Genomic DNA, 288358 nt, shown 5'->3' on the forward strand with positions numbered 1-288358 from the left:
ACATGGTAGGAGACCGGATTGGCTTACAGGGGAAGTCGTTGGTGAACTTAAGCACAAAAAGGAAGCTTACAAAGAGTGGAAACTTGGACAAATGACCAGGGAGGAGTTTAAAGGTATAGCTCGAGAATGCCGGGGGGTTATCAGGAAGGCGAAAGCGCAAATGCAGTTGCGACTGGCTAAGGATGTGAAGGATAACAAGAAAGGTTTCTACAGGCATGTTAACAAGAAGAAGGTGATCAGAGAGGGTGTGCAGCCCCTAATGGATGAAGGAGGTAACCTAGTGACAGATGATGTGGGGAAAGCTGAAGTACTCAATGCTTTCTTTGCCTCTGTATTCACGGACAAGGTCGGCTCCTGGACTTCTGTGCTAAGCGACGCAAGATGGGAAGAAGATGGACAGCCCTTGGTGGGTAAAGAACAGGTTAGGAACTATTTAGAAAAACTAAACATACACAAATCCATGGGTCCAGACTTAATGCACCCAAGGGTACTGAAGGAGTTGGCAAATGTCATTGAGGAGCCTTTGGCCATTATCTTTGAAAAGTCGTGGAGATCGGGCGAAATCCCGGATGATTGGAAAAAGGCAAATGTAGTGCCCATCTTCAAAAAAGGGAAGAAGGACGATCCAGGGAACTATAGGCCGGTCAGTCTTACCTCGGTTCCTGGAAAAATCATGGAAGGGATCCTAAAGGAATCCATTTTGAGACACTTGAATGAGAGGAAAGTGATCAGGAATAGTCAGCATGGATTCACAAAGGGCAAGTCGTGCTTGACCAATCTGATTAGCTTCTATGATGAGGTAACTGGCTCAGTGGACATGGGAAAGTCAGTGGATGTTATATACCTTGACTTTAGCAAGGCTTTTGATACGGTCTCCCACAATATTCTTGCCAGCAAGTTAAGGGAATGCGGATTGGATAAATGGACGGTAAGATGGATAGAAAGATGGCTAGAAGGCCGGGCCCAGCGGGTAGTGATCAACGGTTCGATGTCAGGATGGCGGTCGGTTTCTAGTGGAGTGCCCCAAGGTTCGGTTCTGGGACCGGTTTTGTTCAATATCTTTATTAATGACCTGGATGAGGGGATAGATTGCACCCTCAGCAAGTTTGCAGATGACACTAAGCTAGGGGGAGAGGTAGATACGCTTAAGGGCAGAGATAGGGTCCAGAGTGACTTAGACAAATTGGAGGATTGGGCCACTAGAAATCTCATGAGATTCAACAAAGACAAGTGTAGAGTCCTGCACTTGGGACGGAAGAATCCCAAGCATAGTTACAGGCTGCGGACCAACCAGTTAAGTAGTAGTTCTGCAGAAAAGGACCTGGGGGTTACAGTGGATGAGAAGCTAGATATGAGTCAACAGTGTGCCCTTGTAGCCAAGAAGGCTAATGGCATATTAGGATGCATTAAGAGGAGCATTGCAAGCAGATCCAGAGATGTCATTATTCCCCTTTATTCGGCTTTGGTGAGGCCACATCTGGAGTATTGTGTCCAGTTCTGGGCCCCCCACTACAAAAAGGATGCGGAAGCATTGGAGAGGGTCCAGCGGAGGGCAACCAAAATGATTAGGGGTCTGGAGCATATGACCTACGAGGAGAGGCTGAGGGACTTGGGTCTGTTTAGTCTGCAGAAGCGAAGAGTGAGGTGGGATTTGATAGCAGCCTTCAACTTCCTGAAGGGAGGTTCCAAAGAGGATGGAGAGAGGCTGTTCTCAGTAGTGACAGATGGCAGAACAAGGAGCAATGGTCTCAAGTTGTGGTGGGAGAGGTCCAGATTGGATATTAGGAAAAACTATTTTACCAGGAGGGTAGTGAAGCATTGGAATGGGTTACCTAGGGAAGTAGTGGAGTCTCCATCCCTAGAGGTGTTTAAGTCTCGGCTTGACAAAGCCCTGGCCGGGTTGATTTAGATGGGATTGGTCCTGCCTAGAGCGGAGGGCTGGACTTGACAACCTTCTGAGGTCTCTTCCAGTTCTATGATTCTATGATAAGGGGATGGTTGGATGAAATAACATGATCTTGGTAACTAATTGACCATTCATTATCAGTTGGAAATAGGTCAATGGAGGGATGATAGGAGTTGCTATAGGGAACTTTCTGGGTGTCTGGCTGGTGAGTCTTGCCCACATGCTCAGGGTTTAGTTGATCGCCATATTTGGGGTCAGGAAGGAATTTTCCTCCAGGGTAGATTGGCAGAGGCCCTGGAGGTTTTTCGCCTTCCTCTGTAGCATTGGGCACAGATCACAGCTGAAGGACTCTCTGCATGTTGGGGCCTTCAAAGTATTTGAAGGCTTCAATATCTGAGACATAGGTGAGAGGATTATTCTAAGAGGGGTGGGCGAGATTCTGTGGCCTGCACTGTGCAGGGGGTCAGACTAGATGATCATAATGGTCCCTTCTGACCTTAAAGTCTATGAGTCTATGAGACTTTTCATCTTAGAAAAGAGGAGACTAAAGGGGGGATATGACAGAGATCTATAAAATCATGACTGGTGTGGAAAAAGTGAATAAGGCAAAATGATGTACATATTGCCACAATATAAGAACGAGGGGAGTCACCAAATGAAATTAATAGGCAGCAGGTTTAAAACAACCAAAAGGAAGTTTTTCTTCACTCAATGCACAATCAACATGTGGAACTCCTTGCCAAAGGATGTGGTGAAGGCTAGGACTTAAGCTCTTTTTTAACCCTGTTAGATAGATGCATGGAGGTTAGGTCCATCAATGGCTATTAGCCAGGATGGGTAGGAATGGTGTCCCTAGCCTCTGTTTGTCTGGAAATGAGAGACAGGGGAGGGATCACGTGAGGATTCCCTGTTGTGTTCCCTCCCTCTGGGGCATCTGTTATTGGCCACTGTCAGCAGACAGGATACTGGGCTAGATGGACCATTGGTCCGATCCAGTATGGCCGTTCTTAGGTTTTCTCTCACCCTCAGAAGTTGGCCCACCTAAAGCTATTACCCCACCCACCTTGTCTAATCTCCTGGGAACAACATGGCTACAACACCACTGCATAGAGTGTGAAGGACTCTCTTCTTCATTCACAGCGCTGCAAGGAAAAGCTTTTCCAAGGTTCCAGCAGGGTTATAGAATCATAGAATCATAGGACTGGAAGGGACCTCGAGAGGTCATCGAGTCCAGCCCCCCGCCCTCAAGGCAGGACCAAGCTCCATCTACACCATCCCTGACAGATGTCTATCTAACCTGTTCTTAAATATCTCCAGAGAGGGAGATTCCACCACCTCCCTTGGCAATTTATTCCAATATTTGACTACCCTGACAGTTAGGAATTTTTTCCTAATGTCCAATCTAAACCTCCCCTGCTGCACTTTAAGCCCATTACTCCTTGTCCTGTCCTCAGAAACCAAGAGGAACAAATTTTCTCCTTCCTCCTTGTGACACCCTTTTAGATATTTGAAAACCGCTATCATGTCCCCCCTTAATCTTCTTTTTTCCAAACTAAACAAGCCCAGTTCATGAAGCCTGGCTTCATAGGTCATGTTCTCTAGACCTTTAATCATTCTTGTCGCTCTTCTCTGTACCCTTTCCAATTTCTCCACATCTTTCTTGAAATGTGGCGCCCAGAACTGGACACAGTACTCCAGCTGAGGCCTAACTAGTGCAGAGTAGAGCGGCAGAATGACTTCACGAGTTTTGCTTACAACACACCTGTTGATACAACCCAGAATCATATTTGCTTTCTTTGCAACAGCATCACACTGTTGACTCATATTCAACTTGTGGTCCACTATGACCCCTAGATCCCTTTCTGCCGTGCTCCTTCCTAGACAGTCGCTTCCCATCTTGTATGTATGGAACTGATTGTTCCTTCCTAAGTGGAGCACTTTGCATTTCTCTTTATTAAACCTCATCCTGTTTACCTCTGACCATTTCTCTAACTTGCTAAGGTCATTTTGAATTATGTCTCTATCCTCCAAAGAAGTTGCAACCCCACCCAGTTTGGTATCATCTGCAAACTTAATAAGCGTACTCTCTATCCCAATATCTACATGCTGGGATCTGCATCCCTGTGCCTTCTTGCTGGACACAGTCAATACCCTCAGTGTGAGCTCACATGGGCATCCTATGGTTTGTCAAACCCTGACAGTTCTGCCTCCGCCAGGTCAGAGAGACGACACAGGTCCTTACCTCCAAAGGGCCAAAGGCAAAAAACACACTGCACCAGGGGATGGGGTGGCACGGCTGGAAGTTGGATCATCATAAAACATCACAGAATGAAGTAGATAAATTAATAAGGCAATGTTACGAAGGAGAGAGTCCACCTCTGGAAGGGAATTTCATGCTGTTACGAGAAACTTCTGACCAGAAATCGTGAAGATACTCCCAGTAAGGTTATGCCATTCTGCATCTACATTTTCCTCCTGTAAAGATTTAAACTCTGCAGAGTCTGCCTCAACATTTGTACAATATATAGCAGCAAGGGATTGCAGATTCGAGTGGGGACTCAGGATGTTACCATCAGATAAACATGGCTGCCCAGACTCTGTGGTAGCAAGAGCCCTCGAAGGGAGCTGAAACATGTTAAACAGATGCTTCTATAGAGCAGAGAGGGCCACTCTCCCAAAACTTCCCAGTCTCCATCTGCCACTGGAATGAATGGGAATTCCACACCCAGAGGGGATGCCGATCCCACCAACCTGTTGGCTTTAAGATCTAGAACAGCTGTTTCAAACTGCTGGTCTGCAGACCGGTCCTGGGCCACAAGCCGCTGGCTGCCGGGCCGCAGCACACTGCCAGGCTTCACCCATGCCTTGATGATTGGCTCAGCAGGACTCTGGAGCAAGGCTCAGTCCTCCCAGAAACCCCCCTTCTCCTCTCCCCAGGATTGTCTCTTCGCCCTGTGCTGCATTGGCTTCTCTGCCTTGATGCGGGGGGGGAGGGAGGGGAGGAGGGGAGAGATAGGGGGACACTGCCCAAGCCCGGGGGTGGGAGGGCCCCCCAGTGGCAGGGGCTGCAGCGCAGCAGGTTGCTTGGTAGGACCCAGCAGCAGCAGGCAGTAGCTTCGGGAGCCAGAGCCAGACTCGGCCTCCCACAGCAGAAAGCAACTTGCAGCGGCTGCTGGTGGGGACTCTGGGGCCAGATTCTGGACTGGATCCCTGAGTTCTGGTGGGGGCTGCTGCTAGGCCCCCAGAGCCTGGGCTGAGGCCAGAGAGGGAATCTGCAGCAGGGCCAGTCCCACTGCTCCCCAGAAACCTCTCCCAGGGCAGCACCCCCATGGCCAGCCCAGCCCTGCTGCAGGGCAGGCAGCGCTTGGGGAGGGAGCCGGTAAGAGTGCTCTCACCCCAGGCGCTGCAGGGGGAGGATTTGGCCCTGGGCTGCTCCCAGCAGAGCTGGCGGAGATCCCTGCCTGGGGAAGCTACTGCCAGCTCCCAGTGTGTGCAGTGGGAGCCAGCCTGTGGGGGGCAGGAGGGGGCTGGAGAGGAGTAGGGACAGATAATGGAAGTGAGGGGGGAGAGGGCTGTGTGAGGCAGGGGCAGGAGGGGGATGCAGGAGGCGCTGAAGGGAGGTTGGGGGGATTCAGGGGAGACCTATGGGGCAGATGGGAGCAGGGTACAATGGAGGGAAACTCTGAGGGGAGGTCCCAGGAAGGGACCGGGGGGAGGGATGCAGGAAGGAGAGGCTGGTGAGGAGACTGTAGGAGCAAGAGCAGCCTGGCTGGGGAAGGGAGAAAGACAGGGCAGGGGTTGTACAGAAGGAAACAGGGGAGATAAAATGATAGCTTCCCCACCCCATGGAGAAGGAGGGGGGAGGGCAGAGGCGACTGGTGGTAGCACTCGGGCGCACCAGCTCCCATGCCCCGACAACCTTTCAGTTGCTAAAATAGGGTGCGCAAATGCCCTCTGCCCCTGTGGTTCCCCCTCCCTCTGCAGGCACGAATTGCCCCTGGGGGAGGGGCTGCTTAGAGGGGCTTTCCGTGACTTTTTTTAGCGTAGAAATCTGCAAACTCTGATCCTTTACGATAGGTTTTGTGTGCATACAGCTCTACTGTGACATAACACGTGACCTCTTAATTACCATAATGAATATGCAAATAAAATGTTACCGGTCCACCAAAAGTTAGTGGAGTTTGCCAGTCCGCAGTATACAAGAGGCAGTGGGGAATGGCAGGCCCTGTGTCTTGCACATCCCCTGTCTGAATGGGATGCAGGAAGTGAAAGGCTTGTTTGTCCTTAGCCAAGTGTGGATAGTTCAGGCCTGATCCTGCCCGGGGCTCAGCAGCACACCCCACTTTCAGTCCGCAGGCAGGGCTCTTCAATTGCCTGATCTAATACATATTTATAAGCACTGTTTTGCATAGCCAAACTTTTTGCATAATTGCTTTTTTTTGTACTGTTCCCTACCAGAGCCCTTGAACTAAAGGATTTTGTATGTTAATATATTTCATTGTATAACGAATGAATATGTCTCAGCCACTCTTTTTATACTTGTGCCATGCTATGGTGCCTACTGCTTTACATTTTAATAGTCATTATTTCAACCCTTCTATCTTGCTTGCTCCTTCTCACCTCCTCTCATACAGAATGACTAATTCTAGCAAGTGTAATTAAATATGGTCCTGTGCTCTGATTACCTTTTATTCTTAGTAGTAGCAAAAACAAAAAAATAAAAAAAAATTAGGGTTTTAACCATTTAAGTATTCAAAATTGAGTTTCAAGTGTCCTAAACTAGCATCCCTGAAAGGCAATTTTTTAAAGACAGGATTTAAATGGTGAAAATTAAAGGCATGGCAAACTCAGCTGGAAATATCTGCATACTCCAGCACTTTAAATTAGAATTTCAGCAAGGCTGGCTCAGCCCTTCAACCCTCCAAGATAGATGCGCTAGGCCTTTCTAGATGTAATCAAAGATAAAGCTAGAGAGTTGAAATTGCCCTTTCAACGCATTTATGGGTATAAGAACGGCCATACTGGATCAGACCAAAGGTCCATCTAGTCCAGTATCCCATCTGCTGACAGTGGCCAATATCGGGTATCTCAGAGGGAATGAACAGACCAGGTAACCATCAAGTGATCCATGTCCCTTCACCCATTCCCAGCTTCTGACAAACCAAGGCTAGGGACACCATGTCCTGCCTAATAGCCGTTGATGGACATATCCTCCTTCAACTTACCTGGTTTTTTTTTCTCTGTTATAGTTGTGGCCTTCACAACACCCTCTGGCAGAGTTCCACAGGCTGACTGTGCATTGTATGAATAAATAGTTTTTGTTTTCACTCTGCTACCTATTAATTTCATTTCATGACCTCTAGTTCTTGTGTTATGAGAAGTAGTAACACCTCCTCACTTGTTTTCGCCACACCTGTCTTGATTTTATAGGCCTCTCATCTCTCTTAATTGTCCCTTTTCACCTTGGAAAAATCCCAGTCTTATTAATCTCTCCTCATATGAAAGCCATTCCATATCCCTCATCATTTTTGTTGTGCTTTTCTGACTCTTTTCCCAATTCCAAAATATATTTTGAGAAGGGGCAACCACATCTGCACACAGTATTCGATGTGTGAGTGTACCATGAATTCATATACAGAGACAATATACTTTCTGTCTCATGACTATCCCTTCTTAATGATTCCCGACATGGTTTGCTTTTTTGACTGCTGCTGCATACTGACATGGATGTTTTCAGACAACTATCCACAATGACTCCAAAGTCTCTTTCCTGAGTTGTAACAGCTAATTAATGTAATGTTTTCCAGTGTGCATTGCTGCATTTATGAACACTGAATTTCGTCTGCCATTTTGTTACCTAGTCACCCACATCAAGCTGGACCATGTTTACGCTAGGAAAAAGGTAGATTTCTAATGCACATTAACATCCTGGAGGACAAAACATCCTGGAGTACAAAAAGCAGTTGTAGTTTTAACGACTGTTAGCTGATCACAGAAAATGCTGTCAGGGCACTTTGGATTTACTTTGACCATCTAAAGGTTATTAAACTGACAACTTCCCTTGTGTACCCTAAGGCTGTGGGGTTTAAACACCTTTTCTCCTAGTGAGAAAAACTAGGTATGGAATTTTAGAAAGCACCTTATGTTTACATATTGGAAAATGAGCACAAGACTCAGTAATTTAGCCCTATCACCTTTGAATTTCGATCTCTGCACCTAAGTAAACCTAGGTTAATATAATTAAAGGGACTGAAGAGAGGAGTGTAGGATAAAAAGGTAACAGGAGAGTGCAAAAAGTGCAAGTTACATGTACACCTTTGGCTTATACATCACTCCAGCTCCCTTATACAATCACCAAGTGGGTTTGAAAGGAGCCTGAATTGCCTTTTCACCTCGTACATTGATTTTCATTTTTATGGGCACATCTTTTTCCCAAAAAACGTATTTTTTGTTTATCTTCTTTGTCTGGACTTGAACAATTCCACTGAACTTTGTCTTTTTTTTAAAAAAAAAAAACTTGTTTTGATGATGCTGACCTTCATTAAAGATTAGCTGCTGCCCTGCTCCATGGATACAGCCCCAATTAGTTGTTTTGGGTCCTAAAAGAATAGGTTGGAAGACCAGCTATGTTGTTAAGTGCTTTGTACAGTCCAATTTTAAAATAGCCCCAGGACTGAGCATCCATCACTTTGAAAGGCAGCTTTTAGAGGCAGTAACATACCACTGAAGCAGCTTATCATGGACTACAAGCAGACATCTCTTCATTAAAAACAGAGAGCCTATGCAGTCCAGTGAGTATTAGGGCAACATTTGAACAGATAGATATTCAATACACTCAGATTCTCGCTTCTTTAAGTTATTCTCAAAATCATTTTCAGCCCTCATGACAAGAGTTTGGTATGGATATTTATAGTTTACAATGCAATATGAAAAGCTTGTTTATCCTGTTTCTGATGTGTTTCACTAACAAGTTATAAATGAACACAGTCATTATAAAAAGTCATTTATTTTTTACCCTACTCATTAGATATGTACATATATACACACACACATGCAAAAATGACTTTACATACATATACACAGGTTCAATTGTTAATGCAGTGCAAATTTTTTTTTTAAAAGGTACCAGCCAGACTTTCAAGAAACCTTACCAGATCTTTGGTTTAAAAAGGCCAGGGGAGAATAGGTCAAATTTCATAAATTGCCTAGGCACCTTTAAATATTTTAACTGCAAGAAGGTTTACTCTTCACCTGTTTTCTTTTGTTGTATTTCTAGACAAACAACTGTTTCTAAGGGACTTAATGTGAAAACGAAAAGTATGAATTGTGTGGATAAACAGGCAAGCTATTTTAAATGGCCCAAGGTTCTGACAAAAAATTGATTCTTTTAAAAAAAGAGTTAATTCAATATAAGCATAATCTTAGCATTCCAATGCAGATTTTCTATTCTCAAGTGGTAAGACACTCATTTTACTAAATCCTGAAGGACATATATCAATGTAAACTATGCTATCCCTTTTCCTGTTTTAGCAAAAGAATGTTTAGACATATTATACCCATATTGTACATAAAGAAAATGTGCCAAGAAGCCAGTGTACCCTCTTACAGGAAAATAGAACCAGGACAGTGAACATTTAACGTGAACTCTTAGTCCATGAATCACAATCCAACCTGGAAGAAGTGTTCAGATCTTAATGGACACACATTGCTACATGAATGTTCCCTAATATGGATTTTGTAGGCAGGTTTACCCGTATTACAGAATCAAGTCTCGCTGCAAATGGTTCCCCGCCAATCCTACTTAATTCGTATCAAATCTCTACTAGGTGTTTGCCCGTTCACCAGACAGTATCCAGTGAGGCAGTAAAATGTTGTAGAGAGATTTTGATATATTGTTTTCCTAGAGAATCTTGGCTAGAAAGATCCCTCAGTAGGTGAATCCAATGATGTGTTTCATTATGCTTAAAACCCAGCATCTCGGAGGGTACGTACTAACTAGCCCTCCCACCCCTTGTAACATCTTGGCTACACTCCATTTTCTGTGTGCCAGGTGGACCAGAGAGAGGGTACGTCTAAACTACATGCCTCTGTCGGCAGAGGCATGTAGATTTGTTTTTTTGGCAAAGGCAAATGAAGCCGCGATTTAAATGATCGCGGCTTCATTTACATTTACATGGCTGCTGCGCTGAGCCGACAAACAGCCGATCAGCTGTTTGTCGGCTCGCGCGCTAGTCTGGACGTTCCCCCTGTCGACATCAAAGCCCTTTGTCGGCAGCCCCAGTAAACCTCATTCCACGAGGAATAACGGGGCTGCCGACAAAGGGCTTTGATGTCGGCAGGGGAGCGTCCAGACTAGCGCGCGAGCCGACAAACAGCTGATCAGCTGTTTGTCGGCTCAGCGTGGCAGCCATGTAAATGTAAATGAAACCACGATCATTTAAATCACGGCTTCATTTGCCTTTGCCTATGTGTCTAATCTACATGCCTCTGCCGACAGAGGCATGTAGTCTAGACACAGCCCTAGTGTGGGTATGTCCACCTTCTGCTGCAATTCACATCAGACAGAAGTGTTCATATATCTAGATGTTCTAGATACCCAAGTCTATGCAAGACTAGCTTTACTCAACTACATTTCATGGACAAGTACAACACTACCAGGATCACGGCCCATGGGGGACACAGAGATCAGATTTTCTCATTAAAATTTTTCCCCACTATGTTTTGTCCATGTACGAAGTAAAGCTCCTACCCCTTTTCCTAGCAGAAATAGCCTTCCCTATGTAAGTCGATGCACTGCCAACTGGTAGAAAATGGTCTCCAGCTGTCTAGCCAGAACTATGACCATCCTGTCCTGTAACCTCAGCAAGGCATTAGAGTTTAGAATGGAAATTTACAAAGCAGATTATTAAAAAAACAACTTTTACTCTTGAGCCATCTTCATAGCTTGTTTTCCTATGAGCACAACACGTTACAAGTACTATTAAGCTGAATGCTAAGAAAGGTTTCCTGAAAGAACTGGATTTTTGCTCTGATGACCATTCAGCAGAAGTACAGGATGAACTTTGGTTCAGTGCGGAACCAGACCTTCAGCTGAAGCTCAGCAACATCTCACCTGACACAAAGCAACCTTGATCTGTGAAGCAAAAATACCATTCAATTAATGGTACTTCTGTGTTTTTAAATCAGAGAAAATTTAAATTAAGAGCTAATCAAAATATTTTAAAATGTTGCCAAAGTTTCAGTAAAGATCTTTGGCTGACGTTCAACAATAATTCAGATAAGAATGAGGAAAAACTTTGAATTTAGATACGTTAAAAAGCCAAGCCCTGACACAGCTTAGCAGCATGCAGAGACACGTCAGCATGCCATTTGACACTGAATTACTCCCTTGTAATTGAAGTAATATAAAAAAGACCAACTACTGCTGCTTCATTGTGCTTTTTGATTTGATGATGAAGGCCTTGACATGTTTAAAAGGGAGGTTACAATTTTATGCTTCCTTAGGCATTTATTTTACTATGAGTCCAGAAATACCAAAAACCAATTAAGGCCTAAAATTAATGGACACACAAAAAAAAGGAGAAATTTCAAACCTCAAATTTTTAAGCCAGTGGCATGTTAACCATGAAGTCTGGAACCTGCTGTGTTGGCCTACTCCACACAGTTTAATAGCTCTTAGGAGCAAGCAGTTTTTTCTGACCTAAACCTAAATGCTCCTTTTCCTCAGTTTCATTCTATTAGGGCTTGTTAGTAGCTCAGGGAGGCAAAACTTTCTCTCTCATCTGACCTGGTATCTGAAGAGCAAACATCCAGAAAGGTTGATCTCTCTAGTTATTCTAAGACTGAAGAAGGTACCTCTACAATATTACACTAAAAGCTTCCTGCAATGTCTCAGTCTCTTGATTCTCTGTTCACACGCCAAAGAGAGCTTCATCAAAACATTAGACATTCATACACAATTTACCAAAAAAGTATCAAAAACATCCATCTACATTTTAAGTGCCAATGCATACTTCAGCACCTGAAATACCAAAATATGCAGAGCAGCAAAAGGTGGAAAAATCAGTTCCTAATGATTCTATTCAAAAGTGCATGCTCATAAATTAACCTTAGCATAAGAGCTTAAATGTAAAGAGAACCTGCTCTTGCTTTCCAGGATAGGGAATGGATTTCTAATTGCTAATCATGCATCTTTTGAAAGGTGGGGAAGAGGGGGAAACCACTGAGTTGTCACAAAATACATCTTCCATGCTTGGTTATCTATATCAACCAAACATACAGCTGCCCCTCCAAACAGTGTGAGTTTCAAACAGAAAAATAGAGGCCACCTGGGAAGAAAAGTCTGTTGTGTTTTCTTGTTTTGGTTTATGCAGCTTCAAACTTACTGACAACTTCCAAATGAGCTCACACCTTACCAACAATTAAGATGTACAGTTTACTCAAGACATTTTGTGTCCTTTATGGTTTTTTAAAGGGCACCTGCCCTTTTTCCTTTCCTTTGTACCAGAAGGTCTCAAACTTCTTTGCACCACCACTTCGTTCTGACAACAAAAGTTACTACATGACCCCTGGGGGAGGAGGGGAGGGGCCTGAAGCCTGAGCTCGCTCAAGCCCCACTGCTATGAATGGGGAGGGGGGCCAAAGACTGAGCCAGGAGATGAGGCTTAGGCTTCAGATCCTGACCACAGCAAGTTTAAGCCAACCTTTGTGACCCCATTAAAATGGGGTTGCGACCCACTTTGGGGTCCCAACCCACAGTTTGAGAACAGCTGCTTTAGATCCTTATACTTTTAAGTCACTTTAGTAGGATAACCTTGAAAATCCCACAAAACGTTTCTTCCACCAACTACTGACTATGCTAATTATGGCAAACGCCTCCTCAGCTTACATCTGTCAAGCAACTTGATATCTATAGATGAAAGTACTAAGTATTGTATTACCCACAATTTTAATCAGTCTTGGTTTTAACGTATAATTTCAATATATTCTGCCATGGGAGTTTGAAGTGTTACAAAGCAAATGAGACATGAAAAGAGACTGACTGTTTGGTATTAGTCAAGGAGTACACTACAGAGATTGAGTACTGAAGATTTCCAATGGCAGCAAGAAACTCCAACCATTACAAATGCTTGCAAAGTCTACAAAGCACAGTTGAACTACACACAACTAACTAATCTCTCAAATGTCCGATACCAGTTATAGGAACATAGTTTATGTCAAGTTGTTTTGTTTCAAAATCTCTCCCTTTTGATAATTATCACAGCACGTTTTAAAAATATTCCCCCAAACTATTTTTGGCCAGTGTGAGCAAATACAAGAGTTTTTAAAATGCGAAGTAATAAATCCCAAGTTTGTTTTCAGACTCCAAAATCGGACTGTTTCTCCATGAGTTGCCTTGTCAGTATCTGGTATGAAGAAAGAGAAGCCACTCCTATGTGAAAGAGTATTTGCCAGATGTTCCTTAATCCATACAAGTAAATGTTGCATAAACAAATGGAGAAAATCAACACAAACGCCTTCATCTTCTTTGCTGAACTGTGGAACAGGAACAAACAACACTGGAACAGCACCAGAAAGACAACATTAGCAACATCAAACTGAATATACAGACAAGGCTCACAGCTTACAATTGCTGGCATTTCGAGATGCACCTGTCACTAGCACACATACGAGATGCTTACAGCTCTTCAAGTTATTGATTAGGATACCATCCATTCCACAGAAATGAACTGGTAGCGCCCAGATCCCACTGAACAAATCCATGAGAAAAGAAGCCCAGCTGCACAACTGGCACCCTTGTTGGTAATCTCAAAAGGATCATCAAGTATTAAACAAGTCTGAAAGATGGCCTGCATTCCAAGACTCAGATTTGATCATGGGCGGTTGGTGAAGGCAGGATTAGGCGAGGCAAGCCCCGAACCCTGCCCTGCCCTTTCTGCTAGGCCCTGTCCCTTTCCCGCCCCCAGGAAGCTGGGTGACATGCCACACACATGCTCCCCCCTTCCAACCATAGGGACAGGTGGGAGAGGTGAGCGCCTGTTGCAGCCTCTCCAGTCCCGGAGGAAGATGCACTGTGCTGCACAGCCCAGCCTTGTGGGAGGGAAGAGGCAGGAAATGCTATGCCACACAGCATGGCTCCAGCCTCCCAGCCGCAGAGCGCCAGGAGAGTGCGCCACACTGCTCACCCTCTCCAGCAGCAGGAGGGCGAGTGCTGGGGGCAGCAACACTCCACCCCCAGAACGCCTATAGCAGGCTTTCTGGAGACAGAGTGTGGGCAGGGCTATACCTGCCTGTATGGGAAGTGAGAGCCTTCTCCCGCCTTACATACCCAATGCCCATGGATGTGATCCTTATAGGTTACGGCTGAAGCTCAACAACCTGAAGGTATGAGGTAATCCTATACTCTCTTCTGTCGTACTTCTGGGCATAATTAAAAGGGCTAAATAAGCCATCTCAGTATCCCAGGACTCACTTAAAATATTAGAATATATACAGTCCACTGGTTCAGTGTGTTTTAAGTGTCCTCCTATAGTAGCTAGTCCATTTAACCAGGTGACTGTGTACTAGACACGCCAGCTAAGGGAGATCCTTGTTTATATCAAGCAGTCAAGACTCACACTGTAGCACCAGAGACCCTGTGTTCAAACCCTGTTGGGGAAACCAGTGGGATAATTATCTATAGACAGCACTTTGCAATGACTGTGGTTACTTCATGATGCTGTCCTGCCATAATCTAACAGGGCAAAGAGCCCAAACATGTTTGTTAGCATTTTCCACTCCCAGGTGAGAAGTTGGGAAAGTCAAGAAAGAGCTACTCCAGGTACAAAGGAGAACCTGACAGATATAATGTTTTAGGAGCAGATCACAGTACCTCACTAAAAGGTATCTACTATGTGAAATACTGGCCCCAAAATAGTATTAGTTACATGATGACTTCTCTCAGGCTACGTCTATACTGTGGGTTTTTTGCAGAAGAGGAAATGCAAATGGAAAGCTCATTTGCATATCTCACTCTCATTTGCATATGTTCTTCCAGTCCTTTTTGCGGAAGAGGTTTTTGTAATAAAAAGCCCTGTGTAGAAGGGGCCATTTGTGGGGAAAAAAATCCTTTTGTTCAAGATCCCATATTCCTCAAAAAAATGAGGTTTACAAAGGGATCTTGCGCAAAAGGTTTTTTTCCCGACAAATGGCCCCATCTACACAGGGCTTTTTATTGCAAAAACCTCTTCCGCAAAAAGGATCGGAAGATATGCAAATGTGAGCATATGGTATGCAAATGAGTGCTCCATTTGCATTTCCTCTTCTGCAAAAAACCCACCGTGTAGACATAGCCTCAGTGTATGTATACATACCACCACGGGGCAGGTCAGACTTCTGGATCTACAAGCATCAGACTCTACTGCCTAAGCTAAGAGACCCAGGCCCTGTTGTCTGAAAGCCAGTAAGAGAGCCAAACCTCTAAGTGGTCCATCCATTAAAATAGGCAGAGAACCTCTGTAAACATGGGTTACACACGTACCAGAGTGAGGAGATGGGTCACCTTAACTGCCTCCCCCTTGTTTTGGCAGAAAAATCCAATGAATTTAAAGGGCAATAAACTTCAGTTACAACCCAGCTAGAAGCCATGTGGGGCAGTGAAAGTCTGAATATAAAATATAGTCTCCTCTCTGCCGAGTTTCCGGACAAATATAAATCAGAGTTTCATTATCAGTCTAGGAGGGTAACCTAACATGGCAAATAGTTTTCTAAATATTTCTGGCATATTAAATCACCACAATGAAACACAAAGTGATACTTCATTGATGTATGCTTTTCAATTTGTTTTTTGAAAGAGGCCTGGAGTTGTATTTACACTTAGAATTCCATCTTTATACCAGTTACAAACACTTTGATGCAATTCCGCTATTTACAATTAGTCAGGTTTACAGAGGGCAATAATGCACAAACCTGTACTCAAGATCTCAGCTCCTGTATGACACTATACTTCATCCCTCCTGGAAAGCAGTCATTTCTGTGCTCATTAATCATAGAGCTCCATTTGGCATTTTGCAGCACTGTGTCAAGTGTGTAATTGCTATGTAACAAGGGTCAAATTCTGCCCTCAAATTTGTGCTACTTTGCTTAAATCAGTGGAATAGATTGGCGGTTGTAACAGAACACAACTTTTCATTGAGCCTTAGCTCATGCAAAAATCAATGTGACATTTTGTACACAATGAATATATTAGCTCTTTCCACTAGAGATTAGATAGTGTGACCAAAATAACTCACTCATTTGAAGAAAGGCTGAGCTGGTCAAACAGCAAGATTTGTAAACATTTAATATTTTAAATGTTAATTTGTTATAGTCTAGAATGTAACATTTTAGCAACGAGCATTAAGTAATGATATGTATAGCGTAAATTACAAATCGTCGTGTCTGTTTATACCAGAGCTGGTCCATGGTAAAGATGTAAAAGATTACCTGGTAATGAGTTATTTGGCCAGCTGGAGCAACCTCACCCCCCACCCCACCTGCAGACCCCAGTTAAACTATTACAATTATATTGTGTAACTGGTTAACTTTTTAAGGAGCATTTACATCTCGAGTGCATGGGGAATATCAAATTGTAGTAACGTATTTTTGTATTTCACTGAATACCAGATCAGGGTAACTTACACATCAGCAGTGTTCCCTCACAGATACAGCATCACAGGTGATTAATCAACCCCACCCAGACAGAGACTCAGGGTTCCATGCATAGAGCTGACTGCCTGGGTGGGGCTGTGCTGCCCCACAGCTTAGAGAAAACACAGGGCATCAGGTGTGAATGGTAAAGTAATTTAAGTTACACCCCTGACATCAACAATGCCTTTTGCTGACTGAACACAAATCAGTTGCAACACGACTACAAGGCAAAAGGATCTTCGTATATGACCTCAGGATTGTTTACTGGCAGAAACAGAGATGAGATTCTGAATACTAGAGCAGTAGTCAAATATACAATAAGTGACAAAACAGCTATTTTATGAAGTAAACAGATCTTCATAATTGTTGTTTTACAGATAGACAGATCGAGGCTGAGAAGTAAAGAAATGTATTCAAGGCTGCATTAAGTCAATGGCAGAGTTAGAATAAAACTTAGCAGGCCATGACTGTCTCAGATTCACAATGAACTGTGGTGACTTATTATGCATTATGGTAGCAACCACTAAGGGAAAAAAACAAGGTTTGTGCTATAGTATTTTAAGGACTGTGTTCACAAAGTGTTTAAGTGTGAAAGTTTTAAACTAATTAATATAATTAAAGTTATGACTAAAGAGTTTTGCCGTTTATATGACCCCTCTTTAAGCGGTTCAAGAAAAGGCTGCAGTGCTAAAATAGAACAAAGTGTATCTATTCCTGCTTTGGGGAGTTTTTGTTTAACTAGTGCTTCATGTGGGGGCTAATTCAAATCAGAACAGTTCTTGTCATATCTGTAAAATGAAGGGGATAGATAAACCTACAGCAAAGGGTTTGAGAAGAGCGATCAGCCTACAGGTGCATAATATGTCGGAAATGTGACGCCTTCATTTGTAGGCTGCATCTGTCCCATGGCCAATTTTTGTTTGTGTGATGTGCACATCCAACACACAGAATTTCACCCAGTGAATAGACCAAGTGCTTCAAAGTCTCCTATTCTACTCACAGGTTATACTCAACAAATGTTTGTTGGATTCAGGGCAGTAAATAAAAAATGCAGGAAGAGCAAAAGAGCACAACAGCTAAAACTTAACATACCTGAAAAATGCAGGCTAGAAAAGAAAGGAGAAATGCTATTACATTTCCAACTCCCTCGTGGTCTTCCTGTTTGGGGAAGATGACAAAAGTTACTGAGTTTTAGTTGATGCAAAGTGCTGCTTAACATTTTATATAGATACATTCTATGGAAGTGCTTATTCTCATTTTACTTTTGTACTATCACCATCTCAGAATATAAAAATCAGACTGGAGTTAATCAATTTTCATTGAACTAAACACTGGAAACTGACATGTATGTATCAATTTATGTACAAAATAAAACTGTGAAACACTAAATAAGTTTAGTTGTTTCTAAAAAGGTACTTTATGCTGATTCCACTATACATTTTCTACATGATGTAAAAATGCTCCAGCCAAAGAAACACATGCAATTTTTCAAAAGACATTTTGAAGTGGGAAGATACATCCACATAAAATCCATCCAGAATGTCAAAAATAATATTCTCCTCTACCTTTCAAATTAACATCACCATTCCAATCCCTCCAGTGGAAAAAAAGATTTTGCAAAATGCCCTAAAGCTCTGACAGATCCAAGTGCACGAAGTATAGTCATTCATCTGAATAAAGCTCTCTGGATAAACAAAGCATAACTTGAAATGTGATGGTGTGCAATAGCCATCTATCTACCTGTGATCTGATAGCTCTGTCAGTCTAATCCTCCTCTCCCTGCCCTATGCTACAACTACGAAGTCAATTAAAGGTTACCTGAAAAGAATACTCTGCTAGATGAACTCCACGAATGAGGTTCAAGGCTCCACACATGATGTTGAGAACAAGAGACAGAATCCCCAAGGGAGTTACAGGTTGCATTCTGTAGGAAGGGACTTCTGACCATTTAGAGAGAGAGAGAGAGAGAATTGAACATTAATTCCAATTACTTCATTGCTTTTTCGTAAGGCAACTCAAATTCAATCTAATTGTGGGAAGCAGATATTCAAGGCCTTGAGTGACCTGTGGCAAGATGGACTTTACTTTTTTGTAGCAACATGCCCATTGTTTCTGTTGCAGTCCATTACCAGGTACCCTGAGAATTCAGAAATTCTACAGCAGCTAAAAGTGAAGTGACTTGACTTAGTGGACTGGATGATATGATCAGTCCATTATCATTACAAATTTGGATCTCAAGTGTCACTTACTTTATGCCACACCTAAGTTTTCAACTGTCAGCATGCTATAGATTTTTGTATTGAAGACACTTCACTTCCTTGTCAGAAGGAAAGCCGGCAGTTTTGGCATCCAGAAATTATGGGAGGTAGCTTACAGGTGACATTCAAGAGGCAGTGACCACTTTTGGCACTGGGGAGAGGAAGTAGCTCTTCTTTGAGGTCAGAGATAACTTTAACATAGGGATGGAAAAGGGCTTTAACTCTAAGGGTACATCTACACTACAAAAGGAGTCTTTTGGCAGAGTGCAGTACACATAGATGCATAGGTCTTCCAGAGGGGGTACCAACAGCAGCACAGATGTGGTCTCTACCAGCCTAAGCTGGGCCTCCCATCTATATGGCTATTTTGAGCAGCATAGCAGCCTGCCATGGAGTTCTTCCACACTGCAGGGAAACGCTGCAATATCAAGGAGGCTCTAGTAGCTCCCTGCTGTTGAAGACCTTCCTTTCAAGAGAGAAAGGCATCAGCAGAAGGGAAGCAGCTGTAGCAGGGGAGAAGGAAACAAGGAAAAAGCTCAGCTTCTCTTCCCGGTCCTCGCTTCTAGAACACTTCCTCCTCGCAGTGGAAAGCTCTGGCAGCAGGGAACATCTGAGACCTTTCCACACTGCCTGCCCCCCTGCCAAAGACTTTCACTCCAATGAAAAGCACACTGTCTGCACTGCATAGCTACACGGAAAGCAATGTGATGTGTATACAAAACCTGACCTCAGCAAATGCTTGACAACAATTGCAGGGTTGGTACTCATAACAATGATGGTTTAAGCATCTTATCAGCCAACGTTAAGCTACCATTGGTCTTCAGAAGGAATTCCAGCATTGAGGTGAGTAGGCTATTTCACATCTCAGATACTGAGTTCCAATTCTCTCTTACACCAACATCCACAAGATGCAAGAAAGAACAGAGTGATCATTAAGAAGCCTCCCAAGATCTAAAGATGTTCTGGCCTCAGCCCAAAGGTGACCAGAAGCTGGCTGTTATCCCCAAGCCATGTTGAGCTCTGCTATGCTACAATGTACCCTCCCCAACCATTCACAACCACTCATGCCTGGAGAAGGGTAGGGGACAGAGACAGCTGGCACAGAAAGTAACTCCACTAGATTTTATGTCAGCTGAGAATTCCTGTCTACCAAGTCAGGTATCAGTTTAGCAATCGCAGTTGGATTCCAGCATCTTTGCATTGATAAAGTAGCAAAGAGCCTGCAAGCAGGGAAGATAACATGGCCCATCATTTTATGCTCACTGCAGCTCAGCTTCATGAACACTAGACAAAGTTTTATGGACAGGACATTTTGGGGTCGTGGGCTGCACACAAGCGAAAAGCAAAAAAACACCCCACAACCCTCAAACCCTCACTGACATGGCCCCTGACTGAGAAGGAAAAACACTCCCCACATTCTCCTCACACACCAGAGTGTAGGAGGACCAGGTCTAGACAAGCCAGGGGTCATCTCCATCCTCCAAGTGTTAGGTTCCCCTCCCCTGGTATAAGGGCTAGAAACGGATGGAATCACATTTTATAGCTTTAAAAAAAAAAAAAATCACAAAAAACCACAGAATACCCAATTTACATATTTAAGCATAATATACTGTAAGGCGATCTACACAAAAACAGTAAGTTTAAATTTGTTAATATCAGACAAACACACAAGCAAGGACGGCCTTCAGAGGCAACAATTCCTTTATTGGAAGGGCCTCAGAACTAGAAGTGATCTTACTCCACCCCAAAAAAATATACATTAGTAACAATATAGGGATGCAAACCAGGATTAGTATTTGTATGATTTGGAGACAACGTTAATCCAGTCATCTCAAAATGCAGTACAAATATTACACCTCCCCAGCACAGGGGTTCCCCATAGCAGTGGTCCCCAACCTTTTGAGGTTGTCGGGCGCCAGGGGGCGTGGCCGTTCGCCCGCCAGGGGCGTGGCCGTTCGCCCGCCGGGCGCCAGGGGGTGGGGACACTTGCGCGCCCGGGGGCAGCCCCCCCCCCTTAGCCGCATGCCCGGGGGCGGCCCCCCCCTTAGCCGCATGCCCGGGGGCGGGGCCCCCCCATAGCCACACGCCCGGGGCTCCCCCCGCAAGCGCCGCGCACCCGGGGCCGGCGCTTTCCCTCCCTCCCCCTCGCAAGCGCCGCGCGCCCGGGGCCAGCGCTTCCCCCCCTCCCTCCCGCAAGCGCCGCGCGCCCGGGGCCGGCGCTTTCCCTCCCTCCCCCTTGCAAGCGCCGCGCGCCCGGGGCCAGCGCTTCCCCCCCCCCTCCCTCCCGCAAGCGCCGCGCACCCGGGGCCGACGCTCCCCACAAGCGCCGCGCCATGTGCCCGGGGCCAGGCCAGCCCCGAGCACCTGGCGGGCGCGTGCAAATGCCCCCGCGGGCACCGGGTTGGGGACCTCGGCCCTATAGGATCAATGCGTCTCACAGCATTTCATTCTATGGTGAAATGCAGCTTCCTGCTGAGCTGAAATTCAGCACTCTTTAATACAGTGATAATAAACAGTTTAAAGTAGAGATTTCACCCACTTATTTTATTAAAATAAAAGGTCTCATCCTACAAACTCAGATTTTCTTGACAATGGAGGTTTACAGCAAGCTTTAATGTTATTTGACTACAGGGTTGAGAATTAGTGCTAATCTATGTAATTAACTCATCTAGCACCTCTACCCACACCTGCTTTTATCTCAGACTCTGCTGTGGCAGCAGCCACGTTAATCTTGTGCAATATGCCAGAATCATGCAACATTACTATACGCAAGTTCCCATTGAATCAATGGTGCAGATCTCAGTCATTTAAATATGATTTTGCACAAGAAAAAACGGCAATTAAATTTAATTTGTGACTCATTGAACAGTAGTTACTCCAATAAGCAGCATCAGAACATTTTGTTTTCTCAATGGATTTGGGCAATGTTCTGTACATTACCCCGATGGATTAAATTTTACTAAAATCAGTAATTGCACATATTCCTTCCCCTCACAATATTGCTGAAAAGAGCATTGTTTCTCCCTACCCCATCTAGCTATCCCACACTCAAAAATTGTCAAGTCACACTCCTTTGATATACCTGAAAATGTATCCGAACCACAGATGTGACAGTCTCTGATAGCTGCCATCGGTGGCATCTGTTACTAAGTGTAAGTAAAAGTATGTTTTTGAGTGTTTTCCACTTATATCTTTAGAGCAACAAAAATGATTAAAGGTCTAAAATAACATGACCTATGAGGGAAGACTGAAAGAATTGGGCTGGTTTAATTTAGAAAAGAGAAGACTGAGATGGGATATGATAGCAGTTTTCAAGTATCTAAAAGGGTGTTACAAGGAAGAGGGAGAAAAAAAATTGTTCTCCTTGGCCTCTAATGATAGGACAAGAAGCAATGGGCTTAAATTGCAGCAAGTGAGGTTTAGGTTAGTCATTAGGAAAAACTTCCTGTCAGGGTGGTTAAACACTGGAATAAATTGCCTAAGGAGGTTGTGGAATCTCCATCACTGGAGATATTTAAGAGCAGGTTAGACAGACATCTAACAGGGATGATCTAGATGGTGCTTGGTCTTGCATGAGGGCAAGGGACTGGACTTGATGACTTCTCAAGGTTCCTTCCAGTTCTATGGTTCTATAATCATACACAAGAAGGCAGAGAGCCTAGTATAGTTCTCCATGGTCAGCAAATAAAGCGTGATTCATACCGTGTCTAGCTAGGCTTCACATTGGATAGAATTGTCACATCATGATTCATGACCATATATTAAGACAGTGACAATGGTCAAAATATGCAATAACCTGCTCAGAAGACAGGCCACAACAACATGAGGCCCCAAAACCCAAACAATACACACTTCAGTCTTGGCACTCTGTTATTCAGTGGCAAAATAGTGCACTCCAGTATGGCCTCGCGTATCTCACACAAAGTGACTGATATGCAACTTAATCCACCATGCATATTATTTCAGGAACACTCCTTTACCATGGTTACTGGTTCTCTGCAATATAGCTTTACTCAGTGTTTGCAGAGAGAAACTTAGCAAAGCTCATGATGACACTGCAAGATACACCACATTTACCTTTAATGCTTGTTTACTACATCACACAATCATCTGCCCTCATGTCACACACTGTACGTAAGTGATAGAAATGTAGCCGTGTTAGTCTGGGGTAGTTGAAGCAAAATGCAGGACAATGTAGCACTTTAAAGACTAACAAGATGGTTTATTAGATGATGAGCTTTCGTGGGCCAGACCCACTTCCCCAGATCAAACAGTGGAAGAAAATAGTCACAAACATATATACCAAAGGATACAATTAAAAAAATGAACACATATGAAAAGGACAAATCACATTTCAGAACAGGAGGGGGATGCGGGGGGGGGGGGGGGGGAAGGAAGGAAGGTAAGTGTCTGTGAATTGATGATATTAGAGGTGGGGAGAGTGGGATGTTTGTGAGTTAATGGTATTAGAGGTGATAATTGGGGAAGCTATCTTGATAATGGGAAGTAAGCATATCACCAGCTTCCAGTCCCCAGTAAGAAACTATGACAGCAACATACTAAGACTTGAATATGATGAAGAATCTAGTTTGGAAATTTTACAAGTTAGAAGATCTATCCAGGAGGCAATAAGTGTTAATATCATGGGAGAAAGAATGAAGATTGCTATGCCTGGTCATGTGGGGTGCATTTCTGACAGGGAATTTATCTTTATATTCTAAGTTTTCATTTTATTTCTATATAAAGTCTGTGGAATTACCCACTTACGAAAGTTATACCACTTATTCACATATTAAGAGAATCAATCACACCAGTATACTGGTATAAGGGTGCTTATAACCACAACCACATTAAGGGGAGTACTGATGTAGCTATGTTAGTGGAACGTTGGGGGTGGGCGGTCACACCCATAACAGAAATAGTTAAGTTGGTACATAAATTGTATGGACCCAACTTTAGGGATCTGAGTAGGTTCCATGCTTATTAGCATCAGTTAGTGCATTTCTCCGGCAGGGGGGGTGATATAATCCTGCAAATCAGTTAACTAAGCAATGGGTAGAAAATTCACTTAAGATTTTTCCAAACTGGTTCCCTCAGCCTATTTAAGTGGAGATAGAATAGAATGTGCAGCAAACAATAATGTCTATTTCCTCAGGGTATTGTACAATAGGTGGCTGCCAAGGAACCAAGCAGAGAACTAAGGCTGACAGTGCATTGATTTGGAGTTCTATCTTTAGCGGTATGAAATTAAGACTCAGGCATTTCCATTTAAAATTTTAAGCCTGCAAATCATTTATATTAAGATCTCATCTTAAGAAAACACAATGATGGTTTAAATAGAGCCTGTAACGCTCTTCAGGAGACTACAGATATTCATACAGGAGAACAAAATGCTGCATAGCTTATTAGCATGTTTACCAGACAATTAGAGCAAGATGTTTTTCCATTTCATAAGTATTATTTCTATATCTGTCTAAAATGGAAATGTTCTCTCCTTTCCACATCAACTATTTATAATCTTTCCTAAAGGCCAGGTTTTTCAGAACTTCACCTGCTATATAGCCACCATCTTGAAGTTAAACTTTCCAGTGAGATGATGGGCCACACTGACCAAGGGAACAGTGTTACCATCTTGATAGCACGAATGGGGTTCAGGCATTGTTCTTTAGCATGGTGCAAAAGATTCAGTATGTCGGACTGAACGGCTAGACTACATTCGCCTTTCCTACATTAGAAATGGGGAGTCAGAGGAACTGGTTACAGCACAGTTACAAAGTATTGATAGGAACTAACCAGCTCCCTGTGACAAGTAGTTTGGGCAATACAGGTTTTTAGCAGTATACGAAGGTCCTGTCTATACTATATCTTTCAGCATTACTGAAATCAGATCCGCTGGCTGCGTGTTGTACTCAAATTTCCTGATGAGTATAGTTTAATTTCCTTCTAAGATAGGACAACAAAATCTCAGAGCAGTAGAATGGGATTCAGCCACTACTTTTCTTAATGAAAGAAAATGAAAGACTGAGGGTACATCTAGACTGCAGAGTTTTTCCGGGAATCCCAGAAAAGCTCTGCCGCATCCAAGGAATACATCTGCTTTTCTGAGAAAAAAAAATCGGAAAAGCAGACGTGTTTTTTCGGCATCCCTGTAAACCTTGTTCTACGAGGAAGAAGGGATGTTCTGAAAAAAGCTTTTTTCCTGACATTTGGCCCAGTGTAGACAGGCCAAATATTGGGAAAACCTCTTTCGGAAGAAACGCAGAAAATGATATGCAAATTACAGTTTGCAAGTTGTATATCTTTTTCTGACTTTTCTTTGTAGCCTAGAGACAGCCTGAGAGAAAAAAGCCAGAAAAGTCAAGCCAAGCAGAGGTAGAGAGATGAGGCTGAAAATGGTTTTTACAATAAGAATGAAACAACATACCTAAGTATCTGGGTTAAACTACTGGGGGGGTGGTTGAGTCAGACACACAATCCCAGATGGAAAAATGGAAGAAACTGAATACAGAGGTTATGAGAACTGAATATTTAGTTCTGATCATTTGTCTAGTTTGGAAATATTTACTGGTCCTGAAAGCATCTGTACTAGTCCAAAGTATTTCTAAGCCTGGCAAGTCACGAGTAGGTCCCTACCAAATTCACAGTCCATTTTGGTCAATTTCACATTGATACGATTTTTAAAATCCTAAATGTCATGATTTCAGCTATATCATTCTGAAATGTCATGGTGTTGTAATAGTAGGGGTCCTGACCCTCAAAGCAGTGCACAGGGTTGTAAAGTTATCATAGAGGAGGTTTCAGTTCTGCTACCTTTACTTCTGCCTGCTCCTGGCAAAGCACAGCTTTCAGAGCTGGGCAGTTAGGGTATGTCTACACTACAAAGTTAATTCGAACTAACTTTGATAGGCGCTACACACGCAAGCCGCTAGTTCGAACTTAATTCAAACTAGCGGAGCGCTTAATTCGAACTAGGTAAACCTCATTCCACGAGGACTAATGCCTAGTTTGAATTAACTAGTTCGAATTAAGGGCTGTGTAGCCACTTAATTCAAACTAGTGGGAGGCTAGCCCTCCCCAGCTTTCCCTGGTGGCCACTCTGGGCACCACCAGGGAAACTCTTCTGCCCCCCTCCCGGAGCCCTTAAAGGGGCACAGGCTGGCTACGGTGCCCGTGACAGGTGCAAGCCTGCCAGCACCCAGCCAGCAGACCCTGCACCTGGCACGGCATGAGCCAGCCAGCCGCTGCCACCCAGCCCTCCGCCTCTTCCCAGGACCAGGCTGGCGGCTCCCAGGAGCCTGCCCGGGGCCGCAAGAGGCGGGCGCCCGCCTGGTCTAGTGCAGACAGCGTGGACCTCATCAACGACCTCCGCTCTAGGCACAGGAAAGTGGCCATCTAGGGCAGGATGGCTGCCAGCCTGGCCACCCAGGAGCAGGTTTGCATGAAAATCAAGGTGGTCCACTGAGACCCCCGACCCTGAGCTTAGAATGGCCGTACTGGGTCAGACCAAAGGTCCATCTAGCCCAGTAGCCTGTCTGCCAACAGCGGCCAACACTAGGTACCCTGGAGGGGATGGACCGAAGACAATGACCAAGCCATTTGTCTCGTGCCATCCATCTCCAGCCTTCCACAAACACACGCCAGGGACACCATTTCTACCCCCTGGCTAATAGCACTCCATGGACCCAACCTCCATGACCTTATCTCACTTATCTTTAAACTCTGTTAGAATTCTAGCCTTCACAGCCTCCTGCAGCAAGGAGTTCCACAGGTTGACTATTGGCTTTGTGAAGAAGAACTTTCTGTTAGTTTGAAGTCTGCTACCCATTCATTTCATTTGGTGTCCTCTAGTCCTTCTATTATGGGGACTAATGAAGAACTTTTCTTTATGCACCCTCTCCACACCACTCATGCTTTTATAAACCTCATATCCCACCTCAGCCTCCTCTTTTCTAAGCTGAGAAGTCCCAGTCTCTTTAGCCTCTCTTCATATGGGACCTGTTCCAAACCCCTGATCATATTAGCTGCCCTCCCCTCTCCCACCCTCTCTCTTCCCCTCTCCCACCTCCTTTTCCCAGTCTCCCCGAGTTTTGTTCAATAAAGAGAGTTTCTATTTTTGAACACACGTGTCCTTTAATTTGTACATCAGGAAGGGGGGGCTAAGGAGGGGTAAGTGGAAGGAGGTGAGGGAGGAATGGGGTATGAGCCCCCGATGGGGAGGACTGGGCTGGCTCTGCAGGCTCCTCGGGGTGGAAGCTCTCCTGAAGCCCCTCGATTGACCCTCCCCCCCCCCGGATGGCAGCCTGCAGCAAGTGCAGCCGGGCTGATGGCCGAGTGCTGTGATGTGCCAAGTGTGGGCACTCAGGGCACTCCAAGCCAGGACTGCTTTGCTGTCCCTCATCGAGTTAGACAAGCGAGCGGGAAAACCTGAGAACTGTGTGTCCGGGGTGGGGGTCCGGTCCCTTTAAGCACAGCCCTCGGCTATCCTGAGACAGCAGCTCCACGCTCTAAGTCCTAATCTGCTGCCCTGCCGGCACTGCTTCTGGCCATCCTTAACCCCGGGTTCAGGGTCCACTCAATGTGGACATGCTAGTTCGAATTAGCAAAATGCTAATTTGAACTAGTTTTTAGGTCTAGATGCACTAGTTCGAATTAGCTTATTTCAAATTAACTAATTTGAATTAAGTTAGTTCGAATTAGTGCTGTAGTGTAGACATACCCTTAGAGAGCAATGGCTGCTGGCTGGGATCAAAGCTCTGAAGGCAGAGTTGCCTGCAGCAGTGGAGAAGTAAGGACAGCATGGTACAGTACTGCCACTCTCACTTCTGCGCTACTGGCTGCAGAACTGGGCACCTGGCCCCTGTCCGGCTGCCCAGCTCTGAAGGCAGAAGTAAGGGCAGCAATACCCTAAAACCTCTAAAATAGCCTTGTGAGCCCTGGCAACTCCCTTTTGGGTGAAAACAAGAATTTAAGGAATGCTGGTCACCCCGGTAGGGCCCCAGTCATGGGATACTGTCCCGTAAAGTGCAATTCTGAAAACTGATTAGTAACATATCTTGCCAAACAAATCAAAAACGCCCTACAGATTCACCCTGAAACAGGCAAGTCAAGTTGTATTCTGAGCTGCCCATCCCCAACAATAAGACTGTACATCTGGAATTTGATTTTGTTGGAGATTCATAAGCCACAAAAAAAAATATGGTTCCCTGACATTAATGCTGCCATGAGATAACATGATTAAATAATAGTCATGTTTTATTCAGTAAATTAAGCAGTGATGACTAGATACAAAAGGGGAACAGACTTAAGTAATGTGCCATTTTTACATCAATTTTGCATATAATACAATACTTTAAAATGTGTCACTTTGTTTCAACTAACATTGTACAACAAACACTAAGTGAAACCTCTCAATGTGCTGTTTTTATGCAGATGTTTATTATAACTGTAGGAGAGCATTAATTCTGGTTTTTATGTACAGCAAGGTAAGCTGTTATCTTCCCTCATCCCCAATAGCCAGAAAAATGAGATGTACCATGAAACAATTCAAGATGGATTCATAAGTGAGACATCACCCATAGTCTCAGAGAGATTTATTCTTTGGATCATTTTCTTCCTTGAGATAAATAAGTCCTCTAGGCTGGAAGTATATTTTGGGTCTTTGTTTATGGAACACATGACATAAATGAAGCTCTCTCAAAGAAAACTAAAGCCTCAACTTGATTAAATGAAGGGAAATGTGCAATTTGTGATTCCAGTTATAACCAACTTCCACAGAGAAAATTATTTATGGTTAAAGATTAACACAAGAGTTTATGTTCTTTTCATCATGATGAAAAAACTAACCTTGAACAAGAACTATTTGTCTGAGATTATATATATTTACTTGGGTTTTTCATTTCAGAGAAAACAACTGGGATTTTTAACTGTTTGTTGTTAAGTTAAATGTAGTTATCAGAAGAAACCTGTATTAAAACTCTGCATAGCAATAACTTACCGGACCCCACGTGCACTTCTATGTGCCCGTTAATCATCCCATTCATCAGCTCTGTATCCTCTAGTTTCAGAAGCACAGGAGGATGGAACTTCAGGTCTTCCTGAATTTTCTCCAAGTTGTTCATCATTTGAGAGCAGCTTGTGTAGTTGAAATGGTATTTCACTTTCTGAATTACATTATCTAAAAGAGAGTATAAGAAATATTTTAACTAAAACATTGAATTGTTAATGAGCTAACTGATATGCTGAACCATCCTATCCCATTTTTTTAAACCTTAATTGTATCATATCTAAAATTTTATTCTTTATTTGTTGGGTTAAATACTTTGTTGTGTAAAATATGTATCACTTCTGAATTTTGTAACACCACATAAGCATATGTGGGGTAGGGTATGTGTAACACACAGCTTTACACTGCACAGTACAGGTTGGACCTCCCTGATCCCGCATGCTCGGGACCTAACTGATCCCGAATGAGAAAGTTTGCCAGACCAGGGGAGGTCAATTCCCTCCTTCTGCTACTGGAACTCTGAGTTCTCCCGAGGTCCGTCATCAGACCTAATGGAGCTCGCTTGCCTCCAGGCCGGCTCACAGCTGCACTGGCCAGTCCTTGCCACTGCAGCTCTGCTGCTCCGGGACCATCAGGCTCTGCTCACCCCAGGACTGCTGCAGTTCCAATGCCCAGGGATTGCCGGGACTCCGCTGTCCCAGGGCTGCTGCGGTTCTGCAGCCCCAGGACCACTGGGGCTGCTGTGGCTCTTGGGCACCAAAACTGCCACAGCTCCAGGGTGCCAGGGCTGCTGCGGCTCTGGGTCCACCAAGGCTCTTTTCCCCAGGGCTCCTGGGCCCCGTTATCCAAGGGCCACTGCAGCTTCCCAGCTCCAGGGCAGCCATGGATTGTGGCTGCCATGGCAGCCATAGCTCCGCTCCCTAGGCCCGCCGGGGCACTACTGCCCCAAAGCCACTAGGGCTGCTGCGGCCAACCCCATGGCCACACAGCCCTCTGGTCCAGCAATATCCATGGTCTGCTGGCCCTTGGATGTTGCCAGACCAAATAGACCAGACAAGAGAGGTTTAACCTGTAGTTGGGACCTAACCAAGGTTTAAAAAGGTCTATATCACAAGGAAGTCTGTTATGTCCTATCTACTCTGCAAGACAGAATTATGTTTTAAACAGTGCCAGGGGCTTTTGTTTTACAGTGCCAGAAGGGACCTACAATTCAAACTGGTAGCAGCAACAGCTTCCCTCACCATGCTGCACAGAGATTTTCCAGAGGCTATGATTCAGACAAGTTATAACATCTAACAGGGGTCTCATAGAAAAACACCCCTCTTCACAGGTTTGAGTCAAGTTGCAGAGCACTAAAGCTATAACCAAATATCATCTCAGTAACAATCACCCACATCTCCAGAGTCCAAGCTCCCCATTATGGATATTGCTCACTGTTCTTTAGCCTAGCTTATTTGCTTATATCTAAGCTTTGACAGATGGAGGTTTCATTATATTACTTTTTATAGTAATCATGAGTAATGAAGCAAATGAAATGCAGAAGTGTATTTAGAAAGATCTGTTTTTTTAAGTCAACAGTATCAGAGGAGGGGGAAACAAGATACTAAAATGAAAAGTGCAAGGAACCTACACTTTTGTTTTCTTAGTACATGGCCAATAGGTGATTAAAATAAGCTAGAAATCCCTAGCCAAAATACAGAGCAAAATGCAAGAAATCCCTAGCCAAAATACAGAGCAAAATGCAAAATTTCAACACAGCTTTATGAGGAAATTAGAATGTGGCTGGCAGTCAGTTCATTCACAATGCAAGAACTGCTGCATACTGTCTTTTCCCTAAAATAAGTCTCTTCTAAGCAGGATCTGAACTCTCTTGTTCAGAGCTGACTGCTAGTGTATTAATCCACTGCACCACATCACCCTTCACAGGGTATAAACATCTCACTAATGGAACTAATCCTACAGAGGTTGTCATGTATGTGATGTTCATATGGGGCTGTAGCGGGTAGGTGAAAAATAAGTGTGTATGTCAGGAATCACAGGTGAGCAAGGACACCCTATATGATCACAAAGTTCTACAGGAACCTAAGCTATGTGGGAAGTGAAATGGCCTTTCACACTGACCTGCCTCATCTCACTGTTTTCTATGCCCATCTTGTCTCCTCTGTCCCATCTTATACTTCGATTGTAAACTTTTTGGGGCAGAGTCTGTCTTTTTTTATGTCTTTGTACTGTACTTCGCACAATGCGGCCCAGGTCTATGATGAGGACTCCTGGAAATACCACAATAATAATCTACTCTTTCATATTACTGTTTGAATGTTTTTCCTACACTGTTCTCCTGCCACACAAAGCCACCTCATATGATTAGGAATTAACACAGCTCCTTATCGTTACCAACCTGTCTATTAGTTTAATTACTCACCAGAAATATAGGCACTCCCCAAATTACTGCATATACAAACAAAACCTCCCTGCCTCAGGCCACAGGTGATGTCGTAATATTTTATGGGGCACTAAGCAGTACTATTAAACTACTGCCCCTATGCCCAATTAACAGTATATACCCAGGGTTGGCAAATGCCCATTAAAGGACTTCATTACCACTTGAATAGCTCTTTTACAGGTTCAATGTTCTGCTAATAGGTGTGTCGGGCTTTTTCACTTTTAAGAAGCAGAGCCACAGAACAGGATTGGAAGAGGTGGTTGGACATTAAGACCCAATAATGCCTCAAATTTTCTGATGCCCTACACAGTTGCATATTGTGTGTATGGGTAAAGATGGCCCTGGTCTCAGGGGAGCAGGCAAGAGACACAGGTGATGGTGAGCACTGCAAGCGCTGGCCAGAGGACTCTGGAGAAGCAGGAAGCAGTCATGCAGCCAGTGGCTGGAGAGCAGCAGCACTTTGAAGGAGAAACCCTGCTCATTAGGAGTCCGCCAGCTCACACTTGCATCACACACCACCTCCTGGTGAGCGGGACCTAGATGAAGCCTGCTCGGGGGTGGGGAGAGACCAGTGGCATGAGTGGGGAATGGGCTTACTGCAGTAGCCTGAACAGAGTCTGCATGGGATAGCAGCCTGGGGATGTCCAGAAATCCCTTTCAGAATCTCCACCTACCCCCCGCCCCCCCATCCTCCTCTAATAAAACCTACCTTTCCTCAAGCATCAGCATTCAAGGTTAAGTTTAAAAAAAAAAAAAAGCCAAAAAAAAAAAAAAACCCCACACATTTTCTAGTATTTTCCATTGCAAATATACAGTATTTCAGCTACATTACGAGCTAAACATGCTTTTATGGGCTAGCCTAGGAACCTAACTACCATTTATAACATTGTTTCTATAGGAACTTTTGGAACATAACCCATTTGTAAGTTGCAGACTTCCTGTACGATGTTCTGAACAAAAGATTCTGACAGTAAATTTACAAACCAAATTCAAGAAAAGCATAGGGTCTGGTAGCCAAGCTTGTGCTCGTAGTGTCATATGAAGCAGAAAATTTCCAGTGCAGCTCCTCCAAGAAGCAAAATGCCATGACGGTTGGGTAACTGCTGGAGCAGATACCCATGCAGGCGATGTCCCCAGAAGAATGAAAACTGAAAAGAAAACATCCATTTAAATCACAATAAAGAGGTAGAAGAGTTACGCTGGACATAACAGACTGTACAGTCTGTTTAAAATATTTTTATCTTGGCTGCATTAGTTGGGAAAGAGTAATGAAGAAAATAGGGATGTAAGCAACTACTCGAGTCACTACTCGACTAGTCGCTTCCCTCCCTCCGCCCTTGCTGCTGGCGGTTCTTACTATATTTAAGAAGCAGAGCTGCAGTGGTCCCGGAAGCAGCACAAGTCAGAACTGCTCAGTCCCGACTCGCGTCGCCCTGGGAGCTAGCCCCGAAATTCCAGCAACTACTCTATTAGCTTACTAACCGCAATTTAACATCCCTAGAAGAAAAACAACATCTGTTTTTCATCCCAGTTGTACTTGTGATTAAAATGCCAATCTCTGTATTAGCCATTTATTTTAAGCCATTATCACCCATACCAGTTTACGATCCCTTCCCTACAAAGGGTACTAGACCTAAAGCTATCACACTGATAATGCTGCAGATTATATACAACATGAAATTCATGCCTTATAACACCGGCTTTGAAGGAAAACCAATTCAAACTCAAATCTTTCCTCTCTCAAATTCATTCAATCTAAATTTATAGCCTCTCTCCATGCCACAAAAATTAATTATACACATATACTGTAATACTTATGGCACAGGTCTCCGATAACTAGGGATGTGAAAGGTTAACTGGTTAATTGACGGGGGCTGGACCTAGGGATGTGAAGGACTAGTCGACTATCCGATAAGCAAATGCTTATGGGATAGTCGACTAGTAGCTTTCCCCTCTTGTTGTCTCTATCTGATAGTGGGGGGGAAAGGGAGAGTATTTCACAGAGGCAGCGCTGCTTGAAGCCTGGGTCCAGACCCCAGGCTCCAAGTACCGCTGCTGCTTTAGGCCAGCTGGCGTGTCCCTGGCTGCACACGGCAGCACCACGTGGAACCCGGTATCAGCTGGAGACTCCCCCACTAACTCCAGGCTCTGTGCGGCACTGCTGCTTATCAATTAAAGCTATGCTTCTTCTAGCAATGGAAGCAGATGTTAGTGTATGGATTTCAGACAATAAGTCGCAGCACATGAAACAGGAAAGTATTTGCCAGTTTAAAGGGGAAAAAAAAAATCAGTTCTTCAAACTCCTGTCTAGAATACCTAAGACCCAACAATCTACAATTTAAGTTTCGTGAGGCAATATTTCTTGCACTTGGCAGGGGAATTTTTGTTGTTCCTCAGGTCTTATTAAACTGCTACGTATTTAACTGTAGCCCATGTGCGTGTTGTGGCATATTTACCTGGAAAGGTTATGGGATTCCATTGGTAGGAGTCTCACCAATTCTACACAAGAGGAAACTTCAGATGTGTCTAAGAAAGTTGTGTGAAGCTTCCAATACAAAAAATCTTCTGTTGTAAGTATGAGCCAAATGGACCTGTTCAGAGTGTGATTTCTTATCCTATTTTACGCACATTTATGCGTAAAATAACTGGCACTATTTTTTAGAAGTGTATTTTCAACATGCAACTCTTGCCATGTTAAGTAGGAACTGCAAGCTGTTGTACAAGTGACAATACTAGATAATCACTGGTCCCATCCAAAAATGTTGGTAGCAATTTAAAATTCAGACACATGGGCTGTGTCTAGACTACATCCCTCTTTCGATAGAGGGATGTAAATTAGACACATCGAAATTGCAAATGAAGTGAGGATTTAAATATCTTGCACTTCATTTGCATAATCGAGCCATGGAACTCTTTTGAAAAAGTTCCATTTCAAAAGTAAAACCGCAGTCTAGACGTGGTTCTTTCGAAAATAGCAGTACCTGAAAGATCCTGTACCTTTCCAGATAAATATGCCACAACACTCATTCTTCACTCAGAGTACAGGATCTTTCAAAAAAGCCTGCCGTTTTCAAAAGAACCGTGTCTAGACCGTGATTTTACTTTCGATATGGTGTTTTTTCAAAATAGCACCAGGGTACGATTATGCAAATGAAGCATGGGGTATTTAAATCCCCGCTTCACTTGCAATTTCAACGTGTCTAATTTACATCCCTCTGTTGAAAGAGGGATGTAGTATAGAAACAGCGATGGAGTTGGATTTTCAGAAGTTCCTAAAGGAGATGAGCACACAAAGATTGCTCCAGTGAGGGAAGTGTGATGAAAAAAGAAATATAGATTGTTATGTAAACTAAGAAAACATATGGGCTGCAGAACAGGGACAAGGCATTTTGTAATATGTGGTCGTGAGGAGGATCCTTGACATTTTATTTCTCAGATGTGGGCATTTACCAGTCCGGATGGTTCACATGGGTCAGACCCAAAGAAGGGGGCTTCCTCCCCCACCACCTTGAGTTCTATCCTATATAGAAACCAAAACAGCCATCAGATGCTATCTTTCATTCATGAATGACCTGGGTTGGTTCTTAAGCCTATTTAAAAAGTAGCTTCCCATGATTCAATGGGAAGTGAAATTTGATTATCAACAGGCCTGAGTCGTCTGCAGACCAAGCTAAGTGGAATGAGGGGAGGTTAAAAAAAAAAAACTGAAGAGCCTTTAAAACCACTTAAATTAGATTTTAAAGAGTATACTGCGGTAAGGATTATTTTATTACAATATCGTTGTCTTGACAAGATTACCTTTTTAAATGTACAATTTAAAAGTAATACAAATGACATGACTGCGTATAAGGAATTTGAGATTAGAGAAACGCATCTCGCTGTTATAGTGACAGCTGTTTTAGAAATGCTTTAGACAGAATTTCATTCTCCTAAAGAAGAGAGAAACACAAACATGAAGAGGGAGGAGAGAAGAGATGCCATTTGGAAACAAAAAGACAGGTGGAAATTAGTAGTAAAGTTTATATTACATGATCATTTTCAAACACTCATTTTTCACATAATGCTGGAAGTTTGTGTTATGTCTGGAGCACATGTTCAATGTGCAATTCTATCATTAGATGTAAAACACACAGAGGGTAGCCAATCATTAAGGTCCCAGCAAGATAAATAATTCTGTCAAATTAAGATCAAATGAACTTGGCAACTTACTGTATGCTGAAGCCTCGTCCTGTTGCTGTGCCTCTATCAGGATACTGTGCCAGAATTAAGGATAATGCCTTCAGTCTCTTCCTGCATTCCAGAAAGTCCTTGTTGAGATGAAAATCCGTGGAGGCTGAAAGTGGCAGTCCGTCCCTCACCCTCACCACACAGGCAAAAAGGATCATGGACATCCTCCACAAGAGTATTCATGAGGACAACCTGGAAATAAATGTATTAAATTGAGATTGCATTCATTTACATAATAACCTACTATACAAGAATGTACTCTGTGTCGAAGCACAGTTTTAACTGCTTCTCAACAATACTTCCTGTACTGCCATCATCTTTTAAAGATGACCTGAAAATCATAGGGTTTTTTTTCCTTTTTTAAAACTGGAACTGTCCTTTTTTCTACTTCTTGCTGACATACAATAGCCCTTCACCCTAAAAGAATTCACCAGTTTCTGCCCAATGGATTTTCACTTTGAAAATCTTTTCCACTACTCCTGATATTTCTAAAGACAAAAATTGCCCTTGGACACCTATTTTCACTAGTCCTCCACTCAGTCATCGAGGGGTGTATCTACATCACAAACGATGGTGAGATTGCAGCCCAAGCAGACATAGCCAAGTCAGCTTTAGGGTACATCTATCCTGCAGTGTTTTTCCAGAATAACAGCCATTATTCCAGAAAAATCAATATTAGCATCCTCGCAGCAACTGTGTTATTTCAATAAAAGTCGAAATAACAGAGGGCTTTTTCCGACAGCAGTAAACCTCATTCTACAAGGAACAAGGGATTTTCGGAAAAAGGAGTGTGTGGACACGGAAGAAGGAATTATTTCGAAAGAGACCTCCAGGAAACAACACAGGTGCCCTGCTGGCCTCTCTGTCCACACTCATCACAACTCTATAGTTCCTGTCTCCCAGCAGCTCTTAAAGCTGCAGACACCGGGGACAGGGCCTGTGGCAGGAAGCAGGCCCTGGAGCTGCAACACACAGCATGGCTGCTGCCAGTGCCATGCATCTGGGCACCCATGTCCCAGCCACAAGCCCCACAAGAGTCTGCCTATCCCAGGGAGCATGCACAGGGCTTCCAGGAACCTGCCAGGGGATGGAAAAGGCGTGCAATATGCTGGTCTGGAGATCCTGGTCTTCCTGGAGGTAGGGGACGAGGAGGATACCCTCAAGGATTTCCACTCTAGACGGCGCAATGCCAATATATATGGCTTGATGGCCAACAGCCTGGCCATGAGGGGCCACCACAGGACTCTGGAGCAGGTCTGAAGCAAAGTGAAGGAGCTCCGGCAGGGCTATGCCAGGGCAAGGGAGTGGAGCTCTGGCTCTGGGACAGGACGCCACTCCTGTCCCTACTATGAAGAACTTCACCACATCCTGATGGGCGATGTAGCCCTGTCCCCACCTCTGGTGGTGGACTTGGGGCTGGAGATACCCGTCATCGCCCGGCCGAAGGTCCCAGCCCACGAAGGGGAGGTTGAGAAGCTGGAGGAGGAAGAAACGGCCATCACCATCACCCTGGAGCCAGTATCCCAGGGTCTGGATGTCTCCCACACACCCTCTGAGGCCAGGGAGGGATCATCAAGTGAGTGCTCTTAGCTTTTCACACACACAGGACGGGGTGGCAGGCGCTGAGGAGCTGTGGTATGATCGTCGCTCAGCTTTCTTGGCCTGGCCCTCATGCTGCGGTCCATGCACCTGGATGTACGTGCAGTGCCAGCCAGTCTGCACCACGCAGCCCGAAGAGGCAGCCGCAGAGCACCCCCGGGCTCCTGCTCACAGGCCCTGGGGAGGCCAGACACACTTCAGAGGTTCTCAATGATGAGCTCAGAGTTGAGCTCATAGAGGGCCATGAAGGCAACCTGCAAAAACAACTGCAGAAACTGCAGCATTGGGCCATCATGTGCCCAGAGGCAACTCCGGCTCCATAGCAAGGTGTGCTGAGGTATCCAGAAGCAGGGCAACCAGAGCAGACAGAGGAAATGCTTTGCTGTCCCTCGGAGAGGTAGGCAAGCAAGCAGAAGAAGCTGAGAAACGGCTGCCCAGGGGAGTCCCTTTAAACATGCATCTCAGACAGCCTCAGGCGGCAGCATCCGGAAGCAAATGATGACCTAATGCTCTGCCTGAACTAGTTCCAGGTGGCCTTAATGAGAGATAGTGTCCAATCAGTGTGGATGCTATCTTTCAAAATAGCACACCACTATTTCGTTGCGCTTTCTGCATGTGGATGCTCTCTTTCGAAAAAAGCTTTCCCAGAAGATCTCTTCCAGAAAAGCTTATTCCAAAAGACGCTTGCAGTGTAGACATATCCTAATCCAGCTGGTGCGGTCAACAAAGGTAGCGAGGACATGGCGGTAAGAGCTTCAGCACAGGCTAGCCACACCAGTTCAGCCTCTCAGGCATTCTAGGTACACACTTGAGCTGCTAGCCCTTTCAGGATCCACACTGCCATATCTTCACTGCTATTACCCATGCAAGCTGAATTAAGCCCATGCTGCAATCACTCCTTAATCTGCATTGCAGAAATAGCCTTACTGTTTCAGACAATTCTCAATGTAAAACATCAAGAAATAATTTTTGTCCAAAAATGTTCAGGACTTCCTTACAGACTGTATAAAAACGTAAAGAGGGGATAACCCCTATTCTTCCTTAGCAGGCCACTTAATATCCCATTGAAGCAAATTAAGTGTCAGGCTATCCCAGGTACATTCTAGAAGGACAGTAGACATGTGCCTCAAAATATATATCATGAGAATTTAGCAGCAAAAATGCTAGAAGACTAAGGCATCAACTCACACTTCATCTCAGAAACAGAGAACTCAATGGATTGTCTAAGAAAGCTTGCTGGTGAACTGATCAGCAAACTCCCATATTCCAGGTAGGGATGTTAGCGAGTAGTCGACTACCCGATAAGCACAAGCTTATTGAGTAGTCGACTGGAGTATCAACTACTTGCTTCCCCCGCCCCCTTGCTGCCTCTATAAGGGGCAGCCGGGGAAAGAACAGGAGCCAGTGCTGGGGGAAGCTGGCTTAAATCTCTGCGGTGCTACCTGCCCCACCACCCTGCCTCTATCAGAGGCAGCAGTGGGGGAATAGGGGAGGCTGCTCCGGCAGCATCCTCTGTCCGTGGGTGTCCCAGCTAGGAAGCCTTAGCTGCTGTGAACAGAGGCTGAGCTGGCAGCAGCCCCTGTTTAAGGTGGCCAGGACTGGCCACTGAGAGCCGGGACTAAGCTGCCCTAGCTCATGCTGGTCCCGGATGCTGCACCTCTGCATATTAAATGTACTAAGAGCCCGGCAGCTCTTACAACTTTTAAAATGCAGAGCCACAGTGCAGGTGGCTCCTGGAGCTGGAACGAGTTGGGAGTGCTCAGTCTCAGCTTGAGCCAGCTTCCGGAGCTACCCCCACGAAGCTCTGCAGAGCGGTCCTTATCGACTACTCGTGTAGTCGGTACAAACTGTATTGACTACACGATTAGCCAGATAACCATTTAACATCCTTAATTCCAGGAGATATGCTAGCCTAATAACATTTGTTTGCTTCAAGGCAAGTTCTTTGTACAACAGAATCACAGGACTGGAAGGGATCTCAAGAGGTCATCTAGTCCTGTCCCCTGCACTCATGATAGGATTAGTATTACCTAAACCATCCCAAACATGTATTTCTCTAACCTGTTCTTAAAAATCTTCAGTGATGGAGATTCCAAAACCTCCCTAGGCAATTTATATCACTGCTCAAACACCCTGCCAGTTAGGGAGTGTCTCCTAACATCAAACTTAAACCATGCTTGCTGCAATTTCAGACCCTTGCTTCTTTCCCTACCCTCAGAGATTAAGAAGAATTTTTATCCTTGCTCCTTATAACAACTTATGTACTTGAAAACTGTTATAATGTCCCCTCTGTCTCTTTTCCAATCTACCCTCATAGGTCCTGTTTTTAGACCTTTTAGTTTCTCTTTTCTGGGCATTCTTCAATTTATCCACATCTTTCCTGAAATGTGACACCCAGAACTGGACACTGAATATTCCACAATATTCAGTGCTTTTTTTGTAACAGTACTACCCGGTACGCAGTACCGGCACCTCCAGTCAGAGCTCAACAACTTTTCTCCTGGAGTACTGGAGCTTTTTTTTTTTAAACACAAAAAAAAGCACTGAGTCTAATCAACATGGAGCAAAAGAATTACTTTTTGTCTTGCTTCCACCATTCATGCTAATACCCCAGACTGATTTGAGGTGATTTTCTTTTGCAACTATACTGTTCACTCATATTTAATTTGTGATGCATTATGTCTCCCGAATCTCTTTCTGCAGTACTTCTTCCTTATCAATGGATATTAGCATCCATGGGTGTCCAGTATCCTAGACAGGGGAAATGCACAGCCTTCCCAAATGGCCAGACACGGCCCCACCCACACTCCACCCCCAGAACACCTACAGTAGGCATACCAAGGCAGAATGTTGCTGCCCCCGAGTGCCCACCCTCCCCAGTGTTCTGGGGCCAGGAAGGCTGGGGCCATGCGCCCCCCTCCCTCCCCAGTGCTCCAGGCCAGGGAGGCTGGGGCACACATGCGTGCTGGCCGGCTCCTGTGGTGGAGGGCAGAGCCCCAACAGAAGGGGTGGGGCTGTAGATGGGAAGGGGGGCTGTGTCCCTCAACCCTACTTTCACTGACCACCCATGTTAGCATTCCTAGACATAGTATGAAATCAGAACTGCATCACATAAAGTACATATAATGCCACATTTAAACTTTTGTTTTACGATAGGGAAAAAAAGAGGGACACAATTCAGAGAATTTTGAAATATATTCTCAAGGCAAAAATAGTTCATGGGGAGAGGTAAATAAACTCAATTAGAGTCAATATTACACTTTATAACCATGAGGTCCGGCATGCTGAACTAGCCACCTTATCAAAAAAGAATAAGGCCCATAATTACACATAATTCAATTTTTTTGCTGTGGTTGTGCAACTAGAGATCCAGAGGGAGCAAATCCTCCATTCTCAGAATAGTGCTGACATTTGTGATAGGATTATATTTATCATAACTACGAAGCAAACAAAGAAAGAGCCACATGGTGTTTAAATGCCATTAAAAGAGAAAAATAGCCAGCATTTGCTAAATTGAACAACACTACAAAACGGTTAGTGTTGAACTTTTAAAACGGAGAGCAAAAACATGAAGCAGTTAATGTTTCTTGGCACTATATTTCACAGCTGTGTTTAAAATAACTGATCACAAAAGAAAACTAAACCCAAAAATAATTACATTTTAGTAAGCATCTATTTAACAGTAACTCCCATTCACCTACTAAACAAGATACACAAGAGTGAAACATCACAATGACCTTTCATATCTAAGTCTTAAAAAAAAAAAGTGAACAAATATGCTCAGACTTTATCCCACTGAAAAAAAGTTTGTTGGTTCAGAAGTACAAATATTAACATTGTTAACTGTCAACTGAGATCAGTTCCTCAAAACAGCAGAGTTGTCGCATTCACTGGATGCTACTTCTAGAAGATTAAGATGAATATATCTAAAATTGTGTTTCAGATGTACATAAGATAATTAATTAATAAATGAGGTACATCCAACACTCCTACTTATTCTTTGTAATAGAAGAGCAAAGAGACATTTAATTAAATGGAAAGGCAATACATTTAAAACCTAAAAACAATAATCCTTTTAACACAACACAGTTAACCTATACAACTCTTTGCCTCAAACTAGTTTTGCCAAGATTTTAGGATTCAAAAAGGGAATAGACATTTGTGTGGATACTGAGAACACAGATAGCCACTTTAGCTAGAATTAACTGCTTTTCATCATTTCAAAGGAACTGTGTACAACTTTTTAAAACATCTACTCATGAACAGGAGAGAGAGATTGTGTATTTTTCACTGATCTGAAGTTTTGTTAGAAGTCCAATAGAGGCTCAATTAGAGGTCACCCCTCTCCAATCTGAAAATTTACCATTTATTCCTACCCTTTGTTTCCTGTCTTTTAACCAGTTCTCAACCCAAGAAAGGACCTTCCCTCTTACCCCATAGCCATGTAATTTACACATGTAATGTCCAATCTACACTGACAGCATTGCTAATTTCACAAACTTTATTTAAAGGGACATTTCAATAGACTAGGTGGGAACTGATTTAACAAAAAAGAAATCAAATTTTAACATGAAATACACTTGTATATCTAATAATATCCCAAAAATATGCTTTTTAGCCTAATGATCAAAGACTAATCACTGTATTGTATATGGCTGAATTAGACATTTAGGGTAGAGCTACATAGCAGCGTTATCTTGAAATAGCTGACATTATTTCGAAATAAGAGAGAGCATGTCTACACAGCAAGCCATTATTTAGAAATAATGGTGAGCTGAAGGGCTTCTTACTCGGACTGCAGAAGAGTAAAGGAAGGTCAAAGGAAGAGTATTCTTTCTTTGACTTCCTGCTCTGTAGATAGCACCACAAGCCAAGTTAAGCTATTTCAACTTAAGCTACACAATTGACACAGATCAAATTGTTTATCTTAATTCAACTTTTGCCCTGCTGTGTAGACATGCCCTTACTGAGGTATTATTGCACCCCGCTTCATGAGCAGGGCCATACCAAAATCACAGACATGAAAAATGTGTCACATACTATGAAATCGGATCTCTCCCTAGGAAATCTGGTCTTTTGCATGCTTTTCCTCTATATTATAGAGATATCAGGAGGAGACTAGCCTCTCTCAAAATGGGAGTCCTGACCCAACGGAGTTAAAAGGCTATTTTAGAGGGCTGCAATATTGCCACCCTTATTTCTGTACTGCTGTCTTCAGAGCTGAGTGGCCATAAAGTGGTGGTTGTTGGCCAGGCACCCAACTCTGCATGCAGCCAGGCAGAAGTAAGGGCGGCAATGCCTACCACACCATCCTTACTGGCAATGGCTTTGCCTTCAGTTAGGATCCCAACCAGCAGCTACTGCTCTCCAGCTTCCCAGCTCTGAAGGCAGCATCACTGCCAATAGCAGTGAAAAAATAAGGGTAGCAGCACTGTAACTTGCTGAACAACAGCTTTGCAACCTCTCTACATCTTCTTTTTGGGTTAGGATCCCTACAATTACAGCACCATGAAATTTCAGATTTAAATATCTGAAAATCATGAAATTTACAATTTTTGAAGATCCTATGAATGTGAAAATTGACCAAACCAGATCATAAATTTGCTAGAGCCCTACTCATGGGTAAATTAGAGATCCCATTTAGAAAATAGGTCACACATTTTTCAGTACATTTTTCTTCATATTGTGCAATTTAGAAAGATATAGCCACCCAAAAGGTTCTGAGGACACATGCAGACAGCTGAATGGCCATTCTTTAAAAATATATTGTTCTTGGTTTTAAGCAAAACATTCACGTATTGTTGAAAAAGTTTGTCTTTGTTTAGTCAGAAAGGGATGGTTAGCAGCATTCAAGAAGCTAGAGTGTCTTGACTCCAACTTTCTCCCTATGGAAATGCTGCATTTAGGCCAATTTCAGCCATCTGATATACTATCTTAGAGTTACTGTGCCAAGTTCTGCCCACCACCCCACTGAAAATTGTGGGAAAGCTGGTAAAAGTTACATCAGTGCTCAGCCCTTTTTTCTGCACTCCACTCATCTGAGGAAGTGGGTTTTGCCGATTAAAGCACATGATTTTATATATATGTTAGTCTCTAAGGTGCTACAGGACTACCGTATATTCCGGCGTACAAGACGACCTCTGATGTTAAAAAACATCCCCCCAAAATCGGGGGTCGTCTTGTACGCCGGATGCACCGCCGCCGGAGCCCCTCCGCGGCTTTGAAAGCCTCGGGGGAAGCCGGCAGGGGGGCATCCCAGGCGCGCATGGGCTGCCCCCCCGCCGGAGCCCCTCTGCGGCTTTGAAAGCCTCGGGGGAAGCCGGCGGCGGGGCATCCCAGGCGCGCATGGGCTGCCCCCCCGCCGGAGCCCCTCCGCGGCTTTGAAAGCCTCGGGGGAAGCCGGCGGCGGGGCATCCCAGGCGCGCATGGGCTGCCCCCCCGCCGGAGCCCCTCCGCGGCGGCGCGGAGGGGCTCCGGCGGGGGGGCAGCCCATGCGCACCTGGGATGCCCCGCCGCCGGCTTCCCCCGAGGCTTTCAAAGCCGCGGAGGGGCTCCGGCGGGGGCGCAGCCCATGCGCGCCTGGGATGCCCCGCCGCCGGCCTCCCCCGAGGCTTTCAAAGCCGCGGAGGGGCTCCGGCGGGGGGGCAGCCCATGCGCGCCTGGGATGCCCCCCCGCCGGCTTCCCCCGAGGCTTTCAAAGCCGCGGAGGGGCTCCGGCGGGGGGGCAGCCCATGCGCGCCTGGGATGCCCCCCCGCCCGGCTCCCCCGAGGCTTTCAAAGCCTCGGAGGGGCTCCGGCGGGGGGGGGGGGGGCAGCCCAGGCGCTCCTGGCGGCTTTGCTCCCGGTGCCTCTGGTCTGCTGGGGACCATCTCCAGCAGACCAGGGACACCGGGAGCAAAGGAGGCGGAGGGGCGCTGGGGTATAAGATGAAACCCTATCTCTTAATTAAAAAGATAGGGGGTCGTCTTATACACCCAGTCGCCCTATACGCCGGAAAATACGGTACTCGTTTTTAAAGTTACAGACTAACACAACTACCCCCCTGAGATTTTTGATCAGTGCTCAAGAAAGCTTTGGAGGAAGTTGAGGTTTTCAGCTGAGCGTTTGATTCAGAATTATGGTTTTGCTACATGTAATGCACCTTTGATCTCATTTTCAGATGGACCAAACATCCACAGCTTCCACTAAAGGCAGAGTGCACAAAACCTCAACAGGTCTATTAGGCATAGAACGGTCTAAACAAACAAATGTAAGGGGACTGTTAGCCCCTTGCTAAAACTCTGTGGGAGTTTTTGATTCGCCAGCTCCCAGTGTCAAAAGGGGAGGGTCCATGAGAAATCAGAGCCCTGGGACTGACAGACCCCAGAGATAATGGAAAGCAGCCAACACTTCAGCTCGGCCTGATTGACAGGTTGGACAGGCCAGTGAGGAAAGCAAGAGGCCAGGCCCCGTCCTCCCTGTGAGCTGGGATTGTTCTGGGTCTCTCTAAGCAAACAGAGAGCTGAGAGACAGCTAAGAGCAGTGCAAGCTGTGTGCAGAAGAAGCCCTGCAGCGACAAAGCCAGACACAGACAGCCCAAGGAGTGCAAGCTGTGTGGAGAGACAGTTTTGCAGCAATAGAGCCAGGCACACACAGCTCAAGGAGCACAGACCCTGTGTTGAGCAGCAGACTGGCAGTGCTCAGAGAAGCCAAAAGGGACAGAAAAGCAACGCAAGGAGCTGGACCCTGACAAGGCAGCACAGCCTGCAGCTGGGTGTGGTGAGCAGCTGGGACCAGCAAAGTGTGGGGAGAGGCTCTGGGCAGGGAGATATCACCAGCCAAGAGGCCCAGCAGGCCAGACTGGGAGAGGGGGTCTGGCCACTTAGAGCTTGAGGCTGTGTGGTCACTGCCAGAGCAAGCGTGTCCAGCCTGCAGCCCCCTGCAGCACATCCAGGGCCTCTAAGGAAGAGACTATGAACTGTCCTTACACTCTGCAGACTGCTGTTTTGATGTCCCTGTGCTACAGAGCAGGACTGTGTGTTCTCATTTAACCATTCTCATTTTTTTCTTATTCTTTTCTCTTCAATCAGTTGATGCTTAATAAATTGTATTTGCTTTGAACCTGATGAAATGATCACTGGGCCAAGAAAGCATGCAGTGTAAAGAGAGCACCTCGGAGTGGGGACACCCTAACTCCTGCCCCTAGTGACTACAAGGTCGGGGATTAAGTCCCAGGAAACCTGGGCCCAGCCTTGTTGGGGTTTCGAGGACTCTGCTACTCAGGAGAGTGGAAGGGGAGCCCTCAGGATCAGGGGAGCCGTGGGGTAAAGGAAGTGGGAGCGGGGACTCAGATCCTTTCGCTGGTCCATTTCACCAGGGTGGTATAGAAGCCAGGAAAGTTCCCCACAATAGCGGGACCATTCCTCCACTTACACAAAGGAAGTATACAACTTCATCAACTTTTAACAAAGCTGCAGATCACACACTGAAATTTAGCCTCAGAAAATAAAAATAAAGGGGGTGAGCATATATATTAGTGGAAACAAGAGTGAGGCCTTTGTATTTTCTGTGGAAGCACATATCCTGGGTGAACTGTACCAACGCATGTCACACTGGAAGGCTACATCTACACTGCAGGCTTCTTTTGCACAAGAACTCTTGAGCAAAACAATTCTTGCACAAGGTCTTCCACAAGAGCGCGTCCACACTGCCATGTGCTTTTGACAAGAGAGTCCATGGCAGCGTGGACACTCTCTTGCACAAGAAAGCTCTGATGGCCATTTTAGCCATAGGGCTTTCTTGTGCAAGAAATTCATGTTGCCTGTCTACACTGCCTTTTTGTGGAAGAGCACTTGTGCAAGAAGGCTTATTCCTCATGGGGAGAGGAATAACTCTTCCAGAAGAAGTCCTGTTTTCCGACACTTCACTGTAAATTTACTTGCGCAAGAACGTGCGTGCAGTGTAGACGCCCTGCAAGTTTTTGCGCAAGAACAAACGTTCTTGCGCAAAAAGCCTGCAGTGTAGACATAGCCGAAGACTATCTCTTTCCTTATGCTTTGACAACACTATTATACGCAGTATAGTTGTAGTCTGGTCAGTCCCAGGATAAAGTAGGTGAGGTGGAGAAATCTTCAAAGTGTGACTCCGGGGCACCCAAAACACTCAAAACGCAGGCGGCAAAGAAGAAGAACTCCAAATCTATTATTTTTACACAATCTCATAAGTTTTGGTCAGAACTGCTCGTGAATTTGGAGGATTTGGGGTTGACAGTAGCAGGTCTGTATCCCCAGGGCACACACCAGCCTGTCCCCCTCCCTCCTTCCTCAGCCCCCCTCCGTCTCCTACCCTCCACAGTCCCCTCCTCCTCCTCAGCCCCCCCAGCCTCGCCACCCACTTCCCGCCCCCCCAGCCTCGCCACCCACTTCCCACCCTCCTCAGGCCCCCCAGCCTCACCACCCACTTCCCGCCCTCCCAGCCTCGCCACCCACTTCCTGCCCTCCTCAGGCCCCCCAGCCTCTCCCTCAGGCCCCCCAGCCTCGCCACTCCCTCAGGCCCCCCAGCCTCGCCACCCACTTCCCGCCCTCCTCAGCCCCCCCAGCCTCGCCACCCCCTTAGCCCCCCCCAGCCTCGCCACCCACTTCCCGCCCTCCTCAGCACCCCCAGCCTCGCCACCCCCTTAGCCCCCCCAGCCTCGCCACCCACTTCCCGCCCTCCTCAGCACCCCCCCAGCCTCCCACCAACTTCCCGCCCTCCTCAGCCCCCAGCCTCGCCAACCCCCTCCCCCCCCAGCCTCGCCACCCCCTTCCCGCCCTCCTCAGCACCCCCCCCCCCCCCCCCCCCCCCCCCCCCCCCCCCCCCCCCCCCCCCCCCCCCCCCCCCCCCCCCCCCCTCCCACCAACTTCCCCCCTCCTCCCCCCCCAGCCTCGCCACCCCCTTCCCGCCCTCCTCAGCACCCCCCCAGCCTCCCACCCCCTTCCCGCCCTCCTCAGCCTCCCGCCTTCCTGAGCCCCGCCCGCACTGACGGGCTCCCGGGCTCTTACCTTCCCCGCGCCGGGCCCTGTCACAGCCACCAGCAGCCGGCGGGGAAGGCGGCCCCACAACAACAAACCCGCCCGCCCCTTCCGGCCTCCTGCCGAGACGGCGGCTAGAGAGTCCACCCGCCCCCGGAGCATGCCGGGAACCGGGCAAAGCAGGCGGGTCCTCCGCTGGAGGCTCCGCTCTTAAAGGGCCAGGCGCCGCAGGGGGTGGTGCTCCACAGACATCCTCAGTATCATTTTCAGTCCCATTAAATCATGGGTTCCCAAACTGGGGGGGCGTGCCCCCCGGGGGGGGTGCAGAAATTCCAGGGGGGGGGCGTAAGGCAACCCAGCCACACACACACCCCATCAATTCCCCCCCTCCCCCAAGTTTTGCTGCTATTTTTGGGGGCGGGGGGGGGCATGAGGGTTTCTCAAAAATCGAAAAGGGGGACGTGATGCCGAAAAGTTTGGGAACCACTGCATTAAATCTTGCCATCAGGCCACTGGCTGTGGGTGATGCAGTCAGGTGTCCGGTTTTGAACCGGACAGTTCAGTATTTGAACTTTCTGTTCCAGGAAACAAATTGAGAAAATAGAAATGAGAAAATATAGATGTCTGGTATTTTCTAAATAAGATGTAATGTAGATTGTGATGTAAATGTCAGGTGTGTCTGGTATTTTTGTTGACACTATCTGGCAACCCTAGTCAGGTGCCTAAATGCCAATTAGGGCTGGGACTTTAAAGGATCACTTTCTCCATGTTCGGTCTCAGCCCAGAGGTGAATTATTCAGGCAATTTTTCAGCAAAATCCATTCAGTTGTTATTTGAGGTGCATATACATGAAAATACTAATGCCTCAATGTTAGCGGTGTGTTCCCATCAGACACTGCACATGGATAAATCAAACATCGCTGATGGTAGAAACATCACTTGCGACTTGATCCAAGACCATAGATTACAATGAGATCTGAGGAAGAAACATAGTTTGAATGAAAGTTAATAAAATGATTAAAGTTGTGTCCATTTTAAAAGATAAATCTCAAGCACACAAGACATGGTTTTGCATTCAGGATTATTGGGGGAGACCTGTCTAAAATTCTAGCAATTATCTCGTGTTTAAATTGTATTATTTACTCTATTGAGGCCTAGTTGTGAATCGAGACCCCATTCTGCTAGCTGCTGTACAGATAACTTTAGGAGACAAAGCTTCCAAAGAAGTCAAGCGGGCTTATTGAGTCATGCCAAAACCCCAAAATTGTTGGGGCATTTACTATCGTAAGGCCATTTAAAATCAGAGGAAGAATGTCATAGGAAATATCTGTAACCATGCTAAGTGGCTGATGATCCCATATTTTGTAGCTGGGGAAGAAGAATTAACAAAGAGGCTGAACAGCATAATCAAAGTCCTTCCAACAGCCAAAGTTTAAAACTGAGCTGATAGCTTTATCTTATTGCTGAGAAGCATGTTATGTTATTAATAGAAAAAGATCAAGCCTTACTACCATGGATTATGACCTCATTAGTCTTCATAAACTAATCAAAGTAAGATTGAATCAGTGCCTGAAGGGGAGAGATCAAAAGAAAGATCCGATGCTCAAGAAAACTATGGTGCGGATTCAGCGGGTGGCACTTTTTCTGTAAGTCAGTACTGAAGGGCTGTGTCTAGACTGGCCAGTTTTTCCGGAAAATCAGCCGCTTTTCCGGAAAAACTTGCCAGCTGTCTACACTGGCTGCTTGAATTTCCGCAAAAGCACTGACTTCCTACTGTAAGAAATCAGTGCTTTTTGCGGAAATACTATGCTGCTCCCATTCGGGCAAAAGTCCGTTTTGCGCAAAAGGGCCAGTGTAGACAGCTGAGATTTGTTTTCCGCAAAAAAGCCCCGATCACGAAAATGGCGATCGGGGCTTTTTTGCGCAAAAGCGTGTCTAGATTGGCACGGACGCTTTTCCACAAAAAGTGCTTTTGTGGAAAAGCGTCCGTGCCAATCTAGACGCTCTTTTCCGAAAATGCTTTTAACGGAAAACTTTTCCGTTAAAAGCATTTCCGGAAAATCATGCCAGTCTAGATGTAGCCCAGCAGTTGCAGAACATAGTGGTAAGAGCACTTGTGGGATAAGAACTGAGTTCTTATGATTTGTGATAATTAAAGATCCCAATGCAATTTTTGCTAGAGTTAGAAAATAGGTCTCACATTTTCCAGTACATTTTTCTTCATATTGTGCAATTTAGAAAGATATATCCAAAAGGCTCTGAGGACAGATGCAGACGGCTGTCTGGCCATCCTTTAAAAAATATATTGTTCTTGGTTTTTTTTAAGCAGAACATTCACGTATTGTTGAAAAAGTTTGTCTTTGTTTAGTCAGAAAGGGATGGTTGGCAGCATTCAAGAAGCTAGACTGTCTTGACTCAAGCATCTGTTCTTCTCACTGCTCATTCCTCCCAAGTTCAGCCCTGATGCCCCAGAGCGACTCCAGAGGAGGGCATGCCATGTGGCCCAATGCAGCCCAGCCTCTCCAGCCCTGGGGCACTGGGGAAGGGAGGAGGGTTTGCTGCACAGCCTAGCCCACCCTCTCCAGAACTGGGAAAGAGAGGACGGAATGCTGCGTGGCCTGGCCCAGCCTCTCCAGTCCCAGAGCACTGCAAGGGCAGGCGCTCAGGGCAACAACACTCCGCCCCCCGAACACCTATAGCAGGTGTTCTGGGAGCAGAGTGTGAGTAGGGCTATGCCTGGTGGTTTGGGAAGGCAAAGCTTTCCCCCGCCTAGCATACCGGATGCCCATGAGGTTCCACAAGAAAAACTTTCACTCCCTTCTCTCCTGAATCACCAAAACCACTTTCTGAGTTTCCCTGGAAGTCTTCCTTACAAGCATCATCCTTGTTTAGCTTGTAAAAGCTGACAAAGTCTCTGCCTATATTGGAATGGCTCTAAATAATAGAAGAAGTTATGAGCCTTTCATTCCAGTGATTTGTTGTAGTGGAAAGACACAAAATCCTCTTGTGGCCTTTTATCCACATTTCACTCAAGAATCAGTGAATGATGCTTTTATCTGAAGCATTCAGGAAGCAAACACATACACAGACTCTCACATACACATGGGGCTTTTCAACGGCAGATCAGAGGACAAAGCTCAATCTGTAAAGCACCAAGCCCCCTCAGCTCCCATAGAGGTAGCCCCTTGAAGGAAAATGCCTTAGTTTAACAATTGCAGTTGCCACCCTGGTGGGTCAACTGAATTTCAGCCCAGTTTACAGCTACAGTTACCCTTGTGGAATAGGGGTGTCATTTTTACACTTTCTAGATAAGGTGTCCAAAGATTAGACAATGCTCCAGGTGGCAGGGAGAGAGAAGAGAGGGGGTACATGGCTCATTACAGTGTTGTCAACTCACAATTTTATCATGAGCCTTGTAATATTTTGTGTTTTATTTAAAGTTCCAGCTCCCAGAATCATGCAATTAAAAGAAAAACCCTAACTTTCATTCTAGCCCTTACAGCTTAACTTGAAAATGTGAATCCTAAATGCTCAAAAAACAAAAGTGTAATAAAAAAAAGAATCCAACCTTTATTATTGTTAAAGTGTCACGATTTTTAAGCCAATCTCTTCTTTCTTTGGGGCCTGGCTCCTGAGTTTTAAACACTATGGCTACGTCTACACTGCCCTCTTTTGTGCAAGAAAATATACAAATGAGGCGATGGGTGAATATCCCCATGCTTCATTGGCATACTTCATGAGTTGCCATTTTGCACAAGGGGCTTTTGCGCAGAAAGGAGCTATCTACACAGCTCCTTTTTGTGCAAAACCCCCCTCTTGCGCAAGAGACGTTATTTCTGGAAAAAAGTGGCAGAACGACTCTTGTGCAAGAGGGGGTTTTTGCGCAAAAAGGAACTGGGGAGACGGCTCCTTTTTGCATAAAAGCCCCTTGTGCAAAAATGGCAGCTCATGAAGTATGCAAATGAGGCACAGCGATAGTCACCGTTTTGCCTCATTTGCATATTTTCTTGCACAAGAGAGGGTGGTGTAGATGTAGCCTTAGGATTGTCAGTACTGCAACTGTTCACTGGGAGGGGGTATGCGGGAGTTCAGGTGACTCATCTCTTTTATGCTGATCAGTTTATCACCTTCTTTGCTGGGGCAAAAAAGGAGCGACTTTATAGCAGGCTTTACCACCTGCACAAAGTGACACATCTTAAGAAGATGTGAAAGGGACTAGTTCCTGCAACCGTGCATGTACAGTACACTCTGCACATGTTGCCTATAAATATTCTAGCAAATGAGTTACCTGGCACGAATGCTTGTGGAATCAGCAAACAGAGTCTATGCTCAGAGTGAAATTTTCATGGCTCAAGATTCCTCACATCACTTGAGCTCTAAAGGCTTCTTGGGAGACGTGCTTGCTGACTGGCCAGACATGGAAACATGCACTCTCTGCATGCTACAGAACAGTTCTAAGGGCCCAAACGGAACAGGCCACTTTGTGGGTACTGTTGGGATTTTGCGGTTCCCAGAGACTCAGGTGCTGGGCAGAATCAAGGGTCTTCAATTCAATTCAATTCAATTCGATTCGATTCAATTCAATTCAATTCTTTATTCAATGTGCACAAAGGGAGAGCCCCTGGTACTAAAATCAGCCAGAGCCCCTCGAGCAAGGAGCCCCTCCCCTTGCTGTTTTATAGCACATGGTTACAGGTTACATAACACAAACTTCTAAACCAATCAGATTCAACCTTTCCATATATGGCTTTGTTTGTCACATGCCTGCACCTCTCCAGTCCACATGCCGAGCTCACCCCCCTCCCCTTAGCCTCCCCCAGGCTGTTGCTAGGGTGGTGAGCCACAGCATGCCTCTCCATGCATACCCTTCAGCTCCCCCATTTGGTTTTGGGGCTAAGAACAATTCTTAGACCCCATTAACACCACTTCCTTGTATTTATTAGGAGCTATAATTGACCTTATCAACACTTAATTAATTACAGTTTTGGTAACAGAATTAAACAATACATTCAACCTTTAATACATAATGGTATCTACACTAAAAGTAAGTCCCCATATCCATTGCGAAAACACAACTGAAATCCATCCCCAGGGAATCTCTGTTCCCACAATAGCAAACTCTTCTATCCACGGAATCACTGTAATTGCCTTACCACTTCTTTCATAATATCTTCCACAATAGGAAGTACGAGATGTTCAAGCCAGGCTTACTTTCCAAAGCTAAATACCCAAATCCACACCAGGTAGTGGAGTCTTTCTTCACTGTTATATCATCCATTAAATTAAACATTACATGCACCGTTAAGTCAGGTCCCAACATTTGAGATAGGGCTTGTCCTGACTCCATGTTTCTTATATACAAAACCCATCCTCACAGGATGGAACACTGGTCCCATGGGAAAGCTATATAGTTATCTCCAGCCATTATTACATACTCAGCTACACAGGTGTCTATGACATGAGAATGGGAGTGGGTGGAAGGGCTGAGCCTCCAATCCAGGAGACCAACCCACAGGAATTAACACCTCTCCAAAGATGGAATAATCATTCCAAAATGCCCATTATCAATAGAGACCACTCCCCTGCCATCATGCAAGGTGAAGACATTCAGTCTTTGAGAACTGCGGCTCTCACCCAACAGGGCACCTGTGACACGAGCAAGTCTCCTATCAGGGCTACGACTTTCATGTTAACACCATGCCAGTATGATAACACCATTCCAGACCAATGCTTGCTCATACATTTTAGTAGTTTTTAATAGATGGCTGAGTACAACAGTGAGGACCTAACCAACTATGTTGCTGAGTTAAGGTGATATCTAATTAATTAGACATGAGCCCTATTCTCACCACAATAAACTGTCATCCCTGCTACTAACAAATTTTCAACCCAGTCCCTATTATGAGATTTGATAGCTTGAGTAATGGCATTTACAACTGATCCAGTGGCTCCTCCCCAGGTGACTACATCAATAAAACACTTAACAATACTGAGAATGGCCCTCAAGGCGTCCATAGGGTAAACAGAGATTATTGTGCCCTATGTTGAGTGTCACCCTTGTATACTTTTACTCGTGACAGGTGCACCCAAACTGGAATTCCAGTGACCCGGGCCGCTGAAGGAGTTACCAGGAGAACCATGTGAGGTCCAGTCCAGGCTGGTTCAAAGGTTCGTTTTCTATAGGCTTTCACCAGTACCTGATCACCGGGCTGCACCTCACATGTGTCCTCTTCACTAGCCTTTGGGTCTGGTTCAGTTCGGGGGTCCTGTGAGACACACTGAGATAACAATTTGCAATATTCAACAAGCTGGTCACCCATGACATACAACTCCCCCGCTCCAATGCACAGATTTCCTGGCGTCCTCATCGCCCGCCCTGTCAGCATTTCAAAAGGAGATAAGGAATGTGGATTAGTAGGACTGGATCTCATAGACATGAGAACCACTGGTAAATTGGTGACCCAATCTTTCCCTGTAGCAGAAAACATCTGTTTGGTTAGTTTGTTTTTAATGGTTCGGTTAGCTCTTTCTACTAATCCCGAACTCTGGGGATGGTAGGGACAGTGGAATTTCTGTTTGATCCCCAGTGACATGCATACTGTTTTCATCACCTTCCCTGTAAAGTGGGTACCTTGGTCACTATCAATGAAGCATGGAAATCCCCATCGGGGAATTATTTCAGTCATCAATATTTTAGCTACATCAGATGCAGTGGCCTTGGCCACTGGGAAAGCTTCTACCCACTTAGTAAAGTGATCCATGATCACCAGAACATATTCTTTCCCTCTGCACCTTGGCAGGGGTCCAATGAAATCTACTTGTAACTGTGTGAAGGGCTGTGTTGGTCTTGGCTGATGTCGCATTCTCACTTTCACTGTGGGAGCAGAATTACATTGAGCACATGTTACACACCTCCTCACATAATCATGCACATTTGCATTAAGCTTAGGATGCCACCAGGTGTCTGACATCCGGTGGATCACCCTCCGTGCTCCATCATGTCCCAACATGTGATATATTTGTATCATAGTTCCCATCAGCACATTTGGTAACACTAATGTGTTTCCTGGGCCTCTCCAAGTGTTATCATCACACAGTTTTCCCCCATTATCCATCCATAACCACTTTTCTGCCCTTGGTGCAGAGTGTTGGATGTCCTGTAATTCAAAAAAGTTTGGGGTTTTTATGAGAGGCTGTGTTGCAGCAATCAATTGCATCTCTTTACCTTCCACTGCTGCTCGTTTAGCTAGTTCGTCTGCCCTTCGGTTCCCCTTACTATGAGGGTCTGTCCCTTTTGTGTGGGCCCTCACTTTTATCACAGCTAATTCAGTAGGTTTCTGCATGGCTTCATGAAGTTTCTCCACTATTCCCCCATTTTGTATTGGGGATCCTGTACTCGTCAGGAATCCCCGATTTACCCACAAGTTAACATAATCATGTACAACCCCAAACGCATATCTAGAATCAGTATATATGTTTACAGCATGACCTTTCGCAGCTTCACATGCTGCAACTAATGCCTGCAGTTCTGCTACTTGTGCAGATGCCCCAGGCAAACTGCCGTGTGCCACCAGCTGTCCATCTTGAGTACAAACGGCCCATCCTGTGTGTCGCTTGCCATCCACATAGAAGGAAGAACCATCCACATATAGGCAAGGGGCACCAGGTATTTCAGTTTCTTTTACCAATGGAACGTCCATGGGCTCTTCCTCAAGGCAACAATGATGTGGGTGTCCCTCATCTGGGGTAGGCATGAGGGTAGCAGGGTTTAACGATGATGCTCTTTGCAGATGTACCGAAGGCATTAGCAAGCTCGTTTCCCATCGAGTCCATCTTGCTACATGGACTGCTGAGGATTTCTTCCCTGATAAAATAGCAAGCACAGCGTGAGGTACAACAATATTTACATCCTGTGAACCAATAAGTGGTGTGGCCTGATTTAGGGCCATAGAAGCTCCTTCCACTGCCTGAAGGCATGGTGGCATTGCTTGAGCGACAGCATCTAGTTTAGAAGAGTAGTATGCTACTGGGCGCTGTTTATCCCCATGTTTTTGCGTTAATACTGCTGCCATATGTCCCTCACTTACATGCGTGTACAATGTAAAAGGCATTAATGGATTAGGAAGTCCCAACCCTGGGGCAGTACTTAGCCTTTTTTTCAATGTGGTAAATGCCTGTTCACAGTCAAGTGTCCATTCAATTGCCTCATGTGGTCCACCAGCACCCTTCAGGAGATTATTAAGAGGCTGGACAATCCTTGAATAATTGGGGATTTGAGTTCGGCAGAAATTGAATAGCCCCAACACTTTCCTAACTCCCCTGACCGTAGTTGGTCGTGGGCATGCATTAATAGCCTCAGTGCGGTCAACAGTTAAACGCTTGTACCCTTTGGATATTAGGTACCCCAGATATGATACTTCCCCCTTTGCAATCTGAGCCTTTCTAGCATTACATTTTACCCCACTGTCTGCCAAGTGCTGCAGGATCACTTCTAAGTCTTTCATGTGCGTTTGGCGATCTGGTGAGGAGATAAGAAGATCATCAACATACTGTACAACACAAGAAGCCATGTCTGGCAGCTTTGCCAGCACATCAGCTAATGCTCTATGAAACAAAGTAGGTGAGTTATGAAAACCCTGGCTTAGGCGAGTAAAAGTATATTGCTTCCCTTTAACAGTAAATGCAAACCAAAATTGACTGTCAGGGTGCACAGGAACAGACCAAAAACCATTGCTGATGTCCAAGGCTGTAAACATTACGTGATCACTAGGTACAGTAGAAAGAATAGTACTAGGGTCTGCAACTAGGGGGGTGAGTCTGTCTGCATGTATGTTAATATTTCGATAATCAATGGTAAGCCGCCATGATCCATCTGGCTTCTTAACAGGCCAGACAGGTGAATTACATTTTGACTGTATTTCTTTTACAACTCCTCTCTTTAACAACTCTTTGACTGTACTTTCTACTGCTGTCAGGGCCTCTGGCTTAATTGGATAGGGACGTGCGGGAGGGGGAGGGTTTCCTGTAATCACCACTGGTGGGACATTCATCAAACCACAGTCGAGTTTATCGGCTGCCCACACTCCCTCTGGTCCTGGCAGCTCAGGGAGCACCTGCACAACACACACACGTTCACCTGGAGAAGAATAGATCAGAGGCACATTAGCACTTGACTTTTGAGATGGTATTTGCAATGAAGGTGACTCACCCAGATTCAAATGACATCCCAATTTTCGTAACATGTCAATTCCCATTATTGTACCTTCAGCTTGTTTTGGTGCATAATAAAATCGCCCCATCCAAAAACGTTCTTCTGTCTCGATTAAAAGGGGCTTTGTCAGATATGCTTTCATACTTGCTCCCCCCAACCCTGTTAAAGTAGTAAATTTAGAAGTCAAAGGTAATCCTGGAATATCAGTAATGGATACTGAAGCTCCCGTATCTATAAGGATTTTACACGACATGCCCCCAATCCTAGCATTTAGATACGGACGTGCAGATGAACCATACTGGCCCACTGCAATGGGGGCCGAAAGCCCCTAATCAGGAGATTTTTTCATGGAGTTGAGGATTTGTAGTAATTGGTCCCGAGACATAGTCTCAAGAGGGTCTTTACCCTTGTTACTAGGGCAATTCTTGGACCAATGCCCTGTCTGGTCACACTTCATACACCGATCAGCTCTTCCACCCCCTTTCTTATAACATTCCTTTTTGTTATGGCCCAACATTCCACAGTTACTACAATTACCACCTCCTACATTTGCTGCTTTAACTGCAGCAACAAAGTTATCTTCTAAACTCATGTTCAGTTTCCCTTTTCCTTTCTGTCCTCGGGTTTGCATTCTGTGCACCTTTCCTCCTGTATCCGGTTCCTGACTGTGTTTGCTAATGTTTGAAGCCCAAGTTAATAATTCAGCATAACCCGGAGGCTGAAAGCCAGTTTTCAGGGCTGCCTTATAAGGGCCACATACCCCATCAAGTACCCCCTCTATGAATACAGCATCTTCACGAGTAGCATTCTGTTGCCCCCCATACTGTTGATATAACTCAAACTTGTCTTCCACATATTTCTCAAATGGCTCATTTGGACGCTGTTTTCGGTTTGCATATAATGAGTACAAGTTAGTACCTGGCCCCAAAGCCACTGTTACAGCTTGTCGGAAATTCCGCACTGCAGTCTCCATATCAGCTGAGGAGGCAAAAATAGCAGTTGCCCATGCAGAGTTATTAAAGCCACCAGCAATTCTACTCCAGGCTGTGCCAGGACATTTTGCTTTTACCATGGTGAAAACATCAAAAGCATGCAGGCCTCCCACTACCATCCACTCCTGCATCTTTTCCCAGAAGGGTAGGTTTGGGTTATTAAGCTGCAAAGATGACAATTCTTTTAACATGCTCCGCAAGTCAGATGGACTCATAGGAGTGTGCTCTAGGCGACTCACAGTAGCAGGGTCCCCTTCCCCTTGATTAGGATTAGGGACAGTGTGCACTCTCACTGGAGCCATAAAACCAGACTGATATCCCCACATACCACATGTAGGGTCCAAAGGTGCTGAGGGACAAGATCTCTTTTCCTGCAAGGCTGTTTCTTTATAGTTTTTTGCTTCTGTTTGCAGTTTTTCTACCTCTGCTTCTAACTCTCCTATCCTTCCTTTTAGCATATCACACTTTCTAACCAGCTGTTCATAATCAACAATTAAACACATGCCAGCCATTTTGTCCTTCTCTTTACTGTCTTTTAACCCCATACACCAACAGGCAACATAATATGGATGTTTAGTTGGGTAATCAGCATGTGTTGGATATCCTTGTTTCAATGCCTTGTCATACTGAGACAGGGCAGATCTTATACCCAGCAGCCTCACATCTACACTGAGGACATCGTCTTCCTCTGATAAATATTGTGTTTTATGCACAAAATCAGTGTTGCCCACTTGTAATGGGGGTTGGTCATCCTTCTTTCTTTCAGTCACACAGCCAAGATATCTCAACAAGAAAACTAATAAACTTACTGCTACAATAGTGATAAAAGCACTAATTAAACACTCTTCATATTGTGGATCACTAAATCCCTTCATCTTTCCCTTTTTTTTTTAAACCTAAATAGCCTCCAATCTCAAAATCTTTAAATACAATACTGTTTACAAACTAATAACAATTTCCAATTAGGAGATCTGGGCCAGCCAACACATTAACTAGAGGTACTTATGGCTATACCTGCCCCTACATTAACTGTTGGTCCTTATGGCCTCTTTGATTTCCCACTTCAACAACACTTAGTCAGAGGAACTTACAGCTTAACCCGCCCCCACACTAAGTACAGTGTCTTAAGACTGCAACCAAAATGTTACAAAACTGCAACAAACCCCTTAAATTCTCCAACACCCAGTTTCACTTACTACAAAAGGTGTGAGAGTCACCAGTCAGGTCAGGGACACACAACCAAATGAAAAATGAACAAAATCACCCTCTAACTTGATTGTAGGTCTTGATCCTGAAGGATATTTCTCACCCTGCTCGCTGCGCCAAGAAACTGTTGGGATTTTGCGGTTCCCAGAGACTCAGGTGCTGGGCAGAATCAAGGGTCTTCAATTCAATTCAATTCAATTCGATTCGATTCAATTCAATTCAATTCTTTATTCAATGTGCACAAAGGGAGAGCCCCTGGTACTAAAATCAGCCAGAGCCCCTCGAGCAAGGAGCCCCTCCCCTTGCTGTTTTATAGCACATGGTTACAGGTTACATAACACAAACTTCTAAACCAATCAGATTCAACCTTTCCATATATGGCTTTGTTTGTCACATGCCTGCACCTCTCCAGTCCACATGCCGAGCTCACCCCCCTCCCCTTAGCCTCCCCCAGGCTGTTGCTAGGGTGGTGAGCCACAGCATGCCTCTCCATGCATACCCTTCAGTACTAAGCTAAGATGGACCAAAGAAATGGCCACAGATCTACCCTGATATGGCTCCAGTAGCCCCAGCAGCACATGAAAACATGCAGTCCTTGTGAGCTGGAACAGCAGTGAAGGACTCCTCTGTCCTACACGGAACCCAGATATTTGGTATTAATGCAAATGGTGTCCATTTAATCCAGAAAATGACATGTGATCCGCAAACATAATCATCAGTTCTTATTGAGGTCAACTGGATTCTTTCTATCGGCTTCACTAGTCATTGCATCAGGCCCCTTACTCATTCAAGTTTGGATGTTTTCCTCCTAGAGTTAATGAGGAACCAGATCCCTCACTGGTATAGGCAGGTGCCATGCGGCTGAGCCAGATTCCTTCTGAAATGTATGTGTGAAGGATATGTACTGTAATCTTCTCCTAATGAACTAAATAAAATTGTTTTCCTGCTAAAACAACATTTGCCTATACCTCACTTTCTAGCCTCTTTTCTGATTTATCTTACCAGTTTCCTCTGGCTCTTTCCTTTGCTAGAATACTACAGCAATTATTCTGGTTCCCCAAAGGCTCCTTGCATAAACGATTCATCCTTCAGCAGCTGCATTATGATGCTCAGAATTAAAGAAGGTTTTCTGATTCTTTGCACTTGCTGAACTGGAAGTGCGGTGCGCCATAGGCTACACACCATGGCTGTGTCTAGACTGGCCAGTTTTTCTGGAAAATCAGCCGCTTTTCCGGAAAAACTTACCAGCTGTCTACACTGGCTGCTTGAATTTCCGCAAAAGCACTGACTTCCTACTGTAAGAAATCAGTGCTTTTTGCGGAAATATTATGCTGCTCCTGTTTGGGCAAAAGTCCCTTTTGCGCAAAAGGGCCAGTGTACACAGCTGAGATTTGTTTTGCGCAAAAAAGCCCCGATCGCGAAAATGGCGATCGGGGCTTTTTTGCGCAAAAACGTGTCTAGATTGGCCACGGACGCTTTTCCGCAAAAAGGAGCGCCAAGGAGCGGTGCTGCGGGACCAACGAGCAGTGCCCCACCTGCTCTACCACAGGCCCCAGGCTTTGCTCTACCACAGGCTCCGGGGCGAGAAAATCCCCGTTCGTAACTGCGGATCCGACATAAGTCGGATCCGGGTAACTCGGGGACTGCCTGTACTGAAAACCTTCTCCCAATCAATCTCAGTCTGTATATTGCTCATGAATAGCTTGTTGTCAGTATTTGATATTCTGACACTGAACTGGGCTGGTTAGTTTTGACCTTAAGTGTAGATCAGAAGGTACTCTGTCTGCACTTTGATTGGGTGATCTTCACTCTTAGAATCATATTTCTGGAACAAAAACAAACTTTGGCCAGGATGTTTAAATCAGACTCAGCCATGTCAACACCTGATTCAGAAAACAGACTTCAAGTGTGCATCTCTTGCAGTTTGGCCTGATCTACAGATGCTAGCTACTGACATTCAAGCTCAGTTTAAAAGAATGTGGGGAAAATATTTTCTAGTTCAGCCAAGAAAGAGAATTTCGCTGGCTTCTTTCTGCAAATAAATTACTGACTAGATAATTTAAAGTGAGACTTTTTTGTGTGTAGGGAAGCTTTTTAACCTTATCTTCGGTGCCATAAATATATCTCCCTCTCCTAAAATAAATTTACATAATTTAGAAGCTGCTGAAGTCTCTGCAACAAAAAGAGACTGTAATACTGTATGTTTAGAATATGTGACTAAAGCTTTGGGACACTTAATCAAATAAACAACAAATGAAACACTGTAAAGACAAAACCATTGCATTCACCTTCAATATATATATATATAGTCTGATATTTTTATTGATCTTTTATTTATTTGTATTGCTGTTAACCATTATATTGCTTAAACACACATCTTGTGACAAAAGTTTTACAGATCTGGCTATCTAGTATGATTCCAGTTGACACTAATAACTGCATGGCTGAATTCCTACATAGTTTGTTCTTTATTATGCTGTGAGCAATTTCATGTATTACTAGTAATAGTAAAAAATCGATTTATTTATTATTCCTCTCACAAGGATTGGATAGTACCTTCAAATAAATGCTTTCCAGCACAGAGCAGCATAACCAAAACTAACTGACTGTAAAGGACTATAACACAGCTAATTTTCCAACTGATCTATAGTCACCTTTACAGAACAGCAGCATTTATCTTTATTTAACTGACAAACGCACACTACTCAGTCAGGCATAGGTGACGCTCAGCTAGTGATAGCCCTGTATTTATACTTGGAGTCAGTGGTTCTCTTATTGATGCTAGAGAAATAATTATAGCCAAATAAAGGATCCAGGCAAAGGGATTTTTTTTACTCATTATCACCTGATAAATCCTTGGTTTAATAACACACAGTTAGGGCCAATATCTGTCCTCAGTTACCCCGACGTATGGCTGGATTTATACCAAGGGAACTGAAAGTCCCTACTTGTAATATCAAAACTTCAGTTCTGCTCCCTATGCCCAGGTCTACACTAGAGAGTTATTTCGAAATAACGCCCCTTTATTTTGAAATAACAAGCAGAGCATCCACTCTACCAAGCCCGTCATTGCAAAATAAAGGGCTGTTTATTTTGAAATAATAACTCCTGCTTTCCATGAGGAATAATGCTTATTTTGAAATCGTTATTTTGACATAGCAGTAGTGTGGATGCTCCACTGCTGCTAGTTCAAAATAATTACTCCCCAGAGTCATTCAAAGTAATTACTCCACAGTGCTTCCTGGGGCTCCTAAGTCGAGGTAAGGTATCCACATTAAGGAAGCCTGCCTTGGACTAATTTCAAGGCTTCCCTGTAGTATGGACATGCTATTTCAAAAGTTGTTTCAGGAATTATTATTTTGAAATAAGTTATTTCAAAATAATTTTCTAGTGTACACATGTCCTATGAGAAAATCCTGATCCACTGAAAGCAAACAGAGTTTTATCAATAATGTCAGTGGGAGCAGAATCAGATCTATATGGACATTGTGAAAAATAATAATTAATAGTTATAATTAAAAATCTCATTACTTTCTTTGAATATTGCCTCCATACTATAATTTGATTAAAGTGAAAGATGCTGCAGCTACTGCCATTAGAAAATGGGATTTTATGTAAAAAGTACATGTGCAATAGATGCAAATATGCTGAAGGAGCATGCCATTGCCGATTACAATTTCTTTGGTATTCATAACAAAAAACAGGACTATGTAGCACTTTAAAGACTAACAAGATGGTTTATTAGGTGATGAGCTTTCGTGAGCCAGACCCACTTCCTCGGATCAAATTTGATCTGAGGAAGTGGGTCTGGCCCACGAAAGCTCATCACCTAATAAACCATCTTGTTAGTCTTTAAAGTGCTACATAGTCCTGTTTTTTGTTTCAGCTACACCAGACTAACACGGCTACATTTCTATCACTTTGGTATTCATAACATTGCTCTATATTGGGACAAGTCTATAGAAATCCACACTTACAATTCAGATGATGACTCTTGTGTTGGTTACATACATTTGGAATCTAGAATTTTCAGAGTAAAGTACATACCAAACATCTTATTTACATCTTCACATTTAGATTTTGTTTCAGTTCCTGCTTAATCATCCCTATGATTGTCCCTATGCAAGGACATAAAAAAAAGGGTTCTCACTAAATCACGCTGATAGTTTTATATCTTTCTGCCCCCTACAAAGATCTTTTAGTATCAAATTAAGTGAGGTCAAGGCTTCTGAACTCCCTGAACAAGTATTTTGCTATTGCTGCAGATATATTGTCAATGCAACAAATCGATGCAGTATCCTGACAAGGGCCAGTATTGAATCTCTCTCTCTCTCCCTCCCGCCTTCTCTTTCACTCTCTCTCTCTGTCTGTCATAGAAGTGAAGGACTGGAAGAGACTGAGATTGAGCATTTAATCTAGTCCAATCCTCTGCATGTATATATGCATGCACACTCCGGATACAATTGTTCACTCCCAAACAATGGATGAGAATTTTCAACTGATCATAATTTTATACTAGTTATATTCAGATCTATTATATATGTAAACCTCTTGCCAGTAGCAGTCATCAGCCAGAAGGGCCAAGTTCAGTATCTAGGGAGCTTTGACTATCTCACTAAGGTGATAGGTAACAGCCAACATGGATTTGCAAAGAACAAATCATGCCAAACCAATCTGATAGCTTTCTTTAATAGGATAACAAGCCTTGTGGATAAGGGGGAATCAGTAGACATGGTACATCTAGACTTTAGTAAAGCATTTGATACAGTCTCACATGACTTTCTTATCAATAAACTAGGGAACTGCAACATAGACGGGGGTTTTACAAGGTGGGTGCATAACTAGCTGGATAACTGTTCTCAGAGAGTAGGTTATCAATGGTTTACAGTAATGCTGGAAAGGCGTAACAAGTGGGGATCCTCAGGGATCAGTTATGGTATTGGTTTTGCTCAATATCTTCATCAGCGATTTAGATATTGGCATGGAGAGTACACTTATAGGCTACGTCTAGACTGGCATGATTTTCCACAAATGCTTTTAACGGAAAAGTTTTCCATTAAAAGCATTGCGGAAAAGAGCGTCTAGATTGGCACGGACGCTTTTCCGCAAAAGCACTTTTTGCGGAAAAGCGTCCGTGCCAATCTAGACGCGGTTTTGCGCAAGAAAGCCCCGATCGCCATTTTCGCGATCAGGGCTTTTTTTGCGCAAAACAATACCGCGTTGTCTACACTGGCCCTCTTCCTCAAAAGCATTTGCGCAAGAGGGCTTTTGCCCAAATGGGAGCAGCATAGCATTTCCACAAGAAGTACTGATTTCAGACAGCAGGAAGTCAGTGTTCTTGCGGAAATTCAAGCGGTCAGTATAGACAGCTGGCAAGATTTTCCACAAAAGCAGCTGCTTTTGCGGAAAAACTTGCCGGTCTAGATGCAGCCATAAAGTTTGCCAGTGATACCAAGTTGGAGCGGGTTGTAACTGCTTTTTGGAGAGGGTCATAATTCAAAATTATCTGGGCTAACTGGAGAAATGGTCTGAGGTAAATGGGATGAAGTTCAATAAGGACAAATGCAAAGTACTCCACTTAGGGAGGAACAATTATTTTCACGCATACAAAATGGGAAATGACTGTCTAGGAGGGAGTACTGGAGAAAGGGATCAAGGAGTCATAGTGGACCACCAGCTAAATATGACTCAGTAGCGTGACACTGATTAAAAACACCACTTTAAAATTCAAAACTTGTAAATCAAGAGCTGGCAAGGATATTTTTAGTTACGTTCCTTTTCATTGTTTGAATTTGCCTAATGGATAACTGCCTGTTGGCTTTTTGCTCCAAACTGCTTGTTTGCTCTGCAGCAAAGCATTTGCTTATTAAAGTACTTAAACTATTCTGCCCTTTAATATTATCATTCCATTCAGAAGAAATTTGAAAAACTGTTTTTGCATGACTAAATCATTAAAGGGAATACACTGGAATCTATTTTGATCTTTGTAATGCAAGCTTCCAGATTTAGCTATGAAACTCTACTCCTAGGCTACGTCTACACTACGTGTTTTCTCCGCAAAATATGCTAATGTTGGACTCATTCGCATGAGTCGCGATCTCATTTGCATATTTTCTGCCGATCCATTTTTGCACTAGGGGTTTTTGTGCAAAAACAAGCAGTGTGGACCTTTTCTTTTTGTGCAAAACCTCCTTTTTCTTAGGTTTTTGTGCAAAAAAAAAAAAATGTCCACACCGCTAGTTTTTGCACAAAAACCCCTAGCGCAAAAATGGATCTGCAGAAAATATGCAAATGAGATCACGTCTCATGCAAATGAGATCATATCTCATGCAAATGAGTCCCTCATTAGCGTATTTTTTTGTGGAGAAAACACGTAGTATAGACATCGCCCTATTGTGCAGCCTGACATTCTGTACTTTCACTGGGCCTTACTGAGAGTTCTAGGTCAGTTCCTCACTTGGTGCAGATGGACTTAGTTTCACTGACATCAATGGAGCTACACTGATTGATATCAGATGAGGATCTAGCCTTTTATGTGTTGAACATCCAGAATATACAGTTATGAACCAGCCTTCTAGCACTGATTTGGGGCCTATGCAGATAAATTTCAGGTATTGTAAGGCAATGTCCAAACAATTCTTTGTCTGCCCTATATCGTCAAAAAGCACTAGATCGGGGGTGGGCAAAAGGGCCTCCACGGGCTGGGTTGATCTGGTCTGTGGAGGTCCTGCCGCTCCCCTGATCCCAGACCAATCAGGGCCTAGGGATGGGGGAGCGTGCGGCGCTTGGAGTCAGCCCTGGTGATTGACTCTACATGCCACACACCAGAGAGCAGAGAGTGAGAGACTTCGTGCTCCCCACGCCCCCAGGCCAATTAGGGCCTGGGGTCCGGAGTATTGCAAAATCTCCTCCCACCCTGCAATGGGCTCAGCTGGCAGGAGACCCATGCAGGGTGGGGCAGATTTCACATGCTGCCCCTGCCCCCGCCTCCAGGTCCTGATTGCTCTGAGAGTCGGAGGAGAGTCTGCAAAGTCTCCCACCGCCAGGGGTGCAGGTGCCTAGAGGTAACTGCCAGCTGTTCAGAATAGCTGGCAGTTCTCTGGGAGGGGGGCAAAGACTTCACATGCTCCCCCACCCTCAGACTAATCAGGGTCTGTGGGTAGGGAAGCACGGAAGTGTTCTTGCCCCGCCCATTATGCCTGAGGCCACACCCCTTCTGGGCAGCCCAGAGCCACTTGAAAAATTTCTGAAGTGGCCCCCAGTCAAAAATTATTGCTCACCCCTGGTCTAGATCTTTATGCAGTATCCAACAATCATACTACAAGTACAGTAGGCTCAGAGAGGTCTGTTTTATACTACAAATAATTCAGTAAAGTTATCTAATTGCAATGGAAAATGTAAGCGCAAACGCTATTTGAAAAGTTGCTCTTCATTTTTAATGTCACACTTTTTTGTGCAAAATTTCCAAAAAAGAGGCAGTCTTATCTAAACCACAGTCACCAGAACAAAGGCACTTCCTCCAATGGGGAATAGCTTCCACATTTGAACCTTCTAACCTCATCTGTTTTTACTGCTGTTCAATAAATGACAGCAAGGAATGTATTATAATGGGGAAAGCATAATTTTTGCATCTTCTTTCTCAAAAATAGTTGAACCAAGTTTGTCCAATCTTTCAAAAAAATCAACTTCTATCAGAAGCTTCAGGGGGTAGCTGAGTTAGTCTGTAAGGGTATGTCTACACTACCACCCTAGTTCGAACTAGGGTGGTAATGTAGACATACCCTATAGGATAAACTTAAAAAACAACAAATGGTCTGTCAGCACTTTATAGATTAACAAAACATTTATATGGTATCATGAGCTTTTGAGGGCACAGCCCACTTCTTCAGATGACCAGAGTTTTGAGTTTAGGCTGTGCCCATGAAAGCTCATGAGATCACCTACATGTTTTGTTAGCCTATAAAGTGCCACCAGACCATTTGTTATTTTTTAAGTTTAACTTCTATCAGGTTTGCCAGTGAGATTATGCCTGAGTGTTTGTAGGACTGGAGCGTAAGTGTGGAAAATGTCAGCCACAAAATTTATGTGTCTGGAATTTATGACAAATGAAAATAAAGATTTATAATAGAAACAATTATACAGCCTTATCTGTAGAGATGAACTACTGAGCATACCCTCACTCTTTAATCAATAGGGGCTTTTTATTTATTTCAATTGACACAGTATCAGACACTAATTCAACTAAGGTAGCCTCCTGCAGCAGCACCTAGTATTGGAAAAACATGAAAAAATAACTCTTTGCCATTGATGTTCATACTTCATTATCTGCTTCAAAAGAATGGTCTCAAAAGTGTTCATGCAAGCTTTTTCTTCATATAAAATCTTTTCCTCCGCTGAGCTGCATATTTATCAACTCTGTCCTAGATATGCAGAGAGTTCATTTCCCTGAGCACCAGACCTTAATTTAGTTCTTTATTAAAGTAATTGGGACTTAATTTTTTTATTTGTTAGCAATCTTTTGCTACCTGCATTAAGAATAATTACCATATTTCCAAGTCTTGTATGTGTTTTTAAAAATTTGTTTGTTTGCTTTTAGCCAAGAGTTCAAGTTCCAATAAAATGAGTAGTTCAGATAATGTAGGAAGGTAGAGGTACTTCAGTTATGTAGAGAAGAAAAACCTAGTGATATTTGTTACTTTAGGAAGATAGAGGAAAGCAAAGTGATCTGGGTTCCAATTCTGGCTTAGCCACAGACTTCCTGTGTGACTTGGGGCAAGGCACTTAATCTCTCTGTATCTCAGTTCTCCATCTATAAAACAAGGATAATATTGCTTCCTTAGCTCGCAGTTTTTGTGCTGAAAGATCCAGTAAGGCTCATATTTCTTCATGTTTAGTGAAATGATACTTTGCAAGTAGTCCCAGTGGTCTTGCAAACCTGTGAAAGTACATCACAATTGAATCCCCAGTAGGACTGTAGTGCATAGCAATGTAGCACTAAGCCTGAATCTAGATGAAAGAGTCTGATTCTTTGTTTAGTGAGGTGCTCAGAAACTATAGTGATGAAGGCCATAAAGCAATAACCCAAATCCAATACATTGTCATAATTTTATTTCTGACTTCTAAAATATCTTTTCTCCCCCCTATCTTGCCACTGTTACCTCACAGTTCGTTTGCTTTTTAAGGTTGCCGGGAGACTTCTGAACCTCCTCTTCAATGTGGACTTCAGAATGGTTCTCATCTCCAGGCTGGATACTACAATGGACTCTCTTTTGTGCTACTTTTGAAGAGCATCTGGAAGGCAAAAGCTCAACTCCCAGATGGTGTGGTTATTACTGTGAGCATATTTCATCAGTGCTCAGAGCTATGCACTGGTTACTTCTATTTGGGTGCAAAACAAAGCGTGGGACCTGTAAAAATGGGAATCAAGATACAAGTTGAACCTTTCTGGTCCAGGATTCTCTGGTACAGCAACATCTGTGGTTCACAGGGAGCAGCTGGCTCCAGAGCCCCAGCATCCCAGGGCAGCAGAGCCATGTAACCTCATGGCTGGCCGTGGATCTGAAAGCAAGTGGCCCACTGATCACCTGGCCTGGTGATCTGCTTACAGACCTTGGGAGAGCCTGGAGTCTGTAAGTAGAGGGGCTGACCACCCCTGGTCTGGAGAACTACCTTCTTTAGGACCAGTCAGGTCCCAAAGGTGGTGGACCAGGGAGGTCCAATGTGTACTATGATTCATGTGACTCTACAGATGACATGATGGAATAAGTATGGAAATCTATGTTTAAACCTGCTTTTAGTCTCTGAGCATACTCACTGTGAAGTAGCTGTTTCTGGAAATATGAGTGGAGTGTTACAAAAAGCTGACATGGGCACACTTGAAAGGAAACACAGAGACTAAAAAGATGAGAGTTGGTGGTACAGTCTGGTAACCACATAGGAGGGCTTGTCTAGACTAGAGAAGCTTGCACTGGTGTAACTACACTAGTGAAACCCCTAATGTGAACACACTATTTTGCTATAAAATAGGGCTTGTAACCTACTAGTGTAAAGTGCATCAGTAAAAGCCTCATATTGTACTTTTGCATGTATGTGGCTATATTGGTACAACACTCCCCAGGCCACAATGGACAAGATCATAGATATCCCAAAAGAAAATATTAAGAGACTAAGGGGGGATATGATAGAAGTATATAAAAGCATGAATGGTGTGAAGAAAGTGAATAAGGAAAAGCTATTTACTTGTTCCCATAATATAAGAACTAGGGGCCACCAAATGAAGCTAATGGGCAGCAGGTTTAAAACAAATAAAAGGAAGTTCTTCTTCACACAGTGCATAGTCAACCTGTGGAATTCCTTGCCAGAGGAGGTTGTGAAGGCTAAGACTATAACAGGGTTTAAAAGAGAACTAGATAAATTCATGGAGGTTAAGTCCATTAACGGCTATTAGCCAGTATGGATAAGGAATGGTGTCCCTAGCCTGTTTGTCAGAGGGTGGAAACGGATGGTAAAACAGAGATCGCTTGATCATTACCTGTTCAATTCACTCCCTCTGGGACACCTGGCATTGGCCACTGTTGGCAGATAGGGTATTAGGCTGGATGGACCTTTGGTCTGACCTAGTATGACCATTTTTACGTTCTTATGAGCAATGCTGGACAGTGCCCCAGGCAGTCCAAGGCATCGTCAGGGCGCTTCAGGCCTAGAGCTTGGGATGCCGTCATCTCCAGTCCAGTCTCCATTCAACAAAGAAATATTTGTGGATTTCTAAGCAGGGCTTTCATATCCCTGCTTTGGGCCCTTTGTAGAGCCTTCTGCTGATATGCTACTCTCCCTCATTAGCCTCACACAGATCTGCACTTGGCTGTGATATCCAGCCATCAAAGCCTGGTCCACATGCAGCTTTGTCCACAGTCCACAGAATTCTCTGCAGCTCCACTCCACCCTGTGCTCTCACCCTGCAACAAAGCCCAGCTGTGCCCAGAGTCAGGACTTTGCCTGTTGATGGTCTTGGCCAGAGGAAAGGGATGTGCAATGGGGAAGAGGCTGGTGGAAAACACTGTCAGGTCCTTCTTAGTGGAGGAGTTGAAATCCCCTGCTTTGATGACCCATCATGAAGTTACCAGGATTTTGGGGCCAGTGGCTTCACAAGGGCTACCTCTACACTGGCATGATTTTCCAGAAATGCTTTTAACGGAAAAGTTTTCCGTTAAAAGCATTTTCGGAAAAGCGTGTCTAGATTGGCAGGACACTTTTCCGGAAAAGCACTTTTTGCGGAAAATCGTCCGTGGCCAATCTAGACGCGCTTTTCCGCAAAAAAGCCCCGATCGTCATTTTCACGATCGGGGCTTTTTTGCGGAAAACACTACTGTACTGTCTACACTGGCCCTTTTCCGGAACAGTTTTCCGGAAAAAGACTTTTGCCCGAACGGGAGCAGCATAGTTTTTCTGGAAAAGCACTGATGATTTTACATTAGAGCGTCAGTGCTTTTCCGGAAATTCAAGCGGCCAGTGTAGACAGCTGGCAAGTTTTTCTGGAAAAGCGGCTGATTTTCCGGAATAACTTGCCAGTGTAGACAGCCAAGGGGAGGTGGGAAGGAGGAACAAAGCCCAGAAGCGGCCAGGCAAGGTCTCTGCTATTCCTACCCCCAGCCAATGAAGGGAGGGGGCCTCCCACTTCTTACAGGCACCCCTAAATTCAGGGGGTTGCCACTGAAGAATGGGCGGGGTCCAACCCTGCACCTTCCTGCAGGGGGGTGGCACAGGGCAGGGCGCTCACTCCCCCAATTGCCACAAAGGGGGTGTGGAAGGGCCCAGACTCTCCATGCTCGCTCTGCAAAGGTAGGGCAAGAAAGCCAGCCCCCCCATCCACATTTCCCCCAACGGGGTGGGGGGGCAGCAGGAAAGAATCACCCCCCCCCCCCCCCGCGGGGGTAGAAGGGGCTGGCTGTGACACGGGTCTGGGCCTGGGACAAGCAGTGCTGGGAGGGGGGGAGAAAGGAGGGGGAAGGCCATGCTGCGGGAAGACGTTGGGCCCCAGGAGCAGCGGGTCACGTGCACTGTGTAGCGGTGGGGGGGGGGGGAGGGGGCACCTGCTGCCGCCCTTCCCTTTATCTCCCCCCTGCCCGGCCACTGCACCTCGCAGGAGCGACCGTTGGGCCGAGAAGCAAGCGCGCGCGCTACACCAGAGGAAGGGGGCTGCCTCCGCGCGAGCTGGCCTCCGGGCGCGCGTGCGCGCGGCGCGCCCGCGAGGAGGGGGAGGGGACGCCCGGGAAACGGCGGGGAGGGGGAGGACAGCCAGCCTGTTCATGACGTTTGGGGGCCGGTGGCTCCGGCGGCAGCTCCTCACGGGGGGAAGGGGAACAAAGCGCAGGAGCGGCCAGGTAAGGACGCAGCGGCGGCTCGGCCCACCCAGCCGGGGAAGGGCGAACCTGCTAGTTCCCGCGGGGTCACCCTCCCGTTCCCGGTAGCGGTGGGGAGGCGGAGGAGCTCCCAGGACCTGCCCCCCCCATTTCCATAGGGTCCTTCCCTCACCCCCCCACGTTCCTATAAGGGGGGGCAGCAAGGCAGGGGCTTACCCCCCGGATCTCCCTAAGGCCCGGGGGTCCTGCCTGCCTGTCCCGGCTCCCAGAAGTGAACGGACGTTCACTGCCTCAGAGCCGCTGGGGAATCCCCCCCCCCCAGCACGCACCCCAACTTCCCAACGGGGGACAGCGGGCCGGGAGCACACCCTACCCCCCGCTTCCCCCGCTCTGCGCCCAGGTGGGAGCAGGGCCCCCAAACCTGCTCCCGTCAGGTGGGGACGGAGTCGAGGGTCTTCGCTCCCCCTCCCCCAATGATCCCAGCGGTGTCTGCTCCCCCCCCCTCTCCGGAGTGGGCCGGGGGGGCACGCCAGGGAGGGGGCTGGGTCCTGTCTGGGTGCAGCGGGACGCGCCATGGCGGGAAGGGGGGGCCGTGGCAGCGACACGCGGGGTGGTTGTTTTCCCCGGGGGTGGGAGGGGCCCTGGAGCGCCGTAGGACCGGGTGGGGGGGGGGGGTTACGTGGCTGGAGGGCTGCCCCCGTGCAGCCTGCCCCGCCCGCCTGCTCACTGCCACATCACAGGCAGGGCGGGCGGCAAACGCCAGACGTCACGGGCGTGTTCTCGCGGGATTACAGCGTGGACTCCGGTCTCCTCGGTGGCGCGCGCGCGCCTCCGCGGCCCCTGCGACGAGGGGAGGGGGGGGGGCGAGTTAATGTCCGTCGCCTGGTTCCCTCCCTTCTGGGCCGGGAGGGGAGGTCTCGCTCCCGCAGCGTCACCCCAGTTCCCAGTGGCGAGGAAGGGAGGCCCGTTAGTTCCCACCGGGTCACCCCATATTTCTCGGGTCCCGCGTCCAGTCACCACTGAGAGAGAGGGCGGGCTTCTCAGCCCCACCTGCCTGTGGGCATTAGGAAGGGCCCTCCCACCCCGCAATGACACATTCCCATACGAGGTAGCGGCTTCCCCCAGCTCCACATACGTCGCTATAAGAGTGGGAGGGGCCGTAAAGCAAGGCGCACCCCCCCCCCCAATTCCGCAGAAGGGGCCCTGATTCTCCATCCAAGCGCCACAAGGTAGGGACAGCAGGAAAGGATCTTAATCTCCCTGTAATGGGGTGTACAGGGCCTAGGGATGAGGAAGAAGTCAGAAAAGCCCTGTTGGCAGGTCTAGCCCCACCCTTCTGGCCTTGTCAATCATGCATGTAAGGGAGGAAACTGGTCTGGGGAGGAGCAATATTACTTTAAAACAAGTGCCAGACTGCAGGAGTGGTTGCTGATTGGATAGAGGGAAGTCAAAGGCAGGAGACCTTCATCCCAACCCTGAGAAGAGTACAGCAATCTCCCACACTAAAATAGGCTGAGCCTACCAGAGGGATTCATCTACAGGAATTTCCCCAAACCCATAACCTAGGGATAGGATTGTTGGCAGCACTATAGACTTACCACCTCCCTTTTTCTGTGACCTCAGGGACGGAGCATCACAGAAAATGTGGGAGGGCTGTCATGTTGTAATCTCTCTGCTAGAAGGAATTAAGGAGACTAAGGAGGGACAGAAACCCCCCTCCTGCTTGCAAATAGTATGGAAATGAGGCTGGCGTTGTAATCACCCAGTGTAGATAAATGGCCTTGGTCAGGTTCCCTGGCCCCCTGAAGGAGGACTCATCAAGGACTCTGTTGCATTCCCCCACCATAACCCCAAGTTATTCAAAATGGAGAGAGAGGGACAGCAGCAGAAAAAGATAGTAACTCTCTACATATTTAAATCCCACTAAGGGAAGAAGCATAATCTCTACAGGCACCTAGAGTCCTTGCTCCCCCTACCTCCAATTCTAGAAGGAGAAGTTAGCCTTCACTCTTCATCCATGATGCCTGTACCAAAGTGGGAGCAGGGTCCTCAAATCTTCCCCTTACTGCCAACGATGTGGTGGGGGCAGAAATCTATTTTCTTTTCTTCCCCCAGTTCCCAGAGATTCAAGTGGTGTCTGCTTCTCCTTCCAATTTCCTGCATTGGGTCAGAAGGCAAGGACCTCCTTGCCTCCTGTTTACCAGGAAGAGTAAATAAGAACAGTAAACTTTTATCTGATGCTGTATCTTGTTCTGGGTACAGCAGTAGTTGCTGTGGGGGCAAAGGTGGCTTTGCATGGGTTGGAAGCTACAGTGTGACTGTTTCTGATTCTTCTTGGCAAGAAGGGAGAATTTGGAGAGGTGGTGCTGTGGAGGGTGCAAATCTTGAGCGATGGCTGGTGGGACAGCACAGGAGAAGAGGTGTTTGTAAATAGGAACAGTAAACTTTTATCTGGTTAGATCCATCAATGGCTATTAGCCAGGATGGGTAGGAATGGTGTCCCTAGCCTCTGTTTCTCTGGAAGTGGGAGACAGGGGAGGGATCACATGAGGATTACCTATTGTGATCCCTCCCTCTGGGGCATCTGGTATTGGTCACTGTCCGCAGACAGGATACTGGGCTAGATGGACCTTTGGTCTGACCTAGTATGGCTGTTTTTATGTTCTTGTATATGGGAGAAAAAACCCATGCCTGGAGAAGATGCAGGCACTAGAGGAATTGATGTGCACGTGCATGCTGGTTTGAAAACTGCAGTTGCCATTTCCGTTTATTATTCCTGCCTTTTTAATGCCACGTCATGGCGGAGGGGGGGGGGGGGGACGGGGGACATGAGATGTTCATGTTCTCACAAAATTATAGTGTGGAATATGCTCTCTCCTTTTCTGGTGCACTCAAAGGGGAACGTGCCCCACCATGAGCTTTCCTCTGTCTTGGTGAACATGTGCATGTGTCTCAGAACAGATGTGCATGGTATGGTGGGGAACAGTGCCTGTAATGCGGGGAGAGGATCTTGTGGGGAGGACGGGGTAAATCTGCCAATTAATGGCATTTTGGGTTAGTGGCTGGAGCTGTACCTCTTCACAGAGAGGAATGGGAATAAAGCACAGAAACTGGCAGGAAAGGATGGAGCTACTGCTAATTCTTCCCATTATGGAGGGGATGAGAGGTATTCCTACTTGTTTCTGTGGTACCACCCCTAAATTACTCCTGCCTTATTAATGCCACATGATGGCTGGGGGGAAAACATGAGACATTCATGTTCTCCCAAATTATAGAGTAGAATATGCTCTCTTCTTTTCTGGTGCACTCAAAGGGGAGAGAGCCTCACCATGAGGCATAGTCACGATAGTAGCTGAAACTGAGGTGGTGAGTGGATTCCTCACCCCAACCTTCCTGCAGGGGCATACTCAGAAATTTATTTTTGACCCCTTTTGCAGGCAGGACATGTTCTGTGGACCTCTTCAGTGCATCTGGCAGAAGCTCACTCTTCCCTCCCCACCTCTGCCCTGACTCCTTTTTTCCTCCCCCATCCCAGCTCCAGCAGCAGCCTGCTTTACCCACTACCATGGTGGCCCCAGAGCTGGAAGAATTCAATGCTCCTGGTGACTGTTTGGGGCCTTGTGCTCCTTTTTGTTCCCCGAGTGCACGCTTGTGCCTTCCTGTAAGGGGGAGACAGCAGGAAAGGGCCTCAGTGACACATTCCCAATTGGTGACAAGTTTCAGAGAAGTAGCCATGTTAGTCTGTTTCAGTAAAAAGGAGGAGTCCTGTGACACCTTAAAGACTAACATATTTATTAGGGCATAAACTTTTGTGGTAGGGATGCAATTGTAAGCATCACCTACTGGGTGATGCTTACTGTTAACTAGGTAATATATATGAACAGCCATAATGGGTCAGACCAAAGGTCCATCTAGCCCAGTATCCTGTCTGCTGACAGTGGCAAATGCCAGATGCCCCAGCGGGAGGGAACACAACAGGTAATCATCACGTGATCCCTCTCCTGTCATCCATTTCCAAGCAAACAGAGACTAACAATGCCATTGATGGACCTACCCTCCATGAATTTATCTAGCTCTTTTCTGAACCCTATTGAAGTACTAGTCTTCACCACATCCTCTGGCAAGTAGTTCCACAGGTTGACTTTGCGCTTCCTTTTGTTTGTTTTAGACCTGTTACCCATTTATTTCATCTGTTGACCCCCTAGTTCTTATATTATGGGAACAAGTAGATAACTTTTCCTTCCTCACTTTTTCCACACTAGTCCTGGTTTTATAGACCTCTATCATACTTTCTAAGCTGAAAAGTCCAAGTCTTTTTAATCTCTTTTCATAGGGAAACCATTTCAAATCCCTAATAGTTTTTGTTGTCTTTCTCTGAACCTTTTCCAATGCCAATATATCTTTTTTGAGGGGAGGCAACCACATCTGTATGAACTATTCAAGATATAGGTGTACCGTGGTTTTATATAAAGGCAATAAGATATTCTCTGTTTTATTCTCTATTCTTTTTCTAATGATTCCTAACATTCTATTTGCTTTTTTGACTGCCACTGCACAGAGTGGATGTTTTCAGAGCACTATCCACAGTGACTCCAAGATCTCTCTTGAATAGTTGTAGCTAAATTAATCCCCATACTGTATGTGTAGATGGGATTATTTTTTCTAATATGCATTACGTTACATTTATCAAAATTAAATTTCATTTGCCATTTTATTGCCCAATCACTTAGTTTGGTGAGCTCATTTAGTTTGATGGTTAAACTGATGGCCTGGCCGATCTGGGGCAGCCACCTAACTGACCGCACACTACACAGGAGACTTTTTCTCTCCCCCTCCCGTCCACCAAGAGAAGAGATCAGGAACTGTGCCCCCTCCAAGGAGATGCTGAGACCCCAGGGAAGCCTCCTCCCCAGGAGTGGAGCTGGCCCTGCTCTCAGGGAGGCTTTGTTGTTGGCTCTGCAGTATAAATTTCATTTAAGCTTTATATTGCAGTGCCCGCAGCAGGTGTAACCATGTAACTGCTAAGATTTTCAGCGATTACACAGTTACCTTTTTAACCAACTTTTTACATCCCTACTTCACTCCCTACTTGTCAGTGAGAGATACTCATCATTATTAATAACTAGAGGTGTTGCTTGAGTCCTGGTGGGGGGGAGGGTCTGGGCAATGGATGGGGAGTGTAAAAGTTCTGGGAGGTGTGGTGGAGTGAGCAGAGTAGGGGGTTTGGGTGTGTGGTAGGTAGGGCTTATGGCAGAGTTATGTGCGGGAATCAGGGAAGGGGGCTGGGAGGTCTGGGGAAGCTTACCAGGGTTGTCCTGGGTGGTAAAGTTGGTGCACCTCTGGGGGGAGAGGGCTGCACTGCCCTGCCACGGCATATCTGGGGGGGGGGGGGGCAGTGGTTCCCGGTCATGGCATATTCTGAGGGGGAATGCAGTTCCCAGCCTCTTCTCTGGGGCGTGGGTTTCCTCATGGTGTGCTGAGGCCTGTCCTTTGGAAGGGCATCTCTTATGGGGGTGGGCTGTGGTTTCTGGCCTCCATGGTCGGGAGTGTTTTGTGGGGGTGGGGAGGCAGGCCACAGTTCCTGGCATCTTCTCCAGGGTGGGCTGGGCCACAGTCCATGGCCTCTCCTCTAGGGTGGGCTGGCCTGTAGTTCCCAGCCTCTCTTCTGGGGGGTGTCTCCTGTGCAGGGGTGGGGCACTGTGGTTCCCGTCTCTCCTCTGGGTGGGGATGCAGTTCTGTGCTGGCAAGCCCTGGAGGTGGCATCTCCTGATGGGAGCAGCCTATGCTGGTAAGGCCTGGGAGTGATCCCTGGGGGGGACCGCAGCGGCAGGGCTGGTGGGCAGCGGGGCTCCTGCACTATTTGAGGCAGGGGGGCCACTTACCCGGGACGGTGGCAGGCAGTATGGCAAACCCCCATCCCCAACTGGCCACTCAGTTGCTGGTGCGGCCGCTCTCCTGTGCAGTATAGCTGTCCCTCCGATAAGCCCCCTCCATTCCCATGTTATGGAAAACAATTGATTCCAGGCACATCCCATTTTCCTGGCACAATCAAAGCCAGACCTACCTTTAAAAGGTCACATTGGTGGTCCTAGCTCTTACCGTTTAGGACTAGGGATGTAAAATTTTGATTATTTGTCTAATAATCCACGCGGTGTTTCGAAGCCACAGTGCCACATGGAGTCCAGGGTCAGCAGGAGAGACCTCAGCTGACCCCAGGCTTCACGTAGTGCTGCTGCTTTTAAATGCCACATGCAGCCAAGGGCCAGCTGGGGACCTCGGGCTGCACGTGGCATTTCAAAGCTGCAGTCCCTGGGCTCCACGTGGCACTGCCACTTTGAAGCGCTCTCCTCCCCCCCCCCCCCCACTGCCTCTTTCTGATAGAGGTAGCAAGGGGGGGCAGTGCGTAGTAGACTAGCGTGTCGACTATCTGATAAGCATTTGCTTATCAGATAATCAACTAGTCGTTCATATCCCTATTTAGGACTGTGGTGTCCAACCAGTTTTGAAGCAGTAGCCACTACAGCAGCTACTGCTATAGCGAGTTAGCCACACTCAACCGTCCAAATAGCCACATGTGGCTAGTGGCTAGTGTGTTGGACACAATGGGTGTAGGAGGAGTTCTTGAACAAACAGACTTGCAGACACACAGACTCACTGACTCAGACGCATAAATCTCTAATCTTCTATAATATATAAAGGAGAATGTTTGTATGTTCGTGCTTTAATAACTTGGACACTATAAGAGCTACTGCAACCAAACTTTGCATGGGATAACCTTTCATCCAGAAGAAGGTTTTAAAGTACTGTGGGAAGGAAAAGATGAGAGACTGATGCCTCTCCTCGGGGCTGCATGGAGCATGGCAGTGCAGGGAGAAGCGGCTTCCTGGGGGAAGCGGTGGGGACAGTCATTCACTAAGGCCAGCGGAGGGACAAGGAAGTGGAGGGTGGGCTCGGGTGCCGGCAGCAGGCGCACAGCTCCCTTCCCCCTCCCTCCCCTCAGACTCCTCACCTCAGTTATATCAACTTTTCCGAGCAACACCGGGTAACTCCAGCTAGTGTGTATATATATATATTGAGAGAGAGATACAAAATGACATAAAAGTTTATTATCTCACCTGGCTAAAGCACTAGTCTTTATTAGCTGCTTTTGGAGGGTGGGAGATATGGGGTGCTGTTGTTTCCAGTGTTGGAAATGATACAGTATTATTGTTTCCTCCATCCACTCTAAGGAGGAATGAAAGAATCCCAGGCTTGACTTAGAGACTGTAATATAAGGACCTAACTAAAATAGGATAGAGTCCCTTGCAGGAGTGGTATTTTAAGATGTTTTGCATATCTCCTCATTTATTGTGTTCTCTTCTGTGTTAGGGTGGCCAGGAGAAGAGTGGCTAGAGCTCCCTACTGCCATGGGGGCACAGGACCGGCCTCAGTGTTTCTTTGACATAGAAATCAATCGGGAACCAGGTAAGATTTGGGGGTTTGTGTGACAACTATTCATTTATTTATATGTTTGCTCAGATTTCTGCTTTAGATATTGGATAGGCTCTGACCACTGATTTAGGCAATCAGCGTTTTTCTTGTGGGTTTGATCAACTGGACTTAAGATCCTTAATATTTTTAGTAGTTGAATATTCTTTGCAGTTAGTTGTAGTACCATGGATTTTTTTTCTTTAACCAGATTTTTCCCTGCAGAGGTGAGATAGGATTAATGCTCAGTATTTTGAAGGTGAAAACGACTGTGTGGTAAATACAAATATAGTATCGTGTATGTTGTTTTGTTGTATTTTCAAGAATGTGTGTACAAACAAAGCAAACTAGAAAGTGAAGAAAACTGATGAGGTGATTGGGGATGTGATGGAGCTTTATTTGTTAAAGTTCTTAAAGTTACTTATCACTGTTAAAGGTAAGTGCCATTAGTGGATTGTCTAAGAGGTCCTTTCCATATGTAGCTCGTCCTTACTTTTGAGAATCTATATGGTCTACCAGTTGTGGAAGATCTGAGTACTAGTCCCAGTTTATGCAAAGGGAGTTTCTTCACTGTCATTCTCAATTTCCTGATCTATAAAGCGGTAGTATTTTATGTATCTACCTCACTTTTATGACGATTAATGTTTGTAAAGCACTTGGAATTTTTAAAGTGCTGTTTAAATATTGTGATACTATTATTCACCATCCCAACGCACATCCAAAAATAAACATTTTAAAGGGCAACAGCTCCTTTTATTTTCATTTTCTCTCTCTCCCCATTTCCATGAAAGCCTTTAAATTTAGAAATATCACTAGAATAAGAGTTCTCTTTTTATACTTCTAAATATCTGCCATCTTCACGTGCATATTGAACCCATTTGGTTTGCTTTCACTCTTCCCTAAAACCTTCAGGAACAAAGGTGTAATTCTTTTCAATAGCTTGTTACAAGAATAAACTTACTGCAACGTAACTCAGAGCTGTATTATAAGTTCACACTAACGTACATTTTCTACATTCAGTTTCTGAACAGAATTTTAAAATCCCAGAACTTTTGTTGTCATACAAAAGTCACAGTTGTCCTTAACTTTAAATCCACTCTTGTCATAGGATGGAAGCAGTTAAAAAAAATCAGATTCAGAAATTGATGGTGGGAGGCAGGTTACAATTCTGCATTATTGCGTTCCAGTTTAAATGTGTTAGTTAAATGGATTTGCAATAGAAGGAAACACAATGCAATTTCCACCCAAAAACTTTGCTCATGGATTCTTGATTTTCTTCCCTCTTCATTTCTCTTTTCCTGGGATTTTAGTTTGAACCTCATTCTATTCTAATCACCCCTACCTTATTAAGCCTTCTTTTTCCAACTCCACTTGTTTCTTGTTTGCTTTCTGGCCACTTCCTCAGTGAAGTGTTTACATTCACAAGAGGCCTTCAGTGGCTGACAAGATAAGGGAGGCCTAAACTGCTGCCCCTCTCTTAGTGTACGAAATAACTAGTGTTATTTCAAAATAACTTAACTGCCTGCTGTGTAGACACAGACTATTTCAAAATAATGTCAAAATATTGTCAAGCTGGAGGACTTCTTACTCCAACTTCTGTAACCCTCATTGTATGAGGAGTAAGGGAAGTTGGAGGAAGAGTGCTCTATTTTGAAATAAGTGCTGTGTAGACACTCCCAATTTTGAAATATGCTATTTCAAAATAAGCTACCCAATTAATTTAGCTCAATTTGCATAGCGTATTTCAAGTTAAGACCTGCTGTGTTGATGCACCCTTAAAGATTACCTAATATTGGTGGTGCAAATGGAGAAAGGTTGGATATGAATCCATTTTCTTTCAATTCAGATGTTATTTGCTGTACTGAAGAGAAATGGGGCTTGAACTAGGGATGTTAAATATCAGTTAATTGAATAGTCAACTAACCTCATGAATTCTTATTGGTTAGTCAACTATTCTGTAGTTCCCGGGGGACTGGTCCAGCAGCCAGTGTGCACCAGCTTCACTCCCGAGGAACCCCCTGCCACTCTGCGCTGCTGCCTCTGATACAGATGCAACAGTGCAGGGTGCTAGGCAGGATCTGGTCCATGAGAGAAGCCAGTTTAAAAACCAATTCCCTCGTGCACCGGTTGCCTGTCACCTTGTGCTACTGCTTTTGATAGTGTGGCAGCAGTCCCTGTCTAGTGGGGATCTGAGCTCCTGGATCCAGTGTGAGCCAGAACTGAGCCAGGCTGCCTACCCACCTACCTCCTAAAACGCTTTAAATGCAAAGCCACAGCAAGGGTAGGTCCCAGACTCGTCACAAGCCAGGACTGAGCCGGCCTGCTGGCCAGCCTGCTAAAAAATTTATGGAGAGAGATGTGTGTAGTTTATAGCATTAACCTTATAAGCTTTTGCTTATTGGTTAATTGGTTTATTGACTACACTATTACACCCCTAGCTTTAACCTCTTTGAGTGGTATGACATAATTTGTTCCATCTTTAAAGTGAAATAATCTTCACAACTGCACAATAAATGTAATACTCGGCTGTACTTATTGCAATTGGGTAATGTCTCCGTATGCAAATGAAGGCCATGCTGACTTAGCATACTGAGCTAACATTAAGATCAGGGATGATGTATAATGTGATTAAGCAGCAAGGTATATTGGTACATAATTGTCCTTTCTGAATATATCACTTAATTGTAGTTCAGAATCTTAACTTTCTTTTAAAATGAAAGTCTACACTGACAGATGTAAAGCGCTGGCACTTACAGCACTGCTCACAGAGCACAGCAGTGAAACCACTATTGTGTGTTCATACTGTCAGTTGCCAGGGTTGATGGGGAGTATGGCACAGCTCTTGCTTTGCGTAAGAGCTATGACATGAGATTCACAGAGGTGCTTACCACAATGGAACTCACTTTTGGGCTTGGGAAACAAGCACTGAGTGATGGGATCACTTTGTTATGCAAGTCCAGGAGCAGTGGCTGCAGAACTTTTGAATGAGGAAAGTCACTTTCATGGAACTGTGTGATGAGCTCGCCTCCCCCCCCCCCCCACCCCCAACCTGTGGCAGAAGGACATGAGAATGAGAGCTGCGCTGCTGGAGGAAAATTGTGTGGCAATTGCACTGTGGAAGCTAAGGATGTTAAGGACTAGTAGATTCCCTCCCCCATCTGCCTCTATCAGATAGAGGCAGCAAAGGGGGTGGGGAAGAAAGAGTACTTCAAAGTACTGCACTGCACAGCTGAGTCGGGGATCAGCTGTGTGGCGTTGCTGCTTTGAAACCCCAAGGCGGCGTTTCAAAGGGGCAGTGCCATAGAGACCGGGGTCAGCTGAGGACTCCCTAGCTGACCCCGGGTTCCATGCAGCATTTCCCCAGTACCCAGGGTCAGCAGGAACCTGCAAGTGGGGACTTTCTTCCCAGACCAGAAAATCACTGTTGTGGAAGTCAAAATGCCCAGTGTGATCCTGGGAGATCCTGCCTACCCCTTAATGCTATCGCTCATTAAGCCATACATTGGGAGCCTTGACAGTAACAAAGAGTGGTTCAGTAACAGGTGGAGTGGGTGCAGAATGACAGTGGAGTGTGCTTTTGGTGGTGTTTGTATGGGAAGCTGGATCTCGCCATCTTTGAGCTTTTAGCTTCATGCTGTGTACCTTCCATAATATTTGTGAAGGGCAGGGTGAAAGTTTTGCTTGAGGCTAGACCACTTAGGCACAGTGTCTAGAGGCTGAGTTTGAATAGCCTGAGATCATGCTATTAGAGAAGCACAGAATGGGGCCATAAGTATCAGGGATGTCTTGAGGCAGACATTTGATGCTGAAAGTCAGTAATATTTGTTGCCATGCATGGGAGTGCAGTGGCTGTGTTACTAAGGTGTTATTGTGATTGGTCCATACAATGCAATTATTGATAAAGTGACCATTGCTTTGCTTTCTTTTCTTGCTTTCATGCAATAAAATAGAGATTGCTTTGAAACACAAGAATTTCATTTATTAAAAACAACACAAGTAGAACACACGTGCAGCATGACATACCTGCATTTTCTGCAGGGGGAGGAGGTAAGGTCCCAAGATGTTTACAGATTTGTGTATATATATCCAGGTTGCATATGCAGCCCTGCTATCTCATGTGCTCTGCAATGGGGCTTGCAGTTCATCAAAGCTAAACTGCACAGGGATAAAAGTTAAATGAATTGGGTGCCTGCGGGAGTCTGCAGGATGGAAGGTGACAGGGAGAAGGTGTGGAGTGCGGTGGGTTTTAGCTGGAGACAAGGTGGTGGCCAAATTGTGTTGATGATAACAGGGGGATCTATGGAAAACAGTTTTGGGACACCAGCTGCAGAGGTGGAGAGGCAGTCACACAGCTGCTCTGTCTGAAGTATTAGCAGTGCCTGGAGTGTGTTTGCTTGGTGTTCTATAATGTTTGAGAGTTGCTCCATATTCTCCTTCCTGTCACTGTCTCCCTTCACTACTTTAATTCTTTCTTTTTAGCTGCAGCCTGAATCATAACATCACACAGAAAGTTCTCTTGACTTTTATGAAGCCACTTTCTTGTTCTGCCTGTGATTGTAAGGCAGGCTGTCATCCTAAAGTAAATCTGTGAAGATAAACTGCAACAATGTTACAGAGGGACCATTGTTAACACTAAACAGAGCTCCCACAACCCATTTTAAACACAGGCACTGTTCATATACCTGTCACTGACTTGCATCCCAGGGTGAATGTACATAAGACATGAGATCCCAAAAATGGTGAGTTAACCATCGGAGCAGGGGAATTCTTTGGTGCAAAGCCATACAGTACTCTGGGCACATGTGACTGGGGAAAGCACTGCCTGGGGCTCTATCATTATTAATGGCCATACATTTTCCACATTCTGTGTTTATCCTGGAAGACATTTTGCTACGTAGGGTGAGCAGGGAAGCAAGGGAGGGTTTTTTTAAGCAACTGTGGATTCTGTCTGGGCCAGTATGTGGCTTACTTTTATGTAGCAATCCCTCCTCCCCCACATACACACACTTAGAGCACAGTAGCAAGGGAATGTTACCCTTAATGGGACAGTGAACATAGCTGCCCTGCCAAGAAACCTGCAAGGGTGGATTGCCCAGCAGCAGCATGACACTTTTGATGAGGTCTGTGAGGACAGTTACTGTGAAGTGAGAGATTCCAACAACATCCTGTTCAGCAACCAAGTAGCCTTGTGTCAATAGCAGCATTACAGAGTCCCAAGCCTGCTTTCTGCCACCTGCCCACTCCCAGCAACTCTGTTCAGTGCTTTCAGAAATCAAAGCCACTTACCAGGCATCTGCTCTTTGTGCTTCTCGACCTCCAAACTCAAAGTATCTCATCCAACTTTTTTGTAGAACCAGCAGGTCATGACGGCAACACCAGAGCGATGGTTTTCTTCCCACGCCTTGTGGTATGTGTTCTTTGATCCTGCAGTGTAATGTGTCCCACTCATAGCCCCTTTTGGTCATGCATCTTGATATCTGCCTGTAGATACCATAATTCCTACAGCTGGAGTGCAGATGGGTGTGGACAATCCACTCTCCCCAAACACTGATGAGGTCCAACATGTCAACATGGCTCCAAATGGAGGATCGCCTGGTGAGTGGAGCAGACCTGGTCACCTGAAAAGATGCTATGAAAGTATACTACATGTCACTGAGCAAACAGAAAGGGGATTTTCAAATAAATTAATGGAGATTGCCTATCTCCCAGAACTGGAAGGGACCTTGAAAGGTCATCGAGTCCAATCCCCTGCCTTCCCAGCAGGACCAAGTACCATCCCTGATAGTTTTGCCCCAAATCCCTAAATGGTCTCCTTGAGGATTGAACTCACAACCCTGGGTTTAGCAGGCCAATGCTCAAACCACTGAGCTATCCTTCCCCCCTCAAAATTCCCAAGGAATGGTAAGGTTGGATAGGAGGGTTGGTCATTTGAGAGCAGGGCAGTATAGTTCAACAGATGACCAGAGAAGTGAGAACAAGCATTGTGGGACACACATCAGAGGTCAGTCACAGCTCAGCAATACTCCGTGCTGGCACCCCAGCACTGTAGCCACTGTGCAGCGAAGATCCCAACATTGCAATATTAGTACTGTGATTGTTACGGGATCTTGTTTGAAATTAGATCAATATTGCATTTATTTGAATACTCACATCACCCTTTGAAATCTAATATCCATCTATTAACTCGTGAAGTCATTCTGCCGCTCTACTCTGCACTAGTTAGGCCTCAGCTGGAGTACTGTGTCCAGTTCTGGGCGCCACATTTCAAGAAAGATGTGGAGAAATTGGAAAGGGTACAGAGAAGAGCGACAAGAATGATTAAAGGTTTAGAGAACATGACCTATGAAGCCAGGCTTCATGAACTGGGCTTGTTTAGTTTGGAAAAAAGAAGATTAAGGGGGGACATGATAGCGGTTTTCAAATATCTAAAAGGGTGTCACAAGGAGGAAGGAGAAAATTTGTTCCTCTTGGTTTCTGAGGACAGGACAAGGAGTAATGGGCTTAAAGTGCAGCAGGGGAGGTTTAGATTGGACATTAGGAAAAAATTCCTAACTGTCAGGGTGGTCAAATATTGGAATAAATTGCCAAGGGAGGTGGTGGAATCTCCCTCTCTGGAGATATTTAAGAACAGGTTAGATAGACATCTGTCAGGGATGGTGTAGACGGAGCTTGATCCTGCCTTGAGGGCGGGGGGCTGGACTCGATGACCTCTCGAGGTCCCTTCCAGTCCTATTATTCTATGATTCTATGATTCTATTTTCCTCTTTTCATGATATTCAAAATATGAATTAAATATAAACTATACAATGATGTCTTCCTAAATCTGTAGGTGGCTAGAAACAATGGCTCTGAGAGATGTGTACTGCCCTGTTCATATCAGAGAGATTCAGTAATCTGATGACTCTTGAAACATCAAAATTACCTATTTAGCTGTGGGTGACTTTGGCAAAAACAGTTACTTTGCTTATTCATCATTATTGGATCTAGCAGGGATGTTGGGACACGGTGGACTGATATCTAATTATCATCAAAAGTTGCTGTGGTGGTGAGCAAGACATCACTCTCTACCCACAAATATGCACAGAAATTTTAAAGTGATCTTTCTGTCACAAAAACAGGGAAGATAAGATGAGAAGCATCCTTTCAGTTTTGGTTGCCTCCTGGGTACTAAAACCAATAATAACAACACCTATGCTTTCTTGGGTGCCCAAAGCCTCAATCCGTCCTCACATCCAAAACCTTCAGCTTTCCCCTGACATATATTACAAGTCAGTAGTATTGACAGGATATTGGCAGTAATTGAAGAAATGGGAGTAATATAAAACAAAAATTGAGTTTAAAATAAAAATAAAGAATACTGTATTGATTGGTCAGGAAGGCAGTGTGGTGGGGACAGAGTTTGCGTGGAGTTCTTTGCCACAGAGTTTGGTCTTTATGATATACTACTGTATATGAGGGTGGAGGTCCCTATACAAATAGATACCTCCTGTTTTTTTTTTTAGCTACAGGATCTTGAAATGAAATCTTTTAATCCATGTATTTGTCTTGTGCTGTGGGTGGCCTTTATTAGCATCTTTTGGAGGTTAGTATTTTTCAGTGCATCCTGAAATTTTATCAGAGGGGTAGCCATGTTAGTCTGAATCTGCATAAACAACGAGAAGTCCTGTGGCACCTTATAGACTAACAGATTTATTGGAGCATAAGCATTCATGGGAAAAGACCCACTTCGTCAGAGGCATCCTGAAATTTGTTCCTGAAATTTGAGTTACTCAGAATAAGTTTTCTCTGATATTTTCTTTATTTTTGTTTGGCATGTTTTTTCTGCACTTATTGCAAAATAAATTGTAAATATAAGCATGTTTGAGAACTTTGCATTTGACAGCAATGCAGACAGCTATTAATAGTGTAGTATATTTGTTCTTGATATGCTTTTTACTTTTTTGCAAATGTCTTGGAAAAATACAGTTTTTAAATAATGCAAAATATGTATTTATAGGGCCAGATTAGTTGTTGTACCTATTTTCCTGAATAGTCCAAAACATGCATAGTTGAATAACTCCATTTGACATAGAATAATAATAGATATTATTATTATTAGACCATGTGAGTCTGGTCTAGCTGAAACAAAAAACAGGACTATGTAGCACTTTAAAGGCTAACAAGATGGTTTATTAGGTGATGAGCTTTCGTGGGCCAGCCCCACTTCCTCAGATCAAATTGTGGAAGAAAATCGGCACAACCATATACACCAAAAGATACAATCAAAAAAATGAACACATATGAAAAGGACAAATCAAATTTCAGAACAGAAGGGGGATGCTACATAGTCCTGTTTTTTGTTCCATTTGACATGGTATTTAGATTGTGTTTTTAAACATATCAAAGGAATATAAAGCACTTGATAGGAGTGTGTGGGGGTTTTCTCTTTATATGCTCACTCACACAGGTTTTAATAACTTACATGGCAGTGCTGAACAATGTTTCCCCTGATTTATTTTCCCCCGAGAAGCTGAATAAGCCCAGACTTAATACTTATGGCCATAATCCCTTCATCCTCCAGAAAACATACTGTAGTTGCTATTATTTGCTCTGTCTCACTCCTGCTCTCTCTCTTAAAATCTAGTGAACTTTCCTTATTAATGATCTTTTCTCTCAATCTCTCTCTCATGTGTTTTCATTCATTTCCTCATTGTAGCATTGTATGAAAGAGATGGAATAGGGAGGTCTCCTTTGTGGGTTGATTTGATAAATTTTTGGGACAAGCACAGTATCTTTCACTGTTTTATATGTGGAGCCAGGCTCACTGTTAGCGCTTCATGAAAGACCATAGAGATTTGAGATGAAGCATAAAAGCAAATTGTGGTTAGGAACATAGCAGCTGAAGGCAACAAATTAAACAGAGTTTTAAGCAAAAGCTAGAGATAGAATAAGATTGATTACTGTAGTCTCTCATCTAATTTATTCTGTTTATTCTGAAAAAGAGTAATTTCTGATGGCCTTAGTTGCCTTCAGGTAAAACACAAACACATTTACATTTGTGGGCAGCACAAAAGAGGGAAGCATTTATTGGCGATGGGGTTAGTGCAGAAAGCTGTGGAAGGAAGATGTTTTTGTGGTGCCTTAGGTTGCTTCAGAGAATGCAGGTTAAGAAAGAAGAAAAGAATAACTATTGAAGTGTTGCTTTTCCCTCAAATGCCTGATTAGATGGAGATGGAGCAATTTTTTAAACAAATAATGATTTGAAGCTATTCTATTCTCTTAATAGAATAACTTATTGTGTAAAAGGAAAAGTAGCCATTCTTTCACTTATTGCAATTACATTTTTTGTTTTGGTTAACCTTTTATTCCCATGAATCTCAAACTGAGGGATATGTTCTAATCATGCCTATGTCTTTTATTAAAATATTTAAACTTAGCTTCAGATCGTGTGTGGTCTCAGGCTTCTGGCAGGCTGCCATTACGACACTCTTAGTGCAACAAAGGTTATACCACTATCTTGACATTAGGAGCCTATACTTTATTATGAGCCTCTTTATGAATGGTAGGAGGAGTATGCTGTAATATTCCTTATGCAGGTTTAAACCTCTTTAGTATGGCACCCTTGGGACCTGAGTGAGGCTGAACCAGAAAATTTGCTGAACCACAGCAGGTCAATATTGTCTAGCAGCATTTGTAACACTTTCACTGTTTACTGGGTTCTTAGAAGACATTTAAGGATCAATTAGAGCTAAATACCAGCACAGAACACTGAGAGCCTGGACTGGTCGCTATAAATAAACTTTATGGGACCACGGGAAACTTGGCCACTCCCATGGTAAGTGGACATCTGGCTAACTAAAATCATGCCGGACCACATACGTTGCTGGACTAGAGAGGTTCAATTTGTACACTGTTTGTCTCAAGAAGATTTTGAAAGGTGGGTAACAGGGAGATTTGCAGCTCGGATTGGATGAGAGAGTTCACTATGAAGAATTTAACCAATAAGCAATTGCTTATTAGTTAACAATCCCAGTTATCTTCAACAATTCCTTCCCCCTGTGTGTTCTGCATTTAAAACTCTGACAGGCAGGTTGGCTCAGTCACAGCTTGCCGGTCCAAGTTTTCAATGAAGAGCATGCAGGAAAGCCGCCTGCCACCCTTTGCTGCTGTCTCTGATACGGAGTTGGTAGCACATGGCGGCACGCGGGAGCCACTCTGTGCAGGGAGCCCACCAGCTGTGCCTGTCCACAGGGGGCCCAAGCTCCCTTTGGACGGAGGACACCTTCCCACGGACAGGGGCTGCTGCTATCCTGCACTGTTGCCTCTGATACAGGCGCGCTTTCTGGTCTGGTCTTGATAGAGATACAAGAGATACAGAGATGGTAGGCAGGAGCTGGTCTGTGTGAGGAGCTGGTCGTTAAACTGGCTCCCTGCAGAGACCAACTCCTGTCTGCCACCCCATGATGCTGTCTCTGATACAGAGGAAGTAGCATGGTGTAGCAAGAGCTTCCCGGGAGTGAAGCTGGGAGTACACTGGCTTCCTGCCCTGCCCCCGAGGGCATTGACTAACTGTAACTGGTACGAAATGTAGTGGTTACACGATTATTGAAATAACTACTTTCTAACATCCCTTGTCCATAGTAAATCTTTCAGTATCCAGAATTTGCTATTCAAGTTGTATGGTTAGTCATCAAGTCATGTGATATGTTTTCTGTTCTCCAATTGTATGATCTAATCTTTATAACAGGAAGATAAATTAGAAAAATTGTCAGGGTGTCAATTCAGTCAGAAGTAAGGAGGGAGCACTTGAGAGAGAGAGAGAAGATAGACAGGCTTAGGAAAATTGAAGACACTATATATTTTTTTTCTTTCCTACTGTGTGAGAGAGAGCACCTTTATATGTGGCTGTGGACTCTAGGTTTAAAAATGGGTTCCTTCATGTCCCAGGGAGAGAGAAAGATAAAAGTTAAGTTTATTAGCTGTTGAAAAGATTTCACATTCAATTTTTGCTTGTTAGATTAATACCAATAATTGTGTATTTATGCTTTATCAGTAAAGGTTGCTGTCAGATGCTTGTGTGGCTTACTTTTTTCTCTGTGTTGGTGAGGGTTTGGGTTTTTTTACATTGACAGATGATAAAACCTGTGCAACTTGTATGATTTCTTAGCAAACAGATAAGTGCTCAAGATTCTCCCCCCTTCTCCCTGATGGATCCCTAGATTGTGCATTATGAGGTTTTGCATAATCTGAGTAAGGTAGATACAGCCTCTCTCCGAATTACAAACCAAACACTTGGCCATAACTCGATCCTTTTGTAACTCGGACCCCATTGAGTTACACGTAAGCGCGGGTCACGTTCGTAATTCGGGGACCGCCTTTATGACCGCTCCATGGGAGCTTTGAACGTAAGTGCGAACAGTCATAACTCGACCTTTCGCAACTCGGGGAGCGGCTGTATCTAGATTAAGCAGTGTGCGTAGTTGTATGACTGATGTGTAGGAGAGCTTTTTTAATTGTCACTGTACGTTGTGTTAGCTAGGGACGTAAAAAACAGTTAAAGTAAATGTGTAACTGTTAAAACCGTAGTGGCTATATAGATTGCGGGCTCTGCATTATAAGGACAGACTCGGCAACAAGAGATGGTGCCTGCTGGGGGCCAGCTTACACGTACTGGTGAGAGAGAGACGGTTCTCTGAAGGAGTGTGTTTTGCCCACAAAAGCTCTACATGTTTTGTTAGTCTTTAAGGTGCTACTAGGCTGTTTGTTGTTTTTTAAATTTTTCCTATTACAGACTAACTCAGCTATACCTCTGAAGCTTTTTAACCATTAAATGTTATATAGATTACAACTTTTACAGTGTTCTTAACTAAGCACAAATAGTTTAACTAAATTGTAATAAAAATTGCTAGATATATTCCAGCTAGGGATGCTAATGGGTAACCCAGGGAGCAGCCCGCCACAGGCAGAGGGCCACTCTAACCCCACTGGGCATCCATGTGGGGCTGCTGACTCCTAGCCAGAAGCAGCAGCCTCTTTCATCCTTGCACAGAGCTGTTGCTTCTGCCTGCCCCCATTTAATCAGTTAACTGGTTAAACTTACTGTTTAACCAGTTAACAAATTAAACAGGATGTTACATCCCTAATTCTAGCTATGATTAATACTAAAAATAGATACTTAATCAGGTACAGGAGTAGCTTCTGGTCCTGCCATGGAAACTTTAACAGACTTTTCAGACTCCCCCTTACCCTCCATATGTTTGAAGTATGAGCGCCATCCTTTTTTCTTTTTTTCTTGCTTCGTCTCTTTAACTGCTGATGGAAGAGGGGAGGGAGGTGGGGCATTCCAGTCTATCCTGGATGAATCTTTGTGCTCACTTTAGGGCAGAAAATCTCCTAATTTTCCAAACTGTTATTTGGAAAACTGTCCAACAATTACACGCACTTTTAGAGAATCAGAATTAAAATGTCATGATTTTCTTTGATAATAATAGAATTTACCTGAAAATATTCATAGATGTCAATGTATAGAATAATTTCAATCTAAATTTCAAGAGACTTTTTTCATGTCAGGACAGTAGAACTAATTCTGTAGTAGCTTCTCGGCAAACTTGGAGCAGTCCAGTCTTTTTCTGCTATTACTGTCAGTGTTGAAGTATTAGTTTTATACCACTAGAGGGTACTCGTAGGTTATCAAAAAGATCTGTATAACATTTAACAATGATTTGGGTTTTGTGGTTCTTATTTAACAGGCTATAAGTGGGGTCCCTGCCAGTTTCGCAGTTGGGAAAAACTCATGAAATAAGCCTTTCCCCATGAAATCTGATGTCTCTTTATTCCTAGGAGCACTCTGTCAAAGGGGACTTCATATTTCTGACTGGGCAGGGAAAGGACAGGGCCTGTTCCTCCCCTGCAGATTGGCAGGCCCCCTGCGGGGCTGGAGCTGCCCCTGGCAAGCAGGGAACTACTCCAGCTCCCAACGGTCACTGATTAGCCAAAACCAGTAAGCATCACCGGGTAGAGTGGTCTTACCATTTAGCCTGTTAATTTTTCACATCCCTCATGGCTGTCCTCCTACAACAGGTTTGTGAACCCTCCCATTTCCTTTTGAGTCGAGACCCCACAATTACAACACTGTGAAATTTCAGGTTTAAAGAGCAGAAAATGTGACATGTATCTGTTTCAAATCTTGTGGCCATGAATTTGACCATAATGGACTGTGAATTTAGTAGGATCCTAGCTATAAGTCTCTCAAGCAAATTCTGTTTTGCAAATTGTCCATTTCACTATATTGTTCATAAACAATGATTGTAGCTCTTTGGTTTACAGAATGCAGTTTCAGGTTACTTGGAATAACCAAAACAATATGAAAACTTTTTAAAAACTGTTTCTGTGCTTTTGAACATAATAATGTGTGCCTAGGTAAAGTCCTATTTTGAGGCACCATAAGTTACTACTCCTCAGCACTAATTTTAAGAATGCATGTGACTGGCCTGTGTGTCAATGCAGGGAGATGGAATAGATCAGTGTTTCTCAGCATTTTTGGTATCAGAGACCAATTTGCTGCCCTCCTAAACTGTGGCTAAGTCTACACTGCCACTTCATAGTGCTGTACCTTTCTGGCTCAGGGAATGAACCTCCCTTCCCACCTCCCTCCTCCTAGCACTGCAAGTTATAGAGCTGTAAGCCAGTGTAAACCAGGCCACAGCACCGGGAGCCATGCTCCTAGCGCTGTTAGTTACTCCCCTCTTGGAATTGGTTTACGTAGAGTACTGGGAGATCTCTCTCCCAGTGTTCACACCGTTGCCGCATTTTCAGTTTAATGTGCTGCCACGGCTGCACTTGAAAATTTTAAGTGTAGACAAAGTCACAGTTAGGGAAATCTCAGGGACTGGGAAGGTGTCTGCCATGGACTAGCACCCTCTACAGACCAGTTGTTGAGAAACACTGAACTAGATGATCTCTTGAGGTTTCTTTCAGCCCTACATTTCTATGTTTCTATGATTCTTCCATTATTGTTAATGGGAATTGCACTGCTGTCTTTGCATAAAGAGAAAAGCTATCTCAAAGCAGCTAGACAGGTGGTGCACTCAGTTTTTTGGGATATTATAATTTACATCTGTATAACAGGTAGGGATGTCATCGTGTAGACAACTTCACAATTAACCGATAAGCCTAGGCTTATCGGTTAATTTATGTTGACTGCACACATTTCCCCCTTTCCCCCGCTGCTGGCCCTGCCTCTGGGGACTACCAAATAGTCATGTAACTGCTAAGATTTCATGCGGTTACGTGACTTGTTCAATTACACGATAGCTAACATCCCTAATAACAGGTCATGCAATTGGGTCCTGATCTAGTTGAGGCCTCTAGGTGTGTTGCGGGGTTGATAAGTATAGTATAGAATAGTACTTTACAAAACTGCAGTTGGGCTAACGTGGTGTGACTCAACACTTAAGGTCTTATTACAACCAGGCCCTATCAGAAGGAGGGCCAGGAGGGCCATTTGGCACAGGCCTCTGGAGATAAGGGGCCTTAAATTTTGATATTTTTCTTCCAAGTTGTTTCCATTTAATATACACTTTGCAGTTATAGTATCAGAAGGGTAGTCGTGTTAGTCTGAATCTGCAAAAGCAGCGAGGAGTCCTGTGGCACCTTATAGACTAACCGAAGTGTTGGAGCATAAGCTTTCGTGGGCAAAGACCCACTTCATCAGATGCATGTAGTGGAAATTTCCAGAGCCAGGTATAAATATGCAGGCCAGAATCAGGCTAGAGATGACGAGGTGGATCCAATCAGGGAGAATGAGGCCCACTTCTAGTAGCTGATCTGGAGGACACATTCCACCAACTTTAAATCAGACTGCAAGCCAAAAGAACTGCTTCAATAAATATTTGATCTTGGTCTGTTGATTGTATTTCTTAAGCACAATTACATTACATATTTTTGTCAGTCTCCCTGCGTCAATGGCTTCAGGTGAATGCATATTCAATGTGTTAAATAAAGAACTATCATTGTTCTACAATGAGAGAAGAGCATTGAATGGTCTCACAATGCTTAACATTAACAGTGATGATGCATGTAAATTAGATTTTGCACAAAACAAAGCCAGAAAAGCATTCCTAAAATGAAGAGTTTTACTTGCAGTGGAAACTCACAAAGTTACTTTTTTAATATACATGCTATTCATATAATAACTTAATTGTTGTTAAATAAATGTCTTAAGTGTTCATTTTCATATATTCTTTTGGTTTTAATATGACGCTGTGGGTGAGAAGTCGGGGTCCTGGGGCTAGGGCCTCTGTCATTCTCTGAGAGGGCCCGATCACAGCCCCGGCTACTGAGATAGCATAGCCTGAAAACTGGAGTCAATAGCATAGCCCACTTTACCAGAGTAGTGTTACCTAATGCCAATAGTATATTGATCTTTATCACGGCAGCATGGCCTAGTGGCCAGAGTCAATAGCAAGGTGTGTGGGGTAGAGATGTAATAGTGTACTTGATTAACCGATAAGCAAAAACATATAGGTTAATGCTATAGACTCCATGCATTTCCCTCCTCTCCTTCCTCCCACCAGTAAATTTTTTAGCAGGCTGGCCAGCAGCTCTGCTCAGTCCCGTCTTGTGCCAGGTCTGGGGCCTACCCCCACTGGGAACTGCATTTAAAGTATATTAGAAGCTGGGCGGGCAGGCAGCCTGGCTCAGTTCCGGCTCATGCTGGATCTGGAAGCTCAGACCACACTAGACAGGGTTTCCTTGCAACAAACCTTGCAACTCTGCCCACATATATACACCAGCAACACCATCACAGGACCTAACCAGATCAGCCATACTGTCACTGGTACATTCTCCTGCACATCCACTAACGTAATATATGCCATCATGTGCTAACAATGCCCCACTGCTATATACATCGGCCAAACTGGACAGTCCCTACGTAAAAGAATCAATGGACACAAATCAGATATCAGGAATGTCAACGTACAAAAACCTGTAGGGGAACACTTCAATCTTCCTGGACACACAATTGCAGATCTCAAGGTAGCCATCCTGCAGCAAAAAAACTTCAGGACCAGACTTCAAAGAGAAACTGCTGAGCTACAGTTCATCTTCCAGTTTGACACAATCAACTCTGGATTAAATAAAGACTGTGAATGGCTTGCTAACTACAAAAGCAGCTTCTGCTCTCTTGGAATTCACACCTCCAGATCAGCTACTAGAAGTGGGCCTCATCCTCCTTGATTGGATCACCTCGTCATCTCCAGCCTGAGTCAGGCCTGCATATTTATACCTGCCTCTGGAAATTTCAACTACATGCATCTGACAAAGTGGGTCTTTGCCCACGAAAGCTTATGCTCCTACACTTCAGTTAGTCTATAAGGTGCCACAGGACTCCTCGCCGTTTTTGCAGATTCAAACTAACACGGCTACCCCTCTGATTCTAGTATTCTGTGATTCTGTGAAAGGGATTGAGGTACAGGGGTTTGGGTTGTGACCTTGGGAAGGCGATTGGGGTGCAGGATCTGAGAGAGTTTTGGAGGGGAGGGGAGTTTAGATTACATGAGGTAGGGGGCCAGGAGTGGGGGAGGAGGGGGAAGAGTGTTGCGGGGAGGAACTTAGGTGCCAGAGGGCAGGCTCTGACTGGAAGACTTTACCTATGTAACTCCCAGCCAGCAACCCAACACATTTATTGGGCAGCCTCCCTGAGTGCCCCACCCCTTCACAGGCTGCAGGGGCCATGTGCATTTGTGAATAAGAGCCAGAGGGGAGGTGGGAGTGGTGCTTCGCATACAGCCTGTTCTTCAAACAGGCAGCTCCCATTGGCCAGAACCTGGCCAATGGGATTGTGCTAGGGGCAGGGACATCACATGAAGCCTCTCCTCCTTCTCCCAGGCTCACAGCTGTGAAAGGGAAATGGCCCAGCAGCTGTTTTTCTGAGTGTTGTGTGGGAGGGGCTGGGCAAGAAGGGAGTCTGCCTGAGGCTCCCCACTGTTTCTGTGATAAGGATGTTAAGAATCGTGTAATTGACTAATCAAATAGTAACTGTGTAATTACTAATCATGTAATTGACCATTCGATTAGTTGATAGGGCGGTGCTACCCCTTTGAAATGCTGCTCTGGTATTTCAAAGCAGCTGAGCCACACGGAGCCCGGGGTCAGCTGGGGAGTCTCTGCTGACTTGATGCCAGGCTCCCCACGGCATTCAAAGAAGCAGCGCCACACGGAGCAACTGACCCTGGGCTCCATGTGGTGCTGCCGCTTTGAAGTACCCCCGTCGTCTTCCCCCTTCATCTTGCTGCCTCTATCTGATAGAGGCAGCAAGGTGGCAGGGGCGGGGAGGGAAGTGACTTGTCAATTATCCTGTTGACTATCCAATAAGCATTTGCTTATCAGATAGTCGAATACAGGCAGTCCCCGGGTTACATGGATCCGACTTACATCGGATCCCTACTTACAAACAGGGTGAGGCAACCCCGCACTAGCTGCTTTCCCCCCAGCAGACCAGGAAGACGCGAAGCTAGCGCCCCCCCAGCAGACTAGGGAGACGCGGAGCAGCTTTTCTCAGCAAACACCTCAGCTTGAGAATAAAGGACTGAGGGAAGTGAGGTGTGGGAGAATAAAACTGAGCTCTGGATAAATGTTTGGCTAGAGTTTCCCCTACAATATGTACCAGTTCCGACTTACATACAAATTCAACTTAAGAACAAACCTACAGTCCCTATCTTGTACGTAACCCGGAGACTGCCTGTAGTCCTTACCATCTCTAGTCCGCAGGCTGGATATGGTGGCTTAGTGGACTCTATTTTGCCCAGTCCTGGTCTAAATATTAAGATATTTGAATTTTTCATACGATATGGTGATGTTATTTAATTTTAATTTCAGATAAACTGTTACACTATCGCTTTCCAGCCAGTTAGTATAATAATACAATTTTCAGAACTTGCTCAGTTCTCAATGTACTTTTTAAAATATACTTTCATTGAATTGGTAAATAAAAATGCCTACTTGTTTAGTCCAACAAAATATTGGCAAACTGAAAATTCTGAACCACATATTTTCATTTTTCTTTTAGTTGGTCGAATTATGTTTCAACTGTTCTCAGATGTATGTCCAAAGACTTGCAAAAACTTCCTTTGCTTATGTTCAGGTAAGTAATTTCCCCCCATTTATTATCAATAATGTATTGTTACTTATCATAGTTGTTTCTTAGTATTAACTAGAGCACCTGTAATTGGTTTGTTACTGGTTAATGTGCAGAATACTATGAACAAAGAACATAATTTCAGCCTCAAAAATTGTAAGACTTCACAGATAAATACAAAGAACAGACCGTGATGAGTAGATGTTATCACTGGTAGGTTTTGTGGAACAAGTGTGTTTTTAAAAATTTCAAGGAAATTCAGGATACTAGACTGTTCGGGGGGATTACAGGTGGGTTATTGCCTGATTCTTGTTATAGGAATAAAAGATATTATGAGTTTGATACAAGAGAATGAGGAATATAAGAAAATTATGCATGAATTTGACAGATGAAAATGGAGACCAGATAGCTAACAATGTAGTACTTAAACACATTTATGTTGTTGGGGGGTGGCAGCAGGTTGGACCTCCCTGATCCTTCACTCTTGGGGCCTGACCCATCCTGAATTAGAGAATTTGCCGGATCGGGGTGCTCCCCTGCAACCAGTCTCCCAGGACACTACCCTTCCCTCCAGCTGGCTCTGCTCAACCCCTGCTGCTGCCGGGCTTGGGCTAGGCTCTGGCCTGCTTCTGCCAGCTGGCGGGCTCTCCGGGGACGGAGCTTCGCAGCCACAGCAGCCCTGCTTCTGTCTCACCTAGTTGGGAATTTCCAGGAACCGGGCTCTGCAGCTGCCCTGCTTTTGTCTCACCCAGTTGGGGCTCCATGGCTGCCCTGCTGTACCACACCTAGCTGGGCCTCCCCACGATGGGGCACGCCAGTCACAATGGTGGGGCTCCCCACCATTGGACTCCTGTCCAGCTTGCATTCCCAGGCTCTGGAGCTCTGTAGTCCAGCAACATCGGTTATCCTGCCGGACCAGAGTGTCCTGGATTTCTGAGGTTCACCCTGTACTCGTATTCGGTAATTCATTGCTGTTTCAACTGAGACTGCCTGTACTCCTGTTTCAGTTTTTGAGGGTGAGCCAAAGTCCAGCATGTGGCTGAGGGTCAGGCCTCCTCTTTTACCCCCCTCACTCAGGTGTGGTTTGCAGAGGGTTGGGGGGGATGCAGGCCCGCCCACTTCTCTGGGTCCTGGGCCAGGGACCCTATACGTAGCAGTTACCTGCCAAGTTTCAAAGTCTGTAATTATGGTCATGTCCCTGAGCCACTTCCCTGGGATGCCATTTCATCCAGCCCTTCTCTAGGGCCTTGTTGCACAGTTCCCCTTGCCTGGGGTTCCTCAGAATTGTTGCTGGCTAGCCTTTAGCCACAGGTCTAGCTCCACTTAGTTATGAGGGCCCAGCTCCCACTCAGAGCTGACCAAGGTTCTGGTGTTCCCAGTCAGCCCAGAGGTTCCCAGTCAGCTCCAGGAAGGAACTGACAGGTTTTAGCGAGCAGCTCCTTGTATAGTAGCCTGCCACATCCTGATTGGCTGCAGTGAAGGATATCCCTCTGCCCTGCTCTGAGAACCTCTCCACTGCTCCTGCTGCTTGCCAGGGTGCTGAAAGGCCTCCATTGGGGAGGTCGGGCTTTGTCCACCCCATCACAGTGGAGCAACTGACAAAAGGTGTATTCTGAGATCTCATCCTACTTGCAAAATACACCCGGGGGGGTTCATATACTTGAATACATTAAACCTCCTAAGAAGATTTTAAGTCAGAGTTTTAACATAAAGGAACTATAATCTTTTTTTTTTCACTAACATTATACGTATCTGTATGGCTTATTGACTAAGTAAACTGAGACCCTGCACTCAGCTCTAGGGCATGTCCTTCTTTGTGTATTTAATGTGATGACTTTTGAGCGTTCTAAAATTGCAAGGAACATTGTAGCCATCAATGGGCAGAACTCTTACAATTTTCCCTAACCTTAACAAGAGTCTGATTTCCACTGGTCAGGCCCATAGAATGCCCATATGGTGCAGCAGATAGAAATTTCTTTCAGTCCCTGCTTCTGTGTACACACATCACTGGCAGCAGCTTAATGGACTGCTTTTTTTAATTGGGTATATAGTTTGTCCTACATAAGCACAGTGCGGAACTGATGGGATTTGTTTGCGGTTGTGTTTGTGATGGAGAACCAAGAAGATTCATTAGCAGACAGGATGTTTGGGTGGGAATGTGTGTGAGAGAAAAAGACAACATGGAGGCTGCAAGTCTGGATAGTGGAGGCACGGGGGGAGCAGCAGGGTATCAAGGTGTCAGTAACTGATCTTAGTGAAACTTAATTTCCTTTCTCTTCTCTTGGCCCAATGGGGCAGGAAGGTGTATTTCTTCAGCCCTGTACAGTGCTTTGTGTTTCTCATATGAGTGGTGATCTAGAAGAATTAAGGGTAGGAAATATAGGTTCAGAGATTGAGACAATTCCTGCCCCTCCCACCATCTGCCTGTAACATACAGTTCTTCTGACTCCTTAACAGTAACATAGCCTGAAGGGTTGTGGTGCTGCACATCAGATACATTTTGAAATGTTAGGGAGTGTTCTAGGCATCATTGGGCATAAACCAAAGTCAACAAAAGCTCAGTTTCCATTGCTGTGAAAAGAAAATCAGACACACAGTATATTTCAGAGGTTGGCAACCTTTGACATGTGACCTAGGAGGATAATCTGTTGGGGGGAGGGAGCTGCTAGGCATTTTGTTTACGTTGTCCGCCTGCAGGAATGGCTCATCGCAGTTCCCAGTGGCCATGGTTCTCTGTTCCTGGCCAATGAGAGCTGCAGGAAGTGGTGACCAGATGTCCTGCAGTCCATGCTGCTTCCTGCTAGAGATGTTAAAATTAGATGAATCAACTAATTAGTTTGATTAGTTGATAAGGGTGCTTCCGCTTTGAAATGTAGCAAGAGTCCCCTGCTTGGCCCTGAGCTCTGTGTGGCTCTTCCACTTTTAAATGTACAAGAGCCCCAGTGAGGACTGTACATTTCAAAGGTGAGATGCTGCCACTGTGCCCCTGCCCCCTCCCACGGAGCTGAGCTGGGGGGGAAATCCCCCAGCACCTCTGCCTCTGATGGGCCCCTGCCCCTTGCTGCCTCAAATAGTTGACTAGTGTGCCAACTAGTCACTTTTTCATTCACATATTAGAATTCAGTTGCCTTTCTTTTTCGTTTTGGATTTAAATAGCCAGCTAGTTAGTTAACTAGAAATAGTGCCTTTTTGAAGACTTGCTTGCTTCCATTAAACATATTCATTTCTGAGGCCATGTTTACACACCACCATTACTTCGGAATAACATCAGTTATTCTGAAATAACGTAATGTGAGTCTACACAGCAAACCCGTTATTTTGAAATAAATTTGAAATAACAGGTGTCTTACTCCGACTTCTGTAAACCACATTTCATGAGGAGTCAGGGAAGTCGGGGCAAGAGTGCTCTGTTTCAAAATATCTGCAGTGTAGACAGCACCAAAAGTCGAAATAAGCTATTTCAACTTAAGCTACGCAATTAGTATAGCTCAAGTTGCGTAGCTTATTTCAAGTTTAGCCCTGCTGTGTAGATGTGCCCTGAGTATGGAGTTGAACCTTAACCATGCACACCTGCTTTGTTGACCAGGTTTTTTCCCTCAGAGAGACATCTATGCATGCTGCCTCAACAGAGAAATTCCAGCATTATTAATATTAGAGGTTAGAACTTTCTCCAGAAAAGCTCGTTATCTAGAAGTGCTAAATGCTTTGGGAGGGTCAAAATTGTCTGTCCAAAAATGGTGGGGAAATAGAACATGGCCCTTAAAAGTAAATGGCTAAATATTTAAATTACGGTTCAGAGCTGATAGCTTTAAAGCTTTAATTTTTGGAGCCAGCCATAGTGTTGCCCCATTTATTCCTCCCTTCAGTTCCTATTATTATTATTATTATTATTATTTTATTATTATTATTTTATTATTATTTATTATTAATAATAAGAATGTTTATTATGGTAGTTCATTGGGATCAACTGAGAATAGATGCCCATTATACTAGACACTGTACAAACATAGAATAAGGGACAGTCCCTGCCTTGAATTTCTTATAGTAAGAACAAACAAGACCGATAAAGAGTAAGCTGAAAAGGTATAAAATATACAGTCAGAGTGAGCAATATGATGGCTACCACCATCATATTCCTTTTGCAATTTTTTTGTTGTGTGTTGGTGTTTAAATTCTTTGTGCGATTATTTTAGGAAGGGATTTGGGATTGGAGACTATGAGGAAAGCAGTTGAGAGTGACCTGGAGCAAGCAGGGAATCTGCACAGGAAGAAGATGTTCAGAAAGAGGTTGTATGATGTCAGAATCCATGGAGCCTTGCTTTCCACAGCTGCTATTCCGGCTTCAGATTCTAGCTGGATTCATTCTACATTTTTCTTTCCCATGGGTCCTTGTACCCCCAAAAGGAGATTTTCCCCTGCTCTGTTGTGGTTTGGCAGGGGGATGGGAAGAGGCACCATTTTACAGCAGAGGCCAAATACAACAATAATTGCTTGAACTACCTTTAGTAGCATCTTTTCCTACACTGCCTTTCAGAAAGGCTGTTTTGAACTTTCTGGGAATGATCGTCTTTTTGCAGATACAGGCAGTCCCCGACTTACGTGGATCCGACTTGTCGGATCCGCACTTACGAACGGGGCTTTCTCGCCCCGGAGGTCGAGGTAGCGGATTGCTACCTGCGAGCTCCGGGGCGAGAAAGCCCCGTTCGTAAGCTGCTCCGGTGCCCCTGGTCTGCTGGAGACCGTCTCCAGCAGACCAGGGGCACCGGGCGGGTTCCCCGCGCTTCTGAGGCCTTGCCAGAGCAAAGCCTCAGAAGTGCGGGAACCCCCGCTGCTGCCGCATGAGACCCGGTGCCTGTGGTCTGCTGGGGACCGTCCCCAGCAGACCACAGGCACCGGGACCCAAGCGGCAGCAGCGGGCGGGTTCCCGCGCTTCTGAGGCTTTGCCAGAGCAAAGCCTCAGAAGCGCGGGAACCCGCCCGCTGCTGCCGCTTGGGTCCCGGTGCCTGTGGTGTGCTGGGGACGGTCCCCAGCAGACCACAGGCACCGGGTCTCAAGCGGCAGCAGCGGGCGGGTTCCCTCGCTTCTGAGGCTTTGCTCTGGCAAAGCCTCAGAAGCGCGGGAACCCGCCCGCTGCTGCTGCTTGGGTCCCGGTGCCTGTGGTCTGCTGGGGACGGTCCCCAGCAGACCACAGGCACCGGGACTGAAGCCGCAGCCGCGGGGGGGGGTCCCGCGCCTCTAAGACTTTGCCAGAGCAAAGCCTCAGAGGCGCGGCACCCCGCTGCCGCTGCTGCTCTGCTCCCCGTGGCCCTGGTCAGCTGCGGGGGAGGGGCCCGGATAGTGTGCGCCCCCCCCCCCCCCAGCAGACCAGGCTTTTGTTTTGGACCCTGGAGCAGAGCAGCTGGGGCGCTGCGGATTGGTCCTGCAGCACCCGCTCTGGGCACTACTGGACCAACCCGGCAGCATCCCAGCTGCTCTGCCCCAGGTCCTGATTCAGCCACTGCTGGTCAGTTTCAGCAGCGGCTGAATCAGGACGCCTGGGGCAGAGCAGCTGGGGTGCTGCTGGGTTGGTCCAGTAGCGCCGACGGGTGCTACTGGAGCAACCCAGCAGCACCCCAGTTGCTCTGCCCCAGGCGTCCCCAAGTCAGCCGCTGCTGAAACTGACCAGCGCTGACTACAGGAAGCCCGAGGCAGAGTTGCTCTGCCCCAGGCTTCCTGGAATCAGCGCTCATCAGTTTCAGCAGCACCTGACTTGGGGAAGCTTGGGGTTCTTAAGTTGAATCTGTATGTAAGTCAGAACTGGCGGTCAGTTTCAGCAGCGGCTGAATCTGGACGCCAGTTCCGACTTACATACAGATTCAACTTAAGAACAATCCTACAGTCCCTATCTCGTACGTAACCCGGGGACTGCCTGTAGTTCCTGCCTGCAGCAGTGTTCAGTGTTGCTATCATCCTGGGTCAGTCTTTTAAAATTATTGTTTTGGGTGCATTGTCTCTGCCGTAACCTAAGCTGTCTGCATTTTCAAAGAATCTAGTGCTCCATTCCTTTTTTCCTCATCTTTATTTGGCTATCTTGCATTGCAAATCTGTTTCTCCTGTAAACTTAGGGCATTGATGCATCTACTGTTTCCTCCTTAAGGAAGTGTACTGACATAGTGCTGAGATTTCTCTACCCCTTTTGGCCCCAGTTTAGCACTGAATCTCAAGTACCTCTTATGGTTGACACCTTGTGACCTCCAGCTTCATTTCTTTGCTTCAGATTTGCTCAGTAAGCCATCAGTACAAGTTAGTATCACATCCATTATTTATTTTATCTCCTTCTAGGCTTTAATAAGTATTCAGATTGTAAGATATCACTAATCAATATATGTCAAGACTAGCAGAGCTGCATGAGCTTCTTGTAGATATCTTTCCACATCCCCCTCCAATGCCATTAACTCCTAAAAGAAAGAACCTAGGAGTCCAGGAGGATTTTGTGATAAGCTTGACATGAGGTTGACCCAGATGCTTTGATGAGTTTATTAAAAAGTATGTTCAGGCTTGTAAAGTATATTCACCTTTTCTTGTTTTGCTTTTTTACCCGTGGGTTGGTTTTTTTCTTTTTCTTTCAAATACCTCACTTGAGTTTTTCTCCAAAAATGGGAATTCAAAGAGGGTGGGCTTTCTTCACTGAAAAGAAAAGCTTAAGAATTTAATTAAGAATTTTTCAGCAGTGTGGGGAGGGAAGCTGTCTCCCTACATGTAATGGCTTCCACCCCCCTTCCTTGTGCTCTTGCCTCTTATATAGAGGCAGCAGCACGGGGAGAGGGACAGGTGGCTCCCCTGGAGCCAGTACGCAGTGGGCGGTTACTTTCAAGCTGGCTTACCGTGCATACTGGTAACCTGTGCGTAACTGTGAAGGTTAATCGATGAACCCAGGCTCATCAGTTAACCATGTACATGGTTACATTTTCACATCCCTAACTTTGACAATGACAAAGTAGGTCATTTTCTTCAAATTATAAATCTTTGGATTGCTCATTTGTTCCCAAATATGAAAGAATTTTGTAATGTTCTTTATTTTTACCTTGTACAGGCAGTCCCCGAGTTACGCGGATCCGACTTATGTCGGATCCGCAGTTACTAACGGGGTTTGCTGCCCATCTCCCTGGTCTGCTGGAGACCAGCAGACCAGGGAGACGGGAAGCAAAGCCTCTGAGGATGCCGGCAGCGGGACAGCCGCGGCGCATTTGGGCTGTCCGCTGCCCGCGTGCTCCACGGCTTTGCTCCCCGTCTCCCTGGTCTGCTGAAGACCAACAGACCAGGGAGACGCGGAGCAAAGCCGCGGAGCACGCGGGCAGCGGACAGCCCAGACGCGCCGCGGTTGTCCCGCTGCCGGCGTGCTCCGCGGCTTTGCTCCGCTTTGCTCCCCGTCTCCCTGCTCTGTTGGTCTCCAGCAGACAAGGGAGACGGGGAGCAAAGCCGCGGAACACACCGGCAGCGGGACAGCCGCGGCGCGTCTGGGCTGTCCCACTGCCCCCGTGCTCCGCGGCTTTGCTCCGGACGCCTGTGGTACAGCAGCGGGGGTGCTGCCGGTTGGTCCCGTAGCGCCGCTCTGGGCGCTACTGGACCAACCCGGCAGCACCCCAGCTGCTCTGCCCCAGGCGTCCTGATTCAGCCGCTGCTGGTCAGTTTCAGCAGCGGCTGAATCAGGACGCCCGGGGCAGAGCAGCTTGGGTGCTGCTGGGTTGGTCCAGTAGCGCCGAGGAGCGGCGCTGATGGAGCAACCCAGCAGCACCCAAGCTGCTCTGCCCCAGGCGTCCCCAAGTCAGCGGCTGCTGAAACTGACCAGCGCTGACTACAGGAAGCCCGAGGCAGAGTTGCTCTGTGTGAACGAGTTCGTCCCTCAGAGTCAACTATAAACGAGTCTAATACAGAGAGTCACGCATAAGCAGCCACCACCATGGCTGGTGGCCCCTTTTATTGCGCACGTTCGTGCTTCCACCCGAGCCGGACCTGTCGGTCAGAGGAGTAGGGGGGTTCGGGCCCACCCCCTCTCCGAACCCCGGCCCAGGGCCCTAAAGGCAGGGACCCACGGTCCCTCCCTAGCGGATGGGGGAATGCCCCAAAACGCACCCGCTCACGGGCTCCACGACCCCGCCCTGGGCCGCTTCCTACTCCACCAGGCCTCCTGGCCCGTCCCCCCTTGTCATATCCTGCCTCAACTTTCCCTCCTTCTCCTTTCCTCCTGCTCCGTTCACCGCGCTCCCTCGCACCGTGCCGACCCCGGGTTTAAATTCCCCGCTGGCTCCGCTCCCCCTCCCCGTCACTTCCCCTGCGACACCTCCCAGCCACCCTTCCCCCATGATGTCATCCCTCTGCGCCTCGCCGGCCCCTCCCTCTTGGGCCCTGCCGGTCGGCGCCTTCTGCCTCCCGACACTCCCCGCGCCGACTGCCGGCGCGTTCCCGCAGCCCGACGCGGCGGGCTTGGCCGTGCTCGCCACCCCCCCGGTGTGTCCGCCCGGCGTCCCCCGGCGTGCTCTGAGTGCGGGGCGGGAGTGCCCCGTCACACTCTGCCCCGGGCTTCCTGGAATCAGCCGCTGATCAGTTTCAGCAGCCGCTGACTTGGGGACGCCTGGGGTTCTTAAGTTGAATCTGTATGTAAGAACTGGTGTCCAGATTCAGCCTGTTGAAACTGATCAGCGGCTGATTCCAGGAAGCCTGGAGGAGAGCAACTCTGCCTCGGGCTTCCTGTAGTCAGCCGCTGGTCAGTTTCAGCAGCGGCTGAATCTGGATGCCAGTTCTGACTTACATACAGATTCAACTTAAGAACAAACCTACAGTCCCTATCTTGTACGTAACCCGGGGACTGCCTGTATTCTTTTTGCATATTTATTACATTTAATTAGATTTTAGTTACAGAGAGGTAGCCATGTTAGTCTGATTTTGGTAAAACAAAAAAAGCAGTCACATAGCACTTTAAAGACTAACAAGATAGTTTATTAGGTGATGAGCTTTCGTGGGGTAGACCCACTTCTTCAGATCATATTCTGAAAGCGAATTAGCATGATCATTATATAACAGAGGGATACAATGAAAAAAGTACAACTGACAAATCAGCTACATTTTTTTTATTATATCCCTCTGTTATAATGGTCATGCCAATTCGCTTTCAGAATATGATCTGAAGAAGTGGGTCTGCCCCATGAAAGTTCATCATCTAATAAACTATCTTGTTAGTCTTTAAAGTGCTATGTGACTGCTTTTTTAGATTTTAGTTGTGAGTGTACCATCTTCCCATTTTTAAAGGAACTGGCCTTTAATTCTGGATTTAAGAAACAGATAGCTTACTAGACGACAGAATTTATCTTTTATTATAACTTTAAAATGATGCAAATTTAGGTGGAACTTTTAAATATATTATGTTTATGAATTGAATCTCTGTTTCAGTTAAAGACACCTGAAATAATTTTACATTCTGTAGAAATATTTTAGAATAGAAAACAGAATGGAAAGAATGTAATATTTAATGTACTTAAACCAGCCCAATTTCTTGAAAGAAATCTACTTCTATAAACCATTGTGCCTGTGCAGTCTAGTTAATTTCAGCATGACTATATACCTGTGGATGCCTTTGCACAAATGTCCATACGTCAGTATGGCCCCACAGTATGCTAATATCTTTATGGCTGACCTAGAACAACGTTTCCTATACTCCCGTCCCCTTTTACCGCTTCTCTACTTACGCTACATCGATGACATCTTTATGATCTGGACGCATGGCCAAGAGACGCTGGAGACATTCCACAGAGATTTCAACAACCTACACCCCACCATCAACCTCAGCCTGGACCATTCTACCAGAGAGATCCATTTCCTGGACACCAACGTACAAATCAACAATGGAATATTAGACACCACCCTCTACAGAAAACCCACTGACTCATACAGTTACCTACATGCTTCCAGCTCCCATCCAGCACACACCATACGATCCATCATCTATAGCCAAGCCCTTCGATACAACCGCACCTGCTCTAATCCCACTGACAGAAACTAGAAACTTCAGGATCTCTACCAAGCATTTATAAACCTCAACTACCCACCCGGAGAAATAAAAAAGCAAATTGAAAGAGCCCGATGAATACCTAGAAACCATCTACTTCAAGACAGACCCAAGAAAACCAACAATAGAACACCACTTGTCATCACCTACAGCTCCCAACTTAAACCTGTCCAACACATTATCAATAAACTACAGCCTATACTGGAACAGGATACTAAACTCCAAGAGGCGCCCTATAGACAACCACCTAACCTCAAGATGGTTCTTGCCAACCACCACAGGACATACCACACTAATACCAGCCCTGGTACCTTCCCTTGCAACAAACCCCGTTGCCAGCTTTGTCCACATATTCACTCTGCTGATACCATTATTAGACCTAACCAAGTGAGTTATAAGATCAAGAATACATATTCCTGCACATCCAGAAATATAATTTATGCTATCATGTGCCAAAAGTGTCCGTCTGCTTTGTACATTGGACAAACGTCTCAGACACTTTGGCAAAGGATCAATGCCCACAAAACAGATATTAGACAGGATCACAAAGAAAAAACAGTTTTTTCCCATTTCAACCAGAAAGGACACTGTCTCAACGACTTAATTACCTGCATCCTGCTTCAGAAGCCTTTTAAATCTGCACTTGAAAGGGAATCCTCTGAACTGTCATTCATGCTAAAATTCGACACTCTACGCGTGGGTCTCAACAAAGACTCTGGCTATCTTACCCATTACAAAGATAGCCTCCCCAATTATCACCTCTAATATCGTTAGCTCACAGACATTTACCTCCCCTTCCTACCCCCGCATCCCCCTTCTGTTCTGAAATGTGATTTGTCCTTTTCATATGTGTTCATTTTTTTTAATTGTATCCTTTGGTATATATGGTTGTGACTATTTTCTTCCACTATTTGATCTGAGGAAGTGGGTCTGGCCCACGAAAGCTCATCATCTAATAAACCATCTTGTTAGTCTTTAAAGTGCTACATAGTCCTGTATTTTGTTTCATACGTCAGTAGATAGCCAAGCAGATAACTAGCTCTTTTATGGGCGAAAGGGAGAAACTATTTGAAGCAGAGTATTGTTTCTTAGTGTATACTGGAGGATGGGGGATGTCTTGTACAAATCTGTTGGTGGGGGGTGGGTAGTGTAAATAATTGGATAAGTGTGTGTGTGTGTGTGTGTGTGTGTGTAATAATATATATATATATAAATATATATATATATATATATATATAATTTATACAACAGATTCTCTTATGTTATGTTCCCAATATACAAGAAAAAAAAATTTGCTTAGTAGTTTGGGCAGTAGTTTGACTGTTTTAGCAAATACATTTGTAGTTATTTTTTTACATTTCCTTTTATCAGGTGAAAAAGGAATTGGAAAAACAACTGGAAAAAAGCTGTGTTACAAAGGCTCTACTTTCCATCGTGTGGTTAAAAACTTCATGATTCAGGGTGGAGACTTCAGTGAAGGTAAAACACAACATTATTTCACTCTCTGTGCGAAGAGATTTAATTGCATTTTCAGAAGGGTAGCCGTGTTGGTCTATTCAGCAAAAACAACGAGGAGTCCTGTGGCACCTTAGTGTATGTCTGTGCACCAGGGCTAAAGTCGAATTAAGTGCGCAACTTCAGCTACATCAATTGCGTAGCTTAAGTTGAAATAACTTCGCTCTGCTTTAGGTCTACACAGCAGGACATCAAAGGAAGAACACTCTTCCTTCAACTTCCCTTACTCTTCATAAAACGAGGGTTACAGGAGTTGGAACAAGACATCCCCCAGCTTGATATTATTTCAAAATAAAGGCTTGTAATGTAGACGCGCTCTGTTATTTTGGAATAACGTCAGTTATTCTGAAATAATGCTGCTGTGTACGTACAGTTAGAGAGTAGCACATTTATTTGGGCATAAGCTTTTGAAATAAATGTGTTAGTTTTTAAGGTGTCACAGGACTCCTTGTTTACAACATTTAAAATTGCTAAGAAATTCCTTAAACCTTTCTATGTTTTGTAGATATTAAAGTAAAATATTACATTATTTTTCATTCTTATATGCTATTAGTATGATTAATTTAGAATTGCGTGTATTGTGGAGTCTGTGCAGTACCATAAGAATCCATTTAGGTATTTTCTGATATTGAGGTTCCACAATGTTCTTCATAGATGTTAAAATATATAGTTTTAAAACACAGATTTCCTTGCCTGGGTTGCTAACACTATCATTTTAAAAAACACTTAAATCTGATTAAAAGTAAATCTTTTTCTTTGCATTTTGCTCAGTGTGGGCAATACTAGTAATGCTAACTCTGATTCTTTTGTGCTGGTACAACATTGCATTACAGGCATGTAACTGTGAATAAATACAATAATAATAAATGCATTGAAAATGAAAAGTCAAAGCATCAAGGACTTACTCTACTTCTTTTCCTCCAATGCACACACAACTTAGTGTCCCTCTCTCATCTCTTCCCTAAAATGTTTGCCCTCCCCAAGGTGGATTTTTCTTTACTCCTGCAGTAATATTTACTGGCATTGCAGATTGAACTCTCTCAACTGGTAAAAGGCTCTCCCCAGGTATGTTGTACCAAGGAAGAAGTCAGGGGACAGCTATAGAGAGAATAGTTTTGGAAGAAGTAGCTACTTTTTCACTTCCATGGCATCTGAGCCACAGCTGGAATTTCACAGCAGGGAAAACTGTCAACCTTGTTTGTTAGCTCTCTTTGATACCTGCTGCTACTTTTTCCTGTTTCTTTCTGTTCGGAGGCCAATATTTACTAAGGGAAAGGAGAAGCCTTTGGAGCCTAGCTTGTTTTTCCAGTCTCTCTCTTCCCCAGGGCAAGCTTTACTGGATTGTGAACTACATCACTGGTGCAAAGGTCTGGGTTGCAGATTCTTTAGGGCAATATTTAAAGCCAAACAAATATATTTCATGAAATTAAAAGAAACTGTTCATGTTAGACATTGTAAAACTTTTGTATAAAATCTCAGTGTTGGCTTTTTAAAACTTGAGTGTATCCCTTTCGTTCGTATTGTGTGTAAATAATATCTTTTGTTACTATTAAAAAACTGTTTACTTTATAAACTTAATCTTGTGATAAGGTTTAACACATGCTTTTATAACATAGGTAATGGAAAAGGAGGTGAATCTATTTATGGTGGATATTTTAAAGGTAAGGGCTGACATGTCTTTATGGTCTGTTGCTTCATTTCTGAGATAAAAACAACTTTTGATTCCCAAATTATTTAATGTGGAAAGGTCTGCTTATAGATTATCTTTTGCATGAAACTAATGTTGCATGACTATTATTTTTATATGCATGAATTTCAGATACATTTATTGAGATATTTAATGTTAACTGACAAAATTAATTAAGGCTAACTTTACTGGTTAAACATGACTTTCAGCATGGAGGTTAGGCAACTTTATTCATGAAAACTCCTATCTTCCTGCCTAAAACTGTCAACATATTCTTTTGTTTATAGAGAATGTGGTCTTTTGCAAAATGAAAAGGTAAGAGACACAAGCTCAGTAACACAAACTCAAACTCTGTTCCCTTGCACCCTCCCTAGTAAATATATGGCCAACTGATAATATATCAGTTTGTGGATGGATATCTGTATTGCGTGGAGACGTGAAGAATTCTGTATCTAACTTTTTTTGCGGGAAAATTATTTGAAGAATAAATACTTGAAATTATTCCCCATTCTAAACAGTCCCTATGTCATTAAGAACAATGTCCATTTTTTCCCTCCAAGGTTTGTATATTTAATGTTTGGTTTCTAAATATATGTGACTGTATTTATATTCTGTGCAAGTTTATTTATTTGCTTGCATAGAGTAGATAGATAAATGTACACTCTTCAGCTTCTTACTAAAACTTCTTTGAAAAGAAAGAGGTGTGAGAATTTGTAATGGTAATCAGTGCTTTTAGGAGACAAGGCACAGTATAATTTTTAAATGCAAAGAATGGGAAGTTATTGTGCTATTCCAGTCTTGACACAAGCTGTAAGGTGATTCAAGTATTGTGTGCTATGAGCAATTCTTTGTAGTTAGGTGCATGTTGTGAAGTTTCTTTAATATATTATAAGGAAGAATAGTTTAGATGTAAGAATATTACAACCTTTAATTGAAAGCAAGTATATGACAGATCTCTACTCTAAAAAGTTCTCAGTTCTTGTTTCTAAAGAATGCACTTGGATTGGTAAGTGCTAAACATCTGGTACTGTATATTTGTCTACACTCTTAAACAATAATGATACAACCTTAAGTCTAATATTATTTTTGTCTGTAGTAAATTAGTTGTGTAATTTTTTTATTTTGCTGATAGAAAGTATTTTGACTACACAATTGTGTGTCCTCTTAGTTCATTGGATTAAATTATACATTATTTTTCAACCTCTAATCTGTCTTTTACGGTTGGGTTGAAGAGGAGGACATGTTTTACTCCTCTCATGCACGTGTTACTATTAAATTGGTTTCCTTTTGGATTTTGAAATGTCAAGTTTTGGGTTCTGCAGATTGATGCAGCGCACTAGTTGGCATCCTGACAGGGAAAAACCTGTTTAATTGTGTCTTCCTACCTAAGTAATACTCAGCATGATGTGTAAATGATAGTATTGAATATGTTTAGCCATGTTTTAGGATGGGAGAGGGAAAGTGTTATCAAAGTGGCTTTCTTTCAGGAAACATTGTTAGGTTTAAATTGTTGTAAGTGTATGATGAACTCAGAGTTGTTTTGAAGACAATAACAAAACATTTTAAATACATTTATTCTTAACAATGTGTTTCAGACTGTTTCTAAAGCAATTGTGACCTTTTTAAAAACAAACTACTGTATTCTTTACTTGGTATTCTGACTTAACAAATATACATGTCTCCACGCTTAATTTTTGAGACATTTGCTTAGATTTCTTTTTAAGTTTCTTTAGTGTGCAGAAGAAGAATTTCTCCTTTTACTGTCCATGTGCTAAGAAAATTATACTTGTGTTCACTTATAGGGGAAGCTGATTAACATGTGCTTTTTCTTCAAACAGATGAAAACTTTGTTCTCAAACATGACAGAGCATTCCTTTTATCAATGGCAAACCGAGGGAAACACACCAATGGATCCCAATTTTTCATGTGAGTAGATAATTTGAGAGCTGAACTTTTCTTAAACAAAGAAGCGCTGTTCATGAGAAAGATGGTATTGCTAAATTAAAAGCAGATATGGATGTTATTAGTCTTAGTGTAATTTTTTACTAGAATCCAATGAATACCTGCTATCTCTGAGCTATTGTAATTAGGAAACATTAAATACAATAATCTCAGTTTATTTGTATTTTCCTAGAATTGGAATATTGATCATATATGAATGTTACTTGTTTATTGCTTGTTTTTCTAAAATAGCATTGGCCTAAGCTTTGTTTTCTCTAACATCATATTTATGACACAAATTATAATTGACCATTTATAGACTCCACAACTTCAACATTTTATGTGGAAGACAAGATATCTTATATATTGACAGTTCAAGTGTCAACAGCTGCATGTATTTTCCATAATGTAGTCTGTTTTCTGGTTTTGTAGGATGTTTTTACTTACAATTTGAATCTTTTGCTGCAGTGCCTTCCTTCTGTGTTGCTGCATAGTACTGTGCACATCTGTGTACAAATGGCTTTTCTGCCAACACTGGTTAAACTGGATTTAAATTAAGGGTGTTTGTAAATGAGCCCTTCTCATACAGTTCTTATATCTATTATAAAACACTTCAGTTTATAAGCGTATTTCAGTTACAATATAGAAGATACTTGATTAAAATACAGCTCTAGCAGGAATAACTGTTGTATATGGAAAGAAATAACTCAGTGATTTTTTTTGTGTGTGGCTGAAATGCAATTGTTATGCTTGCTTAATATATAACTTTTACTTTTGTTAATGTTTGACTATCCATCTGCTTCACAATCTTTTAAAAATTGTCCTCCGTTTTAACATTTCACGGTGCATATCTGGAAAAAAAACCTCTGTTTTTTAAGTTGTGGTTTGTGCTGGGGAGGAGGCTTTATTGTGAAGTATCTTTACACTGTTTTTCTCAGAAATTAAACAGAAATATAATTTGCTACATTATATTGTTTTCTTTGCCATCTTTCTTGATGGATAAGAATGAATGGCGCTTCACTGTCTTCAATAAAGGAGTAAATTGTCCAAAAGGATGCTCACTTACTTTGCCTGAAAAGGGATCTTCAACATAATATAATAAGGTTCAGATAAGAGACATTTTTAGGTCACTTCCTAAAGAATGTCCTAAAAATGGAAAATAGAAGAACAGGAGAAAATATTTGGAAATTGATTTACTTCTGATTTTACACTCAGGAATCCTTTGTTCTCCAAAAAGCTAAACTTAAGCTGCTTGTTTGTGGTGCCACCAGCTATTATCTTGGTCAGTTTGGCTGGAAAATGGCTATTCATTACTGAATACAGTACACTTTACACATTAAGCAGTGTATGTATAATATAATTTACAAATAAGTATTTAAAACAGATCAGTTCACTGTTACCTTTTAAGTGTAATATGTAGTGACTTGCCTTCTGATTCTCAAGTAATAATTTTCCATTTTTGAGTTTATCTGAACTGTAAATTTGAAAATGCTACATCAGTCAAGAAGCTACCATCTGAGGGCTCTAAAGTTTCTTTCATCTTTTCCATATTCAGATATGCATATCAAATTTGCTTAAAGAGATGAGCTGAGTGTTTGGTGCATTCAGGATAATTTTAAAAAACAACATTAACATCAAATATAAAATTTAAATTATAAGATTTAATCATGTAAATGTTGATATTTAAAGAAATATTTTTAAGAGCATATGTTTTTGTAAAACGGCATTAATTTATATCACATTTGTTTACCTCTCCCTCAAGGAAGTAGTTTACAGTTAGGCATGAAACCTGCAACAGATGGCTCATATTGTGGGACTGCTGCAACCGTACAAACTCACAAATCATAGAAACTGCAAGTTAGATAGGTTCTAACGTGCACAGATTCAGATTTAGATTGCTCTTAAAAGTAATTGTTTCCAGAAGTCACTCTCAATGATTTCATCGTGAAAGACAGTTTAAACTTTTAAAATATAATATATGAAATCAGTTGTTATTACTCTTTGAAGTTAACGCTACGTACAATGTTCCTTCAGGGTGAATGCCAGTAAGTTATGCAGCTACCCTTATTAAAATATACAATTCTTTTAATATCTTGGAATTCAAAATAGTCCTTTTCTGGCCTCATATTATAAGTTGTTCTGGAGCAAAAGTAATATAATTTATTGCTTATTAATATTTACATATTTACTATTAAATGCTCGTTTTAAAATATATAATTCCATTTATGTAGCTATAAAGAAATAAATTATTTGAAGGTGACAACTCAAAAATTATTGGGCAAGTTTTAAAGAATATTTTCTGACTTTAAATAAAACATAGTTATATCTTTTTGAAATAATACATCCAATTTATTGGATTTATAGGCGGAGACTTATAAATTCAACTGTTCCTAAATTTTTGTGTTCTGTCCTACACATGCAGGATTTGGGGCATGATTGGATAGCATGTTCAGATATTGCATATATTTGTGTTGGAGTCAAGAACCTTATATTTCTCCATACAAACTGAGGCCCCAATCTGACATGTGTATACATATGCTTAATGCTAAACTCATGCTTATAGTTGATCATAAGCATAAGTGTTTGCAGGATTGGAGCCTAAGAAGGAATAAAGAATTGCACAACATGCTTGCTCAAAGTTGACTTTATTTGTTGGCCTCATGTTAAGAGAGTCTTTCTTCTTTTATGAGGCATAAATGCTGTTTGGTATAATTGTCAACTTTTCAGTGTCCTGTTAGGCTGTGAATATTCTTTTGACTGATAGACTGCAATAATGCACAGCTGCTGCTCTCCAGTATGTGGTTCCATCAAATGCCCAATAAAAAACTAATTTAAACGTAATTATATTTTGAGTTACTTGAAATTGATGCTCTGATTCTATAAAAGAATTTTACGAATTTCAGACTTCTTTAGTTGTAGTTTATTGTTCAGGAATACTAGGGGCCTGCGCCCTCTGCTCGCTGTGCTCGCCTATGCCCTCTCTGGCCACTGTCGCTTTGCTGAGAGAGCCTGTTGATGCTGATGACGTGATGATGTCATTCTGTTGCCCAGCAGGAACATTCTGTCATCTGGCAGGAAAAGCTTTTTTACGTATATAGAGAGAGTGGGGCAGAGAAACTGGTCTCTTACCAAGCACTTGTAGAGAATTGTAAATGGAAAAGACTGTTTGAAGAAATAGGCTGGGGAGACGGGGAAATTTAGGATTAATTTGAGAGCAGAACAAACAGGACAAAAAAACCCCAAGCCCTGAGTAGCGAATAAGACACGGTCACAGAAGCATAATGAAGAGTGCACTGTGTCATAAGTGGTCCATAAAACATTTTTTTATTATTAGGCTATTTTTTGTCATCATGATTATTAAATGTAGGGAATGATTTGGGATTAATAGAATATACTTCGCTACAGACAAGAGCACATTTATCAGAATAACCATTCTCTTTAAATGTACAAATACAAAGCTATTCTGTTCACTAGTGATACTGAAGCACATTGTTGCTTAATTAAGTAGGTGTTCAAGAAATCGACTTTCTATACATTTGATTTTAAATAAATATTTGGGTTGTTACTCCTAATATTTTATGGGGATATGCTGTGGATTCTTAGATTTGGCTGTTATATGTTGAAAACAAATCATAATGCAATAGCATAAAGCTAAAAATTACCAATTGGTATTTTTCTCATAAAAGACCAGTGCCAATATCATTTTTTATATTAACCATTTTCAGATAATTCAACATTCTGGGATAACACATTTTAAATATAGTATGTCCTGATTTTTTTTAAACTTTGAAAAGCAAACAGAAAACTTTTTCCTGTCTCCTTAGTGATATTCAGAAGTGGTTTTAGATGGGACAGAAATCAGTAGTGGAGCTTACCCATCTTTCTTCCTATTGCCCAGTGCTTGATTACTAGTAACAGCAGCAACACAGCTGAAACTAAATATCTTCTTGAAATGCCTGTGGAAGAACATGTGTGTGAGCCACCCAACAGTGGTACATGGTCATAATGTGATAATAATTATACTAGTAATAAATGAGATAAGTGTAACTAACCATGACTGAATCAGAAGAACTAAATATTTACAAAATGCTATAATATTTGCAAAGGCTCTGATCCTCCAAGCCAGAGGTGGGCAAAAGGGCCTCCATGGGCCAGATCTGGCCTGCTAAGTGGGTTTATCCAGTCCACAGATGCCTTGCCGCTCTTGTGCCCTCAGGTCAATCAGGGCTTGGGGACCGGGGAGAGCGCAGTCTCTTCCTCCACCAGTACATTATACATTTCAAAAGCTGTAGCCCCACAGTGAGCGCGGGCCAGCAGGAGACTCTCCCACTGGCCCTGCGCTTCCTGCAGTGCCTCAGCCTTTGGAACATACAAGAGCCCCAGTGGACATGTACATTCCCAGTGGAAATGTACATTTCAAAAGGAAGCCATGCAGGGAGCGCAGGGCCAGTGGGGGGGAGTTCTGTGATAGAGGCAGCAAGGTGGAGAAGCAACTATTTGCATCACTAGTCGACTCTGGTAAGCTTATGCTTATCGGATAGTCAACGAGTCTCTTACATCCCTACTTGTAGTAATAAGATAAGGATGTGTTTGACTGGAGGATGAGATCCAAAGTAAATATAGGAAAAGCTAGAAAACATATTTTTTCTCTACTCTCTGTTATCATAGTCTAGATGCTATTTGTAACAACAGTAGGTACACATTTTTCAGATTGTGATTTTGTCAGTATTTCTATAAATTAACAAATTACCCTCCAGAAAACTCAAGTGATTTTTCCCCCTCCCCGCAAAACTCCTTGAAGTTGTTTGAGAAGCCATAAGTATTGTACCTCATTATTTTGAGTATTTGATTTTTTTTATATTGATATCTTAGAGCTAGTATATAAGCAATTAATTTCTGCACTTAAATATCATTTAAAGAAAAATCTTCTTGGTATCAGTTCAATGCTGTGCTCCACAGGAATTGTGTCTATTTTTTCATGCTGATAAATGCATTCTGGGTAGAATTTCAACATTTCAGAAAGTAATGTTTCTGAAGCACAGTGCCTATTTTGTAACAAAATAGAATAATTAGAAATTTTTTAACTCCTTAGTGAAGAAAAAAACTCATTTTGAGGGTAGTACTATATGACGACTGCTACAAGCCACTTCTGTATATTACCAGCAACTAATTAGAAACTGCAGGATCATAGCCAATGTGTGTTAAGGCAGAGTAAAAAAAATTCCTACCCTTTGTTTAATTGTTAATTCAGAGGTTAATTTAAATAAGCAGTATTTAGGTGTTCAATATATCTTCTTTATTCTAAATAGGTTGATCGTATTACTGAAATAATGCTACAGTTTAGAAGTATGTCAAAATAAAAATGCAAAGCAATATAGTAAAAATACTTCTTCAGTTTGCATCTTCAATCTCGATTTCCTTGTTAAAGTTCTAGTAAAATGATACCCACCTTTGCTTTTTTAGGTCTGCTTTTCAATTTTCAGGGAAACGTATTAGAATGAGAGAGGTCTTAGCCAGGTGCTGTAACTTAATTAAAATGTTACTTTGCAGATTTCTAATGTGTTTTACTGGTAAATCAATAGCGTTGACTATCTTATTTCAATAAGAAATATGGTAGTATGTCATCCTATAAATTATAATATTAGGACTTGCTTCAGTAAACCCACTTAAACGCCTGTGTAACTATAAGCATATGAGTACTCCAATCAATAACTACTCATTTGCTTAATGTTAGGCTTGTTTTCAAGTGTTTTGCTGGGTTGAGGATTTAATAAGGGTATGAGAAGTTTCCATTTTCACAACAGTTTACTTTTCTAATTCCGTGCTTAAGCAGGGCATTTTGTTAGTGTTTAAAAACAAAACTTGCTCTAGCTTTCCAAATACCTTTTGTTATAAAGAAAATTTAGAGCCCTCTATTTGTAAAAGCATCCTTGTTTGCATACTCTCTGAATATATTACTTTAAACTTGTATTTTAATAAAACATAGACTCCATTTTGTTTGAAAATGTATTACAATTTATTTCTTGCCATTTTTGTGTAAAATTTACAGAAACAGTGTTACATCGTGCGCTCCAAAGGTAATGTCTCATTCCTCTAAGGCTCTGTCCTTTTTTCTTTTCTTCTCTTCCTGTTTTTCTCTTTCTTTCTTGTCTTTTTCTGATCATGTTGTTATGTGCATTGAATCCTGTGCTAGTACTGAAGTCCTTTTAAAAATACACTTACTTTATCAGAAGTATTCTTCTGTATGTCAATATTTATAATCAGTTTACTAGTTATCTTCACTGATTCTATGGTCACTTTTTTCTGTAAATATTAATTTGGATAATACTATCTCTTATGACAGCTTTTGAAGTTTATTAAATTGTCAGTAAAATAAAGTTCTCTGTATGAAATTAAATGTTTCTTGGGGATTGAATTCTATTCACAGGTATGGATGGACAGATCTTACTTGCTGTTTTCGAAAAGTGATAGTGCAAGAAATGAGACATTTGAAAAGGGAGCCGACAAGATCGCCGGGCCCCTGAGCAATGTGGGGTTGGAGGAGGCTCCGCATTCCCAGAAGGGGCAGGGCATCAGGCAAAAAAGAGCAGGGCTGGGACAGGCCCCCTCTTTTCATAGAATCCCAGGCCGGAAAGAGTCCTCAGGAGGTCATCGAGTCCCAAGGCAGGACCAACCCTAACTAAATTATCCTAGCCAGGGCTTTGTCAAGCCGGGACTTAAAAACTTCTAGGGACAGAGATCCCACCACCTCCCTAGGTAACCCATTCCAGTGCTTCCCCACCCTCCTAGTGAAATAGTTTTTCTAATATCCAACCTAGACCTCCCACACTAACTTGAGACCATTGTTCCTTGTTCTGCCATCCGTCACTACTGAGAACAGCCTCACTCCATCCTCTTTCCTCTTTGCAACCCCCCTTCAAGAAGTTGAAGGCTGCTATCGAATTCCTCCTCGCTCTTCTCTTCTGCAGACTCTTCTCTTTTCCCCTGGCCAGACCTCAAAGCCTGCCAGAGTGTGGAGTGTGTCACTCTAACAGCGATTCTAAAAGTCCATGGGGCTCTGGCCAATGCCACAGTAGCGATGGCAGCCAGGAGCTCCGGTCACCTTAGAATAGCTGGGCCCCAAGTGAGTTACCCCCTTTGCCCTTCCTCTCAGCAGGTCTTCATATGAAATATTAGCACACATTTTTCAGTTAAAAATTAACTGAAATTTATTAAATTTAATTTGAAGTAGTCTTATGAGGAGATTTCAATGGCAAAATGAGCAGTTGGGTACCCAGCTTCCATTAAAGATCTGTGTGTTGTTCATCTAACTTCCCATTATGTGTTTAAAAATCTCCCCCTTAGCTTTTTCCTGTTTACATCTCACGAGACAGCAAACGAGGAAAACTTTTTATGCATTTTGGCAGGGTCAAATTGCCAGTGAAATAAGGGAGGAAAACCTAAATGTGTGTTGCCACAATGGCTGCCCATTTCTTTGTTTATCCAAGACTCTAAAGCCCCATTTCAACAAAGTACCTAAGCCCATATCTAGTGCTTTACCAAATCTGTATAGACATTTTCTTTCTTGTCATTCAGTAGTCACTAGAATATTCATTCTGTTTTAAACTGTTGCATATTATTGAATTCTAAAAACTTCAGTGCTGGTTTTACTGAAGTAACCGCTTCTTTTAATCTTTGAAAATAGTTATATAATTAAACGTGGTTAAAATAAAATATTTACTTGGATGCAGATTGTTAATGATTTAACTTCTGTTTATCAAACTACAATGACCATAAGAAATTGCTTGTCTGTAGTAATAGATTTCAGTGAGACAGTAAGATGGGTTTATTTTATGAAACAATAGAAGGGACATGCAATACCCTAAAAGAAACTAAATATCTTTTATATAGCAGCTCTTGCTTTGATGTTACACTAGAATGGCATCCTGCACTACATAATGTGCGGGGAAAAGGGAAGTTTGATATTTGAACACAAATAAAGGTGAGGCATGAATGTTTGGTAGTTTCGTCTTTTGGCAGATGTGATACAGTGCTGCAATGCCCCCATTGATTTTATTGCATGGAATCCTGGCTGCCAATGTAGTTTTGAAATGCGTGATTGATTAAAAAGTAACTTTTCAATGATAGTGAAGTATTGAATTCTTGATGCCAAGTCTGCTTTAAACGAAACCTCAGATGGAACATCTACCCTGAAGCCCCCATGATTTGAAAAGAATTGGTGGAAGGGAAATAGAAAGGGAAAATCATGATTTCTGGGGGTTCAAGGAGTAATATGAGAGGAAATTCATGTAAAGGTCATGTTGATTTTCTAATGAGTAAAATTGTGATGGTGGAAGTATTTTGTTGCTCTTTTTAAGTGATGTCTTTTGTTGAATTTCTGTGTCTAAATAGCACAGATCCTCTTGCATCTTTTAATGTAGCCTTACTTTGAACAGCGTGAACTTCAATGCAAGTACTATGTTATAATAGCGTTTCTGAACTTGGAAGTAATTTCCTCTCTTCACAGGGAAAGAATTTAAAGAGTGATTCCAACAATCCTTTATGATAATTTTGTAAAAGTAATTTAATTTTATCGCATTTTAAAATTAATATTCTGATCTTGAAGGGAAATAAGAAACATGACAGACTGTAATAGCAAGTAGATGTAGTACTGATGTACTGGCTATAATGCAGTCAGTGACTGTTTCTCTGTTGGCTTCTACATACCCAGCTATTTCTAACTTAAATGAATAGTAGTACCTATGTGAGGCATTAATTATGGATAATTATTAATATCTGCTACTGTGTAGTTGATTCCCTACCCACCAAAGCACTCTACTGCTGTAGGGATGTCTGCAAATTTAATATGTGAGACATAGTATTGTTGTACTGAGTTTATATATATATAGATGTATTATTTTGGAAGTTGATTCATGGAGCCAGCAAAGCAGACGGAGAATGAGAAAGTAAGAAAAATGTGCTTTTCTGTATAGTAACTTTGTTTTCCTGTTCTTTTTTGTTTTATGCATTACTTATTAGAGTTCACTTAAAAGTAATAGTTACATTCTTGTACTGTTATAATTTCAGTAGTACTTCACCCACTTTTTCTTATTGCCAAATAGTATAGCTTTTTATTCTTAAAAATGTTACAATGAGATGCATTGGAGTATATATTTATATAGATATTAATACATGAAAAAGTTGTTTATTGCATATGTATGATTATTGTATGTATTTAATGAGATTTTTTTTAAAATGGGACTTGTAAATGTGAATATTAGTGTAAAAATTGAGTACAACAATTCTTTTTATTTAGTTTGATTTTAATCTTTATTTAGACTTTTAACTGGATTTTTTCCACTGTTTTTTGTCTTTTACCTTCACCTTTTTGTTTACTATGCCATTCTGCTTTTTGCCTCTTCATCCGAATTTCTGATTTTTACCATCATATCCATGTTGATGTATGTCAAATAGAACAACAAAACCTGCTCCTCATCTTGATGGGTAAGACTTCTATTTTTCTGATGTACATTAATAACATTTTAAGATTCAGGAATCCATATGTTACATTTCAGTTTAAAAGTGGACAGAACTTAGAAACAAAAAATAATTGATTGTTTGAAAAATTTGGTAGAGGATTGCCACCATTGTAGTATTTGACCATCTTTACAAAATAACCTACATAGGTTAAAAGTAATCAGATTCTGTATTTTTAATTTAGCTTTATGTTCACATCCAGATTTTGTTGTTGTGAATATAGTGCACTTATATTTTCAGAAAGCCTTTGACAAAGGCTCTTAAGCATGAGATAAAAGGGGAAGTCATCTTATGGGTTGGTAAGTGATTAAAAAATAGGAAATAATCGGTAGGTATAAATGGTTTGTTTTCAGAATGTAGAGAGATAAATAGTGGTATCCCCCAGGGGTCTGTTCTGGGGCCAGTAATATTCAACGTATTCATAAATGATCTGGAAAAAGGGGTAAACACTGAGGTGGTAGAATTTGCAGATGGTACAAAACTACTCAAAATAGTTAAGTCCCAGGTGGGGATGTAAGGGTATGTCTACACTACCCTCCTATTTCGAAATAGGAGGGTAATGTAGGCATACCGCAATTGCAAATGAAGCCCGGGATTTGAATTTCCCGGGCTTCATTTGCATAAGCGGGGCGCCGCCATTTTTAAATCCCCGCTGGTTCGAACCCTGTGCCGCGCGGCTACACGCGGCACGAACTAGGTAGTTCGAACTAGGCTTCCTAGTTCGAACTACCATTACTCCTCATTCCACGAGGAGTAACGGTAGTTCGAACTAGGAAGCCTAGTTTGAACTACCTAGTTCGTGCCGCGTGTAGCCGCGCGGCACAGGGTTCGAACCAGCAGGGATTTAAAAATGGCGGCGCCCCGCTTATGCAAATGAAGCCCGGGAAATTCAGATCCCGGGCTTCATTTGCAATTGCGGTATGCCTACATTACCCTCCTAGTTCGAAATAGGAGGGTAGTGTAGACATACCCTAAGCGACTAGTTGAGTAGTCGACAACCCGATAAGTCTAGGCTTATCGGGTAGTCGAGTCACTACTTGACTAGTGGCTTCCCCCCCTTGCTGCCTCTATATCAGAGGCAGTGATGGGTGGAGCAGGAGCTGGTTAAAAGCCAGTTCCTCCCACCACTGTCTCTTGGGGGGGGGGAGGTGCAGGGCAAGGGCTCTTTTTTTGAAGAGTGTGGGGGACAGCAGCCATGCGCTCTGGGATGCAGCTAGCTTTTCAGCCCGTTCCCCAGATGCTAAAAGAGTGAGGGGAAAGTGCTTACATTCTGTGCATGCCTCTCACACCTGGCTGGTAAAGGGAGTGCACGGCTGCTGCTTCTCCCTACCCCCCAAATGGTGTCTTCGGGCAGGGGAGGCAGAGGTGTAGGGGGGACCCGGCATGATCTGAGACTGTGCAGTCCCAGCTCATGCCGGGTTCCAGATGCTGCAGCTCTGTGTTGAGCTTCCAGCTCTTACTGCATTTCAAAGACTAAGTCACAGCGGTCTGGGACTGGGTGCAAGCCAGGACAACTGAGTCCCAGCCTTTTAAATGTAGTAAGACTCTTACTACATTGAAAAAGAAGAGCTGCAGTGAACCCCCTTATCAACTAATCAAGTAGTTGATGGAAATTCCATCAACTACTCAATTAGTTTACTAATTGCTATGTAATATCCATAGTCCCAGGCAGGTTGTAAACAGCTATAAAAGAATCTCACAAAACTAGGTGACTGGGCAACAAAATGGGAGATGAAATGTAATGTTGACTAAATGCAAAATAATGCACATTTAAAAACATAATCCCAACTATATATATAAAAGGATGGCATCTAAATTAGCTGATACCATTCAAGAAAGAGATCTTGGAGTCATTATGGATAGTTCCCTGAAAACATCCACTCAATGTGCAACAGCAGTCAAAGAAGCTAACAGAATGTTGGAAATTGTTAAGAAAGGAAGTGGTGTTTACTTCTCATAACATAGGAATTAGGTATCCACAAATGAAATTAACAGGTAGCAGGTCAAAAAGAAACAAAAGCATGTATTTCTTCACACAACTCACAGTCACCCTGTGGAAAGCTTTGCGAGGGGACCTTGTGATGGTCAAGACCAGTGTTTTTCAAAGTAGGCCACTTTGTTTACCTAAAGCAGTGGTTCCCAACCTTTTTCATACCATGGATCAGAAAATCCATTCACAAACTTTAGGCTTCACAGCAGCAGCCCCTGTCTGCATGGTGGCACAGCTCCACACTGGGACTGCCCGTGGTGAGCCTCAGCCTGCCATGGACAAAGGCTGCTTCAGAGCAGCCTCCCTTACTCCTTCGCCTCCTGCTGCCTCTGGTCGAGGTGGTGGGTGGGGAGGCGGCACAGCAGAGATGGTGCCGGGGGGACCCAGCTTTTAAGCCAGCTCCCCCCAGCACCAGCTCCTGTTCCCCACCTTGCTGCCTCTCATACAGAGGCAGCAAGGGGGTGGGAGAAGAGAGTGGTTGAGTACTCCATTCGACTACTTGCTTACATCCCTAGTTTAGGCATATAGTCCTATGAAAGGGGAAATAATTTTTTTTTAAAAGCATCTCTGCCTCCCACCTGATTTTGGCGAACAGAACAGAAGGCTCACCTTATTGGGATATCTGTTATCCCCATCTGTCCTTGTATTCCTCCACAGTCTGGCAGTACTACAACTCTGGATTTAACTTCACACCCTGTCCCTATGTTTGCCTCTTGACCCCTTTCCTTCTCCTGTCTCCAGCTGTTTGACACTCCCACTCCACACAGTGAGTTTACACCTCTGCACAGACTGTTCCCATCTGCCCCTCTGAATTGCCTCCTGAACAGAGGGCAGCATATTTTTCCTGCCCTGAACAGGGCAGCAGATTTTCATTCCAGGTGAGGGCAGTGACTTCAATGGATATTACTGAACATGCTCAGTATGAGCCAAGCTATAAATATTGTCAGATGGCAGTTTTTGCCATTTTACCAGCTTTGGAGCCATGACCCTCTGTCCAAACAGCTTTTATGGGCCGTGAGCCATCAAAGGAGAGTGGGGAGCTAAGGAGCAGCAGGAGGAGATAGGGGAGTGCCATGATCACCTCAGCATGGAACCGTCTATCCTCTGACCTGGGCGAGGGTGGGGGGAAAGGAGGCGGCGGCAGCTCTAGCATTTAACTGAAGAGGTGCAGGGGATGGGTTCACAAGGATAGCAGAGTACCGTGGTGAAGAAGGGCACAGCTTCCCCCCAGTTTCTTGCTTAGCCCACCTCACCCACTGGTGCTGGCTTTGTTTGTCCTAATAAAGTGCACATTGCATATGCAAAGGTGGCTGCTGTTGACTTCCAGAAGATGCTATGCCCTCTTTTTTTAAAATAGTGCCTGAAACCTGGCACTTTTGATAACATGATGTTGGGTTTTTGGAAAGAGGGTTTTACTAGCCCTAAATGTTGGAAATAAACATCCTGATAATACAGGTGGAACTGAATTCTTCCATGTAAGAATATGACTTTCAGTCTACGAAGAATCCTAGCTGTACCCGAACAATTGTATTTTCTGAATCTTGTATTTCTGCAGTGTACATGTTGTCTTCGGATTGGTTATATCTGGTTTTGAAGTAATAGAACAAATAGAAAATCTGAAAACGGATACAGCAAGTAGGCCATATGCAGATGTGCGAGTTATTGACTGTGGAGTGCTTGTTACAAAATCAGCAAAAAATGGTAAGCAAACATGTTGCTTGAAACAAGTTGACAGTTGTGTGAAAAGAATACAATGGTACTCTGGCATTTTAAATTGAGTGTAAAGATGTCTGTTTGAGAATTGGATAATTTTTTCTGAACTGAAGATTCTCTCACTTGAAAAAGGACATGCCCATTTCCTGTCAACATTGTTTACATTTATTTTTGGAAAGTGCCATACTGAACTTGAACACTAATTTATTTCCTTGCATTTAAGAGCTAGAGCTCCGAATGTAGTCATTGGTACTATGCAAACTATAGATCTTTCAAGATACCTAAGCTGTCAACATAAATCTAGTCATGAAATGTTAACAGTTTTTTTCCCCTGAAATTATCTGAGGAAAATGTATGAGGACCAAACTTTACTGTGTATCCCATCATTTGTTTAAGAAAAAATATCCAAACTATTTCTGTACATTTGTTTATAGGCCAAACATTTCATATGGTATCGCATGACCTTCTTATCAATAAACTAGGGAATTATAACCTCGAAGGGGCTACTATAAGGTGGGTGCACAACTGGTTGGATAACCATTCTCAGAGAGTATTTTTAATGGTTTACAGTCGTGCTAGAAGGGCATAACAAGTGGGGTTCTGCAGAGGTCTGTTTTTGGGACTGGTTCTGTTTAATATCTTCATCAATGATTTAGATATTGACAGAGAGTACACTTACTAAGTTTGCAGATGATACCAAGCTGGGAGGGGTTGCAAGTGCTTTGGATGATAGGGTCAAAATTCAAAATGATCTGGACAAACTAGAGAAATTGTCTGAGGTAAATAGGATGAAATTCAATAAGGACAAATGCAAAATACTCCGCTTAGGCAGGAACAATCAGTTCTCCTTTGAGTGGTGTCCCTGTAGGTGCTCCACTCGGGTCTTGGTGTGTCCTTGCACTGCTGATCAGAGATTTTGCCTAGCAGTGTCTTCCTTTGCCGTGCATGCACAGTTGCCATCTTGCACTGTTTTTGTCCATTAGGAGCGTGGGCAGCACAATCCTCACTTCCTTTTCTACCATCCATTGCTAAAGACAGAGTCACAGCAGTGCTCTCCTTTCTGACAGAAAATAAAAAAATAGTATAGTTAGTTTGCGAGTTATTAGTGTTAGTTAGTTTATAGTTCATTTTACCCAGTTCTTTATTTGGGGGCAGAGGGGAAACGCTTCCCTGGGTTTTTTTTCCTCTACTCCGTTTCTCTCCAAGTTCTGAATCCTCACATTCGTTCAACATGCCAGGCTCTCCTGGTTTCAAGAAATGTGATTCATGTTGGGACTCATTGCCAGTTCTGATGGACACGCATCCTGTATTAAATGCCTAGGTGAAAGCCACGTTGCACAAAAGTGCCTGAATTTTCAAAACATGATGGCGAGAGCGAGGTAAGACCACAAAATGAGGCTGAAGAATCTCCTCTGGAAGAAATCCCTCCACCCACCAGGAGATAAGTCCCCAGAGGCATGGGCACACTCAGCGCCCCATGAGAGGGCTAGTTCATTGCCCCACAGAGCCTCTTGAGTGCTGCGGGCTTCCCCAGCACAATCACTGCCCACTACGTCCTGGGCCGCTCATTCCCCGGTGCCATCTACTTCCAGTACGACGGAGAAGCGAAAACTGACCTCAGTTAAGAGAGCTGAGTCAGATCCGAAACAGCACCCACTCGGCACCTGCCGATATGGCTAACCAACCGGCACTGACAAAACCGGACATGCTGCTGCCTGGCATCCACAGGCACCCTGGCACCGATTGAACAAGCCAGTTCCTAGCAGCCAGAATTAAAGCACACTCTGGCACTGGAGCACAGGAAAGCGACTAACAAGACACACCACTTACAAAAAGCCCCGCACTTGGGTGTACCATCTCCACCGGTGCAGGAAGTAGCTTCACCACACTCTCCAACATTACCTCTCTCTAACCCATATAGACAAACTGTAGAAATGTTTTCTTACTCTCCCACACCATTGTCACCGCAAACTGAACATGGCAGCGGACAGGGGAGTAGATTTTTGTTACACCACTCATCCGCATCAGAATCAGTGGGTTCATGACACTCCACTCAGCACCATCCCTTTAACAACCTCCACAACTTCTGTGGTTTCACCACCCATGGCCATATCCACCACAACAGCTTCAACTCAGTGGCCTCTCTGGGAGTCATGGCACCAATATCGCCCCCTCTTCTCCCATCGCTACCGCCCACGAGATACACTGCCTCTACACCAGCGCATATAGCTACACGGTGTCCGGCTACCAATGCACCTTCGTCACCTTCTTGCCCCCCTCCTTTGGTAATAACCCAGGCAGATCCAGCACATGATGAGAACTTACGTGAATCCAATTCAGAGAGCTCTTTACATGCCCCACAGTCTTCTGCTGCTCTAGACAAAGCAGTTTTCCAAGCATCATCCTCTTCAACAGCAGACGACTTGAAACAATTCCAAGAATTATTCAAATGAGTGGCTCAGTTTCAGGACATTACACTCCAAGAAATGCAAGACAAATAATACAATTTACTCAAAATACTCCAACTGGCTGCATCCTCAAGGATAGCATTACCCATCAATGAGGCTATCATGGAGCCATCAGATGTACTCTGGCAGATGCCAGCCTCTTTCCTACCCACCAACTGGAGAGCAAATACAAAATACTTTGTCCTGGCAAAAGGGATGGATTTTTTCTTCTCACATCCCTACCCAAATTCATTGGGCTCATCAAGAATCAAAACACTCTCAATAAAAGTCTACGCCTCAAGAGAAGGAACACAGATGACTGGATCTCTTCAGCCAGAAAGTATACTCCTTTGCCACCCTCCAGATCAGAATATCACATTACACTGCCCTGCTGGCTAACTATGATCATGCTAATTACTCCAGATTACAAGATCTCTTACAGGACCTTCATGAAAACAGGAGACTTCATCTCTAATCCATCGTCAAAGAGGGCCAATCCATAGCAAAAACAGCTCTCCAGGCTGCAATGGATGTGGCAGATACAGAAGCTAGGACCACCGCTATAGCAATAGTAATGTGCACAGAATTATGGTTACAATCATCGGGAGTTCCAAAAGAATTAGAGAAAAGTAGAGGATCTCCTCTTTGATAGGAACCAGTTCGCTACAAAAACAGATGAGGTGTTATGCTCAATGGAAGATTCCTGCACCACACTGCATACTTTAGGCATGTACAACCCACCTAATAAAAAACACAGATACACCCCATACTAAAGACCAAGAGACTTGAACTATCACAGGCCACAGCAGAGGCCATATGACAACAGGCCCAAGCAACATCCCAATAGATGGAGGACTCAACGCAACCAGTTCAAGGAGTGTGCAGCGCTTGGGCAGGGCGGGAGGAGACTTTGCACGCTACCCTCACCCCAAGCCCTCTCTTGGGGGGGAAGAGTAGGGGCAAAGATTTCATACGCTCTCCCACCCCCGGATCAATCAGTATCTTTAGGTGGGAAAGCACAGAAGTGTCCTGTCCTTGCCCCTTCCAAAGCAGCCTGGGGCCACTTCAAAAATTTCTGTGAAGGGGTCATCATATTCCCATACTACTAATGGCTTCCTTTCTAATCTGTGCAAGATGTGCCCTAATATATGCCCACCAGTACCACCATGGGACCTGCCACTTGTCCTCAGTACTCTGACAAACTCTTCCTTCAAGTCTTTAGCGACCTGCTCCTTTCACCATATGGCTATGAAGGTGGCATTTTTAGTTACAATTGCCTTGGCCAGGCAGATAGGAGAGATTGCAGCCTTGATGGCACACCTGCCATACACAGTCCTCTCCAAAGATAAGATTAACGTGTGTCTATATTCAAAATTTCTACCTAAGGTAGTCTCCTCTTTTGATATTAACAAACCTATCTAGTTACCCACTTTTTACCCAAAGCCTCATAACTCCATCAGGGACATGATCCTGTGCACCCTGGACATACTTCAAGCAGTGGTGAATATCTAAATGGATATTATCTTGTATCCACACGTGTTACAAGCTTTGCAACAAGTGCCCCCCTCCTCTCTGGGGATCATGGCTCATTCAGCCCTGGCAATGGCAACATCTACTGCATTTCTTCACAATGTACTCCTTATTGACATCTGCAGAGTGGCTACCTGTCATCCCATTGTATTTTTTGTGCAGCATTACACATTACAACAGTTCAACTATCTCTCTCCTCTCATACACGACTCCAAAGCCCACCACCGCTTAAAGGGGATTCTGCTTTATAGTAACTGTAGTGGAGCACCCACAGAGACACCACTCAAAGAAGAAGTTACTCACCTTATGCAGTAACAGTGGTTCTTTGAGATGTGTGTCCCTGTGGGTGCTTCACTACCATCCCTTCCTCCCCTTTACTTTGGAGTCTGTTTAGGAATTCCTTGGTAGAAAAGGAATGGAGGGACTTGCGCCACATGTGCAGCTAACCGAAACAATAACACGAGATGGAGATTGCTAGGGTAAAAATCTCCGATCACCAGCTCAAGGATGCACCGTCACCTCAGTGGAGCACCCACAGGGACACACATCTCAAAGAACCATCATTACTGCACAAGGTGAGTAATTTCTTCTTCCTTTTGTCATCTTGTGAAAATTAGCAGAAATTCGTTAGGTCTTCCTGGCTTGGTTGGGAAGGAGAGGAGCATCAATTCTGAGATAAAGAAGGAGAAACACTTTCTCTTTAAGCTTCATTTTCAAAGCGTTAGAAGAGCTCTTGTTGACTGTGGGATAGATTGCAGTATTGGTGCAATGGGGCAGGATGTATGTGGAGGGAGTGGAATATTGAAGTGATATTCCTTTTTGTGAAGTTTTCCCCCTTGTTGTGGTCCTAGTTGGTGGACAGATTCTAAACAAGTATGAAGATGAATGATAGAACAAAGTGCTGTAGCTTCTAGGAAAGGAGATGGACATTGAGACTAAGTCTGAGCGCCTTGATATTGGTTTTAATTTTTAACTTGTGCATTGTTCATTTAAGATGTTTTCAACCAAAGAAAATCAGATGACTGTGGATGGTCTTTATTATTTTTCTGATTATCCTAGGAAGAGCCAAAGACATTGTCACATTATTGCAAACTAAAATTTATTTTAGAGTAAAAACAATTTAATTTGTCAAACTGTTCTCTTGGTCACATATCCACACATTTACTTATTAACATTTCTTTATAAAACACTTAACTGATATGCAAGTTGTTCATTAGGTTCATGCACTATAATTTTTTTATTGTAATATAAAAATTTCTCCTGTATTATGTATAGTTGAAATGTTAGTTATAAAGTGGTACAGTCTGTTTTTTAGGGCAGAAAGCCAGGCCTCTTGGCCTGGGGGGAAGGGCAGAGGAGGCAGTTGCCCTGGGCCACGCAATACAAAAGGGCCTAAAGCTCCTGGTCGTTGCTGTTGCTGCTACCGCAGTGGTGGCAGCCAGAGTCCCGACCCTTTAAATCACTGTCCGAGTGCCATGTGGTACACTCTGGGCAGTGCTGAGGGTTGGTTGCCTGTGGGAGGTGTAGCGCTCTCCCAGCCACACTACAGAGCTGCCTATCCCTAGCCCCAGCTGTACCCCTTCCACCCAAGACTCTGCCCCTTCTGCAGAGCAGGGCCCACTGAAGAGAGTTATACATTGGAGAGCTATATTGTGCACTCAGTAGAAAATGAAGAATTTTACCATGCCCATTGTTGCTGTAATTCAAAACATTATTATAGTTCAGCTTCTTCATTGATACTTTATTCACTTAATATGGATGGTCTGAACACCTGCTTCATGTAAATGCACATTAAAGTGTCCTGTTCCTTTTGAATTCTGGCTAATTGGGAAATAAAAGAGCTGATGTTTGTTTATAGTTTACACTCTGCTCTATTGGAGATTAAGGTTTTCATAATTGTCTTGTCTTAAGTTTTAGAGAAAAAGAGGAAAGTGTCTGCTCACTCCGAAGCATCAGATTCCTCCTCTAGTTCATCAACCTCATCAGAATCCTCATCTGAAAGTGAAATTGAAAATGAGAGAAGCAAAAGAAGAAAGCGCAAGAGAAGAACTAAAACCAAACAGTCGAGAAAGCGAAGAAGGGAAGAGAAGAAGAAAGAGGAGCCAAGGTGCAAACGGATATCAAACCAAAGAGGGTGACTACTCTGTTGTTAAATCCAAAGAAATCATGTGTGAAATTATGTTAATCACATAGGTGCTTTATGGACATATTATGAAGGTGTATTTAATTCTGGAAGTTTGGTTGATCCTTAAAAATTAAAGACAAGTTTACTGAAGATTTAATTAAATACTTTTTTCCTAATAATTATATTGAGAAAAGTTATTAATGTATCTAATAAACTGCATCTCTTCACAATGAAAAGCAGCTTGGAACATAGTATGTTTACATACATTAGAAAGGAGGAACTAATGCTTGAAGATAAGCTTTAATTTGGTTATCTGGGATAATTTTTAAAGTAAAGGAAAATGTACTGTATTAAAGATGCTTGATTTTAAAATGTGATATTTATTTTCAATTATGATTTCCTGTATTTTAGACTATTAAGGTAACTTATTACAGTATCAAGAAGTAATTGATTATATTAGCAGGAAATATAATTTTTGTCTTAAATATAAAGAGCCCTTTCTTCTATAGTTCTATGAGGGCTTGACCTTGTAGATGTTAGCATCAAAGTAAATGAGCTAACAGTGTAATATAAGTCTACCTAACATTAAAGTGACTGGGATATATCACTTAGGCTTATTTTTTAAAATCAGTTTTGATAAGCTGTACCTCTTTCAGCCTAGATTTAGGTAATAGTTTTGCTTTGTAAATTGCTCCCTTCCAGCAGCCATTCTGACAAAAGTGATGTAAATGAGAAAAAGTCAGTTGACTTGAGCACAAAAAGGGACAAACCTGTAGTTCGACCTGAAGAAATTCCCCCAGTGCCTGAAAATAGATTTTTGCTGAGAAGAGATGTGCCAGTTGTCAGTATAGAGCCTGAGCCGTAAGTAGCAGACTTAACCTTTTTTGTTACTCTGTTAATTTTGTGGAAAAGTTCTTTCCATTAATAAAGGGTTTTCTTTCCTGACTCTGAGGGACACCTAGTGGTGAAAGTAAGATTCATAACATTAAGTAACTTAGCTGCTTTTAACAGTCTCCACTGGAATTTCCACTTCAACCTATAAGTCTAATCTCTTAAGATCGAAGCTAATGTAAGAACTTTACATTGTGCCATACATCATTGAAGGATCCCAAATGTGTTAGATACTTAAATTGAAATACGAACAACAGAAACAGATAACTTCATCCATTGCTTCGGTATGAAACTCCAGGATAAAATGTAGTACTTGTTTAACAGTGCATAGCAATTTTATAGAGTAGCTTCAGAGGAAAAATGAAGCATTACCTTTCCAATTTAAGCTATAAGATAAATTTGATTTAAATCTTGTGATCAATTGGAATTTGGTCAAGACTCGGATGTGTGTATGCTTCTGCCTATTTTCTAAAAAAACCTATCTTTCTGGAGAAACCAAAGAATCATCAGCTTGTAAAATAGCTTCAAATTAAATATAATAGAAACATTATACAAAGTTCTAATGCTCTTTCCTATAGCATACTTTGAGTGTAGTGAGTGAGTAGCAATTTGCTAGTGCGCATTGTCAGAGTCAAGTGGACCCTGAGTGTGTTACAGGCATAGCATGGGATATATTTACAACCTAGTTTTCTGTGAACTAAATGTTTGTGTAGACAAGCTCTTAATATCTTTATGGATGTGGGGATCCTGGCATTTTTCAGAGCACATGTGGCTAGCAGGTAATGAAAATGACTGTATTCTCCAAAAAGTCAGTATTATTTACTGTAGATAGTTAATCTTGTTAACTGGGTGAAAATTACTGTGTCAGTAGGGAAGCTATCCATTGCTCACTGTTTTTTCTCCGTATAGTAGTATCACTTTCACATTACACTGATTTTCAGTCTTTCTGTATTTTATTGGATCTTTTGGTAAATACTTTTACATTATTAATTTAGCAATGATGCATGCTGAACAAATTCATGTTTTTATTATTGTTTTATATGAAGTCAATTTTTTCTTATTATTTTAGGATACTTCTTGATTCTGCACCAGTTTTGACTGACCAGAAGCCATCAGTCTCTAAATCTGGAAGAAAAATTAAAGGAAGAGGAACAATAGTATGTGTATATTTCTCTTAATCCTCCCCCAACCAACTCCCCAAAGTTTTAAATTATTCATGTGGTTTATATGTGATTGTATTGTAACTGAAGTTGAAGGATCATAGTTTGCCTGGTTGGTGTTTTGAAATGTTGCAGCAAAATAAAACTGTGTATCTGTAAAAACATTTTTCCATCCCTCACACTAAAAACAGGCTTACCTATTAGACTGATAGGAGAAACAGGATTTTGCCCCTTAGTTGTGAGTGGTCGTCAAAATCACTTAAGTATGAAATACTTACTTTAGAGAGAGAAATAATACCCACTGAATTCATCCTGTAATCATCACTGAACCCCAACTTATGGCATCCTGGACAGGAGACTACAGGAGTAGCCAGACACAATGACAATAGCCGCAACCTTTTTCCATTTGCCAGTGTGCCCCACAACAGCCTTCATTAAGCCTCAGGATTGTAAGGCACAGAGATAAGAAAGTTGTACAGTGTCTTTTGCATTATGGCTGTTGTTCATGTCTCCAGTTGTAGTAACAATGCTCATCTTATTATTACATATATGTGGTCAAGAAAGTAGAGTGACATTGTTGGGATCTGAAAATTCAGTGGTTGGGGGAGGGCTCTTTGAATGTATTAGCCTTTTAGTCTCTATTTTAATGGGGTTTGGTTGCCAAGGTAAGAGACATATGTAATTGGGTAAGTTAGTCAACATAAGTCTCATCTTATATATAATGAATAACATGAGCCACATGTGAAGTGTAATGTTTAATCCAAGCATGGTATCTCATGGTCAGGGATGGGATTTTGATTTCCATTACTTTCTTATCCTAAAGAAAAAAGGAGGTTGGTGGCCCGAGCGGGACCTTTGATAGCTCAATATCTATATCCACAATTTCAAGTTCAGGATGGTGATTCTAGCCTCCTAATTCCTTCATTAGGTCTTCAAGATTGGTTTGCGGTTCTTGGCCTGCAAGATGTCTGATTATGGGTATCCAGCAAGCCCTACTAGAAATCTAAGCTATTTCCTGTAGAACATTTCATTACTAGTACAGGGTCCTGTGCCCTTTAGTCTTTTCACACCATGAGTGTTCTTTGAATGCTTGGCAGTTATAGGAATTCATCTAAGAAGATAAGGAATCCAACTCTATCTTTACCTCAATGACAGGCTAATTCAAAGACAGATCATTCCAACTGGTCATCTTTTCAGTTCAAGTAATTCACAGCTGTTTGCCTCACTGGCTCTCCCGGTCAGCAGACAAAAAATCGCAATGACTGGAACTCAGTATATAGAGTTAATAGGAGTCCTGGTAGACTCCGGATCAGTAAAAAGTATATTTTCCATAGCAGAGATTCCAAGCAATAGTAGATGTCATCTATTAACTTCAGGGGTCACTCAGAATATCAGTGGAAACATGTTTCAAGCTTCATGAACATGCAGTCTCTTGTATTTGTGAAGAAATTGCCAGACTTCATCTGTATTTTGTGCATATTGTATCTACCCAAGTGACACTGAATGGACATAATGATTATAGTCCCCCAAGGAGTCCCCTCTTTGTTAAGCTGATACAGCAGGTGGGCCACACAGGACCTCTCTGTACACTTCTGTCTACCATGACTCTGCTGACAGACTCCATCACTCAAAGGTGGGGAGCAAATCCTATTGTCCTCTCCAGAAGCTTGCTTCCATTTAAATGTCATAAAGCCATTCATCTCATATACAGAACATTCTTTCCTCAACTCTGGGAATCCACAATACAGGTGCTGACAGGCAACACCACAGCTATGCATTATATCAGCAAAGAAGAGGGAGAAAGATTGCATCTGTGCTCTGTCAGAAGACCACTTGGCTCATGAGTTGATGCATTCTGACTCAGATCAGTGACTTGCCACCACCTCAGCCTTCCAAATACCTTGGCAGATCGGTTCAGCCGACATCCTCGGATAACTAGGGCATTTTGTCAGACTTCGTTCTGCAGAATATTGTACTCCAGTGTGGATTCCTAGAAACAGACTTATTTGCCCCAGACCAGAACAAGAAGTGTCAGACATTTTGTTCCAGAAGGGGGTCGAGCACAGGCTCCCTGGTAGATGTATTCCTCGTCCATTGTACACTTAGCTTGATATATGCCTTTCTGTTGATTCTCATGGTACCAAGGGTTCTGAGGAAATTGAGGCAAGACTCTGTGGTATTCAGATCTGATGAACCTTTTAACACAGCCCCACCATCATCCTGCTGGCCCTGCCTAATATAGTCCTGCAAAGCAACAGCCACTTAGACCCAGTTTCATTATGTCTGACAGTCTGGATCCTGGCTGCATGACACAAAGCAAAAGAAGCTGTTCAACTGAAGTTTGGAATATTCTGCTGTAGAACAGGAAACCTTTAACCAAACTTAACAGAGATAAATGGAAAAGGTTTTCTGTCTGGGCTTTCTTCAGCTCCATAAGGGTCCATGTGGCAGCATCACCCTCCCATCCTTAGCCATATTATGTTTTTCTCTGGAGTGGCAAGATTCTTTAAGCTCATTCCTACCCTACTCCCCTCTGGAGCTCCCTCCATCAATGGACGTTAGTATTACCTTTGAACTCTTAGCACTCAATCTCTATGGCACCTACCAATGAAGACTGCCTTTTTAGTAGCCATTACATCATTTTCCAGGGTAGGGAAGATTCGGGTCCCCATACATATTTCATAAGGACAGGTTGTCTCAAGGTTGTCTGAGTTCCAAATAAACCAATCTATTCACCTCCCAGTTTTCTTTCCCATGTCTCACTTAGCCCTGGAAGAAGATAAACTTCATACAGAAAGGGCGCTATCTCTTTACATTGACACCATTCAGGAGCCCTGCCAAGAGTATTTCTAGCCTTTGCTGATAGAGTTAAGGAACAGCCTATATACACTCAGATGTTATCTAAGTAGGTCTCCAAGGTCGTGTTTATGAGTTAGCCAGGTTTGATCTACCAAACCATATTGGAGCTCATTACACTAGATCCTAGGCTGTCTGACAAATGTCCATATTTCTGTAATTTGTAGAACAGTTCCATGGACCTGGGTCTGCATATTTACAAGCTAGTATTCATTGCTAGAGGCTTTCTGATTAGAAGTTCCTTTTGAAGGAGGTGTACTGCAGTTAAATATAAATAGGACTTTAACCACCTCCTCCAAGCCAACAGACAAATGTTTTGTTTGTGGAATACACACAGAGTCAAAGAAGAAAGGTTTGTTATTTCACAGTAACTGGTTCTCCTTTGAGAAGTGTTGTCCATGTGGATTCTGCAGCCTGCCCTCCTATGCTATAATGGAATCTTACAGTTCTGAGATTCTGTTTTGACAAAGGAACTGAGGGAAAGTTGGATTTGCTTAGCTTATTATGCCCTCAGTTGGAGGCCCTCAAGTGAAGATTACTGACAAAGCAAGTCAGATTTCATGCACATGGGCAGGGTTTGACAGACCACGGCGAAAACCACTCGCCAACCTTGCACTGCACGTGCGCAAACCGCCGGTGAACAGGGCAACCGGCTGAAATCTACTTGCCACGGGCAAGTAGATAAGCGGATTTGTCGAGCCCTACACATGGGACACATGTCCAACTAGAGTGGAACCCATGTGGACAACATACTTTAAGGAACCACACTCATTGTAGGGTATATAATTATTTTTTCATGGGCTTGATGCAGAGATTACTGGGTGAGGTTGTTTGGTTTGTGTTTTTCAGGAGGTGAGACTAAAGGATCATTATGGTCCCTTTTGGCCTTAAAATCTATGAATTTACAGATGAGACTCCTGATTTAACTTGTGTTGTTGAGACCTGCTCTATTATGGTTTTGCTTCAGTTCTCTCCTACTAGGTACTTGGTGTCCTATTTCCTCTTTGTTTAATCCTGCTTTTGTACTATTTCAGCGATACCACACACCACCTCGATCACGATCCTGTTCTGAATCTGATGATGATGAGAGCAGTGAAACCCCTCCTCATTGGAAGGAGGAGATGCAGAGGTTACGAACTTACAGACCACCCAGTGGAGAGAAGTGGAGTAAAGGAGATAAGTAAGACCTTTACTACAAATTTAACAATGCTATATATATTACTTGCTTTGTAAAATGAGAAGTCATTCTGTTCAAGTTCAGAATAATAAAAATAGAAAAGACTTGTTCCATTATCTGATGGTTATTGAATAATAGCATTAGGTGTACATAGCAATTGGGATATTTTGTTAACTTCTCCCTGTTTATATATTGTAAGATTATTTGGAAGAGAAGCACAAAAAAGTATGAGAAAATTAAGCTTGGATTTCAACGTAGCTTATTAATTCATAGTTCTCTTTTGAATGATTGTGCGCACACGCATTCCAGTGCAGGGGTTTGTGTGCCTAACGCACGTGAGTCAGAGACTTTTGCAGTACCACTGTGTAGTCAGCGTGCCCCTGCTTTCTTTTTTCTCTCAGGCTACGTCTAGACTACACACCTTTTTCGAAAGAGCGTCTAGACTACAATCAGTACTTTCGAAAAAGCACAGTTTGCATTACACAGCATCTTTCAAAAGAGCGCTTTCGAAAAAAGGCATTATTCCTCATAAAACGAGGTTTTCCGCAGTCAACAAAACCGCCATGTTCTTTCGATTTACTGTCGACAGATTGTGGTGGCAGTCTAGACGCAGGTAAAGATTTTTCAAAAAAAGGCCACTTTTTTCGAAAAATCCATGTAGTCTGGACACACCCTCAGGCAAAGGCATGAGAGGGGCCTGGCTGCCTCCTCCTTCTCAATTCCTTCTCACTGCCCATAGTGAGTGCACAATGAAGCTCTCTGTAACATTTGCTTCAGTTTGCTAGCATCTCTTAAATTTCCTGTCGGCCTGCCTGCCATCGTCTAGAGAATTTGTCTAGTGTGTCACCTGCAGGGCCGTCATCCGAGTCACAAATAGACACAAGAGCTGCTTGATTTGTCTGGTTTAGGCCAGGGACAAATGCTCTATTTGTACCTCCTTCCCCACCAGGACCAAATCACAGAGGAACTTTCGATTTAAGATCCACCTCATGAAAGAGGTATCTTGCATCATGGTAAAGCCCTGGCCATAAGGCAGGGGAATCTTATTCAACCAGAATTGCCCTCTAGCTCTTTCTGTTTTAAAACACAAGATCAGTGACAAATATTACACTGGCTACCTTGTCAGTCACTTTAAAGGGACTCAGACATGCCAGTGTTAACAGGACTTCAACATTTTAGACTTTTCCCCAGAAAATCTTCTGGTAAATCCTCGGAACCCATTTGATACTTCACAAATCTAAGTTTTCTTCATCAGTTCCATGAACTTCAGCCCCTTTAAGGCTGTCAAGTCTGGTGTCCTGATTCATGATAGCACACTCATATTTGTTGACTAACATATACTGGCTAGCATGTAAATATATATCATAATATTTGCACGCTTTTTACAGTAGACTTCCGATAATCTGGAACCTTTGGAACCTAGGTGGTGCCAGATTCTTGGATATGCTGGACTAGCAGGAGGTGCTATAAATTGGTTTTATATAACCCTTTTTTACCCTTTTTGCTCGGTTCAGCTGCTGCTGCTGCTGCTGCCTTGTGACTCGTTTTTTGTCAAAGCTCACTCATTAGGCTCTTGCCGTTTTGATGCCGGACTGTCAGAAGTGTTGTACAATTGGATGCCGGACTATTGGAATTTTAATATATATAGAGAGGGAGAGAGGGAGAGGTAGAATCCAGTGCATATATAATACATAGTATGCAGTAAGCACAAATACTGTAACAGTGATATAACCTAAACTGGTCGTTACCATAATCTCGTTCACTTCCTATGCTAAATGTCCAATAACAGCTTGCATTTGCTGAAATCATCATTTGTTACAAGCAGATAGGGAACTTGTAATCAAGATGTAGGCGTTCTGTGTCTCAGTGTAAGTCAGGCAAGTACTTCCACAGTACTCACCTGGAATGCTAGCAAAACAGAAATAAAGAGGGAACAGAGTAACAAGTTAGGGATGTGGAACAAACTGATAGGTTGGATTTTGGTGATGTGCAGTCAAAATGTGTAACTTGTAAATTCATAAAAATAATACTAGCTGAAATGCATAACTTGGGAAGCACACCTTCTGCATAAGGTGAATTCAATTTTGCTTCATGGGGTTGCTCTTCATAGACTGGTATCGTATAGGACCTTTTTTCTGAACCATATTGTTAAACCTGACTGACATTGGTTATTTGATCTCTTGAGTATCTGTTATATATTTTAGAAATTTTGTCTGTATGTCCATCTGTCTGTGAGTCAGTCTGTTCAAGAACTTCTCCTAAATGGTAAGAGCTAGGGCCACCAAATTGAGTATGCTATAATCATAACTTGAGCAGGGATGGGGAAACCACAGGCCCCCAACTCACCTGGATCAAGCCTCAGAGACTCAGCCCCCCCCCCCCCCCCCCCCCCCCCCCCAGCATTGGGGAACATTGGGCTGGCACTCCAGCCGCCCTGCGACTCCACCATGGAGCTGGAGCACACAAATTCTATTAGGTTAGGCCCCCCCTAGGCTCTGGTGTGCGAGGGGAATGTGGGGCCATGTCAGTGAGGGGAGTTTTTTTGTTTTGTTTGCTTTTTTTGTTTGCTTTTTTCTTGTGTGTGGGCCCTCCCTCTCCCTTTCCCCCCAAATGGAATGTGTGGGTGGTTTTTGTTGTTGTTGTTTTTTGGTGGGTCAGCGGCCCTCTACCCAAAAAGGTTCCCTATCTCTGACTTAAAGCAAGGTAAGGGTTTTATTGTGCCAGCACAATGGGATGTGCCTGAAATTCAGTTGTTTCTCATAAAATTGAAAGGAAGAGGTCTGGTAGGAGGGACAGTTATGCTGTAGAATGACCATGGGGGGGACAGCAAGCTATAAATGCATTGGGCCAGCAGGAGACCGAAGTAGAGAAAGGGACAACTATCTACTATACATTTGAGAGAGTTTGTGTGTCTGTCTGTCCTCTAGCCGGGGATATGCACCCATCCCCCATACTGTGCCAACTGTAGTGGCCAGGGACAGGCACGTCTCACCTGGCCCCAAGCTGCTGTGCTGAGAGAGAACTGGGGTTGTCCTCTCTCCCTGATGCTGCCTGAATAATGAACCCCTCCACCCCACCCGAGAACAATGAGTTTTCTATTTTCTCTCATCTTCTTGTTTCCTGATTTTTTGAAAGGTCTACTCATTGTTTACCTTTCTGTGTCTGATCCTGTACCTATATGAGATTTCAGGCTAGTTCTTTCCAAATTCATATGGCCTCCCTTTCAAGTCTCTGGCTACAACCTCGTTACCGTTATTGTGTATGAAAATGACTTTTCTGGGGGCAGTTACATCTACTAAGAGGGTTGAAGAACATTAATATTTTCTTGCTGATCCTCCTTTTATAGGTTTCCATTAAGACCGTTTTCTTTAGGCCACACCCTAAGGTAATGTCAGCGTTCCATGTAAGTCAGTCTATTAATTTTCCAATGTTTTTTCCCTAAAAACCTATTCTTCTAAAGCTGAGGAAACAGTTATACATTTGGTGTTCTACTTGGACTTCACTAGACTTTTCCCAGGCTTTTCATAGTCTGTGCTGAGCAAATTAAGGTCAATCAGGGTCAACTGAGTAAATCTCATATTGGATTCTTGACTTCATTAAGTTCTGCTACAACCTTGCTGAAGTCTTCCTGCCACCAAGAATAACTTCTCATTCAGTGTCCACTTCACCACTTTCTGAGCAATGTTTCTATTGGTGATATCTAAAAGGCAATATTGTAGTCATCTGTATGTACATTTTGCACTCATTACGCCATCTCTCAAGTGTCTCATAACAATGCCAACTTTGGTAAGTCAGTGTTACAGTCTCTGTTCAGATAATCTGAATACCCTTCACCTGTAAGGGAATTGCTGATGCATCACCTGCAGTGAATGTATATGTGCACAATCACACAGAGAAAAAACAGTTATTTTGTAGGTGTGTTGTGCGCATGTACATTTCATGACCCTCTCACTTTATAGATATGATGGAACAGAGAAGGAGGCTGCAACCATACTTTTTTACGCCCGCACCTCAGAGCATAAGGAGAGCAGAATACATGTGCCATCTGGCAGTACTGCTGGCAAAAATTTGACTCGTGCACTGGGTGTACAAACACCTGCAGTATAGATGGGCACAATACATTTGAAAGAATAACAATTACAGTACTGATAAGTTATGAGTATTTTGGACAGCAAGATTGGCCTACATGCTTCAAAACCACATCATTTAGAATACAGTATCTGTACGCTCTAAAACTGTAATGGTTTTAACTGATATTTGATAGCTGTTATCTCCCAGATAAGAAGTAGCTGTCTAATAACTTCATAGTAAAGCCATTTCACATTTGAAAGATCATTTTATAGTACTGTATAATAGGATTTTTAAAAAAATGTATATGTACCCCTATCACAGGAACTCTTTTATTTATTACCAAATATAACATTTCTCTATACTTAGCTTCATCCAGCTCTGTGGAGAACCAGTTGTATTGATATTCTGTATTGGATGCAGAAATCAAGCAAATTAGTTTTCATGAATTTCTATTAATACTCTGTGCTTTACTTTTTAAGGTTGAGTGACCCATGTTCAAGTAGATGGGATGAAAGAAGTTTGTCCCAGCGATCAAGATCTTGGTCACATAATGGCTATTCTGATCTCAGTACACTGAGGTATACCAGCCACCACAAAAAGCACCGAAAAGAGAAAAAGAAGACAAAACATAAAAAGAAAGCTAAAAAACAAAAGCATTTCAAGAAGCATAAACAAATTAAAAAAAAGAGAACTTCGCCCTCATCAGAGGTAGAATCCTCTCGTTCTTCTACCAGGAGGACAAAGTCATCTTGTGATCATGAAAGAAAGTCTCCTTCTTCCTCATTATCTTCTAGACGCTCATCCAGAAGAGACTGGTCTAAATCTGACAAAGATGACCAGACTTCGTCAACTCTGTCAAGCAGAGATTCTCGATCATATTACAGATCCAGAGGTAGATCAAGATCTAGATCAAGGTCTTATTCCAGAAGAAGTTCTAGATCAAGAACAGCATCTAAGTTGTCGCGTTCTCGAAGCAGATCAAGATCTAGCTCTAACTCAAGGCACCACAGGACAGTTTCAAATTCACCACGAAATACTACTGCACAATTAAATGAAAATAAGCTAAACAAGACTGAACCTGTAAAAGCCACAATACCACAGAGTGAAAAAGTTGTAGTACAACCTATTGTAGCTGAAAATATTCCGGTTATACCCTTAAGTGACAGTCCTCCACCTTCCAGGTGGAAACCTGGACAAAAGCCCTGGAAGCCATCCTATGAGCGAATTCAGGAAATGAAAGCTAAAACAACACATTTAGTGCCTACCGCAAGTAACTACAATTTAGCAAATATTAAAGAGATTAATACTTCCTCCTCCTATCGTAAGCGACAAAAGAGTTCAGATAGTGATCGAAGTGGTTATTCAAAGTCTCATAGTGAGAGAAGTTCAGATAGTTGGCGACGATCAAGGAGCAGGTCTTCTCGAAGCAGATCTTACTCTAGATCTTATACAAGATCAAGGAGTGCATCTACCTCAAGATCAAGATCTCGGTCAACTGGCAGATCTCAGTCACCAAATAGATACCGCAGTGACCAATCAGATTATAGCGGGTCTTCATCTTATTACTCTCTTAGTGATGATGATAGACATGGAAGCAAAAAAAAATCTGAATCCAGTGAGCAAAATAATTTTCAGTCATTGAAGAAAAGGCAAGAGAGTAGCTCTGAAAGAAGCATGGTTGTCAGGAAGAGTAAAGCCTACGAAGAGTCTTCTCAAGGGCGAAAAGAGAGTGAGAGTAGATCATCTTTAGACTTTTCTACAGATAGTGAGCATTCTGTTAAAATACAGCCTGTCCAGGAAAAAGAAGAACTTTCTCAACCAGAAGGAGACAACCAGAAGGAGACTAAAAACTGTTTGACTATTGACAGAAGTGAGGACAAAACCAAGTCTGAAAGGGACAATGATCATTCAAAAAAGAAAATGTTGCAGGAGAAAACTTCTGAACAGCCTAGAAGTGGTGTAAAGACAAAAAGAAAGACTTATTCAGGCAGTAAATGGGACTCAGAATCAAATTCGGAAAGAGGAGAGACTAGAAATGGTAGAGAAGATTCTAGGCCCTCATCCAGTCAAGAGGAAGGTGAGGCCACATCAGGATCTGATACAGAGCTCAGTCTTACCAAAAGCAGGGTGAAAATGAAATCAAATTCTTCAGAAGGTTTGTTGGATTCTTCTGATCATACTTGGAAGACAAACAAGCAACAGTCCTCCTCTTCTGCATCTGAAAATTCCCACTCCAGTTTGGCAAATATTAAAGGAAAGCCAAAAAACCATAAACATGGTTCCAAAAAGAACCTCAAAAAGTCACATTCCAAAAAAGCCAAAGAGAAATCAAAGGACAAAAAAGAGAAGAAGCATAAAGTTCAGAAACAAAAAGAGCTGTTTCACTGGCAGCCCCCACTGGAGTATGGGGAGGAGGAAGAGGAGGATATGAATGAAAAGCCCGTTACAAAAGATAATAAAAAACAAAAGCAACTTACCAGGGATAGTGAAGATAAAAACCAAGAAGCTCATGACAACAAGAAAGTGTGCAAAGATAAAACTGGAAATGCTAAAAAGTCGGGTGAAGATGAAAGTCTCTTGAAAAAGAGCACTGCATGCAATACATCATCAGATCATAGTCACCTTAATAAAGACAACAGTGATCACAACTATTCAGCCAGTACATTATATCCAGAAATAAATTTAGCTACTTCAAAGAAAGGTGTTAAACATATTGAAGAAAGTAAACAAAATGGATCAGAGGATGTTATGCAGACAGATGACAACATGGAGATTTGTACTCCGGATCGTAACTCCCCAGGGAAGGTTATTGTGGACATTTTGTCTCCTGTCATCCAGAGTGCTAAATCTCAGTCTTTAAATGTTAGTGTAAACAAAGATTTACCAAATGAGAGCCCTGGTCCAGACACAGCCAAACAAGGAAACAGTAATAAAGACTTGATAAATGTTAAAGAAGTAAAAAAAGTAGGAATACAAGACAGTAGCTCCATCACCATGGTTGTTACTGTGGAAAACTCTTTGAAAACTGAAATAACAGAAAATATACAAAGCAATATGATAGATAATAAATGGAAACCTTTACAGGGTGTAGGAAATCTACAGTCTGCTACTACTAGTACTGCTGCAGAAGTCACAAACAGTACTTCAGCACCTGACTCTAAACCACAAGGTTTAAGAATAGAAATAAAAAGTAAAAATAAAGTCAGGCCAGGATCTCTTTTTGATGAAGTTAGAAAGACAGCACGGTTAAATCGAAGACCAAGGAACCAAGAGACTTCAAGTGATGAACAGTCTCCTTTAAGTAGAGATGACCACAGCCAGTCCAGGAGTCTAAGTAGGTCACGAAGTAAATCTGAATCTAAATCCAGACATAGAACAAGATCACTATCCTATAGTCATTCAAGAAGTCGATCACGAAGTTCCACTTACTCATACAGGTTAGCAATTTGTTATGTAATCTATTTTATTAATCTACAGTTTTACTTAGAGTAAGCAAACAAATTTGAGATAGAAGTGCAAGTTCTGAGTTGACAGGATCTCTCAGTTTCCAACAGTAATGTGCTAATTATAAACTAGCCATTTATCTCTTCACTAACTAGTTTACAATAAAGCACTTTAACAAGTCTATCTTAAAGTGTTGTTCTGTTTCTGTCACTATTAGTTTTATTTCTGTTTTAGTATATTCTTTTTAAAGTTGTTGGTCAATTACAGATCAAGAAGCTATACAAGAAGCCGAAGCAGAGGATGGTATAGTAGAGATCGGTCAAGAAGTCGAAGTAGATCTTATCACAGTTACAAGAGTCATAGGTAAGAATACTGGATCATGGATTCTGTGACTTTAATGGATGTCCATGACGTCCTTACCTTGAACCCCACCGAAACAGCAGGGGCTGGAGTGGCTTTCAACCCTCTGTGGCTGGAGTGGCTCTTGGCCCCTACCCCCACATGGACGTGGAGCAACACAGCTGGAGTGGCTTTCAGATCGTTGCCTCCCTATATACACACGCTCTCTCTCGCTCTCCCTCTCTCTCTCCCTGCAGCCTGAAGTGTTGGAATTGGAGCAGCTCTAAGCTCCCACTCCAGGAGCTGGAAGGGAAAGGCTTTCAGCCAGTATTCCCTCTAAGGTGTGTGCCTGTACAGGTGCACACCAAGAATTTGAGGCCCGCCCAGTTCCTCAGCAGAGCTGGGCAGTGGCTGTTCAGCTGCTCCAGGAGAAGGCCATGTGGTGGGTGGCTGCCCCGCCCCAGAAGCAGCAGGGCAGCCATCATGCAGTCCTAGCCTTAGCTTCAGCCCTTTCCCAGGATGGGATTTGCGGGCTATGTGGCAAGCAGCAGCTGCTCCGGAACCCCAGCTGGGACCAGAGCTGCCCACCAACAGTTCCGGTGGCCTTGGTCAGGGCCAGAGCCACATGGCGGGAAGCAGCTGCTCCAGCACCCTCAGCTGGGGCCAGAGCTTGAACAGTGTGATAGGCAGCGGCTGCTTCAGTAGCAGGAGCTGCCACGGCTGCAGCAGGGAAGCCACCTCTGGCCGACTGTGGGTGTGCCTGCTGGATGTGACCCAGGAGCAGGACGAGGTGGCGACCGAGGAGTTTGTGCTGTGCAGCCAGCCAGCGCCCAACCCTTACTCCAGAGGCAGTTGGTTCACACGTAACTGCCCGCTCCAGATCGGGCCACGGGCTTCTGGCCTCACCCCTGGCTGTCCCCACCACAGACCCTCCCCAGACATAGCAGCTGCCAGCTTATCCTTTGCCCCGGGGCCAGGAAGATCAGGACATGGGGCTGGACTGGCAGCAAGTGGCCCAACACTCAAGGCTGGGAGATACGAGGGAGCCTGGTAGCAAAAATACATCATAAACAACAGATGTTCTAAGCTCCTTGGGGGCAGGCACCCTGCTGCTCCCTGTCTCTCCTCTGCGTCCTGTCCAGTCCTAAGTTTGATTTGAAACGTAATCCCTAAAATGTGTTGAGCTGGCCCCCAAATGTTAATGGAAACAACATTGTAAACACATGTTCCCTTCCCTGCCCGTCTCTCCTGCTAGTTCATCCCCTGTGCATTTCATAACCACGCTGTGCTGAGCCATTTGTCAGAGCCGAAGACACCCTGCTGTGCTGGTTGAGCAGGAGAATAGAGCTGCCTAAAAATTGAAGGTGCTGGGGACAAAAGGTCCTGAAATCTTTCTCCCAAGGTTTGATTGTTTGGGATTTGTGCCACCATTTATTACTGGTGTTGTGTAGCAGCACAACATAGGTCTTTAAGAAAAATGGCTTATTGTTCAAACTTTGCAAGTATGTGAGGGGGGTGATGTCTTTTTACCTTATCTGTAACTGATGGCATGACACTTTGGGTCAGCCATAATGATAAGGATGCTTGGGTGAAAGTTCTGATTTAACATCTCTTTTTATTCTTTATGACTGGGAAAGGGCTGTTTTAGTATTCTTTCTTCTGTAACTATAGATAGGTAGATAGAGTGCATTGGTGGCACACATCTGAACAATGACCTCAATATTGGTGCACATGACAAAACTCACTCTGCTCATGGATGGAAAATCTTAGAGGGAACACTGCTCTCCGCCAACCTTCACCCCGAATAGCCAGGTTTGGACTTGTCAGTCCCTCACTCACTGACAGATCATTGGCTTCTGTGAATTTGTTTATTGTCCATGACTTTGAAAAGTTCCCCTGACAAAATCTTAACCTAAGTCATAGATAAGTTTCTGTCAGACACAGACAAACTAATTAAATTAGTTTGTTTGAGGTGTTGAGTTGTAGCTATGCTAATGCATCCTGGGAGCAACCTACTCTGAAAATGTATGCTTTTTAAGAATACAGAGGTTGGTAACTGCTTAATTTTGGAGAATAATTATGTTAAATGTCATGCAGTGTGGACAAGGAATATCGAGCAAGTAACTTAGAAATTTTTTTCAAATTCAGTCCTTGGTCCATATGTAATGGTTAATATGTATTTCCTGTTTGTGTCACAGTCGAACCTATAGTAGAAGTCGATCCAGAAGCAGTTCATATGATCATCACAGTCGATCTAGGTATGGATTATGATATTACATGAACATGGGGAACAAACTAACATTTACAATGAGCTAATATATTAAGGCAGTAATATTGTTTAAAATACAGCTTGATAGTAAGCCAAATTATAGCAAACTTAACATCCTGAAAACAGAATTTTTTTAAAAGAGGAAAAGAGATTTAAAAAGGGTCATGGGCATGGTATTAAACCCTGGAGAGGATTTAATTGATTGGCGTCCTTTATTGCTGCTTTCAGCTTTTTGTCCTATTGTTTTAAATCCCCATAAATTTTTCTGTTGCAATTTATTTTTGCAAGAATGTGTTCAAACAGGCAAGTTAAGGTTTGATAATCTTGATACTTTATGCAAAATTTGTAGACAGATTTATAAAATATTCTTTATTTAAAATATATTGAATTATTTTTAAAAGTGAAAGACTTATTTGGGTAAACTGCTGCTTTGTGAAGAAACTTATACTCTTCCAGTTAAACATTTATTAAATTGACAATTAGCTTGTTTGCCAAATCCTTGAAGTAGTAATAAGGATACAGCAAGAAAAATGTTTCCTTTATTCAAGAAACATCCAAAACTCTAATTTTTATCATTCTAGAAAAGAACTTTCCAAAGTCTTCAATTATTTTTTCCCTGTTAAAGTAGGTCATATACTTATGATAGTTACTATAGCAGAAGTCGTAGTCGAAGTAGAAGTCCGAGGAGTGACAGCTACCGCAGATCTCGAAGTTATGACAGACGGTCCAGGTATGTAATTTTTCAGTGCCACAACTTCTTAAACTTAACAGTACACAATTAATGTCCATAGGTGTTTTACTGGAAATTTATAAGGAACAAGATTTCAACAGATGTAGTCTTTTTCAAGTATAAAATGTACTGTTACTAGCAAATTTGTTTTACAGTAGCTCAAGAACTAAAAATATAAAGAAGTAACAAAACACACACAATCTCTACTTCAAGAATTCTAAAGGAAGGAGGAGGGGAGCGGGATTTTGCTGTTGTGTGTAGTAACCCTTTGTGTGTATGGGTGTGTCTAGACTACAGAGTTTTGTCGACAAAAGTGGACTTTTGTCGACAAAACTATACCTGCGTCCACACTACCGCTGAGTTCTGTCGACATAACGTCGACAGAACTCAGCAGTGTTGTCGACGTATGTAAACCTCATTTTACGAGGAATAACACCTTCTGTCGACAGAGTTTCTGTCGACAGAAGGTGTTATTGAATGGAAACTGTCCTTTGCGTCCAGACTACCATGTCGACAAAAGCAGCTTGCTTTGTCGACAGAACTCAATGTAGTCTGGACGCGCTTTGTCGACAGAAGCCTGTAGTCTAGACGTACCCTATATGTGCATACGTTCATCTCCACACATGCATGTATGTATTTTTTAAAAATCTGACATTTAATTCCCATTGGCTAAATCAGAAATAATAATTGCAGGATTTAAATTTAACCATGCTTGTGCTTAAATGCCACATCTATAAAGGACTGTAAACCAAAATTCCATTGGATGGTAGATACTTTTTAGGTAGACCTCAATGTCAATACAAAAGCTTGTGAAAGGGAGATAAAAAGCTAACAGGAATGACAATTCCAGTCCTCAGATGTCTGTGGGAGGTTTGCACAAAGATCAGTGGTGGAATATGCTCTTTACCTAGTAACTTCAGATTTAGTTTTTCTTTTAACCAGCATCACTTGGTTGGAAAATATTCCAGTATTTAGCAACATCACTTTTTCTGCCCTTTTTCTCTTCTCCATTTTCCTTTCTTTTTTCATTACCCAATTTTCTTGTTTCCTCTATTTTTCTCTCCTTGTAACAGTTCCCATTTTCTAGCCTGTGGACATCACTCCCACCTCTTCCCCTTTTCCTGCACTGGTAACATAGGGGTTTTCTACCCGATGCAGTACTGCAAATCAATAAGGTGTGAATTCTAACATTCAGTAATGTGTTGCATGCTGCCTGGCCTGCATAGACCCTGTTGGTATGTGCTCAAAGTTTCCTTTTGTGCACTAAGGAACTTTTAATGTGCACCAGCTGGGTCAATGTCAGTCAGTCCACAACACTAGAATTTTCACCCTAGAGACATGTAGACAAGCCATGTTTCGTTATGCATGAATGTTGACACCCTCATGAGGTTGATGCAGGGTGGGAAGTAGACACCTCTGAATTATTGTTTCAGGCTGCCTGTAAATATCAGAAAGATAAAATTGGATCATGGTACACTTATTTGCATTTGGAAGGTTTTCTTCACAATCAAGAGAACCAAAAAATAACATCAAACAAGCTGCATCCTGTCCATTGGCCAAGGACTCAACATCTTGGGTTTATATAGGTGGGAAGTGCCTATGCTCATTTTAAAAGCTGATATTTCCAAAACCTAGTTTTATCATTTCAGGGGCCCAGTTTTGCAAACCCCAACTTGCCTTTGATACTATTCACATGACGTAAGGGTTTTGTGGGATTAGGCCCGTGGAGAAAACACAAGGTAAAACAGCTCTAAGCTCATGCAAAAGGATATAACTTGTTCAGCCTGTGCTGGCTCACTGAACTCAAACAAAACAACATTTAGTTACTGTGGGCGATATCCTGGCCACACTAAAGTTAATGGCAAAGTCCTTGTTCAGTTCACTGCAACAGGATTTCGCTTTAGGTTTGTAGCACACAATTTAGAATGTGATAAATTTGCTTTGAAATAATGAACCTTTATTAAAATGATCTCTCTTTCAGTGGATATACATTGTGTTCCTGTGGAAGTTTCCACAGAATTTTTTTTCTTCTTACCTACACTTATCTCATAAGATTTAGCTTGCCATAATTTTGAACTTAAAACAAAATGATAGAAAACTGATTTGTAAGGAGTTTTAATCTTTTTTTTTTAATTGTAGATCTTACGGCTCTGACAGTGAAAGTGATCGCAGTTATTCTAACAACCGAAGCCCCAGTGAAAGCAGCAGATATAGCTGAAAATGTCTCTTCAGCAATGTTGATTAATGTTTAGTAATTCTATGTAAATGTTGTAAAATACCTTTAGTCTATGAGTACCACAAGTTACATTTTTCACTGACTGAGGTGAAAATTTGCGTATTAGAGATGGATTCATTAGACTAACTGCATATACACAAATAGACATTTTGAGCGCAACTCAAAATGGGGGTTTTTCCTTATGCCAGTGCTATGGTAACCAACTATGAAGACTAACTTTATTTGAATCAAATTTTCCAAGCCATGGAATTATATTTCTGTAAATATGCTGGTATTCCTTTTCAGTGTGCAACAATCTGTACTGTCTCAAAGTAGCCCTATAAATATTGCAGGGCTCTTTGCCCGTTATTTTGAAATAAATGCTGATAATTGTAAAACTTTGAAGAAAAATATTTGTAAAGGCTGCCATTTGTATATTTTGTTAAAATGCTTATTTTTAAATGCTGGAGATCAACTCAATGGTGTCTTGTACATATTTAAATGTAGCAGTAGCAAGTTGATGAAAACAGACTGCCATTCTGTCTTAATGCTCATCCCATTGTACCTCGATATTACAGAGGTATGAGGAAAAGGGTGAGATATTGTGCACCATTTAGATTGTAATACTTAGGTACAATGTGCAAAGAAAAGGGGGATGAAACAGAATTGATTCTTAATATGAGACTTGTCTTAAAAACATGAATGTTCTAAGTGATTTTCTTTGTGATAATTAGCACAATGTTTTAAGACTTCAGAAAAAATTGCTTCTAGGAAGTCCTACTTCAATTCGTGCTGCTTTGCGTGCCACGTCAGTTCATCTTTGAAGCTGAACATTATAAATCTTTGAATAACATTATCGGTCCATGAAAATAGACATGAAAAGTAGTTTTGTCAGAATAAATCATAATGGCCCTTTTCAAAATGTTCGTAAGTGAAACCTTATTATCTAGGTTAGAATGTACGCTTCTGCCATAGAAAAATATTGTGCAGTTTATTAATCTGTTATATGGCTTTGCTATACAAAAGTGATATGCTTAATACAAAATATCTACTGTACTTTACTTTGGAAATTTAATACCAAAAGTGAGTCCAGATTATGGATAAATGGTTTGCAAAATTGGAGGAATGTTGAATAACTTCTTGCAAAACTATGGTTCAACTGATTTAAATGTACTTGTAAATACATTTTCCATTGTTTAAGGATTTGTATACTGGGAAATGATTTTTTTATTTAAACAGCAGTAATTCCTAAAATCTGCATTTATAATGGAAAAGCTGACTAATATAGCTTTATCAGTGCTAATGAGTACTGCAATGTAAAATAATAGCTTGCTTTACTAATGTTCTGTACTATTTTGAGATTGTTTACTTTTCTCAAATGTTTTGCAATAGTGAGAATTATTTTTTATCTCATCAAGAGCTTTGAAATGTGAAAGTTGTCAGGTTTTTTTGTTAATTCAGTAATTTTTGATAGTATTAAATTACTAAGATTAGCCTTTAGGTTCTCACCTGAAACATGCAGAAGAAATTCAAATAGACGGTTAAAAATGTCACACTCCACTTACTCTATGTGCATAGATAACAGGGTGTGTTTAGTTTGCAAGATCCTTGGATAACTAGAACTGAGCTAATTGATGTATGAATATCCAGCTTTCAAACACAGATTCAAATTGGGCTCTTAATTCCAAAAGTTAGGATCACACCCTTCTGACACTTTGGGTAGCTTAAAAAAACACCCACAATCTTTTAAATCCATACATTGTAAGTTTTTGAAATATATTCAACTGAAGCTATAAAAAGTTGTGTTCTAGCAGGTCATGCGTGTTAACAGAACTTTTTCTAATAAAGTTGCAACCTGCTAATCAGAATCATGAATGAATATGTCATGGCTAACTCAAAACAGCAACATTATTTGATGCAGATCCATAATTTTAAACGGATTATTTCATATTAAATTTTCACTATTTTGAGTTCTACACATGACATAAGGCATCCAGAATCTTAAACACTGCCATATTACATACGATAGAAAACAAAAAATTCACCCAGTCTATAACTTTGTCATGTTTCAGGCGAGAGTTGACTTTTTAAAGCTAGAAAAATGGGGTGCAATAGAAATACTGTCAACTAGTAATTATACCAATCCAAAGCATACTGTTAGAATGTTCTATTTTTATGGTTCACATCAGCAATTATTAGCTTTATAAAGGGAGTCACTCTGTATTTTAGGAGTTTTATTTTAAATACTGTATTACATTTAATTGTCCTAATAGAACATGCACTACTGAGCATTTTTATAATCTGTTTACTTACAGCAAATTTGTTATTCAGAAGTAGGTGGTGGTTAAAAATATCAGTGAAATTTTTGTACATATCTACAAACTCTGATTTCTTTACTTTTGAAAAAAATCCCTTATTCCTTATGAGGGGAACTTAATGAAATTAAAAATATACTTCAAGTTCTATATCCGTGTCTCTGTTTTTTCTCTCTGAAAGACAACAAGTTGTCTTTTATCTTCCTGACCTATACAAGACAGGAGTCCTACATCCGTGTAGTGAGTTTACATAATTGCAGCACGAGGAACAAATATTTTCAAGAGTTTTGAGGAAGGGTGATGAGGAAGTCATCAGACACCAGATCAAGATATGCATATTCTTTGTGAAAGGATACACTTGACAGATCTTTGCTGAGATTGTCTCTCTTTAACTGCTGAGCTAAATATTTTTTCCCAAGTATACATTGCCACATCATTTGTGTAACACTGGAAACATGGTATTAGTTTGTCAGCAGATATAATGGCTTACCAGACTAAGCCATTAGTCTTTTAGAACTTCTGTTCCAGAAAAACTGGACTTCATTTGAAATATTGGCTTTGTCTTAATGGAAAGGCTAATTGCCACTGTACATGGTAAAAATGGATTTCCTGAAGGGAGGGACAGATAATAGCACACATCTCTGCTGTTAGATCTAGTTTCTGGCACGAGCTGGTTGACCTGTATTTTCTATATTGTGGGCTAAAGCATGAACTCTATCTTCTTTTAGTGTAAACTGCAAGCAAAAGTCAGTAGAATTCATAGATCTCAATGCCAAAATGGATCACTATGGTCATTTAATTTTACCCGCTAGATAACACAGGCCATAGAACTTCCCTAAAATAATTCTTAGAGCATCCCTTTTAGAAAAACATCCAATCTTCCTTTGAAAATGTAGTGATTGAAAATCCATTACAATCCTAGGTAAATTGTTCCATTGATTAATTATTCTCACTGCTAAAAATTTACATCTTATTTTTCAGACTGGAAACACCTTACTGTTACACCAGAATTGAAACCTACATATTTATTTCTCTTTAACCACTTTTTGTAAAAATTAAAATTGTACCTTGAAATTGTACCAGGCAGTCAGTGCTATGTGGACAGAAAGAGTAGGTTTTACAGTTAAAAATAATATAGTTGTCATCCAGGGATGCATTGTTAGTTTTGGACATCATTCCATAAAATTGAAATCTAAAATCCCATAATAGTCTTACAGAGTGCCTAGGTTTCAAATATAGAACTCCTTTTTAAGGAGACCTACATTTGATTAAGTTGGTTATATCTTCATATTTCTGGCTGTTTTTTTACTAAATTATCAACTCCACGGCATTCAGAGTACTTTAGCAATGTAGTGCTGGAGAGGACACAGTCTTCAGGAATCTACGATTACTGGTAAGCAATAATATGTCTAAGGGAAGACAAATAATAACTTTGGTGGAATCCATCACAGGAATAACTAGCTTTCATGCTATCAACAGTTTTAAGAGCAGCAACATAAAATGCAGCTTTTTTTTTTTCTTTTTAAGATAGATCTGCACATGCAGAGGTCTACAGTCCCTCCGGTATTGCCTTTACATGAGGGCTATTTGTGACTTTCTCCAGGGTGGTAAGAAGCATTCTAAAATGCTCTCGCTGAAGATCACCAACTATCTGACAGTGTACCGTATTTTCCGGCGTATAAGACGACTTTTTATGCTAAAAAACATCCCCAAAAAATCGGGGGTCGTCTTATACGCCGGGTATACAGGCAGTCCCCGACTTCCAAGTACTAACGGGGCTTTTCTCGCCCCGGAGGACACGGACTGCGGGACCTCACGGTCCCGCCACCCGTGTACTCCGGGGCGAGAAAAGCTGCTCCGCGTCTCCCTGGTCTGCAGACCAAAGCCACGGAGGGGCTCCGGCAGCGGGGCAGCCCAGGCGCTCCTGGGCTGCTCCGCTGCCGGCTCCCCCGAGGCTTTGCAAAGCCTCGGGGGAAGCCGGCAGAGGGGCAGCCTAGGAGCACCTGGGATGCCCCGCTGCCAGCGTCCTCAGAGGCTTTGCTCCCGGTGTCCCTGGTCTGCTGGAGACGGTCCCCAGCAGACCAGAGGCACCGGGAGCAAAGCCGAAGCGGCTGCGCGGTGCCGTGCTTCTGAGGCTTTGCTCTGGCAAAGCCTCAGAGGCGCGGGACCCCGCCACGGCTGCGGCTTTGCTCCCGGTGCCCCTGGTCTGCTGGGGACCGTCTCCAGCAGACCAGGGACACCGGGAGCAAAGCCAGGGAGGCGGAGGGGCGCTGGGGCGCTGCCGGTTGGCCTCTTAAGGGGGGGGTAGTCTTATAAGGCAAGTATAAGATGAAAACCTATTTTTTAACTAGAAAATTAGGGGGTCGTCTTATATGCCCAGTCGCCTTATACGCCGGAAAATACGGTATTAAATTTCTGTTGATGGCCTTATGCAGTTCATCATGATCAGGCTTACTGTTTGGAGCAGAACGCATCATTTAGACGACCTTGAGTTACAGGGTGCTGGAACCCATCTGGGGTAATTTCCAGCCTGAATGCTGCCTGGGATTTAAATCACAGGAAGATGAAGCTCCTCCAGTCATAAACCAATATAAATAACTTTTTGCATTAATAAGGTGGTGGAATATGCTTATATACCTGCGCTTAGGATTGTTTTAGCTATTTATAGGAGATTAAATCACTTATTAAAATGTTGTAAACTGTTAATTAAAGGGACCAATTTCTGCATCTAATTACACCCATTCAGCCTCACGGCAATGCAATTGCATAGGTATAACCCGCTAGAATGTGCACTAGTGTTTTATAAAACTAAAACACATACTGGTGTGTGGGTAGTTGTGTATACTTACTACTTTGCAGTCTGTTCCACTTAAAGCTCTTAAAAGTGATATACAAATGACTTAAAAAATGGAACTTAAAATTTAGAGTGTGATAGTACACATATTGGATCCCCATTAAGCTAAGTACTGTGTAAAAATGCAGAAAATGAAAGTTCTTGCCCCTAACTGCCTATAATCTGAAATACAAGATGTAGCAGATGACTGCAGCGAGCAAGCACATAGAGAAGACATTAATAGCCGTTTTTGTATTATCCCCATGACGTGGAAAATTCTAGCTAGGATTTAAGATGTGATTTGGTTTTATTGTTTTTTAATTTGCCCTTTAAGGGTATTAGGGATGGCAGCTCCGGTCTTTGCTGGAAGACTTGTTGGGGATGTTGGAGAATGTAGACTGTTAGCACTTGCACCTTATACTAGTGAGAAGGGTGATTCTTTAACAAAGGCATGTTGGTATGTTCTAGGAATGTCCCTGTGGGTGCTCCAATTTTAGGTGAATATGTGCCCTTGCACTTGTCATTGGAGATTTTTAGCAGCTCTGTCTGCCTCGCACCACATCTGGCAGTTACATAATGCTGTGCAACCAATGCCCTTGGCTTCAGATGGATCTTCTCCCACCATACCGTTAAACGTTTTCTCAAGGGTCTTGGCAACCACTACCCTGAAATACAAGCGCCACACACACACTCTATCATTAAACATCAGTTTGGTGCTGTAATATCAAACAGACCGCTTTTGAACCACCGACGATGTGCTGACATCACCTCTTCGTGAAGGTGGCCTTCCTCGTCTCCCACATCTGCCTGAGTGGGAGAACTGGGGGCCCTAATGGCACATCCCCCATATACAATATTTTTCAAAAATAAAGTTCCCCGTGACACACCAAGTTCCTGCCTCAAATAGTTTCATTGTTCCATGTGAATCAACCCATCCGTCTCCCATCGTTCTTCCCAAAACCTCATGGGCAAATGCTTTGGCTACATCTACACTACAAGCCTCTTTCGAAAGACAGTATCTAGACTACAAGCAGATTTTTCAAAAAAGTGAGCTGCTTTTTCAAAAGAGTGTCTAGACACACTCTTTCAAAAAAGCAGTTTGCATTCAATAGCACCTTTTTTTCGAAAGAGTACTTTCAAAAAAGCATTATTCCTTGTAAAATTAGGTTTACTGTGATCGAAAAAACTGCCATGTTCTTTCAATTTACTTTCAAAAGAATGCAGCTGCAGTCTAGATGCAGGTGAAGTTTTTTCGAAAAAGCTATTTTTTTAAAAAAAACAAACCCTGTAGTCTAGACACACCCTTAGTGCTAAACTTGTTCTCCTCTTGCAATAGCAATGAGAATGTGTCTAAGCTTGTGTACTTCAGATACAATCTCTGCCAGCATAATATTAGTCCCCTGCTTGGACTTTATGGTCGTTCCAAGGGATCAACCAAGAATGCGGGCCCATTGTTCTAGGCCCTATACAGTCCAGCTGCGTCTAGACTGGCAAATTTGCATTTGCTTTTGTGGAAAAACTTGCCAGCTGTCTACACTGGCCGCTTGAATTTCCGCAAAAACACTCACGATCTCATGTAAGATTGTCAGTGTTCTTGCGGAAGCCGTTCAGGCAAAAGCCCTCTTGCGCAAATGCTTTTGTGCAAGAGGGCCAGTGTAAACAACGCAGTATTGTTTTGCGCAAAAAAGCCCCGATGGCAAAAATGGCGATCGGGTCTTTCTTGCACAAAACCGCGTCTAGATTGGCACGGACTCTTTTCCACAAAAAGTGCTTTTGCACAAAAGCGTCCGTGCCAATCTAGACGTTCTTTTCTGCAAATGCTTTTAACAGAAAAACTTTTCCATTAAAAGCATTTGCGGAAAATCATGCCAGTCTAGACAAAGCCACATAGAATGAGACAGCAGCAGAGAACTCAGTGAATTTAGTGAACTGCTGTTAAGCCATTGTAGGTCCTATATAATCACTATGGCTACATCTACACAGGCATGATCTTGCACAAAAACTCTTTTGCGGAAGAGTTCTTGTGCAAAAACTCTTCCAGAAGAGAGCGTGTACACTGACATGTGCTTTTGCGCAAGAGCATCCGTGCCAGTGTAGACACTCTCTTGCGCAAGAAAGCTCTGATAGCCATTTTAACCATAGGGCTTTCTTGCGCAAGAAATTCATGTTGCCTGTCTACACTGGCCTCTTGCGCAAGAGGGCTTACTCCTGAGCGGGAGCATCAGAGTTCTTGCAGAAGAAGCCCTGATTTCATACATTAGAAATGTCAGTGTTCTTGCACAAGAACTTGCGGCCAGTGTAGACACAGCCTATTTGTTTTCCTATGGTTAAATAGTGGATTTATTTTAATTTATTTACAATTAATAAGATATTCCCTGAACAACTTATAACATACTAAGATCAGGTTTGGGGCTTGTGTCCCTAAAGATTTGTTTTCTAAATCAGGCTCCCATTCAGGAATGTATTTACCTTGCTTTTCTTCTCACCTCTGACAGGACTACTTTCCATTCATATTGAAAGTGGAAGAACACCAAAAAAAGTAGTGTTTTGGGTGAAAAGTCATAGTACAAGGCAGCAATGGTAAGATCTGTTCCAAAAGGAATGTGGTTCTGGGGGAAAAGTACATTCTCCTTCGAGTGGTCCCCGTGGGTGCTCCACTCTGGGTGCTGGTGCGTCCTCGCGCCGGCGACCGGAGACTTTTCTAGCTGTTCTTCTTCGAGTGGCCCCGTGGGTGCTCCACTCTAGGTGTCGGGTCCCGTCCCGGCGCCGCAGCTCGGAGACTTTTCATAGCCGTGCTCCCGCCGGCTCGCGCATGCGTGATTCACCAGGATAGCGTTCGCGCCTTTGATCAGCCGCGCGCGAGCCGGCAACTGTCAGTTCCTCTCAACCGCCTCAGGTCGCGGTCGGAGCTCCCTGATCTCTTATCTACTCATGTTTAGATAGTTGTCTACCTGTAAATAGTTAGAGTTCTTAGGGTTAGCTGTGTTCCTGTTTGCTTTACCTGTTCCCTTGTTTAAAAAAAAAAAAAAAAAAAAGAGAAAGTAGTTCTTAAAACTGTTTTTACTCTGAAGCGCTGCGGCTAAGCGCAGCTGTGAAATTGACTAACTGCAGCGCGTTAAACCAGCTTCAATCTTTCCATAACTTGACTCAAAATGCCAGGATCAACTGGGTTCAAGAAATGTTCGACCTGCCGAGAAGCCATGCCAACGGCTGACGGCCATGATAGTTGTATTAGGTGCCTGGGAGACACTCATGTCCCCGACAAGTGCACCCATTGCCGCAAACTGACTTCGAGAGCCCGGAGGGAGCGGGAGATGAAACTCCGTATGTTCATGTTCGGCAAGGCGTTGCAGCCTGATCCTACCCCTCCAGCAGCCACAAAAATCTCCCAGCACAAGCGGAGAGTGGCTTCTCCGGGACCGACTGACTCCCAAGCGGCAAAGCCGCCCCGGGCGCGATCCCTCCCTGTGGTAGCTTCAACCCCGGCAGCGGCATCTAAATTGACCCCCGGGGGGTCCACACGACTCCCGGGGAACGGCACAAAGGAGCCCTCATCGTCTAGAGTCAGAGCGGTTTCAGCACCAACACCGGGAGCGGAGCCGCAATTGAAGAGCAAGCCGGCAGCGGCTTCAGTTTCCCGCGCCTTGAAACTGACAAGCGCGCCGGCACCGCAACTGACCAGCGTCCCGGCACCGGCTTCAGCGGCTTCAACGGCGCCCGGGGGATCGGCGCCTGTCTCCCCTGTCCCGGCGGTGACGTCGGCACCGTCTTCCCCAGCACCGAGACCTGAGGCAGAACATGCTAATGTCTCAGGCTCGGCACCTATGTCAACTCCGGCACCGGGCGTCCTGCTGGCACCGGCGTTAGATCAGCAGCAGCTGGCCTCTCCGGCACCGTCCCGACCTCAATCAGTGACTGGTTCCCCTATACCTCGGGGTAGAGATCAGACTCCAACACATAGGAAATCATTATCAAAGACCCATCACAGACACAGGTCTTTTTCCCCACCTGCTTCACCAAGAGGGCGGAGTCGCTATCACGACTATTTTTCCCCCACTCGGATGATGTACAGTCGGCATGGTTATAGGGATGCGGTGTATTTGGATGCACATCGATCCCATTCACGATCCCGATCGCCCTCCCGTCTCTCGAGATACGGATCGGGGAGGCGCTCCCCCTGCCGCGTTTATTATATCCAGCATGATAGCGCACGTTCTTCTCGATACCCCTCTCCGTCACGCTCTGAACGTTGCTGTGACCGATATCATAGATCGTATGACGAACGCCTCTACCGTCATCGTTCACCTTTATCGCATAGAGGGTCTTCTCACATCTGCCAATCACCGTTAACGGACTACTCACACCACAAATCACAATCACTACACTCACCTTCTCCAGCCAAAAGCTCAACAATTCAATTAGACCAATCCGAACCAGAGGAGGGTCAACTATCAGAAACGGAGGACCCTAAACCGGAAACTTCCCCGGCGGACTGCCCATCGTCTTCCCCGGATGAAGCAATTTGCCCAGCTGAAATCTCCCCACCGGACGATCTGAAACATTTCCAGGACCTCTTCAAGCGAGTGGCAGACACACAAGACATCCAATTAGCAGATGTGCCTGTTAAGAGACATCGCCTTCTCAAGAATATACGCCCTCAACAACGTGCGAAAGTAGCGCTACCAATCGATGAGGCGATTATGGAAGTAGCGGACGACATATGGCAAACCCCAACATCAATTGCACCTACAAGTAAAAAGGCTGATAGAAAATATTTTGTTCCAGCGAAGGGGTTGGACTTTTTATTTAATCACCCCCAACCCAATTCACTAGTAGTGGACGCAGCGCAACGTAGGAGTAAGGCGCCACAGTACAGAAATCCCCTTTCAGACAAGGACAATAAAAAATTGGATATATTTGGGAGGAAAGTGTACTCGTCAGCTACACTCTTACTTCGCATTGCGAATTACTCAGCCCACCTATCAAACCATAATTTTGATAATTACTCCAAACTAGCGGATTTATTGCACCATCTCCCAGACACCAAGAAGCCACTCCTGAAAGCGATAGTGCAGGAAGGGTACACATCGTGTAGCGCTGCGCTCCAGATCGCTATGGATGTGGCTGACACAGCAGCTCGGGCCGCTGCCACTGGTATAGCCATGAGGAGATCATCTTGGCTTTTGTCCGCAGGGGCACCGAAGGAGTGGCAGAGCAAGGTTGAGGATTTGCCCTTTGACAAACTTAAACTTTTTGCGGCAAACACCGATGAGGTCCTCCATTCGGGAAAGGACTCACGCACCACTTTACGTACACTGGGGATGTATACACCTTCCTTCAAACGGAGGCGTTATTTCCCATACCAACGGAGGTATGACTTCAATTTCCCTAGACAACAATCACGGCCCTTCGACAACCAGCGTCCTAGACAGCGCCCCCAGCGCAAGCGTCCACAACAGAACCGTTCGGGCAATCAACAGTCTACCAAGCAACAGATTTGACTTGCTTGTCGAGGATACAAACCAATCTTCCATAGTCAATGCGGAATCGCACCATCTTTTTCACCATCGTTTACGCTCTTTTTACCACCATTGGTCTACGATCACCACAGACAGATGGGTGCTAGAGGTAGTTCAATCCGGCCTCTCCATCCCTTTTCTCTCTATTCCCCCTACCACTCCCCCCTCCCCGTCCCTCTTCAGGGACCCCTCTCACGAGAATCTATTGGAGCAAGAAGTTCAACGTTTGCTCAACATCGGGGCGATAGAGAGAGTTCCCAAGCAGTTTTGGGGGAAAGGCTTTTACTCCCGTTATTTCCTCACACCAAAGAAGTCGGGAGGATGGAGGCCCATCCTGGACCTTCGAAGACTAAACCGGCACCTTCGAAAGCAGCGCTTCAAGATGGTAGCATTATCGACCATTCTGCCGTCGTTGAACGAAAAAGATTGGTTTGCAGTCCTCGACTTGCAAGACGCTTATTTCCACGTAGAGATTCACGTGGCACACAGACGCTTCCTTCGGTTCCAACTGGGGAGCGAACATTACCAGTACAAGGTTCTTCCATTCGGCCTGGCATGTGCCCCCAGGGTCTTCACCAAGATGCTAGCAGTGGTCGCGGCCCACCTACGCAGGTTAGGGGTGACGATATTTCCCTACTTGGACGATTGCCTTCTAAAAGGCACGACCTACACGGAAACGTGTCATATGGTTCGGACAGTGTCCGACGAGTTTGCTACCCTGGGTCTTCTCATAAATCTGAAGAAGTCAACACTAGTTCCATCCCAAAATCTCATGTTCATAGGTGCACGCCTCGATTCAACCACGGCTCGCGCGTATTTACCGATGGAACGTTTTACAATCATCAAGGAATTGGTGCACACGGTGGTCCACGCTCCAACGATTCCCACACGTGTCTGTTTGCAACTGTTGGGGCATATGGCGGCTGCCACCATCGTCGTGCCCAACGCAAGGTTACATTTTCGTTGCCTCCAACACTGGTTAGCCACGGTCTACATCCCGTTGAAACACGGTATCCACAGACCTCTAGTGGTGCCGCAGTATGTCCGGGAATCCCTCCAGTGGTGGGTCAACCCGACCAATCTCCTCATGGGCGTTCCATTTCATCGTCCCCAACCTACTGTACAAATAACGACAGATGCCTCCCTCATAGGCTGGGGAGCCCACATGGGCAATCTCACGGTCCAGGGACGATGGTCGACAAGAGAAATGCTTTTGCACATCAATGTGCTAGAATTGAGAGCGGTGCGACACGCGTGCAGGCATTTTCAGTCACGCATTCGAAATACAACCACAAGGATTTTAACAGACAACATGGCGACTATGTTTTATATAAACAAGCAAGGAGGGGCGCGATCCCGTTCTCTTTGCACGGAGAGCATCCGTTTATGGAATTGGTGTATTACCAACAACACTGTTCTAACAGCTTCCTACCTGCCGGGTACCGACAATGTAGTAGCGGATTCTCTCAGCAGGCGCTTTCCACACGACCACGAGTGGGAGATTCGCTCGGACATACTGAATCGCATCTTCGGTCGGTGGGGATTTCCAGCGATAGACCTGTTTGCGACAGAACTCAATTCGAAATGTCCCAATTATTGTTCAAGAGCCGGAATAGGACGTCATTCGCTGGGGGACGCCTTCCTGCTCCATTGGGGGACGTCGTTACTGTATGCTTTCCCACCAGTAGTGTTAATTCCCAGAGTTCTCGAAAAGATCAACGTAGACAAAGCTCGGTGTAACGCGGGCGCCCGTCCTGCTCCCCGCCGTGTATCTGTTTGCCCCCTTTTCGACGTTCCCCTCACCACTTGTGCTCCTCCGTTCCCCTCCTCCTCGTGTTGTGTGCCGCTCCTCCAGTGCCCCGTGCCTCCTTCCTCCTGTGTTCTCCTCTCCTCTCCTCCTCCGCTCTTTCTCCCGCCTCCGCTCTCTCCCCCTTGTCCGCTCCTTCCTCCTTCACTCGTTCTCCGACTCCCTCCTCTCCTCCTCGCTCCTCCGGGTTCTCTCCCCCTTCCTTCTGCCCCTTTCCCCTTTTGAATCCCCCGCCGGCGTCCGGCCCGGGTGACGCAACGCGCCGCGTCACCAGGCTCCGCCCCTGCCGTGCGTGCGCGCGCCCGGCGACGTCAGCCGTCACGTCGCCGGGGCTCCGCCCCCGCCCTACGCTGCTGTCCGGGCGTAGCCCCGCCTCCGCCGCGCCGCCCGTTATCCGGGCCGCGGCCAGGGAACAGGCTCCGCAGTGCCGCCGCGCTCCCTGGGTGGCGCCCAGGAGGGACAGCGCGACTGCGGGCTGAGTGCGGGGCGGGCCGCCGGACGGGGTGTGGGGGAGGCGCGCCCCGTCACACACCTCCCCCTCCAGGTTTGCCTGCTCCTCCCCTCGTGTCTCTGGGGTCTCCTCGGGTATCCTGGAGAAAAAGTCTGCGTTCCCGTGGTCTTTCCCTGCCCGGTGGCTCACTTTGAACCGGTAGGGCTGCAGCGCCAGGTACCACCTCTGGATGCGGGGATTGGCGTCTTTCATAGCCTGGAGCCACCGGAGGGGTGCGTGGTCGGTCACCACCGTGAATGTACTGCCTAGGAGATAGTACCGTAACATGTCAACAGCCCACTTAACCGCCAAAGCCTCTTTTTCTATCGTTGAATACTGCTGCTCCCGCGGGAGTAGCTTGCGGCTAACATATACTATAGGATGTTCTTCCTCTCCTTCCCCCTGGGATAATACCGCACCGAGCCCGCGCTCGGAGGCGTCCGTCTGCAAAATGAATGGGCGGGAAAAGTCAGGCTGCGCCAGTACGGGGGCTTGAGTTAGCCTCTGCTTTAGAGTCTCAAAGGCCTGGGCGCACCCGGGGTCCCATCGCACCCTCTTAGGGGCCGCGTTCCTGGTTAGGTCCGTCAATGGGGCCGCCACGGACGCGAAGTCGGGCACAAAACGTCTGTAATAACTGGCGAGCCCCAAAAACTGCCGGACCTGGCGCTTCGTGCTCGGGGGGGGATAATTTCGCAATGCCTCCATCTTCCCGATTTGGGGCCGTATCTGTCCTCCCCCCACCGTGTACCCCAAGTACGACACCTCCCGCTGGCCAAACTGACACTTCGCGGGGTTAGCGGTGAGCCCGGCTTCCTGAAGGGAGGATAACACCGCCTCTATTTGCCGCAGGTGCTCGGTCCAAGTTGCGCTGAAGATGACTATATCGTCGATATAGGCCGCTGCGTATGCCCCGTGAGGCCGGAGCACTTGGTCCATTAGCCTCTGGAACGTGGCAGCGGCGCCATGGAGGCCGAAGGGCATTCGTTTGAATTGGTACAGGCCGAACGGCGTGGAGAATGCGGTTTTCTCGCGGGCCTCCTCCGTCAGTGGGATTTGCCAGTACCCTTTCGATAGGTCGATCGTGGACAAGTATCGGGCATTCCCCAGCCGCTCCAACAACTCATCTATCCTCGGCATTGGGTAGGCATCGAACACAGACACCGCGTTGACCTTCCTGAAATCAATGCAGAATCGGGTGGTGCCATCCTTCTTAGGGACCAGTACGATGGGACTTCTCCACGCGCTGCGGGATTCTTCGATCACCTCCCACCGCAGCATCTTGTCCACTTCGTCACGTACCGTCCCCCACAGTTTCCTGGGCAGTGGCCTGACCGGTTCCCTCACGGGGCGACCGGGTGTGGTCACGATGGGGTGCTGGACCAGGTTGGTCCGTCCTGGCGTCTCTGTCAGGACCTGAGAGAACCTCCCCAAGGTTTCTTGTAGTCCCCTGCTCTGCCCTGGTGTGAGGCCTAGGCCCAGGTGGGGCCGTGCGGCCACCTCGCCTTCCCTCGGTCCTGAGCCCCACCCCGCCAGGGCCTCCCGGGCCCGCCATGCTTTAAGCAGGTTGACGTGATAAATGTTGGTTGTCTTTCGTTTCCCGGGCATCCTAATCTCATAGTTCACGTCCCCGACTCTCCTGATCACCTCGAAGGGGCCCTGCCAACTAGCTAACAGTTTTGAGGATTGTTCGGGCAACAGGAGGAGAACCCTATCCCCGGGCTGAAAGGTGCGCAACCGGGCATTCTGGTTATAGTAGCGGGCCTGCTTCCCCTGCGCCTCCTCCAGGTTGCGTTTGGCGAACTCGCCTACCCTACGTAGCCTTTCCCTGAGCCTCAGGACGTACTGTACTGTCCCTTGTACTCGGGTCTCCTGCGCCTCCCAGGCCTCTCTCACTATATCCAGGATCCCCCTGGGCTGCCTACCATACAGGAGCTCGAACGGGGAGAACCCTGTGGAGGCTTGGGGTACTTCCCTTATTGCGAACAGGAGTGCCGGCAGGGCTCGGTCCCACTCTTTAGGTTCCTCTTCCACGAATTTCCGGAGCATTCCCTTGAGTGTCCGATTGAACCGCTCCACGAGCCCGTCGGTTTGCGGGTGGTAGACCGATGTCCTCAAGGTCTTTACCCTCAGCAGGCGGCACAGTTCCCTCATGAGCGCCGAGGTAAAGTTCGTCCCTTGGTCGGTGAGGATTTCTCCTGGTATGCCTACTCGTGAGAAGATCTTAATCAGTTCGTTCGCGAGCGTGGGGGCGGTAGCGTTCCGAAGGGGGACGGCCTCGGGGTAGCGGGTTGCGTAGTCCACTACCACGAGGATATACTGGTACCGGTTCTTCGTCCGCTCCAAGGGTCCTACCAGGTCCATGGCGATCCTCTGGAATGGGACATCTATCACCGGCATTGCCACGAGCGGGGCCTTGGTTACCCTCCCTGGTCCCATTCTCTGGCATTCCGGGCAAGATTCGCAAAAGTCTTTAGCCGCCCGGTATATGCCAGGCCAATAGAACCGCTGCAGTAGGCGCTGCACCGTCTTCTCATACCCTAGGTGTCCGCCCCAGGGGTTGCTGTGGGCCAGGTCCAACAGCCGCCTGTGATGTAGCTTTGGTACGACCAGCTGCGTGATCACCTCCCCGTCTTCTCGTCCCTCCGTGATCCTGTATAGGCGGTTGTCTTGGATCTCGAAGCGTGGGTAGCCCCTTTCTCCCTCTGCCCCGGTGGTTGCGTTCTCCCATGCTTGCTGCAGGAGGGGGTCCTCCCTCTGTTCCCGGACGAAGTCGGGGGACCACTCACCCTCTATGTCGGTCGGGTCCTCCCCGGCCCTAGTTCCCGGCTCCCTCGTTGGGGCCTCTGTATCCTCCCCGGCCAAGGCGGCTTGATCTCCCTGCCACTCCCGGAGGGCCTGCCCGAACCCGCTCCAGTCTCTTCCAAGGAGCACGGGATATATTAGTCCCGGTACAAGGGCGACGTAGGCCCTCCCTTCCGAGCCCCCATCCTTCAAGCGCACCCAGACAGTGGGGTATGGCTCGACGCGTCCGTGTATGCATTGGACGAACACGGGGGGCCCCCGGGGCTCCCTGGGGGAGACTAGGTCGGCCCGGACCAGGGTCTGGCCGCAACCTGAGTCCACGAGGGCGGTGACTACCTGGCCCTCTACCTCCACCTGACGTAATATCCTTCCCGCGGGTTGGGGCCCCGACCTGCTCTGCCCTGTCATTACCTGCGTGAAGGAGCAGTCCATCAGCGGGCAGTCCCGCTTGAAGTGTCCCTCTTGGCCGCACTGGTAGCACGCTCCCCCGGGACCCCGTGCCGGGGGTGGGTTGATCTTCCGCTCTTCCTGGGCAGCTGGGCGGGGAATTGGCTCCTCCCTCACAGGGCGGCTCCACACCGGCGCTAGGCGTCTGCCACCGCGGCCGGGGCTGGGGGGGGCACCCGGTCCCCTTGTCTCCCCTTGCCGGGGCGGGGGTCTGGTCTCCCTTGCTGCCCCGCTGGAGTGTTCCCCTCGGGACCCGGGTCCTTCCCGGCCCCCCTCGGCCGACATATAGTCCTCCATTAGGGTTACCGCGTCGGCCAGAGACGTAGGGTGGTGCCGTCTCACCCACCGCTGCCCCTCGCCCGGAAGGATGTGTATAAACTGCTCCAGGACCACCGTCTCCGCTACCTGGGGTCCTGACCGCTGCTCGGGTTCTAACCAGCGCCAACACGCCTCCCTGAGCCGTTGTGCCACGGCTCGCGGGCGGGCCCCCGGGGTGTATTTTTCTTGCCGGAACCGCTGTCTATAGGTCTCGGGGGTGACCCCTAGCCGGTCCAGGACTGCCTCTTTCACTTTGTAATAATGTAGGGCATCTCGTGGATCTAGACTCCGATAGGCCAGCTGAGCTGGGCCGGTAAGGTACGGAGCTAGTAGCGTAGCCCAATGTTGTTCTGGCCACCGGGCGGCTGTGGCTACTCTTTCAAAGGTGACCAGAAAGGCCTCGGGGTCGTCGGCAGGGCCCATTTTAGTCAATCTTACGGGGAGCTGGGCTAGGGCCCCACCCTCCGCCCCTTCCCCCACGACCGCTGGGGCTGGCCCCCGGCCCGCATTTTCCCACTGCCTCACCCAGTGGTCCTGTTGCGTCCGGAACTGCTCCGTCACGTCACGTAGTAGTTGGGCCTGCTGCTCCCGGTGTTGCGTGGCCAACTGCTGGAGGAGGGCCGTCTGCTGTTGTTGCTGCTGGTGTTGATTGTCCGTCAGCCATTTGAACACGTCGGCCGCGTCCATGGCTCCTCGTTACGCTCAGTCGCGGTTCTACTCGGCTGTGCGTCCTGTTACACCGTAACCTCCTCCACCCGTGGGTTTTTTTTTTTTTTTTTTTTTTTTTTTTTGGTGAGTTGTTTGGGGTTGTGCGCTTTTATCTAGAGTTCAGTGCCCACATTCTCCACCACGTGTAACGCGGGCGCCCGTCCTGCTCCCCGCCGTGTATCTGTTTGCCCCCTTTTCGACGTTCCCCTCACCACTTGTGCTCCTCCGTTCCCCTCCTCCTCGTGTTGTGTGCCGCTCCTCCAGTGCCCCGTGCCTCCTTCCTCCTGTGTTCTCCTCTCCTCTCCTCCTCCGCTCTTTCTCCCGCCTCCGCTCTCTCCCCCTTGTCCGCTCCTTCCTCCTTCACTCGTTCTCCGACTCCCTCCTCTCCTCCTCGCTCCTCCGGGTTCTCTCCCCCTTCCTTCTGCCCCTTTCCCCTTTTGAATCCCCCGCCGGCGTCCGGCCCGGGTGACGCAACGTGCCGCGTCACCAGGCTCCGCCCCTGCCGTGCGTGCGCGCGCCCGGCGACGTCAGCCGTCACGTCGCCGGGGCTCCGCCCCCGCCCTACGCTGCTGTCCGGGCGTAGCCCCGCCTCCGCCGCGCCGCCCGTTATCCGGGCCGCGGCCAGGGAACAGGCTCCGCAGTGCCGCCGCGCTCCCTGGGTGGCGCCCAGGAGGGACAGCGCGACTGCGGGCTGAGTGCGGGGCGGGCCGCCGGACGGGGTGTGGGGGAGGCGCGCCCCGTCACACTCGGGTAATTCTTCTCGCGCCAGCATGGGCTCGCCAGCCTTGGTTCTCAACGCTTCACCAGATGTCAGTGAGAGTCCCATATCCTCTACCTTCCCTTCCGAATCTGTTGACCCAGGACAACGGATTCCTCAGTCACCCACGACCGGAGATCCTACACCTCACTGCGTGGATGCTGACTGGTTTACCGATTCCGAGCAATCCTGCTCCCAACGAGTCAAGCAAGTGTTGATGCATAGCCGGAAACAATCTACTCGTATTGCTTACACAGCTAAGTGGGCAAAGTTCCAAACCTGGTGTGCAGACAATAAAGTGGACTCGCGTTCTGCCCCTTTACCTTGCGTACTGGACTATCTCTTGCAACTTCATGACAACGGTTTGACAATTGCATCGCTACGGGTGCATCTGGCAGCAATTAATGCATTCCATCATAGGGTTGGTGATAGTTCGTTGTTTGCTCACCCCACTACGAAGAGATTTCTGAAGGGGCTCTTGAATCTCCATCCCCCGCGGAGACCTCCCCCCCGCATGGAATCTGGACCTGGTCCTACAGACTTTGACTCGTCCCCCTTTCGAGCCCTTAGCAACAGTAACACTACACTTACTTACGCTCAAACTGGTTTTTCTCCTAGCCCTCACCTCAGCTCGCAGAGTGAGTGAGATAGCAGCCTTCATGGCCTCTCCGCCATACACAGTTTTCTCGAAAGAAGCAGTAACCTTGAGGACCCACCCAGCTTTTATTCCGAAGGTGTCTTCTGAATTCCACATAAATGAACCGGTGGTCTTACCGTGCTTCTTTCCGAAACCTCATACCTCAACTCAAGCAGCGCTCTTACATACTCTAGACGTGAGAAGGGCATTGGCGTTCTACATCGACAGAACACGGGGCTTTAGGAAAACAGACCGTCTGTTGGTTGCGATAGCGGGCCACTCGAAAGGACAGCCCCTAACGTCTCAGCGCATTTCTAAGCTCATAGTCTTATGTATATCGATGTGTCATTCGCTGCGAGGGAAGCCTCTCCCCTCTCGCCCTAAAGCTCATTCAACTAGGGCAGTGGCTGCCACTACGGCCTTCCTCAGTGGAGTGTCATTTCGCGACATTTGTAGAGCAGCAACATGGTCTTCATATGAAACTTTTATAAAACATTACGCTATAGTAGAACACTTTGCTTCAGATTTCTCCGTGGCTACAGCAGTACTAACCCGTGCTAATAGCCTTGGTTCCGGAGCGCTGTGATTCTGCTCTGTGTACTGCTCTGAAGTCACCTAGAGTGGAGCACCCACGGGGCCACTCGAAGAAGAAAGAGAAGTTACTCACCCTGTGAAGTAACGATTGTTCTTCGAGATGTGCCCCGTGGGTGCTCCACGACCCGCCCTTCCTCCCCGCTCCGGGAAAATTTCTCTTCTTGTTGTCTCTTTCAGATGAGCGGATGAGAGGAACGGACGGTTGCCGGCTCGCGCGCGGCTGATCAAAGGCGCGAACGCTATCCTGGTGAATCACGCATGCGCGAGCCGGCGGGAGCACGGCTATGAAAAGTCTCCGAGCTGCGGCGCCGGGACGGGACCCGACACCTAGAGTGGAGCACCCACGGGGCACATCTCGAAGAACAATCGTTACTTCACAGGGTGAGTAACTTCTCTTTTCTGCCGCGGCGCGCAGGCGCCGTGGCGCCCTCTAGTGTTGTTCGAACTGAAGGGCGCCTGCGCGCGCGCGGCTCCTCAGTTCCTTCTCTACCGTCCTCGGCAGCAGACGGAGCTCTCTCTCTGGCAAATCTGTCAGAGAAAAACAGTTAAAAATTATCGTTTTTACCCCCCTCTTTCCTCATTATCCAAGTTCTTAGACCCCCCCTAACCAGTTAAACCAAAAAAAAAAAAAAAAAAAAAAGTTTTTCCCCGGTTGCGGTTCGCCGCTTGTTCCCCAGCCCTTCATGCCCGGCTCGCCGGGCTTTAAGCGCTGCGAATCATGTCGGGACGCCATGCCGGCGTCCGACGGACACTCGGCGTGCATTAAGTGTCTGGGGGAGGCACACCAGACGCAGAAGTGCCAGCACTGCTCTAAGCTAACAGCCAGAGCGCGACGTGACAGAGCCAACAGACTCACGACTCTCTTATACGAGAACTCGCTCCGTCCCTCCTCAGACGACTCGCCTCAGCAAGCTAAGGGTATGGAGAAAGATCAGCCTCCTACCCATTCTTCCTCGGCGACACCAAAATCTGCTCTCCCTCCGGCCTCAGCTATGTCCTCAGGATCGCCGGTGAGCACTGTGGACATGCCGGGAACCTCCGGTGCGCCGCGGTCTAAGACGCAGGCACCGCATAAGAGAGCTCATTCTGAGCCGAATCAAAAGGCAACGGCACCGGTCGCCTCGGCACCTAAGCCGTCATCGGCTCCGACGGCACCGTCTATGGAGCGTTCGGTACCGAAACAACACCTAACGGCACCGGGCCCTGCACCGAAGAAAGCCCGCACCGAAAGCCTATCCAGTAAAACCTCGGTGCAGAGAGGTACGTCGGCACCGACATCACCGCCGAAACCGCACCGCTCGGCACCCTCTCACAGCCGAAGTCGGTACCGATCCCCGGTGTGGAGTCACACCTCGTCGGCACTGCCATCCCCGACTTCCTCCATCCATTCTACCAGATCACACCATTCTTCAGCTAGTGGCATCGGAACCGAACCTAGAAGCAGATTCTTGTCACAACATTCCAGCCCGTCTCAAAGACTTCCATCCTGGCAAATGCCTGCGGTTCAGTACGCATACCCTCCCCCCCCGCACCAATGGTATCCACACCAATATCCATATCCACCACCACCATACGCCACACAATGGCAACCGTGGAGTCCACACCCAAAGAGGTCTCACCACCGACCCTCATCTACAGTCTCTAGGCCACCTCCAGCCTCTCCTCCTGCTACCACATCAGCTACAGAGCCAAACTCTCCTGCTCCTTCAGATGGCCATGATTCACTTTCTGACGGCGAGACCAGATCTCCGATGCATAACTCCTCTTCCTCCCCAGACGAAGTGGTCACCACTGATGCCCCACCGTCGGGAGATGACACTAAAAAGTTTCAAGAGCTCTTTAAACGAGTTGCACTAGCTCAAGAAAAAGATCTTCAGGAGGTCCAGGTCAAACAATATCGACTTCTCCGCTCACTTCAACCCCCAACAGCTACCAGAATCGCCATCCCGATGGATGAGGCTATTATGGACCCAGCCAACAACATTTGGCAAACGCCAGCGTCCATTACACCAACAAACAAGAGAGTAGACCGCAAATATTTTATCGCTCCCAAGGATATGGACTTTCTGTTCACCCATCCACCCCCTAACTCCCTGGTAGTAGATTCGGTCCGACACAAGGGTAAACAGCCTAATTTAAGATCAACCCCACAAGACAGGGATCACAAAAAGGTGGACATTATGTGCCGAAAGGTCTATTCTTCTTCCACACTACTCCTTAGAGCGGCCAATTATACCGCTATGCTGGCAGACTATGATAACGCGAAGCTCCAGGACCTTCTTCAACATCTCCCGGAGCATAAACGCCCAACCCTCCGTAGCATTATGCAGGAGGGCCTGGCCATTTCACGCACAGCTTTACAGTCAGCCATGGACGTGGCAGACACTGCGGCTCGAATTACAGCCTCCGCAATAGTCCTACGCCGAATGTCATGGTTACAACCTTCTGGTGTCCCTAGGGACCTTCAACAAAAGGTCGAGGATTTACCCTTTGATCGCACCAATCTATTTGCATCCAAGACCGATGAGGTGCTACATTCTATGAAGGACTCCCATACAACCCTTAGAACTCTAGGAATGTACACTCCTCCTTTTAGAAGGAATAGATATCAGCCTTACCAACGGCCCAGGGAACCATTCCGTCAACAGCCCAAATACGATTTCCGTAAACAAAGACCACTTCGCCGTAGACCTCAGCGTCAACAGCAACATGCCACACCTCATCCCCCGGCTGGCAAGCAGCAGGTTTGAAGGCCTGGTCGAGAGCCAGGAGGCCAATCCGTCGACCCTCCCGATAGCTACCCTACAATTTCACTACCCCCTCCGAGCCTTTTTCCACCAATGGTCCCTCATTACCTCGGACAAGTGGGTTTTGAATCTAGTCCAGTCTGGCTACGTCATCCCCTTTACCTCTACCCCGCCCAACCACCCTCCTACCCTTCCCTCTTTCAGGGACCCCTCTCACGAAACCGCACTCCTACAGGAAGTCTCACGCCTCATTCAACTGGGCGCAGTAGAACACGTACCAACACAATTCCGCGGCCAGGGATTCTACTCGACGTACTTCCTAACCCAGAAGAAGACAGGAGGCTGGCGTCCCATTTTAGATCTCAGGCGCCTCAACAAATACATCGCATACCACCGTTTCAAGATGGTTACCCTTTCAACTATCATTCCCTCTCTCGACCAACACGATTGGCTTTCGGCTCTCGACCTTCAAGACGCGTACTTCCATATTACAATTCATCCTGCTCACAGACGCTTTCTACGATTTATAGTGGGTACCCAACATTACCAATACAGAGTACTCCCGTTTGGCCTTTCTACGGCTCCCAGGGTATTCTCCAAGACCCTATCAGTCGTAATGGCCTTTCTCCGACGCCAAGGCATCATAATATTTCCATACCTGGACGATTGCTTCATAAAAGCTGCGTCTTTCCAAGAAGCAAAGGCCATGACAGACACCACAATAGACCTCCTACTCAGTCTCGGGTTCCACATAAATTACGCAAAATCCACTTTGCGTCCCACACAGAAACTGGAATTCATAGGCGCCCTCCTCGATACAATCACAGCAAGGGCCACTCTTCCCGATCACAGGTTCGCAACGATATGCGACCTTGTCCGAGCAACACAGGCGGCACCTACTGTCACGATCCGCCATTGCCTCAAAATCCTAGGGCACATGGCCTCTACGACTTACGTCGTCAATCTCGCCAGACTCCACATGAGGCCCCTTCAGTCCTGGCTCGCTACAGTATACAAACCTTTCAGAGACCAAATGAGCAAGCATGTTGCGATCCCACCTCGCGTTATCAATTCCATGCTCTGGTGGACAACCCCTCGAAACATGCTACACGGTGTCCCCTTTCAACGTCCAGCGTCTACTCTAACACTCATAACAGACGCATCACTCATGGGATGGGGGGCTCATCTGGGAACCATCACAGCCCAAGGCAAATGGTCATTCGTAGAGCAAGCACTCCACATCAACATTCTCGAGCTACGGGCAGTCAGATACGCATGCCAGCATTTCACTCAGCACATAGCTCACAAGACCATCACCATTATGACGGACAATACCACATGCATGTATTACATCAACCGTCAGGGTGGCGCTCGCTCCCCTTCTCTATGCTCGGAAGCCACCAAATTTTGGACCTGGTGCCTATCCCATGGGGTCACCCCCTCTGCAGTATACCTTCCCGGAATACTCAATGTCACAGCAGACACCTTAAGTCGCACATTCATGGACCAGCACGAGTGGGAGATCGACAAACGCACCCTCACACCGATCTTCCGTCTTTGGGGCCATCCAGAAGTGGACCTTTTCGCTACAAAGAACAATCGCAAGTGCCACCTCTACTGCTCCAGGGGAGCCCTGGGCAGGAATTCCCTCGGAGACGCCCTTTCCATCGCATGGAACGCCTCCCTCCTCTACGCCTTTCCTCCCCTCCCACTTCTGCACAGAGTCCTAGACAAGATCAGATTGAGTCAGGCACGCGTGATTTTGGTGGCACCTGCTTGGCCCAGACGAACATGGTATCCTTACCTCCTCAAAATGATGATAGCAGAACCGTATCCCTTCCCTCCACGCTGCGACCTCCTCTCACAAGATCACGGTCAAACCCTTCACCCGGACATCACCAGGCTGAAGCTCCACGCTTGGCTCCTTCATGGATCCATGATGCCGAAACTGCCTGCTCAGAACAAGTAAGACACATATTAATTAATAGTCGCAGACGCTCTACTAGGAAGACCTACCGCTACAAGTGGACGCGCTTTTCCCTATGGTACGCTCAGACTCATGCAGACCCACCACACCTTGCTCCAATACATGACTTATTGGACTACTTACTCTCTCTGAAACATTCCGGTCTAGCACTTAGTACTATTAAGGTCCATGCCGCAGCCATAGCAGCTTTCCACCATCACCCTCCAAGCTCTTCTTTCCTCGCTGACCCAATAACCAAGCGCTTCTTCAAAGGCCTGCAGAACACCTTTCCTCCAGTTCGTCCGCCAGTCCCCATTTGGGACCTCAACCATGTCCTCAAAAGCCTCACAAAACCCCCGTTCGAGCCGATAGCAACCTGCTCGTTCTCTCATTTGTCGATGAAGGTGGCTTTCCTAGTCGCCATCACCTCCAGTAGGAGGGTGAGTGAGCTTGCAGCTCTGATGGCTGACCCCCCATATACCGTGTTTTTACAGGACAGGGTGGTACTTAGACCCCACCCTAAGTTCCTACCCAAAGTACTCTCTCCCTTCCACGTGAATGAACCCATACACTTACCTGCATTCTTTCCTAAACCACACACTGAACCGTCCCACGCTGTGTGGCACACTCTCGACGTCCGACGAGCTTTGGCGTTTTACATAGATCGCACGAGACCATGGCGGGCCTCGCCTAGACTCTTCATCTCATACGCGGACAGATCCAAGGGACAAGCAGTCTCATCTCAAAGAATCTCTAAATGGATTACATCCTGCATCAAGACCTCTTATACTTTATATAACAAAGATTTACCTGGACTTATCACAGCTCATTCCACTAGAGCAGTGGCTGCCACGACCGCTTTTCTCCATAATGTACCATTACAAGACATTTGCAACGCCGCTACCTGGTCATCCGACCATTCCTTTGCACAACACTATGCTCTCTCCACCTCGATAGCATCTTCTATGGCGGTTGGGCAAGCAGTGCTGTCTACAGTTACTACCACACGGCTCCAAACCCACCTCCGCGAGCCGACAACTGCTGTGTAGTCACCCAGAGTGGAGCACCCACGGGGACCACTCGAAGGAGAAGAAAGAGTTACTCACCTTGTGCAGTAACGGTTGTTCTTCGAGATGTGTCCCCGTGGGTGCTCCATTACCCTCCCTCCTTCCCCTGCTTGGAGCCTGATGCTCTGGTGGGTAGAGAAGGAACGGAGGAGCCGCGCGCGCGCAGGTGCCCTTCAGTTCGAACAACACTAGAGGGCGCCACGGCGCCTGCGCGCTGCGGCAGAAACAGCTAGAAAAGTCTCCGGTCGCCGGCGCGAGGACGCACCAGCACCCAGAGTGGAGCACCCACGGGGACACATCTCGAAGAACAACCGTTACTGCACAAGGTGAGTAACTCTTTCTTTTTCAGTGACCAACACAAGAGAACCAAGTATTTCTGAGCTTACACCAAGAGTTTTGATTTGTTTTGCTATTTCATTTCAGTCCAGCATTTGCTTAAAGTTTAACACCATGACCCTGAGTGGATTGTCAGCCATAGGGATCACATTGGTACCCCTAGTGATAGAAATGTAGCCGTGTTAGTCTGGGGTAGTTGAAGCAAAATGCAGGACAATGTAGCACTTTAAAGACTAACAAGATGGTTTATTAGATGATGAGCTTTCGTGGGCCAATCATTTTTTTTATTGTATCCTTTGGTATATATGGTTGTGACTACTTTCTTCCACTATTTGATCTGAGGAAGTGGGTCTGGCCCACGAAAGCTCATCACCTAATAAACCATCTTGTTAGTCTTTAAAGTGCTACATTGTCCTGCATTTTATTGGTACCCCTGGATCTTAAGTTAGTATGAGCCTCTATTGCATGAGCTACAAGACTCGGATCTCTCTTATCCAAGGTTGTATCCAGCTCATAAATCTCTGTGTGCCTAGCCACACTAAGTGGGTGTGGGAACCATAAGTACATACTTACACATTGCAAAGAAAGCCCATTACAAAATGCATTGCATGTACACACATTGCAGTTTCTACTAGCTCATCGCTCATTGAAATCTAAACCAATTTTCATCACAGCACTGAAAGCCATGTCTCATTGGAGGAGGTTTCCCCGCTATGGTCTCAGTCCAGCAATGAGATTTTTTTCCCCCCAGCACCTCTAGATGAGTGGAAAGGCATGACTGAAATCATTTCATGCTAGGGTCAGGGCCTAAATTTTAGATTTTTACTCTTCTCACTTCAGCTGCAAAGGTATTCAAAAAGAAAATGCGAGAATGATTTTATAATGGAAAATGTTTGTGTGTGTGGCCATGTGTAAAATGTATGCAGTTTCCTCACTCCCCTGTTTCAAAATGGCTAAAAGAAATTTGTTTTAATTTTTTTTAAAAGTGTGTACACATAAGACACAGAAAAAGAAGAACATTTTAATAAGTCCTAAAAAACCAAAGACAGGAGCTTAAAATGGAAACAGCTATGCAACCTTTACTATAATGATCACTAAGTTACAGCAGTGCTCTGGAAATGAGATATCTAGATAGACATGCAAATAGTTAACAGATAAAATGCCAGTAGGAGCCACACAAGAATATGTTGCATGGTTTCTGAGTTATGTGGGACCAATACATTATGTGCACTATGAATGGCTCTTTCTAGAGACTCGTTATATTAGTTCCTAATAGCTGCTACTGCATCCATTATCATAAACATTAAGGCATTTAAACATATAAAACCAGGATCATTGTGGTTTGCCTGTGTGTGTGGTTGGCTCCTGCATTAAGGCCCCAGTTCTGCAAAGTACTTAAGCACATGCTTTATTTTAAGCATGCCACAAATTCCACTTACATGGATGGGACTTTAGCATGTGCTTAACTGCTCTGCTGAATAAAGATGGACTTGAGCACATGCTTAAGTGCTTTGCTGAATTGGGGTATAAAAGGAGGGAATTGCAAAGATCAAGCCTCTTCATGACACCAAGTGGCTGTTCATTTTCAACAGCAGGATGGTGGAATATCAAGGACACTTAATCTAAGAATCTGTGTATGGCTGGGATTTAAGAACCTAGGTTCACTTCCTAGCTGTGTCAGACTTCCTATGGGACCTTTTAAGCGACCTCTTCAGGCCCATACACAGGAATTTCTGTGCTTTTTTTGTGAATGTGGACCACAAGGGTGCAAACGCATCTCCCAATGGTCCCCCAAGTAAGCGAGCTCTGGCCGGCCCAGGAAAGGCTGTGGCTGATTTCCCACTCTCTTCCTAAAACAGTGGGAAATCCCAGTCCCGCCCCCATCCTTCCCTTGGCTGGCTGAAACTGTGGGGAGGGAGGCTGGGACAATGTGCTGCTTCTGCCTTCCCCGAAGGGCCAGAATCAGCCCCATGGGAGACCATGAAAGTCTATGGCCGAGGGAGGGGGGAAGGGGTGCTTTCGCCCTTTATAAAATGGGGATAAAACTTCCCCAGCTCACAAGGATGTTACAAAGCTAAAGTCCACTAATGATTGTGAGGTTCTTGGCTACTACGGAGACCAGGGCCATGTAAACAGAAGCAGAGAAAGAAGATCCTTTCCGTAGACGGCATTTGTGAATTTGAGGATATGAACTAGTGAGAATTTTCATAAAATACAAGTTGGGATTGTTTAGTTTACTGGGCTTGTTTAGTTTGGAAAAAAAGAAGATTAAGGGGGGACATGATAGCGGTTTTCAAATATCTAAAAGGGTGTCACAAGGAGGAAGGAGAAAATTTGTTCCTCTTGGTTTCTGAGGACAGGACAAGGAGTAATGGGCTTAAAGTGCAGCAGGGGAGGTTTAGATTGGACATTAGGAAAAAATTCCTAACTGTCAGGGTGGTCAAATATTGGAATAAATTGCCAAGGGAGGTGGTGGAATCTCCCTCTCTGGAGATATTTAAGAACAGGTTAGATAGACATCTGTCAGGGATGGTGTAGACGGAGCTTGGTCCTGCCTTGAGGGCGGGGGGCTGGACTCGATGACCTCTTGAGGTCCCTTCCAGTCCTATTATTCTATGATTCTATGATTTTATGTAATGGCCTCACGTCCCCAGTATGGTACAGGCTCTGAGTTGCTCTGTGCTGGAAGGAACCGTATCGTACACAGATGTACTTGTGGTCAGCAGAAAACAGTACAAGCTCTGTAAATAAAAGCTTTGTCCAACTAGTTATAAATTTGAACAAAAATATTTGTAAAATGTCTTTTATGTTCAAAAGGCACTCCAAGCCTGGAGCTTAATTCCTGCTCATTTTGTTTCTACTCTGGGGATGCCTTTTTCATAGATTCCTAGATTTTAGGGCCAGAAGGGATCGTTGTAATTGGCTACGCTAAGTCAAGGCATAACACAGGTCATAAAACTTCCAGGAATTAATTCCTGTTTCATGTCCAGTAATTCCTGTTTCATGTCCAGTGTTCGAACTAGAGCAGATCTTTCAAAAAAAATTCCAATCCTGATTTTAAAACATCCAGTGATGAACCCTTGGTAAATTGTTCCCATGATTAATTACCCTTCCTTAAAATTTGCATCTCATTTCCCGTCTGAATTTGTCTAGCTTCAACTTCCAGCCATTGGTTCATTGAATACCTTTGTTTGCTAGATTAAAGAGCCCTATCTTGTCAGATTTCTGTTCCCCATGGAGGTTCTTACCGACTGTGAGCAAATCACCCCTTAACCTTCTGATATGCTAAATAGATCATGTTCTTTGTATCTTTCACTATACGGCAGGTTTTTTAATCCATTAATAATTTTTATGGCTCTTCTCTGAACTCTGTCCAGTTATCAACATCATCCTTGAAATGTGGACCAGAACTGGCTACAGGATTCCACACTAGTGCCAAATACAGAGGGGAAACTAACCTCTCTACTCCGAGCGAATCCCTCAACCGGTAAGTATGGCTCACATTCTTTGGACCAGGTCCTCAGAAGGTATTCAGGTGCATAACTCCCATTTATATCTGTAGGCATTAGGCTCTGCAGTACTTTTTAGAATCTTAGAAACAAGGGCCCAATGTCAACAGGGCAATTTTGGGGGAAGAGAGGCTGATTTCCAAGGAGCCCCGCAATCACATTTGCATAGCAGCCTCCTCTTTCGCTCACATGCTTTACAATCAATAACAATGCGGTCATTATGAAGAATAATGAAATCAAGCCACTTTTGCAGAGAGTGGCATCATCTAGAGGTCTGAGCAGAGAACGAGAAGCCAGGCCTAATTCTGGCTCTGAAATTCTGGGCAAGTCCTTGAATTTTTCTGCCTCAGTTTCCCCACCTGTAACACTAGGTCGCAGAAAGACAGTGCTGGAAGGGACCTCAAGAGGTCATCTGGTCCACCTCCCTCTTTGAGGCAGGATTCTGAAAACCTGACATGAAATAAGTATATTGTTTGATGGGGGGGGGGGGCATGTCACAAGGTTTATTTGTTTAACATTTGTCAAGTACTTTGAACATGATACAGGTTAAGTGATTCCTCCCGGAAAAGGCTAATTCCTAATGGCTCGATAGAGGACCAGTAGGAGATCGCAGATACCAAAACCAGAGTAGGATTTCAGAACTGTCAAGTCATGAACACAGCTGGCCCACACCTCCCCTGCTGCTATGCTTATCTTCCCTGCTTCCTTCTAGTGTCTCCTTGTTCCATGCTGGCTTCAGCTGGAATCTAAGATCCTCGGTGCAGGGACCTCATCTGCATAAGGGAACATCTGCACTGCTATAGCCACACTGATGCAATCCCTGGCCTTGAGCACGGTAAATCGCATCAGTACAAGTCCCAGTTCACAGTGATTCAACCCATCTATCTTGATACACTGGGGTAGCTACATCCGGGCAAAAGTCCTGAAAATATGAGCTCTCCCTCTGCCTTTGTTCAGCTCTTGGCACAAGGGGATCCCCTTGCTGATTAGGATGTCTGTAAATGTTCCATACGGCTGGACAGACTCAGAATAAACGCCACCAAACAGCTGCATGGCTGAGAGAGACAATGACCCAATCTAGGGATGTAAATGGTTCACCGGTTAACTGGTAGGGGCTGGAGCAGCTCCAGCCTCGTGGGGCTCAACACAGGCAGGGGGAGCTCTGGCCGGCTGGAGCAGCCCCTGTCCACGGCGGGTTCGGCCTGGACCCCCACCATAAGTGACACGCTGGCTCCCTGGGAGCTGGCTTTGCTGAAGCAGCAAAGCTTCCTCCGGAGCAGGGCTGCCAGCCCCTAGCAGCCCGCCTTCCAGGGAGCCGGCTTCGCGGCGGGCTCTGCAGTATAAAGTGCTTGTAACTGTGTAATCACTACGATTTTTTTACACGGTTACATTTTAAATGACTGTTTACATCCCTCATCCAGTCCTACTTGACTGGGGGCTTTTCTATAATGGTCTTGAAATCCAACAGTTGGGCTAATTTTCAGACTGGGGGGAGCTCTGACAGCGCCCTCACTTCCGCTGAAACATTTCCAATGTAGAAATATTTCATTGCGGGGGGTGGGGGGTGGGGTCAAAATGTTGGCAGGAAATGCTCCCATTCAACAGATTCAGCTAGCCAGCTCGCTAGGACCTGTAGCTTCGCATGCCACGTTCAGGCCTGGGCTTCCTGCACGTGGCATCTCAGCATTAAAAACTCTTCTACTAGAAATGAGAACGTATAGTCCTAACAGTCTCCAATCCGCTATAGGAGGCACCCGCCCCGGTGCCCGGCCACCAGCTGGCAGGCACACTGCTGGAGACGTGACAGCCGCTTAAAACGAAAGCGGAGCTGCTGAGCACCTCCAGCTGCGGTGGGTGCTGGGTGCGGTCACGGTCGCTCACCACCATGACTCTCTCCATCCCCCTCTGACCCTCAAGCAACCTAAAATTAAAGCTCCCCCTCCGCCCCCCAAGCAGTTTCACCCCAGAAAGGGACTTGATGGTACGTGGAAAGCGCGCCGATGCCACGTCGACGGAGGCAGGATAAATGCCTTGGATCAGCTCTGAGTTCTGCAGAATCGGGAGGCTGCCGCTGCTCATTCAGATGGCTGGAGTCTGGGCCAGCCTGAGTGGTGATTAGCAGCAGGGGGGAGGCTAGGCTTGACATGCATGGCAGCCGTTCAGATTGCAGGGCAATGACATCTTCCCGAACGTGGGCTATAATCTTTCAGTTTGCACAAACACAGGCGAGAACTCCCCCTCGCCTGCATGCTCAAGGACCCGCTCGCGGTGGGGAGGACAGCACCAGCTGCTCGCAGGCCTGACTGCCCCGGGAACGAGGCTAAGTCCTGGAACGGCTTTGAAAACCCAGTTCTGAAAACAGGGCCAGGTAACCCGGCTGTGGCAGGTGGTGTCGCCGGAATCCGCCAGGTCGTTGGAGCCCTTTCCAGGGCAGGGGCTTAGTAGTGTTCTCTGCACACTGGAGCAACAGTAGCTCCTGGGAACCGGCCGTGGCAGTGGTCCCTGAAGTGGCTGCTTTCCATGCCTCTCAGCAGGGAGCCAGGGAAGGGAGACAGAGGACATTATAAACTGTAGGCCTTAGACAGCAAGGCTGGACTTCACCAAGTCTGCCTCAATGACATCCTAAAGGACTTTGAATGACTCAGCAAGACTGGATCATTTAACCTGGTGCTTTGCCCTCCCCTGAGGATCCCTAATAGGCCAGAACAAATTAAGCCACCGTTTCAGAGAGAAGGCCAGTATGCACCCGTTGGTGTCGCAGGGATGCTCTCCTGAGCGTCTGTGCTGAACAGGGACTTCCCCTGCTCAGAGCCTCGCTAGGCTGAGCACAGAGCTCTTGTGAGCTTTGCACGTGCCACATCCATGCCTGGAAACCCATACGCTACTCACCCAGCGCAGCAAAGGCGTTAGGCCCAGCCGGCACATTGGACCCTTGCAGAATGATGTTCTGAGGGTCCGTTGCTCAGGAAAAGATGGTGGTCGGCATGGCTGTACCCCGAGAAGGCCGTGCCTCGTTCTGGTGGTGGTCATAGAATCCTAGGGTTGAGTGAGACCTCAGGAGTCATCAAATCCAATCCCCTGTTAAAAGCTGGACCAACCTAGACCTCTCCACTGCAACTTGAGACCATTGCTCCTCATTCTGCCATCTGCCACCACTGAGAACAGCCTCTCTCCATCCTCCTTGGAGCCTCCCTTCAGATAGCTAAAGGCTGCTATCACATCCCCCCTCATTCTTCTCTTCTGTAGACTAAGCCCAAGTCCCTCAGCCTCTCCTCATAAGTCATGTGCTCCAGCCCCCTCCTCATTTTTGTTGCCCTCCGCTGGACTCTCTCCAATGCGACCACATACCTTCTGTAGTGGTGGCCCCAGAACTGGATGCAATACTCCAGATGTGGCCTCACCAGTGCTGAATAAAGAGGAATAATCACTTCTCTAGATCTGCTGGAAATGTTCCTCCTAAAGCACCCCAATATGCCATTAGCCTTCTTGGCTACAAGGGCACACGGTTGACTCATATCCATCATCTCATCCACTGTAATCCCCAGGTACTTTTCTGCAGAACTGCTCCTTAGACATTCGGTGCCCAGCCTGAAAGGGTATGTCTATACTAGCCCCCTAGATCGATCTAGGGAGGCTAATGAGGGCGACCAGAATTGCAAATCAAGCCTGGAATTTAAATATCCCATGCTGGATTTGCATGTTCCCGTCTGGTCGCCATTTTAAAAATTGACTAGCCCAAAGCAACTGCCCGCGTCTACACGCAGCAGTGAAACGGGATTCCTAACTGCAATGAGGTTTACCAGCTAATTCGAATTAGGAGCTTTAAATTGGAATCCTGTTTCACTGCTGTGTGTAGACACGGGCAGTTACTTCGAGCTGGTTGATTTCTAAAATGGTGACCAGACAGGAACATGCAAATCAAGCGCAGGATATTTAAATCCCGGGCTTGATTTGCAATTCCGGTCACCCTCATTAGCCTCTCTAGATCGATCTAGGGGGCTAGTGTAGACGTACCGTACCCTAAGAGTGCTTGGGATTCTTCCGTTCAAGTGCAGGATTCTGCACCTGTCCTTGTTGAACCTCATCAGATTTCTTTTGGCCCAAGCCTCTAATCTGTGTTCTCAGACTACGACCAGCACCAATGTATCCAGGCAGATGGGTTGCATCGTTATAAAGTGGGCGTGCCTTATAATTTGATGGGTTTTTTTTGCCTCTTCCACAAAAAAGAGATCAAAGGAAACCCTTTGGGTCAGGAACTTCATCTTCCTCTGTATTTTCTGAGTGAACATAACAGAGGCAAAGAGAGTTATTTTGCCAGACTCCCCTATACCTGGGGCTCGCTATGTAGGCTGTGAGGCTCAAATAGTGATGGCAGAATGAATTGGATTCCCTTGCCGCTCGTGCACCATTATCAGTTGCCTTCACCATCACATTTGTGCTAGTTGGCTGCCACCCTCCACCCCAGAGTTTGTTGCATTTCAGTGACATGTCTGTATATAGCTTACAAAGCACTTAGTGGGTTCTCCCTCCACCCCCCCACCCCACAGTGAAAGATGCTGCGTGCGTGCAAACTATTTGTCTCAGTGGAAGACTCGATGTTTTCTGAATGGCAAAAGCTATCGGTAAAGGGATTGTCTCCCCCTGCTGGAGCAGAGTTAAAAAAAACTAAGGGCCAGAATAAAATAAAATCAGGAAACGGTAAGTAGAGGGCACGGCTAGACTGACTATGCAAAGAGTAACACCTCTGGGATAAATTCCTGCACAAGGCAAGGGAAGCAGAATCTACACAAGCGCAAGATGTAAGCATCTTTGTGTCAGGAGCAGGGCATATTTAAAACAAGAGAGGAAGGCGGGGCTATGATAAAGCAAGCCTGTTAGCCCAGATAGCCTTTTCTAGCTCCTGCTGTTTGTGTTACTAACAATTTCCTCTTTAGTTGCAGCAATTTCTTTAACTCTCTGTCCTAAAGCTACTGGATGTTTTTGCTATGGGAAGACTAGGCTGTAACTCCTTTCCCATTGCCTGCCGTTTGTTTTGTTCACAGACGCCTGCCTGCAATCCCCTTTGGCAAACAAGACTTCACTTTGGATCCTTCCCTGAGCTTGTGTAACCCACACACTAAGGCTGTGTCTAGACCACATACCTCTGTCGGCAGAGGCATGTAGATTTGACACATAGTTAAAGTCAAATGAAGCCGCGATTTAAATGATCGCGGCTTCATTTACATTTACATGGCTGCCGCGCTGAGCCGACAAACAGCTGATCAGCTGTTTGTCCGCTCAGTGCGCTAGTCTGGACGCTCCCCTGTCGACATCAAAGCCCTTTGTTGGCAGCCCCATTATTCCTCGTGGGATGAGGTTTACAGGGGCTGCCGACAAAGGGCTTTGATGTAGACAGGGGAGCGTCCAGACTAGTGCGCTGAGTGGACAAACAGCTGATCAGCTGTTTGTCGGCTCAGCGTGGCAGCCATGTAAATTTAAATGAAGCCGCGATCATTTAAATTGCGGCTTCATTTGCCTTTGCCAAAACAACAAATCTACATGGCTCCGTCGACGGAGCCATGTAGTTTAGACATACCCTAAGACGACGTCCACACTGCAGAGTTTTTGTACAAAAACAGGCTATTTTGCGCAAAAGCTCGCGGAGCATCCACGCTACAAGCGCAGTTTTGCGCAAGAAAAAGTACAGTAGATTGCCAGAAGACTGGGCTTTTTGTGCAAGAGTTCTTCATCTTCTTAATCGAGTAGTGTCCCCGTGGGTGAGCACGGAAGGTGTCGGGCTTGTCCCAGTGCTGCAGCTCAGAAAGTTTTCTGTAGCAGTAGCCCCGCTGGACCGTTCACGTACAGATGCTGCCTCACACCATTTGTGCCCTTTCATGGAGTGCAGTCCGGCCCCGCCAGTTCCTCCTAACCATCCACAGCCACAGACGGAATCCAGATGAGTGCCTCCTTCGTTCTGAGGAGAAACATAAAAACACTAAAAAGATATAAAGTGTTGTTATTCATTTCAATTTAGCCCCTTCCCAGTAGTCATAGTTCTAGTTTATATCGTTCTCTTTAAAAAAAAGAAAAAGAAAAAGAAGTTCATGTATATAGGTATTTAGAGTTTCAACAGTTCAACATTGCCAGTTAAAAAAACCAAAAAAAAAAACCAAAAACTTATTATTAAGAAAGACTGTACCTGACAGACTCCTCCAGTGTCATCATGCCCGGTTCCACTGGGTTCAAGAAGAGCGTGACATGCCAAGACGCCATGCCTGCGTTGGATAGCTAGTCACGCTGTATCAAGTGCCTTGGGGAAGGTCATATTCCCCAAAAGTACACGCACTGCTCCAAATTAACCACCCGCACCAGGCGGGATAGAGAGATGCGGCTTAAAATGCTGCTTTTTAATAGAGTGTTACAGCTGCCGACCACGGAGCAGCCAGTGGATGAGACCTCTGGGCCGGATAAGTCCCATGAAAAGAGGAGTTCCGCTCCTTCCAGGAGTGTCAATGCAGGCGATGCACTGGACACCTCGGGCCTGCCACCAAGACATGCTACTGGCAGGACAGGCAAAAGCCATAGCACATCAACTCTGAGCCCTGCCAGTCTGACTGACCCAGCACCGACGGTCTGCGCGCCGCCGTAACCAGAATCAGCACCGCCGGCAGCACCGAGAGAGCCTCATGTCGTTTCGAGACCACCAGCCTTGGCGCCAATACCTCCAGCACCAAAATGATCGGTGCCAATGGCACCGCATCAACAGCCAACAGCGCCGCGTCAACAGCCAACAGTGCCAAAGTCCTCGGCACGGACGCCAGTATGGTTGCCAGCGCCGGTGATAATGGCGGCACTGACATCGCCAACACCGACACCATTAACTCCATCTCACTGTCAGGAGATGTTGGAACTGAGAGATTTTACCTCTGCACCGACTAGCCCTTTGGGCACGGCTCCACCTCCTTCGCGTGCCTCTTCAATACCTACCAAGGCACAGTGAAAGTCTAGACGCGTAACATTGAGCCCTGAGATAGCTGTCTTCTCTCCCGAACCTTCTCCTCCAGTTTCTTATTGTTCAGGAAGCTATTGACATGGGCATTACACTCCCCATTGAGAGCGGTATCTAAGATCTCTGCATCGAGCCCACTCACCACGGCGTTACCATTGATCCTACCGCTCCCGCTCGCCTTCACGCTATACAGCGCAATCAAAGTCACCCAGGTCTCCAACTCCTTCTCGGTACTCTCCTCACTATAGGAGTGCAAGTACCTATTCCCCAAGGCACTCCTCTCGCACATATCACCGTCACAGCCGCCATTACACCTACTACCGACATGAATATCCATGCTCGCATAGCACAGTTTACTCCACCTCCAGATTGCCGAGGCGCAGACAATCACAGTCTCCGCAGCACCCGGCCCAGGACATCCCATCTCTTTGGCAAGCTCCTCCAATGCCCACAGGTGATGCACCCTCGACCTCTAGTCAACAGGAGAGGGATGATAATCTGTCCTCCGACCACGAGCAGCAGCACATGGACTCCCCCATGGATCAGTTGTCCTCTTCACCAGACGATGCAGTATTTCAGGGTGATTCTTCCCCTACAGGCGACTACAAGCTGTTAGAGGAACTCTTTAAGAGAGTAGCCCAGTCCCAGGAATTGCAGACCATGGATATGCCGCAGAAACAGCACCGCCTGCTAAAAAACCTTCAGCCCTCTCAAAGATCCAAGCTGGTGCTCCCCTTGGATGAGGCCATCCTGGAGATTGCCAACGACATCTGGCAAACTCCAGCCTCTACACTGCCGACAAACAAGCAGGCTGATAAGAAATATTTTATATCATCTAAGGATACGGAGTTCCTGTTTACGCACCCTCAGCCCAATTCCATTGTCATGGATGCCGCACAACAGAGAGCAAAAACGGCACAGGGTAGAAACACGACCACTGATAAGGATGCGAAAAGCTTGGATCTGTTGGGCAGAAAAATGTATTCCTCTGCCACAGCAACCCTAATTACATGGCTCTCCTCGCTAATCATGATTTTGACAATTATACCAAGCTGGTCTCTCTCCTGGAATACTTACCTGAGACTAAGAGACAGATCTCGAAGGCTGTAGTGCAGGAAGGCGACACAGCAGCCCGCACAGCACTACAAATCATCCTCGATATTGCTGACACGGCTTCTAGGACCACAACAACATCAGTGGTCATGCACCGTGCCTCCTTGCTCCACCTGGCATCTGTCCCAAAGGACCTTCAATCAAAAATGGAGGACTTACCTTTTGATTGTCGGCTGCTTTTCGCCCAAAATATCAATCAAGTGTTCCACTCTTGCAAAGACTCTTGCACGACACTGAGGATGCTCGGGATGTACACTCCACCGTATAGACGCAAGAGATTTGGGCCCTACAACAAACAGAGACCATTCTCTTATGCCGCGCCTCGCTTCAGGCCATACGATCAGCCTAGACAGAGGCAACGACCACAGAAACGCCGCCCACAGCCCAGCAAAGTGTCCAACCAGCAGCACGCTCAGCAGCAGGTTTGATGTGTCGATCGAGGGACTGTGTGCCACCCCCCTTTATAGAGACACCACATGTCATGGCCAATTTGTTCTGTCACCGGTTGAGACCATACCACCGTTGGGTCCGAGAGATCCTCACATCAGGCTTCATTATCCCTTCCTCTACTCGACCCTTCCCTCCCCTCCTTCCCAGTCCCTCTTCAGGGACCCCTCTCACGAACCTCTTCTGCACCAAGAGGTCTCGTGCCTACCTACCATTGGGGCAGTGGAGAAGGTACCAGATCAATTCAGAGGGAAAGGCCTCTACTCCCGGTACTTCCTCACCCAAAAGAAGTCTGGGGGATGGAGGCCTATCCTGGACTTATGCAGACTCAATCGCCACCTTCGAAAACACAAATTCAAAATGGTCACGTTAGCCTCTATCATTCCAGCTCTGAACAAAAGGGATTGGTTCGTGTCCCTCGATTTGCAGGACGCGTACTTTCATGTAATGGTACACCCTGCCCATAGGAGGTTCCTCCGTTTCACACTGGGCACGGGGCACTATCACTACAGGGTGTTACCCTTCGTTCTCTCAGCAGCACCAAGAGTATTTTCCAAAACCCTAGCGGTCGTTGCCATCCACCTCTGATGTCTCAGCATCACGATCTTCCCCTATTTGGACGACTGTCTGTTAAAAGCCCCTACCTTAGACGAAGCTATGGTGGCAGCTGACACAACCAAGGCAACTTTCAAAGCCCTAGGGCTCATTATCAATCTGCCAAAGTCTTCCCTAACGCCTTCCCAATCCTTTGAGTTCATCAGGGCAAAGCTAGACTCGATAACCGCAACAGCACACTTACCCGTGGATAGGCTTCAAACAATCCAAGACTTGGTGAACATCTTACTCGTCCCCTCCAAAACCCCCAGACTCACTTGCCTGAAGCTGCTGGGACACATGGCGGCTACCACTTATGTTGTGCCTCATGCGAGACTCCACTTGAGGTGCCTTCAGCATTGGATACTCATCATTTATACACCAGAAGCCAACAGCACGCACCAGTCCGTCGTTGTCCCCAAACACATCAGGGACTCGTTACTGTGGCAGAATGCCCCAGAGAATATCATATTGGGCATCCCCTTTCACGGCCTGAAACCAGCTGCACAAATCATCACAGATGCATCCTTAATCGGTTGGGGAGCCCATATACAACAATACCGTGCTCAGGGACTGTGGACACATCAAGAATCCCTGCTACACATAAACTTTCTAGAATTGCGGGCGGTGTTCAACGCCTGCAAGCATTTTCTGCACCTGCTATAAGGTATCACAGTACAGATCCTCACCGACAACTTTGCACCGTTTATTACATCAATTGCCGGGGGGGCTCTCGATCCCGATCTCTCTGCGTCAAGTCCATCCGCTTATGGAATTGGGCTAGCTGGCATGGGATCACCCTCACTGCGGCGTACCTTCCTGGCAGGAACAACACTATTGCTGATGTCCTCAGCAGGACTTTTCCCCTGCAGCATGAGTGGGAGCTGCTCAACGACAGAGCCCGCAACCTCTTCGAACACTGAGGATATCCCACCATAGACCTTTTTGTGACTCGATGCAACAGAAAGTGCCGCCGCTATTGCTCAAGAGCAGACATCGGCTCAGCTTCGCTGGGTGATGCCTTCCTTATCGACTGGGGCAGCACCACTTACTGTACACTTTTCCCCCCTTTCCACTCATTCCACGAGTCCTGGAGAAAATAGCTTGGGATGGGGCGACAGTGATACTAATAGCACCTTTTTGGCCCCGACAAAGGTGGCTTCCCCAGTTGGCACGAATGTCTGTGTCACAGGCACGACGACTCCCGCAGCTACACAACTTACTGTCACAGAAGCACGGATCAGTCCTTCATTCTTACATCGACTGCCTACACCTCACCGCATGGCTCTTAGCTGGCTCCAAGGTCCAGAAATGACTTGTTCTCAGGCAGTAAAAGATATCCTTATACATAGCAGGCGCCAGACTACTCAAAAGACCTGTCTTCATCAATAGCGTCAATTTCAATCGTGGTGTGAAGCAAGAGGTGTCAACTCTCTATCTATACCCATCCAACAAGTATTTGACTATATTCTACATTTGAAGACTGGAGGACTGGCGGTATCCTCGCTCAGGGTCCATTTAGCGGCAATCTCCGCTTTTCGACCCCACATTGATGGCTGTTCAGTCTTTGCTCACTCGCTGACCAAAAGATTTCTGAAAGGTATCGCAATGTATATCCCTCTCACAAACCTCCTCCGGAGCCATCGGACCTAGGTCTAGTCCTGAACACTTCGACTCATCCCCCTTTTGAGCCACTTCCCACATGCAATCTTCACATGCCAACCATGAAGGTGACATTCCTGCTTGCTATTACTTTCTCTTGACACGTGAATGAAATAGCAGTACCGTCTGCTGATCCTCCGGACACGTTATTCACCGAGCAGGGAGTAACACTTTGCATTCACCCCACTTTTCTGCCAAAGGTTAACTCGCCTTTCCATATAAACAAGCCTATAAGCCTACCTACCTTTTACCCGAAACCACACTCCACCACGGAGAAGATGCGATTACATGCGCTGGACGTTAGGAGAGCACTTGCCTTTTATCTGGAAAGAACACACCCTTTTCAAAAATCTTCTGTTATCTACAGGGGACTGTTCGAAAGGCCAGCAACTTTCCGCACATCACATCTCCACCCTCATCGTATCCTGCATCACTCAATGTTACTCCTTGCACAATAAACCATTACCACATAGACCGAGGGCACATTCCGCTGGAAGAGTTGCAACATCTACGGCTTTCCTCAGGGGTGTACCATTGAGGGACATATTCCGGGTGGCTACCCGGTCCACTACCTTGACTTTTGCTAGGCGTTATGCCCTTGTGAACATGCTGACAACCAATTCTGCAGTGGCCCAGGCTGTCCTGTCCACAGTGCAAAGACCTTAACTCCGAAGCACATCGCTAGCACCGGACCACTGCTATGTACTCACCTTCAGTGGAGCACCCACAGGGACACTACCCGATGAAGAACAAAGAGTTCCTTACCCAGTGCAGTAACGTCTGTTCTTCGAGATGTGTGTCCCCGTGAGCGCTCCATGACCTGCCCTCCTCCCTGCTTCGGAACTGCTCTCTCTGTCTTTCAGGTGATTCCAGCTAGGAGGAACTGGCGGGGCCAGGCCGTGCTCCGTGAAAGGGCACGAACGGCGCAAGGTGGCATCTGTGCATGCGTGGTCTGGCGGGGCTACTGCTACAGAAAACTTTCCGAACTGCAGTGCCGGGATGAGCCAGACACCTTCAGTGGAGCACCCACGGGGACACACATCTCAAAGAACAGACCGGGTGAGTAACTCTTTCTTCCTACGAGGAATAAGCCTTTTTGTGCATGAACTCTTGCGCAAAAAGGTGTGTGTGGATGGACAACAGGGGTTTCTTGCACAAGAAACCCCTATTGGAAAAAGCAAGGCACTCTGATGGCCATTCTGTGAATGGCCATCAGAGCTTTCTTGTGCAAGAGTGCCCATGCAGTGTGGACGCTCTCTGGCGCAAAAGTATAAGGCAGTGTGGACACACTCTTGCACAAGAAGCCTGCAGTGTAGACGTAGCCCTAGTGTGGTTCACTGTCCCATGCAATGGCACCTAGACCACAGCAACAGATAAGAACAAGAGACCTCTATAGCATGGCCTGGGAGCCAGTTAGCTTTTAGCTCAGATGGTAGAGGCTCCTATACTAAGTTTCAGAGGTCCCAGGTTCAAATCTGCCTTATGGTAGTTACACTTGCTCCCAAGGGGCCCAAAGCCAGACAAAATCCTGCTGAAGAAATGGAGATTTTGCCAGCAGGGGGACTACAGAGCCAAGCTTCTTGGAGAGAAGAATGAATGGAACTAATATACAAATGCAAAAGACATAGGGTTTGATTACACTAAAGACCCTTTATGCCGCTGGAGGTATGGCTGGCATGCATTGCATTACAGCTGTTTCCTGGGACGTGCAGCATGAATTAGAAGAGCCCTGAGGTTGCTCCAATGTGCACCAGTGGCCAGGGAGGCTTCTTTGTACAAAACACAGGGAAGTGCACAAGCAGTGCATGAAGGGCCAAATTCAGCCTTAGATTATGCACTGAAATCAGCAAGGGCCTGTAGCCAATGGGCAGAGTTGGGCACCATGTCATTTCAGCACCATTCATTTCCTCAGGCTTTGGATGCAGGATCACTGCCTACGACTATTTACAACCAGACACAGCAGGATCAACTCGGCTTCCGTAGCGGGTTCCTTTTGACAGATAACAATAATAAAAAGAAGAAAGTTCCCACCACCCACTCAGACTCACGCCAATTAGGAGCAGAACCGGAGATGCAAAATAAAGATAAAATCCACCTCCAACTTTGGGAATGAGGGGCGGCGGAGGGGAGTGAGCATAGCCCTCGGAGACGTGCTCTACATCTTGCTACACAAAGTCACTGCTGCTGGCCTTTTGGAGTTAGCAGGTGCAGTCAAAGCTGCATTTTCAGGGACAGACCGCCAACATAAATGCAAGAAGTGACTGAGAACCCACATGCCTCTGCCCCATGACTGCCAGGAAACAAGGCACTCGCCCTGCAAGCCTTGTTAGCAAGGGAGGATGACCAGAGCTCTTCCTGTTACAATATTTGGTGTATCAATAGCATTCCCCATCCAAGGGAATCAAAGCCCTTTATAAACTTTTACTAATGAAGCAAAGCAGCAGCCTCCAGAGGGAAGTAAGGGAGCAGTCTAGTAGAGAGATTTCTGGAGCAAGACTGCTGTCCAACTAGGTCAAGGCACGTCATCTCTAAGGGCATGTCTATACAGCCGTGTAAAAGTCGAATTAGGTTACACAATGTCAGGGACATCAACTGCATAGCTGACGTCGAAATTAGAGATGTTAAATATCGGTTAATTGAATAGTCGAGTAACCATGGATTCTTATCGGTTAGACGATTATTCTATAGTTCCTGGGCATTCCCTGTCCGGGGTGGAGAGGGGGGGGCGGAGATCTACACTCCCGGACTCAGCACGAGCCAGAACTGCCCCGGGCTGCCTGCCTGCCTAGCTCCTAATACACTTTAAATGCAGAGCCACAGCGAGGTTAGGTCCAGGACCCAGTGCAAGCTGGAACTGAGATGAGCTGCTGGCCAGCCTGCTAAAAAATTTACTGGCAATGGGTGAGGGGGGAAATGTATGTAGTCTACAGCATTAACCTATAAGCTTTTGCTTATCAGTTAATTGACTATACTATTACATCCCTAGTCGAAATAGCTTTAGGCGCTGTCTACGCAGCAGGAAGTCAAAGGAAGAACACTCTTCCTTCGACTTCCCTTACTCCTCGTGAAAAAACGGTTACAGGAGTAAGAACTTCTCCACTTTGACATTATTTTAAAATAACAGCTTGCTGCATAGACACACTTCGTTATTCTGAAATAGCGCTGCTGTATTTGACGTACCCTAAGTGTCTCCATTTCCCCTCTCGCCCTCTATTTAGATTGTAAGCTCTTCAGGGCAGGGACTGTCTCCCACTCCCAGAGTTATTTCGGAATAACTGACATTATACAGCACCTAGCACCCTGGGGCCTTGATTGTGGCCAGTGAAAGTGAACACACAGATCAGCATGGTAGCACCAGCACTTCTTCTGCACCAGTGTGAATAGCGACACAAGGCAATCAAGACGCAGGTCCTGGGAATCGTATTCTCTGGCAGAAGATGCCACTGGGCGTAGGCTCTTTTACCAACACCAAGCAGCCAAACCCTGGGCTTTGCTTCTCATGCAGGAAATGGAGTCTCCGGTAATGCCCAGATGAAAGCCGGCTTGTGAGAACCTCTGAAGGGCTAAACTGTATCCTTCCCTCCCCCCTCACTCCATCCTCCCCAGTCTTCTCTGGATTGAGGAAATAACAAACCTGGGTACCCAGCAGGGAGAGGAAACCCTCTTAGCATGGAGGCAGGTCCCTGCGTTTCGTTGGATCTGGAGCGGAGTTTAGAGCCAGCCAGGCTCCTGTTTCCAATCAATAGAAAAGCAGCCGCTGCAGCAGTGGAGAAAAAAAATCCAGTGAGGTGATGTAAGTGTCCAGTCACTCAAACAGGAGTAGCCAGTAGCGTGGGCCACATTCTGCCCACTAAAATCAGAACGCTTGTAGGTGGGGTGGGATAGCTCAGTGGTTTGAACATTAGCTTGCTAAACCCAAGCATATGAGTTCAATTCTTGAGGGGATCTGGGGCAAATCTGTCAGGGATGGTACTTGGTCATGCTGTCAGGGCAGGGGACTGGACTCCCTGATCTCTCATGGTCCCTTCCAGTCCATAGGTATATCTCCATATTAAATCTGAGATGGTAAGGGGCCAGGATTTCACCCTACAGTCCCTGTGCTTCATTTACGTATCTCATAGACCCATGCACTAGCCCATCAGCCCTTGCTCAAAGGAGGAGGGAAGGGGTATTTAGAAAGGGAAGAAGGTTGTACCTGGTCGAAACATACTGCAGTGTTTGCAAGGTGACCTCAAGGGAAAAAATGCTATTTCAGAAAAGATGTCCACAGAGACATGGGACCTGAACACAACCTTGACCATACAGCCCTGGGCCTTGTTCTAAATGTACCTGGGAGCTATATGTTGGCTATATAAACATTGCGGCTGTGTCTAGACTGGCCAGTTTTTCCAGAAAATCAGCTGCTTTTCTGGATTGCCAGCTGTCTACACTGGCCACTTGAATTTGCGCAAAAGCACTGACTTCCTACTGTAAGAAATCAGTGCTTTTTGCGGAAATACTATGCTGCTCCCGTTCGGGCAAAAGGGCCAGTGTAGACAGCAGAGATTTGTTTTCTGCACAAAAGCCCCGATGGCGAAAATGGCAACCGGGGCTTTTTTGCAGAAAAGCGCGTCTAGATTGGCCATGGATGCTTTTCCGCAAAAAGTGCTTTTGCGGAAAAGCATCCTGCCAATCTAGACGCGCTTTTCCGAAAATGCTTTTAACGGAAAACTTTTCCGTTAAAAGCATTTCCGGAAAATCATGCCAGTGTAGATACAGCCTGCAGGGAAAAGCTCTCTGGGCCATAGGGAAGCCAGCTGCAGTATTTCCAACCCAAAATTTCAGCAATCATGGATTTTTGCCAGTGAGGGTCCTTAACTAAACAATGGCACAATTTACCAGGGGTCATGCTGGATTCTTCATCACTAGCAATTGTTAAATAAAATCGGATGTTTTTCCCCAAAAAAGATCTGATCTGGGAATTATTTTGAGGGATTTCTCTGGCTCATATTATACTGAAGACTCACGATGGTCTCGTCTGGCCTAGGACTCTTTGAGCGAAGTTGTCTGTTGTGAGAAAATTTCTCAGCCTTAAGCCTTGTCAAGAAGCAATGTGGGCCTGGCCCTGGAAAAGGAAGAGAGGGGACTGAGATGGTACGGGGATGTGGGGTAGCACTAACAGATGGGCTTCAGGGATCAAGCCCCAGAGATTGAGTGTCCTCTCTTCTGAGGGGGTCTAACATTTTTCTCATATTTTGGCAAAGGAAACATAGCTTGTCATGCCACGAGCATCTCATTGGATTGACCTGTCTCCTGTGTGTGTGTGTGTGTGTGTGTGTGTGTGTATCAATACATGGATGTGAGGTGTCATATGTCTATCTGTGTCAGATGTGTGTGGTTTACGTGAGCTGTGTCAGGCATAGGAGAGCTGTGTATGACGACGCGTTGGGGTCCCCCATCTCCTGCACCCCCGAAATGGCACGAACAGACTCCACCAGCCAGTAGAATAGAGGTGGTTTATTGCTTCTCCAGCATACAGCACAGCACAGATGTCATCAGGTTACAGGGCAGGCCTAGGATGCCTCAGCCCCCCTTGATATGGGGGGGTCTCGGCTTCTAAACCCCCCAGCCTGTTGCTGAGGCTCCTTCCTCCATGCTCCCAGACAGAAACTAACTAACTCTCCTCCAGCCCTGCCCCCCAGCCAGCATCCACCTTCCTTTGTTTCTCCCCATGGGGGGTGGCTGGTCAGACAGGTTGAGACCCTCTTTGCATAGTGACTCATCGCTTGTCTTGCTCGGTGGTGCTACAACCAGCAGCCAGTGAGTTAGCATGTTCCCCCCCACTACTTCACACTGTGTTCACAAGGGGCAACTCTGTCAGATGTGTGTGCTTTGTATGAGCTGTGTGTTGGGAAACTAACCCAACAGGGCACAGATTATCCAATCAGTTCTTGGACTGCATTGGAGACCATTTTTTATTTCAGAAGGTTGAGAAAGCTACTGTGGGGGAGGGGGAGCTGTTCTTAATTTGATTTTAACAAATAGGGAGGAACTGGCTGAAAATTTGAAAGTGAAAGGCAGCTTGGGTGAAAGTGATCTTAAACTGTGTGCCGCAAGGCAGTTGGAGGTGTGCCGTGGCGAACAGAGTTCAAAATGGCCGCCCTTAGACAGGGGAAGGCGACCTTTTTTCTCACTAACTTTCTCCCTTGACCCTCCCCCCCCCCTTTTTTTTTTGGCTCAACAAAAAATCCTTGGTGTTCCTCATAAAAAAAAGTTATTGTTTGGTGTTCCTTGGTCTTAAAAAGTTTAAGAAACCCTGTCACAGAGTGCATGATACTAAAGAATGGTAGGAGGGGGAACATTAAAATAGAGACAATGGGGATTTCAGAAAGGCAGATTTTAGTAAACTCAGAGAGCTGGTGAGTCCCATAGGAAGAGAAAAAAACATGGAGAGTCGGTGCAGCTGGGGCTGGGGAGGCAGGTCCCCAACCCCACCTACAGCCCTGCCCCCCCTCTGAGGCCCTGCCCCAACTAAAGAGAGTGGAGGAGGCGGCACACTGCACTGAGCATGTGCGCACTCCTCCCTCACCACTGGGAGGGGAAGAGCCTGTGCCACAGCCTCCCTAGAGCAGCGGGGAGTGAAGAGGCCACACAACTTAGACTCATAGACTCATAGACTCATAGACTCCAAGGTCAGAAGGGACCACTATGATCATCTAGTCTGACCCCCTGCACAGTGCAGGCCACAAAATCTCACCCACCCCTCCTAGAATAATCCTCTCACCTATATCTCAGATATTGAAGCCTTCAAATACTTTGAAGACCCCAAGATGCAGAGATCCTCCAGCTGTGATCTGTACCCCATGCTACAGAGGAAGGCGAAAAACCTCCAGGGCCTCTGCCAATCTACCCTGGAGGAAAATTCCTTCCCAACCCCAAATATGGCGATCAGCTAAACCCTGAGCATGCGGGCAAGACTCATCAGCCAGACACCCAGAAAGTTCTCTATAGTAACTCCTATCATCCCTCCATTGACCTATTCCCACTGATAATGAATGGTCAATTAGATACCAAGATCCTGTTATCTCATCAAACCATCCCCTTCATAAACCCATCTAGTTTAATCTTGAAACCAGATAGATCTTTTGCCCCCACTACTTCCCTTGAAAGGCCGTTCCAGAACTTCACTCCTCTAATGAACTTGAGCCTTCCCGGACCTCTGAGCAGTAGGGAATGGAGGAGGTCACATGGTTCCAGTTTCTTCAGCCCCTGGAGCAACGGGAAGGCAGGCACTGGGGGCAGGAACACTCCACCCACAGAATACCTGCAGTAGGCATTCTGGGTGTGGCGTATGGGCAGCGCCAGGCTGGTGGCTTTGGAAGGCAAAATCTTCCCCCTCCTAAGCCACCCGACGCCCATAGGAAAAACAACTGAAGATAGTTGGCAGTTTTTCCATGGGACATTATTAAGGGTCTAAAAGCAAACTATTCCGCTGCGTAGAAAAGATAGAAAGTATTGGCAAGAGACCACCTTAGAGCAATCAGGAGATCTTCAATGATCTAAAAATCAAAAAGGAGTTGTATAAAAAGTGGAAACTAGGTCAAATTACCAAGAATGTATATAGGCAAACCATGCAAGTATGAAGGGGCAAGATTAGAAAGACAAAGGCACAAAATACACTCAATCTAACTACAGACATAAAGGGTAACAAGAAGACATTCTACAAATATATTAGAAACAAGAGGAAGTCCAAGAACAAGGTAGGCCCATGGCTCAGTGAAGAGGGAGAAACATTAAAAGGAAACTTGGAAATGGCAAAGGTGCTTAATGACTTCTTTGTTTTGGTTTTCATCAAGAAGATTGTTGGTAATGGGATGCCTAACATAGTGAATGTTAGTGGAAATGGGGTAGGTTTAAAAGTTAAAATAAAAAAGAACAATTTAAAAATTACTTAGAAAAGTTAAACTTAAAAAAACAACAAATGGTCTGGTAGCACTTTATAGACTAACAACACATGTCGATGGTATCATGAGCTTTCTTGGGCACAGCCCACTTCTTCAGATGACCAGAGTTTTGAGTTTAGGATGTGCAGACCCAAAATAAATAGAGGAGAAGGGAGAGGGGGTAAGTAGTTATTAATGGTTCACAATCCTGCTGGAAGGGCATAACAAGTGGGGTTCCGCAGGGGTCTGTTTTGGGCCAGTTCTGTTCAATATCTTCATCAACTATTTAAATATTGGCATAGAGAGTATACTTACTAAATTTGCAGATGATACCAAGCTAAGAGGGGTTGCAACTGCTTTTGGAGGACAGGGTGAAAATTCAAAATTATCTGGACAAACTAGAGAAATCGTCTGAGGTAAATAGGATGAAGTTTAATAAGGACAAATGCAAAGTACTCCACTTAGGAAAGAACAATCAGTTTCACATATACAGAATGGAAAGTGACTGTCTAGGAAAGAGTACTGCAGAAAGGGAATCTACGGATTATAATGGACCACAAGTTAAATATGAGTCAGCAGTGTGATGCTATTGCCAAAAAAGCAAGGATGATTCAGGGATACATTCACAGGAGTGTTGTGAGCAAGACATGAGAAGTCATTCTTCCTCTCTACCCTGTGTTGATTAGGCCTCAATTGGAGTATTGTGGCCAGTTCTGGGCACCACGTATCAAGAAGGATGTGGAGAAACTGGAAAAGGTCCAGAGAAGAGAAAAAAAAAGATTAAAGGTCTAGAAAACATGAGCTTTGGGGGAAGACTGAAAGAATTGGGCTTGTTTAGTTTAGAAAAAAGAAGACTGAGAGGGGACACGATAGCAGTTTTCAAGTATCTAAAAGGGTGTCACAAGGAGGAGGGAGAACAATTCCCCTTGGCCTCTGATGATAGGACAAGAAGCAATGGGCTTAAACTGCAGAAAGGGAGGTTTAGGTTGGACATTAGGAAAAACTTCCTACCTGTCAGGGTGGTTAAACATTGGAATAAATTGCCTAGGGGGGTTTAGAAACTCCAGCATTGGAGATATTTCAGAGCAGGTTAGACAGACACCTGTCAGGGATGGTCTAGATTGTGCTTGGTCCTGCTGTGAGGGCAGGGGACTGGACTCGATGACCTCTGGAGGTCTCTTCAAGTTCTAGTAGTCTATGATTTTATGAGCCTTCTTGTGTTAGATGTGTGTATATGTGAGCTTTGTTCACGGAGTACCTGTGTCAGATGTGTGCAATTTGTGTGAGCTGTGTCTATGGGCATACCTCTGTATGGTGTATGTGAGAGCTATGTCTATAGGGATACCCATGTCAGGTGTGTGTGTGAGATGTGTCCATAAGCCTACCTGTATCTAGTGTGTGTGAGAGCTATGTTCACAGCAGTACCTGTGACAAGCGTGTGTGTGGCTGAGCTGTGTTCACAAGGGTACCAGTGTCAGATGATGACTGTGGTTTTGTGTGAACTATGTTCACTGGGGTAGCTGTGTCAGCTGTGTGTGTGAGCTGTGTTCACAGGGGTACTTGTGTCTGGTGCATGTGTGAGCTATGTTCACAGTGGTACCTGTGTCAGGTGCATGTGTGGTTTGTGTGAGCTTTGACTCATAGACTTTAAGGTCAGAAGGGACCATTATGATCATCTAGTCTGACCCCCTGCACAGTGCAGGCCACAGAATCTCACCCACCCCTCCCAGAATAATCCTCTCACCTATATCTCAGATATTGAAGCCTTCAAATACTTTGAAGACCCCAAGATGCAGAGAATCCTCTAGCTGTGATCTGTGCCCCATGCTACAGAGGAAGGCGAAAAACCTCCAGGGCCTCTGCCAATCTACCCTGGAGGAAAATTCCTTCCCAACCCCAAATATGGCGATCAGCTAAACCCTGAGCATGTGGGCAAGACTCATCAGCCAGACACCCAGAAAGTTCTCTATAGTAACTCCTATCATCCCTCCATTGACCTATTCCCACTGATAATGAATGGTCAATTAGTTACCAAGATCATGTTATCTCATCAAACTATCCCCTTCATAAACCCATCTAGTTTAATCGTGAAACCAGATAGATCTTTTGCCCCCACTACTTCCCTTGGAAGGCCGTTCCAGAACCTCACTCCTCTAATGGTTAGAAACCTTCGTCTAATCTCAAGTCTAAACTTCCTACTAGCCAGCTTATATCCATTTGTTCTTGTGTCCACATTGGTATTAAACTTCAATAATTCCTCTCCCTCCCTGGTATTTATCCCTCTAATATATTTAAAAAGTGCAGTCATGTCCCCCCTCAGCCTTCTTTTGGTTAAGGTAAACAAGCAAAGCTCCTTGAGTCTCCTTTCATAAGACAGGTTTTCCATTCCTCGGATCATCCTTTGTTCAAAGGGATATCTGTGTCAGGTGTGTGTGTGAGCTGTGTTCACAGGGGTACTGTGTAAGAGGTGTGTGTGTGAGCTTTGTTTACAAGGGTACCTGTGTCAGGTGCATGTTTGAGGTATGTTAACAGAAGTACCTGTGTCAGGTATGTGTGTGAATTGTGTTCACAGGGGTACCTGTGTCGTGTGTGTATGTATGAGTGTGTGAGCTGTGTTTACAACACTACCTGTTTCAGGTGTGTGTGTCTGTGAGCTGTGTTCTCAGGGGTAGCTGTGTTGTGTGTGTGTGTGTGTGTGTGTGTGTGTGTGTGTGTGTGTGTGTGTGAGGTGTGTTCACAGGGGTATCTGTGTCACGTGTGTGTGAGTGTGTTTGAGCTGTGTTCTCAGGAGTACCTGTGTAAGGTGTGGGGTGGGGAGCTGTGTTCTCAGCAGTACCTGTGTCCCGTGTGTGTGTGTGTGTGTGTGTGCTGTGTTCTCAGGGTTACCTGTGTCAGGTGTGTGTGTGAGAGAGACAGAGAGAGAGAGAGAGAGAGAGAGAGCTATGTTCTCAGGGGTACCTGTGTCAGGTGTGCGTATGAGCTGTGGTCACAGGGGTACCTGTGTCAGATGTGTGTGTGCGTGTTGTGTGAACTGTGTTCTCAGGGGTACCTGTGTCAGGTGTGTGTGTGGGGACTGTGTTCTCAGGGGTACCTGTGTCAGGTGTGTGTGAGGGGGACTGTGTTCTCAGGGGTATCTGTGTCAGGCGTGTGTGTGGAGGGGAGACTGTGTTCTCAGGGGTACCTGTGTCAGGTGTGTGTGTGTGTGTGTGTCAGGTGTGTGGGGGGGGGGAACTGTGTTCTCAGGGGTACCTGTGTCAGGTGTGTGTGGGGGAGGGCTGTGTTCTCAAGGGTACCTGTGTCAGGTGTGTGGGGGGGGGCTGTGTTCTCAGGGGTACCTGTGTCAGGTGTGTGGGGGGAGCTGTATTCTCAGGGGTACCTGTGTCAGGTGTGTGTGTGGGGGGGGCTGTATTCTCAGGGGTACCTGTGTCAGGTGTGTGTGGGGGGGCTGTGTTCTCAGGGATACCTGTGTCAGGTGTGTGTGTGGGAAGGGCTCTATTCTCAGGGGTACCTGTGTCAGGTGTGTGTGGGGGGGCTGTATTCTCAGGGGTACCTGTGTCAGGTGTGTGTGTGGGGGGGCTGTATTCTCAGGGGTACCTGTGTCAGGTGTGTGTGGGGGGGCTGTGTTCTCAGGGATACCTGTGTCAGGTGTGTGTGTGGGGGGCTGTATTCTCAGGGGTACCTGTGTCAGGTGTGTGTGTGGGGGGGGCTGTGTTCTCAGGGATACCTGTGTCAGGTGTGTGTGTGGGGGGCTGTATTCTCAGGGGTACCTGTGTCAGGTGTGTGTGGGGGGGCTGTATTCTCAGGGGTACCTGTGTCAGGTGTGTGTGTGGGGGGGGCTGTATTCTCAGGGGTACCTGTGTCAGGTGTGTGTGTGGGGGGCTGTATTCTCAGGGGTACCTGTGTCAGGTGTGTGTGGGAAGGGCTCTATTCTCAGGGGTACCTGTGTCAGGTGTGTGTGTGGGAAGGGCTCTATTCTCAGGGATACCTGTGTCAGGTGTGTGTGTGGGAAGGGCTCTATTCTCAGGGGTACCTGTGTCAGGTGTGTGTGTGGGAAGGGCTCTATTCTCAGGGGTACCTGTGTCAGGTGTGTGTGTGGGAAGGGCTCTATTCTCAGGGGTACCTGTGTCAGGTGTGTGTGTGGGGGGGCTGTGTTCTCAGGGATACCTGTGTCAGGTGTGTGTGTGGGAAGGGCTCTATTCTCAGGGGTACCTGTGTCAGGTGTGTGTGTGGGAAGGGCTCTATTCTCAGGGGTACCTGTGTCAGGTGTGTGTGTGGGAAGGGCTCTATTCTCAGGGGTACCTGTGTCAGGTGTGTGTGTGGGAAGGGCTCTATTCTCAGGGGTACCTGTGTCAGGTGTGTGTGTGGGGGGGCTGTGTTCTCAGGGGTACCTGTGTCAGGTGTGTGTGTGTGGGAAGGGCTCTATTCTCAGGGGTACCTGTGTCAGGTGTGTGTGTGGGAAGGGCTCTATTCTCAGGGGTACCTGTGTCAGGTGTGTGTGTGGGGGGGCTGTGTTCTCAGGGATACCTGTGTCAGGTGTGTGTGTGGGAAGGGCTCTATTCTCAGGGGTACCTGTGTCAGGTGTGTGTGTTGGGGGGCTGTGTTCTCAGGGATACCTGTGTCAGGTGTGTGTGTGGGAAGGGCTCTATTCTCAGGGGTACCTGTGTCAGGTGTGTGTGTGGGAAGGGCTCTATTCTCAGGGGTACCTGTGTCAGGTGTGTGTGTGGGAAGGGCTCTATTCTCAGGGGTACCTGTGTCAGGTGTGTGTGTGGGAAGGGCTCTATTCTCAGGGGTACCTGTGTCAGGTGTGTGTGTGGGGGGGGGGAGCTGCGTTCTCAGGGCTACCCGGGTCCCAGGCGGGCGGTGGGAGCGGACGCTGCGCGGGTCAGCGGCCGGCCCGGAGGGGAGCCGGGGCGGGGCAGCGAGCGCCCGGGAGCCCGCAGAATCAGCGCCCTGTCTCTTTAAAGGCCCAGACACGGCCCCATCTGATGCGGCGGCTCCAATCAGCAGCCCTGGGCTCTGGCAGCAGCCGCAGCCGCCTCTGCTCCGCATTCCTCCCTCTTCCTAAGGGCTAACATGGCGATGGCAGGATGAGGATGAGGTGAAGCAGCAGCAGCACAGACACACAAGCGGGGCAGAGAGCACAGCAGGGGGAGGGGCCTGCAGCAGAGCAAAGGAGAAAGCGGGGGGGGGGGGGGATTTAAAAAAAAAAAGCAAGCAAGCAACACCCCACCCAACATTTTCATGGAGAGCACAAATCCCCTGCAAGCAGAGGAGGATCAGGACTCCTTTGAGCTGAGACCCTTGCATCAAAATGGTAGAGCTGCAAACCTTTCCTTTCTCTCCTTCTTCCTCTCGTTGGTTTCTCCCAGCCCCCCCCCCTCCTTTCCCCCGAAACTTGCCGAAATAATTGCACCCACGTTGGGGGTGGGGGATGGGGTGGGGGCTACCCAGAGGTGCATGGTTTATTTTATGTCTGTGCATGCTGCATCCACAGCCTGGGGGAGGGGGGATATACAGGTATGTGCCCACTATAAAGAGTGGGAGCTTATTTCTGGGGGAAGGGGGCTGTTAAAAACCCCGGTGCCAGGGGAGGTGCATCTCTGTCTTTGGAAAGTGCATTTGCCAAGGGGGAAAGCTGGTGCCACAATAGCTGTCTGGTTGCATGCAAAGAGTTAAATTCCTTCATAGCGGGCTGATGCCTTTGCAAAGGATTAGGTCACAATCCAAGCATTTTAATTACAAGTTGATTTTTGTTAATGCCCTGCTGCCTCTCCTCTCCATGCAGCAATGACAGTTTTGCTTGTAGGTGGGTGCAAGAAACATAATGCCATCCTCCCCTGAGGCTCTTGAATTAGGAAAGGCAGCTGCGTGGGGCATGCGATTGGATTGGGGTCTTGAGTTCTGCTGGATTTGTTTGCCCTCCCCTGCATAACAGGAAAGGTGTCAGGAGTTTGGTGGGACTTGCATTGGAGCTGGAGGGGGAGCGAAGGGAGGAAGGGGGTCAGATTTCTGCACACTCAAGGGCAAGAATCGGAACAGTGCAAACATAAAGGTGGCAGGGCGGGTGTATGTGTTAGACACCACCCGAGGTGGCTGTTAAGAGTTGCTGTGTTTGGTTGAGGGTTTATTTTGCAAAGGGGAGGGGGGGTTAGCAGAGCTGAGCAGAGATTGTTCTCTGGAATGTGGAAAATATTGAAGATGGATTTATTTCCCCCTCCTTGTGTTAATGCTGATAAGAGAATGAATTCATCAGCAGTTCCCCCTCATTTAGGTAACTTTCCTCCCTGCCCCTTCCCCTTCATGTATGTTTTAGGATTTTTCTTTGTCAGTCCTAAGTGCTGGGGAAAGTTCTCTTACCTTTTCTCGCAGTGCATAGTGTGCAGGTGTGTTGAGATGCGAAAGCCTTGAGGACCACAGGCTTGCTGAGCTGGGTGGCGGGAGGGGTGGGAATACTTCGGCATGGGTGGAACGCATGGAGTTGAATAGAGACCTATGTCTGTTCCCATACATTTTATTTTCCAGTCGCGTCTGATTTCGCAGGTTGATGTGCCGGTCGAGTGGAATACGATATTCCGTAATGGCTGACTCAGGGCTTCATTCTGAGTTCATGCTGGTGCGAACCAGACGTAACCACGGGGAAGTTGGGATGGGACCAGGATCCTGTCGCAGGTGCCTATGAATATGGATAGGCATTTCTCTCCCAAGTGGTGCTGTGCGGATCTGCGGGAAGTAGCTGCGCAGACTTGGCGGGGCTGGTTTCATTGGGGTTGATTTGGGCTCAGTCTGAGCAGCAACAAACTTCCTTGGACGTGGTGGGAGTTTAGGGTGGGCGAGGAGTGTAGGAGCTAGTCCCATCGTGGTAACAGTGGTGGGGACTTTTTCATCTGGGTAGTTCATCCTTGCAGAAAGCAGGCCTTAAACAAAGTGCTGCGATATGTAAACAGAAATCAGATTCCCCTTATATAAAGAGGACTCCGCAAGGCCTTCTTGCAGTCTGCTGTGAATGAGGACAAGTAATCCACGGGTCGAACCAAACAAATACTCTCTAGCTCGTTCAGTAAAAAATGTACCATTCTGTGATTTCCAGCGTGATGGCACCGTGCCCGTAATAACACAGCCGGCCCTTTGAGTGGCTTTTAGGAAATGGCAAAAAAGTGCTAGGTTTGAAAATAATAACAACCTGGGCATATTAGTGTGACATTGATCTGGTGTGTGTGAGGTAATTATCGGGATGTGTCTAGCTCTTCCCTTGACAAACCTCCTGTTGAGTATGCTCAGCAGCCCATGTGGCAGCTCTGTTCCTGCACTGGGGCACATACGGGGTCTGGGTGGCTGGTGGTGGGTAGAAGAGTCTGTCCATGATTAGTATTAGCTGACCCAGTGGCAATTTTACTACGGAAACCTCTTTATGATCTATTTAGAGCAGGCGTGGGCACCTGTGGCCCACAGGGGATTCTGCCTGTGGCCTGTGCACCTGTCTGCGCTACTCCCCACACCCGAGCCCCAAGCTTCTTACTTCTCCCACTCCCGCCCAGCACTTTCAGAGTGCCATGAAGCTCTTTTGCTGGTGTTCAAGCTCTGGACGGGAGGGGGAGGTTTGTGGCGTTCCGGAAGCGCTGGGGGGGCGAGGAAGAAGTGCAGGGCTCCAGGGCGCAAGAGGGGTGTGGAGGAAAGGGGCAGAGAGGGGATGTGCAGGCCACAGGTGGAACCCCAGTGGGCTGCAAGGTTACCCACCACTGGTGAAGTGGCCCACTCACTGGGCTTGGTTGCCCATCTCTGATTTAGAAAGACACTCCCTGGTGATTTTGTCCCCAAGGGTGGAGCCTGTGAAGTTTTACACAACAAATATGACCCATGTTTTATGACTTTTTTCTTTAATAAATTGAAATCAGAGAAGCTGTTTTGGACCCTCAAGCTGCAGTCTTGGCTTTAATGTGCCTCTTCATGGGTGCTGGGCCCCGCCACACGGATTAGCTCAGGGATTGGTTTGGATTTAAGCATTCCCCTTGCAGAGTCTGCCATCCAAACACCAGCAATCCAGCTAAGCGCTTGAGAACTGGGCAGTGAAACTAACCAGTTGCATCACCCTGTGCAACCAGAGTTAGATTCAAAAAATGAACACACAGTGAAAAGTAAACTAGATTTTATTTTTAAAACAATCTGCTTTGCTCTCAAGATTATTAAATAACATAGGAAAGCTATCTTATGGGAAGAATTATTTTTAAAATCTTACTGTTCTTCTAATGTTATGTTTTTGGACCTGAAATAAAACTTTCCGCAGTGCAAATAATTCAGCCGCTAACATTCCTATTATTGCAATTTATTACATCACTTAGGTCTGGTTTTGAGCTAGAGTAAATGCAGTGGCACAAGCTTGTCTTGGCGTTTTCCCCAATAGCAGCCAGACAGACTTGTACAATCTTTTGCATCCTCCAAAATGCCGCTTATCTTTGTGCCCGTTGCAAAAAAATTACCGCAAATGCAATTGTTGTATATAGGAAACCCATGTAACATAGTGTACAAAAATAACATGGCGCGCTGCCTTTTGAAATGTCTAGTGCCTGAGAGAAGTGGTGAGAATATTGCTTGTGAGGAGATGAAAAATTGGTTATTTTGAAGATACATAATGAATGTACAGAAGATCCGCTTAAGGAAAGTAAGAATATCCCTTTTTGCATATGAACTGAATGTGTCAAAACATCAGCCGTTCTTTGAATATCTTGCATGAAACGCTTTCCGAATGCGCATATGTGATCCGCTGGATCTCGCTAGATGATCAAAGTAATTGCTCTTCGGAGCTGTTGAATTTCAAGGTTTCGGCTTAGACAGGCATGGTGGGAGGAAGCATTACATGACCTCTTGCCTCTTTACGTATAAACTTTTTTAAAAAAATGCACCTATACCTTATACACAAAGGCTGCGTCTAGACTGGCAAGTTTTTCTGCAAAAGCAGCTGCTTTTGCGGACAAACTTGCCAGCTGTCCACATTGGCCGCTTGAATTTCCGCAAGAACACTGACGATCTCATGTAAGATTGTCAGTGTTCTTGTGGAAATACTATGCTGCTCCCGTTCAGGCAAAAGCCCTCTTGCGCAAATCATTTGCCTAAGAGGGCCAGTGTAGACAACGCGGTATTGTTTTGTGCAAAAAAGCCCCGATGGCGAAAATGGCAATCGGGGCTTTCTTGCGCAAAACCGCGTCTAGATTGGCACGGACGCTTTTCTGCAAAAAGTCCTCTAGACGCTCTTTTCTGCAAATGCTTTTAATGGAAAAACTTTTCCGTTAAAAGCATTTGCGGAAAATCATGCCAGTCTAGACTTAGCCAAAGAGTAAAATGGGGAAACTCGCTTCTCTCTCTGTGACTTGTGTCTCAAACTCCAATGAAGGCCCTACTCATGCAGAAGCTGTACACATGCCGTAACCTTCTACCCTCGAGTAGTCACCATGGTGGCATGGATGAAGCTGCAGGACAACCATGACAGCATAATGCTGTGGCTTTTCGGGCCTGATCCTGCATCTATCCATGCTTGTGACAAAGCTCTGTTTGCTTAGAGCTGAAATATTGTTTGTGTGGGGAACAGAGGTGTTGGGGAAAACAGGTTTTTTCTGTAGTTATTTTCTCCCTTCCTTTGTGGTCTATATTTTTTTTCTTGCCCCTTCCCTCTTCTCTCTGAACAATATCAGTCATGATAAAACCTCTTCTGAGGCCCGGTTAGACCCAGTGGTGAAGCTGCGAGCCCAGACAGAGCGGTGCATGTGAGTGCTGGGGGGACGAGACAGGTGTCACAAGCCAGATGCTCAGAGGCCTCGCCTTCGCCCTGTTGAAATCAGAGAGTTTTGCCCCGGCCTCCGTGGGAACAGACTGGGTCCTGGGAGAGTCTGGCCCCTGCCCTGGGAGTTTTTGGTCCACGAAACCCCCTTCGGAAAGAAAAGGATTCTCGGTCCGAATTGGAACTGCTCATAGTCTCTTCTAGCAAATAGGACCAGCAATGATCTGGTCTGTGCAGGGTGCATGGCAAGTCAGGGGCTCTTGAAGTCGAATTCTGCCTCTAATTCCCTCATGTCGGTAAGCCCTTGATCCAGCTTGGGCACGTGCTTAGTTCTAAGCAGGTGTGTAATGCCCCTGAAATGGAGGGCGCTGTTCACGGGTGTGCAGCTAGGCCAGAAGTCCCCAAACTGTGGGGCAGTCCGGAGGAGTGTTTGAAAGGGCACAGCTGAGGCATGGGCCAGCCCCTACAGGGGGGCCTAGAGGGAGTGCCTCCTAGCTCCGCTGCTGGTCCCAGTTGTGGCCCCGACATCATGAACCTTATCCATGTCTCCTCCCCTCCCCCCACAGGGCCAGGGTCCTGCTTCCAGCTTGGGAGAGGAGAGCACGGAGACCAGCTAAACACATGCTTAAGTTCTTTGCTGGCTGCTCTGCCCTTCCATTCCCCCAGTTGTACAATGGAAGAAACAGTCTGTATTTGCCTCACAGAAGGGCTCGCAAGATTATTTCATGCCTCAGTGGAAGTATGTAGCATCCCCGTTTATTATGCACGTGTTCTGTATGATCGGGCAGCCACGAACCCCGACGCTGAGGAGTAGGTCAAAGGGTAAGCAGCAGCTGGAATTAAGCCGGGACACTGAGCTAGGGGTGGGGTGAATTGGGGAAGGTCGCTCCTTTGCAGAACTGCTGTTTGACAGGAGCTGATGGGGGATGGGGAAGGAATTAAGCGCCAGGGCAATCACTTTGAGCCAGGTGTGCAGAGTGGCTAATTGCAACTAAGAAGAGAGAGCCTTTTTCATATTGCCTTTTCCGGTGCCATGCAGCAGTCCGGCCTTTTCTGTGGAGCAAGGATTAATAATCGATCTGATGAATGCCTCTCTTTCAGAGTTGCTGAATTTGCTAGACAGGGACAATAAAAAATAAGTTCCTTGATTTTTTTTTTTTTTTATGTGCCTTCATCAATTGTTAAACCGCTGGCTGGCAGCAGCTGGAAGGAGGACTAGATCGTCTTCCAAATACATCTTTAAAGGGAAGCACAGTCTGATTTGCATACCTTGGTAGACAGTCAGGTGGGAGGCTGGTTTTCAGAGCCCGGCGGCTAGAGGTGGAAAATACCGATTAGGTTAATTCCATTCCACTCCAAGGGCATGTGCAGTGCCCACGTAAAGACATATCCAATATTAAATTAATACTGTGGCTGATCTTAGCAAACTGGTGAGTCAGTCCTATTAGCAGCATTAGCCCAAGGTGAGATTAAAATGATGATAAATGGTGTCAATAGCTGAGACACATTCTTGTTCCGGGACAGCAAGTTCTAGAGGAGACCAAAGGCCTTATGGAAACTGCAGATCGGATGCTTTTACCTGACATGCGCTGTGCTGCAGCTGTGTGGCCGGGGGATTCTGGGCGCAGTTTTTCACCATGGTAGCAATCTTGTGGCTCTAAATTAGTATGTGTAAGCCACCAGATAACAGATCTGGGCATTCACTGGCATCTAGCCCTAATCAGAGCCCTAATTAGGTTTGTCCAAATCTTTGAAGATGGAGACAAACTAAGAACCCAAGAATAGCCAGACTGGGTCAGACCAATGGTCCATCTAGTCAAGTATTCTGTTTTCCAGCAGTGGCCATGCCAGCTGCTTCGGAGGGAATGAACAGAGCAGGGAATCATCAAGTGATCCCACCCCTGTCTTTCCAGACAAACAGAGGCTAGGGACACCATTGCTACCCATCCTGGCTAGTGGCTAATAGCCACGACCTATCCACCATGAATGTATCTAGCCCTCCGTTTTCTGAGGTTTTTTTTTTTTTTTTAAACCTGGGGTGTGAATGTAGCCAGTCCTTTTAAAGCAAATACTCCAGATTGTTCTCAGTTGTGATGCTGATAAGCAGCAATGGAAAGCCAACCACCAGTTGGGTCCCTATTCCCTGGGAGTGACGGGAAGGGAGCGCCCTGTGCGTTCGAGACGTCTTTGTCTTGTGAAGGGTCTTGGAACCCAGAATGCCGAGCCTGGTGCAACTCCAGAGCTAGAGGAGCTGTTACGCCTGGTTTCTGGTGGGCGCAAGGAAGGAATTCTCTCTCCTTTGCCCTTGCAGCCTTGTGCATAGCTTCCTGGGCTAGTAGCGGAGAGAGCACCGGGGAGGTGGAGGAGGGGAAGGAGTCAGAGGAGCCAACCCAAGATAGCTGGGCCTAACCCAAAACAGCTAGGCTACTCTGCTGCCAAAAGCGGCCCCTTTGTCCAGCTCTCCGGTGGTTCCCAGTGGCCAGCAGCTCTGTAAGAAGACAGTGAGCGTTCAGTCCTACCACGTCCTTTAGTTCTCCCTTTTACCTCCTGTCCCCGGCATCAGTTCCGGCGTAAGCCATTGTACCACCTTGAGCTGACCTCTAGAGGAACTGGCGTTTCTCTTCTGAGATTTCAGACCCTGACTAGCCAGTGGCTGAAATGAAAAGTGGCACCCCTGACTGAGCACCCTGGAACCACAGTCTCCTGCTTCCCAGCAGGGAGAATTGCAAAATGAAGGCAGAAGGGGGTAAGATTGTCCTCATTAAATATCTGAGCCGGGGCGGGGACTGCCTGGGAGGGAGAAGAGCTGCATAAGCAGAAGGGCAGGGCTGGCACAAGAACAAATAAATGGGTGACCAGAATGTGTGGCTGGCAGTCACAAGAAGGTTTCCAACCATCAGAGGGATGAGGTTCCTTGAACAGCCTCCCCGTAGGAGCAGCAGGGGAAAGAAACCTCACTGGTTTTGAGACGGAGCTGGATCAGCTTTGTGAACAGGATGATATGACAGGGTTGCCTGTCAACCTGTGGAACTCATTGCCAAGGGATGATGTGATGGCCAAAATTATAGTGGGGTTTAAGAATGAGATAAGTACCTGGGGGAGGGATAGGTCCATCAGTGGCTGCCAGCCAACATAAGAACATAAGAGCGGCCGTATTGGGTCAGACCAAAGGTCCATCTAGCCCAATAGCCTGTCTGCTGACAGTGGCCAGCACCAGGTGCCTCAGAGAGGGTGGACCGAAGACAATGATCAGTGATTTGTCTCCTGCCATCTTTCTCCAGCCTCTGACAAACAGAGGCCAGGGACACCACTTCTATCCCCTGGCTAATAGCCTTTTATGGACCTAACCTCCATGAAATTATCTAGCTTCTCTTTAAACTCTGTTATAGTCCTAGCCCTCACAGCCTCCTCTGGCAAGGAGTTCCACAGGTTGACTACATGCTGTGTGAAGAAGAACTTTCTTTTATTAGTTCTAAACCTGCTACCCATTAATTTCATTTGGAGTCCTCTAGTTCTTCTATTATGGGAACTAATAAATAACATGGTCGTCATTCCATGATCCAGGTGTCCCTCACTCCTGATTGTCAGAAGCTGGGATTGGACAGCCAGGCATTGATCCCTCACTGACTGCCTGCCTGCCATCTGAAGCACCTGGCATTGCCCGTTGTCGGCAGATAGGATACTGGGATAAGTGGAATATTTCTCTGACCCAATATGGCCGTTCTTTTGATAGCAAGAGACGGGATTAGTGAGCCAGGAGGTCCCTTTCTGCCTTAGGTAGCTTTCAGCAAACATAGCCTAAGCATGTGTTAGTGGCTGTGCAGCTGTTGGCCAGCTCGATACCGTTAGGGTGTGTCTACACAGCACCCTAAACTCCAAAATAAGATATGCAATTTGTGCTATGCAAATTGCGTATCATTTCAAAATAGCTTATTTTGAAATTTGGCACATCTACCCAGCGCCGAATTTCAAACTAATGCTCTATTTCGAGCCGTCCCTTAACCCTCATGCAATGAAGTTTACTGGGATGGTGAAATAGCACGCTCATTATTTTGAAAAATACTTCGAAATAATGGGCAGCTTGTGTAGACATGGGGTAGCTGTTTCAGGATACCTCTGGTATCCCAAAATAGCCGTGAAGTGTAGACGTAGCCTTAGTGGGCCCACTGCCCTATGTCTACACTGCCAGTGGCCATCTCATTGGAGCACATGTAGACTGGGATGAAGCTAGCACACAGAGCAGCTGTAGTGTAGACACAGCAGCCCGGGCTAGCTTGTATGTACTCTGGCAGGTAGCCCATGCCAAGTCTCATCCCCTGTGTCTACGCAACATGTGCGACTGTGCTCGTTAGATGAAAGCCAGCATGGGCATATGCTCTACCTATATGGCAGTCACCCCTTCTCTCACCGTGTAGACATAACCTAGGTATGTGAACATAGGACTAAAAATACTAGTGACAGCACGTATTTTCAAGAAATCCCCTCTCCTGCTTGTTGATGGGGGGTGGCCAGAAAAATTGAATCATTCATTTTTCACAAAAAAAAATCTATTTTCCATTTCCCTTTGCCTGACTTTTTGTGTTCCTGGGTGTTTTCTAGCCAGCTCTGGCAGAAAGTTCCTCTTGGTAAAAATGCAAGAGAAAGTTTGACACGAGCCTCTTTAGTAATTAAGGCAACAAACTTGATAAAGTTTTCACAAGTGCCTAAGTGAGCTAGATGCATGAGTCGCATTGATTTTTTCCCAATAGGGGTTATGCACCTAAGTCACTTGGGTGCCCTTGGAAAATCTCACCCTCTGGTTCCAGCCTGACCAACCAGTGCTGCTCCAGTTCTCTATAGGCCCTTCGTGTAAGTTGGATGCAGCTTTTAAATCACTCCCCTAACTTGGACCCCTGTCCAGCTCTGGGCAGAGGGCCCAAGGACTTCCTTTGTCTGCCAGCTGCTCTGTGGATTAGACGATTCTTAGCTCTGGGTATGCTGTGAGTGCCTGTTTTGACGTGACTGACTTGGTTTGGCCTCTTGGTGAGGGAGGATGTCGCACGCTGCCCCTGGCCTCGCTCTCAGACACATCTGGGCTTAATAACGCCGCGCTGATCTGCCGAGAGAGCAAGTTCTCGATGCCTCCTTGCAGCGAAATGAATGTGCTGGGATTCGCCAGGATGAAGGGCAGAGCCATGCGTCTCGTTGACTGCCCGATATGAGCAGACAGCCAACACAGGATAAGGGACAGGTGCCTTCCAGGACTGCATTACATTCCTCAGCGGTGGGCCCAGTAGGATCATGAATCTGTAAGAGCCACTGCCATATCCTCCTCTTAAATCCTTCCTTAAAATTGTCCCGAGCTGTGATGCCCACGAATTTCATCTGCTTGGCATTGATTAGGCAGCGGTGCAGGGTGGCAGGCTGGAGTCGGTCCGCCAGGGGAGCCGGTTTAAAAACACAGCTGGCTGCGCCACCCCGTGCTGCTGAGCAGACCCTGTCCACAGGGGTAAAAGCTCTCGGCGGACAGCGGGTGCTCCGTGGCAGCCTCCCCGTGCTGCCACATGTGGGGGGTGTGTGTGTATGTGTGTGTGTGTGTGTGTGTGTGTGTGTGTGTGTGTGAGGGGGGGAATGCAGCACCAGGGAGCTGGTGCTGGAGTGAACCAGCTTTTATGCTGGCTCCCCGCAGCACTGGCTCCTGCCTGTTTCCTCTACCTCTGTAGAAGGCAGCGGAGGTAGGGTGGGGGGCAGGCAGGTCTGCGGAGCCAGCTAGCACGTACAGGGAGCCTGTTTGAAAACTGGCTCCCTGCTCATCTCAGCTCCAGCCTCTCCCCCCCCCCCCATCCTCCATGCTGCTGCAGGTGGATCTGGGGCTGGTGTGGAGTTGCCTTTTAATCCAGCTCCTCACAGGCACTGGCTCCTGCTTTTCTCTTCCTCCCCCCCCCCCCCCCCCGTTGCCTCTGATATAAGGGGAGGGGAGTGTGTGTAGTCCACAAGGTTATCTGATAAGCTCAGGGTTATCGGTTAATCGTGTAGTCGTCTACATGCTGACAACCCTGCACCCTAGTACAGAGAGTAAGATCCTGACTAGAAGGGGGGTTTGCAGGACCGGCCCTTGGGTTTCGCTCCACAAGGGCTCACAGTCTTTCGTTCCACCTCCCCTTGCCCTGATTCTGAATTCTGGATACGCTCAGAGATCTCGCAGTCAAATTCAGTCTGGCTCTCTGAGTTCACAGCTGACTCCTGTGCTGAAACCAGGCAGCTCTGAGGACATGAGTGTTGCGTTGCTGCAAACCCCGTCTGTTGGCTCCAAGAAGGAGCCTTTTTCTTGAAGCCGGCGGGTGGTTCGCCTGTCTAATGGAAGCGGGCACTCTCCGTGTGATCGCCACGTCCTTGGAGAGAGGGGAACGCAGCTCTAGTTCATGTCCCTAGGGACAGCAGGACTCCGGGGTTCTCAGCTGGGCACCGTCTGGCAGGGCTGCATTTGCTCGCTACCGGCTCCCCAGCCGGCGGGTGGTTGGTAGGATGATGGGCCGAGGGTGGCGGTGAGTGTCCATTTTGCCCCGCTCGTCCTGGGCTGTGTGTGCTGTGGCTGTCTCTGTAGTGGGGGGAGGGAGGCGAGGATCGTGTTAAATGCGCTGTGACTTTCGCAGATTCCCTGACGTGGCCCAGGCTGCGAGAGACTGGGCCCCGCGTCCCTTCCCGGCCCATCGCTTTTCAGCACAGCCTATGCCAGGAGATGCCTCTCCCCCACTAGCCTTGGCCCGCCTTCCATCAGGGCTGGCTGGTGAGGGGGAGCTGGCCTCTCGCTCAGACTCCTGGCCCGCGGCCCAGGTGGGGGATGTTAGGGTTGGGTTTTGTCCTCGCTTCCCCCCGGGTCTCCCTCCGCTGGTTTGGCTCAGTCTGTTAGGGGCCGTGGAAGGCAAAACTCCCCTTCGTTGCGCTCTGTGGGGCCTTTGCTGCAGCCCCGTAGCACGTGGCTCTCCACCCCACCCAGCCAGCCGTTGGGGAGAGCAGAGGGACCGGGACCTGCCCCGGCCTGAGAGCCCACGAACGGGCGGGTGAAATAGGAGGGATCCCTGCACCTTTTGGGCTCTGTCTCTGCTGGCCGCCTCCCTTAACGTGCCCTATGAATGGTAGCAGCGGGGGCTGCGCCTGTGAGACGGCGCGTCGCAAGGGTGCAGGCCCCGTGTCGTTTCGCTCGGCACCGAGCTGCGCTCTGCCGGCCTGGTCCAAACTCCCCGGGATTTTGCCCGTGGCCTGGAAGCCAAGGCAGCTTCTTAAGGGCAGCCACGTTGAGCGCTGGTGTAGCAGTGCAACTTCAGGCTCCTACCCTACCCTGACTGGGCTCTTGACGTTCCAGGGACGAAGTCGAGGTCTGACCTCTGACTCTCCCTTATCATTGGTCTCAGTGCCTCTGGGTTACACTTACAAGGCCCCATGTCGGGGGAGGAGGGGAAAGGGGTTCACAGCCCCCATGCCTATGGGCTGCCGAGCATCACAGTGCATGGGCTGTGGCCTCCTCTTCCCGTTTGTGCCAGCCTGAAGCAGAGGGACAGTCCTTTGCCCCTCCCCGGTCCTGTAAACCTGTGTTTCCCCAGTGGCGTTCTGTGGGAGCCCCAGGGTTCCAGGAAGGGAAAATAAGGGTTCTGCGAGAAAATTCCATTACAGTCACACTTCATGATTTAAAAAAGAAATATGCTGTGATTTTTGTTTTTAAATATGCGCAATTAAACTCCGCGTTGATCTCGTGGCCTTGTTTCGCATTTGTTTATTATTATCCTTACGTATTTGTGGTCTACTTTTTCAGCTCCATATATTAGATGGTTATTAGGGGTGCCGCGAAATTCTTTTGTGTTTAAAAGGGTTCCACGGCCAAAGAAAATTGGGAAACGTGGAAAACCAGCACGACTTGCCAGCACTCGTGCTTGGTGCGCTGACCAACAGGCGGAGCAACTCTTTCTCCACCGCTCGCCTGACTCTGCCTTCTCCCCTTCAGTCCTTCCTTCCCAGCCAGCTGCTGCTTCTGCCTTCTCGGTCTCTCTCTACCACTGGCCTCTCCACGAGGGGGACATGCGGGATCGGTTAGGAGAAGGTTTTGGGGAGCCAGGCAGCTTCCAGGGGTGGAGGGCGGGACACATCTTCTGCCCTTGAAGACTAAAAGGCCGGGGGAGAAAACGCAGCTGTTAGCCAGAGGGGAAGGTGGGCTGGCATGGGCTGGGCTGGAGAGCCTGCAAGAAGCAGCCGCTGGTGGCCAATAGTGGGGAGCACGGGGCAGCTGCCTCAGGTCCGGTGATTTAAAATGGCCCAGCAACAGCTGCCCCAGGCCATTCAAATTGCTGCTGTTGCAGAGGTGGCCATGAAGGGTTACTTGGGGGAGTCTGGTTCCCTAGACCCGCTCCTTTTGCCTGAGGCCCCATCCCTTCTGGGGGCCAGGGCCCTGCATATCAGAAAGCCCCGACAGTTCCTTTCTCCTCTGCCCTTCACCCCGGCTGACTCCTCTCCCAGTGCTTTCAGCTCCAGTGCTCCACACACGAGGGATGTAAAATCCCGGTTACGTGGTTAACCGGTTAACTGCGGTGGGGGGCCACTCCAGCCTGGCCAGGCTCATTAGCTTCTCCAAGAGGCTGCGCCGATGGTGCACAAGAACCCAAACTGGGTACCCTCATGTAGCCCAGAAGGGAGGGTTGGAAGGCTGGTTGGATGGAGGGAAGAGGGAGTATTTGGGAGGGTACGGCTGTTATCATGGTGGTGGCTAAGGTTTGGTCTACACCTAAAAGTGCAGCCGCGGCAGGAGCACAGGGAGCGAGCTGTCCTAGCACTGTCGCCTGGTTCACGCTGGCCTTTTACAGCACTGTAACTTGTTGCACTCAGGTGGAGAGGGTCACGCCCCTGAGCCAGAAAGTTACAGTGCTGTAAAGTGCCAGGGTCGACTTCACCTGATTATTGGGACCAGAGTCGTCATTGTCAGTATGATTTCACTGCTGACAGCGTCTGCTTCCCATAGGTACCTGGGGGCTTAGAAAAGAGTGGGGGGAAAAAAAAGTAGCAAATCGGGCAGTACCTGTTTACAGGACGCCCCACCTGTAGTGCCAAGCATTGAATTGACTATTGCATGCTCTTTGGGGCAAGGGACATCTTGGTGCTGAGGGAATATAAATAAGTTACTATGTCGAGAGACTGTCCTGCAGGATCGGGCCTCTAAGTTATCTTCGCTCTGGCCCCTAGAGGAATAGCCAAGAGTGGGGCCGTTCGACTGGCTTGCCTGCCTGGTTTTGGGAGGGGGCCTGTACCGGCCTCTTAAGTGTGAGCTGGCTGTGAGCGGAGAAGTCGGAGCGAAAAGCCGGCCCTGCCATCCCGGATTGTTTCTCTGGCTCCGACCACAACAAAGCGTTATTGTGGCTTGGCTGCCCCGGGCTGTCCGTGCAGAATAAAAGGAGAATGATACACAGAAGAGCTGGCGAGGGAACAGGGCTTAGAACAAAAAATGTAACCGACCCTAGTTAACCCTGTGCCGATCACGCTGCTGCGGGCGCTCCCAGAGGGAGTCAAGGGATAACATTCCTGCCTCCAGCTGGGTCCAGGCCTGCGGCAGAACAAGCTTTCTTGGATAAACTAGCCCCACCGCAGCCCCAGCTGTGCTTGACTCTTTCCCCTGTTGGATCCCCCCGAAGAGGCCTCCTGGCTTTGCTGAGAGGCTAGGCGGGATTGCAGCAGGCCTGTCGGTCTCTGCGGGGCTGGCAGCTCGTGTGCATCCCAGACCCGCCTGGTGCAGACTGCAGAGCGCGCTCTGACTCACGGCGCAGGCCACTCTTCTCAGGGCCTGCCCCGTGACCCTGTCAGAAGAGAAGGGCTTGTCCTGGCTTTGAAACCCTGGGAGGGTCGGACCTGAAGAGCCGGGGGAGCCGAGTCCCCTGGAGCAGAGTGTTCTCCTGTAGTTCACCTCCAGTAGTCAGTGCCTTCCTGCACGTGTCTCCCAGCTGGCGGGGGCGGGGAGGACTGACCCTCTGTGGGTCACTGTCCTTCCTTCCCTCCTGCAGCTCTGCCTGAGTACGGCGAGTCTAACCCAGTTCCCCCTCGCTCCGCAAAGCGGTCGGGGAGAGGAGCCAGTGCTTGGGGGAGAGCTAAAAAGCTGGGGAGAGGGACTAAAAAGGAGGAGCTAGGGGAGAGCTAAAAAGCAGAGGCACAGCAATCCCCCGTCTCGACTAATCGAGTAGCCGATGGAAATTCCATCGATTATTCAGTTAGCTTCCTCACCGCTATTTAACATCCCTATTTACAACATCAGGCACCGCAGTGCCCGGGTGTCACCACGCAGAGAAAAGAGCCGCTGCCGACTTTCTAATGTGGACCCTGTCATTCTGAATGATAGTGGTTGGACTGGAGAGCTGGTCCCTGCGTTTCCGGGGCTAGGACATGGAACATCATAAATAAGCCATTGTCCGTCTGAAATGTTACTTTGTGCTGACGTTGCTTCTGCTTTCACTGTAGCCTGGTGTAAAACAAAGGCAGTGTTTAGAGCAGGGGGTCTCGGACTTCTTTGCACTCGCTGCCCCTTTCTGACAAGGGATGTAAGCGACTAGTTGAGTGACTACTTGACTACATACTCCCCCCCACTCCACCGCTCGCCTGCTGCCTCTGTATTAGAGGCAGCAAGGGGAGAAAGGAAGCAGGTGCTGGGGGAAGCCGGCTTAAAAGTGGTGCGGGGAGGGGGGCGCAGGGGAGGCAGAGCTGCAGCAGTCTTGGGGGTGGTGCAAGCTGGGACTGTTCAATCCCGGCTCACATCCCCAGGAGCTAACCCCATTAGCCCTGCTGGGCTCTCACTACATTTCAAGTGCAAAGCCACATCAGAAGTGCCCCTCCCCCCCATTAACTGATTGAGTAGTCGATGGAAATTTCATCGACTACTTGATTAGTTAATTAACCGATACTTAACATCCCAACCTCTGACGTCAAAAATGACTTCACAACCCCAAGAAGGGGGACCAAAGCTTTAGCCGTACTGCCCCCGGGGTGGGGAGCAGAGACCAAGCCGCATTGCTGTGGGCCGAGGGTCCAAAGCTAACGCTCTAGATCTGTAGCCCCAGAAAGGGGGCCTGCAACTGGAGTTCTGCCACCCAGGGCTGGAGCCCTTTGGTTGTGCATGGTTGATGTGACCCCCACCCCCTCCGGAAGATCTCTGAACTCCGAGAACCGCTGGTCTCAAGCGCTCAAATGGTGTGGATCAAATTGCTTTACCTGTTCCTCTCAAACTGCTGTGGGGCAAGAGGGGTGCTTCCCAGTGGCTTGCACTAATACCCGGCACTGATCAACGCAGGCTTGTGTATTCCAGTGTGCACACCTGCTCTCTCCCCCCGCTCCCTCGCAGTCAGTGTGCACATGGGATCTGTGTGCCCGGCGTTGTCAGCACAAAAACGCAGGCAGGTGGCGAAATGTGCCTTTGTCCCAAAGCGCTCTGCCGTGCCACACGGCCTGGCTGGTATCGAGCCTGATTACTCTGGGCTGTGGGGGCGAGACCATCTGGGTGGGCGGAGGTTGCAGGATCGGCCCTGCAGCTTTCCCAGGAGCAAGTGGAGGCGGCTGGTTCGGATGCCGAGCGTGGCAGCGCTGCGCCGTGTGAGGGGAGCGAGAAGCATCTGAAACAGCAGGCGGGATTTCCGGAAGCTGAGTGTAATTCCCTAAGTTGCGCTTAAAAGATCCTGAGGCAGCCAACCCCTTTCAGCCAGCCAGCGCCCCGAAGATATCTTCCAGGCCTCACCGCCCTGTGCAGCGCCATCTTCCCAGCCCGAAGCGTCCTGAACGAACACGCCAAGCTTAGCACTCGTGACTGCAGGCAGCTGCTGGGGGTGCCTCACTCGAGGTGGAGTATGATCCTGCGTCTGGCAGGCACCTGGACTGTTCCCCTAGTGCAGTGAGGAGACAGCTGGTGGACCTGGACCACACAGCTTCTCTCTGGGAATACGTCACAGTTTCCTCTGTCACCTGCACAAGCTGAGCTGGAAGTTACTAGCGTAGGGCTGGCCCTGGGGTCATCCAGGCATGTCACCTGCCCTCCTTGTGCCTCGGTTTCCCTGTCTCCCAGAGCTTTATGCTCTTATGTGGCAAAGGTCTGGGAGAGCTGTTGCTGGTGCCCTCCAGAGGACGGACAGACAGACAGACAGCTGTTGCCATGCAGGGTCTTGGCTACACCGGGGAGGGCAGAATTTTGGACCACTCAGCCCAGACTAGGTTGTGGAGGGGGAGAGGAAAGGACCAGCTGGCTGGAAGATAGCGCTGTTCTGATGGGAGATGCTCAGAGTAGGGCAAAGAAAGCCTCAGCATGTAAGGAAGGCCTGGAAAGGTTGGGATGCGTTGTAGCTGCCACAGTGTGGATTTGAACCTGGGACCTCTGGAGCTTGGTATAGGAGCCTCTATATTCAGCCAGCGGGGCTCTAGACTTGCAATTCCAGCCCTGCTCTGCCTCAAAATATACAAGCCTTTAAGATCTTGATCTTAGCCAACTCCAGTGGCTGGGAGTTGAAGCTAGATACATGCATGCAGGCTGGAAATAAGGCATAATTTTTTTTGAGAGAGAGAGTAATTAACCATTGGAGCAATTTATCAAGGGACTTGTTAGATTTTCCATCACTGGCCATTTTTAAATGAAACTCGGACATTTTTCTAGATCAGCTGTAGTGATTATTTTGTGGGTATTCTCTGGCTTATGTTTATACTGGAGGTCAGACTAGATCACAGTGGTCCCTTCTGCATTTGAAATCCTTGCCTTTCAAGGGCTGGGTCAGTCTTAGGGTTTGTATCATGATCTAAGTAGGAGATTCTATATGCTGATGCAATATTATTACTTAATAAACTCACAGCAACAGGGCTAGCTGCTATCCCCTGGCTGGAATTCTAACCCTCTCACAGGAGAGGATGGCAAATGATAAAACACCGGCACGATCTGATCTGAAACAGTCAAATGAAAAAGAGTCCCTTTCAATTACACCATGTAATGGCAGACAGCTACAAAGTGTCAAGTTTTTAAAGTGCTTATATATCAATGCTCGAAGTCTAAGTAAAACCATGGGTGAACTAGAGTGCCTCGTATTAAAGGAGGCTATTGATATAATAGGCATCACAGAAACTTGGTGGAATGAGGCTAATTAAGGGGCCACAGTAATATATCCGAAGGATAGAACAGGCTGTACTGAGTGCGGGACGGGAGGGAATAGTACCATCTGTGAAAAAGTCAAATGAGGTAAAAATAATAAAAGAACCATATTGTACCATAGAACAGTGGTCACCAACCAGTCGATCGGGATCTACTGGTAGATCTTGGAGCCTCTGGCAGGTGATCCTGACTGGTTTGGCCAAGAGGCTATCAAGTGCCAGCACTTCAGCTGCTCCTTACCCGCACTGCTGTGCATCTCCTGCCCTTTGTCTTGGAGCTGCCTCCCCCAGGAGCCTCCTGCTTTCGGGGCAGGGCAGGGAAAGGAAAGGAGGGGCGCTGATGTCAAAGTGCCCTCTCCCACTCTGTATCCTTTTGCCACAGAGCAGAGAGGGGGCACAACAGGACTTGGGATGGAGTTTGTTGGCTGCTTTTGGGAGTAGTGCAGAGCCAGGGCAGAGGTGAACCTGCCTTAGCCCCACTGCACCACCACCCAGGAGCCACCAGCAGTGCCCAGCTGGGACCCACAGCCTGAACTCCTATCCCAGTCATGAACCCCTTCCTGTACCCCAAATCATTTGTCCTAGCCCTGACCACCCTGCATTCCAGATCCTGCACCTACAACCCCTTCCGACATCCCAACTGCCTGCCCCAAGAGCAGCTCAGAGCCCCTCTCACACTCCAGATCCCTTAATCCAAGACCAGCACCTGCACCCCATCCCTCTGCCCCAGCTTGATGAACGTGAGTGAGGATGGGCAAGAGAAGGAGGATGGAGTGAGCAGGGTTGGGGCCTTGGAGAAGGGGCGGGAAGGAGGCAGGACAAAGGTATTTATAGACGAGGTAGATCTTGGAGTGCACTTAAATTCAAAAAGTGATCTCATGCTTAAAAAGGTTGGAGACCCCTGCCATAGAATATAGCAGCAGGGTATATTACTGACCACCTGCCCAGGGCTGTGAAATGCTCAGGGAGATTAAAGAGGTTATTCAAATAAAAAACTCAATAATAATAGACAATTCAAACTACCCCCTATTGACTGAGTACATGCTACCTCTGGATGGGATGCAGAAATAAAATATCCATAGACACTTCAAATAACTGCTTCTTGGCACAGATGGTTCTGGATCCCACAAGAAGAGAGGCAATTCTTGATTTAGCCCTAAGTAGAGTACAGGATTTGGTCCAAGAGGAGAATGTAGCTGGACTGCTTGGTAATAGTGGCCATGATATAATTAGATTTATCATCTGTGTGGCAGGAAAAACTCCACAGCCGCCTAACGCTGTAATGTATAATTTCCGAAAGGGGAACTACACAAAAATGAGGAAGTTATTCAAAGAGAAATTAAAAGAATATAGTGCCAAAAGTGAGATCCCTGCAAGCTGCATGGAAACTTTTAAGACGCCGTAATAGAGGTTCCAATAAACGTACACCTCAAATTAAAAAACATAAGAAGAAGGGGAAAAGTGCCACCGTGGCTAAATAACAAAGTAAAAGAAAAAGTGAGACACAGAGGCACCGTTTAGAAAGAAGAAGTTAAGTCCTAGTGAGGAAAATAGAAAGGAGCATAAACTCTGTCAACTGAAGTGTAAAACTATAATTAGAAAGGCCAAAAAGGAATTTGAAGAATAGCGAGCTAAAGACCCCAAAAGAAATAGCATTTTTCTAAGTACATCGAAAGCAAGAAGCTTGCTAAACAAATGAAGATGATCGAGATGCTAAAGGAGCACTCGAGAACACGACCGCCCATGCAGGGAAACTAAATGATTTCTTTGCATCCGTCTTCATGGCTGAGGTAGATTCCCAAACCGGAACCCTTTTTTTTAAGGTGACAAATCTAAGGAATTGTCAGAGACTGAGGTATCACTAGACCAGGTTTTGAAACAAACTGATAAACTAAACAGCAATAGGTCAGCAGTGGCCAGATGGCATTCACCCAAGAGTACTGAAGGAACTCCAGTGTGAAATTGCACAACTACTAACTGTAACCTTATCATTTAAGCCAGCTTCTATACCACATGACTGGAAGATCGCTAATGTGATGCCAATATTTACAAAGGCTTCCAGAGGCGATCCTGGCAATTACAGGCTGGTAAGCCTATCTTCAGTACCAGGCAAACTCAAACTACAGTAAAGAACAGAATCGCCAGGCATATAGGCTACGACTACACTGCAGGAATTTGTCGGCAGAGGCAATGCAAATGAAGCGCTCAGTAGCATTTCTCGTGCTCTCATTTGCCTAGTCTGTTCCGATCCGTTTTGCGGAAGAGGTTTTGGCTGGGAAAAAACCGCAGTGTAGATGGGGCAAAAAACCCTTTGGCTCAAGATCCTGTAAACCTGCTTTTTTGAGGAATAAGAGTTCTTGCGCAACAGGGTTTTTTTTTGCGCAAAATGGCCCTGTCTACACTGTGTATTTTTACGTAAAAACCTCTTCCGCAATATGGATCAGAAGAGACTATGCAAATGAGAGCGCGAGAAATGCTAACGAGCGCTTCATTTGCATTGCTTCCGCCGACAAATTCCTGCACAGGAGATGGAGCCATTGATGAACGTAATTTATTGGGAAAGAGGATGTTATGAAGGCCAAGACTATAACAAGGTTAAAAAAAGAATTTGTGAAGTCCATAGAGAACAGGTCCATCAATAGCTATTGGCTAGGCGGATGAGCAAGGAGGCAAAATCATGTTCTCAAGTGCCCCAGCCTCTGTTGGCCAAAAGCTGGGAATGGACAACAGGGAATAGTTCACTTGATGATCACCTGTTCTGTTCATTCTCTCTGGGGGCACCTGGGATTGGCCACTGCCAACAGACAGGAAATGAACTAGGTGGACCTTTGGTCTGACTCCGTATGGCTGTTCGTATGTTCTAACAGGCATTAGGAAGGCATTTTCCTTGTTACAGGTTTTTGGTACTGGGTACAGTTGGAAATGGGCCATTGGTTTCATCTGGTGCAGCGCTTAAGTCCTTATGTGTCTCGGGGTCTCCAGGGCCACATGTAAGTCTGTGGCACATGCAGTATTTTCAGCTCTTGTGACATTTGGTAGGGTTCTTTTTTTGTTTTGTTTTTTGAAATCCTCAACTCCAGGAACCATGTGAATGCGTAAGAATTTCAGCATTAAAAAATGTCAGTCCTTGTTTGCCTTCGTAGTTGTGGCAAAATGCCTGAAAACATGATCTAAAGGCTCCGAAAGCCGAGGACAACTAAAAAAATCACAACCCTTTCAAAAAACAGTAAGCGTAGAGTTCTTTTTAAAGTCATTTTTCAAGGCCTGACTCATGATTTTTGAATGCTGGGGGCTGACAGTACTGTCTAGTACACGGATTTCCTTGCCTGAGGCTGGCTATGCCGTGGAGTGGCTTTTTATGCTCATGCATCATGTCAAAGCAAAATAACCTGCACACGGAAATTGCATTTCTATTAATGAAAGCCCTAGTTACAGCACTAACAACTGGAACTGGTAGAAACATTTGGATGGAACAATTTTGTGCTGAAAAATGCTGCTTTTGTGGCTATCCGTGTGTTTTGCAGGAACACGTTCATTTCTATAACATTTTAGATGGGGAGAAATTCAAAATGTTTAAACTTTTATGCTGTACGTCTGCATTGTAGATAGAAACATATTAAAGTAATATGTTTGTCATGTAAGTCTAAATGAAGCATTTTGATGTTTCTGAATCAGTTTTTCTTTTGCAAGATTTCTGTTCTGTGGGAAATTCTGAATTTTGGCTTTTCGTGCTAATTCTGCATGGATTATTCTCTTCCCTTCTCCACTCCTCCCCAGGCATAAATTTCCCACAGAAATTTCCCAGGCAGGAAGTCTGGTTCTGGACCAGTTCTACTAACCATTTGTTTAAGTGAAGATTCAGCAGCAGCTACCCCTCTCTTTGGCACTGCATTGAAGCATAGCTACCCTGATTTTGCCAGGAGAGGCAAATTAGTGTTGTGGCTGGAGCCTCACTGGTGTATTCCCTGATGTAAATGTTTAATCGGATCATTTCATTTGCCTGGTGGGGTGACATCTGGTGACCCCCTTCACAGGTGTGGTTGAAGCTTGTAGCCTGTTTAATAACTTTTAACTCCAGGCCAAGAGGTATTAATGATTCTGGCTACCATGGAGATGAGTGCAGTAGTCGTGGCTATAAATAAATAAATACGCAAGTAATGGCGTTGCAAGCTAATCTGGGAGTTCTTCGTTCATGGAGTTGCTGGAATGACATGAGCAGTTTTTCAAAAAGGGGCCCGCCGTTGGCCTATCTCACTCGACTCCCATTGCATTCCCTGATGTTTTCACCGCCACGGCTGGAGCTTGAGGCTGATGCTGCATGATTTTGAAAGTCCTTCCCTTCATAGTTAAGTGTGAGCAGTGCTTAATGGCTGCAGACCACTTGGCAGAGATACTCGCAGCACCCCTGTGAAATAGGGTGTGTCCGTATGCCCATTTGGCAGATGGGGAAACTGAGGCACAGAGCGGGCGAGTGGCGTGTCCAAGGGTGGAGAGAGAGCTGGCATTAGAGCTAGGACTATAACTCTGGTTCTTGGTCCTGTGCTCAGACCACTAAACCTGGCCTGTCTCCTGTGAAAGAGTAAAGCCCATTAGGAGAACATACCCGTTTTGTTCTAAATTTCAACTTGTCTCGGTGCTCTAAAACTTGCATGGTTACCTGGTTTGCCTTGAAATGTGGTGTCTTTTAGCAATCCAAATTTGGGGCCATTGGACTAAGGGGGTCCTGAGATAAACCTCCCTGGGTGAGGGGGGGGCATTGTTTCTTACAATGTATATAACGTCCCGATTAGGGGATGCCTGGGCTTTGCTTTCTGTGCACAGCTAGCTGGGGTAACTTAGGTCTCCCAGTGCTGGAGAGGCAGCCCCTGCCCTGGATGAGTTCCCATTGCTAGAACTCAGCAGCGGTTTCAGAGTAGGGATGTAAGCGACTAGTCAACTACCCGAGAAGCAGAGGCAGCAAGGGGGGAAGGGGAGCAGGCGCCAGTGCTGGGGGGAACCTGCTTAAAAGCTGGTCCCCCCAGCCCCGTCTCTGCAGGGGAGACAGAGACACAGTGGGGAAACGGCTCAAGTGGGAACTCAAACAGTCCCCGCTCACTCTGGGCCCCGACTGCTGAGACTCTGCCTTCGAAACGTAGCAGGATCTGCCTTCGAAAAGTAGTAGGAGCGCCGTGGGGCTCTTGCTGCATTTCAAAGGCAGAAGCGCTGCAGTTCCCCGCTGTGCCTCTGCCTTTTAAATGTGGTGAGAGCCCTGGGCGGCGGTGCCGTTTCACAGGCAGAGGTGCAGCCGGGAGAGTGAGCGCCCCTCCTCCCCCTAATCGACTACTCGATTCACTGACTAACCGATATGTAATGTCCCTGTTCCAGAGCTCACCCGTTCCCTCGGCAAAGTGCATCTCTAGTGCATCCCCTGCTGTCACTGTAATTGTCTTCCCCCAGTCCAGTGCCTCTTGCTCCTCTGGCTCTAGCATGCGGGAAGTGCTGGATGACGTCTGCTTCTCTGGACAGAATCGGTGTCTCCATTAGGAAACATTGGATATTCAGCTTTCCCTTTTCTCCAGGGGGGCTGTCCGCCTGTGTGGCCCCTGGATAAGGTGAGGGATGGGGAGCCAGGCTCCCAGAAGTGGTGGAGCCTCAGGCAGAAGGGGCCAGGCTGGGGCAGCCAGCCCTCCATGCCTACAGGCACACAGCGCACTCTCCCCAGCCCTCAGAGCCGCCCGGAGCGCAGGGCACAGTGCTCCAGCGGCTATTTAAAGGGCTCCTGGCTCCCGGCCACCACCTCTGCCCTTGTCCGTTTGAGTGGATCTTGAGGAGGGTCAGCATGTGTGTGCCCTTCCCCTCTGCCCTTCCCTTTGAATTGCCAGGCCCCCAGAGCAACTGTCCCCTTTGACCACTCTCCTGCTTTTTCCCTTTTCATCCCATGGTGCCTGGGCTTTTCTCCCCGTGAGCTTAGCAGGGACTGGCTTCCTTGGGCCTCCCGAGAGAAGGAAGGAAATCGGGGACCGTCAAAAAGTCGAGCGAGAGGTGAATTCGGGGCCTGGTCTGCAGCCTGGCTATAAGTTCACACGCAGGGCACGACCTTAGCTCGCCCCTGGCGGGCCCCCCTCTGCTGCCCGAAGGCTGTGAGGCAATTGCGAACGTGCAGCAGGATTTGGCCAGGCCTTCTCTTCCCCTCCACGTGCCGGCGTGTGTCCTGCCTCGCTCGCCTTCCCACGCTTCCCTCCCTGTGCGTGGCACCGTGGGTTGTTTCTGGGGTCAGGCGGATAGGGGAGGACAATTACTGCTGGCTTCGATTACTCCCCCTCCCTCCAAGGGTCTGGGGTATGAGCCGGGATCTGCAGTGCTGGGACTTGGCACTCAGAAAGCAAAATCCCAGCAGCTGGATTCCAGCAGCTGCCTGCTGATCCAGGGGCTTAGGGCTCCCTTCCCTTGCTTTGGCCAGGTTTCTTCTGGGTCCTAGGGACTGTCGGCTGTCCAGGTCTGACCCGCTGACAGTTCTCTGGGCCTTAAGCTCCACATGGTAAGCCGAGGTGTTGGAGATGCTCTGGGGCAGACGAGGAAGGTTGCACAGATTTGGGTGGGCAGATGGCTTGGAACCAGTGTTCCCTGTAAACTGAGTGCTTGGGTGGCCATCCAGGAGAGATTCGGGTGCCGGCCAGCTGATTGGCAGAGCGCCCACAGCTGCCCACATCCAGCAGCATGGATTTCTATTGGTGGTGCACATCTGCACATGCCTTGGCGTACATAACAAAATTCATTCCGCACATGGATGGAAAACCTTGGAAGGAACGTTGCTTGGAACTGCTCTTGCAGGTAAAAGCTAGAGCTGCACAGCAGAGCAGAGTGGATCTGGAGGAAGAGCCATGGAAGGTCTCCATGTGTGTGCCCTTCACCTCAGCCCTTCCCTTTGGATCCCTTTTGTAGCTTATTTATTATTGGCTGCCCGTGGCGCTTTGCGGCTTTCCAGTCCCTTTCAGGGGACTTCCGTGGGAGGGGCCACGTTGAAGGTGGAAGCTGGACGTGCTCAGCGTCTTTGACAGGCAGGCCTCCGATTTTGCTGAATTTGGGGTTAAATTCCCCCCTGAGTCCAGAAGTGCAGGGTTGGGCCTTAAAACTCATTGCTGGTGTGGGCGAGAAGGATTGGAAGGGAGAGCAGGATTTGAGCAAGCGGTGCTGGCTGCCCATTTCAGCTGGGCTGGTGGGGAAGTGCGGGGTCTGTGGGGCAGACCAGGGAAATCCGGAATCTACGCTAAGCTACCGGCGTCTTCAGAAAGTTTGGTTGGTGCCAGCGTGGTGGGCCGGGAGCGGCTCTGTGCGGACAGGTGGGTTTGACGTGTTGTGTCTCTCCTTGCAGCGTTTACCCTGTGCACAGAGCGAGCCGATTCACGGGTGGGGCTTTGGCAGGGGATGCAGGACAGCCCAGAGAAAATCTTTGCAAACCCATGTCCCCCTCGCCTTGATACCCTAGCTTGGACAGGGCCGGCCCACAACATTTTGGCACCTGAGGTGGGGAGCTCAAATGATGCCCCCATGCCTCCTCACAGGGAGCACCCGGCTCTCACAGTCAATGCTGTGAGCCATCAGCACACGCTTACCTCATGCGCCCCTTGCTTTTATGTGCGTGTCACGTCCGTAATACCAGTGGGGCAAAAGCTACACAGATGGAAGCCAGCGGGATCTAGCAACCCTACCCATGGGTCACAGAAAACAAAGTGACCATGCATAGAACCCCAACAGGCTGCCCACCGCTGCTCTTAAAGCAATATTAAATAATACCACAGATACAGTGGCAGTCAGGCCACGTGGTTACTGCGTCAGGCACGTACCCACGGTGACAATTCGGTTCCCTGTTGCCCGCCTTCCCCTTCTCATCGGCTTAGCCGCAGAGGTGAGTTTTCAGCCGGGATTTGAATGACACAAAGGAGGTGGCTTGGTTGAAAGCATTCCAGTCCACTCTGAGGTTGGGGATGAAGGCCTCTCTTTGAGGCAGAGATGAAGGGTATTGAGGCTGGCTTGGCTGGGGAAGGGCGGGAAGACCAGGTGGGAGCTGGAGGTAGGGGCCACATGACATAGGGCGAGGGCAGGAAGTGTGGGGTGGAGTAGCGTGCAATGGGGAGCCAATGCAGTGGTTCCATGTGGCTGGGCGGGGCACCATAGTTTTCGTGAGGTGCAAGGAAGATGGCTTTGGCGGCAGCACGATGGAGCGTCTGGAGAGGCGGTCAGCCTGGTAGCAGAGAGCAGAGAGGAGGGGCTAAGGACGGGGCAGGGGGGAAGAGGCAGTGTTTGGGAGTGGGTGGGTGAGGAGAGGGTAGGTAGGACACTGGCGTGTTTAGTTGGGGTGGAGGATGGAGGTCGTGGAGAAGGCCTGGGAGGAAAGCTGACGAGCTCGGTTTGAGCCAGGCTGAGCTTGGGACGACGACGAGCGAGGTGGGGAGAGGTGGAGACGGCGGGGTGTGGAGGCGAGAGGTATATCTGAGGGGCACCACAAAGATGCAAGCAGATGAGGTCACCATGGGTAGGGGACTGGCAGGGTCTGGGGTTACGGTTGTGCAGGAGGAGAGAGGAGGAGCCACTGAAAGGATAGAGGGCATAATTTAAATAACATAACCTGGCTGCTGGTATTACAGGGGAGCCTCCCACCCACCCCCATTGTGCCCTCTAAAATCCTCTGAACCAGATCTCTGCCTGACAACAGTCTTGCTGGCATCACTGGACTGTGGCCAATTTCTATCCACCAAGGCTCTGGCTTTAGAAATATTCTTTATAACAGTCTCTTCGTGGCGCTCTCCTGACTTGCAAAGTACCCTCCGCTTCCCATCACCCTCCCCTGGATCCGCCTGGACGCCAATTGCCGTCTCTCCCCTCTGGGCCGGCACCGTCTTGCCCGCTGTGCTCTGAGAGAGAGGGGCTGTGAGTTCTGACTCGGCATGATCTCCTGCGAACAAGGAAAGCTCTGTCCTCGTTCACCCTTCGTACTTTCAGTGCTTAGGTGCCTGTCGCTTCGGCTGCACGAGGGTGCTTTCGTGCCATGGCCTGCCACTGGGACCCTACAAACTCGATCTGTGCGGTGGTCAGCAGTAGGGATGTAACTGTGTAACCGTGTTTAAACGGTTAACTGATAGGCATGATCTGATCGGTTACCGTAACGGTGACACGCCGGCTCTCGGCCCAGTTCCCAGGGAACCGGCAGGGGCTCCATTTCAGATTGGGGGTGGGGGGGGGACCTGTGCATGCCATGATTGGGGTGGGGGGAGAGAGTGAGAGCATGGGAGGCAGACTGAAGACAGCAGCTTCAACATTGTTACTGAGCACGTTCAATAAAATCCAAGCACCAAATGGGGGTGGAACCAATTCCTTCCACCCTCACCCCACGTCATCTCTATCTCGGGGCTCCTAAGATACTGGAAAACTCTGCTTTTTTGGCAGACAACTTAGCAGGAGCACTGTATCTAATTCCTGTATAAAAGACAGAAAATTAAATAAATATTAGACCCACTGAGCTCGAACACGAACATATTCTGACAGCTTGTGGCAGGTAACTTAAGGGACATTGGTTAGTCTTAAAACGTTCATGTCTATTCTGACTTTGTTACGAACTCTGGGGAGAGAGAGCGAGATCCTGTCAGGACTCCTGGTGTCTCTCTCAGCTGTGAAAGGGGAGTGGGGTATAGTAGGTTACACCAGGGGGCAGATGCATTTCAGCTCTATATAAGAAAATCAGAAGGGCCACACTGGGTCAGACCAAAGGTCCTTCTAGCCCAGTGTCCTGTCTGCCCACAGTGGTCTCTGCCAGGTGCTTCAGGAGGAATAAAGAGAAGAGACAATCATCAAATGATTCATCTCCTGCCACCCATTCCCAGCTCCTGGCAAAAAGAGCCTTGGGAGACTATCCCTGCCCATTCTGGCTAGTAGCCATTGATGGACCTATCTTCCTTGACCTTATTTTGTTTTTACTGGAACCCGGTTATAGTTTGGGACTTTCCACCATCTCCTGGCAAAGAGTTCCACAAGCTGACTGTGAAAAAATAATTTATTTTGTTTGTTTTACATCTGCTGCCTATAAATTTATTTGGGTCAGCTTCTCGTGTTATGTTAGTGAAGGAATGAATAACATTTCCTTATTCTATTTTTCCATACCTTCCATGATTTTCTAGACCTCTAACATATCCCCTCGCCCTTTAATCATTTCTTTTCCAAGCTGAGAAGTCCCAGTCTTGTTAATTTCTCCTCATATGGAAGCTGTTCCTTACCCCTAATCCTTTCTGTTGCCCTTTCTGTGCCTTTTCCAAATCCAATAGATCTTTTTTTTTAGATGTAGGGTGACCAGATCTGCATACGGTATTCAAGATATGGGCATACAATGACTTTATATAGAGGCAATATGGTATTTTGTCTTATTATCTATTCCTTTCCTAATGATTCCCAATATTAGGTTAGCTTTTGAGTTTTTAAACTACCACTGCACATTGACTGGATGTTTTCAGGGAACTATCCACAAGGATGCCAATATCACTTTCTTGAGTGGTAACAGCTGTTTTAGACCCCATCATTTTTGTATGTATAGTTGGGATTATATTTTTACATGTGCGTTACGTTGCACTAATCAACACTGAATTCCATCTACCCTTGTGTTGCCCCATCACCCAGTTCTGTGAGATCTCTTTGTAACTCTTTGCAGTCAGCTTTGGATTAGTCATTGTTTACCCTTTTTTCAAGAACATTTATGAGAAGTTTAACAGCAGTGCTCTGAATTCAAATCCCTGCAGCACAACACTCATTCCTATATTCTCCCCCCTACCATCTTTTAAGTAGAGTACCCAGCAATGTTTTCATGGTGATCTAATGAATAACAAAAGGCTGGTTAATCACCCTGCCCCTCTCTCTGTTTATAACAAACTCCCTGCCCTAAGGCAAAGCTGCAAGCAGCCGGGAACTGTTACATTTAAGAACGGCCTCTGGAGTCAGGGCACCGGTTTTAAGCAGACCTCAAGCATGAAATCCAGGGTTTCAGACTCGGGGTGGGGGCGAGGGGGGAAGTAGTCTATTGCCCACAGCATGGGGTGGCAGCCAGCTCCTTGGGAGCAAGGTTGTGGGCCAGGAGCTAGTACCGGCCTGGTTGAATTCCTCAATCCTTTGGTACATATTCATAGGGCACCAGTTGCCACGCTGTCTACCTACTAAGGGAGAGCTTGTTGTTTTCTGCTGAGCGCAGCAAGGGATGGTTTGATCTGATTATGTGAGTAATAATTTCCCCCCTTTTATTTTAATGTTGTTCTGGTAAAACCCATTTACAACAAAAAGGGATTTGCTTTCAGCACTCCCTCAGGCAAACTGGCCCTAGAACCCGCTGTGCTGTTCTTGTTTGGAAAAGCAGAATAAAGATTCTTAATCTTAAAAAAAAATTGATTTGTGATCTGGGTTTGCTGCTGGCTGGTATTGGCCAGATGATCTGTTAGAGTCTGTGTGATCGCTTACTGGATAAATCGTTAAAGTTGCTTTATCTGTGCAGAAATGTTTTCTAAAGACATGTTCTGTAAGTAGATAGGAGTGGTCATATACAGGGCAAGGTGAAGTTTTAGCTAGAAAACTGTTCAGGGTGTTTTTAGGAAATATTTAAAAGCTGAAAATGTTTGATTTGGAAATGCTGCTGCAATGCCTAGTGATCACCTTCCTCTCGCTAGGTTGAGCTGCCTGGTCAGGCTGCATAACCACGGATGCACCCCAGGCCGCTCTTAGAGAGAGCGAGCAGCATGGGAATGGTGTGTCATGGGAGATGTAGTCCAGTCAGGGAACCACGCTAGTCAAGGCGAATGGGGACATGAAGCAAGCAAACCACAACACGCATGAGGCACTAGTAGCATATCCAGATACACCGATTTTGGCTGCAGTATTTAGATTTAGATCAACATTTTCCCACCACTCATTTTAACGTAAAAATAGCAGTGAGTATCCTGGGAGGTGAGTGAAAACAGCAAAGCAAGGCATTTCCAAGCCCAGATCTCAAATGCATTCAAGCGTCTTTCCGGGCAGCGCTGAGAAAGCCACGCAGGTTTTCATCCTGTGCCAGAACATCTCCTGCAGGTGTTCCCTTGTCTCTAGACTTACCGGGGAGGTTGGAAGCTTCCCTGCAAACAAAGGTAGCGCCTGAGCCTGGGTTTCTGATCAGCCGCAGCTCCGTCAGACGCTCATGAGAGCTACAAGGGCTCTGACCTTCTTGTGGTCAGGCTGACTTCTGCTGTGCAGCACTTGGACCTAAGCCCCATGACTATAATAAACACACCCATCCTTTGGCTCACAGATGTCCAGAAGGGCACATGTGGCACTGGCCAAGCTGTGGTCTCCTCTCCTCTATTTCCATGTGCTTGTGAGCTGCAATTATGCCTCTGCTCCTAATGGCTCTTTCTTGTGACTTGTTTCATAATAGGTGTTGGCAGCTGCTCTGGCTTTCCTCGGGTGGCTTTAATAATCCCCTCCCGCCTCCCTGGGTTGAACGTATTAAACCCTCCCTCCATCCAACATCCGTCCCCAATAGAAGAGTTATTAGGATTCTTGGGAATAGCGTTGAAAATCTGGGCAAGCCATAAAGTTTTGATGGTGGTGTCAAGTCAGGCCAAGAGGTGGGTGGGGAGAAAGCTGGCCCAGTTCCCTCCAACCAAATTGCCAGCAAAGCAATCACGATGCAGGCGGCATGGTGATCTCAGAAATCTCTGGCTGTCAAAAAGCCACTTGCCCTGGTTCTTCCTTGCTTTGCCTTTGTATTCATAGACGCAAGCCAACACCAAGTGGTGAGCTAAGATCTTGTTAGAGTTCTGGCTGTCCTGCACCAGTACCTGTGCTTGCCTCCAGGCAAAACCTGCCTGTTTAAATTCATTTGCAACTACTGGTTGAACCTCTCTAGTCTGGCATTTTCTGGTCCAGCATGATTTTAGTGAGCCGGATGTCCACTTAACATGAGTGTGACCAAGTTTCCCACAGTCACAAAGTTTGTTCACAGCCACCACTCCTGGCTCTCAGAATTTTGTGCTGTGATCTGGCTCTAATTTACTCCTCAATGGCTTCTCAGAGCCCAGCAAGCAGTGGAAGTGTTGGTAATGCTGCTAGACAACATTGACCTCCTGCGGATCGGCAAATTCTCTTGTTCGCCATCGAGGATCCCCTGGGTGCCAGACCACAGAGGTTCAATCTGTAGTTGGACTTGATTTGGTGGCACTGGATTGGGAACATCCCAAGACATGGGAGGGTGAGTTGACAAGACAAGCTGTTTTGGGGGGAACTAAGCTGAGCTGCACTGGCCGTATCTCCTGACAATATGCAAGTTAGAAGTAGCCCTCTCGCCTCCCAGTGTTTCCACGAGTAGGGCCTGGAGATTGGAATCAGTCTTGCGTCTCTCTCCAGGTTGCAATGCAGTGGGGGGTTTGTGGACTGACAAATTGATTTGTCACCGGCGTGTTCGCTCCGGTCCATGCTGTACTTGCTTTGTGGATAGCGAGCTTTGTTGTTCCTGGGCCTGTCAGTCCAGACACCGGTTTTGAGTTGGCATTGCCGGAGGCTGGCAAAGCTCATTGACTAGAACAAAGGAATATTCTTTCACCTGTAACTGTCGCAGAAGGGGAGGGTGGGTCAGCCAGTTTCTATCGCTTCACCAGGGCTGTTGCGTCTCTTGAGTCAGATGTTTGGTTTAGGACCTGGATGGAAGTTCCCTAGTGCCAGGGTCACCGTGTTCCTGCCAAAATAAAACAAAACAAAAGCTGGAGACGGATCAAGATCAGTGGCCAGAAAATGAAGTCAGTAAAGTGCAAACTAGAAACAAGACCTATTGTTTTAACAGAGTGTCATTACCTGTTGGAACAGGTAATCGGATTACTCCTCATGTGGGTGTCTTCCTAAACACGCATGCATTCAAACACAAGCTCCAGCTCCTACAGTCAGTGCAGGAGCTGCGGTGTGAACTCTCCTGGCTGGTGTTACTCAGGAGCTTAAACTAGACGATAGGGATATGAATGCTTAACCAGTTAACTGGTTAACCAGTAAGCATCACCCTTACTGATTAACCAGCAGCCCAGACGGACTGGAGCAGCTCCCAACCACCCCTGTTCAAGTGGGTAACTGGTTAAACACAGTTTTTAATCAATTAACTAAACAGGATTTTACATCTCTACTAGATGGTCGCAATGGTCGCTTAAAATCTAGGACCTGCAGGGAGACTGTGGGGAGGAGCCGTTGTCTGCCAGAGGCTTTCCAACTTTGGGTGCATTCAAGGTGAACTGGAAGGGTCTGATCCTGCCTGGTGCTGAGATCTCCCCCTGAAGCTAATGTGCAAGAATTCCCACCTATGCCAGATTAGCCCCTTGGCAATTGGCTTAAGACCGAGACCGTAGCTGAGGGTGTGGGAGAGACAGGGGGGCTCAGTTGGCTGGTGCCTTGGAGTTCATGCTGTTTGAGAATGGGGTGCAGGGAGAGTTTATGAGCATATGCAGAGCAGGGCGGCATCTGTTATCAATAAGGAGCAAATCTGCTGAAAAGCAAAGCTTAGGTCATTGGCAGGAGGCAGCTAAGACGCATGTCATCATCGTTGATGCTGGGACTGATCAGAGCTGCCTGGAAGGGGAAAACATGAGCATGGAGTTACTGATTTAGTGGATGCAGAATGAATTCATTACACTTAAAAAACAATCTCTATCTTGGGGGGGGGGGCGGTTCTTGGTCTGCTGAGCTGGCTTGTCACCCCTGGCTAGCACCTCCACCAGTGCTATTTCTGTTAGGGATGTCAGCGGGTAGATGACTACAGGATTAATGATAAGCCTGGACTTATCAGTTAATCTTGTCAATTGCACACATTACACACACACACACACACACCCCCGCCTACTGCCTCTGTATCAGAGGCAGCAGAGGGCGGGAGTGAACGGGAGCTGGTGCCTGTGAGGAACTGGCTTAAAAGCCGGCTTCCCATGAGCACCGGATCCTCCTGTGCCTCCTGCCCCCTGCGTTGCTGCCTCTGATAGAGAGGCAGCAGTGCGGAGGATGAAGGGGGGTAGGTTGGAGCCAAGATGCACGGGGAGCCAGCTTTTAAGCCTTCTCCTGTGGACCTGCCAACCCCCCTCCCCTTGCTGCCTCCTACAGAGGTGGGGAGGAGCTGGCTTAAAATTCGGTTCCCCTTAGCACCAGCTCTGCAGTGCCGTGTCCCCGTCCCCCCCCAACACACGTTACTGCCTCTATCGGAGGCAAGGGGACAGGGGAGGCTGCCACAAAGCAGCCTCTGTCTGCAGGGAGCTCGGACCCCCCCGTGGACAGGGGCTGCTGCCACCCCGTGTTGCTGCCTCTGTGTTGGCAGCCAGTGCATGTGGGGAGCTGGTTTTTAAACTGGCTCCCCTCGCGAAATGCCCCTGTCTGGCAATCAGGGACTCTGATACAGAGGCAGCAGTGCAGAGTGGCAGGGGGCCCCCCGGGAGTGGGGCCAGGAGCATAGTGATTGCGGTCCCCAGGGACTATCGAATAATCGTGTAACCGCTAAGATTTCAGGCGGTTACATGACTATTCAGTTGCACCATTTCTAACATCCCTAATTTCTCTGAGGAATGCAGCCACGATACCTGGGAATACGACCCCCTAAATGCCTTGCAAAAAAGGGAGGAGGGTGACAGCCTGCAGGTGTGTCGGAAAAGGAGAGAAACCAGCTGGGGAAGCAGTTAGCTGCAACCCCTCTGCCAAGCAAGAGCTAGTCATGGTCGAGGAATAAGCTTGGCTTGTTCGGACCCGAATCACTGACCGCAGAAGAATGCGATAAGAAGTGAAGGCCTTTGCCAGTGAGATCTGAAGGTGCCTTGTGTGCCAGAAAGCAAATAACACAGCGTCATGCTAGAGAACGTGGTGCTAGTGTGGGAATCATGACTCCTGGATTCTCCCTGCCGCTCTCCTACTGACTTGCATCATTATCACCGTAGGCAGGTCCCTGTACCTCTTGACGTCAGGAGGGTTGAGTTTTTTTTGGTTTTTTTTCATCTGAAAGGCAGAAGAGATTAGTAAAGTGTTGGGCCTCTCCAGTGTATCTGGAGTCTGTTTGTTTTAAACAAGGACTCAGTGTTGACCTGGCAAAGCAGAGACATCAGCATAGGAATGCGGTTTTGTTCGGTTACACGGTTAATACTTTTACAGCTGTTCCCCGAGTCACGAACAAGTTACGGACCAACACTTGGTACATGGCGGTGGCGCTGTTCATAAGCACGGATCGCCGTTCATAACTCGGATCCGCATTTACGACCACTTTGGTCGTAAGTGAGGATGGTCGTAAGCAGAGGTGGTTGTAACTCGGGGAGCAGCTATATTCATTCTTACAACCCGGGGCTGTGTCTTGACTGGCAAGTTTTTCCGCAAAATCATCTGCTTTTGCGGAAAAACTTGCCAGCTGTCTACACTGGTCACTTGAATTTCTGGAAAAGCACTGACGATCACATGTAAGATCGTTAGTGCTTTTCCGGAAATACTATGCTGCTCCCATTCGGGCAAAAGTCTTTTTCCAGAAGACTTTTGCGCAAAAGGGCCACGGTAGACAGCACAGTACTGTTTTCTGCAAAAAAAAAAAAAAAAAAAAGCCCCGATCGCGAAAATGGCGATCGGGGCTTTTTTGCGGAAAACCGCGTCTAGATTGGCCACAGACGCTTTTCTGCAAAAAGTGCTTTTGCGGAAAAGCATCCTGCCAATCTAGACGTGCTTTTCCTAAAATGCTTTTAACGGAAACTTTTCCGTTAAAAGCATTTTCGGAAAATCATGCCAGTCTAGACGTAGCCCTAGTGTCTTGTGCCTCGAAGTGCGCGTTGTGGAGGAAGTGTGACAGCAATACAGAAGTGTAGCATTATCATTGCTGCATTTTCTATTGGCCCATCCAACTCCAACCTGTGTTCAGTCACTGTCTGCTCCCAGCCAGGTGCTGATCACTAACTGAACTGAGTCTGCCCAGTTAGGACTGTAACTTTGTTCCATGCGGGGGCCCGATTGTTTCACAGCACCGTGCACACCAGTGAGGGGCAGCTGAGGCTAGTGAGTGGGTTGCATGAGTGGCCCTCTTTCATCTCCTTCTGCCGCAAAATTGTTGTAACCAAGACCATCTCCTGGGATAGGGTAGTTTTGCTAATTGCACTTGTGCATCTAGAATTTGTGGGATGTGCCGATTGAACTTTAGCAGCACTTTGATTGGATGCACAAGGCTCTTACAGGCAACGTTGCGTGCAATCAGCATGCACCCCACTTCACGCGCCCTGGAAGTGTGTGTTGCTTTTGTAAGACCAGCTGGAAAAATACTATGTGGATGAAAACCAGCGGAATCTAGCAACCCTGCATGTAGGCAATGGTAAACAAAATGTCTCATGGGTCACACTTAGAACCCCAATGGGCCACATGTGGCCCTCGGGCCGTAAGTTGCCCACCACTGATGTACTGACAGCGCTGTACAAACAGTAACAGCGCAGCTGATAGGCCACAGTTAGCGTTGCCTGCCTCACACGTTAAAAATTGCCAGCGGGACCTCCAGAAATCCTGAGGGTGTCTTTAAAAATCATGAGATTTTTTTTTAAAGTAAAAAGTTTAGAGATTTTTACATGTTGCACCCGGTGTTGGCTTTTCAAGCTTTCCTTTGCCACCACAAGAGCTAGAAACTCGTCTTTGGTTTTAGATGAAAGCTGAGATTCTTGAGTGGGTGCGTGAGTCCAGGACCTGTGGCCTTTAAGAGAAACACCAAATAGGGTGACACGTGCAATACGATTTCAAGAGTTGGCAGCCAGAAAGAGTCTTTTCTTGGCCATGGATTAAAAAGAGGGAGGGAAATATTTATTTCTGATGTGCTGCATATCAAGTGAATCCTCCCATCTCCCCAGAGTCACTTAAGCCCAGTGGCACTGGCGTGAAATGTAGCCGTTAGAACTGCTCTTCCTGTATCTTCGCTGTGTTTCCTTTTGCTGAGTACAGAATCTTCCAGGAACCTGCTGGGTCCACTCTGAAGCTCACAGGTGATGGGCCCAGACATTGATGCGTTACCGTGGCGTTCCATGATTTAGAGCTGGGCTCATCAAAATGGGGTGATGGAGTAAGACAGGAAGGCCCCCAGCTTGCTTTGTCTTGTGAAACATTCCCCCCCCTGCAAGTGATAGAGCACATGCACTGGCAGAGAGCACATCCGAATGTTTCACAGCTGGAGGCTGGATTGTTGGCATAGCATGTTGTAAGGGTTACATCCTCAGCGGATGTAGCTCCGTTGACTGCAGTTGAGCTAGGCTGGACTCTGGCCCTATCAGCTGAACAGGAAGGGGGTGGGGCTTCAAGGAAGGGGTGGGGTGGTAGATCTTGGCTTGTTCTGTCATTTAAAAAGTGATCTTGGGTGTAAAAAGGTTGGAGACCACTGCACTACAAGAATACTTCAACAATATCCGAAACAGACAGGGAAAAAAAAGAGGTAAGGAAAGCAGAAGACTCCATCAATTAAGAGATCTTGGACTCATGGTGGACAGGATAGTGGGGGCTGATATGTGAGTGAATTACGGCAATTCGGAGTCGAGTAAGGGGAACGGAGGGGTGCAGTAGGCTTAGGACAGTGGTTCTCAATCCGTTTGGCCCGCAGCCCGCTCTGCTCAATGCAGATCTTTCCGCGGACCACCAGCCAGCCACCCATGATGACAAAATGGCTGCAGGAGTGGGCTGAGGGTGCAAGGTCTGGCCATGCAGGTGGGTGCAGGAGCAGGCTGAGAGTGGAGGGAACTGGCTGGGATTCCGGCCAATGGGAGCAGCGGGAAAAGCCTCCAGGTGAGCCGTTTCCTGTGCTGCCATTTCCGCAGCTGGGGAAAGGGCGAGTAGCAGCTCACGGAGCCACTTCCTCCCACCACAAGCTGGATCCGACCTGCAAGGCTTGGGATTTCTTTGGGGCTCTGGGAGGGGAGTGGGGGTTAGTGGGTTGCAGCAGGGGGCAGATACATCAGGTTTCTATGTAAGAGCATCAGAATGGCCAGAGTGGTCAGACCAAAGGTTCATCTAGCCCAGGATGCTGTCCTCTGACCGTGGCCAATGCCAGCTGCTTCAGAGGCTATGAAAACAACAGGCAATCACTGAGTGATTCATCCTATCACCCATTCCCAGCTCCTGGGAAACATGTGGAACATCGTGCTAGATCCGGGGCTGGTCTTACCATGAGGTGCACTGAGGCAGCTGCCTCAGGTGCCAGACTGGGGAAGGGAGGAGAGCGCCACTAGCACCCAGAGAATTGAGACCTTTCAAAGTTTTGGCCCAAGTGAAGGGATATGGGGGCATCATTTGAGCTCCTTGCCTCAGGTGCCACAATGTTGTGGGCCGGCCCTGGCTAGATCCCTGTGCACCCTGGCTTATAACCACTGAGGGACCTATTCTTCATGATTGTATCTAGTTCTTTTTTGAACCCTGTTATAGTCTTGTCCTTCATAACATCCTCTGGCAAGGAGTTCCACAGGTTGACTGCAAAGAAATACTTTCTTTTGTTTGTTTTAAATGTGCTGCATATTAATTTCTTTGAGTGACTCCTAGTTCTTGTCTTATTTGAAGGAGTACATAATACTTCCATATTCAGTTTTTCCACACCATTTGTGATTGTATAGGCTTCTGTCATATCTCCTCCTTAATTATCTCGTTTCCAAACTGAAAAGCCCCAGTCTTTTTATCTTCCTTATATGAAATGTGATCTATATTCCTAATAATTTCTGTTGCCCTTCTTGTCCCCTTTCCAAATCCAATGTCTAGGAGATGGGATGATCAAATCTACACACAGTGTTCAGTACGTGGGTGTGCCACGGTTTTATACAGAGGCAATATGATATTTCTGTCTTATCCATCCCTTTCCTAATGAGTCCCAGCATTCTGTTAGTTTTTTGATTGCCACTAGACATGGAGAGAGAAAACCCCGCAGTCTAGCCCTACCCTTGGTCTCGAGGGCCATGAGTTGCTTGTACCACATGTCACCTGCTGCATTTTGATTCAGTAAACTGGACCAACCCCCCGCTCTGCTGCTGGACTTCTGCCTGCATTCTTTGTACGCTTGCAGAGCTTTTGTTTCTTCCTTTGTTGATTCCTTGCTTTAGGGGGCGGAGGGGAAGGAGTTGTCAAAAGTTGAGAGTATGTGTGTTAGGTGTGTCTGCCTTCCTCCCTGAACTCCATCGCACAACTCCCGTTTGCTGCTCCTGTTCGCTGACCGGTCATTGGCACAATTTATCTAGGTCAAGTCAACACAAAAGGGGAAGGTTGAATCAAGATATTCAACTCCAGCTATGTTCATTATGTAGCTGGAGTCAATGCACCTTGATTCGAGTTTCCCCACAGCGAGAGACAGTTCCTGTCGGCTTCCCTTACTCCTCGCAAGAGCAGGAGTACCAGCCATCTACAAGAGCACCCTCTGAGTTAGATTTAGCAGGTCTTTACTAGACCCGCTAAATCAAACTTCGAAAGATCAATCGCAGCAGCATCAAGCTTGCCTGGAGTGAAGACGTGGCCCTAGGAACCCAGTGGAGTCTCTTGTGCTTGCAGTCCTTAAGTTAAGACTGAATGACCCACAGTGCCTCTTTCAAATAAACAGTGCTCGATGCAGAACTTGTGTGAGGTTCTATGGCCCGTGTAATGCAGGAGGTCAAACTAGATGATTCTGGACTCTTCTCTGACCTTAAATTTTGTAAATCTCTCCACAGAGTTGTTGCTTGTATGCCCTGTGCTGTACTAGCTGTGGACAATCGCAGGTGGCAGAGGTTTAAGATGGAGGGGTTTCTCTCTTGCTGGGGGTGATTAAATCCCCGCCAGGCACTGCCCCATCACTAGATGACACATTATAGGACCTAGAACGGGGCTGGGCAAAATACCGCCTGGGGCCCAGATCTGGCAACCCAAGCCACTAGATCTGGCCCACAGACCCCCCTTCCAGGGCCCTCGGGCACGCAGCTGCCGCGGTTTAAAGTGCAGTCCGTGCGGCTCTACTCTCTTGCTCTGCAGGCAGGGGGAGGCTTTGTGTGATCTCCCCACCCCCAGCCCAATCCTCAGCTCCTATTGGCTGGTTGTTTCCAGTCAATAGGAGCTGAGAGATTGGCCTGGAGGATGGGGGTAGCGCAAGCCTCTTCCCCCTCCCAGAGCTGAGAGCCACATGGAGGGAGCAGCCTGCAGTTTCTATCAATCTAGGGCTGTAGCAGGCAGAGTCCAGCCTGCCTTGGGGGTGCTGCAGGGCTGCTGGCCAGGAGACATTTAGGTAAGCGCCTCCCAGCCAGAACCTGCCTCTGACACCCCTGCCCCTCCCGCACCCCAACTCCCTCCCCCAGGTCACCATCCAGACCCTCTGCACCCCTTTGTCCCAGGTCACAATTCCCACCCAGACCCTGTACCCCCTCCTGCACTCCTCCCCTGGGCCAGAATTCTCTCCTGCACCCAAACACCCTCCCAGACCCTGCACCCCATTCCCTTGCCGCAATCTACATCCCTTTTTCCCTTCTCCCAGGTCACAATTCCCTCCAGACTTTGCACCTTCTCCAAGAGCCCCTCTCCCAGTTCAGAATCCTCTCTTGCACCCATACTCCCTCCCTGACCCTACAGCCCAATCCCCTGACCTAGGTCACAACCCCCTCCTTCACGCAAACTCCCTCTCAGACCTCACACTGTCTCCTGCACCCCAGTCTCTTACCTGCACCCTTCTGCACCCAATCTCCATCCTAAACCCTACACCCCATGCACAGAAAAGTACAGCCCTTTCCAAAATCTTGGGAGTGTCCCCCCCCCACCCCACCCACCAAAAATTATTGCCCACCCCGATCTAGGACTTTTTCTTCTTGAAAGAAAGGGGAGGTACAGCTATTGAGGGAGCAACCATTTATATTGTTCTCCAGTCTAGGGCTGCTACTAAACAGCTGCTGTGTGACTTTAAATTTTTCAGGTGATGCCTGGCCTTAGGCAACAAGAAATAATGACAAACTTAAATCATCCTAAGCAGGGTGGGTAATGAGTTAAATAACGTGAGCTGGAGTGTTCTGTACTGTAATTGTGTAATTGCCTTTAGCAGGTGTGTGGCTTTGGCAGGCAGAATCCAGCACCTTTTCAGAGACAGCTGTGGGAACTTGGGCTGTGCCTGTTCTCTGTCCCAGCACATGGAGACAGCAAAGCCAGCTGCTTTTCAAGTGAGCAGCAAAACTCCCCCTGACTTCTGTAGATCCATTCTGGGGCTGGCGTAGGAGCCCCGAGTGGAAATGTTCCCAGGCAGGCGGCTAAAGAAACCAGATTTAACTCGTGAGGCTGAGTAGCATCTGCTGTATTTTCCATTAGCTGGAGAAGTGGCTATTGATTTATTTGGAGAGTTTGCTGACCCTGCTGGGCAGAGGAGCTGGAGACGAGAGGATGACTTATCCCAGGCACTTAACATCAGGAAAACTGCCCTGCTTACTGCTTTTTTTTTTTTTTTTTTCTTTTGCATCTTCATTTAATGAGCATAAAAAGGACCGAACTTTTGGTTCTGGCCTCTTCACCATGCTAGGAGCCTCCCATTCTCTAAGGCCATGGTTCTCAGGTCTGCGGACAACTAGTGGTCCGTGACCATCTTGCAGGTGGGCCACAGGCTCTGGGCTTGCCCCCATCTTGCAGGGAGGAGCCTGTGCTGGTGTTCCAGCCCTGCACCTGCCCCCCATGAGGTTGGAGCACTAGTGCTGGCTTCCCAGTGTGGTGGGGGGGGGGGGGGGAGGTCCTGAGTCTTGCGAGCTGGATCTAGCTCTGCACGTTGCTGCTTTCCCTCCTCTCCCCTGGGGAACGGCTGCACAGGAATCCCAGCCAATGGGAGCCGCGGGGGTTGTAAAGCCAGGTAAGCGCTTCCCCCATCCTCCTCATGTCCAGACCCCCACCCCGCTCCTGCACCCTCCCTTCCAGCCCCTCACCCCCATGCTGCTGCCTCTATCAGCAGCAGCAGTGTGGGGTGGGAGGCAGGGGAGTCTCGCAGCAGGGCCAGGATCACTGTGGGCAGAGGATGCTCCGCATGCCATGGAGCAGCCCCTGTCCGCGGGGGTGATCTCAGCGGGACCAGCTGCCCGGCTCAGTTCCGGCTCTTGCCAGGTCTGGGAGCTACCACCGCTGCAGCTCTGCAGTTTGAACATAGGAGGAGCCAGGCTGCCTGCTCTTACTACATTTAAACTGCAGAGCCACAGCGGGGGTTAACTTTCCTCTGAGACTCGGCCCCGCCTTGGAACCTGAACCTTGTGTTCTCCCGGCTCACAGCCCCCCGCTTTGAGCCCCTGGCTTCCTACTCCCTTCTGAAGGCAGAGCTACTCAACACGTGGCCCACAGGTGGGATTCTCTGAACATGGCCTCCACTGGGAACATGCTCCACATTGGCAAAGCATCTCCCAGGCGGGGTGAGTGCTGAAAGATGCCAGCAGACGGGTTGGCTGGAACAGACGGGTACAGGGTGTCGGCGTTTCTAGCCCCCAGGGTGGAGGTGCCAGGAGCACTGGGGCATTGTGGGAAGTACTGGCTGCTTAGCCTTGTGGGCAGAGCCTGAGAGGTGCTGACTGGCTCACACTGGTCACGTTTAGGTCTGGCACCACGACGGACTCCCACATGGGGACATCAGCCCTGCTGGGAATCCAGGACGGGGCTCCCGGGCACCTGTCCTTTTTCACCTCTCATGTCCAGCATGACTCACCCAGCTCCCTGCCCGCCACAGGTTGGAGCGCTCTGGCTTGGAAACTTTTCTTTTTACAGGAAAATCACCCCAAGAAACGCACAACCTGAAGTTTCAAGCTAAACACCCAAAACACCGGTCTATAATTTCCTTTTGAATAAGGAGAATTAAAAATGGCAACAAAGAAGAGACACTTGTTGGATGAACACAGGGGTTTCAACCTTGTTTGGGAGATGGAATTCGCTTTTGCAGAGAGAAATGGAAAACCAGTGCGTCGTCTTTGTCAAAAGACTATCGCTGCGTTAAAGAAAACAAACCTGCAACGACACCATAAATCAAAGACTTGTATCCACCTGACAGCAATTTAAGGAAAACTAAGGCTATGTCTAGACTACAGTTTTTCCAGGTTAAAAACTGTTCCACGTTCAGGAAATGCGTTTTCTCTTTTGCTTTTTTTGCGGAAGAGCAAATGCGCTCTTTCGGAAGCCCCTGTATTCCTCATTCCACGAGGAATAAAAGGGTCTTCTGAAAGAGGGTTTTTTTCCGACATTTGGTCCAGGCTAGATGAGCCAAATGTCAGAAAAACCTATTCCGACAAAAGAATCAGAAAAAGCTACACAAAATGCGGAGTGCATTTTGCATAGCTTTTTCCAAAAAAAAGTAGCAGTGTAGACCTAGCCTAAGATATGTTTCTTACTGGAAGGCTACTGTACGCAACAAGATATGTTCCCTTTGCAAGTTAAAGATAGTGATGCTGTTACAAAAGCCTCCTTCAAAATGGCTTGGCACATAGATAAATCGAAAAGACCTTTTATCAAAGGTGATTTGATGAAGCAGTGCTTCTTGGACTACAGCGAATTACTTCTTGCAGAATTTAAAAACAAAGAGGATCTAGTTAAACATCAAAACTGCAAATGTCTCATTCAACTGTAGGATAGTGATAGAAATGTAGCCGTGTTAGTCTGGGGTAGTTGAAGCAAAATGCAGGACAATGTAGCACTTTAAAGACTAACAAGATGGTTTATTAGATGATGAGCTTTCGTGGGCCAGACCCACTTCCTCAGATCAAATAGTGGAAGAAAGTAGTCACAACCATATATACCAAAGGATACAATTTAAAAAAATGAACAAATATGAAAAGGACAAATCACATTGCAGAACAGGAGGGGGATGTGGGGGGGGGGGGGGAAGGAAGGAAGGTAAGTGTCTGTGAATTGATTATATTAGAGGTAGGGAGAGTGGGATGTTTGTGAGTTAATGGTATTAGAGGTGATAATTGGGGAAACTGTCTTGGTAATGGGTGAGATAGTTCAAATGTTTGTTAAGTCCTTGTTGGCAAGTGTCGAATTTTAACATGAATGACAGTTCAGAGGATTCCCTTTCAAGTGCAGATGTAAAAGGTCTTTGTAGCAGAATGCAGGTGGTCAAGTCATTGAGAGAGTGTCCTTTCTGGTTAAAATGGCAAGAAACTGTTTTCTCTTTGTGATCTTGTCTGATATCTGTTTTGTGGGCATTAATCCTTTGGCGAAGTGTCTGAGATGTTTGTCCAATGTACATAGCAGATGGACATTTCGGCACATGATAGCATAGATTATATTTCTGGATGCGCAGGAATGTGTTCTTGATCTTATAACTCACTTGGTTAGGTCCAATAATGGTATCAGCAGAATGAATATGTGGACAAAGCTGGCAACGGGGTTTGTTGCAAGGGAAGGTACCAGGGTTGTATTAGTGTGGTATGTCCTGTGGTGGTTGGTAAGAATCATCTTGAGGTTAGGTGGTTGTCTATAGACTATGGGTCTGTCTCCCAGAGCCTCTTTGAGTATGGTATCCTGTTCCAATATAGGCTGTAGTTTATTGATAATGTGTTGGACAGGTTTAAGTTGGGGGTTGTAGGTGATGACATCATCATCTAATAAACCATCTTGTTAGTCTTTAAAGTGCTACATTGTCCTGCATTTTGCTTCAACTGTAGGAAGATGAATTGAAAGCATTTCAGGCGATCTGTTTTCTAAATTGCTAAGACATTGAAAGCATTGAGTATTTCAGTCTGGCAATGGACGAATCTACTGATCGTTCAGATATAGCTCATAATCTGGGTGCATTTTTTCAATGGCAAAAAGTAGGTGGAAGAAAGGCTTACTCTGCTACCTTTGACGGGTCAAACGAGGGGAAAGGATGTTTATTCTGTGCTGATGGCATTTTTTGAAGGACCAGGAAAATGCATTGATTTGAAGAAGCTTACTTCGGTACCAACGGATGGCGCTTCCTCCATGCTTGGAAAAGAGACGGGGCTAATTGCTTTGCTGAAGAAAAATCCACAGTTTCCAGATTTCTTTTCATACCATTGCATTCTGCACCAAGAACAGTTATGCAGCAAACTGAAGAGAGGATTTCTCAAGAGCACGATGAGTAGGGTAACACAAATCGTCAACTTCATTGTTGCAAATGCCTTGAAACAGACAGTTTCGAGCGTTAGTTGAGGAGTACAAAACACAGTATGGTGACGTGACAGTGCTTGCAGAAGTTGGCTGAGGCGAGGCAGGGTGTTAGATCGGTTTATGGATCTACTGCCTGCTGAACGCGTGTTTTTGGAGGCAAAGAATCTCTAGGATTTACTGTTGTGTTTAGACGAAGAGACATTCCTGCTAAACGTGGCTTTTCTCACTGATATGACAGGCCACTTAAATGCACTCAATCTTAAACTTCAAGGCAAAGAAAAAAACCTGCCTTCTCTGATGCGCGGTGTTTCTGCATTTGAAACAAAACTGGCCCTTTTTGCAGAAAAACTTCATGAGAGAGATTTAACTCACTTTCCCATCCTCAACTCGCAAATGACACAGCTGAATGAACATGCATCTTTTTTGCCTGATGTTTTTTACGGAGCACATACCGGAGCTGAAAACCAAATTTTCTTCTCGTGCTCTAGATGTTAAATCTCTGAAGACAGTTCCTGAATTTACTGAAAATCCATTTTCAGTTGAGGTAAAGGCAGTCTCACTTTCAGCAGTGAGATTTGGTGTTGAGTGGGCCACATTTGAAGGAAAGATGCTAGAACTGCAAAACAATAGTATTCTCAAAGCTAGGCATAAGGAAGAAGACACAAACATTTTGGATGATCTATGTACAGGAAGACATGTACCCTGCATTACTGAAATGTGCTAAAAAAAGTGCTAACTTGCTTTGAGTCTACATATGTCAGTGAAAGTTCATTCTCCTCCATGGGAGTCATCAAGTCAAAACTGTGCACTTCTCTTACTGACAGACATCTGACCGACTGTCTCCGTGCTGCTACAATGGAATACAAGCCTGATGTGAAACAGCTGGTGAAAAGTTTGCAGACACAATCTTCACATGGATTGTTCTTATACACCAATAAATTCCAGTACTGTATTGGCAGTTTTTGTTTGATTTGTTAAAATTGTGAAGCCAAAACAAAAAAATAGTCAATACAATGGTCTTCTGTTGATATGTGTTTTAGTAGTTAAATTCTTGGATTGTCATTGCTCATTAAAAGTGCTGTCATATGGGTGGAAATCAGGTAGATATTGCATTTTATTATCAGCAGAACTGACTTAAATGGGACCTGTGTGTTATGTAGTCTTGCCTTAATCTTTGTATTCATGCCTGTCAGTATGAAAGAAGCTATTTGTATATATATTTGCTTGTACTGTATATGCAACCACACTTAAGTTGCGGCCCTCAACATGTGCTGTGAGTGTCATTGTGGCCCCCAGGGCTTCCAAAGTTGAGTAGCCCTGCTGAAAGGTCTCTTTTTTGGTCACTACCACTTTGGCCCTTAGGTTGTCTAAGATCAGGGTGCTCACACCGGAGCCCTCATGTGCAATCTGTGTAACCCATATAAAGACAAGGTCCAGCTGCGTCCACACCCGGCTTTTCTGCCCAACGTCGTCTCCACACGAGTCATGGCATCTTTCTTCTGGTCCTCTCCCCAGAGTCTGATGTTCTGATGTGGTGGGTGAGGAATGCAGGCTCCATGTTAAATGGGTTTTGGCCTTCTCTGTAGAGAGAATAAGGCTGTTCCACAAGTCCCTGCAACTGTCTGTTGCTGATCCAATGAAGGATTGTCCAGTGCTCACTCAGAGAGTCTTGTCCTGGTTGCAGCTTGTATGCGCTACTGCTTTGAGCAGGTGAAGGCAGCCTCCACTCTGCTAGGAGACAGGCCTCTTCGGGGGCCTTGCTCACTCAAGTGCTGATCCCGGATATTGGCCATGCCACATTTGCCTCACGGTAGGCACTGATCCAGCTGGCTCAAGCTGATGCTGGCTTCGGCAGAGCAGCACTACAGTTGGCAGGACTGTGAACACCGAGCCTGCCTCCTGGGATGCCACTTTTGAGTCCCCTACAATAGAATCGACATGAGCAAGCGTAACCGCCACTGGGCGGATTTGAACCCTGGACCTCTGAAGTGGAGTAGAGGAGCCTCTACCCTGTGAGCTAAAAGCCAGCTGGCTCCCAGCCCATGCTGTAGAAGTCTCTTGGTCTTAACTGTTGCTGTGGTCTAGGTACCATTTGCATTGCTCAGTAACCACACTAGAGCTACGTCTACACTGGCATGATTTTCCGGAAATGCTTTTAACGGAAAAGTTTTCTGTTAAAAGCATTTTCGGAAAAGCGCATCTAGATTGGCATGGACGCTTTTCTGCAAAAGCACTTTTTGCGGAAAAGCGTCCATGGGCAATCGAGACGCTTTTTTGCGCAAAAAAGCCTCGATCGCCATTTTCACGATCAGGGCTTTTTTGCGCAAAAGTTTTGCGCAAAAGGGACTATTGCCCGAACGGGAGCAGCATAGTATTTCTGCAAGAAGCACTGATTTCTTACAGTAGGAAGTCGGTGCTTTTGCGGAAATTCAAGCGGCCAGTGTAGACAGCCGGCAAGCTTTTCCGGAAAAGCGGCTGATTTTCCGGAAAAACTGGCCAGTCTAGACACAGCCTAGGTGTGTGGGTTACACAAGCACTCGAAGAAATAAAAGCGGTACTGAACTGTTCTTCTTCCAGATGTGTTGTATGTGTCCAGTCCGTTATCTGCCCTCTTGCCCCTCAGTCAGAACTGGTGACAAGAAGGAACTGAGAGGGTGCAGGACCTGATACGCCGCCCCATGAGCCTGGCATGCCAGGTGGTGCTGCCAGCAGCCCTACGGGTCCTGCTGAGGTAAAAGTCTCCGACGGCCGCACATGTGGGTGTTCTCACACCTACGACGGAATGGACGTGAGCGATGCATCTCAAAGAACAAATGTTACAAAAAGATGAATAGCTGTTTTTTTAGCAACAGAGAGGTAGCCGTGTTAGTCTGATCTTGGTAAAACAAAAAAAGCAATCATGTAGCACTTGAAAGACTAACGAGATGGTTTATTAGGTGATGAGCTTTCGTGGGGCAGACCCACTTCTTCAGATCATATTCTGAAAGTGAATTGGCATGACCATTATGGCATGACTAGAGAACATGACCTATGAAGCCAGGCTTCATGAACTGGGCTTGTTTAGTTTGGAAAAAAGAAGATTAAGGGGGGACATGATAGCGGTTTTCAAATATCTAAAAGGGTGTCACAAGGAGGAAGGCGAAAATTTGTTCCTCTTGGTTTCTGAGGACAGGACAAGGAGTAATGGGCTTAAAGTGCAGCAGGGGAGGTTTAGATTGGACATTAGGAAAAAATTCCTAACTGTCAGGGTGGTCAAATATTGGAATAAATTGCCAAGGGAGGTGGTGGAATCTCCCTCTCTGGAGATATTTAAGAACAGGTTAGATAGACATCTGTCAGGGATGGTGTAGACGGAGCTTGGTCCTGCCTTGAGGGCGGGGGGCTGGACTCGATGACCTCTTGAGGTCCCTTCCAGTCCTATTATTCTATGATTCTATGATTCTATGATTATATAAAAGAGGGATACAATGAAGACATAAACAAATTACACAGTAAGGAATCAGCTACATAGGACAGAAGGTGAGGGCGAGGAGACGAGGAAGAGACAGGGAAGAAGGAAATTGCTTATTGTAAGAGTCCATTAAGTGGCTAATCTGGAGTTACTATGAATATCAAGAGGTGGGGAAACAAAAAACAGGACTATGTAGCACTTTAGAGACTAACAAGATGGTTTATTAGGTGATGAGCTTTCGTGGGCCAGACCCACTTCCTCAGATGTAATGTGTAAGGTAATTATCATCTAAATTAAGGCCCATTTGCAACTCGTTGAATTTTAGCATTAATAAAAGTTCTGAAGTCTCCCTCGGTAATCTGGTGTTAAAGTCTCTTTGAAGTAAGCCGCATGTTGTCAGGTCTTTAAGAGAAAGGCCAGTTTGATTAACATGTTGGCTAACAGGGTTCTCTGTGTGGAGATGTCTGATTTGTGTGCATTGATTCTCTGGCAAAGTGACTGACCGGTTTGTCCAATATACATCGCAGAGGGACATTGCTGGCACATAATGGCATATATCACCTTGCTGGACGTACAGGAATAGGAGCCCTTGATCATATAACTGACATGGTTAGGTCCAGTGATAGTAAATATGTGGACAAAGCTGGCAACGGGGTTTGTTGCAAGGGAACAGTTATCCAGGTATTATTAGGCAGGTACAGAACAACCCCTCCAACTGCATGGCTGTGTTATTCTGCTATAACAGGGCTGGTTTCGGTTGGACTTAAACTCCTTCCCGAGCAACGTGAGCTAAGCTGAAAAAAAAGTTATTCTTGCACCAGAATAAGTGAATGCCCATGCAGGGGGTTACGCCAGGGTGGGTATCACTGGTTAAATTCACACCTTAGCTCAGTGGTTTTCAAACTTTTTATCTCGTGACCCAGTTGAAGAAAATTGTTGATGCCGCAACTCAACGTCATTTGACTAGAGTATGGGCTCTGGGGTGGGGCTGAGGATGAGAGCTTAGTGGTGTAGGAAGGGGGGGTATCCAGCTTTTGGGGGGGGTGGTAAGGGCTGGGGCAAGAAGGGCTTATCTGGAGTAGCTTCTGGTCAGCGGTGCAGCGGGGGGCTAAGGCAGCTTCCTGCCTCTCCTAGCGCCATAGACCATGCTGCGCTCCAGCAGCAAGCAGCAGATTCCCGGCCAATGGGAGTGCGGAGCTCGTGTTTGGAGCAGGGACAGTGCATGGAGCCCTGTGCGCCCTCTCCCCTCCTACCCAGGAGCTGGACCTGCTGCTGGCTACTTCTGCGGCACAGCACAGTCTGCAGTGCCAGCCAGCCAGGTAGCTGCTTTAGCGCCCCCCACTGGTCCCCCTGCAGCAATGATGCCCAGCCTGACATTCCACACCCCAGTACTTAGACTGGTTGGACCAGCTCTCCAGCCCCAGCTCCCTGTGCGTGTGTTAGACAATAATTGTTTGTTGTCTGCAGCCCCTGGGCTTATCTCGCTGTAAGGCATGTGGGGGGGGGGGGGGGGCTGGGTCAGGCGCAGCTTTTCACTACAGTGAGCGGGCTGGGCTGCCTTGCTGTATCCAGCCCTGAGTGCCGCCGTGGTTTGGATTATGCTAAGCTCACAGGCGCTAAGTTGTAGGTGGGGAGGGAAGCAGCTGAAATCACGACAAGCCGACGTGCTAATTTGGTTCCTTTTGTGGTTTGAGGAAAGGAACCAAATCGACCCTCCGGTCTTTTACTATGAATTCCAGCCCTTGGGTGGAGCAGGTCTCTGCCTGCCGGCGGAGACAGATGCCGAGGGCACGCGGGTTCTCTCGTGGCTTTCCCCAGCCTCGGCGCGAGAGGTGCGTGATGTAGGCCTGGCCCTGTGGAGCAGGAGGAGCCATAGCACGGAGGAGCCTGCTGACGGGGGCAGGTTTGCTCTCTTGGTAAGGCCCTATTTACCTTGCCAGTGCGGGGCAAAAGGGATGTTCCTGTAAGGAGAGACTCACGCCCATGGTCTTCTGAGTTGCTTCTGAAACAGACCAGGTTTGTAGGGAATGTGGTCTCCCCTCTCCATGCGCTGACATCACACCAATTAACTCCCAGAGAGAGAGAGAGACAGAGAGAGTGAGTAGGGAGGGAAAAAATCCTGCAACCTGGCTTATTCACCCTCCCGGAGCCATATAGCTCAGTGGTTTTCAAACTCAGGGTCGCAACCCAGGACCAGGTGGTGGAATGTCGGGCACTGGGTCTCGTTGCTGCAGGGGGATCAGTGGGGGGCGCTAACGCAGCTCCCTGCCTGTCCTGGCACCGCAGACTACGCTGCGCCCAAGAAGCAGCCGGCAGCAGGACCAACTCCTAGGTGTGTGTGGGAAGAGCGCACAGGGCTTTGTGCACTGCCCCTGCCCCAAGCACTAGCTCCACACTCCCATTGGCTGGGAACCTGCTGGGGTGCAGCATGGTCTGCAGTGCCAGGAAAGGCAGGAAGCTGCCTTAGCCGCCCCCCCCCCCCCCCCCCGCTGCACTGCTGAGTGGGAGCCACTCAAGGAAAGCCCTTCCTGCCCCAGCCCTGACCCCCCGAAAGCCGGAGCCCCCCCTCCCCCCCACCAAATATCTCATCCTCAGCCCCACTCCAGAGCCCACACTCTGGTCAAATTCTGTTGGGTTCCAGCATCAACAATTTTCTTCAAGTGGGTCATGAGAAAAAAAGTTTGGAAACCGCTGGTGTAGCTGGTCCTGCCGCCAGAGGTCTTTCAGCTGGCCACAGAGCAGGCAGGGCAAAGGAATGCAGCGCAGACTGCACCCAGGCCGCCCGGCCAGCCAACCTGCCTTCCCAGGGGAACTGAAGGGCCGGGAGGAAAGTGCAGTCCTCCGAAGCTGTTCAGCTCTTGGAGGCTTTGCTGAGACGGATGACGCGGGCTAGTGTTCTGCAGGGAGGGTCTTGTGGACCCGAGAACTCTCCGTACCTGGGGGTGTGGTCACAACACAGGATGCTCTCCAGTGGTGAAAGGCTTCATTTCAATTCCTTTCAGCCTCCCCGTGCAATGAGCGCGTCACTGAACCGGTGGCTGAAAAAGGCCAAGCGGCTAGAAGTGCTCACCAGGCCACGCGGCAGAGGGTCCCCTACTTGGAGCCTTTGTGCATCAGGCATTGGACTGAGAATCAGGAGACTCGGATTTCTCTTCCTGGCTCTGCCCCTGGCTTCCAAGTCACTTCCCCTCTGCCTGCCTCAGTTTCTCCCTCTGTAAGAGAAGGATATTGACACTGGCCTCTATGGCAAAGGGCTTGGATGTCACTGTGACAGCGCTAGGGTTTTATCACTGGTTTATTTCAATCCCGAGACGACGTCCTTCTAAAAGTAACGCTCTAGTACAGCCACAAGTTACAGAGCTTGGGTGAACTGAGGTGGCTGATATATGGTGGGATCACAAAGATCCCCTCTGGCCATTCTGTTGTGGGGATAAGCCATGGGATTCTTGTACATCTCTTGTGGCTTGGTTTTGTTCCCCCCTTGCATTATGGCCGACGTGCCTCAGTTTGGACCTGGAGACACTTTCATTGCCTCCGTTGGTTCAGTCTGTTCTCTTCTATGTATGTTCTTACATCACGCTCCTCGCTTTCGTAGCTGAACGGCGTTGGGTTGCGCACGAAGCAGCTAACCTCCATCACGTGCTGTTTGTTCTCTCCAGGGGAGAAGCGTTTGCCGTTTTGGTTATTTTTTGATACCGATGGCTCTGTGTTTTATATTCGAGAAGGCAAGGTCTAAATGCACCTCGCGCTGGGAGCAGAAAGCGGGGAGGTTAGTAACGGCCCTCAACTCCTGAGGGAGTTCATTTCACAGTCTCCAGCTAGCCCCTCTGAAAGCGCTGTCTCCCGCTGAAAGCGCAGGCAAGTTTTACCCCACTCCTAGAGATTTCCATCAGGCCAGTGGAGCAGCATTGTGGTCTTCGTGGTGGCGCTTTAGACGGCCTTCTAGAGCTCCATTGAGCGAGCACCTGGAAGATACGGACTGAGACCTTGAGCCTGAATTCCTGTTCTCCCAGTGTTGAGAGCAGAGGACGGACTTGATGGTTCGTGGTAGACTGTGTTGATGAGGAAACATGCGGCGTTCTGTACTAGTTGGAGTTTCCTAAGCACTGACGTTTCCACGCCCCAGTATATTGCATAGTTTTAGGCCAGCTAAGAAGCATGAATAACTGAGGCTAGGTCACCATAGGCCAGGATAAGACAGTCTGCTAGGCAATTGGAGATGTTAGGAAGCGTTATTCATGGCTGCTGTTCTGTGAAAGCTTGGCATGAGCAAGGAACCCATAAGGACAGGTTGTATCTCCGAAAACAGGCAATTTCTGGTCCAACAACATCCATGGAGCCTAAGGCCAGGAGGGCCAGACAGGGCCTGGGACACCAGGGGTGGTAGCCTGGCTGGGAGCAGCGCAGGACCGGGGCTAGAGCCCCTGGCAGCCCGTGGCAAATGGGGCCAGGACTGGAGTCTCCTGGCAGTCCCCTGGGAGCGTGGGACTGGGACCGGAGCCCCACAGCAGGAGCCAGAGTCTAAGCCACCTAGGGGAGCCGGAAGCAGCTGGGCGAGCAGCCTAGCCAGGTTGAGGAGGGGGGAGAGGGAGACAGGGTGCTTGTGGGACACACTGACGGCAGCAGGCAGTGGGTTTGGGGGCCAGTGGCAGGGGGCTGCCCCGGTACAGCAAATTATCTCATTCGGGACCACTCAGGTCCCGACTGTGCTGGACCAGGGAGGTCCAACTTGTACTCCTAAACCCTGGGCTGAATGGACCTATGGCTGGGAGCGGGGGAGGAGGGTTGTTAACCAAAGGAGATTGCACCGTGCTGTCTGCAGACTCCTCAAAATGCTTTCCTCTGCCCATCAACATGACTTCTGTCTGGTTCTGCTCCACCAGCTGTTCTTCAGCCATGAGCTGATCCTGTCCAAGCTCTGCACCATCTTGATTGCAGAGATATGGTCATACGTGGTGAAGGGTTAGGTAGAGATGCGAGCATCTCCAAAAATAAGGGCACCGCACAAGGCACTTAGCCAGCTGTGCAATGCTGTACTCTGTGGTGGTGAAATATTTTCTTCCAGACCCCTCTGGACAACAGCTTCCACCCTGAAGCATGAATCTGATTACCTTGACCTTCTCTTGCATGAAAATAAAAGTTGTGGATCATAAGAATGACCATGCCTTTCTTAAAACAAACTAGCTGTTGTATTTTACTTTGCTGTCCTGCAACAGTGAGTTCCACAGGTGAGTAGGTGGTGTGTGTGTGTGTGTGTGTGTGTGTGTGTGTGCGCGCGTGCGTGCCTGCGGGTACATATTTCCTTTTATTTGTCCTAAGGCTAATGAGTAACATTTGAAATTGTCCATGGAACTTAGGTTCCTGAGTCGCTGTGGAAAATGGGGCTTTTGCAAATTTTACCCAAAATATTCAGATTTGGGTATTTAAAGTGAGGCACTACGTTCTTATTTAGACACCTGATTTTCAGAGGCTCAGCTCCTTTTGTGAGTAACTGAGTCTTTATCATCTCTGAAAATCAAGTGCCTGCAGTAAGAAGTTAGGTGCCTCACTTCAAGCCACCCAGGTTAGAAATTTTTGTTAGGCTTAAAGTCACCAGTCCTTAATGGAATTGGGTATTTGGGCTATTTCATATATATGTTTATACACACATGCATATCTGGGTACCGTGAAGATCAATGCCTTAGTAAAATCTTGGACAGCTAGGACTGTACCGGAGGCAGGGAAAGAGTTAATCTTTCTAGCATCTGAAATCTTCATCCAAAGTTCTAGGTCACTGACAGATTCTGACTCTGTCTCTCCCTCCCCTCCTCTCTGCTGCTTCTCTGCCAGGACCAAAGGAAGACAGAAGGTAATTGCTGCTCACAGATGTGGCTGGGAATTACTTTCGCTGGGAGCCCATTGCTGCTTGTTTCTCAGGGCAGTTGTTAGGAGGCGTCTTTAATCCACTGCTTGCGAATAAAAAGCACAACACTTCTAATAAGTGAGATTAGCGAGTGCTGTCGGGAGGGGGGGGGGGGGCTAACGATGCATGCCTGTCTAGCATCCAGGCCTAGATTCTCCTGGGCATGTTCTTATCTCACTACTTTATTATGGTGGATTTTTGATCAGTTGAAACAAAGAACCAAGGGGCTAAAGCTATAAAGTGTTCTAAGAAAGCAGGCCTGACTTCAATTAAGACTCCTTTAAGCCACTGTAGTAACATAAAAGGGCCTTAAAGTGGGTGGAACATGCTCTACTGTGTAGTGAGGCTGCCTGGCTGGGGTGTAGTAACTCCTTGCCAGCCCCGCTCAGAGCCCCAGCATAGGAGGAAAGAGCTGGTGGAAATTTTTCCATCAGAACTGTTTAGCTGGAAAATAAGGGTTTCGGTTCAAATAGATTTTTCTCAGAAATTATCTGTTTTCCACTCATACTTTTTTGTTGGTTTGTTTGGGTTTTTTTGTTTGGGAGGGTGGAATGGAAACAAACTCATGGACCCCAAAATTGAAATATTTTTATGGAAAGCCACAAATGGTATCATGGGAGATGTTGTTAGACTGGGCAGACCCGCCTAAAGAGGAAAAATGGAAGCATGCCGTACCTGAACGAGAACTCCTATGAGGCTCTGAAGCAGTGCATCCAAAATGGAATATTTTTGTTTTAGGCTAAATTTGTTTGTGTTTCAGATTTTTCTGTTGACAGTTTGGGGTTTGGGAAAAAATGATTCTTTTTTTTCATCAACGTTTTCTGTAGAAAAAAGCCCATTTTCTGACCAGCTCTAGGAGGCAAATTGGGGGCGTGATCATGAAAACTGTTCTCTTCTTCGTGTCGACCGGAGGCTGCTCTGCTGTATGGAGAGACCTGTGCAGGTCCCTGACCAATACAGAGAATAGAGCTGGATGGGCCATGATCTTTTGTTCCTGCAAAAAATTATGATGAAAATGAAAAATCTTGGTTTTTTTCTTGTTGAAATTGTTCTGTAAAAGAACTTTCCCCCATTTTCTTTAAAAAAAAAAAAAAAAAAAACCTGAAAAATCCTCATTTTTGGTCAAAACTAGGGGGGGGGGGTGTTTTCTGCTGAAATGTTTTTGTTTCACTTTGCCAAAAGAAAGCCCAACCCAGAAATATTTTGATTTGGGGGGCTGAAATTGTTCAGCTTTTATTTTGACATTGAGAACCCAAAGAATGTTGCTGGCAGCTGATACTTCCCGAGGAGGTTTCTGTTTTGACAACAAAGCCATTTTTTCATGGGAGGGGAAAAACATTTTTGAATGAAAAACACTGACCAGCCATAATGGGGAGTGCAAAGAGAGCTTAAAGTCCTCTCTGTCCCTTACCTGCATGCTCTGTCCCTCTGCCCAGCACAGTTAAGGCACAACTGGGAATTCGTCCATTCCTTCTGGGCATTTGTGGCTCATGCTTATGGCACAGCAGGGATGAAGACACTAGAATTAAACGTGCTGTAGTGGAGACGGACCTCAATCCGAGCCCAGACTCCGGCTGTGTGATGGGGGCATTCTGTATCCGGAGCAAACAGCTTTGCAGCCATAGTCCAGCTGTGACTCTGCCCATTTGCTTAGTGGCTCAGGTGTTCCTTGGTTTCTGTTTTGAAGGACCATTTTCATAGAATCATAGGACTGGAAGGGACCTCGAGAGGTCATCGAGTCCAGCCCCCCGCCCTCAAGGCAGGACCAAGCTCCGTCTACACCATCCCTGACAGATGTCTATCTAACCTGTTCTTAAATATCTCCAGAGAGGGAGATTCCACCACCTCCCTTGGCAATTTATTCCAATATTTGACCACCCTGACAGGAATTTTTTCCTAATGTCCAATCTAAACCTCCCCTGCTGCACTTTAAGCCCATTACTCCTTGTCCTGTCCTCAGAAACCAAGAGGAACAAATTTTCTCCTTCCTCCTTGTGACACCTTTTTAGATATTTGAAAACCGCTATCATGTCCCCCCTTAATCTTCTTTTTCCAAACTAAACAAGCCCAGTTCATGAAGCCTGGCTTCATAGGTCATGTTCTCTAGACCTTTAATCATTCTTGTCGCTCTTCTCTGTACCCTTTCCAATTTCTCCACATCTTTCTTGAAATGTGGCGCCCAGAACTGGACACAGTACTCCAGCTGAGCCCTAACTAGTGCAGAGTAGAGCGGCAGAATGACTTCACGAGTTTTGCTTACAACACACCTATTGATACAACCTAGAATCATATTTGCTTTTTTTTGCAACAGCATCACACTGTTGACTCATATTCAACTTGTGGTCCACTATGACCCCTAGATCCCTTTCCGCCATGCTCCTTCCTAGACAGTCGCTTCCCATCTTGTATGTATGGAACTGATTGTTCCTTCCTAAGTGGAGAACTTTGCATTTCTCTTTATTAAACTTCATCCTGTTTACCTCTGACCATTTCTCTAACTTGCTAAGGTCATTTTGAATTATGTCCCTATCCTCCAAAGAAGTTGCAACCCCACCCAGTTTGGTATCATCTGCAAACTTAATAAGCGTACTCTCTATCCCAATATCTACATCATTGATGAAGATATCGAACAGTACGGGTCCCAAAACAGACCCATGCGGAACTCCACTTGTTATCCCTTTCCAGCAGGATTTAGCACCGTTAACAACAACTCTTTGACTGCGGTTATCCAGCCAATTATGCACCCACCTTATCGTGGCCCTATCTAAGTTATATTTGCCTAGTTTATCAAGAATATCATGCGAGACCGTATCAAATGCCTTACTAAAGTCTAGGTATATGACATCCACCGCTTCTCCCTTATCCACAAGGCTCGTTATCCTATCAAAGAAAGCTATCAGATTTTGGCCCGTTCAGTGGCTGCGTTGGAACATAATGACGGATAGTTGATGGGGGGAGGGCGTTCCGCCATCTCTGGCGACGTAGGTTTGTTGTCTCAATCCAGATTCCAGGGAGCAGGTGTCAGTTGAGCCACAAACCACAATTGTGTTTATCATAAATGGCTGGCAGCTTCCACAGAACTCTCCTGATCTCCCCTTTCACACTGTGGAAGAGCCTGCGTAGCCCAATGGTTCTCAGACTGAGGATTAGGGCCCCTAAAGGGAGTCAAGGGGTTATGACATGGTTCGTGAGTTGTCCGCTTCCACCACAAACCCCACTTTGTCTCCAGCATGTATAATGGTGTTAAATATATACTAGGGGGCTGCGCCCCCTGCTTGCTATGCTCGCCAACCCCCTCTCTGCGGCTACTTTTGCTTCAAGAGAGCCTGTTGTGACTGATGATTTGATGACGTCATTCTGTCGCCTGGCAGGAAAAACTTTTTTATAGAGAGAGACAGACAATAAAAAAGAGTTTTATAAGGAGCGGGGGGAGGGGATTGTTGCATGAACGGAGTCTCCAGTATAAAAATTTGAGAACCACTGGTGGAGCCAGATTCTCAAGGAACTTGTGCTAACGTCAACACGGGGGCTTTGTCTCGTTCTAGTGGCCGGGCCTTGTAATAAGATTTGAGTCGAGCTTGTCACAGAAGCTCATAACACTATCTATATTTTTGTTAGTCTCTCAGGTGTCCCTGGACTATTTGTTGTTTTTCAGTCAGCGATTGCATTTATGGACCTGGGTTTTCAGCCACGGCAGTAGAGCTTCATGCTTTTGAAGTCGGAGGTCTCCAGTTCAGACTGCACCACTAACTAGGGTGGGTGGGTGAGGCGAGGGGGACATCCTGTTCTCTCAGGGCAAAGATCCACCACCACAGATAATAATAAAGCTTGATGCTTGCAAGGTGCCGGGCATACAGGGATCTCAAAGCATTTTATGGAAGTGGGCTGATGTTCAGAATTGTGAAGGGACGACACAAGGGAGGTGGTTGACTGCCGGATCGTGAGGCGGAGAAGTTGTCAGCCATGGAGGCGAGCCAGGCGTATTAGCTGTCAATGTGTGATCTGACTGTGAAGTGAAGCTGTCTCTCTTGGCATGTAGCTTCTGTTTGGGGGAGGGGGAGGAGGAAGGGACCATTTAACGGAAACGGTTTTTCGGTCCTGAATTCTTGCCTCTCCTCTCTCCCCACAGCTGATAGTTGAAAAGACAACTGACTACCCTGCCGCTGAATACTCTCTGGTGGAGGATGTAGCCCTCCACTTCACGTGTTTGATGGACAGACTGAACGAGCAGCGCCTGTTTCAGCCGGACCTGTGCGACGTAGACATCGTTCTCGTTCAGCAGAAGAGTATCTTCCCCGCCCACAAGGGGGTCCTGGCCGCCTACAGCCAGTTCTTCCACTCTCTCTTCACCCAGAACAAGCAGCTGCAGCGGGTAGAGCTCTCCCTGGAGGCCCTGACTTCCCAGGGCCTCCAGCAGATCCTCAACTTCATCTACACCTCCAAGCTGCTGGTGAACGCCAGCAATGTGCAGGACGTCCTGAACGCCGCGGCTGTGCTGCAGATGAACAACATCGCCTCCTCCTGTCAGGAGCTCATCAACACCAGGTCCCTCAGCCTGGCCCTGGCCGGCAACATGGCCTTGCCCCCCGACGCCTGCGGCAACACCGCCCCCCCGCAGTACTACTGTGAGATTAAGCAGGAGGTGGATTCTCCGCATCCCAAAATCTACGCCCGGGAAGGAAACGATCCCTACTCGGTGAGAGTAGAGGACAGGGTGGGTGGAGGCGGCAACCAACACCTCCCAGCCGTGGCTGCCAAGCAGTATTACAAGGAGGAGAAGGACAGTGGCCTGGCCACCATATGTAAGATAGAAGGTGGGGAGTCTGAGGAGGATGTGGACAGCCAAGGTTCTTACAACCGAGAGCAGATCATTGTGGAGGTGAACCTCAACAACCAAACCCTCAATGTCTCCAAGGGGCCGGAAGGGAAGCCCAGTGCCAGTGAAGCCGCAACAGTGATCAGCCGGCCCAAGGGCGATGGGCGTGACACGGAGGAGGAGGGGGAAGAGGAGAACGAGGAAGCGGGGGAGGAGGAGGAAGAGGAAGATGCTGAGGTGGGGGAGGAGGAAGAGGAGGAGCACAGTGACGAGGAAGACCTGGAGGAGACCACCGAGGAGGAGGAGGAAGAGGACGACGATGAAGAGGCGTCCGAAGCAAAAAGGGAAAAATCTGGACAGCCCCGCAGGGGGAGCAGGGCGTCCAAGGCCACTAAGTCCACCATGTCCACCAGGTCCCAGGATCTGGCCAAGGCGGTGGAGGAAGAGGAGGGCCAGCGGGGAAGGAAGAGGAAAAAGGAGCAGGACGGGCTAGGTCCAAAAGTCAAGCTGGAGGAGAAGCAGCACTACCCCTGCAAGAAATGCCCCCGCATCTTCAACAACCGCTGGTACCTGGAGAAGCACATGAACGTCACCCACAGCCGCATGCAGATCTGCGACAAGTGTGGCAAGCGCTTCTTGCTGGAGAGCGAGCTCCTGCTGCACCACCAGACGGACTGCGAGAAGAACATCCAGGTGAGCTGCTGGCATGTTCCGCCTGGCCCCAGGCGCTCTGTGCCACCCCCTGGTGACATGCCAGAGGGGTGCAGGGATGGGGCAGGGTACTCCCCCAGCAGAGCCACGAGTGATGCTCCAGGTATTCTGAAACTGCAGATGGTACTCCGTATGCCGGAGGGATTTGTGTATAGGGTTGCCAGGTGTCCGGTATTGACCCGGACAGTCTGGTATTTTCACCTCCTGTCAAGTAAAGAAATTCAGAAAATACCGGACACCTAAAATATCCATTATTTTCTGCTTTTTGAGGTTTTTTTTCCCTGGCTAGGAGGCAAAAATCCCGCCGAGGGAGGCAAAATGGTGGCTGGCAAAAAAGCCTCAAAAGCATTTCTTAATAGAGCCACACTGGGTTGGGTCTTTTAATTTATTTTTTGAGGCCCCCCCCCTTTTTTTTTTTGCTCAACAACTTTGGTCTCCTCCTTTTTTTTTCTCAACAGAATTTTTTTCCCCGCTGTTTTTTTTTGGGGGGGGGGGTGTCAGTATTTTTGGTTAAACCATCTGGCAACCCTATGTGTGTATTATCCTGGGGTTCTGGCTTCCAGTTACCCAGCACTGCCCAGCCCCAATAGGTGGGGAAGAGAGGCAATAAGTGATCTACTCTGCGTGGCTGCCTTGTAACAGGAATAGAACCACTAAGGTACAGTAGAGGCCTGGCCCCAAATACTGTGAGGTTACTTTATCCTTCTGAGCTACTGCTGCAGAGCCTTGTGCGGGTTGAACCTCTCTAGTCTGGCACCCTCGGAACCTGACCAGGCCTGAACCAGAGAATTTGCCAGACCACGGAAGGTCGATATTGTCTAGCAGCATTACCCACACTTCCACTGCTGACTGGGCTCTGAGAAGACATATGGGGTAAATCAGAGCTACATAACAGCACAGAACACGGAGAGCCAGGACTGGTGGCTGTCAACAAACTTTATGGGACCTCGGGGAAACTTGGCCCCACCCCTGGTAAGTGGACATCTGGCTCACTAAAGTCATGCTGGATCACGGATGTTGCCGGACTAGAGAGGTTCAACTTGTATTTTAGACAAAGGCAAGTCTTGACTGGGAGTGGGGAGAGGGAGGAAGGTTGTCCCTAAGTAAGAAGGCTTTTGAGAGACAGGAATAAAAATCTAAGCATGGGGGTGAGGTAGGGAATTGAAAGACATCTGGAAGTCCCAACATGCTGTTAGAGGGGCGCTGGGTGAGGATTAAAGGATTGGTCCCGTGGCAGAGAGAACTGCTGTGGCACCTGATAAGGAGCAGGCTGTGGGCACAGAGCAAACATGGTCTAGAAGTTGGGAGACTGTGATGAATGGCTGCTGCCAAAGAACTGAAAGCACGTGTTAACAGTGGCTTAGCTGGTCCATAGCTCTGACCCCAGAAAACTTCAGCATGTCGCTCTGACATCAGGCCCATGGGATTTCATTTTCTGTGGGGCACTGGCTCTCAGCCAGGGGTATGTGTACCCTCAGGGTACCCAGAGGCCTTCCAGGGCACAGCGCAACTTGTTTAGATCTTTGCCTAGTTTTACTTCAGGCAACATAAAGAGCCAAGTCAGTACAGACTCAAATCTCATACAGACAATGGCCTGTTTCTCCTGCTCTGTAAACTGTACAGTGCCATGGAAGTAATATTTATATTGCAATGCATTTGTTTTATAATGACATGGTAAAAATGAGAGAGTCAGCAGTTATTCAGTAGTAGTGTACCAGGATGCTTTTGTATTTTTAGGTCTGATTTGTTAAGCATGTGGTTTCTAAGTGAGGTGAAACATGGGGGTACACGTGACAAATCAGACTCCTGCAAGAGGTGCAGCCACCTGGAAAGGCTGAGACACACTGCTTTAGGGTGCTGACAAATGTCGGTTGTAGAACGGCAGCACCAGCTGCTGGAAGGAAACTTAATTGCAGCACCACAGTGAATGGACAGTGTTGTGCACCCTCGTGTTATTGTATAAACGTGAAATATGAGCAAAGGGGAATCAAGGAAAACTCTGGGTATCTGTGACCCCAAACCACACAAGCATTGCTCTTCTGTTCTGCTGTCACAGCATCCCATCCCCCAGTGCATTTCACTGAGACGTAAGGAAATCCCTTATTTACCGGTGTGAGCGTTTGGGCCACAAGTTTGTCTGGTACAACTGAAACTTCGAGCAACGATGACCCTCAGGGTTGTTTAGTTGTCAACAAGAGGAAAAAGTAAAGATAATTTCTTTGTGTGTATGTTTGTATATACACACAAAGCACACCACCACAAAGAGAACGCAATGCCCCCCACAAATACACACATATACATGCCGCACAACCCCCGTAACCAAATGCCCCAATTCAAGGAACTGCTAGCAGGTCTGTTTCCGATATTCTCTCCCAATTTACCCAAATACATGTGATGTCGATTTGTTTGATGCTACTATATATACGTAATGTTTCTTGTCATTTTCATACATATACTTGAGCCTTGTCTATATAGAGAAATGTTGCACCGATTTAACCTAATTGATTTTTAAAATCAATCAGTCCAGTGACACTGATACAGACTCCTTACATAGACACACGTCAGCCAATGTAACCCTGTCTTAAATCAATTTAACGTAATTTGGAAATGTGCTGCGTGAACTAAAGCAGCTGTAATTCTCGCTCAAAATTGGTTTAGTTTTTGTGTCAGTAAATTTCTGCATTAAGCTACACTGGTTTAATCTTTGCTTAAATTGCTTTTAAGTATGTCTGCTTTAGAGGATTGTACCAATTTAAACTAGATGTAATGGATTCTTAAAATAGATTTTTAGGCTGGCACAACTTTTCTAATATAGACCAAATCTTCTTTAAGAGTAATTTATTGGCTGGCTGCTCCATTATGACACTACAAGTGTCATGAGCCAATCAGAACTTAGGAGATGTTTAAATAATACAGGTTGAACCTCTCCATGGTCTGGCATGATTTTAGATAGCCGGATGTCCACTTATCATGGGTGTGGCCAAGTTTCCTGTGGTCCCATAAAGATTGTTTACAGCCACCAGGCCAGGTCATTGCCTGTTTTAAGTCAGCACAGCTTCACTGAAGCCAGTAGCTACAACAACTCCACCAGCTGGGCTTAGGGATGTTGAAACGATTAACAGGTTAAACAATAGCACTTCACTGGTTAACCATTTTAATGTAGATCCCGCCCAGTCTGGCCCTGCTGCAACACAGGGTCCCACTACCCGGTCTCTGCTGCTGCCTGATCCACCAGCCCTGCTACGGCTAAGGCTGCTTTGGCCTGGCCTGGTTGGCCTCCCACTGGAGTTAACAGGAAAGGCCTAGTTAACCAGTAAGCATGCTGATAAGCCTCATGCTTAGCTGGTTAACATCCTTAGCTGGGGTTCAGACTCATTTGCATTCACCTGTGGAATAAGGCACTGCTCAACATGAGTTTGAATATCAGAAGATGGTCCTAAGGTTGCACTAAGATTGCCCTTAAACATCTGGGTACTGTATGAATTACACACACAAACCTACATTCACATAATGGTAAGGTTGCAACATCAAGCATTCAAAAGTTAAGACATGCCAGAATTAAGGTTAAAAACGAGTCGTCCTGTGACACCTTAGAGCAGGGGTCGGCAACCTACTCAAACCAAAGAGCCAAACTACATCAAAATTCAGAACAAGTGGTCAACAAATAGGCGTCTAAGAATGCCCATTTGCATGACTGAAAATATACAACTTAAGATTATTGATAATTGACATAATAATTAATAGCATAAATGAAACATTGTACTCATAGACTTTATTTAATGGGACTTCTGCTATTGCTGCATCTTTCCGCACAGTTCTTTGAAGTTTACATCATAACTGGTCAAATCCAGCTTCATGCACACATTCAGGCTGTCTTCTGTCAATCTTATGGCAGGGGCGTGGTGATGTGGGGGCGCAGGAGTTTGGGGATGTGAGAGTATGAGGGGCTCAGGGCAGGGGGTTCAGATGTATGATGGGCTCAGGGTTGGTGTCAGGGAAGGGTGTGTGTGCAGGAGTATTATGACATTGCAGCCAGATGGGGCTGGGCCCCAATTGGGGGCTTGTTGACCAGGCTTCATTTTTAAATAAAGTAAAATATGATGTCCAACGCGAAAGGTTTCAACGTTGTCTTTATTTATGGCAGGAGTGGGAAACCTTTTTTGGGTTGGGAGCCACTGACCCCCCACAGAAAAATCAGTCGGGGACCACACAAGTAAGAAGCAAAAATTTTAAAAAACCCTCCAAAAACCCCCAACCCTCACTGATGTGACCCCCAACTGAAACACCTCACTCCCCTGGTGCACCAGCCCCATAGTGGGCAGAGGGGCAGGGAGGACTGAGGTTCAAGGCCTCAGGCCAGATTTACTCTTCTGGGGTTCCAGGGTTAGTGGATTTTGTGGGTCCCCCAGCCTCTGGATTGGGGCTAAAAATGAGGCATTCAGTATGTGGGACAGGGATACCAGTGAATGGGATAGGGATGGGAGTTCAGGATCTGAGCAGCAGGTGCAATGTAGGAGGGGGTGAGGGTACAAGGTCTGGCCAGGGGGAAAGCTGCCTGGCCAGGAGGCAGGAGCGGGCTGGGGACTTGCTGTCGGGGCAGGGGGTGTCAGGCCAGGGGGGATTGGGAGCAGGGGGGATTTTGGCCAGAGGGCAAGGAGAATGTTGGCCTGGGAGGAGGGGGTGTCTGGCCTGGGGGCCAGGTGATGTCTAGCTGGGAGCAGGGGGTGTCTGGTCTGGGAGCAGAGGGGATGTTGGCCTGGGAGCAGAGGGCAGGAGGGATTTTGGCCAGGGAGTTGGGGGGGATTTTGGGCAGTGGGAAGGGAAGGGGGTCAGGGCATGGAGGGGCACTTATTTGGTTTTTCTCTGCATGGCAGGCGCCGTGTAACATGCCTCCTGCTGCTCCCATTCCCTGGAAGCTTCGGGGAAGGGCTGGCGGGGGGGGGGGGGCTGCAGGATGTATGTCCTGAGGGACGGAAATGTCAGTGCGCAAGGAGCCATCTTTGGTTCCTGGTTTTCCCCATGCAGGGGGAAGGAAAACGCTGCCACGCCAAGCCATGTTTAGCCTCAGGGCTTCCCCCTGCCCCTCCCCACAGGAAGCTGCACTGGTATTCGAGTTTTGCGAGGGCTCCCTGCTGCCGGGGGAGAAAGAGGTGGCTGAGCTGGAGCTCCAGAATAGCCACATCTAGTTCCCTAGAGAGCCATCATATTTGGCTCGGGACGGGAGCCATAGGTTGCCAACCCCTGCCACAGAAACTAACAAAAATATATAGTATCATCATGATGATCTGATGAAGTGGGTTTTACCCACGAAAGCTCATGACACTCTGTATCTTTGTTAGTCTCTAAGGGCATGTCTAGACTACACGCCTCTGCCGACAGAGGCATGTAAATTAGACTACCCGGCATAGTCAATGAAGCGGGGATTTAAATATCCCCCTGCTTCATTAAAATATAAATGGCCGCCACGCTGTGCCGGCTCAGCTGATTGTCGGCACAGCGCGTTAGTCAAGACGTGGATCGATTGACAAGGGAAGCCTTCGTTGACCAATCCCTTATGCCTCGTGAAACAAGGTTTACAGGAGCGGTGAACAAAGGCTTCCCTTGTCGACCGATCCGCATCTTAACTCGCATGCTGTGCTGACAATCAGCTGAGCCGGCACAATGCGGCGGCCATTTTTATTTTAATGAAGCTGGGGATATTTAAATCCCGGCTTCATTGACTATGTCGGGTAGCCTATTTTACATGCCTCTGTCGGCAGAGGCATATAATCTAGATGTACCCTAAGGTGCCACAGGACGATTTGTTTTTAAAGTTTCAGACTAACACGGCTACCTCTCTGAGAATTAAGGTTGCCAGCACAACCTTAATTTAATCCCTTGCTTTTGTATATACTATGGAACAATCTTTTTAGATGATCAGATACAGATTGTTTTTTCCCACAGGACCACTGCCTCATTCAGGGCATAGAATGAATGGATGGTGCTCACTGAATAATAATTCAACATTTGGATTTCTCCTCCATTGTTCAGTCTGCATCTTGTGGCAAAAGAAGTAATTTTGAACAAATTTGTGTAACCTGGAAGAAAAGTTAGGTGACCCTGTAATTAAAAATTGTGTCATAAGCCATATGCACAAGAGAACATAAGTAAAGTTCTGGCGTTTCCTAAGTTTTGAGTGTTGAACTTCAACCAAAGGTCAGGGTCCAGGTTGGACAGTGGTGAGATGTGCCATTCTTTGATCTGCGCATTGAGGGGAGTAGCGCTGTGGAATTTGAAGCACACTGAGACATTGTGCAAGCGTGGGGAAAGCACAGGTGTCTAACAGGAAGGGGTTTGAGGATAGGGCTGGTTGAAAACACCCAGATGATACATTTTTCAACAAAAAATGGCTTTCTGAGTAATACGAACGTTCTGGACGGTGCTTAGAGCATAGCTGGGAATTGTGTAGCTAAGGAGGCTGTTCTCGAGGGGCAGCCAGAAGCTGGAAGGTGTGGCGTGAACAAGGCATGAGACTGCAGGGAGAGAAAGGAGGGTCTCGTGGCTAAGGCAGTTAAATGCTGCTCTAAAGCATTGGAATTGGTCCCTGCCTCTGCAACTGAGTTACTGTGTGATGCTGGGAAAATCACTTAATCCAGGCTTTCCCCAGGAGGCTATTGTGTGTTCCTTTGTTCTTTCTCTCTGGATGGTTCAACTTCAGACAGCAGGGTCATGGCTTGCTGAAGCACTGAGCGAGCCCAGCCTGAAATCAGCAGTAGTGCGCTTGGAGCGCAGAAAGCGCTAGCTAACACGGGGGAAGGAAAGCTTGTTCTCCAGAAGGGCTGAGCGAGGTGGTGTGGCCAGAACGTGGGGTGTGAAAGCACTCCGGTGGCATGTAGGCCTGTTGAAGATACTGGGAGAGGTGAGGGGGAACTGAAGTGGCAGGCGGATCTGATGCCAACCCTGAATGGATCCCACGATGCTTTGCACACTTGCTGCCTAGCCTGGCTGGACATCAGTTAGCCAAGTTAGGCAGGAGAGGGAGAACAGCTCTTCCTCCACACAGAGAGTACAGATAAACTGGGATTGACACAACAAAATGGCCCAAACTGGAGGTAAGCCAGGATCTTAGGTTTAACCCTTTGGTGCCACAGGGTTTTCAGGGACCAGGTGTGTTTGATTTTACAAGCTCAATCCTAGTGACAGCATGCAGTAAACCTATGCCAAGGTTTTGATTCAGCACCTTGGTGAGTCAGCACCTTCAGCAGTCTCCACCTTGGAGGTTTCCCATCCATCTGCTGATCACGTCCAGCCCTACTTAGCTTCTGGTGTCACCTGTCCAAGGCCATGGAAGCATCTTGAGCAGACACAGGGAGAAACAAAGCGCCGTTAATCCCTGCAGCTCTGTCCCTGCTTTGAGCTGTGCTTGTTTAAATGGGCCTGGAATCCAAATGGGACCGGTCCAAACGTAGGGATGGGGTGGGAATTAGCCCAAGGAGAGGCTCTGGGGAGGCCAATGAACGTTAACGCTGCCTATGAAATGTGAAGGGGAGCTGTGTCCTCGGGTCTCATTGCTGCTGGGTAAGTACAGTGAAGGGACATGCCATGTGCTTTACTGCCGATTCTAGCAAGCAGCTCTCTTCTGTCTCCAGGGCTGCATCTATACTGGCTGCGAGTATCTGCGCAAGAATACTGACTTTGTACTGTACAAAATCAGTGGTTCTTGTGCAAATACTCCTATGCTCCCGCTCAGGGATAAGCCCTCTTGCGCAAGTATTCTTGCACAAGAAGGCCAATGTAGACAGGTTAATTTCTTGTGCAAGAAAGCCCGATGGCTAAAATGGCCATCAGATCTTTCTTGTGCTAGAGAGTGTCTACACTGGGCACGGATGCTTTTGCGCAAAAGCAAATCTTTTGCGCAAAGGCACATGCCAGTATAGACTCTCTCTTGCGCAAATACTTTTAACGGAAGAACTTTTCCGTTAAAAGTATTTGCGCAAAATCATGCCAGTCTAGACGCAGCCTAATTCCTTCCCGGTAAAGACGTGTTTAGGACACGGGGATATGACACCATCCCAAGTCAGCGATTCCTTAGCAGTCCCTAGGGTTGTTGCTACACTTCAAAGGCGGAGGCGCCCTATTGACTAATAAAATACTCAATGCAAAATGCATCGACTGTTCGATTGGTCAATTACTCGATATTTAACATCCCTAAACTGAAGAGAGCATGTTTCCTGGTACCTAACCGCAAGATTTGCCTCTTCTTCTATGTTGGGAACCAATCCATAGATGCCCCGATATCGCCCTCCAGTCAAGTACGTGTACCCACATACATCTTACTATAACTCCTCCCTACGCTACGCCAGTGGGGCTCTTTTCCCTCCGGGGCTGGTTCTGAGCCAGCGCCCCAGGCTGGCAGTAGGGGGCAGTGTGCTGAGAAGGCCCCCCGTCTGCATGTGACACAAAACAGTGCCTGAGGGAGCACTAACCATCCCATGGCTGTTTTTACACGAGCAGGGGGTTCAGCCTGGTCTCCTGGTCAGATTAAGGATGTTAAATTTAGATTCATTAACTAACCGAATAGCTGATGCAATTTGCATCACCTATTTAATTAGTTGATAAGGGCACCTCCGCCTTTCTAATGTAGCAAGAGCCCTGCCGGCTCTTGGTACGTTTCAAAGACGGAAGCTCAAGCAGTCCCCCACTGGCCCTTCGCTCCCAGCTTTTGGAACATACAAGAGCGGGCGCTTAAGGTTAGGCTCTTCTACATTTGTACATTTCAAAAGTAGGGAGCATGGGGCCAGCAGGGGATCGCTTGAGTCCCCCACTCACTCCCTGCTCCCACTGGACTTCTGCTTTTGAAATGTAGCAAGAGCTCAGATTGGATATTCCTCCAAAGCGGAACGAATCCTTTTTGGGTTAAAGGTCGCAATGTTCCGGGAGAAAACTTCAAGAAACTATTTTTGTCGTCAATGTCAAGGCGCAGGGTGATCCCTTTTCCTGACCTGCTCTGCTAGAAAAATGTGGCTGGCCAGTTGCGTAGGCTGGTGCAAAAGGGCTGGGATGAGGTGTTGCTCTTCTGTGCCTGCTCTCCTTCTCTTTCGTGGCACAGCTGACCTTGTATCATGCTGCATTTGAGAGCTGTGATGGTTAGCAGGGCACAGAATGGAAGAATTCTGCCCCCACCCACTGTAAGGCAACAGTTTGTCCCATGATGTGATGTTGAATTTTGTAAGATGGACACATAAGAACGACCAGACTGGGTCAGACCAAAGATCCATCCAGCCCAGTTTCCTATCTGCCCACAGTGGCCAAAGCCAGGTGCCCCAGAGGGAGTAAACAGAACAGGAAATCATCACATGATGCCTCTCCTGTCATCCATCTCCAGACAAACAGAGGCTAGGGACACCATTACTACCCATGCTGGCTAATAGCCGTTGATGGACCTAACCTCCATGAATCTATCTAGCTCTTTTTTGAACCCTGTTAAAGTCCTGGTCTTTACCATGTCCCCTAGCAAGGGGTTCTACAGGTTGACTGTGCGTTGCATGAAGAAAAACTTCCTTTAGTTTGGTTTAAATCCTAGTTCCTATATTGTGGGAATAAGTAAATAACTTTTCCTTATTCACTTTGTCCACACCAGTAGTGATTTTACAGACCTTTATTCTATACCCGCTTAGTCTCCTCTTTTTCTAAGCTGCAAAGTTTACGTCTTTTTAATCTCTCTTCATATGGGACCTGTTTCAAACCCCTCATCATTTTCATTGCCCTTTCCTGACAGTTTCCCCCTCCTGCATATTTCAGCCCTATCTTAGTGCTCTCTCTCCTTGCAGTGTGTGACATGCGGGAAAGCATTTAAGAAGCTCTGGTCTCTCCACGAACACAATAAAATCGTCCATGGCTACGCGGAAAAGAAGTTCTCTTGTGAAATTTGCGAGAAGAAATTCTACACCATGGCGCACGTGCGGAAACACATGGTTGGTGAGTGTATGGGTGTTTGTGCTGGGGTTGGCGGGGCAGGGGAAATCACACTTAATAGAGATGCAATTTACCCCTAGACTGCTCTGAAGAAGTTTCCCATGTATCTCTTAAAGCACTGAAATTAGAACTGGGCAAATAACTGTTTTTTCAGTTAGTTGGCAGTTTCCAGTTGAATCAAATGTTTTGTTAGACAAAATCAAATCTTTTCAATTCTGATCATTTTAAAAGTTTTTTGACATTTTAAATAAAATTAGTTTCAATCCAAAAAATTGTGGTTTGTTTAAAAAATGTATACGTGAAATGTTTTAATTTTTCTGAATTCTTTTAATGTGAGTCATTCAGGGAAGCAGACTTGTGAATTTGTGAAACATTTGGGTGTTGCCAAGTCTGCATTTTTTTTGCTGGGGTGCGGGGGGAAATTGGCCAGAAATTTTCACGCTATCCTAAATGAAACGTGTGTGTTCTCTGGAACTAGTCTATGGAGGAGATGGAGGATGGGCGCTTCAGAGAAAATGCTGCTTTCCTTGTACTAATAAATTTCCTAGTTTAGAGTTAGCATAGAATCCTAGGGCTGGAAGAGACCTCAGGAGTCGAGTACAACCCCCTGCTAAAAGCTGGACCAATCCCAACTAAACCATCCCAGCCAGGACTTCGTCAAGCCAGGATTCCACCACCTCCCTAGGTAACCCATTCCAGTGCTTCAGCCCCCTCCTAGAGAAATAGTTTTTTCTAATATCCAGCCTAAACCTCCCGCACTGTAACTTGAGACCATTGCTCCTTGATCTGCCATCCATCACTACTAAGAACAGCCTCTCTCCATCCTCTTTGGAACCTCCCTCCAGGAAGTTGAAGGCTGCTATCAAACCCCCCTCACTCTTCTTTCTGCAGACTAAACAAGCCCACATCCCTCAGCCTCTCCTCGTAAGTCATGAAGTCATGTGCTCCAGTCCCCTAATCATTTTTGTTGCCCTCCACTGGACCCTTTCTAATGCTTCCACATCCTTTCTGTAATGTGGGCCCCAGAATTGGATGCAATACTCCAGATGTGGCCACACCAGTGCTGAATAAAGGGGAATAATCTCTTCTCTAGATCTGCTGGCAGTGCTCCTCCTAATGCACCCTAATATGCTGTTAGCCTTCTTGGCTAATGGCATATTGACTCATATCCAGCTTCTCATCTACTGTAATCCCTAGGTCCTTTTCTGATGAACTGCTACTTATCCATTCGGTCCCCAGCCTGTAACACTGCTTGGGATCCTTCCATCTCAAGAGGAGGACTCTGCACTTCTCCTTGTTGAATCCCATGAGATTTCTTCTGGCCCAATCCTCCAATTTGTCTAAGATCACTCTGGATCCTGTCCCTATCTTCCAATTTGTCTACTTCTCCCCCTAGCTTAGTGTCATCTGCAAACTTGCTGAGGGTGCAATCCATCCCCTCATCCAGGTCATTAATAAAGATGTTGAACAAAACCGGCCCTAAAACCGATCCTTGGGGCACTCCGCTAGAAACCGACCACCAACCAGACATTGAGTCATTGGTCACTACCTGTTGAACCCGACAATCTAGCAAGCTTTCGGCCACCTTACAGTGCATTTATCCAATCCATACTTGCTTAACTTGCTGGCAAGAATTATGTGGGAGACCATATGAAAAGCTTTGCTAAAGTCAAGATATTTCACATCCACTGACTTCCCCATGTCCACAGAGCCAGTTACCTCGTCACAGAAGGCAATCAGATTGGTCAGGCATGGCTTGCCCTTGGTGAATCAATGTTGATAATTCCTGTTCACTTTCTTCTCTTTCAAGTGCTTCAAAATGGGTTCCTAGAGGATACCCTCTGTGATTTTTCGGGGAGTGAATCTTTACCATTGGCACATGGCAGCTGACCACTCCAGTTGCCCCTAATTCACGCAGTATTTGAATGCAGGTTGTCAAACTTTCAGGATTATTGCATCTGTATCATCCCTCTGAGATGCATTTCTGGTGTCTGGCCTCCAGCCATAGCCTGTTCCATTCTCTTCTGCTTTGCCCCATTCTCTTCTGCCCGGAGGTTTATGGCTTCACAGGCTCTGCCATATACTATCAGATCTCCAGTGGATTTGAAAACACCTACCGCCCTGCTCTTTTGCTTCTTTCTAAACACAATGACAGCATTTGTTGGTGTGTTTGTGTGTGTTTGTTGTGTTGGTTTTTTTTAACCAATAACCACACTGCTCTTCCAAACTAAAGTACAGTGATTCTCAGGGCAAAAGCATGACCAAGAAAACATACGCAGAACAATAAAAGGATTGAAACACTCTCCAAACACACCAGGAATTGCCCATGTTCCACATGCAAGGGGAGGTAGGTTTGGGGCTTCCCTAGGCCAAAGATCCTGTCCTTTTAGCTGCATCAAAAGGAAGCCTTGAACTTCAATCTTTTATATCAGAAGTTCTGCTTTGCCTCCCAGCCTCCTGAACATGGGTAAAAACAGTTACTCTTGTAGTGCCTCAGGAGGTGAGGATGAACATCTGCAAAGCCAGCCTTGAGATTGTGCATAAATCATCCTCGGGTGATTTCATATTCCGCAGGAAACCAACTCAACAAGCCAAGAATACGCACATACACGTTGCCTGCATTGGCGCAAAGTGCTATGAATAATCTGCAGCTTGTTACTGTTCAGCCCATCTCAGAAAAATGGCTTTTTCAGTTTTCATGGTTTAAACATAAAACACAATCTTCTCCTTACCCCCCTGGGTGTGTATCTCTCCCAGGTCGCAGGTGGCTTATGGCAAAGCTTAAGTGGCGGGTCTGCTCAGAAAAGTGACTGTGTCAAAACAACCCTTCTCAATGCATCTGAGTCAGAGTAAATTGAGGCAGGATGAGTTTTCAGTGCCTGTTAGCCCTGCAGAGTCAACACAGCTGTGGGAGAGTGGGCTAGAGTCTCTTCCTCTTTTTGCTTGATCATTGGGACTGTTAATTAAGTTACATGGTCAAAGGCTGTTCGTCAATCACTGAGAACATTGGGCTTTGAAAGGAGTAAGAACTGGCAACATTTGGCCTGCTAATTATATGCATAAGAAGGAAAGAGCCCAACTGGAGAATCAAAAGACAGGACTATGCAGCACTTTAAAGACTAACAAGATGGTTTATTAGGGGATGAGCTTTCGTGGGCCAGACCCACTTCCTCGGATCAATTTGTGGAAGAAAATTGGCACGACCATATATACCAAAGTGATACAATCAAAAAAAAAGTGAACACATATAAAATTGACAAATCAGATTTTAGAACAGGGGAAGGTTAGTGTCTGTGAGGTAATGATATTAGGGGTGATAATTGGGGAAGCTATCTTTGTAACGGGTGAGATAATTAGCATCTTTGTTAAGACCCATACATAAAGTGTCAAATTTAAGCATGAATGACAGTTCTGAGGCTTCCCTTTGAAGTCTGGAGTTAAAATCACTTTGAAGCAATATGCATGTTTTAAGGTCATTGAGAGAATGGTCAGTCTGGTTAAAGTAGGAATAAGAGATCCTCCGGAAAAGGGCTTTATTCCGGAGGATCGCGCCAGTCTGGACACTCTTTTCTGGCTTTTCCCCAAGCCGGAAAAAAAGCGACAGCCATGTTTATTTAAATCCCGCGGGGGATATTTAAATCCCCCCACGGATTTCCCTATTCCAAAGTTCGAAATTAGCATGCCTCTTCCGAAGAAGGGGCCAGTGTAGACGTAGCCTTTATGTATGGGTCTTAACAAAGATGCTAATTATCTCACCCGTTACAAAGATAGCTTCCCCAATTATCACCCCTAATATTACCTCACAGACACTAACCTTCCCCCCCCCCCCCCACCTTCCCCTGTTCTAAAATCTGATTTGTCAATTTTATATGTGTTCACTTTTTTTTGATTGTATCACTTTGGTATATATGGTCGTGCCCATTTTCTTTTACAAACTGATCTGAGGAAGTAGGTCTGGCCCACGAAAGCTCATCCCCTAATAAACCATCTTGTTAGTCTTTAAAGTGCTTCATAGTCCTGTCTTTTGTTTCAGCTAGACCAGACTAACATTACTGCATCTCTATCACTATTCAACTGCAGAGTGTCCATCAGAGGGCAACAGAAATGATGAGGGGGCTGGAGCAGATGGGTTACAAGGAGAGGCTGAGGGATTTGGGATTATTTAGTCTGCAGAAGAGAAGAGTGAGGGGGGATTTGAGAGCAGCCTTCAACTCCCTGAAGGGGGTTTCCAAAGAGGATGGAGAGAGGCAGTTCTCAGTGGGGGCAGATGACAAAACGAGGAGCAATGGCCTATTTCCCTAGGAGGGTGGGGAAGCACTGGAATGAGTTACCTAGGGAGACGGTGGAATCTCCACAGTTAGAGGGTTTTAAGGCCCAGCTTGACAAAGCCCTGGCTGGGGTGATTGAATTGGGGTTGGTCCTGCTTTTAGCAGGGGGTTGAACTGGACGACTCCTGAGGTCTCTTCCAGCCCTCGGATTCTGTGATTCTATAAACTGGACTCTCTGATTCCAGGCTGTTTTTTCAGGGCTGGTGGCTAGGAAAAAAACCTCTCTTTGCTGAGCCAGTTTGCCCTGGATTTCATTGGCAGACAGCAAGGACACCAACTGTTATTTTGTGTCTCTTTAATAAAGAGCAGTAACTAGGAGACAGCACATTTTTTTGTGTTCTATAAATATTAAAAGAGAGGGTGATAAATACAAAAGGTCAGGGACTGCCGTGGCGGCTGGAGAACGCAGCCCATGAGTGGCAGAAGGTGTTGGTGTTATTTCGGAAAAGTAGTCGCTGCTTTTTAAAATCACTCCATCCCATTTGCCCCGTCTTTCCCACGCTCAGCCATTAATCTAACACCGACGTTAAGGAGCACCGCCTTTCGTTCATTCGCCTTGCAGCGCCCTGACGTGTGACGTCTGGATCCGCGGGCTTCGGCATGCCAGAGATGGGCTCCGTCCGGAGGGAGCGCAGGGGCGTTCTTGCAGTTATGGCACGTGCCATCACCTCCTCTGTCGAGTCTTACTGCCTTTTTTTGTCTTCATTTGCAGCGCACACCAAGGATATGCCGTTCACGTGCGAGACGTGTGGGAAGTCGTTCAAACGGAGCATGTCCCTGAAAGTCCATTCTCTTCAGCACTCGGGGGAAAAGCCTTTTAAATGTGAGGTAAGGGAAGAAATTCTGCGGATGCTTCCACCCCTAAAAAGCTCCCGTCCCCATCACCCTGATCATGGCGAGTCACTTGCTTTCTGTCTGGGATTTCCAGTCTATAATTAGCACACTCACAGGTTCCACCACTAGCCCTTTTGCATCATAACCCTTTTGTGCTAATCTCTTCCATTTCTTGCAACCCAGAGCATCTTTCTGTCATCCGGGCCTTGCCCTATGCTTCACAAACACTACCTCAGCCTTTCAAAAGGCCCCTGGGAAGGAGATAATACCAAACGAACCAGCAAGTCATCACCAGGGATCCTAGTTTGTCGTGATGGAGCCTGCCCCTCTAATTTTAAAAACAACCCATAAGAATCCTCATTGTTCCGTGATTAAAATGAAATCCAACAGCAGGAGCCTGCCGCCTGGGGCTGACAACCCGGGGCTGACAGCTCGTCCCGCCCCAGCGTCTCTAAAAATGCAAACTTTGGTTTTCTGCGGCACGTGGATTTTGCCCGTTACTCGTGTGAGTGCTCTTCACTGCCCTCTCTGAATGTAATTTGAGTAGCCAACAATCTCCTTCTAGGCCAACGGTGGGGGAGCAAGATATAGCCCGCGAGTTGGGTCCAGCCCGTGGGCCACCCTGCCGAGACCGTCAGGCAGAGAGCTGCCAACTGCTTCAAAGGAGCCCCATGCTGCTTTAAGCAGCTGGCCGCTAACTGTTGCTCTCTGCTCCAGGTGCCAAGGGGAGGGGGAGGTTTCACAGAAACTGACCAATGGGTCCTTAGAGATTTTTCTGGGGGCAGGGGTACTGCATAAAGCCTCCCTCCAGCACCCAGAGCAGAGAATCACAGGGAACAGACAGCCATTTTGAGCAGCCCGGGGGCTGTGGCAGGCAGGGAGCCTGCCTCGGTCCTGCAGGGCTGCTGGCTGGGAGCCACTTAGGTAAACACCTCTTGGCCTGTGCCTCCCTCTGCCACCTCATCCCCTCCTTCCTCCCAACTCGCTGCCCCAGGTCACCATTCTAACCCTCTGCATCCCCGCTCCCCATCTCCCCCAAGTCATAACTCCCTCCCAGACGCTGCACCCTCCCTCCTACCGTCATACCCAGGCCAGAATCCTCCCCACCCCCCCGGACCCTATACCCCAAGCCACTGCCCCAGGTCACAACCCCCTCCTTCACCCAAACTCCCTCTCAGACCCCACACCGTCTCCTGCAACCCAGTCCTCTATTCTAAGCTTCCTTCTGCACCCAACCTCCATTCCAGACCCTGTACCCCTTCATAGAAATGTGTAGCCCTTGACCACTTGCCAAAATCTTGGGATGTGTCTAGACTGACCAGTTTTTCCGGAAAAGTGGCTGCTTTTCCGCAAAAACTTGCCAGCTGACTACACTGGCCGCTTGAATTTCCACAAGAATACTGACTTCCTACTCTCTGAAATCAGTGCTTCTTGCGGAAATGCTATGCTGCTCCCGTTCGAGCAGAAGTCCTTTTGCACAAAGCTTTTGCGTCAAAGGGCCAGTGTAGACAGCTCAGATTTGTTTTGCACAAAAAAGCCCCGATCGTGAAAATGGCAATCGGGGCTTTTTTGTGGAAAAGCGCGTCGAGATTGGCACGGACGCTTTTCCGCAAAAAGTGCTTTTGCAGAAAAGCGTCCGTGCCAATCTAGACGCTCTTTTCCGCAAATGCTTCTAACGGAAAACTTTTCCGTTAAAAACATTTGTGGAAAATCATGCCAGTCTAGACGTAGCCTTGGCGTGTCCCCACCATCAAACATTATTTTCTGCCCCGTTCTAGGCCAGGTAAGCTGTGCTTCTGGGGGAGAGCTCTATGCCCTCATGGTTTCTGTGGATGGCTTCTCTTGCCATCAGTAGCCGTAGCGTGCAGCAGACTTGACACGTTCGTACTATGCTTATTTTACAGGCAAGGAAACTGAGGTCTGAGAGGTTCTAACTTCTCCTGAGTAACTAGCCAGGCTGGGGAAGGAACCCAGGAGTGCTAGTTCTCAGTACTACATCTTACTCACAGCCCTGTTATTTCTGGGAGCTTTCACTCAGTGTCCTGTGGAGCAAATTAAGGGCTTGAGCCAACCTGATTTGACTTGCATTCCCCAAGTGTCACTTCACTTAAAAGCTACTTGCTTACAAAATCAGGAAGAAACTTTCCCGGGGGCAAGTTATTCTATAAAGTGCCAACCTGAGCTCCCCTCTGCAGCAGCTGATCACTGCTGGAGACAGGACGCTGGACTAGACGGACCGAGAGTTGGATCCAGCGTGGTGGCAATTCCTGTGTTTCAGGGAGAAAAGCCGCAAGCTGGTTTAGGGACTTTAATGTGCACAGTTACATACAGGACCTACCTCCCGCCCCCCCCCCCACACACACACACGATGCTGCCTCTGATACAGAGGCAGCGGCACTGGAGGGGGAGCAGGCGGGAGCCAGTGCTCATGGGGAGCCGGCTTAAAAGCACTCCCCACGTGCACTCCCCAAATTTTCAGCAGTTACACATTTACTTGAATAAACTCATCTAAACATCTCTCCCTTTAGTAGACATCCCTGTGCTGGCTCTAACAGAGCTAGCCCATCAAAATCGGAAGTATATCCGTGGCAGCGCGAACGGCAGGAGGGTCAAGCCCTGTGAATACATACGTGCACTCTGAGAGCAAGTGTCGGTGTGTCTCCCCATGCAGGGTATGACCCCTCCTGCCCCCAGGAGGGCATCCCCGAAGAGCTGGACTATTATAAACTTACCAGCTTAGCAGCTCTTTGGCGGTAGCTCATTGGGCAGAGGCCACTGTATTTGAGAGCAAAAGCCGCTACTTTTATTAGCCTTGTTTCTGCAGCTTAGCTGATGCCCTGGTGATTGCTGTATCTGTGGATTGTTGTTTGTCAAGCTGTGTTCAGGCTTTGTGTAAAGCAACATAGTCTAGTGGTTACCTAAAGGGCTGGGAATTAAGAGCACTGGGTTCTTTCCCTGGCTCTGATGTGCTTTGGATGAGTCCTCTAAACTCACTGGTTCAGATCCTCAGCTGGTGTAAATTAACATCAGTGGAGCTAAAGTGATTTATACCAGCTGAGGTTTGGGCCTTCTGTGTTTTAGTTCTCACCCTTTCCAGACCACTGTCCCCCTTTCAGAAGTCAGATTTGTCTCGTGTACCCCAAGTTTCGCTTCACTTAAAAAGGACTTTCTTATAAAAATCAGACAGAAAAATACAAAAGTGTCCCAACATACTGCTACTGACAAATTGCTACCTTTCTCATTCTGCCATATAAGTATAAAATAAGTTAATTGGAATATAAACCTTGTACTTGCACACCAGTGTATAGTGCAGGTTGAATCTCTCTAGTCTGGCACTTTCTGGTCCGACAACATCTATGGTCCGGCATGATTTTAGTTAGCCAGAAGTCTGCTTATCATCGGTGTGGCCAAGTTTCCCATAGTCCCCTGAAGTTTGTTTAGTCACCAGTCCCGGCTCTCAGTGTTCTGTGCTGTTATTTAGCTCTAATTTATCCCTAAATGTCTTCTCAGAGCCCAGTCAGCAGTGGAAGTGTTGGTAATGCTGCTAGACAATGTTGATCTCCCGTGGTTCAGCAAATTCTCTAGTTTGGCACCAGTGAGGTCCGGAGGGGCCGGGCTAGAGCGGTTCAACTTGTATAGAGAGCAATATAAATAAGTCATTGTATGAAATATTAGTTTGTACTGACTTCACTAGTGCTCTTTATGTAGCCTGTTGTAAACCTAGGCAAATATTTGGGGATTTTGTTGTGCCTACCGGAAGATCTCTGTGTACCCCCAGGGCATGCCTATCTCTGGTTGAGAACCACTGCTTTAGTTACCCCTTGGTAAGGAAAGATTTGGTGTGCATTTCAGTGTTCCACAGGGTGCCTGGCAGACCACAGCTGTTATCTGAAGATAAAATCAGTTTCTCCCAAATTAAACAAGCTTTGAGCTCAGCCCAAGAGGGATTCCTTCTGGGAAGCTTTCAGGATTTAGTGTAATCTGCATGGCAGGGTTATTATTTGAGCTGTCAATCCTACAGTCTTTAGGAGAGATCTTAATAAAACCAGAGTAAGGGCTTAATAAGAATTGAGTCTGGCCCCTAATAATAACCCTAGTTATTTGAAATGTCTTGTGATAACATTTGCTTCTTATCTAAGAGTCCATTTTCTGCCACTGACTCCTTGTGAACCTTGGGCATGTCTCTCCTTAAGATCTCAGAGCCTCACTTTCCCCCCCTATAAAATGGAGATTACTACCTATGACAGCCTGAACGAGCTCAGTCGAAAATAATCCCACTTCTTCTCCTGCTGCGGCCGCAACCAACCCCACGCCTGCTCTGGGGGCCGCTTGCCTTCGTCTCTCACTTCGGCCTCTCTGTTTCAGAACTGCAACGAGCGGTTCCAGTACAAGTACCAGCTGCGCTCTCACATGAGCATCCACATCGGACACAAACAGTTCATGTGCCAGTGGTGCGGGAAGGACTTCAACATGAAACAGTATTTCGATGAGCACATGAAAACGCACACGGGTGAGAACTCCCCTCCCGCCCAGCGGCCCCCTCCCCCAGCATACAGAGTCCCCGGGGGCAGCCTGCGTTAGCTGCTGCCTCCTGTAAGAGCCACGGGGGACGTGGTGCACAGAATCTCTCTGCTGCCGCTCCCCATCGCCCCCCATTCCGGCCTGTCGGGGCAGGGTCTGGCACCTGGATAGTAATGCAATGGGAGCATTAGCAATGCCTAGGAGCCAGGCCCAACAACAGAGGGGGCGGGGGGAAAAGGTGGTAGGAAATCGCCCTGGATCCTGGTGATTCTAAAGGACCAGCTGACACCACCGCTACCACGGCAACCCCGGGCCCCATAAATCATGACTGGAGCACCACGTAGGATGCTCTGAGTGGCCTTAAGCTGGGGAGCGGGTGGTGCTGAGGCCTGGTTGCCCCAGCCCTGCCCCTGCCGGCAGTGCAGAGCCAAGCTCCTTCTTCCCTGACACACCCCTTCCTCAGGGGCCCAGCGTGGCTGTCGGCTCCCCTGCTAGGAGCGATAGCTGCTGAGATCCCCGTGCAGCCCTGCTGCTCCGGCAAAGGGCTGGGGATCGTGAGCAGGCCCAGTGCGGATCTGGCTCTGGGTGGGTCACTCTGGAGGTAGGGAACTCACCTCCTAGCCGGGAAGCGAGTTCCCCACTCTGGGCTGTGTGGGTGAGCTGGGAATGGCTCCGAAGGGCTCGGGAGGCTGTGAGTGGGGAGAGCCAGGCCCTTCATTGAGGGGGAGAGGGGCACCCCCACGTAGAGTCCCTAAACCGGCCGTCCCCTCGTCCCCCAGGCGAGAAGCCCTACATCTGCGAGATCTGCGGCAAGAGCTTCACCAGCCGCCCCAACATGAAGCGCCACCGCCGGACCCACACGGGAGAAAAGCCCTACCCCTGCGACGTGTGTGGCCAGCGCTTCCGCTTCTCCAACATGCTCAAGGCCCACAAGGAGAAGTGCTTCCGGGTCAGCAACCCCCTGGCTTCGGACACCACCAACAACGGCGGCAGCCTCGCCACTCCCCAGGGCGCTCACGCGGCGCAGCACTCCCACGCCCTCCCTCTGCCTCTGCTCCACCCTTTGCCCCCGCCTCCGCACCTACCGCCGCCCCCGCCCCTCTTCCCCGCCGGGCGGGTCAATGCGAACAACTAAGCCCGCAGGCGCACGGACTGCTCTGCCCTGCAGGAAGTGCCCGGCCACGTGACGGGGGGAGGAGGAGGAGGGAGGCGATTAATTCTCTCTCTTTTTGGGGTTTTTTTCCCCCTTTGGTTTTACGATGAGCCCGTAAGCCTTCCGTCAAAGGGACAGGTGCTCTGGGCTGCAGCTAATGCAGCACGCTCCCAGGTTCGACGTGCATATAAGCCGGGGAAACGTGCCGGCTTCCAGTCAGGGTGTAGACAAAACGGCTCTTCCTCCCTTCTTATTCACTGGCTTTAGCGTTTCCCAAGCCCCGGTCTGACTCCTCCTCCTGCCTCGTTGTTACCGAGCTGGATTGCCTCTGCAGCCCAGGGCACCGTGCCCACAATTTCTCCCCGATTTCACGGTTCTGTGCAATTCCATTAGATTAACAACTCACGCTCAACCCTGTTGAGCCATTTCCACTAGCTCCTCATGGCAGCAGTGAGGTGTTTAAGGTGCTTTTGCCTCATTAGGCAGCCTTTTTAGCTTTGCCTGTGGCTATTGGAAACTTGTCCATGATGAATTCTCTGCAAAATAGTCCATCATGCTCCTCTTTAGTGCGCCGCTGAGACCTGAAAAAAACTACAGATCCCAGCATGCCATGCTGTTCCGAATGGCTTCCTGCTAGAAGGAAGGCGCATAACATGCTGGGAGCTGTAGTCTCTGCAGGTTACGCCTCTGTGGTAAAGATGAGGTTTGCCACATTGCCCACTGTACTGCATTCAGAGGTGTCACTATGGCACCTGGAAACGTCCCTGAGCTAGCTTTGGGCTAGCTAAATTGAATAACAACTACACGGCAACTGCAGCACCGTGGGCTGTGCATGCTCATCCAGGGTCCTGGCGGTGTTCTCAAACAGCCAGCCTGTAATGTCGCAGTTTTTGCTGCCGTTGCGGTTTGAGAAGTGCTGTTGCGGTTTGAGCTAGTGGGATCAAAGCGAGCTCTTGGCGTGTCTGCACGTGCAGCAGTCACACACCTCTGATCCAAGTGTAGACAAACCCTTCAGTCTGCCTGTTCTAGCCACCACCATGAGTGTTTTAACTCATCCGTCCCTGGGAAAACAGCACCAGACTTGGGCGCACGGAGATGCAAAAGAGGCGCGAGATCTAGAATCTCTTTGAGATTGGCCTATTCCACAGAGTGAGACACAAAGGAAGGAAGAGAGGCTACAGTGCTCTAGGCATTAGGATTTTTTTCTTAAATGCCATAGGCTATGAACACAAGGGATGGGAACCTTTCATGGCTGTTATGCAGATTAGAGGCAGTGGCTGTAATCTAGTGCATTTTGCGCTTGAGCCCGTCGCTTGTTGTGACAGGCTGGTGCTACAAGAGAGATCTTTCTGCGAGTTTATCATTCCCTTATGATAGAATGGCTGAAAGAAATCAATGCTTCCTGTAAACTAAGCACTTGTACCCCTCAGGAAAGATTCACATTCCACTCAGCTGATTAGCAGAGCACTCACAGATAGGTATTTTTGTTTCTACCAGTGGTGCACATTTGCACATGCTTCAGTGCATGTAAAAATTTATTCCGCACATAGATGAAAAAGATTAGAGGGAACATTGGCTGAAATCAGCCAGGTTCGAGGGAATGAGATGTTCCCACTGTCTAGCATCTCCAGTGGACCACATGGCATGACCCACTACCACCACCTGTTCTTGTTAGCAAACCTTGTTAAGTCTTCCTCCTAACGGGGATTCTGTACCCTTCCCCACATGCACACTTCCTCTGCAATTTGGTAGGCTAAAGCCCAAACCCAGACAATACTCACTAGCTGGAGATGGTTTTGATAGTAAGACTGCTTTCAATAACCCGAGCCAGGCTGAACTTCCCTGGGAGTTACTCTTCATAATAGTGCCTTTCCGTTATCGAAGGTAACTCCTGGTGTGTGCAGGAGTTAGCCTGAAGTCTGCAAACCTGATCCGATAGCCCTGCCAGTGGTACCAAGAAAGGGCAGGGGCCAGCTCCCTTCAGTCTCTATTTCCTCCTTGCACATCTCATCTCGCAGGCCCCCAGATCCAATACGTAACTCTCCTTTCGAAGGCTGGTTCTACCTTCAGTCACGGCACAGTGAGCCTCTGTCCAGAGGGTCTGCATTTGAGAGCAGTAGCATGGAGTCAGCTCTCCGAGCTCAGTGGCCCTGTAGCTGCTGATGGTTCTGAAGATACAGCTTGTAACCCTGATGTCATGTGGCTGGCACGTGCCGTGGGCAGGGAAAGGCAAATCATTTAGGTATGGGCGGTGGGTGAAGGTAGGGCTGGGGGAAGCAAGCCCACAACCCTGCCTCCAGCCCCGCCCCTTCTGCCTAAGCCCCGCCCCCAGCATCACGAGAAGGTGGGGCGGTGCATGGCTCAAGCGTCCACAGCTCCAGAGCATGGGGCAGGCAGAGGATGCATGGCCCCAACATCTCCACCCGGAATAGGTGTTCTGGGGGCGGAGTGTGGGCAGGGCCAGGCTGGCTAGCATACCTGCCCTGTCTGTAGTGGGTTTTGTGTTACCTCCCATGGCCTAACATGGGGTGTGCACTTGTGTGACACCCCGGGATACAGAGTCTGTTCTTTAGAAGGTTGCAGTGGTGTAACCACACGGATGTCATTGCCCTAGTCTAGTGGCTTTTCTTAGTCCAGACAAACCCTCAGGGACCGATCCGGCAAAACAAAACCTCGAAGGCACCTTCGACTCTCATTGGTGTGTGTGTAGGGGGAGGGGTTGATTTGCTTCACTCCAAGAGCTGCCAGCACCTTGCAGAGAGCCATGCTGCCTATGGTCATGTTACTGCCCCTTCCGTTCTGATCCCCAGGAGAAAAGGCTGTACCGAAATATACTGGGCCAGATGCCTAGCTGGCGATGCAAGCACTGCCCCCGGGAAAGGAAAAACGGGGAGCTGAGGGGAGAAGACGCACCCAATGAGCTGAAGAAGCCCTTTCTCATTGGCAGTTTGGTCCGTAGCTCTGTAGCGTCAGTAAAAGCCCCTCGAGGCAAGGAGATTCTGAGATGCGTCTGGCCCAGCACATCAAAGCTTTTAACTGTGTGCGTACAGTGCAGTATGACTAGGGCTGGACGGCTGACTTGCAGCGCTACCCACTTTTAGGTGACTGATCCACTTCATGCCTGCGTGACACACCAAGCACGCCCACCAGCCTCTACACTGCAGTCGGGGAACGTAGGGTGCAGCCAAGTCTGTGCTCCCAGGGAGTCTGGCTCTGCTTCGTGTAAAGTACGGCAGCCGCTGAATGGGCTGCCGCTGGGGCCGTGAGCACCTCACAGCTTCTCGGATCAGTGGCAGACATCCCATGGGGCAAGGTGTCTTAGCTGTTTTCACAGGCCCGGCAGCCTGGGTTTTTAGGGCTGTCCTGTATATTAATCACGTGTCTGCAAGGAGACCTGATGGCTCAAGAGCTTGGGTCTGAGCTAGAGTCCCTCAAGCAGTTAGCTTCAAGCTGGCCATGACTGGAAGGTCTTATCCTCTGAGGATGGCTGGCTGAAGGCCTAGGCCATAGGGAGTGTGATGGGCTCATCCCAGTAGCGCAGAGCTCACGGCTTTAAAAGCCACCCTCCCCCCCCATTGTCCCTCTTGCCCAGCCCATGCAAGCTCTCAGCAGAGGTCATGGGAAAAGGCTTGCCCACTCCTGTGTTTCTGCATCAGGGTTGAGACAGGTTAGCAGGGTGCCAGGAGGGAAGGTTGCACTGCCCAAAATGGGGCTGATCCCTGGCCAGAAGAAGTCTGCCCAAGGCTGAGGAACTGGCACAAACGCGCTATCCAAACAGGAAAGTCACTGATTGCCTAGAATCCTAGACTTCTCCCTAGCCTGCTACCAGTTCTCACTGTGCCTGTCTCGGGGGCCTGTTCCTCCTCCCAGACGGGGGTGATTCCAGCAGCATGCCCTCTGTGTACATGCACAGCTGGTTGTGCATTGTCCAACTGGTAACCCCTGGAGGACGCTATTTGATAGAACAAAACAGCATCCGCCACACACCTTCACAGTGCATGGAGGATGCTATTCCGGATGGCCCAAGCTGCCACAGCATGCCACAAGGAGACCTGGGGGTGACCCCACTTTAGCTAGGGGAGGTGTAAGGAGCAGGAGAATGCAGCCACATGGTTAAACTGCTGCTGCAGCTGCCTGGCTTAGACCCGGTGCCTAGAGAGCCCATCCACACCTGTTTGCCTGTTCGGATTCACTTTAAAATGTTGCCCGGAGAGCAGCCGTGAGACAACAGAACATGGCATGCGCATGAACGCTTCGGTAGCCCGATCTCTGGTCCTCCAAGGCCAGGGCTGAGATACCTACAGGAATCCTGCACAATCTGTAAACCCTTTTGTCTACACCCTTACTCAGTCTAAATGTGTCGATGTGGGTATTTGTGTGAACATACCAAGAGCTGAAGCGTATTGGTCCGAGTTCATCCCTGGTAGAACTCCTACAAAGCTTGTTGGGTGAGACCACAGGAGAAATTTGGCCTGCTGTTTTCAAGCTTTTTATTATTTTAATTCTTGCACCTTAACTTCTCGCATCCCTCCCTCCCTCACTGGGCCATGAGTGCGAGGAGGGCTTCCTTCCCACTCGCGTTGAATGAACATTCAGCCAACAACTCTGCACACTCCTCTCCCCCCACCTGATTTTCATGTGTTGAACCTGCAGGGAGGGCGGGGGCCGTGGGCGGGGATTATCTTTGTTTTACATTTACCAGGAGCCTGGCAGCACAGGGCAGTTTGCCTCACAATGTTCATGAAAGCAGGGCCAGCCCTCTGGCCGACAGCCATCACGAGAACGCAGCCAGAGGGGCGACGGAGGGAGATGGCTGTGACCCAGTGCAATAGCAAACTGGCATCCGCTGCTGGACAACCGGGATTTTTAACTCTTTGCAGATAGACGGACACCTCTGCTTCACATGGATGGACGCAGCTTTCCAGCACAGCCCTGCCTAGCGCCACGTCATCCATGCAGGGGAGGGGTGGGTAGAACCGAGGAACGAACTCAGTCGCTTGGAACTTGAAGGAAACAAACGCAAGCAACCACAAGCACTTCACTTGCCTCAAACTAGTGTCTGACGTTTGGCTGTGTGTTATTTTATGGCATTCAGTATCCGCCGCCCAAACATGCCAAGTAAAGAGTGTATCGGTGGCTCGACTAGTCGTGAACAAAATAAATGAAGCACTTTATTCTGTGTAGATACGGGGAAGGGGGTCGGGGGAGTTCAGATGCTTTGCAAAAGCATCTTAAGTAATGTTCTAGAAAATGTATTATTACTACTTTTTTTTAAATGACCATGTGTAATCAATATATGTTTATCTTTAACTCCAAGTACGGCAGCACTCTCTTTGAGTGGGTTGATGTACGGGGAGGGTGGAAAGCAAAGGTTATTCTCTCATGTCGGAGATCGTGTTGGCCACTGGAAGAGCGCCCGCGTCTATAGCAGGCGTGTGCCCACCTGGGCAAGTAGTTGGGGACCTCCAAAAGTTGCACCAAATTGCCTTAAATGGAGCAGATCGCAACTGCCTGCCACGCTGGAGGGAGATTGCGGAGAGGACCCCAGTGTGCATTTCCGTCTAGGTTGGGAGGAACCTCGGCTTGCCTGGATCGGGCCCCTGAGGCTCAGGGCCCCTCCAGCCCCCCTGCTGTCCCTCTGTGAGGCTGGAGCACACAAAATCTACAAGGCTGGGCCTCCCTCGTCTCCTGTAAGAGGGGAATGTAGGGAGCATCTTTTTCCTTCTCCGTCATGGGCCATTTCAGTGTGTTAGTTTTTTTGGGGGGGGGGGTTGGCTTCTCACTTGTGTGCAGCCCCTGACTGATTTTCTATGCGTCTGTGGCCCCCAACCCATAAAAGGTTCCCGGCCCCTGCTCTAGGTGGTCTCTAGTTCAGCTCAAGGTGCACCACTGCATTCTAGCCGCTCGTGAGGGAATGTGCACAGCATTGTCCATCGCCTGGGCTGAATTTTTGGTCACCCTTTGTGACCTGATTCTGGTCTGCCACCAAGGTAAATGGGGAGTAAGGCCCTTGATGTCAGGG

The 288358-nt window shown here is 46.7% G+C and overlaps 4 protein-coding genes across 14 annotated transcripts; 3 read left to right on the forward strand and 1 right to left on the reverse strand.

The window, feature by feature from the left end:
* Positions 1 to 10298: 10298 nt before the first annotated feature.
* On the reverse strand, positions 10299 to 47258 carry SEC22C (SEC22 homolog C, vesicle trafficking protein). Of its 2 annotated transcripts, none has more exons than XM_075922893.2 (7): positions 47123 to 47258; positions 35487 to 35696; positions 32262 to 32425; positions 28826 to 29005; positions 18392 to 18513; positions 17666 to 17731; positions 10299 to 11039 (listed from the first exon to the last, which is right to left on the reverse strand). In XM_075922893.2, the coding sequence occupies exons 2-7, from the start codon at positions 35666 to 35668 to the stop codon at positions 11004 to 11006; spliced, it is 750 nt and encodes a 249-aa protein (XP_075779008.2). In that variant the 5' UTR covers positions 35669 to 35696; positions 47123 to 47258; the 3' UTR covers positions 10299 to 11003. The 2 variants fall into 2 exon arrangements, with proteins under 2 accessions (XP_075779008.2, XP_075779007.2); XM_075922892.2 differs by lacking the exon at positions 10299 to 11039 and adding an exon at positions 13127 to 13464.
* A 23506-nt stretch (positions 47259 to 70764) lies between these two features.
* On the forward strand, positions 70765 to 152568 carry NKTR (natural killer cell triggering receptor). Of its 9 annotated transcripts, none has more exons than XM_075922887.2 (17): positions 70765 to 70881; positions 78229 to 78324; positions 96377 to 96451; positions 107859 to 107966; positions 109619 to 109663; positions 111528 to 111615; positions 121084 to 121113; positions 124692 to 124837; positions 130738 to 130960; positions 131654 to 131812; positions 132912 to 132999; positions 136893 to 137038; positions 141586 to 144543; positions 144818 to 144913; positions 147088 to 147147; positions 147784 to 147888; positions 150028 to 152568. In XM_075922887.2, exons 2-17 carry the CDS (start codon positions 78267 to 78269, stop codon positions 150104 to 150106), a joined length of 4464 nt encoding a protein of 1487 aa, XP_075779002.2. In that variant the 5' UTR covers positions 70765 to 70881; positions 78229 to 78266; the 3' UTR covers positions 150107 to 152568. The 9 variants fall into 9 exon arrangements, with proteins under 9 accessions (XP_075779002.2, XP_089632932.1, XP_089632933.1 ...); XM_089776806.1 differs by having other exon boundaries at positions 147787 to 147888; XM_089776807.1 differs by having other exon boundaries at positions 131657 to 131812.
* A 5378-nt stretch (positions 152569 to 157946) lies between these two features.
* On the forward strand, positions 157947 to 160891 carry LOC149525463 (uncharacterized). Its single transcript, XM_089776811.1, has one exon. It carries the CDS (start codon positions 158404 to 158406, stop codon positions 160750 to 160752), a length of 2349 nt encoding a protein of 782 aa, XP_089632937.1. The 5' UTR covers positions 157947 to 158403; the 3' UTR covers positions 160753 to 160891.
* A 41911-nt stretch (positions 160892 to 202802) lies between these two features.
* ZBTB47 (zinc finger and BTB domain containing 47) lies at positions 202803 to 287652 on the forward strand. 2 transcript variants are annotated; one of them, XM_075922896.2, is made up of 7 exons: positions 202804 to 202995; positions 260149 to 261528; positions 271356 to 271503; positions 276541 to 276656; positions 281028 to 281172; positions 281963 to 282132; positions 287217 to 287652. In XM_075922896.2, exons 1-7 carry the CDS (start codon positions 202993 to 202995, stop codon positions 287274 to 287276), a joined length of 2022 nt encoding a protein of 673 aa, XP_075779011.2. In that variant the 5' UTR covers positions 202804 to 202992; the 3' UTR covers positions 287277 to 287652. The 2 variants fall into 2 exon arrangements, with proteins under 2 accessions (XP_075779010.2, XP_075779011.2); XM_075922895.2 differs by having other exon boundaries at positions 202803 to 202995; positions 281963 to 287652.
* The last annotated feature ends 706 nt before the right edge of the window (positions 287653 to 288358 follow it).

This window comes from Pelodiscus sinensis, chromosome 2, assembly GCF_052426305.1.
Source record: "Pelodiscus sinensis isolate ZL-2025 chromosome 2, ASM5242630v1, whole genome shotgun sequence".
Taxonomy (NCBI): Eukaryota; Metazoa; Chordata; order Testudines; family Trionychidae; genus Pelodiscus; species Pelodiscus sinensis.

What these genes read in the sequence shown, in the direction of transcription:
- SEC22C (XM_075922892.2), bottom strand. Translation starts at nt 35,668, where the DNA reads ATGTCCATGATCCTTTTTGCCTGTGTGGTGAGGGTGAGGGACGGACTG. An exon ending in GGACGAGGCTTCAGCATACA is followed by an intron (nt 32,426 to 35,486) that starts GTAAGTTGCCAA and finishes TTTTCTTTTCAG; the next exon opens with TTTTCATTCTTCTGGGGACA. An exon ending in CTATGCTTTTCTTGAATTTG is followed by an intron (nt 29,006 to 32,261) that starts GTTTGTAAATTT and finishes ACTCTCTTTTAG; the next exon opens with ATAATGTAATTCAGAAAGTG.
- ZBTB47 (XM_075922895.2), top strand. An exon ending in CGTGCGGAAACACATGGTTG is followed by an intron (nt 271,504 to 276,540) that starts GTGAGTGTATGG and finishes CTTCATTTGCAG; the next exon opens with CGCACACCAAGGATATGCCG. An exon ending in GCACATGAAAACGCACACGG is followed by an intron (nt 281,173 to 281,962) that starts GTGAGAACTCCC and finishes CTCGTCCCCCAG; the next exon opens with GCGAGAAGCCCTACATCTGC.
- LOC149525463 (XM_089776811.1), top strand. Translation starts at nt 158,404, where the DNA reads ATGCCAGGATCAACTGGGTTCAAGAAATGTTCGACCTGCCGAGAAGCC.
- NKTR (XM_075922887.2), top strand. Translation starts at nt 78,267, where the DNA reads ATGGGGGCACAGGACCGGCCTCAGTGTTTCTTTGACATAGAAATCAAT. An exon ending in TACAAAATCAGCAAAAAATG is followed by an intron (nt 124,838 to 130,737) that starts GTAAGCAAACAT and finishes TCTTGTCTTAAG; the next exon opens with TTTTAGAGAAAAAGAGGAAA. An exon ending in AGTTATGACAGACGGTCCAG is followed by an intron (nt 147,889 to 150,027) that starts GTATGTAATTTT and finishes TTTTAATTGTAG; the next exon opens with ATCTTACGGCTCTGACAGTG.